We start from the raw sequence: 218,537 nt of genomic DNA on the forward strand, positions 1-218,537 counted from the left end.
GTGGGGCCTACTCTGTGTAGTTGTGCTGCATGGGCTTCTCACTGTGGTGGCTTCTCTTGGGAAGCAAAGGCTCTAGGGCACTCAGGCTTCAGTGGTTGTGGCGTGTGGGCTCAGTACTCCCCGGCTCTAGAGCATAGGATCAGTAGTTGTGGCTCACAGGCCTGGTTACTCTGTGGCATATAGAATCTTTCAGGACCAGGGATGGAACTCATGTCCCCTGCATTGGCAGGTGGATTCTCAACCACTGGACCACCAGGGAAGTCCTCCGCTATACATTATTATTAAAATATACTGAAGGACTTCCCTGGTGGCCCAGTGGCTCAGATTCCACACTCACAATGCAGGCGTCCCGGGTTCAATCCCTGGTCAGGGAACTGGACCCACATGCTACAACTAAAGATCCCACATACCACAAGAAGACTGAAGATCTTTCGTACCACCACTAAGGCCTGGCACACCAAATAAATCAATATTTTTAAAAAGATGTCAAAAACGAAAGAGCAAATGACAATATAAAAAATTTTAAAGTAAAAAAAAGAACCAAAAAACAGAAAAGAAAGCCCTGTCCAAGTGATACAGTTGCCCTGGAGATAGCACCCATAAGAACTGGACAATTTTGGCAAATCCATCTCCTTCTCCGGGCTCTGGTTTCCTCATCTGTAAATAGCCTGTACTTATCCTAGATGTGGCTCAGAGGTTAAAGCATTTGCCTGCAATGTGGGAGACCTGGGTTCGATCCCTGGGTCAGGAAGATCCCCTGGAGAAGGAAATGGCAACCTACTCCAGTATTCTTGCCTGGAGAATCCCATGGACGGAGGAGCCACGAGGTGGCAAAGAGTCCGACCGACTGAGTGACTTCACTTTCACTATCCTAGACATATTAGTTATCTGTTGTTGTGTAACTGATTGCCCTCAAACGTAGCAACTTAAAGCAACAATAAATGTTGATTGTCTCACACAGTTTCTGAGGGTTGGCAATCCATTGAGTGGCTTGGCTGGGTGGTTCTGGCCTAGGATCTCCCATGAGGTTGCAATCGGGATGTTGGTGGGCACAGCTGTCATCAGAAGGCTTGACTGGGGCTGGAGGATGTGCTTCCAAAGCCGCTCATTCACGTGGCTGGAGGACTTGGTTTCTCCACATGTGTGTTTCCCCTGAGGATGATTGCTTGAATGTCCTTACAACATGCCAGCTGCTTCCTCTAATAAAGCAAATGATCCAAGAAAGAGCCAGGGAGAACCTGCAGTGACTTTTATGACCTAACCTTGAAAGTTACACTTTGTTATTTCCACAATATCCTATTAGTCACACTGTCAGTCTATTCAATATGGGAGGGGACTATACACAGGGGTGTGAATACCTGTAGGTCTCATTGGGGGCCCATGATGGAATTGGACTTCATAGTTCTGATATAGCATCTTTATTATTGTAAACAATTTTGACTTCAGAACTATCAAAAAGGTTCCCCCCCCAACTAATTAACAGTTGTACTGTTCAGAGATCTGTGCTGCTGCTGCTAAGTCGCTTCAGCCGTGTTCGACTCTGTGCGACCCCATAGACGGCAGCCCACCAGGCCCCACAGTCCCTAGGATTCTCCAGGCAAGAACACTGGAGTGGGTGGCCATTTCCTCCTTCAATGCATGAAAGTGAAAAGTGAAAGTGAAGTCGCTCAGTCTTGTCCGACTCTTAGCGACCCCATGGACTGCAGCCTACCAGGCTCCTCTGTCCATGGGATTTTTCAGGCAAGAGTACTGGAGTGGGGTGCCATTGCCTTCTCCATTAGACATCTGTGGCAGCATTAAAAGCCCTTTCTTCCTTTTCTGTAATTGGGATGGAAGGAGGGCTAATTCATTGGGCTGGAATAACACACAAATAAAGCAAGCTTCTAAATTAATAGAAAACACTGTTTCTCCCAAGGACATGCTTTCTTACTCACAGAGAAACTTTGTTCTCTAAAATCATCAAGCGTTAAAAATTCAATCAGTAAAAATGAAACATTGCACTCCCACTCTTGCCTGTGGGATCTAACTCATTTGATACAGAGTAGCAGCTTCAATTTCCAACTCAAGAGCAGAGCAACGGGTTTCTGGACCCAACGGTCCACACCCACATTAATCTTGTAGTTTGCAAGGATACAGAACCCTGGTTCCTTTCACAGTCCACCAACTGCTTGGCTTTGAGCCTATCATATAGTCATCACCTAAACTCTACATTTCCTCCAAACCAATAATAACTCTATCTTTTTCTCTGTCAAGATGCTCCATGATTGCTCTGCTGTGTCATCTCTATCATCTTCATGGGTCAATAAACTTTACTGTCAATAAACTTGTCAATAAACTGGTGTTGTTAGGCTGATGGACTAAGGCACTATAATCTTCAATTTCCCTGGCTCCCAGGCACCTCTGGGAAATAGATTCCCTTCTCTTATATGCTAAACCATTCATCATTTGACCCAGCCAATTTTTCTAATCTCAGTTTTTTTTTCTTCTTACTGTTTTCTTTTTACAAGGCGATATAATCATTTCCATACATTAAAATGCGTATCTTATGTGTACAGCTCAAGGAATTTTTAAATATGTGCATGGGCTTCCCAAGTGGCTCAGTGGTAAAGAATCTGCCTGCCAATTCTGGAGACACAAGAGATGCAGGTTCAATCCCTGGGCTGGGAAAAAACCCCGGAGAAGGAACTAGCAAACGACTCCCGTATTCTCGCCTGGGAAATCCCATGGACAGAGGAGTCTGAGTCTGCCAGGGGTCCCAAAGAATAGGACACCACTGAACACAGCACAGCACATGCTCAAGTAAGCACCCCAGGAGCCTCTCTTGGGGTCCCTTTCTGTCCACACCCTGTCAATCTATCACTTCTTGAACTTTAAATTCCTTCCCTCGCCCCCCACACATAAACATTCATAGACATTAATCATCTGGAATGTCCTGCCTCAATAAATGCTATTTTTGACTTCTGATATTCTTTCTATCCTGCGAAGGGCTTGAGTCCCCCCTGAAACTTTTGAAAATACTGCAGGAATGAAGAAAAGTTACAGCTGCGACTACTGCTTAGCCGGTAAAACGGCGCCACGACCAGTTCCTAAAGGGAAGTGCAGACTGGACAGTCACGTGATAGGGGCCGAGCTCTCCAAAAGCAGGTGAGGCAGGTGTGGTCCGGACTCCGCGCAGCCCTGCGGGGCAGAGGCGCGCGGCGGCCATTTTGAGGGGCGGTCACGTGAGAGGACGTACGCTCAGCGGGGCGCTCACGTGACCAGGGGCGTGCTGCGGCCGCCCGGGCGGACCCGGCGAGAGGCGGCGGCGGGAGCGGCGGTGATGGACGGGTCCGGGGAGCAACCCAGAGGCGGGGGTGAGGCGGGAGGCAGACGAGCCGGGGGGAGGGCGAGCCCCCAGCCGACCGACCCCACGATCCCTCCTGCCGGTGTGGGGCCGTGCGATCGCCAAGCACTCCGGCATAGAAACTCCCGGGTCCGGCGCTGCCAGCCTCCACCCACTCCCTCCCCGGGGGTCCCCGACTCTCCGGCCTCCGCATCCCGATCCCTTCCCGCCTGGTGCTCTCTGGCCCCCAAGGAGCGGGAGAACCCCATAATCCAAGCCCCGGGGGCAGGCCCGGGCTTGTCGCCGGCACCACTTCCTGGTGGGAGGGGCGGGTCTCCCCTCAGTCGCCTCAGGCCAGGGGTCTGGACCCTTGAAGTGTTTCCTCAGCCTTCTCCCCCCGCCCCGGGAAGAATGAAGGTTAACAGGCCCAGGACCCCTGCTTCTTTCTTCATCGGGGATTCAGTTGCTTGGGCTCCCACTTCACTTTATCTATGAGGGGCCCAGAAATGCAGAGCCCCCTAGCGTTGTCCTCCCCCAGAGATCAGGAGCCACTCCAGTTCCTTGGATCCTCCTAGGACCCAAGAGTCCAGGCACCTCTTCCCTCCTTTCTCCTCTAGGGCCCACCAGCTCTGAGCAGATCATGAAGACAGGGGCCCTTTTGCTTCAGGGGTGAGTTTGAGGTCTGATTATTGCGGAACGGATTTGGGGAATGAGACCCCATTCTGATTCTGTATCCCCGCAACTCCGTTCCCACCCTAGTTTCATCCAGGATCGAGCAGGGCGAATGGGGGGAGAGACACCCGAGCTGGGCTTGGAGCAGGTGCCCCAGGATGCATCCACCAAGAAGCTGAGCGAGTGTCTGAAGCGCATCGGAGATGAATTGGACAGTAACATGGAGCTGCAGAGGTGTGGCCCCTGGGACCCAGGAGTCCTGCGACTTGGCCCCTTCTCTCTCAGAACCCAGGAGTCCCAGCTCCCAACCCCCACTTCCACTGGGAGGCTGGAGTCCAGCCCCCTTTTCTTTCAGACCCAGAGGTCCAGGGTCCCATCACTCAACTCAGCACTCTGGACTCCCAGCCTTCCCGTGCCCTGGGATCTTGAAACTCTCCTTCATGGAGTCTTTTTCCCCAGTTTCCATCTTGCGGCTTTCCCCCACGATGGCCTCTTTTGATTTCAGCCTGGCTCAGGTCTTGGGTTTTATCTTTGGTTTGGGTGGACCCGAGTTGCCACACTGCCTGATCCTCCCTCCCCAACACTGGCTCTCCTCTCTCTTGCAGGATGATCGCAGCTGTGGACACAGACTCTCCCCGAGAGGTCTTTTTCCGAGTGGCGGCTGAAATGTTTTCCGACGGCAACTTCAACTGGGGCCGGGTTGTCGCCCTTTTCTACTTTGCCAGCAAACTGGTGCTCAAGGTGGGCGGCTGCAGGGCCCTGAGCCCAGGGAGGCTCCCTTCAGGCCTGAGAGGACCTGGGAGTCATGAGGTCAACCCTCGGGACAGCCCGGAAACCACAGAGGGAATGGAGAGAGTCAGCTATGGGCCACTCATCAGCTTTTTCATTCATGTATTTATTCACTCAGCATGGGCTTCCCTAGTGGCTCAGATGGTAAAGAATCCACCTGCTAATGCAGGAGACTGAGGTTTGATCCCTGGGTCGGAAAGATCCCCTGGTAAAGGAAGTGGCAACCCACTCCAATATTCTTGCTTAGAGAATTCCAGAGACAGAAGAGCCTGGCCAGCTATAGTCTATGGAGTCGCAAGGAGTCGGACACAACTGAGCGACGCCCCCCCACACACACACACACACATTCATTCAACAAACATTTATTGGGCTTATGATGTGTGCGACCTGTACTTGGCACCCAGGACGCAGAACAGAACTAGGTTAGGTCCCTGCTCTCAGGAAGCCCATGTTGTATGATGACTGCTGAGCAAAGTAAACTCTGGTGACATGATTGTGCAAAGGAGCCACAAGACCATTTCTCAGAGGTGCAAAGGAGCCACAAGACCATTTCTCAGAGGAGGTGACATTAAAGCCTAAAATGGAATGACAAGAAAGATGCAGTGATACATATAAAGATGGGGGGAAATGTATCCGATAGAGGGCGCAGCACATGCAATGGACCTGAGGTAGGACCAAGCCTGGTGTGTTGAGGGCAATGAGGAGGCCCACGTGGTTAGGATAGAGTAAGGAGAGGGAGAAGGTGAGTGATGAGGGCAGATTTCAAGGTGTCTTGTGGGCCTCTGTAAAGATCAGCCAGCTTTACTGAGTGTAGCAAGAGTGATTGGCTGGTTTTAAACAAGAGTTAGATGACCCGATTTATAAGCAGAAAAGATTTTTCTAGCAAGGATTGTTGTTGTTCAATCACTAAGTTGTGTCCAACTCTGTGACCCCATGGACTGAAGCATGCCAGGCTTCCCTGTCCTTCACTGTCTCCCAGAGTTTGCTCAAACTCCTGTCCATTGAGTCAGTGATGCCATCTAACCATCTCTTCTTCTGTCTAGCAAGGACAGCAAAATGTTGATTGTAGAATCTAGGTTGTGTGTATATGCTTCTTGACTGTGAAATTCTTTTTGTTTCTCTGAAGATTCTCATGATAAAATACTGGGGGAGGGGAGCCCCAGTAAATTATTTTGGCTACTGTGAGTAGAAAAAGGGATCTTGAGGCACAAAGGCAAAAACTGGAAAGCTGATGGGGGTACCTATAATAGTCCTATAATGGATGACTGAGGTGGCAGCAATGGAGGTGGGGAAGTAGATTCCTTAATGTGTTTGCAAGATTGAGCTGATGGGGCTTGAATGTAAGAGATGAGAGGGACGCAGTCAGGGTGGTAGGAGGGCTCTATATGGAGCTGGGGACAACAGGTGAGAAGCAGTGAGATAAAGGGTGAGAAGGAAAGCTAAGGAAGTTGAAGAGTAGGTCTTGGGTATGGGGGGTGTCAGGCCTTACGTGGCCTGAAGATCAGAAAGCCCTCTCTGGGGAAGTGACATTAGACCTGGGCTTTGAGGGGTGAATGGAAGAGGTTGAGGCCTGTTGAGGCAGAAGAATCAGCATGTGCCAAGGTCCTGAGGCAGGTGAAGAATTTGGTGGGAATGAAGATGTGGAAGAATGGCAATGAGGTGCAGAAACCAAGAGGAAAACTGGAATGTGTTCAAGTCAGAGCCTTCACACAGGGCCCTGTAGGCCAAGCTGCGCTTTTGATTGTTCATCCCAGAGGTACCAAGGAGCCATAAGATAGTTTGTGAACAGGGCAGGTGACAAGGACGAGATCCATATTACAGTTTATGAGGCTTATTCTGACGCTGAGTGGAAAAGAGACTGCGGAAGGGCAGGAGGGAGACAGAGCGTGAGAAGGGAGGCTGGGGGCCACTGGCCCCAGGCAGTAGGGACAAGGCTCAGTCCCTGAAGTCCCCACTTCCCATAGGCCCTGTGCACCAAGGTGCCCGAGTTGATCAGGACCATCATGGGCTGGACATTGGACTTCCTTCGAGAGCGGCTGCTGGGCTGGATCCAGGACCAGGGTGGTTGGGTGAGACCTCTAACCCCACCCCATTCCCCCACTCCTCTGGGGCCCTTGGGCCTTTCTGTGCCCACCATAGGAGTGCCCCCTTCCCCATTTTGGGGTCATATGTCTGATCAACCCCTGATTCACAGGGTGCCCAATGACCTGTCCATGACCCTTGACCTCCTCATGACCTCTGACCTCCTAGTGACCCCTGACCCGATGCCTCGCTGCCCTCCCTGGTGCCTCCCTCCAATTCCTCTGGAATCCCTCAAATTCTATGATAATCCTTTAACTTCCCCACTCGTAGGCCCTTGCCCCTACTTGTGCCCTCTGACCCCTCCCTGCTCCCTCATGTGCTGGCCCAGGGGCTGCCCCTTGGCTAAGTCGATGAAGTGCCTGCTGTCCCTGTCCCCAGGACGGCCTCCTCTCCTACTTTGGGACACCCACATGGCAGACAGTGACCATCTTTGTGGCTGGAGTGCTCACCGCCTCGCTCACCATCTGGAAGAAGATGGGCTGAGGCCATCAACTGCCTTGGACTTTTTCTGCATAAATTATGGCATTTTTCAGGGGGGTGGGGCGGATTTGGGGGCCATGGGAGTTTTTCTTACTTTTTTAATTATTGGGGTGGGGCAGGGTAGGGAGGCGTGGTCTTGGGGGGTGGGCACAATAAACCTCTTTCGGACCACACTTTGGAGTCTGAGTCACTGGGCCCGCTTCCTGGCTGTCGCAGGAGACCAGGCTTCATGCGCTGACCCATCTTTTTCTGAGGGTAACCAGTGCCCTCTGTGGGTCAGTGGCGAGTTAAATTGTGGCTCTGCCCTCAAGGAGCCCACAGTCCTGAGGGGAACTGAGGCGGCTTGAATCACCCATGTCCTTGTCACAGCCAGGGTGTTGTGTTGGAGGCAGCACTGGGCCAGGCCCCAGCCTGACAGAGGCTGGGGGGGTGGTGTTGTGGAGGTCAGGACAGCAGGGTACAAAGCAGGCCTCCTGAACCCCAGGAACTAGGGCCCGGAAGCTTCCACCACATGGGACTACAGGAAGTTGTACATTTACTGAGGAGGAGAAACGGGGAAGAAGCGGGTGTGCAGGCCTCAGGAGGACTAGGAGAACAGGGGTAGGGCTCAGGCCTTTTGGGAAAACCCTTGGAGGTTGGATGGCTGAGGAGGCTGGAGAGGATCCAAGGGAGACTCTGGAGGCGGCCTGAGCAAGAATTGTCTAGGCAGAGGAGGGACATGAGCAGAGATTGATAGGTTTTGGGGGGAGGAGTCTGGGGTCTGGCCCTGTGCCTTCAGGATGGGAGCCAGCCTGTGGGAAGATGCTGAGCTCAGAAGAGCCACTGGCCGGCCAGTGGCTAAGACCCTGTGCCCCCAATACAGGGGGCCTAGGTTCAATCCTTGATCAGGGAACTATTAATAGATCCCAAACTAAAAGATCCCTCTGCTGAAACAAAGATCCTATGTCCTCAACTAAGACCTGGTGCAGCCAAGCAATTATTTTTCTTTTAAAAGGACTTCCCCGGTGGTCCAGTGGTTAAGACTCCACCAGCCAATGCAGGGAACATGGGTTCGATCCCTGCTCTGGGAAGATTTCACATGCCACGAGGCAACTAAACTCATGAGCCGCAACTACTCAAACCCGCTCTCTAGAGCCCGTTCTCCACAACAAGAGAAGTTACCCCAATGAGAAGCCCGCACGCAACTAGAGAGTAGCCCCGACTTGCCACAGCTAGAGAAAGCCCATATGCAGCCAGGGAGACCCAGCACAGCCAACAATAAACGAAGAAAATTCTTAAAAAGAAGGGGAATCTGAAAAGGGGATTACTAAGGTCACTGAACGGAGAAGGCAATGGCACCCCACTCCAGTACTCTTGCCTGGAAAATCCCATGGACCGAGGAGCCTGGTGGGCTGCAGTCCATGGGGTCGATAAGAGTCGGACACGACTGAGTGACTTCACTTTCACTTTCCACTTTCATGCATTGGAGAAGGAAATGGCAACCCACTCCAGTGTTGTTGCCTGGAGAATCCCAGGGACAGGGGAGCCTGGTGGGCTTCCGTCTATGGGGTCGCACAGAGTCGAACACGACTGAAGTGACTTGGCAGTAGCAAGGTCACTGAGATAGTCAGAGTTGGTTGTCATCTCTCTGGCTCTCTGTTCCCCTCTGTCTTTGCCTTTCTCTGACCTCCCTGTCTCTCTGTCCCTGTCTCCCTGGGTCTCCAGTCTTTCCTCATCCCCCGATCCAACAGTCCAACTTCAGATCACCTTTATCACACCCTTCCTCTCCCTCCACCTGAGAGCACTTTCCAGGTCACTGCTCCTCTAGGCCGAGGCTAAAGGTCTTTGGGCTGAGGTATGCAATTTGGTGAATGAATAACTCAGGCCCCATTGTGACTGTGTGCCTGGGGCAACTGCCCCTCCCCCACAGGCTTTCCCCGGAGACACCCAGAGAGGGGAGACATGGAGGTCTGAAAAAGTAGCTGTAAGGGGAGACTGAGTCACCGCCCAGAGAGAGGGGACAATATGGACACAGGCAGGAGGAGCCCAGGGAAACCATCAAGGGAACTAAAAAGACAGTAAGATTCAAGAGACAAAGCACACTCAGGGCAGCACCTTGGGGGAGGCGGTCAGACTTGGGGCCCAGCTAGGCCCAGTTCCCCGGGTCCCAGCCAGACTGCAGTACACCCCCCAGGAGATGAGGTCAGTGAGAGGGCCTCACCCGCCTCCCCCCACCCCCCCCCAGCCCCTTCCGGAGCTGAGTTCAGCATGACTCAGCACGGCTACTAGTCTGGCTCTGGGCCAAGACACCCCTTGAGGACCCCAGATACCAGCCTGACTGGCCTCCCCCTGATCAGGTGGTACCCTGCCCAAGCTGCTTGGAGAAACTTCTCTGCAAGGAGGGGCCCTGACCTCTGCCCCCAACACCCCTGCAGCCTCAGCTTTCTGCCCCAGCCCGCCAGCTGCCTCCATTAGGGCACTTACAGAGGGTCAAATTCTTGTCTTTGTTTCTCCTTTCCCCCCCAAAATGGGGAGCTCCTTGAGGACAGAGTCCTGTTGTGAACCAGATCTGCCACACAGGCACCAGCCTGGCCCAGATACACGTTAAGAACGTCCATTGGTTGCAGACAGACATCCATCCACAGGTCCCCAGGCCCTTCTTGTTTACTCAGGAACCAGGGCTTCTCTGTGATCTTGAAGAATGTGTCAGGCAAGACTGGGACAACTTCAGAGAGGTTACTTCAGAGCCAAAAACGAATTCTCAGTTTCTGGCTGCCTTCAAAATAATCTTCAGGAAATCCAGTCTCAGAGAGACCCCCCCCCCCCCAGTTCCGGTTCACCCCCTCCCAAACTCAGTTCCCAGAAAAAAAAAAGAGAGGCTCCTAAAATAGCCCCTAGGTATTCCAAGTGGCCCAGACTTATCTTCCTAGGGCTCCAAAGGATTCTCCAAGACTCCTAACCTCTTTAAAAAGCCCTTACAAGACTTTCAGAAACATTTCCCCCCTCCCCACTATGGGGCTGAACCCCAGGGCTCTACAGCTGTTTTCTTAATCTTGCAGATCACCTCCAGGGTCTAAAGATCTTCCCCAGGAAGTTTCCACAAAAATATGGACTTCCACTGAACTCTAAAGCTGCAGAAACTTCCCCCGACTTTTGAACCCCAAGGCTCCAGGTCCTTGGGGTTCCAGAAATATCATCTCACAGTTTTCCAAACTTCTCACTGCTCCGGGGACCCTCTTATCTCCCAGAGCAATTTCCAGTCTTCTGGAGGTTTCCACACCTCTAAAGAACCCCCGGGGTTCCAGTAACGTCCATGCTCTGACACAACGCCAGAATCCAGCTTACTTTCCTGAGAGACCCCGGGGGACCCAGGGATCATTAGTTTGCAGAGCTCCCAGTGTCTTCATTAATCGTTCACCTATCAGCGAGACCCCTCCAGAATCCCTTGGCTTCCCAGAATTAGCCCCAAAGCCTTTGAATATTGCGAAAACCCCCCAGCCCCCCATTTCCATTTCACAACTCCCTCCTGGTACAGGCGCGTGACTTTCCCACCTCGGGGCGGGGAGCTGGAAGCCCCATCTGCTCCTGATTGGTCACTCCCGGGCACTAGGTCCCGCCTCCCGCCACCGCAGATTGGCCGACCGCTCTCCCTGACCGCCCCACTTCCGAGGGCCCGCGCGCTATAAAAGAAGCCGCCTTGTCCACAGGCTTTTGAAGTGCGCTCGGCGGCCCCGCGGATCTGTCTCTTGCTTCAACAGTGCTTGGACGGAACAGACCCAGGGACGCCCCTTGCTCCAGCCTCCGACCACCCTCCAACCTTTTTTCCAGTCGCAACCTTCGGAGTCAGCCACTCAGCTGTCCGCGATCACCGGGACCAGCCACCATTTTTTAACTCCTTATTATTACCGACCAATCATGAGCTCCCAGATTCGTCAGAATTATTCTACCGAGGTGGAGGCCGCCGTCAACCGCCTGGTTAACATGCAACTGCGGGCCTCCTACACCTACCTCTCTCTGGTGAGGTTCCCCAAGACGCCCCCAGCCCAAGTTTCCCTCAGCTGCGCACCTCAGGCCCTCTGCGCACGCGCTGGCCTTCTTTGTCCCCTTCGATAGTCAGAAGGCAGAGTCCGGTTGCCTGGCCTCGCCTCCTGCTTACCATTGTTCCCGCCATCTCTTCCTGCAGGGCTTCTATTTCGACCGCGACGATGTGGCCCTGGAGGGTGTGGGTCACTTTTTTCGCGAATTGGCCAAGGAGAAGCGCGAGGGCGCGGAGCGTCTCTTGAAACTGCAAAACCAGCGTGGCGGCCGCGCCCTCTTCCTGGACGTGCAGGTAAATAGTGTGTGGGCAGCGGACTACATCTCCCAAGAATCCCTGCGCGAGAGACCCCTTGATTGTAGCGGTTTGGGTACTGCATAGGCTCTTGGGAGACTGAGTTCAGTCTTGTGTGGGTTGGTTGTTATGGCTGGAAATGGAGGCGCAGCCGTTCACCCAAGACGCGGCGGTCCAGGACGCAGCGTGTGGTGTCTTGGGACGTGTAGTTTGTAGGATACTGAGGATGAAATATACACGCTCTTCGAGTTTTTTTTCTGGCTAAACCCTTTACTCTAGCAACTACTGGAAAATCAGTTTTTAGTCCTTTCTAGAGTGGCTAGTCGGAGAAGGCAATGGCACCCCACTCCAGTACTCTTGCCTGGAAAATCCCATGGACGGAGGAGCCTGGTAGGCTGCAGTCCATGGGGTCGCTAAGAGTCAGACACGGCTGAGCGACTTCACTTTTCACTTTCATGCATTGGAGGAGGAAATGGCAACCCACTCCAATGTTCTTGCCTGGAGAATCCCAGGGACGGGGGAGCCTGGTGGGCTGCCATCTCTGGGGTCGCACAGAGTCGGACAGAACTGAAGCGACTTAGCAGCTGCAGAGTGGCTAGTACTGAGCCGTTTCTGTTTTCGGTATAGAAGCCATCTCAAGATGAGTGGGGTAAAACCCAGGACGCTATGGAGGCCGCCCTTCTCGTAGAGAAGAACCTGAATCAAGCCCTGTTGGATCTGCATGGCCTGGCTTCTGCCCGCGGAGACCCCCACGTAAGTATCTCCTTTCACATCTGCCCATCCTAAGACCTTACCCAGAATGGTACTTACATTCCAACTAAGCACTGACCATTTGAATGAGCAGATTTTCTTCTGAGCCTCCCTGCCCGATCTGTCCCATTATTAGATCTGTAAGTGGCAACGTTTTCTCTTCTGTTCCTTAGATCTGTGACTTCCTGGAGAACCACTTCCTAGATGAGGAAGTGAAACTCATCAAGAAGATGGGTGACCACCTGACCAACCTCCGCAGGCTGGCTGGTCCCCAGGCTGGGTTGGGCGAGTATCTCTTCGAAAGGCTCACCCTCAAGCACGACTAGGAGCTTCTGGAGACCAGTGGCCATTGAAGAACCCACCTAACATCAGGGCTGCCTGAAGCCCCTCTCTGCAGCTACTAGGCAGCTTTTTTAACACCCTGGAGCCCTCTCTCAAGCCTTGGACCATATGGAAACAATAAAGCTTTTTGCAGCATATCCTGGTTTTGTGTGTGTATCATGGTGGGGAAAAGGTGGGGTCTCTTCATAAAGCTGGTTGGACTGGGCTGGCAGGGAGAAAGGAGTCTAAGACATAACACCTGTGGGGTGTTGCAGTAGTAGGTTCTCTGCTTCGCCAGGCTGTTAACTGCCCTTCGTAAAAGGGTAGAGCCCAGATTCCAGGGAGAGTTTGGTAAAACCTGGGGTTGGTAACTGGAAGCAGACAGCTGTTAATTAGTAACTAGAAACTGGTTCAGATGAGTTATGTTGCCAGGCACTTGCTGAGCTCCGAAAGTTACTGTCTGGCTCAATTCTGGGAGGTTCAGTATTAAAATTGCCAGCTCCTTTAGTGGGTGACTTGAGAATTACTGTGTAAATTACCCATGGTAATCAGAATGCACACCCAGATCTGACCTCCAAAGGCTGCTTGTGTGGAACTCAAGGCACATAATAGGTAGAATCCGGCCCGTGGGTCTGAACAGCTGAGACCACATCATGTGAAACAGGTACTGAGCCAGGGTTCAGGGCTCAGCACTATGAAATTGCCCAAATGGGAATAGAAGCTTGAAGATGCCTTAGCAGGCAGCTGCTAAGTCCAAGCGGGGGCGGGGTGGGGGGGAATGGGGACAAAAACTGACCTCCTACCCCCATCCTGTTTTGGGTAGACAAGCACCATGCCCTTTCTGCTGGTGGGGGAGGGGACTTCTGGTTTCTGGTACAAATAGTGGCTAACAGAAGGAAGATAACACGTCCAAATTCAAACAACCAGATCTTTCTACTCCCCTGAAAAGCGATTGGTTTGGAGATGCACATGTAGCCTAGGGAAGATTAGAACTGAAAGTTTTTTTCCACAAATAGCCATCCAGGGAACAGTAAGGCCAAAGTGCAGAGGCCAGAGTCCCTAGTAGAAACATGGTCTGAACTAGTGTTGTCCAACAGAACTTTTTGCAATGATGGAAATGTACTCTATCTGTGCTATCCAATAGGGTAGCCATGGGCCACATGTGGCCACCCTTGCATATGACTAGTGCTACTGAGGAATTTAAATAGCCACATATGGGTTCATGGCTACCCTACAGGCCCTTTTTCCAGTGACAGCCCCTTTCTGCCAAAGAGCTTGAGCCAACTTTGGGACTTAAAAGTTGAGTCTAAAACAAGAGGTGCCTTTGAAATAACAGTGGAATCCAATGGCAAGCCAAATCTCTAAGACAGCAGAGTGAGACAAGGGAACAGGGACCCAGCCTTGGGCAGGGGGAGGAATAGGAGTAAAGAGGAGGGCGGGGCCAGGATTCAGGTCCACCAAACCCTCACATCAGAATAGACCTGAGATTCTTAAATATATATGTATTTTTTCATCTCTGGACACACTTCAATCACACCCCTTCTGCCTTCCGCTCCCAACTGCAAACCAAGTGCAGCAGACACAGCACAGCACACATAAGGGGCCCCTCTCTTTCACCAAAGCTGGGGACAGGGCACAGCTTGGGGATGGAAGAGCCTCGAGGTGAGGTAAATATGGAGGTTCTAGAATCCAGTGGGCTGAGTTCTAGATCTAGGGGATGGGACCAGGATGCAGCAGAGGCGGGGTTCTAGAATCAGCAGCTGGGACCCAGAACCCAGTGGTTTCATGGTGGGTCTAGCGGTTGAGGGTTGTTTCGGGGAGGGTGCAGGAGAAGACAGCCAGTTGTCCTCAACAGAGGGATTCCCTGGAAGCCACAGGAGTCTAGAGATATGGGGGAATTCAGATTCAGGGAAGGAGGAGTAGGGTCTGGTCCAGAAAAGGCCAGAAAGGCATCTAGACCAAGACAGTGTTCTCCAGTAGGAATGAGAAGCCAAGTGGTTCTGCCCCCACTTGCTTGGCCAAAGTGCAGAGGAAGAAGGGAGTTGGGGTGGAGGGATCCTCCAGGCAGAGTTGGACACCCCAGGGAGGGCTCCCTCAGAGTAAACAGGACTGCACTGGCCTGGAGCTCGAGTTCTGGAGCTGAAATAGAGAACCTGCACTCAGTTAAGTCCCTGAAAGGGCGCCAGCTCTGGACTTGATTGTCTCACTAGCAGAGACGCCACATGGTTTCTAGTGCTCAGTGGCGTCCTGGCCAGGCCTGCACGTGGCAGACTCTGTATGCTGTAGAATTAGTAAGCGCAAGGGATTCTAGGAGCCCCAGCATAAAAGGCAACAGAGCAGGTTTCTGAAAACCTCTGGCACCACGGCAGGGCAATGGCAGATCCCTGGCCTCTGGGACGGCCCGGGGGGAACTCCAGGGCACAATAAAGGCACAGTGTTGTGGATACTGGAGTGTTGGGGATTCCAAGAGCGGGGCTAGAGGGGCTGGAGTGTATGGCGGAGGAGGCGGGGTTGTGGACCCCACAGAGGGTTGAAGATCTGGAGTGAAGTTTTGAGACAGCGCCATTCCACATCCATTCTCTGGATAAGGGAGGCAGGGTTGGCGGGGCGGGGGGCGGGAAGGGATAGTGTGGGGTTGGGGATTTAGTTGCGTTCCTCGCCCAGGGAGCTGGCAGGACTAAGGGGTTCGCTGGGGGTGCTGACTGAGCTGGAGGGCGCTGTGTCCACAGACCCACGCTTGCTCCCGGTGGAAGAGGTGCAGGAGGCGCGGCGTGGCCACTCGGGGGCGCGGATGTTGCGCCGGTCCTTGGCGGCCTCCTCGTCCTCGTCGTAGCGCTCGTCATCTTCATCAGGTGGTAAGTCCCGGGGTTCCTCCTCATCCTCGCTCTGGTGCGGGCTGGAGTGTCGCGACAGCGAGGGTGATGGTGGCACTGAGGCTGGCCGTGGGTAGCGGTAGCCCTGGGTCTGTGTACGGAGGTGTGGCCACAAACCGCAGAGTGAGCAGAGGCCCTCTAGAGCCAGCCTGGGCGTCCAACGTCCCAGTCGCAACGAAGCCTTGCGACTCCAGGAGGGACACCCCACCTCACCCCCCCAACCCCCTTTCTAGTTCCTGGCCCACCAGAGGGACCTCCGGATCCACTTACCGCGTCAGCCTCGTGAGGCTCGTAGGTGAAGTATTCTGGAAAGGCCTTGGCCAGCGCCATGTGGCGCGCTGACATGTAGTACTTGTTGGAGGAAAAGAAGTGGGGTGGGCATCAGCGGGCAGGAGCAGACCCCGCCCCCGAGATTTGGCGGCGGGGCTAGTCCTGGCTACACCTTCAATCAGATCAGCACACGCCAGGTGATTTCTATTTAACCTCTAGGCCAATCACGTCCGAGGCTCCACCCCTTATGTAGATAAGCAAGGCTGTGAATGGACAGACTCTGAGCCACACCCACTAAGAGGGTCGGGATTCTCCAATCAGGTACATCTTTGGCCACACCCTTATGCAAATAGAGAACTTCCAACCCAGGTATCTTCTGGATGATAGTTTCTTAAAGGGACAGCAAGCGTTACAAAAAAGAGAGCGTGCCCTTTGTGTCAGCTTTCGAGGCTTGGGGAATCAGACACCCAGAGCCGGAAGTGACTGATTCACCGGCAGAGGACAGGGAGGGGAGTTATACCCGGCCTAGGTATTTCCAGTCCAGAAGGTCAGAGAGGCGCTCCGTTCGGTTCCGCTGGATAATGCGCTGCCTTCGGCTCTGCTGGCAGAAACTGTAGAGGAAGGAGGTGAGCTGCGAGCAGGAATCATCCAGACTGCGGAATCGCCGGTCCAGAATGTAGATACCTGTCGGGGCCAGGACGGGGGGTCTCAGAGAACAGACTGAAAACCTTCATTCTCTCTGGGACTCTGCGAGGACCAGGAGGCCTCCCTCCCACTGGGACTAAGGAGTCCACTCCCTCCTTTTAGTGGCCCAAGAGTCCACGCCCCTCTTTCCCAGGATTCAAATATTTCGGCTCTCAGTCCGGACGCTGACCGTAAGCTGAGGGGTCTGCGATGTGTTCCTCCATGAAGCAGCCGAATCCGGAGAGGTTGGTGGAGACACTGGGGATACCCATTACCGTGCATTCAGCTGCGGGAAGGTGTGAGAAAGGTCTGCTTACTTTCCGTCTTTACAGTATTGTCTTCAGATCAGATCAAATCAGTCGCTCAGTCGTGTCCGACTCTTTGCGACCCCATGAATTGCAGCACGCCAGGCCTCCCTGTCCATCACCAACTCCCAGAGTTCACTCAGACTCACGTCCATCGAGTCAGTGATGCCATCCAGCCATCTCATCCTCTGTCGTCCCCTTCTCCTCCTGCCCCCAATCCCTCCCAGCATGAGTCTTTTCCAATGAGTCAACTCTTAAATCCCAATAAAAGCTTCAATGGCGCCCTCTACTGGAGCCTTTAATAAGTGCCGGGCGCTGTGCTGAGTAAATCAGAAGCCAGAAAAATCAAGCTGTGCATTAGCCCACGAGTGATAGTCCCTATTTCTTAGAGGAGACGCTAAGAGGTCCAGAAAAGGGAATTCACTTGTCCAAGGGCTCAGGGTAAGAAAAAGTCTATAATTGGGCAATAAAGATGCTAATTTATTGAGCCCGGTACTCTGGGCCAGTGTCGACCATTTTAACGAATCCTTAAAACTTGTAAGATACTTTGCTGTGCCAGGTTACACTGTTTTGGTTTTCATAACTTCATAGTCTGTTTTGTTGTTGTTGTTGTTTGTTTGTTTTGCTTTTTTTTTTTTTGGCCACACTGTGTGGAATGGAGCCCATGCCCCCTGCATAGGGAGCCAGGAACCTCAATCACTGGACCACCACAGAAGTCCCCATAGTCTGTTTTGATAGGAAGTAAGATAAGATCTCTCATTATTACTAACCCTGTGTGCAGAGCACCTTCTATACCTCATTTACTACCTTAAAATAATGCTGAGAAATGCTTCAAGGAGTTTATTATACTTCCTATGTGTTTCTAAAAATATCTGTAAGCTGCAAAAGTAGGCACTACATATGACAAGGCTTATTAAAAAAAAAAAAAAAATAGAGGCTAGAGGTAGCACTTCTAGCTCAGTGGCTAAAGAATCTGCCTGCAATGGAGGAGACCTGGGTTCAATTCCTTAGTTGGGAAGATCTCCTGAAGAAGGAAATGGCAACCCATTGAAGTATTCTTGCCTGGGGAATCCCACGGACAGAGGATCCTGGCAGGCTACAGTCCATGGAGTCGCAAAGAGTCGGACACAACTTAGTGACTAAACCACCATCACCATGGGAAAAATAGGGTTGGGGCTGGTCACATCATTCTAACCGTGGATGAAAACGAAACTGGCAAGTTTCCTAATCATCACATAAGTACTGTTTAAAAGATCTGTCAAATTACTCATCACTGAAGAAGTACTACAGCAAATGTGGTATTTATTTACCCTTAAAAACATAGGAAAGTAGCTGGATTGTTAGCAAACTGTGCATTTAAGCTGTTGATGTTTGCGGAAACCAAACAGTAGCAAACAGAGAAATCACGTGTGAACTCTGACATCAGCCCTCTAGTTACTCATCACATGAGCTGCTGTGTCACAGAAACACATGAACAGACTGTTCCCATTGTTCCTCTTTCGCAAGGGTGGAGCTTGGAGCTCAGGGAGGGCGAGTCCCTTGGCTCAGGATCATGCCAGATGCTGAACTCACCTGGTGTGTAGCCCCAAGGCTCATAGTAGGAGGGGAAGACCCCAAGGTGGCAGCCACGGACAAATTCCTCATAGTCCACAGGGAGCAGAGGGCTCGTAGAAGACAGGAACTCCGGGTGAAAAATCACCTGGCAGCGAAAAACAAGGGCTCAACCTGAGCACCCTATTTAGCTCCTCCCTGGGTGGAGGGAGCTCCCAGGGTGCTCTCTGGGTGGCTCAGAGAGGATGCAAGACTTGACCAAACCCACACAAGTCAGTGTCAGGACAAAGATAGGAATCCAAGGCTGTCTGCCTCGGAAGCAAAGGTTCTTTCTAAACACTGCAATCCTTTCATAAACTAGGGTAGATTGGGAACATGAGGGCCAGGCTCCATCCCTCATATCACACCCCTTCCTCCTAAACCACTCCCCCCGACTTTGCTCAACCCCACCCTGGCCAGTGCACTCACCTTGACTCTGTCAGCACTACTATTAAAGAGGCCGATTCGGCGGATGGTTGTCAAGATGGGGTCTGAGGAGTCATCCAGCATATTGTGGGTGCACACAGGAGGGAAAGATTGCCGCTGTAGGGGCCACAAGTTGGGGTGTGGGGTCAGGCAAGGGCCCAGAGGGCTCCCTCCTTCCCCATGAGCCATGCTGATCCTGGGGATCTAAGGGGACCACAATTCTCACCAGGATGTGGAGCAACAAACCCAGGAGATTACCAGGAGTTGTAGATTTCCTACTTGGCTCTATCTGTAAAGGTTTTCATTTCCTTTTAACCACCATGAGCTGAAAAGAAACTATAATCTTCAGCTGTCTTTGAGGCAGAGCCAGGGTTAACATGCCTCACAGAATACAGGGAATTGTAGCTAAACTTGTTCTGTACTCTGGGCTGTCACCAAAGAAACCCAAATGGATTGTAACTCCCAGCAATTGATGGGTGCAGAGACTGTGCCTTTCAGGGGCTGCTTGCTGGGAGTTACAGTTTTCTTATGAAAATCCTGGATCTCCTCTCCACCTCCACCCTCAAAAGCCCACTCTCAAAAGAAACCACAGTTCCCACGAGTCACTAGAGGAAGACAGAGCTAGTGCAATAGCAGTCCCAGAGACTGCTGGGATGTATAGTTCTTTGCAGCTGTCCCATCATTCCTCTCATTAAAATATCTACTCCTCCTCAGTTTACTGACTCCAGGAGCCCAGGAAACTACAACTCCCAGCAGCCTCATGGCAGAAACATCCTCAGTGAGGCCAACTGCCTAAGGAACTTTTGGAAATTTTAGTTTGGCCAAAAACAGGTCACACCTTATTTGAGCAACTTGGCTGTCTTGGTTTCCATTCCCCAGGTAATGGATCACCAACACTGACCACAGATACCAAAAACCCATGACTCCAGAGAAGAAAAGAACTCTAATTCCCAGAAGTCTCTGGGGGCAGGGAGAGTCAAGGTAGCAAAAAGCCCCCAGGGGCTGCTGGGAGTTGTAGTTCTCATTCTGTGGCTGCCGATAGTCTCTGTTTCCCATCCCTCTAATTAACCCCAGGTATGTAAAGAAGCTACAACTCCCAAGGCTATCTGGGAACTTAGAAACAACCAGTGGGAGAAGAAACACCAACTGCTGAGAATTTTCAGTGTTCTTCAAGGAGTGTTTCAGCTGACCCCAGTCTACCCCCAGAGGACCAACAAAACTACCACTCCCAGCAGCCTCTGGGGGAAGAGGTAGAGGTAGCATGCAGCAAAGCCCAAAGTCAGCAGGGAGTTGTAGTTCTCCTTTTGCAGTAAACTTAACAGAGCCTGACACAACTGAACAACTAACACTTTCATTATTGACTTTAGTCTACGGTCCCTTCTACCTTTTGTTCATGGAGTCCCCAAGGACTCAAAGGAATTACAACTCCCAGCAGCCTCTGTGGCAGAATAAGCTGTGGGAAAGCAGGCTACCCTAAAGGCTTCTGGGAATTGAAAATATACCAGTCAGCTCACACCCTTCTGACTTCAAAATTGATTCCTGGAATAAGGGCTTGGCGATAAAGCAGAACTCCCAGCCATCTCTGGGGTCAGAGCTAACATGGCAGTCTGCCTCAGGGGCTGCTTCTGGGAATCGCCATCTCTTGACCCGGGAGTTCAAACCATACCTGTGTGGCAAAGATAGCTCTCTTCATCATAGTGAAGTCCTCCTTGTCCAGCATCTTGTTCATGTCTGGGAGGCTCCCCCTGTAAGGCGAGCAGGGGGATGCATCTGGGCATGGGTGACGAGAGGGTTTAGAGCCCAGGAGGATGCAGGGCTGAGGGCAGGGCACTCACACCAGCAAGGATTCGTAAAGCTTCCTCCCAAACTTTTCCTTCACTGTGTTGGCCGTATCCCTGGAGGAAGCAGAGCGACAACATTACATAGAGACCAGCTGCCATTCATTGTTAGGCTTCTGGGGCAGCTGGGAAGTTGAGGTCTGAGCAGAGAGAAGCCCTGGGGATTTCTGGGCTGGAGGATGGGGACTCAGGGTATTAGGTCCTAGAAGGCTTGGTTTCCTTGTGCCTTGCATCAGCTGTGTGGCCAGGGACAGATGGGCTTCCCTCTCTGACTTTGGTGACTCATCTGTCAGATGGGGATAAAAATAGAAGCAACCTCAAAGGTTTGCAGTGCGAATTCAATGAGGTCATGACAAAAAATGCACAGTGCCCGGCACACAGTGAACCTTCCAGAAATGTCAGCTATTATTAGGATTTGTGCTAGCGATCCTAAGCCCCATTTTATTAAAAGGGAAAATTACGTTCTGAGAGGGGAAAATGTATGGACACAAGTAAAGCTACCCAAGTGCCACCCTACAATGTCATTGACATTCCTCTGTTCATGGTCCTCTCAGAGCTCTGGCTTCATTTTCTACCCCATCTCCCTAGGGCATTCTGCTCCATCCCCATTGGCTTCCTTACTGTTTCTCAAACATGCTCCAGGGCCTTTGCACTTGCTGTTCCCTCTGCCTGAAATGCTGTTCCCCAGATATGCACAATGCTCTCTCCCTCATTTCCTCTCTTGGTCTCTACTTGCTGGTACTTTCTCACTGTGACCTATCACGACAACCCCATCTCATATCCCAGTCCTGCCTTTTTTTTTTTTTTGGCCAGAGCACTTTCTATAGAACTTTCTAGAACGTGAACTCAATGAGGGCAGGGATTTTACCTTTCTGGTTCACAACTGTGTTCCCAATGCCTGGAACAGCACCTGGCACACAGTAGGAGCTCAAGGAATAGCCAGCCAATGGCTAGTGAGTGGGTTTTACAGCTGAAGAAACTGAGGCTTGGACTTCCCTGATGGTCCAGTGGTTAAGAATCCCCGTGCCAATGCAGGGGACACAGGTTCAATCCCTGGTCTAGGAAGATCCCACATGCCCCAGGCAACTAACCTGTGCACAACGACTGACACCACACTCTAGAGCCTGCGAGCCACAACTACTGAGGCCTGTGCACCCCAGAGCCCGTGCTCTGCAACAAAAGAAGCCACTGCAATGACATGCCTGCACACTGCAGCTCAAGAGTAGCCCCAGCTCAACATGACTAGAGAAAGCCCATGTGCAGCAACAAAGACCCAGGTGCAGCCAAAAATAAAATAAGTAATTAAAAAAAGAAAAAGAAACAGGCTTGTGCAACTAAGAGTTCACATGCGAAAGATCCCATGTGCTGCAACTAAGACTCAGGGCAGTCAAATAAATAATAAATATTAAAAGAAAAAAGAGAGCTTCCCTGATAGCTCAGTGGGTAATGAATCTGCCTGCAATGCAGGAGACCCAGGTTCAATTCCTGAGTCAGGAAGATCCCCTGGAGAAGGGAAAGGCTACCCACTCCAGTATTTTGGCCTGGAGAATTCCATGGACTGTATAGTCCATGGGGTCGCAAAGAGTCGGATATGACTGAGTGACTTTTACTTCCACGACCGTATATGACACAATGCAGGGGACACGGATTCAATCCCTGGTCCAGGAAGATTCCACATCCCATGGAGCAACTAAGCCCGAGCTCTATAACTACTGAGCCCACGCACTGAAACTAGAGAGTAACCCCTGCTCGTCACAACTAGAGAAAGCCCATGCAGAGCAATGAAGACCCAGCACAGCCAAGAAAAGGAAGGAAGAGAGAAAGGCTTGAGAGGCTGAGTGGCTGGCCTCAGGTTACAAAGCCAGCGTGGGACAGGGGCGTGAGCTGAACTCGCTGGTTGGATATCAGAGCCCTGGTCCTGCAGTCACATTCACCCTGCCTGTGACTGCAATTTCGTATGCCCCGGGGCCGGACACATCTGAAGCCAGTGACTTTGCTAGGAATCAGGTCAGGGATGGGTTGATCATGTTACAGATGACAAAACTGAGACTCCGGGAGAAACGGGGGACCCAAAGCACACAGATGGGAGTGGGAGCCGCAGGAAATGCTGGGCCAAGGACTGCTGACCAAAGCTGCTTGCGCACGGCCTGGCCCTTAAGGGTTTCCACGTTGAAATTGTTGGTCCGAGCCGGCATGATGAAGAAGGCGACCACCGTCTGCTCACTGCCATTCACCTGGGGCAGAGGAAAGGGAGGGCCTTGTGTGTGTGTGTGTATGTGTGTGTGAGTGAGCATCACATGGGAGAAGGCTGAGACCACCCACCCATTTTCACCCCCCAAGACCACTAGAACCCTGCCATGTCCCTTCCTGTCAAGAATATAGGACAGAGCTACCGTCCCCACTGGGACTCTGATCTTCTTTCTGAGTCGTCCCTACACTCCCATTTTATACATAGGTTTCCCTGCCCCCACCTCCCCAGGTCTCCATTCTCCTTCTCTTTGACCCCTTGCAGCCCAGGCCTTACTCTGAGCAGATAGTTGAGCCGGGCCAAGGCCTCCAGGAAGACGTCGGCCCCCTTGTTGGAGAACTCATAGCGGCCGGCGATAAAGAAGTACAAGGTCTTGTCCAAGTTGAAGTCTAGGTGCCTAAAGAAGCCACAACCCAGGGTGAAGCCAAGACCCTCACCCACTCACCCCAGCCTCAAAACTACAAACCCCAGAAGCCACTGGGGCAAAGAACATCTTAGGACAGAGGCATCATGGGAACTCATCATGGGAACTGTGGTTCTTTTCTCCTTAGACAGGGATTTCCTTAAATACTCAGCCATTGTGCTGGTGCTCAAGAACTCAAGAGACTGAGCCCTCAGCTCTCCCCTCTATTGATCCCAGGAGTCTGGGCTCCCAACCCCCTCCTCTCTCGAGACCTAAGTATCTGGCCTACATACCCATAAAAATGGCCCCGCACAAACTCCTGGATTCGAGCCTTGCTCTGAGCATGGAGGTTCTGGAACTCATGCATGGCAGAGAATTTCTTCACATTCAGTCCATTGGGGGTCACGATATCTGGGATTGGGGGAGAAGGTCCCACATTTCATTTCTTCATTTCTTCATTCAGATCAATGTGGCTGAATGAATAAATGAAGGAAAGACCCCTTTCCTTTCACAATGTTTTTGTTTTGATAGCTCCTCTGTGAGTTCCTGCAGTGACCCAATTGCCCTACCACTCAGACACCTTCTTGCCCAATATTGCTTGCTTATTTCAGAAGCCTAACCACAATTCCCATCAGCCCCTGTGAATGGCTAACTAAACAGGGAACAGATCAGCATCAAGGCTTCTGGGAGTTGTAGTTCTTTTGTTTCCCCTACACTTTGGAGAAGGAGATGGCAACCCACTCCAGTGTTCTTGCCTGGAGAATCCCAGGGACGGGGGAGCCTGGTGGGCTGCCGTCTATGGGATCACACAGAGTCGGACACGACTGAACGATTTAGCAGCAGCAGCAGCACCCTGAGCTGGGGGAATGAATCAATGTCCCCATCCTGTTTCTCTACCTTCAAGCCTCTTTTATGGCCCCAACTGTTTGCTATTGTCATAGAAATTAAACTGTATCATTGAAAAACTATAACCCCCACCAGCTGCTGGGATAAAATTCCAGGAATATAAGGAGCTGTCCAGCCAAAGGCCTTGCACCCATCGACAATAGATGCTCTAGTTTGGAAAGAATAATTGGTTCTAACACTGCTTTTCTCAAAAATAAAATGCAAGGAACTTCCTTCCTCTTTGTAAGACCAATATCTATATTAGTCAGTAAAAGAATTTTACCATTTCTGAAATTAAAGAAACTACACCTCCCATTAGTCTCTAGGGTATACAGTCAGGCAGCCTCATATTCAGGCCAGCAACCTATGGCCTTCTGGGAGTTGTAGTTCTCTGCTCTTTACAGCAAAAAAAAAAAAAAAAAAGGTTGGTACAGGCCTTGGCACAGACTACCTCGTTTACGTCTACGGTCCCCAGCCTGTTTCCTACCTGGTTTCCTTTTGAGTAGGTGCTGAGCCTCAATGGCGGTAATCTGGGACACAGTAGTGAAGACATGAGCGCAGTGGGCTGCGGCCCGCTCCATGCAGTAGCGGTGATAGATTTGCCTCTCACCTGCTTCTTTGTCCACGTTGAACTGGGCAGGCAGAAAGGGCGATCAGGTTAGAAGGACTGGGGAAAGATAGAAGGTCCAGTCTGCAGTGTCTTGGGTGAGACGGGGGCTGAAAGCTGGACTCCTGGGTCTGAGGGTGGAGAGGACTGGGGATTTGGACTCCTGGGTCCCAGGAGAAGAGAGAACTTGATCCCCTTGGGCTTTGAAGACAGCTTTGGGCTGTCTTGTAACATTGGCAACCCCCATTTGCCACATCCCCAGCTCACATTCTCCAGGTTGTTGTAGAAGTCCACAGCCCCAGCACACAGGTATCGCCCCAGCAGCGTGGCGTGGGTGGTGAAGATGGTAGCCACGGGCAGCCGCCGGGCGCGGCACAGGCAGAGCCCGACACCTGCCAACCACTCGTGGAAGTGTGCGACCACGTGTGGTTTCTCCTCGCTCTGGGCCAGGAACTGTGGGGCAATAGAGACAGGGCCGCTGTGTCTCCATGTATTTTGTGAAGACAACCAGTGATCCCCCACGTAGATGAGGAAGCAGGAGAGCGGTAAATCTACCCCCACTACTGCACAGAGTAGGTGGTGACCTACTGTAATCCCCATCAGACAAGGATCTCTCAATCCTTGAAGCCACTGGACTACCTGACCTCATCCCCAGAGGCTGATGGGAGTTGTTTTTTTGACCAACCTTCTAAGTCCCAGCGGGGGTGATTGGAAAGACCAAAGTTTTCCCCAGGTCATGAACACAATTCTTGGAGACCCTTTATGCCAGTCAAGAGTAGACCTGTACTGAACACTTGCTGAAGGACAACTCCCAGGATGCCCTAGAAGCAGCCAGTTTATAAACTGTTTGTCCCAAGGTGTGGGGAAAGAAAAGCATCTTGAGTCTTTTAAAACCTAGAAGAGGGTCAGTAACAGCATTCCTGGTTCTCAGATAGGCTGGGGATTCCTAAACATCCGGGGCCCCATCTGAAAGCCAAGTCTAGCCCAATATATGGAGAAGGCGATGGCACCCCACTCCAGTACTCTTGCCTGGAAAATCCCATGGACAGAGGAGCCTGGTAGGCTGTTGTCCATATGGTTGCTAAGAGTCAGACACGACTGAGCGACTTCACTTTCACTTTTCACTTTCATGCATTGGAGAAGGAAATGGCAACCCACTCCAGTGTTCTTGCCTGGAGAATCCCAGGGACGGGGGAGCCTGGTGAGCTGCCGTCTATGGGGTCGCACAGAGTCGGACACGACTGAAGTGACTTAGCAGCAGCAGCAGCAGCCCAATATAGGATGAGAGAATTACAACTCCCAGAATTCCCTAGGGTGAGCCTTCCCTTCAAGCCGGCCTCCTCTAGAGCTAGGAGCTTGGAATTTCCATATTTGGAAGACTGGAGTGGATGATCTGGAGTTGAGACTGGCTCTCTGAAGAAAGAACAATCTAGGCCCCTGGATGTCCATGTTCCCAAAGATTAGATCTAATCCCTGGATTAAAGGACTACAATTCCCAGAATGCTTGGGCAGAAGAGACACCAACAACCCTCCAACCACCTGGCAACCCTCTGGCCAGGGGCTGATGGCCGTTGTAATTTGGGACCTGGGGTCAAAAGGAGTGACAGAGGCGCTGACAGTGGGGCCTACCTCACCCAGGAACCAGGTGGTGAGGAAGCCAAAAAGGACGGCGTCGTTGGCCTCCCGGTCGTACCAGGGCACCCCGATGTTGCATGTGTCCCATAGCTCCCCCTTCCAGCGCTCCAGGGCCCAGGCTGAGGCCCCCACATCGAGGAGCACCACCAGGGGGCCCCCCTCAATCAGCCAGCGCCCGAAGTACACCTGCAGAGGGAACACAGGAAGGCTTAGGGTTTTGGCCACCTGCCTCTGGTCACAGCATCTGTGTGTCTTCCACCCCCAGGCAGACGTCCAGGCTCACAGCCTGGGTTCTTCTACCTTCTTTTTCTTTATCTGCTGCTAATTTTTCACCCGTGGCCTTATTCCTCCGTTTGCTGTTAGTTATTCCTCCCACAATCTTTTCTCATCTCGGCTGTGGCATCTCTCCCCATTCCTTGCTTCATTTCTTTCTTTTCAAAATTTTTGTTTATTTTTGCCACACCACACAGCATGTGTGATCTTAGATCCTGATCAGGGATTGAACTTGTGCCCCCTGAGTGGGAAAGTCCCCCTTGCTTAGTTGCTATAACAGCTGTCGCCCTTCACTACTTATAACCTACACTGCTCATGTCCTGCCTCTGAGCCCCGTACTGCCCTGCTAATCATTTCTCCAACCCGCTGCCTTGTTTCTATGTCCACTGCCACATTTCTCCCACCAGTCATCAAGCGGCTTTCTCCCATCAGCTTTCCTTTCTGAGGCTCACTGGCTGCTGCTTTTACCCCTTGCTGCCTTGTTTCTGATTCTTTCACCATATACCTCACCTGCTTCCTCTTTCCCCTGCTCCCAGCCCATCTTACACTCTGCAGCCTGCTTTCTAATACTGCCCGCCCACTTTCCACACCCTGGGGGCTACCACTGCTGAGTTTCTAAGCCTCCAGGTTGGATTTCTGCCCCCTGCCATGTTTCTGTGATCTGTCGGCTTCCTCCAGATTCCTGTGGCCCAGCTTCTGGGCCTGCTGCCACACCTCCATCCGGCTGAGCCACCCTACTCCTCCCAATGAGGCTTTTCCCTGATGCCCCTCCCCCTCCCAGCTGTTGTCTGCCCTTTGGCTGGGGGGGCTATTCTTAGGCCCCCAGCACGTGGACAGCAGCTGCCCTGGGGGAGGGACTGGGCCGCCCTAGGGTTCCTTAGGGACACAGCCCCTCCTGATTGGACTCCAGACCCCGTCCCAAACCAGAGGCCGTGAATGAATGAAGGCAAGCATGTACCTCTCCCTCCCAGAACCCAACCTGTCTATGCCTCAGCCCTGTTGCCTTCAGGCCTAACCTCTGTTCTCATCCTCAGTCCTCACTAGGTGCCTGGCACTCTCGCCCTCCTCTTTGTTATTTATCCCCCCTCCCCTCCTCTTTTTAATTCCCAACTCTGCCCATCTGAAATTCTGTCCCCTGGGTCTGCCTGCCTCTCTTCCTCAGTTACCCAGCTTCCTCTCTCCTTCTAGACCCTTCTCTCTAAAACATCAGGCTACCTCTCTTCCCTATCTAGACTCTATTTCCCTGTTGCTCTAATCCCTGGGCAACCGTCACTTTTGGGGACACTCAGCATGTCTCCATCGGCTATCTCGTTTGTCTACCTGCCCACCTCCCTCTGCAAGCTGTTTTAAGTAATAATGATGTGATAATAATAACCACGAAGATAATAGCTCACAGACAGTGCGAACTGCATGCCAGGACCTGGGTTGAAGACTTTTTATGAGCTATTTCATCCTCCCAAGAAATCTCTACGGTGGATGCTATCAGCAAGTTCATCAGTCAAGGTCACACAGGAGGAAGCAGAGAAGGGGAATTTTTTGTGTCTGTGAACTATTTTTAAAGTCTTTAGTGAATTTGTTACAACATTGTTTATGTTTTATGTTTTGTTTCTTTGGCAACCAAGGATGTGAGATCTTAGCTTCCTGACCAGGGATCAAACCCACAACCTCCTGCATTGGAAGGCAAAGTCTTAACCACTGGACTGCCGGGAAAGTCCCCAGAGCCGGTGAATTTGAACTTCAGGCTCCAGAACAACTGCTCCGACCTCCTGCCTCACCCCCACCCCACACCCAGCAGGTTTTATCTGTCCATCTAGCTCTTTTCCTCTCTGCATCTGAGGATCTTGGCCTCTTCCTCTTAGGACCGCCTTTCAGTCTGTCTTGTACCTGCTCTCTGTGTTCATTCACCAATGTCCTAGAGCTGGGGGTTCACCCACTCACTTCGCAGAGTCCTGGATCTCTCTGAGTGTCTGTCAATCTTACCTCCTCTATGTCTGCCTGGGAAAGTACTGGGCCATCCTGAGTTTCTGTGCGGGCCTCCCTGTCTCCCTGGGGCTGCCCACCCCCTGCTCTTCCTCCTTCCGCTGCCCCCACCCCGCGCTCGGCCGGGCCATGCCCCACCTTGCAGCCCTTGCTGTTCATGGAGTCCAGCGTCCTCTTCAGGGCCGGGGTCGGGGGTTCCAGCAGCTCCACCTGGGTCCTCACGCCCTGCTCCGTGTACGGTCCCACCAGGTAGTAGTTGTCACCCCACTCGTCCCCCGTCACCTTTGCCTTCGTCTGCAGCACTGTGTAGATCCCGCCCACTGCGGGCCCAAGGACATGAGAACAGGCCCCAGCTGAGGTCCACAGACCTGGGGCCTGGGGAGGGGCGCGGGGGCGCAGGAGCCATGGACCTCTGGCTCAGAGGAAGAGGGAACTGGGAGCCCACACTTCAGGGTCAGAGGGAGGAGGGGAGAGGGGGTTGATGGATGGTACTCCTGGGTCGATGGGAGGAGGGGGCTGGGGTCAGGACTTGGAGGGAGAAGAGGGTTCAGGCTGGACTTCTGAGTCTAAGAGAAGAGACTGGGGGCCTTGGCTCCCAGGTGTGACAGAATTAGGGGCTGGGGCCGAGGAGGACAGAAGCTGACAAGGGTTATCAGGGTCCAAGTTCTTGAATTGCCAGCTTAAGGGAGCTGGGTTTAAATTCCGAGTCAGGCTCCAGGACACAATAAGGGAGAATCCCTCTTCATGGCCTCATTTAGGTTCCCACAGTCATCCCTAAGAAGCCAGAGCTGTCATCTCTCACCCACCAGGGACTCTGACGACCAGTTCCCCAGTTCTCTCTCCCCACAGGGGGACACAGGCACTCATGGCCCTGCCCCGCCCATGACTCCATTCCAGACCCAGGAGTCTGGGCCTCCAGACTCCTTACCCCCTGGAGCCTGGACCCTGGCGATCCATGGCTCCGTGTTTGCAGACACCCGCAGCCCCACCACCCCCTGCCCTCTTTTCTCTCCCCAAACTCAGTAATGCAAAATCCCAGCTTCCTTCCTTCTGTGGCACTAGGATGCCTCGCTCCTGGGTTTCCAGCCCCAGCCTTCTCCAAACCAGAACATCAGGTGCTTTGGAGCCTGGGACCCAGAAATCCAGGCCCCCAGCCACTCCCATCCCAGGGCCCAACCCCTGACCAACTTAGGACTTCCCAGTCTTCCCCCAATCCAGCGCGCATGTGTCTGAAGAGGCTCCTCTACTCCTCCGAATCCGGAGCTCAGGCACTCAGAACCCTGCCATCCAGGCCCCAAAGCTCTCTCACCCTAGGATCTAAGAATTAGGGTCTCCAGCCTCCTCACATATTTACTCTCAAATGACCAGTTCCCCAAATTCTCCCACCACGATTCGTGCATCCCATCTCCAAGTGGGCTCTCTTTCAAATCCGGAGTTACATCCCAAGATCCTTCCCCACCTAGGGCCACACTTCTGAAGTGCCAAAACCTCCTCCCCTCCCCCGCATCTCCTTCCCTATCGAGGACCCAAGTCTCTGGTCTTTTTCATTTTAACTCCCTCTCCCCTAGGACCCAGGACCTGGGTTTCCAGGCTCCTTTCATCTTATGCGACTCATCCCCTCCCTCCAGGGCCCAGGAGACAAACTCCAGCCCCTCTCCAAGGGCACAGGAGTCACAGGCTCCTTGCCCAGGACCCAGAATCATGCCATGCAGCCTCGTTCGCTGTTACTCAATATTCCGGGCCCCCATCCCCGCCTGCTCTTCTCGTCCGGCTCCCTCTGCCCGATTTGCTCACCCTTGTTGGCCACCTCCCAGGCCACCTCGAAGAGCACTGTGTTCTCCAGGTCGAATTCATCCTCCCAGTCCTCCAGTCCTGGCAGGGAGGACATGGACAAAGTGCGGTTTAGAGGCATGGCCGACGCGGTTAGAGGGCTCCCGGGGGCCACCGGTGGGGGCCCTAGAGGTGTCGAAGGAATGCACTGGGTAGGGCGCCGGGCCAGGTAGCTGGTGCCCGACGGGAAGCTCGCACCGCCCTCGGCTTCCTATTGCACGACCGCACCCCCGCCCGGAGCGGTCAGACCCGGGCTGCAAGCGGCCGCAGCGTCACTGAGCCCCCTGGGGCTCCTGCAGTGAAACCTTGCGGCCACCAGGAGGCGGCGCCCGCCCCCCGGCCAATGCCATTGGTCTGCGCCCGGGGGCGGGGCTCCCGCATCTTCTCATTGGTGGACAGTGTAGCGTTCACTCGGCTCGGCCCCGCCTCCGCCTCGACAGCTGAAGGGAGCTCGGGTGAACGGGGTTTGCTGCTGCGCTAGCTGATTGGCCTTCAACCCTGTCAATCCGAAGCTGAGGCCCCAGAGTTGGAGTGGGAGGGAAGACGGTCGACAAGGAGGAAAGGAAGCGTGGGGAACGTGTGGTTGCCCGAAGAAGTGTTAAAAGTGTTTTGCAATCGCCTTAGCGAGGAGGCTCTGGGTAAAAGGAGGAGGAGCCAGGAGGCGAGAGGAACGGACGCAGCCTCGGCGCGTGGGCGGGGCCTAAAAAGTGACACCACGCCCCACAAGGAGAGCTTGCATATTTATAAAGAACCACCGAGATTTTTGGATGACTTGGCAGTCTAGAGGGGCCAGAACACTTCGTTCCTAGCGCGTTTCCGTTTCCGCTAGGATATTGGCGGTTGGTGAGCATCATGGCAACCGTGGTGAGTGTCGGCGTGCTGAGGGCTGGAGTCTCAAGCAGGAGACTGGACGGGGACTCTTGGATCTTAGTGGAGAGGAGGCTGAGGACCTTGACTCCTGGATCTGAGGAAGGAGGGAACTGGGGGCCTGGGCCTCTGAATCTGAGGGAGGAAAAAAGAAGAGACTAGGATCCCGGCATCCTGGGTTCAAGTGAATATTTACGGTATCAGTGGTCATATCCGACTCCATCATCTTGTAGGAACTCCAACTTCCAATCCTCTGGGCGCAACCAGTGGCCAGTTCTGCAGTCCTTTGCTTTGAAGTCTGATAAGGGTTGTAGTATCTTGGGCTCCAAGCCATAAAACAGTCTTGGGTTGTTGATGGTGTGGGTGGTACCTGAGTACAAGGGAGAAATACAGGCGGGGACCTGCCGTATGAGCTTCAGATCGTGGAGTTGCTTACTGAGTCTTGAGCCAAAAGAAAGTGTTGAGAACGCAGAGTCGAAAATGGTTGGGGGCACAGAGGCTTGAGATCTTGTAATGGAATTGTTTCAACTGTTTTCATATTCCTAGCACTTCATCAGGGCATGCCCAGTGTGGATGCTCAATAGGTTATCACTTGAATGAATACATGTGAACTCCGTTTGGAGAGACCCAAGTATACTGGGCCAGGCCCCAAGTACTTTTCTGAGAAACGTCTGAATAAAGAAAGAATGTAGCCTTAGCTTGGGGGTTGGACATGGCTTCCCCGAGGCCTCAGTCCTCAGGGTAACCCCAGTCAAGATGGGGCTAGGATGGAGATGAGATGGTGCCTGTGGTGTGAACTATCACCCTGTGTCTGTTGTCATGGCAAAGGGGAGTGGATGGTGAAGTGAAGAGGAAAGGGCAGTGGCCACCCTCCTGAGACGCAGTTCCCATGGGTGTGGATAAAGCATTGGAAGTGTGAGGGGATGGTAGGGGCAGAATTTCATAATGACCTCTGTTTCCATGGGATCAGTGGGCAGCAGTGGGTAGGAGAGGCTTATGGTGAAAGGAAAGGTTTTGTAGGAGGCAGGTCTGTTTATGTTGAGATGGCTAAAGGTTGGGATTCCTGGATCAATGTCTCTTTTCTGTCTCAAGTAGTGTCTGATAGGCTCTGTAGGGGTGAGTGGGAGTATGTTCTCAATCTTCTGGTAGTGGTTTGGGGGCAGTGATCAACCTCCTCTGAGGAAGAGTGAGCGGGAAGGGTCACAAACAGCAAGGGAGGAGGCATGTGACCTAATGGTGATCAGGAAGTCTGAACTCTTGGTTGCAGAGAGGAGGGTTTTCCTGGGGGTCCTATGACTGTATCTCCTCTCATTCTGGTGAGGAGATCTGTGAGCAGAAACAGGGTTGTGGGCAGGTGGCCAAGGAGTTGGGTCAGTATGCTGGCTTCTTAGGCCTCCTTTCTGAATTCACCCTGGAGAGCCACTGATCTACTTTATATCTCCGGATTTATCTATTCTGGACATTGCATATAAATAGAATCATGTGACAGGTGACCTTTTGTGTCTGGCTTCTTTGATTCAGCATAGTGTGTTCAAGGTTTACCCTTGTAGCATGGATTAGAGGTTCATACCTTTTTATGGCTGAATAATATTATGTTGTATGGCTACCCGTATTTTGTTTATCTGTTCATCCACTGATGGATATTTTGGGTTATGAATAACACTGCCATGAGCATCTGAGAGGATCTCCACTGGGTTCTTGAATTATCCCAGGCAGTGTTTACTGATCTCTCCCCCCTTCGTGAGAAGGGATAGTGTCTGACTTTGCTCTTTGGAGAGCTGGGGACACAGGAGGCCTCAGTACCTGCTTGTTGAATGAGATCAGAAGGTCATTCATTCATACCCCAAACACTGAGCCCTGAGATAAAGCAGTGAGATGTATGTTGTGCCCTTTATGGGATAGAGCGTCCATTGGAGCTGAGAACGTTGATCCAACAGAGTCTCTTATGGGCGTGAGATTGATCTACCAGGGGAGGCCTTCCTTCTGCTTGGATGTCCAGAGACCCTAGAACTAGCCAGGCAGGGGCTGAGTGAGGGAAGGCCTCCCTTAATGACTGGTGCTTGAGTGATTCAGTGAGGAGAGTGGGGAGAGCACAGGACCCAGGGACCTGCACACACAGAGGCCTAGTGACAGAGAGCTGGGGCTGACAGTGTCATGGGGTCAACCCACCAGCCTTAGTGGGTGATTGCCAAGGAGGGTCTGGTGTTTGGGCTGCCAGCCTGCCTCTGGGGAGGAGAGAAAAGGACTGTTTCATGGGAGGAGGGCAGGAGGGACAGCTAGGACCACAGAGTCTGTACTGACGCTTCTTCCTCCAACCCCAGACAGCCACAACCAAGGTTCCAGAGATCCGTGATGTGACACGGATTGAGCGTATCGGTGAGTGAGCATGGATCCGGAATGGGCCCTAGTGCCTGCCTGGCCCCTGTGCCCTTGACAGAGCCCACCTACCCAGGAACCCCAAGAGGGGAAGGTCCTGCATACCATCCCCCCATCTCTCCCCTATCTAAGCAGGGAGGATCCTGAGTTCCAGAACAGATTAGATGCCTAGGGGTGGGGTGGGGTGGACCCTGCCAGGCCCCAACCCCTCACACCACGCATCAACAGGAGCTGGCAGGTAACCGTGTCTTCTGGTTCTTTCCCCGCACGCAGGCGCTCACTCCCACATCCGGGGGCTGGGACTCGATGATGCCTTGGAGCCACGGCAGGTAGAGCCCAGGGGGTCAGGCTGGGAAGGCTGCTCCAGGGAGGCCTCAGGTGGAGGGGACCCAGGGCCCTGGGGAATGTAGGGACTGTTATGATCTTCCAGGTCTTCGGCTATGCTGTATTTATACAGTTCAGCCACACACAGGTCTCTAAAAGATGGGAATGGAGAAAAGCCTTTTTTTCTGAAGGCCTAGCCAACAGTTTGGGCCTGAAGTGGTCGAAATGCAGTAGCAGCTCAGTAGAAAGTCACCTTCCTTATATGTTCTGTCACCTCCTACCCCCAGGCTTCCCAGGGCATGGTGGGCCAGCTGGCGGCCCGGAGGGCAGCCGGTGTGGTGCTGGAGATGATCCGAGAAGGGAAGATCGCTGGCCGGGCGGTTCTCATTGCTGGCCAGCCAGGCACTGGGAAGACAGCCATTGCCATGGGTAAGGCACTTCTCCAGGCAGTAGCTCTTTTGGCGTCACTGGATGATCCTCCCATGTAAGTCAGGGTCAGGTTCAACCATGTCTTACGGACAGCACAAAATGGAAGTGGCTTAAACACTAAGGGTTTGTTCTGTCACATAGAAGAGTCTGAACATAAGCCAATTCAGGCTTGTTGAGCAGTCCTATGAGGGCTCCTACCTTCTTGCCTCGAGATTACTTGCTTCCATGTCAGGGACACCTCGGGTTACAAAGAGGTGGCCTATGCTCCAGCCATCCCACCCATACTCCATATAAGAAGAAGGAGAAAGGAATTGCAATGAGAGTGTACCTCCTAGAAGGAGCTCCTTTTAAGGAGCTATCTCAGGGCACCCACATTCTCTTGCTTATATTTTATTGACTAGAACTTAATGACCACACTCTACTGCACAAGAGAGAGAGAGGCATTAAAATTTTTTTTATATGTTAATTGGGACTACTGCTACCTTAGTGAAATGGGCGTTCTGGAACAAAGGAAGATGTGAAAGATGAGCATTGTATAGACAACCAGCAGTCTCTTTTGCAATCCATTAGTGATTTAAGTGCTTTTTACTCACAACTGTCCCTTATCCTTGTTGAGCTCTTATCTGTCCTTCAAAACTGCACTCTGACATCTTTTCCTTGTTGAAGGTTTCCTGGACTCTCCTCTCTTCCCACTCACTCTCACCTTTGTGCCTGGACTGTGGGGCCAGGCAGTGAGACTCAAGGTAACAGGTCCTCAGTTAAGAAAAAATAACACTCACATCTGGGGACACCAAGATGATTAAGACTGAAGTCCTGACTTTAAGGGGCTTCCAGCCTGTGGCAGGTGTTCGTGGACACAGTCCTGTCCGTGTAAAGAACAGAGGAGGCTTCTCCTCCAATGAAGGGTGATGGGGCAAGAATGGGGTGGCAGTTGTCAGGAGGGACATCCAAGGTGAGTCAGTACTGTAACTGAGACTCGAAGCAAGTCTGGGAGTCTCCTGAACAGACAGTAGGGAGTGCAATACCCAGGCGTAGAGTGTGGCATGCCTCTGGAAAGGGGACCAGGAAGAGTTGCCACCTCGCACTGGTCAGGAGGGTTCAATGACTTCCTGTCTGGGAGATTTGGCTCAGAGCTGGGTAGAGCCCTCAGGAAGGGGAGCTGGCAGAGAGGCCCGGAGCTTGGAGTGATGGCAGAAACCGCCTGCTGTCTGCCAGCTGACCCCAGGCTCCAGACCATAGAGGAGGCCCTTCCCTGTGCTGGTCCCAGTCACATGTCGGGGTCACAGCTGAGCACCAGGGCATGCCTGCCCGCCCCCATCATTGCTCCTATGCAGCAATGTCGTCCTCTGCCAGCGCTTGTTATGTTATGGTTCCCATTACCCAGAGGGGCAGGCTGGCTTGGGGAGCAGCTTAGACTTCTTAAGATAACTTGGTGCTAAACATTGAAGCCGGGATTCGAACCTGCACAGTCTCTTTTAACCTTCTCTTTCAGCCCCTTGCCTCCACCCCTGCTCATCTCCCCCAAGCCCTGAGGCTAAACAGTTCTTAGAGGTTGGGAGGCAGGTCTGGCATGATTGTAGAATCGTAAAGTTTTTGGTCTGGGCAGCATGGGGGTCCCACCCAGGGCCTCCCAACATGGCCCTCCATCACTCGCTTTCTGCAAGTCTCCCTGTCTGCCCTGCAGCACCCAGCCCCTCTCTCCTGCTCCTCCTGTCTGAAGAAGGAGAAGAGCTGGTTGGGGAAGTGTGGGGACCTGGTGCCTGGACCACCTACCCAAACTGCCTCCCCTCTTCCTCAGGCATGGCGCAGGCCTTGGGCCCCGATACCCCATTCACAGCCATTGCAGGCAGTGAGATCTTCTCCTTGGAGATGAGCAAGACAGAGGCACTGACCCAGGCCTTCCGGCGCTCCATCGGCGTGCGCATCAAGTAAGCAGGAGTGATGGTAGCTCCCAGCAGCCTCGGGACGACCCCTGAGGGATGCCAGCTCGTCCTGCGCCCAGGGGCCCACAGGGGTGGGCAGTTCCTGAGGGCCCAGGCCACGGCCTATCTCCTTAGACCTGTTCTCTCGCCAGGGAGGAGACCGAGATCATCGAAGGGGAGGTGGTAGAGATCCAGATTGATCGGCCAGCCACAGGGACGGTGAGTCTGCTCCTGAGTCTAGGCTACCCCAAGGGCTGCAGGGCGGCGGCGGTGGGAGTGGGGGGGGTGGAATGCGGTGCCGGGTCTGCACTGAGGTCATGATCCCATGGAAAATTCGAGATGCAGCTTAGAGTCATCCAAATGCCGGCAAGAGAGGGTCAGTTGAATTGATGGCGGTTTGTCTATTTGTGAGGGGCGCTGTGAGCTAAGTGGTGGAACAATGGAAAAGGATATGGAAAAGAACATATTTATGTCTAACTGGATCACTTTGCTGTACAGCAGGAATTAACGCAATGTTGTAAATCAACTATACTTCCCAAAAAAAAACAAACTAAGCAATGGAATGACAGAGGAGGTTTTGAAGTTTCTCACAGTTAATTCCTAATAGGCTTACAGACCCGTTGGATTTATAAATCCTAATACCTCAACTATACTCCAGTAAGAATTAACAGGACTTTCCTGGTGGTCCAGTGGTTAGGGCTCCGCAGTTCCACCACAGATTCAATTCCTGGTCAGGGAATTGATCCTACATGCCACTCAGCCATAAAACCAAGACAAAGCAGAAGCAATATTGTAACAAATTCAATAAGGACTTTAAAAAATGGTCACATCCAAAACAAAACTGAAAAAAAAGATTTGTAAAAAACCTAAAACTTAGCCAGCACCCCACCCCTGCCCCTTCCTTCTGCCTCTTTCTGCAGTACACCATAGAAATGGCCGCCCTCACCTGTTTGAGTTTCATTAGCTTTTATCACCCACCTGTGTATTCCAAGATTGCCCATGTTAAAAACTTCATGTCTTTTAAGTCTTCTTTCATAGTCTGGTTTCCCCTTCATCTCGATCTCTCTTTGGTCTCTTAGGTCTCTTGTTTTTCACCGACATAAAATCACACAACATAAACTAACCATCAACCCCTTCAGAGTCACTCCTCCTCCCCTCCCACCCCACCCGCAGTCCCTGGCAACCACAAATCTACTTCCTGTCTTAATGGATTTGCCTCTGATGGAATCCGACAATATACGACTTTTTGTGTATGTCTTTGAGGTTCATCCGTGTTTGTACTTCTCTGTTAAATATTAAGTTACAGGTGTTAATAAAATGCTAAATAAAAGGAAATCTAAAATTGCTTCAAGTCCATTGACCTGATGCACAGTCCTACCTTCTGTTTCTGTGTCTTGTAGGAACATCCTCCTCTTTTTTCATTAGCTTCTCATTTTCAGTGGAAATAGACTTAAAGTGAATAATTTCGGTCAGTTGCGCTTTTAGCACTTGTAACAGCCTCCTAAATTAGTCTTATCTATTGGCAATTAACGGAGAAGGCAATGGCACCCCACTCCAGTACTCTCGCTTGGAAAATCCCATGGATGGAGGAGCCTGGTAGTCTGCAATCCATGGGGTTGCTAAGAGTGGGACACGACTGAGCGACTTCACTTTCACTTTTCACTTTCATGCATTGGAGAAGGAAATGGCAACCCACTCCAGTGTTCTTGCCTGGAGAATCCCAGGGACGGGGGAGCCTGGTGGGCTGCCGTCTCTGGGGTCGCACAGAGTCAGACACGACTGAAGCGACTTAGCATTGGCAATTAAATTTTGAATTTTAAAAACATGGTAGAAAAAAAAACCATGGTGGAAGACTCTTGAAGTATAGGGAAAGCTATTCCCCAGATAGTTCTTTAAATTAGAGTTTAAAGAGATTACAAAAGAAATCCATGGATCTATCCTCATCAAAATGAACAACCAGGGGCTTCCTGGTGGTGCAGTGGCTGGGACTCTATGCTTCCAATGCAGGGGGCCTGGGTTCGATCCCTGCTCAGGGAATTAAGATCCGCATGCCCCAGCCAAGACCCAGCACAGCCAAAAAGAAAAACTGTAAATGAACAACCAAAACTCCCTTTAACTCCCTCCCCAAACCCACCTGCCACCTCTCCCTACAAAGGGAGCATCTCGCTATGGAAACACCTCCAGGAAACAGGTGAGACAGGATGTGCTGGGAAAAGCCCAGACTTGGTGACTGTTTACCTTGGGGGGGCGGGGAGTGTGATGTTTTGTTTTCTTAGCTTATCTGGTGGGGAGGGTGTATGGCATTTTTGTTTTCTTAGCTTATCTCTTGGGGGTGGGGTGTGGCATTTTTGTTATCTTAGCTGTGTTTAGCTGTGTTCTTCTGGGTTTGTGGTTAGCAAAAGACCACCTTTTATTTGGGTATGAAAAACAAATGTTAGAGTGGGTCCTCCCCCTTGACCCTTCGGTGGGACCTCAGGTACCTGTTATTTTTACAGATTTTGTCTTTCAGGTTTTTGTTTGTTTCTCTTTGGGGGGCTGGGGCAGTGCTCACGACATGTGGGATCTCAGTTCCTCAACCAGGGATCAAACCCACGTCTCCTGCCTGGACAGTGTGGTGTTTTGATCACTGGACCACCAGGGAAGTCCCTGTTTGTTTCTTTACTGGTTTTATTTATTTATTTAGGCTGAGCCAGGTCTTAGTTGTGGCATATGGGATCTAGTTCCCTGACCAGGGATCGAACCTGGGTCCCCTGCCTTAAGAGTACAGAGTCTTATGCACTGGACTTCCAGGCAAGTCCCCTTTACTGGATTTTTAATAACAGCTTTATTAAGGCGCAACTGACCTCCAAAAAGCCATGCCCCAGAAAGTTTTCAGGATTTTAGGTTTTGACATACACATACCCACAAAGCTGTCACCGAGGCTGTGACAGTGGATATCTTCATGAAGCCCCCAGCACTGCCCCATGTCATGCTGGTTCTGAAGCTGTGCTGGGGAGACATCAGGGCCCCCTCTAAACCCCTTACCTGTCACCCCTCAGGGCTCCAAAGTCGGCAAGCTGACCCTCAAGACCACAGAGATGGAGACCATATATGACCTGGGCACCAAGATGATCGAGTCCCTGACCAAGGACAAGGTCCAGGCCGGGTGAGCAATGGGGGCCACACCGCTGGCCAGGGTAGGGGAGCTCCGGCCCTTCCTGTCCTCACCCCTGCCCGCCTTCCCCTGCAGGGACGTGATCACCATCGACAAGGCTACAGGCAAGATCTCCAAGCTGGGACGCTCCTTCACACGGGCTCGAGACTATGACGCCATGGGCTCCCAGGTGGGCAGGGCTCCTGGGCCCCCTCGCTCAGACACCAGCATGCTTCCCTCTCCCCCACCCCCAGCGCCTGCAGCATCCGGACCCTTCTGTCACCCAGCCCTGTGGCCCTGGCCCTCCTGGTGCTTCCCTGTCCTCTCCAGGACAGCCAGGGGTTTCCGGGGTCCTCCAGGAACCCCTGTGTCCTTCAGTGCTCTGGGCTGCCCGAGTCTTTACCCCTCAGGCCTGGGGTTTCTGCATAACCCCCACCTGGGTTCCTAGCTCCATTCCAGGGAGTCCGTCTGTGCTCGACAGCCCCAGGGCCCCCGCTTCATGCTCTTTTCTGCCCTTGTCTACCCCGAACCCCGCCCCGGCCCATAGACCAAGTTCGTGCAGTGCCCAGACGGGGAGCTGCAGAAGCGCAAGGAGGTGGTGCACACGGTGTCTCTCCACGAGATCGACGTCATCAACTCCCGCACCCAGGGCTTCCTGGCCCTCTTCTCAGGTGAGGCCCTCCCGTCCCACCCCCGCAGGCGGCTCCCTCCCCCCGCCCCTCCCAGCCCTCTTTCCCCTCTCCCCCTCTCTGCCATCCCTCTTTGCCGGCTTCCGTTCTTCTCCACCTGTGGTTTGGTTCGTCTCTCCCTATCTGTTGCCTCTCTGGGAGGTCTGAGTCCCCAGCCACTGTCAGTCACCACTCCAGCTTGCTCTCTGTGTCCCCGGCGTCCCGTCTCTCTCTGCCTTCGTCCACTGCCTTCCCCCACCCCCGGCCCTGGATCCCTTCTCCTCTCTGACACTCTGCCCCCCACCCCAACCCCTGCCTCCCGCAGGCGACACAGGAGAGATCAAGTCCGAAGTCCGAGAGCAGATCAACGCCAAGGTGGCCGAGTGGCGGGAGGAGGGCAAGGCAGAGATCATCCCTGGCGTGAGTACCTGGGCCAGGCCAGGTGGGGGGCATGGGAGAAGAGGGGCATGGGGTGGGGGGGGTGGGCTTGACACCTGCCCAATGGCCCCCAGGTGCTGTTCATAGACGAGGTCCACATGCTGGACATTGAGAGCTTCTCCTTCCTCAACCGGGCCCTGGAGAGTGACATGGCGCCTGTCCTCATCATGGCTACCAACCGCGGCATCACCCGGTGAGCCCTGCCGGCCCCTGAGGAGGCCCCTGGGAGAACAGGGAGCAAGTCGCTTATACCTCACTGCTGAATAGAAATAAAGGGAATGCAGCTTAGTATTTCTCTTGACCTAAGGATACAGTGGAAAAATCCCTGAGGCAGGAAGAGTACCAGATACCATAAAACTTGGGAACCTCTGCCATAGGGTTTTGCTGTGCCCGGTTATGCCTGCTGGCTCTTCCTCACCTCATCTTCAAAAGTCTACAGGAAGGGAGAAGAAAGTGGGGGGCAAAGAGCTCAGGAGAGCCGGGGGCCTGAAAGCTGCACCCAGCACAGCCACCTGGACCCACTGCCCGGGGCTGCTCAGGTGCATGATTGCGGCCTTGTGCCAGCTGAAGCACAGGGAAGAAAGGGGTGCGATTGCCAGGGATAATGAGCAAGTTGCCCCTGGCTTTTGGCTCAGCCTTTCCTCAAAAGGAGCTCAGGAGTAGATATCGTCTCAGCCCCATTCCGTTCCATTCCTTTCACCGCACGACACGTACTGCAGGGCCTGTGGGATCTTAGTTCCCAACCAGGGATCTAACCCGTGCCCCCTGTGTTGGAAGCTTGGCGTCTTAATCATTGGACCACCAGGGAAGCCCCTTATCTTACTAATTTTATTTTTTGGCCATGCCACACGGCTTGCCACATCTTAGTTTCCCAACCAGGACTCAATCCTGTGCCCCCTGCAGTGGAAGCACGGAGTCCTAACCACTGGACCACCAAGGAGTTCCGTCAGCTCTGTTTTCAAGATGGGGGACGGCAAGGCCCAGTGACTTGCCCTGGGTCACGTGTGGAAGGCAGCAGGGCTGGAGTTTGGTATCCAAATGAGCGTGTGGAAGGCAGCAGGGCTGCAGTTTGGTATCCAAATGAGCGCGTTTGTAGCAGCTGCAGGTCAGGCCAGGATCAGGGGCATCACCTGTGAGAGGCTGCAAACCCAGGCACTCCTCATTATCCTGCAGATTCCATATTTGTGATTATGCTTACTCGCTACAGACGATCTGTAGCCCCCAAATCGATGTTTGCCACACTTTGGTGGTCATTCATGGACGTGTGCAGAGCAGGGAAACATCGAATGGCCCACGGCAGACAGTCCAGGCGAGGGTCAAAGCAGGCAATGCTCCGCCTCCTAGTTTCAGCTCACGTGCTGTAATCAAGCATCCTTTTCTTTGTTGCCACAGGCGTCGCACTGTATGCTCTTTGTTCCTGATGATTTTGCAGTTTAAAATGGCCCCTAGGGGACTTTGCTGGCAGTCAAATGGTTGGGAGTCCACACTGCCAAAGCAGGGAGCAGGGGTTCGATCCTTGGTTGGGAAACTAGGATTCCACATGTTGTGTGGAGCAGCCAAAAAATTAATCATAAAATGTCCCCCAGCTGTCTAATGTCTCTGAGCACAGCAGGGATGGGCCGGCCGTATGGAGAAAACGCTTGTTAGATAGCATCCGTCAAGCACAAGTTCAGAGGCTGTGGGCCTGAGTTCAGCATGAAAAGTCAGTATTATATACTGAATTGGATATCTTTAAACAGAAACACCTGAAACCAGGCTATCTGGTGGCCAAAAATCGTGACAGAGGCTGCCAAGAGCCTAGCCATGTGTTACTGTTTCCTCCACGGGGCAGTGGTTCAGTACATGGTAATTGAGTGATCGCCCCAGTTATAGATCACAGCTCCCACACATAACAAGAATCTGCTATTTCCTGGCGCCCGCCACATGCCTGACCTTGTGCTGGGCCAGGTGCATTGGGGGTACAGGGTGGGCCCAGTCCCTCCCTCGTGGAGCTCTGGGTCCAGCAGAGGAGTGGGACCTTGATCCAGTAATCCCAGACCTAGATCTCTGGCTCAGACCAGTCTGGCTCCGGAGGGGGAGCGACGCAGTCAGGGGGCGGCTACCACGTCAGGCAGTGACGCCAGCCCTAAGCTGAAGGCTCAGCGGTATTTGGCCCAGTGAGTGGGCTGTGGCGGAGGGGGCGGGTGGGGTGGGGTATTCTAAGTTAGAGAAGGGAGAGCCAGGTTCTAAGAGCGTCACCCTGATGACCCTCCCTTCCTCCTCCTCCGCAGGATCCGGGGCACCAGCTACCAGAGCCCCCACGGCATCCCCATTGACCTGCTGGACCGTCTGCTTATCGTCTCCACCTCCCCCTACAGCGAGAAAGACACAAAGCAGATCCTTCGCATCCGGTGCGGGCGGGGGCCCCCGGCCTTCCCAGGCAGGACCAGGCTGCCGGCCTGAGGGGCTGGTGTCCACCCTGCTTGACACGTGGGGACCACTGAGGTCTGCGGGGGAGGTCACTTGGCCTGCCAGAAGCAGGACTGGGCGGGGCATCCGAGCAGTGGCCTCTGATGGGGGGGGCGGGGCTCTTTGGACAAGGGAGGGGCTATGCGGGTGCCTGGCGCTTGGGAAAGAGCCCTGAAAAGGGGAGGCACGGGAGGCCGGAGTTTGAGGTCCAGCTCCTGCCTCGGTGGCCCTTCTCACTCCGCGTTCTGGGCTTCCAAGGACTCTGACTCCTCATGGCTCTGTCCCTGGCTGAACACCCCGGCCCCTCCCTGCCCGCAGGTGTGAGGAAGAAGACGTGGAGATGAGTGAGGACGCCTACACGGTTCTGACCCGCATCGGGCTGGAGACCTCGCTACGCTATGCCATCCAGCTCATCACGGCTGCTAGTTTGGTGTGCCGGAAACGCAAGGTGAGCCGCCGAGTCCACCCAGCGTCAGAGGAGTGAGCGGTCCACACGCTACTCCCAGGACTTTCCCTAGGCGGTGGCATTTAGTCCCAGAACTTAAAAGTTCTCGAAGGCGGGAACTTCAGGCCCTTGGGTTTATTTTTGTGGCTCCCAGCCTGACACATGGGAGGTGCTGGGTAAATATCTGTTGGCTGCAGTTGATGCTGTTAAGTCCATTTTACAGGTAAAGAAACTGAGGGATGGAGCGGTGGGGCCCACAGCCAGGAGGTGGCCATGGCGGGACGTGACCTGACTCCTGGGTGAGGCCCCCCTGAGGTCTCGTGTCCCCATCAGGGCACCGAGGTGCAGGTGGATGACATCAAGCGGGTCTACTCTCTCTTCCTGGACGAGTCACGCTCCACGCAATACATGAAGGAATACCAAGATGCCTTCCTCTTCAACGAGCTCAGTGAGTGTCACCCACTGTGCCTGCCCCGGAGAGGGAGGAGGGAGCCCTGGCCTTGCCTGCTGGGCCGCGCTGACCATGTGGCTTTCCTTCTCCCCACAGAAGGCGAAACCATGGACACCTCCTGAGCTGATCACCCTTCCCCCCCCACTCCCGCCCCCGTTTTCTACTAGAGTTCTGACACTGTGACTTTGTATAAAATGGTTCTGAAACTGGAGCCATTGTGTGTGTGTGTGTGTGTGTGTGTGTGTGTGTGCACGCGCGCGCGCACACACACAAATGGGTGCACGCACCCGAGCCCCCAAAAAGACAACCCTGGAGTGCAGTTTGAGAAGTCTTTATTGGGAAGGGAGGGGAAGAGTGTCTGCTGGCTTCCGGAGTTAGGATGGGCATGGGAGGTTGAAGTGGGGCATCCTTAGAGGAAGAGGATGTCTGGGAGCGGGGGGTGGTCACAGGCCAAGGGTTGGGTTCTGGGACCCCCGCAGTCAGTGCTGCTGAGGCGGCAGGGTCCACAGTGACAGCTGAGGGCCACGGGGAAGGAGACCATTGGGTCCACTCCAGGTGGGCAGCCGGGGAGCCGAACGGAGGCGAAGCGCAGCTCATGGTAGGTGCACACCCGCTGGGGCATGGGCGGCAGGATGACAGGCAGCACCCGCTTCTGGAGGGTGGGGAGCTTGAGTGTCTCCGTGGGGCCGAGCTCTCCCCCGAGCTCCCTCACTGCACCCCACAGATCCCAGACTCAGGCGTCCAGGGGACCCTCTGTGCTCTCCCTCCCACCTGCCCGGCCCCTTCCCCAAGCGGCAGGCCACCGTTCCACTCCCAGTGCCACTTCCGGTCTTCTATGGGCCTGGCCCCGAGTAATCTGCCTGGAGCTGAGTTGGCACCCGCCCACCCTCGGCAGCTCACCATGCTGGGGCAGTAGCCGGCGCAGATGCTGGTGGTGAAAGTGATACAGACAGGGCAGGCCTCCTTCTCAGCCGCCAGGGTGGCGTTGATGGGCTGGCACAGCGGCCGCAGTGGCCCCCTGGAAGCCCACACCCCAGCCAAGCCCAGCAGCAGCCACAGCAGCAGTCCCTGGGACAAGGCCAGTGCCTCAGGGCCAGCCAGAGCCCTCACCCCACCCCCCGAGCCCTGCATGCACACGTTCAGGGACCCAGCTCCTGTGCCTGCCACCTTCCATTCAAGGATTGCCCATCCCCAGGGACCCCAGACACCCCAAGACCTCAGGCCCCACCTGCTGCCCTCCTCCCACTGGCAGGCCTACTGTTCTCCCCACACCCTTCTAGAAAGAGGCCTCCTTCACCAGATCCCCGGACTCTCCCACTTCCTCCCAGCTGTTTCCTGGATGGAGTCTCAAGGGGCCCTACAGACTTACCTGGAACATCTCCATCCTTGGTGCCTCCCCTGCTGTGTTTACCTGGTCTTATACCTGCAGGCTGTGGGGGCGGCAAGGCCGCCGGGGGTGGCAGCATGGTGGGGTAACCTGGACACTAATCTCCCCGGGGGCGAGAGGCAGACAAGGTCAGGGAGAGGCAAGAGTGGCTCAATGGCACATCCCTCCCCCACCACTCCCTGAGTGGCTCCCGTACCATGAAGCAGAAGACACCCAAGGAGAAGGTGACTTCACAGGCTCAATCCCCAGGTGCTAGGGAGGTCGTGGTGGGAGTACAAGAAATCGGATATTGGAGGCCCTCAGCAGTGCCGCTTGCCTTGTGAACGCGCCTCTACCTATCTTGAGGGGACCCGGCAGAGGCTGCAGCACCGCCCCTCTGACAATTTTCCGATGGTGATTGGCTGCAGCCTCAACCTTGCTCCAGCGGCCAAAGCCTAAATCCGACTTCTTAGGAGGGGCGTAGCTTCAATATCGGATTCTGTGGCCAGAGGTAGTCGGGGTCCACTCGCGCCGCCCCTCCAAAAAGGATTCAGTGGAATCCCACCTGCCCCACACCCGGGCCCCAAAAGCCAGGATGCCGGAACCAAACCCAGCAAAGAGCATGATTTAGGCTCTTTTAACTCTTAGCGAAAGATAAGCTGTGCCCCTTCAGCCGCAGAAGTCCTGCCCCCTCAATTGAGTGGACCTTAGATCCGCCCCGCCCAAGGACCAAGATCTGGTCCGCCCCCAGATGGGCGGGGCCCTCCTAGCCCCGACCAGCGAGCCCCTAGTCGCGGTCTCCCAGGCTTGGCCCCGCCCCGTCTCAGGGGGCGTGTCCAGGGCGGGGCTGGCTGGTCTGATTCAGACCAACGCTGGCTTCAAGCTGCCGTAGTTGGAGTTCTCGGTGCGGTAGGCAAGAGGCACGCTGTAGATGCCTGACACCGGCTTCCAGTGGGGGCCGCCCCAGGGCAGCTCCAGCGGGCAGAAACGATCCAGCCGGCGGAGTGGGTGCAGCGGGAGGTTGTAAGATTCCTGAGCCAGAGTCAGCGCCCCGCGGTGAGGCACGACGGGTATTACCGGGCGGCCGCGAGGCAAGCGGATTTTCGCCCGCTGGGGTGGCCGACAGGAGGACGGACAAGGCAGCTGCTTCTGGCTGTGGCCGCCGGCCTGGGGCGTCTCCCCGAAGTTTGAGGTCATCGAATCCTTGCAAGGATAGCTTGACAAATCCTTCCTGTTGGGTTGGGGTGGAGGCAGGATGGGGATGGCACAGCTGGATCCTCGAGGACACATTTGTAGGAGTCTGGGACCCTTTAGGAGGCTTGGGACTGGGGAATTATCTGGGGACTCAAACACCAAAAGAGGCCAGCCTTAGACCCTCAGGGCCATGCCCTCAGATCCGGAACTCCCTCTTGGGCCCTTTGCGGGCTCCTAGTTCCTGAGAGTTGACACTAAGTAAACCAGAGCGCTAAAAGAGGTAGGGGCTGGGTTTGAATTTCTGGTTCTTGCCCGCTCAGGGACTGAAGGCCGAGACTACTGAGTCAGAGAGGGGCAGAGAGGGGGGCTCGGCATCCCGCCAGCCTCTGCGCGGGTTGTGCAGGGGGACGGGGCCAAGCGAGGACGCAGGCTCACTTCGAATAGGGCCGAAAATCCCGGGCCGAAGTGGTCAGATAGAGTTGATGGCGGTCCAGTATGCCCCGGTCAGAAATTGTGAAAGGCCGGCCGGCCAGCTCGGGGTTCTTGGTCCAAGGGATTAAAGCCTGAGGAAGATCGGGGAAGGAGGAATGAGCAATAAAACTTTCATAACCCGTTCCATGTCCTGGGTGCCAGACTGAGAATTCCTCTTTCTTGGGTCTCAACAGCCCCTCTGAGCCAGGCCCTGATACCCGCCCCCAGAATCAGAATCCTTGGTCAATTGCACGTCAGTGCACTTCAACTTCGCGCCGCAAGTCAAAACCCTTACTAGCCTCACCTCCAAAATCCAAGTATTCTGCCCGCCAAGTCCCCAGTCACTGAAAGACCTCCCTGGCTCCTCCCCTAGATTGGTCCCGCCACTGGAATTCAGCAGAAACCATTCCTCCTTACTTTACCCTAAGAGGAGAAGCCAGCCCTTTCTCCGGTACCAAACCGGCCTCAGAATATTCGAGCTCCGCCCTCGAGTTCTTTAGGCTGCGTAGCTCCGCCCCTAGCTCCTAGGCCCGCCCCAGGATTTACTAGACCAGCCTCAGAGCTGGGCTTTCGGGTTCCCAGTCCCTGTCTCCTTCTGGCTTCGCTTCTAAAGTGCCAAACCCCTCCCCTAGTCTATGCAACTTCAGATTTGGTCCCATTCTTTAGCCCCTAGATTTAGAGTTTCTTCTGACCCGGCGCTAGGGTCTCAGCCCGGTTCCTAGCTTCTGAGCTCCCTCCCCCCACCCCAGGAGCTCAAAGTTCTGCCAGATCCTGCCACTGCGGTTCTCTGCTACCTGGGAAGGGCCCCCTCGGTGGTGGTCCGCAAGCTCTAGGGGTTGGGGCCCGAAATAAGAGGTGGGTCCCCGGTCCAGGTCGGGCCAGCCGCCGTACTGCGCCTTCGTCTCACTGCACTGGTGCTTGGTGATCAGAGGGAGGCGCCAGCCGCGATGTCTGAGCTGAGAGAAGGCGAGGCGGGGACGCAGCGTGAGGGTGCACGGGATTCCAATGCAGCCCCCAGCCCTGTCTACCCCGGACCTGGGCATCCCAGAACCTTACTTTTTCCCCTAAATCCTTGATCCCCACAGACCGGGTGGGGTTCGCAGGTTCTGGGGTCTTGGGCTGGGCGTAGGGCCCTCCGTGGGTCTTAGGCACGAGAGCTGAGCCGGAGGTTGTCTCCCATCTGCTGATGACCTCGTCGAAAGCCCAGATATGCAAATCCTGCTTTGAGGCCGGGGGCAGGGGCTCCGCGACCGTGGACTGAGCAGAAGGTGCGGGCAGTCAGCTGAAAGGACTCAGGAGTCTGGTCAGCTCCCAGCCCTTTCCTCCCGCCTGTTCCAGGCATCTGGGTTCGCTGGCGCCTCCTCTCTCGGCCCCAGACCCTGAGACCCCGCTCCTTCAGTCAGACAGGAGTCGAAGCCCCAAATCGCCCTTTCTCTCAGCAAGTGTCTGAATCCCCAGGCTCCTCCTTGAGTCTGGGACCCCAGTCTCCTCTTGGCCAAGAGGCTAGGGTCCTCTCACCTGCACAGTGGGCGGGGGGAAGGACACGGGCGGGATAAAGTGGTGGGCGACGCCACTGCTCGTGAGATGCCAGTTGGGCCAGGATCCAGGCACCTCGGTCCCAGAGATGGGGGACCATGGGGGACCGTAGCGCAGAGCTAGGGTCCGACCCGCCATGGTCCCACCCCTGCCCCGTAGCCTAGCAGGAGCAGGCTTGTTGTTGCTGTCGCCCCGGGTGACAGAACCCGCCCACCCTGAACGCAGCCAATGGAGGGCCTATTAGTGTGTAGCTGGATGGATAGAATAAGAGACTCAGGCATGGAGGAACGGGGATTTTGAGCGAGTGCAGAGACCCCCAAGAAGGAGACAAAAGCTCAGATAAATGGTGGGGGGACACCCAGAGGGAGAGGAGGGTAAGAGGCGGAGGGAGGGAGGGGAATAGAAATTCAGAGTTTAGAGTCTGAGACCCAGAGAGCGGGCAGCAGAGAGCGAGGGGCTGGGACCTGGGGGCGTGTCAGAGACCCAGAAATAGAGAGACAGAGTGGAAGGAGGACAGAGTCACCCAGCACATCAGGGAATCCAAGAGAAACAACCCCCCCCCCCACTTCCTTATAAGGTCCCAGCCTTCTTAGCTACCTCCTCCCTCTGCCAGGACAGCCCACCTCTAGCGGCAGAGGGGGGATGGGGGTGAGGGGGTGGGTAACGATTTCCAGACTTCCCCGGGGTTCGCCCTCCCTCCCTGTGTGTGCTGAAGGAGTCAGCATCAGCTTCGGCTTCGTCTGTCCTGCCTGCCTTTGATTTGGTTGAAAACTTCCACCTGGGTATGGGGGTGGGCGAAGACGGAGGGACCCAGAGGGAAATACTTAGCAATAAAGAGGGGGATGTGGAAAGAGTTTTGATGAATGAGAAAAATACAAGAGTGAGTGAGAGACAGCGAGTGAGAAGCAGGGACAGAAAGAGAGCTAGTGACCCAGAGATTATGGGACAAGAATTTAGACAGCAACAGCAAAGGAGGTGGCAGAAGAGAGCAGGAACCACAGACCTAGAACACAAGATTGTAGAAACAAAGGCAAAAATGTGTGTGTGCATGTGTGCGAGTGTGCACATATGTGTGCCTACAGAGTGGTAACATATGAATGGGTGTTCTGAGGGTGTGGGGTCTACCTCTGAGTTCTCTTGTCAGTTCCTCACTTTAAAACCCTTTTGATCAAAGCCTCTGCCTTCTCAGTCCCCATTCTCTTTCCACCAACCCATTCTTCAGACAGGGAAAACTGAGGCTGCCTTCTGCAGCTGCCCCAGGATTCCACAGACCCCCCTCATTCAGGCTTCTGGGGCCATTTATCCTATTGGATTATCCTGGCTCATTCTAGACTGATCAGTGTCCAACTCTCCCTTGATCTCAGCTGGGGGCAGGCCAATTGGTTAAAACCTCATGTCCTACTCAAGCTGGACAATGATAAGGTCTATTTCTTTCTGAGTATATTGCAAAGCCTGGGACAGGGAAGGGGATGGAAACCTGACTCCAATTCCCCACCAAGGCCAAAATCTTAACCATCTTGACCTCTGGTCATTCAACCTTGCTTGTACTCCTGTCATAGGTAGCTCACTACCTCAAAACAGAGCATTCTAAGCATTTGCCCCATCTGACCAAATAAGGTTTCTTATTTGAACCCCAGCTCCCAACTACTTGCCTATGTGTTCCAGTTTTTATAATCCCCCCCACAGTTTTATAATCCCCCCCAAGTATCCCCTCCTTGTCACTCTCTTCAGGATCAGCAAGGTGATGTCCTTTGAGATCACATGGTCAGCAGCTTAGAAGCTGGGGAACTCCAATGGTCAAATCCACCAGAGTTGATCTGACAAGTTGTATTAGAGTTCATAAACAGTAGGCACTCAGAAAATATTGGCTATCATCATCACCATCATTTTTACCCTTAAGTTCATCCAGGAGAACTCCTATTCATCCTTCAAAACCCCATTTGGTTTCATCATCTGTCTTTCCCAGAATGAGCTCTCAAAACCAGAGCACTGTGATTTTGTGCGACCATTTGACAAGATCCCAGACTGAGGCCTAGAGCAGCCAGGCTACTCTTGAGGTCTTTCAGCATCCAGTTCCTTCTTCCTCTACCTGCTCAGTTCCTGGGCCTGGGTCTCAGGCCCGGCCAGTCCGGCTGAGGAGCGTGCAGACACAGGCAGTGTCAATTCGAATCCATCGCCAGCCCACACGGCCCTGGGCATCGGTGGTCAATGCCCGCACGTAGGACTGCTTGGCCTTACACTCAGACACCCAGTGCCTCCGGTCCACACCCCGGCAGCCTCCTCCACCCCCACCAGGGCCACCTTCCCCAGCACTGGCAGCCTTGCAGCGGGTTTCAAAGAAGTACTGGCGCAGGGGACTGCCACCAGCTGCAGGCACCTCGCCCAGCACCTCCACCTCACGCCCACGCAGGTCCACAGCAGTCCGGCGGTCTGTCACCCAGCCGCTGACTGCGTCACACACGGCCAGCTCTCCACGGCGACTGGCTGGTGCTGTCTCGCTCACCCCTCGCCGACTGCGGTTAGCTGGGCTGCCGACTGGCTCCCCAAAGGCCCCAGACTCCAGCAGAAAGAGCAGAGGGGGCCCCGTGGGGGTACCCCTGGACAGGGCCACCCGGGGGGACAAGAGGTCCCACTCAGGGGCTGGAAATGGGGGCAGGGGTGAGGGTGGGGGGTGGGGCTCCATCGGGACACTGGGGAGGAGGAAAAGCAGGAGGATGGGGAGGGAGCCTGAGGGGTGCGGGAGCATCTCGCGGAGCACCTGAGGATAGACAGAGGGAAGCTGGAATTAGGAGGATGATAACTTCGTGGGGGGACACATGGCTACTCCAGGGGCATCTGCATGATAGAACCACAGGTTCTAGAAGCTTGGAGGACCCCTATATTTTAGGACTTCGATAATGCCCAGCCTCTAGATTAATCATACTTATTCTACTATTAGTATTAATAATAGCCAATAAAGGGGGAAATACAAGCTCAGAGAGGCTAGTAACTTGAACCAGGTCACACAGCCAGCAAATGCCAGAGGTGGGACTCAAAACATGTCCCAGCAACTCCACTCTGCCATTTTGCCTCTACAACCCCAAGGAACCCTAAGTCCTGCAGCCTGGATGAGGTTTGAAGCTCCAAAATTTCTGAGAATGGTCATGCCCTGTAGTTCCAGAGAGACCCAAGTTCAGCTTACAACTGCCTGTAAGAAGGTAAGACACTTCCTCCCAGGTGAGGCTTCGGTTTCCCTATCCATGAAATTGGCCAGGGCTGGGAGATGCTGGTGGGGGCATAGATGCTGCAGTTTCTCTAGAACATTCTGGAAGCCCGTGGGTTTTGGGAAAGGACTGAGAAGCAGTGGGTGGTTACTGGACCTGTCAGCACCTCCTCCACCTCCGAGCTCCGGGGCTCGGGGCCCCCAGGCTCCGGGGGGCCCCTGCTGGGGACACAGGTGACCCCCTCCTTCCTGACATCTCAGGAGAGGGAGGGGGCAACCACCTAGGGGAAAAGGGAACAGGCAGGTTAGAGAGGCAGGTGGGGGAGGGGGCCTGAACCCCAGAACACTCCGCTTCTCAGTGTTCCTCTGAAAGTGTAGGGGACCAAGAGTCAAGGCTGCAGCCCCTCCCAGAAGCCCCTGCTCTGCCCAGGTGATGGCTCCTGGATGGAAAGCAGATGGGGGGAGGAGAGGAGAGGGGAGGGGAGAGGCTGAGGACGAAGGAGGCTGGAAAAGATTACATCCGCCTCGGCCCATTCATCTCACAGACGGGGCGGGGGCGGGGCTGGCCTGGACACCCGGGTCCCCGAGGGCCCACACTTAAGAAGCCCTGGGTCCCCCATGGCTGCTTCCTGGAATGTTCTCCGCTCACAGGACAGGCCAGGGCCCGTCCAAGACTTCTACTGCACATACCTGGAGTGGCTGCCTGCCCTGGCTGGGAGATGGGGAAATGAGAAGGGGAAAATGTGAAGAGGGGTACATGCTGACCCAACCAGAGCCGGGAGCGTGGGTTCCCAGCTGCTTCCTCCCTCAGACCGGGAGTCCTGGTTCCCAGGTGCCTTCTCCGTCAGACCTGGAGTCGTGGGTGCCGGCGGCCCACCTCCCCGACCCCATCCTTTGCAGGAGTCCAGGCTCTTGCCCGCTCCTCGCTCAGACCCCAAAGCCCCGCTCCCCAGCTCTCTCCTCCTTCAGGAACCCAGGTCGCCAGCTCCCGCCCTCAGATGCAGAAGTCAGGCGCCCCAAACCCCTCCTCCCTCGGACCCAGAAGTCCGGACCCCCAGTGCCGTCCTCCTTCAGACCCGAGAGTTCTGGGGTCCAAGCCCATCCTTCCCAGGCACTGAGAAGCGCGGACTCCCCGGCCCCTCCTCTCCCGGGAAGTTTAAGCCTGGGGGTCGGGATTCCTGAGACCGCTCTGGGGGTCGCGGACTGTCCGTCTCAGACGCTTCCCTCCTGCCTCAGTTTCCTCCGCCAAGCCCCGCCCCTGCCGGCCCCGCCCCCGTCCCTCCCTACCCGGGGGCCGGACGACCCGGACGCCGGAATCCCGGGGGAGGAGGCGTGGAGGCGCTTACCTGGGGCGCCCTCCTCGGCTCCCCCGGCCGTCTCCGGCGCGGCGGCGGCTCCTCCTCCTGCTCGCTGGCTGTAGGGACGCCTGCTCGCCCGCCGGCTCCTCGCTGCACACGCTCCGGAGGGCCCGGGTCGGGGGCGGGGGCGGGGCGGCGCCCGACGGCGGAGGAGGGGCCGGGGGGATCCCGCCTTCCACACGCGTGCCGAGACCTCGGAAGCCCAGCCTGGCTCGCTCAGCCCTCAGCCCGCCTCAGTCCCAGGAGGCCAGGCGCCAGCCTCCACCTCCCTCCCTTCAAACTCGGGAGTCCGGGTCCGCAGCCCCCTCCTCCCCGCGGACACGGGAGTCCAGACCCCCAGCCCCTCCTCCCGCAGACGCCGGGAGTCTGGGCCCCCAGCTTCCTTCTCCTTAGGACGCCCCCCCCCACCCCGCCCAGCCCTTCTTCCTCAGCTCCAGCCCCCTCCTCCCGCAGACCCAGAAGTCCAGACCCCCAAGTCCCCTCCTCCCTCAAACCCAAGAGTCCAGACCCCAAGCCCCCTCCTCCTTCAGACCCAGGAGTCCAGACCCCAAACTCCCTCCTCCGCAGACCCAGGAGTCTGGGCCTGAGATTCCTTTGCGTTCTCTTGCCAGTTTAGTGTCAATCCCCGGGCAGATTCCCACCCTCTGCTCTCATCTCCATTGCTCCCAGGAGCTCCAGGCCAGACATTAACCAGCTGGGTTCGGGGAGTGATAAGGCCCCGAGGCCCGGGGAGACGGTAGATGCGGGGGTCTCTCCCACATAAGTCCTCTCTGCTGGAATTTCCTGGGTAGGGACTGGGGAGAGGGTCTTGTCCTGAGTTTCAGATAAGAGAAATTCAAGGTATTCTAGGGCTTGGAGACAGACAAAGATATGGTTTGGGAACAGAATGACCTGCCTGGAGAAAGAAAGTGAATAGTGACAGATGAAGGGAGATGGGGAGAAGAAAAGGGGACAGACTCCTAGAAAAAGAGGGAGACACACTCAGAGAGAGAGAAGGCACAGACCGAGAGAGGGGACAGACACGCTGAGAAAGGGGAGAGAAGCCCAGAGAAAGAGAGACCTTAAGACAGATGGAGACTCAGACAGGAGCTGAGAGTCCCTGGGACAGACTTAACTGCTTCACCCCTCCCCTGGAGCTATTTTCAGAAGGAAAACTGACACCCGCCTTGGTGGGGGGGGGGGGGCAGGGGTCATCCCATACCCCTCCCTCAGCCTAAATATAGCATGGCAAGGTGGCAGGAAGGGTGTCCCCGGATTAGGGTGTTCCCCTCACTGCTCCCCATCCCAGGCCAAGGCGACGTAGAAGGTGGCTGCGGTTGTTTATTGGGATGGGGGAGGGGCCCTGTCCACGGGAGTGTCCTTTGGAGTCATTTCCCAGACCTCTCCAGGTTTCCCCCATCCCTAAGTACCCTACCTGCCCCATCCCCTACCAGAAGATGTCTATGGAACTTCCATTCTCCGATGGGGTAGTAGGGGTGAGTTTGCAGATGGGAAAGTTTCCGTTTCTTCCTCTCTCCGGGTCTCTATCTCCCTCTGTCTGGGTCCCTGTCCCCTCTGTGTCCCCTGTCCATCCCCTCTGCACCTCTGCCCCCTTCTCTGGATCTTTGCCCCCCTTCCTGTGTCTCTTACCCACTCCCAGGCCGCTGCCCTCTTCTCTCCTCCTCTCCCTTCTCCCCTTGGGTGTCTCTGTCCGCTGTTCACATGTCTTGTCCTCTTTGGGTCCCTGTGCTGGGGGCTCCGTGCCTGCCTCCCAGACTCTGCCTTATGTCTGTCACTGCGATGGGGAGAGGGGGGTCTGTCTCCATTTCTGTCTTCAAACGTGCCTTTCCCTCGCTTTCGGAAAGAAGTGTTAAATTATTTAAAGGTTACATTATTTTTGACCTTTATCAAAAGCTTCCCACAATCTGTACCTTCTATCTCTCTGTGTAAAAAGGTGGTTGGATTAAATCAGGGGTTTCCAAACTGAATTTGTTAGCTGCAGACCGAGTTACTAAGAGAAATTCCATAAAGGGTAGGTTCCCCTCAGACCAGTTCAAACACTCTGATTTGTCACACTGGTGCTAAGTAAGATTTCATTTGAACAAAAAAGAAAGGGGTGGTGGTGGTGGGGGGTCTTTAGCTAAAAATAACAACAACAAGTCTCTGTAAACCACTGGATGGATTTTAATAAATTAATACAAGTACTTTGAATTAATACAAGTACCTGGCACATAGGAAGCCCTATATGTGTTAGTGATTTCACTGTCCTCCTCCTCCTCCAAATGCCCTTTTAGTACGAAAGATCTCTGACCTTGGGTAACCCCCTCCCCTCTGAGCCTCAGTTTCCTCATTTGTGAGAAATGAAGCTGTTAAGTTCTGGTGCTGATCAGCAGGCTGATGGGGACACATGGGGTCAGGCAGCCGGCCACAAGTCCTGCTCCCCCCCCCCAACTGGAACATTCCACACGACCTTGGGAAGCCACTCCCATGCTTTGAGATGCTGGTTTCTCCCCAGGGAAATAAAGCGGGCCCTGCAGTTTGTCTGATACACTTCTTGAACCTCGGGAGGGGTGGCGTACCCACTTGTGGATCTTTGTGTGATTCCATGGGTGCATCTCTCTTGGGTTCAGGTGCCTTTTTCCTTTTTGGTTCACTTTCTCTGGGGTGCTCTGGTCTCTTTTCCAATTCTAGGCTTCTGTCCCTCTCATTCTGGGTGCCTGATACCCACCCCTTCTGGGCCTCTGTCTTCCCCTCTCAGGATCTTTTTTCCCTCTTTGGATTCCCCTTTCTCTCTTAGGTCTCTATACCTCCCCAGCTCTCTTTGCCCCTCCTCTGGGTTTCTATCCCCCAATCAGGTCTGAACAGAGTACAGTTTCTACCCCTTTTCTCTTCCCTTGTGGCTCTGATCTCCATGCCTGGAAGCAAAACTCTAGGGGAAGACAGAGAAGGGGTTGGTTTGAATGGCAAAACAAGGCAGGTATGTGGTAAATGGAAGGGATATCTACATCTTGCTAGTTCACCCAGAAGCCCTCCGCATGACCAACTGAATCTACAGATACAGAAACCAGCCCTGGACCCCCTTATAGCGATGACACTGAGCAAACCAGTTCAGTTGGTCTCCTCGAGTCCACACACTACATTTGCTCCTTGACACATGATTACCTCCTAGTGCTATTATCCCTAGGTCCACTAAATGCAAGCAAACCAACATGGCCCTATAGACCTCATACATACACTGCAACTCAACCCAACATTCCTACAGGACTCAGCGAACACACCTTGATGTAACTCAACTCAGTTTTACGACACAAGTGAACCAGCCCTATGAGACTCACATGATTACACAACTCATTACGATCCAACTTAATGTTGCCCCAGAAAACTTCTAGCCACATAACGCTATGCAATTCAACATGACAGAACCCTGAAACACTCCTACGAATTTACATTCCAACCCAACTTGATCTCATATGACCTAGAAAGCTCACATTCTATCACTTGACTCTTCGTATTTCTACATGGCTCACAAGTTCACAGAACCTAAAATAACATGGCCCTAGAAGAATCACAAAGCCACTCAGTTTCCAATGTCTCAACTCAACTCCACAACATCATGCATGAACACACAATCAGTCCCAACAATGCCATGGGTGACCACCTTACTTAATCCAACATGGCCCCAGGGGACTCATAAAACCACAGAACCCTGCACAATGCTGTTGGACAAGACTCCCAACCCAACCCAACCCAACAAGGAACCAAGAAACTCACAAAACTATGTGACCAAACCTATCTCAACACTACCCCAAAAGGCTCCACAAGCATTGCACAACCCAGTGCAATACAAACCAATGGAGCCTCCATCTCAACTCAGTATAACCCATTGCCATTCACTGTCATCTCAGGAGGTACCCACAGGAGCTACCAATCCACACCTCAAGACCCAATAAGACTTAGTGTTCCCCAGTTCATTACCACATAACTTAGTTCATCCTAGAAACAACACCCTCCCCCCAACTTTCCCCTCCTCCCTTCCCGCCCTCCCTCCAAGGAAATGTGAGGTCCTGCAGACCTCAACTGTCCCTCACACTTCGGTGACCATGTGTTTCCCAGGGGGGGCCCAGAGTGGAGGCGGCAGCTCAGACACCTCTGGATCCACCAACCCCCCATTGACCTTGCCCTCCAGGGGGCCACAGGGCTGCGTGTCCACATGGCTGTACATCCCAGCCTCTTCGTCATCTGTCTCCCGGTGGTAAAAGTAGCTGAAGTTGGAGACAATGACTGGCACAGGTAGGGAAATGGTCAGCACACCGGCGATGGCACACAGAGAGCCCACTATCTTGCCACCCACAGTGACAGGTGCCATGTCTCCATAGCCAACTGTGGTCATAGTGACCACCGCCCACCAGAAGGATTCAGGGATGCTGGTGAAATGGGAGTCTGCCCGATCCACCTCAGCAAAGTAGACTGCGCTGGAGAAGAGGACCACACCAAGGAAGAGGAAGAAGATGAGGAGGCCTAGCTCGCGCATGGATGCCCTTAAGGTCTGGCCCAAGATCTGCAGGCCCTTTGAGTGCCTGGAGAGCTTGAAGATGCGGAAGACGCGTACCAGTCGGATGACTCGCAGGATGGCCAGTGACATGGCTGGCTGGCCCACTCCCCGCTGCCGAGCCAGCTCTGTACCCAATGCCACAAAGTAGGGCAGGATGGCCACGAAATCGATGAGGTTCATCACATTCTTGAAGAAGGCTGTTTTGCTTGGGCAGGCCGCCAGACGCACCAGCAGCTCGAAGGAGAACCAACAGATGCACAGAGTCTCCACCACAAAGAACGGGTCATCGAAGGGCAAGCGAGGCGGGGGTCCAGGCACTGGACTGGAGCCATTCAGCCGAGCCGGGAACTGCAGGGAGGAAGGGATTCAGGAAGGACCATGCCAGGGCTGGGACACACTGGAACGGCCATATTTGCGGGTTAAATATTCAACTACTTCTTTACAAATTGGCCAATAGCCTCTGTCTCCAGAACCCCGCTGACCCAGTTGGCAGACCCTTCCTACCAGGACAGGACCTCAGGGATCATCCCTGTAAGGCTGACTTTAGGATCCCTGATCCTTCACTGGCAGGGTCTCCTGAAACGATGCTAGAGTGGAGATCAACCTCATCCCTTCTGAAATCCCGCTCCCAGCGTTCAACTTCCACACGGGGAGGGTCCCAGTCCTTGCCTCACTCCCTTATGCCCCGGCCTCCCCAAACCCAGCCTAGACCATGATGGTTGAAGACCTTATCTTTAATGCCAAAACCCGGGCTCCTCCTCTCACTAACCTCAGTTCAACTTTCTTTATGATGGAGGCCTCTTACCCCAGCCCTCAGGCCCCCCATCCCTCTATCTCCATCTCCCTAGGTGGCTTTCTTCAGATCCCAGCCCTCAGTGCCTCCAGTCCATCCTTTCCATTGGTTACTGCCAGCTGCACAGACGGCCGATTTTTCAGTTTCTCCTTACCCCTCAGTTTTGATTTCTTAATACACCTTTCCTCCTGCCCTCCACAGGCCGGGTTTCTCACCTACCTCAACGCTCGCCTTCTGATAAGCAGGTCCTCCTATTCAGATCCTCAGGTCCCGCCCCATTAAGCTATATACATTTCCCTTCCCCAGCCCAGCTTTTAATGGTAGAATCCCCTAGTCGGGCGCTGTCCCTGGGTTGCTGCCCCTCTCACAGCTTCTCAGGTGGTGCTAGAGGTAAAGAACCTGCCTCCCAGTGCAGGAGACTTCAGAGATACAGGGTCGATCCAAGGGTGGGGAAGATCCTCTGGAGAAGGAAATGGCAACCCACTCCGGTATTCTTGCCTGGGAAATCCCAAGGACAGAGAAGCCTGGCTGGCTACAGTCCTTAGGGTGGCAAAGAGTCGGACACGACTGAAGCAACTTAGCACGCACAGCCCCTCGCCCCGCATTCTGATTCGTTTGGTTTTCCAACCCCAATGCCCCGCCCACCCACGGCCAGACCCCACCTTCCTGATAAGCCCCGCCTCCCAGTGCCCCTTACCCCACCTTATGATTGGCCAGGACCCCGTGGACGCGACCCACCTCCTCCTAAACCCCGCCCCACCACGCTCAGGCCCCGCCCCCTTACCGGGCCAGCGGCGGCCACCGCGGCAAGACCCGGGTTGTCGCGGTCGTCGCGAAAGTCGGGCAGCGTCTCGAGGCAGAAGACGACGATGGAGACGAGGATGACAAGCACCGAGACGACGGCGAGCACGCGCGCCGCCTGCGAGCTCTCGGGGAACTCGAAGAGCAGCCAGAGTTGGCGCGCGAAGGCGTGGCGGGGCAGGGGGCGCTCGGTCGGCAAGGGGCAGCCCTCATCCTCGCGCAGGCGCGCTAGTGCCGCGCCGCCCAGCCCGTAGAAGGCCACCTCCTCCAGGAAGACGTCGAGCGGCACGTGCGCCGGCCGCCGCAGCCTCCCACCAGACTGGTAGTAGTAGAGGACCGCGTCGAAGCTGGGCCGATGCCGATCGAAGAAGTACTCGCGGCGCGCGCCGTCGTAGAAGCGGCTGCGGCGCACCGGGTCCCCGAGCAGCGTGTCCGGGAAGCGGCCCAGCGTGCGGGCCCGGGTCTCGAACCGCAGCCCGGCCACGTTGAGCACCACCCGCTCGCAGCAGCCACAGGGCGGCGGGCACCCGGGCTCCATGGCGCGCGCAGCCCCGGCGACCCGCGGACGGACGTGTGGCCCCGACGCCCGACCCGGCCCGGCCCGGCCCCGCCTCGGCCGCCGCCGCTGCCGCCCCAGCCTGGTGTCCGGTGTCCACGCGTAAAAATAGCCCGGCCGCGCGGCCAGCGAGCGGGGGAGGGGGCGCCGTGACCCCGGCGGGGCAGAGGGCGGCCGCGCGCCCTCTGCCGGGGCGCCCGCCCTTCCGCCTGGCCGCCGCCGCCCTGGGGTTTCTCCGGGTTCATTCCGCCTTCGGGGCCCCTTTCTCTCTGTCTCCCCATTTCCTGAGACCTCTGTTCTGCGGCCCTCCGGGTTTCCGTGTGTGTGTGTCTCATCTATTTTTTAAAATGAGCATCTGAGCCCCTCTGTTGGAGTCACAAATTTCCATCTCTCTCATTCTTTTGAATGTCTCTGCTTCTGGCTATGTCTTCGCTTTGGGCCTGTCTGATTTCAGGGATGTATCTCTGAGTATGTCTCTGGGTCATTTTTCTCTGGGTTTTTGCCGTTCTAAAGTCACCTGTGTCTGGGGATTCCTGGCAGTCTCTGTGTCTTGGTCTCTGAATCTCCGTCTTCAGTTTGATTCTGAAAAGAGATATCACTGTCTCTCTTTATTTCTTGTTTCTCTTGGTCTCTGTCTTTCATCTCTGCCTACATCTCTCTGCTTCTTGTGTCTCCGGCTCTCTTATCTCTTAGCTCGCTGTGTCTCTGTCCCTGGGATTCTCTGGGGCTCCCTTTCAGCTAGCTTTCTTTCCCTGTCTCTCTGGATTACTGCAAGTCTCTGTCTCAGGGCCTCTGGACCACTGAGCCTCTCCGGAGTCATACTTCTGAATCTCTCTCCGACCATCACTCTAGGTTGGCTCGGCCACTGTCCTGGTGGTTGCCCCATCCTGGGGACGCTCCAGCAGCTGCTTATGAGCGTGAGCCCCCTACACCGGATCCCCTCGCTCTCCTCTCCTACCCCCACCCCAGGGTCTCCACCTGGCTTCTCTGCCAGACTTTCTGAGCCCCAGCAAGGCCTGAACTGGGGCCCTGAATTGTGCAAAAGAAGGCCGGGCCTGCCAGGAACAGGTGGGGGGTGGGCTGGGGAGATGCCGCAGGGTCACTGGAAGGGACCAAAGGACAGACCGACGATGGCCTTCCAGCCACCGGTGTCCAATGACACCGGGTAAAAATAGCCCCATCGGTTGAGCTTGGAGGGAGGCAGTGGGGATTGGACATCCAGACTCCTGGGAATGAGTCCCCGGACGCCCTCTGCTGGGGGAGAGGAGAGAGCCACTAAAGGTTTTAGCTCCCTAGGAATTTTGGCCCTCTTCCTGTCTACAGTTCTTTTGAGTCGCTCAGTCGTGTCTGACTCTTTGCGACCCCATGAACCGCAGCATGCCAGGCGTCCCTGTCCATTACCAACTCCCGGAGTCCACCCAAACCCATGTCCACTGAGTTGGTGATGCCATCCAACCATCTTATCCTCTGCCGTCCCCTTCTCCTCCCGCCCTCAATCTTTCCCATCATCAGGGTCTTTTCCTGTCTACAGTTTCTGCGATATTTTGTCACCATCCATCTGGATTTGTGTCCCTCTCTGTGTCTATGTCCCTTTCTTTCATGGTCTTTGACCCTTGCCGTGACTGAATCTCTCTCCCTGCCGCCCCCTCCCATCTCTCTGGCCTTTTCCCTTCTCTCTGGTCTTTTCTCTCTCTGTCTTTTTCTTCTCTTTCTCAGAACTCACAGAAGCCTCTCTTTGTGGGTTTCTGAACATTTGGTATGAACAGATCCTTCCTCCTTCCTATAGCCGTATCTCTTACACCCTCCCACTACTGAGCCTGGAGGTGGGCTCACTCTTTTACCTCCAGAAAATTCTCCCTTCTTTCACTTCCAGAAAATTCTCCCTTCCTCAGCTCCTCTGACACTCAAGCTATCCATGGACACCTTTCCCCAGCCTTCCGTAAAAACTCATCCTTCCCCTTTCTGGCCACTCCCATTCTTTCAGGGAAGAGTTTCATTCCTGGCTCCATATTCATTACTCTAAAACTACTGCCATAGGGAATTCCCTGATGGTCCAGTGGTTAGGACCCGGCACTTTCACTGCCGGGTCCTAACAGTGACCCAGTCCTTCCAGTCCCTGGAAGAGGACCTGATATCTCACAAACTGCATGGCAGCCAAAAAAAAAAAAAAGGAAAGCTACAATCATCCTTGGAAGAGATGCTATGTGATTTTAGAGGTTAGGTCATAAAAGGCAACCTTCCACCCCACTCTTTTCCTTGGGAAACTTGTGCAGGCCAGATGACAAGGCCCATGTGGAGGGGACCCTAGGCTACTAAGCTTGCAGCTAATCAGCAGCATCAGCCTGCAGCCACGTGAGTAAGCCATCTTAGAAGCGCATCCTCCTGCCCCAGCTAGGCTACCCACTGTAGCACAGGTAAGTCTTCTCCCTGTACTGCACCCCCCACCCTGCCCAGCTTGTAGCCTTGTGAGCAAAATGAATGGTCTTTGTTTTCAGTCACACAGTCTTTGAGTGGTTTGTTACACATACCACAATAATAGATAATCCACATGTGGTATCTTGGTACTCTGAGCCTATCGTTTCCATCCGATCTACCCCAGCCTCCTCCCTTCCTGCCTGCCTCCCCCCTCCTTCCTTCCATTTTTAAAGTTTTATCAAGCTACAGTTCACTCATTTCAATTTACACAGAGGACTTCCCTAGTGTCCAGTGGCTAAGACTCTGTACTTAGCACTCCCACACACAAAAAAGACTCTGCACTCCCAATGCAGGGGGCCTGGGTTCAATCCCTGGTCCGGGAACTAGATCCCTCATGCTGTAATGAAGACTGATGATCCTGAGTCCTGCAGCAAAGACCTTGAGCAGCCTAAATAAATATTAAAAAATAAAAGGGGCTTCTCTGATGGCTCAGATGCTAAAGAATCTGCCTGCAATGCAGGAGACCGGGGTTCCATCTATGGGTTGGGAAGATCTCCTGGAGAAGGGAATGGCAATCCACTCCAGTATTCTTGCCTGGAAAATCCCACAGACAGAGGAGTCTGGCAAGCTACAGTCCATAGGGTCACAAAGAGTCGGACACGACTGAGCGACTAACACACTTTGAAAAAATAAAGTATACAACCCAATGGCTCCTCCTATATTCATGAGTTTTGCATCCATCACCACAGTCGAATTTAGACCATTTTTGTTATCCCCCCCAGAGAAACTCTACACCCCTATCTGTCACCCCTTAATTGAACCACCCACAATTTGGAGGTAATTTGCTATAGCAGTAACAGGAAACTAAGAGACGGTCTCTCCTCTTCCTTGGTATCATTTTTGTTCCTGTGTTACAATAAGACCTTTTTTAAAATTTTATTTTAATTTTGAAATATTTTCAGACTTACAAAAGAGAGGCAAAGATAGCACAGAGAATTCATGATAGCCTTCACCCAGGTTCTCCTAATGTTACCGTCTTACATTGCCATGGTTCCTTTGTTGAAGAAACTGACAATGGTACAATACTGTTGACTAAATGATGTGCAAATTGCCTCCATTTTTCTGATTAATGTCCTTTCTTCCTTCTAAGATCCAATCCAGAATACCATGTTGCACTGAGCTTTCGTGTCCTCTTCAGTTCAGTTCAGTTGCTCAGTTGTGTCCGACTCTTTGCTACCCCATGAATCGCAGCACGCCAGTCCTCCCTGTCCATCACCATCTCCCGGAGTTCACTCAGACTCACGTCCATCAAGTCGGTGATGCCATCCAGCCGTCTCATCCTCTGTCGTCCCCTTCTCCTCCTGCCCCCAATCCCTCCCAGCATCAGAGTCTTTTCCAATGAGTCAACTCTTCGCATCAGGTGGCCAAAGTATTGGAGTTTCAGCTTTAGCATCATTAATTCCAAAGAACACCCAAGACCAATCTCCTTTAGAATGGACTAGTTGGATCTCCTTGCAGCCCAAGGGACTCTCAAGAGTCTTCTCCAACACCACAGTTCCAAAGCATCAATTCTTTGGCACTCAGCTTTCTTCACAGTCCAACTCTCACGTCCATACGTGACCACTGGAAAAACCATAGCCTTGACTAGACGGACCTTTGTTGACAAAGTAATGTCTCTGCTTTTTAATATGCTATCTAGGTTGGTCATAACTTTTCTTCCAAGGAGTAAGCGTCTTTTAATTTCATGGCTGCAATTACCATCTGCAGTGATTTTGGAGACCCCAAAAATAAAGTCTGACACTGTTTCCACTGTTTCCCCATCTATTTCCCATGAAGTGATGGGACAAGATGCCATGATCTTAGTTTTCTGAATGTTGAGCGGTAAGCCAACTTTTTCACTCTCCTCTTTCACTTTCATCAAGAGGCTCTTTAGTTCCTCTTTACTTTCTGCCGTAAGGGTGGTGTCATCTGCATATCTGAAAGAGGAGAGTGAACAAGTTGGCTTAAAGCTCAACATTGAGAAAACTAAGATCATGGCATCTTGTCCCATCACTTCATGGGAAATAGATGGGGAAACCCGCATATAGGTTTCTCAAGACCACCAGGTCAGATGCTCTGGTATTCCCATCTCTTTCAGAATTTTCCACAGTTTATCGTGATGTCCTCTTAGCCTCCTGCAATTCTGCAATTTTTTTTTTTTACTTTTTCCTTGTCTTTAATCACCTCAACACTTTTGAAGAATACTGTCCCTATTGAAGGTCAGTGGACTATTCCTCAGTTTGCCCAATAGAGTTTTGCCAAGAGAATGCACTGGTCATAGCAAACACCCTCTTCCAACAACAAAAGAGAACACTCTACACATGGATATCATCAAACGGTCAACACCGAAACCAGACTGATTATATTCTTTGCAGCCAAAGATGGAGAAGCTCTATACAGTCAGCAAAAATAAGACCGGGATCTGACTGTGGCTCAGATCATTAACTCCTTATTGCCAAATTCAGACTTAAATTGAAGAAAGTAGGGAAAACCATGAGACCATTCAGGTATGACCTAAATAAAATCTCTAATGATTATACAGTGGAAGTGAGAAATAGATTTAAAGGAGTAGATCTGATAGACAGAGTGCCTGATAAACTATGGACAGAGGTTTGTGATATTGTACAGGAGACAGGGAGCAAGATCATCCCCAAGAAAAACAAATGCAAAAAGGAAAATGGCTGTCTGGAGAGGCCTTACAAATAGCTGTGAAAAGAAGAGAAGCCAAAAGCAAAGGAGAAAAGAAAAGATATACCCATTTGAATGCAGAATTCCAAAGAATAGCAAGGAGAGATAAGAAAGCCTTCCTTAGCGATCAGTGCAAAGAAATAGAGGAAAACAATAGAGTGCGAAACACTAGAGATCCCTTCAAGAAAATTAGAGATACCAAGGGAACATTTCATGCAAAGATGGGCACAAGCAAGGACAGAAATTGTATGGACCCAACAGAAGCAGAAGAGATTAAGAAGAGGTGGCAAGAATACACAGAACTGTACAAAAATGATCTTCATGACCCAGATAATCACAATAGTGTGATCACTCACCTAGAGCCAGACATTCTGGAATGTGAAGTCAAGTAGGCCTTAGGAAGCATCACTGTGAATAAAGCTAGTGGAGGTGATGGAATTCCAGTTGAGCTATTTCAAATCCTAAAAGATGATACTGTGAAAGTGTTGCACTCAATATGCTAGCAAACTTGGAAAACTCAGCAGTGGCCACAGGACTGGAAAAGGTCAATTTTCATTCCAATTCCTAAGAAAGGCAATGCCAAAGAATGCTCAAACTACTGCACAATTGCATTCATCTCACGCTAGCAAAGTAATGCTCAAAATTCTCCAAGTCAGGCTTCAACAATATGTGAACTTCCAGATGTTCAGCTGGATTTAGAAAAGGCAGAGAAACCAGAGATCAAATTGCCAACATCTGCAGGATCATCAAAAACGCAAGAGAGTTCTAGAAAAACATCTATTTCTGCTTTATTGACTATGCCAAAGCCTTTGACTGTGTGGATCACAATAAACTGTGGAAAATTCTGAAAGAGATGGGAATACCAGACCATCTGACCTGCCTCTTGAGAAACCTGTATGTAGGTCAGGAAGCAACAGTTAGAACTGGACATGGAACAACAGATTGGTTCCAAATAGGAAAAAGAGTATGTCAAGGCTGTATATTGTCACCCTGCTTGTTTAACTTATATGCAGAGTACATCATGAGAAATGCTGGGCTGGATGAAGCACAAGCTGGAATCAAGATTGCCAGGAGAAATATCAATAACCTCAGATATGCAGATGACACCACCCTTATGGCAGAAAGTGAAGAGGAACTAAAGAGCCTCTTGATGAAAGTGAAAGAGGAGAGTGAAAAAGTTGGCTTACCGCTCAACATTCAGAAAACTAAGATCATGGCATCTTGTCCCATCACTTCATGGGAAATAGATGGGGAAACAGTGGAAACAGTGTCAGACTTTATTTTTGGGGTCTCCAAAATCTCTGCAGATGGTGACTGCAGCCATGAAATAAAAAGATGCTTGCTTCTTGGAAGAAAAGTTATGACCAACCTAGATAGCATATTAAAAAGCAGAGACATTACTTTGTCAACAAAGGTCCGTCTAGTCAAGGCTATGGTTTTTCCAGTAGTCATGTATGGATGTGAGAGTTGGACTGTGAAGAAGGCTGAGTGCCAAGGAATTGATGCTTTGGAACTGTGGTGTTGGAGAAGACTCTTGAGAGTCCCTTGGACTGCAAAGAGATCCAACCAGTCCATCCTAAAGGAGATCAGTCCTGGGTGTTCATTGGAAGGACTGATGTTGAAGCTGAAACTCCAATACTTTGGCCACCTGATGCGAAGAGCTGACTCATTTGAAAAGACCCTGATTCTGGGAAAGATTGAAGGCAGGAGGAGAAGGGGACGACAGAGGATGACATGGTTGGACGGCATCACCGACTCAATGGACATGAGTTTGAGTAAGTTCCGGGAGATGGTGAAGAACAGGGAGGCTTGGTGTCCTGCAGTCCATGGGGTTGCAAAGAGTCGGACACGACTGAGCAACTGAACTGAACTGAACTGAATAGATAGTTTTTCTGTGGGAGGAGGGAGAATGCTACACATAGGTGAGGTTCCCTTTTCATCACATCACATTAGGGGTACTATATTGCTATATCTTATCATCAGTGGCATTAATTTTGATCATTTGGTTAGGTGAGCATCTGCTGAGTTTTTCAATTGTTGTTGTTCAGTCGCTCAGCCATGTCTGACTCTGTGGCCCCATGGACTGCAGTGCACCAGGCTTCCCTGTTCTTCACCATCTCCCGGAGTTTGCTCAAAGTCATGTCCATTGAGTCGGTGATGCCATCCAACCATGTCATCCTCTGTCGTCCCCTTCTCCTTCTGCCTTCAGTCTTTCCCAGCATCAGGGTCTTTTCCAGTGAGTCAGTTCTTTGCACCAGGTGGTCAAAGTATTGGAGCTTCAGCTTCAGCATCAGTCCTTCCAATGAATATTCAGGGTTGATTTCCTTTAGGATTAACTGGTTTGATCATCTTGCAATCCAAGGAACTCTCAAGAGTCTTCTCCAGCACCACAGTTTGAAAGCATTAATTCTTTGGTACTCAGCCTTCTTTATGTTCCAACTCTCATATCCACATATGACTACTGGAAAAATCATAACTTTGACTATATGGACTTTTGTTGGCAAAATGATGTCTCTGCTTTTTAATATGCTGTCTAGGTTGGTCATAGCTTTTCTTCCAAGGAGCAAGCATCCTTTAATTTCATGGCTGCAGTCACCATCCACAGTGATTTTGGAGCCCAAGAAAATAAGGTCTGTCGCTGGTTCCATTGTTTCCCCATCTATTTGCTGTGAAGTGATGGGACCGGATGCCATGATCTTCATTTTCAATTATAAAGTTATTATTTTTCCCTTTGTAAATAATGAATTAACTTGGGACAACCAGTTTTTTTGGGGGGTTTCTGGTCAAGTTTATTGAGGTTTAATTCACATACAATAAACTTTATCCTTTACAGTATACACTTCTATGAATTTTGAAAAATGAATAGTCATGTAACTGCCACTACAGTAAAAATTTAGGACCGTTCCCTCCCCACCCACAAAGTTCCCTTCTTCCCTTTGTAGTCAGCTGCCTCCCACACTTCCAGCTCTTGGAAACTATTGCTCTGTTTTCTCTCCCTCTTTTCTAGTAGTTTTGCATTTTTCAGAATGTCAAATAAGGCCGACCCTTGAGTAACTCCAGGTTGGAAAGGAGTGCTGATGGTCTACCCAGTTGAAAATCTGAGTACTGTGTTTTCTCCATGTTCATGTTTCCACTTTCAGGAATTCAAACAGCCAAATGGTTTAGTACTGCAGTATTGAGTGCTGAAACACATTCACTAAGTAGATACATTGTTTCATCTATACTTGTTCAAGAGTGGAGTATAAATAAAATCATTCACTGTGTAGCCTTTTCAATGTGGTTTCTTACACTTAGCATAGTGCATGGAAGATTCATTCCTGCTATGCATATCAGTAGCTCTTTCCTTTTATTTTTTATTGAAGTATAGTTGACTTTCCTTCTTCTTCCTCTTTTTTTTTGAATAAAGGTTCAAGATTCAGATCACCTTCTCTTTTTAAAAATTAATTAATTCATTTATTTTTGGCTGTACTGGGTCTTCGTCGCTGTGAGGGCTTTCTCTAGTTGTGGCGAGCGGGGGTTACTCTTCATTGCAACGGGCAGGTGTCTCATTTCAGTGGCTTCTCTTGTTGCGGAGCACAGGCTCTAGGGCGTGAGGGCTTCAGTAGTTGCAGCTCATGGGCTCGTAGTAGGGCTCCTGGACTAAAGCACAGGCTCAGTAGCTGTGGTATATGGGTTTCATTGGTCTGCGGCATGTGGGATCTTCCTGGAGCAGGGAGAATCCGTGTCTCCTGCATTGGCAGGTGGATTCTTTATCACTGAGCCACCAGGGAAGCCCCATCCTCCTCCTTTTTTAAATTGAATTAAAGATTCTTTAAATTCTACAGAGCTTTACAATTTTCAAAAGTTTCACACACATGATTTCATCTAGTTCCATAATTACTCTTTTCCCCCCTACCCCATCATGCCCCTGCCCTATTCCCTCTCCCTACTGGTAGTCATTTGTTCTCTATTTCTCTGAGTCTGCTTCTTTTGTGTTATATTCACTAGTTTGTTGTAGTTTTTAGATTTCACATATAAGTGATATCATACACTATTTGTCTTTCTCTGGCTTGTTTCACTTAGCATAATGCCTTCCAAATCCATCCAGGTTGCAGCAAATGGCAACATTTCATTCTTTATTGTGGTTGAGCAGTATTCCATTGTATACTATATCTTCTTTATCTATTCATCTGTTGATTGACACTTAGATTGCTTCCATATCTTGACACTGGCTCCTTCTCCTCCCCCCCCCCAGCCTCCTTTGGCCCTCCCACGCTGCATGAGAGCATCTTATTTCCCTGAATAGGGATAGAACCCATGCCCCTTGCAGTCTTAACCATTGTAGGGAAGTCCCAGACCCTGCCTCTTTCTTGAAGCACTTTCCTTCTTGGCTTCCTGGACTCTGGACTCTCCTGGCTTTTCTCCTACATTTGTGATCCCTCCTACTCAGTCTCCTTTGATGAATCTTCTTGCTTTATCTCAATTCTGATGGAGGGCCTTGAGACTCAGTGCTTAGACATGTTCCCCTCTCCATCTTCTCTAGTAGCAGAGTTCATTCAGTCACATGGCTTCAAGTACCACCTCAACTCCAATGACTCCCAAATCTAGGTTTCCAGCCCTGAACTCTTCTGCAATTGCCATATCTTCCAACTTGCAATTCCACAGCTCCATCTGAGTGTCAAACAGACATCTTTGACATGTCCAAACCCAGAACTCCTCCTCGATAATCCCACTCTTCCCCACGTCTTCCCTCTCTAAATGAATGGCACCATCAGTCACCCAGTCGCTTAGCCTACAAACCTAGGAGTGAGGATTATTGTTAATGGAAAATTAGCTTTATTTAAAGTTTTTCCTTAGGGATTTCCCTAGCAGTCCAGTGATCGAAACTTTACCTTCCAAAGCAGGGGGTGTGGGTTCATTCCCTGGTCAGGGAGAGAGGACCCCACATGCCAAGTGGTCAAAAATCCAAAACATAAAAAAAGCGGAAACAGTGTTGTAACAAATTCAATAAAGACTTTAAAAATGGCCCACATCAAACACAAATCTTTTAAAAAGTTTTTATTTAGGCTTGTTATTTTGAAATCATTTCAGACTTACAGAAAATTTGCAAAAGGCATTAATAGCACAGATTTCCCATATATCCTTCACCCAGCTTTCACCATCAACTTCTTACATAACCACAGTACAATTATTTGCCAGGAAATTAACAATGGTATATTACCATTGACAAATAATGCTATAGACCTCATTTGAGTCTCAGCAATTTTCCAGTGACGTTCTTCCTCCAGTTTAGAATCTAATCCAGGATCCCACATTATACTGAGTTGTCTCCTTAATTTCCTCTGGGAATTATTTCTAATAATTCCACTCTTATAGCAACTAAATAAATGAGGTCACCTTCACAATAGATCCTAAATCTTACCACTTCTTTTCACTCCACTGCTATAGTAACTGGGCAGGACCCTATGAGGTCTTCCCAGGACAAACCTCCACCCCGCCCTTGTCTTCTGCCTGCATTTTGTAAAAAAAAACCTTTATCCAAAGAATAAATTTCATCAGAAAAAAATGAAAAAGTGCAGAAGCAAAGAAGAGCAGTCAAACAAATAATAGTTTAATCATTAAACAAAGTCAACGACTTTTAGTTCTTCTTCAAGGGCTATAGATAATATTTTGAGCCGTCTCCTTTGAGATGTTTTGCAGATACCAAAACCTCCACCAGGTGGAAGAAGTTAACTGCATGATAACCAGACTGTGGCCATGACATAAGCTGCTTCGCCTTGCACAGTTCCCGAACTGCCCTCAAAGAAATGGGAACAAACTACCTCTGGAACTGAAGATTCAGTTCAGTTCAGTTGCTCAGTCATGTCTGACTCTTTGTGACCCCGTGGACTGCAGCACACCAGGCCTCCCTGTCCATCATCATCTCCCGGAATTTGCTCAAACTCATGTCCATTCAGTCAGTTATGTCATCCAACCATCTGGTCCTCTGTTGTCCCCTTCTCCTCCTGCCTTCAATCTGTCCCAGTATCAGGGTCTTTCCCAGTGAGTCAGTTCTTTGCATCAGGTGGCCAAGTATTGGAGCTTCAGCTCCAACATCAGTCCTTCCAATGAATATTCAGGACTAATTTCCTTTAGGATTGACTGGTTTGATCTCCTTGCAGTCCAAGAGACTCTCAAGGGTCTTCTCCAATGCTGCAGTTCAAAAGCATCAATTCTTCAACACTCAGCTTTCTTTATGGTTCAACTGAAGATTAACTGTACTTAAAACAATCAAGATGATGTTGGTCAGACAACTGCATGACGAATTTCAAGATGATTGTCGGAGATGACTGTACTGTTCTGCATGTAGCTCCCTCCTTCTGCCTATACATCCCTGAAACACTCTTGTTTCAGTTCTTGTGGGGGCACTTCTGGTTCAAGATGGTGAAGTAGAAGGATGTGCGCTCATCTCCTCCTGGGAGAACACCCAAATTACAAATAGCTGTTGAATAACCATTGACAGGAGGACTCTGGAACCCACCAACAAAGATACCCTTCCAAAGACAAAGAAGAAGCCACAACAAGATGGTAGGAGGGGCACAATCACAATAAAATCAAATCCCATACCTGCCGGGTGGGTGACCCACAAACTGGAGAACAATAATACAAAAGACACTCTCCCACTGTTGTGAAGGTTCTGAACCCTATGTCAGGCTCCCCAGCCTGGAGATCTTACAAAGGGACTAGGAATCCCCAGGGAATCTAGCCCTAAAGGCAAGCAGAATTCGATTACAGGACTTCCACAGGTCTTGGAAACAGAGTGTTCAGTCTTGGAAAGAAAGAAAGAGTTAGTTTCTCAGTTGTGTCTGACTCTTTGGGACCCCGTGAACTGTAGCCCACCAGGCTCCTCCATCCATGGGATTTTCCAGGCAAGAATACTGGAGTGGGTTGCCATTTCCTTCTCCAGGGGATCTTCCCAACCCAGGGATTGGACCCAGGTCTCCTGCATTGCAGGCAGACTCTTTACTGTCTGAGCCACCAGGGAAGCCCTTGGAGGGCACAAACAAAATCTTGTGTGCACCGACGTACAGAAGAAAGGAGCAATGACCCCACAGGTGACCGAACCAAAACTACCCTCTAGTGTTGGAGGGCCTCCTGTGGATGTGTGGGCTGGCAGGGGTTCACCACAGGGATGGAGGCACTCAAAGCATCAGATTAGGAAGGTTCCCCTTGACCTTAACCCTTTTGGAGTTCACCATTATCCCTACCATAAAGCCCATAGACCCCAGGGCTGGGTCACCTCAGGCCAAGCAACTACGAGGAAGGGAATACAACCTCACACATCAGCAGATAATTGGATTAAAGCTTTACTGAGCAAGGCCCTGCCCACCAGAACAAGACCCAGTTTTTTCCATCACCAATCCCTCCCATGAGGAAGCGTACACAAGCCTCTTAGCTTCATCCATCAGAGGGCAGACAGAAGAAGCACAGTCCCAAGCAGCTAAAACAAAAACCATATTACAGAAAGTGAATCATGATGAAAAAGCAGAAAGTTATGTTCCAGATGAAAGTGAAGATCTCTCAGTCGTGTCCAACTCTTTGCAACCCTATGGACTACATAGTTCATGGAATTCTCCAGGCCAGAATACTAGAGTGGGTAGCCTTTCCCTTCTCCAGAGGATCTTCCCAACCCAGGGATCAAACCCAGGTCTCCTGAATTTCAGGCAGATTCTTTACCAGCTGAGCCACCAGGGAAGCCCAAGAATACTGGAGTGATTAGCCTATCTCTTCCCCAGTGGATCTTCCCAACCCAGGAATCAAACCTGGGTCTCCTGCATTGCAGGTGTATTCTTTACCAACTGAGCTATCAGGGAAATCCAAATGAAGGGACAAGATAAAACCCCAGAAAAACAACTAAATGAAGTGGAGATAGGCAAGCTTCCAGAAAGAGAATTCAGAATAATGATGGTGAAGATGATCCAGGATCTCAGAAAAACAATGGAGAAGATGCAAGAAATGTTTACCAAAGACCTACAAGAACTAAAGAACAAACAGAGATGAATGATACACTAGAAGGAATAAATAGCAGAATAACTAGGCAGAAGATCAGATAAATGACATGGAGAACAGAATGGTGGAAATCACTGCCACACAACAGAATACAGAAAAAAGAATGAAAAGAAATGAAGACCCCTAAGAGACCTCTTGGACAACGTTAAATGAGTGAACATTTGCATTATAGGGGTCCCAGAAGGAGAAGAGAGAGAGAAAGGACCTGAGAAAATACTTGAAGAAATAATAGCTGAAAACTTCCCTAACATGGGAAAGGAAATAGTCAATCAAGTCCAGGAAGCACAGAGAGTCTCAAGCAGGAAAAACCCAAGGAGGAACACACCAAGACACATAGTAATCAAACTGACAAAAATTAAATACAAAGACAAAATATTAACAGCAACAAGGGGAAAAAATGACAAATAACATATAAGGGAACTCCCATCAGGCTATCAGCTGATTTCTCAACAGAAACTCTACAGGCCAGAAGGAAATGGCACGATATATTTAAAGTGATGAAAAGGAAGAACCTACAACCAAGAATACTCTACCCAGCAAGACTCTCACTCAGATTTGATGGAGAAATCAAAGATTTACAGGTAAGAAAAAGTTAAGAGAATTCAGCACCACCAAACCAGCTTTACAACAAATGCCAAAGGAACTTCTCTAGGCAGGAAACATAAGACAAGGAAAAACCTACAGAAAATAAACCCGAAACAATTAAGAAAGTGGTAATGGGTCATACATAATTACCTTAACTGTAAATAGGATTAAATGCGCCAACCAAAAGACATAGACTGGCTGGGGGATGAGAACATGTGCATGTATGCACTTCCACTTACCACATCACTCTGCTTGACCCCTAAGTGGTATGTAATTATTTTATATTGTTAAGTTACTCGTGTTCCCATTGTGGCTTGCAATTGTAATTATCTTTTATTCTTTTGTCTGGCTACTGATTGTGAAAACTAATAAACATCTTTCACTATTATAAATAAATAATAAGCAACCAGGGTTTCCCTGGTGGCTTAGATGGTAAAGAATCTACCTGCCAATGCAGGAGTTGTGGGTTAGATCCTTGGGTCAGGAAAATCCCCTGGAGAAGGGAATGGCAACCCACTTCAGTATTCTTGCCTGGAGAATCCTAGACAGAGGAGCCTGGTGGGTTACAGTTCATGAGGTCGCAAAGAGTTGGACATGACTGAGTGACTAACACTTACTTAAGCAACCAAATTAAAAAGAGAGAGAGAGGGAGAAAAAAAAAAAGTCCTTGTGGAACTTCCCTGGTGGCCCAGTGGTTAAGACTCCACTCTCCCACTGTAGGGGGCACAAGTTCCATTCCTGGTTGGGGAACCAAGATTCCTCCATGTGGCATGGCACAGTCAAAATAAATAAATAAATACAAGTTCTTGTGCTCTGATTGGTAGGGGGGAGTTGGTTCTTTGGTACACGAGTCCACCTTCTCCCCAGATGCCTGGCCTCCTGAATAAAGCAAATGTTCCTTTCCTACTAACACTCATCTCTGGAGTATTGACTTCTCAGCAGTGAGTAGCTGAACCTGAGTTCAATAACACTACCTTCTTAGTCCAAGCCATCATCTCTTCCCTGGAAATTGTAGCCTCTTTCTTGCATTTTCTTCTGTCTATTGCCATTGATGTGATCTTTTAATAATGCAAATTATGCTTTGTCCATCTTCTGATCTAAGCCCTTTAGTAACTTCTTATTTATTTTCAAATAAAATCTGCCCTCTCCCCCATGTGATACTTTATTCAGGCAAAGATCAGCAATGGCTGCTACAACCAGGGGGTGAGAGATGAGATGGTTGGGGAACTGTGGCAAAGTCTCACTGCTCAGATTACCAAAGAGAAAATGTACTTCTAGACTGAGATCTGTCAGTTAGCTCCTTGATAAGGTGGCCAAATTCAGCATCATAATAGTGGGACTATCTCCAGATGTGATGCAGTCAAAGTCTTCAGTATCACCAGGGAAAAGATCTTAGCAAAAATGCTCAACATCAGTTTATTCGAACTTCAGACTCAATTTCCATTTTACAGGCAAACAGGGTTAGTGGAAGACACTGCAAACACCATAAGGAAATAATCAGAAATCCAGAATGTGGGACTTTCTACTGGAAACTGGTCTGAACTTAGGGGAAAAACCAACAACATAATTTGGGGAAAAGTGCCTGTGTCTGTATTCTATATTAAGAGAGAATAAAGAAAAAAAAAGGATAAAGAGACAGGACAACCAAGTGCAATGCGTGAGACTTGATTGACTTCTGGTTGAGATTAAAACAAAATACTTGTGGGTCTATTGGGAAAGTCTGATTTCTGAATAAATCTGAAATAGAGAATGGATAAACTTTCTCAGAGGTGAAAATAGTTTTGTGGGACTGGATAAACTTTCTCAGAGGTGAAAGTAGTTTTGTGGTTTGTAGAAGAATGCTCTTAATCTTAGGAGATGCATGCTGAAACATTCAGAGGTGCAATGCCTTAGAAATTTACTTTTCAATGATACAGGGAAAAAATTATTAAAGCACGTTTAGCTTTATTTTAATTAATTTTTTTTATTTCGAAACAAATTTAGAATTTTGGGAAGGCTCCAAAAAAATAGTTCAGGGGGTTCTCATATACATACGTACTTACGTAATACGTACATACGTCAAAGTACTTAAAACATAATAGTCATTTAAATTTGTAATAATTCCTGCAATTATTATTAAATAGGCAATTGAATCAATTATTATTAAATAGGCAATTGAATCTATCCAAAAAACTTAAAAAATACTTAACTTTTTACAGGTCTGCTGCTGCTGCTGCTAAGTCGCTTCAGTCGTGTCCGACTCTGTGCGACCCCATAGATGGCAGCCCACCAGGCTCCGCCGTCCCTGGGATTCTCCAGGCAAGAACACTGGAGTGGGTTGCCATTTCCTTCTCCAATGCATGAAAGTGAAAAGTGAAAGTGAAGTCGCTCAGTCGTGTCCGACTCCTAGCGACCCCATGGACTGCAGCCCACCAGGCCCCTCCATCCAGGTCTACATCCAGAGATTTTCCAGGTCTACAGAACCCTAAATCAGTTTTCTACCCTCTCCACCAACAACCTGGGACTCCCGCCATCCTTCCTAATTCAGGGCCTTTGCACTTGCTGTTAACCCCGCCCCGATCTCCCTTTCCTTGGGCCTCTGTTTAAATGTCATCTTCAGAAGAGCCTTCCATTATCATCCTTTTCAATTTTTTTTTTTCTTTTTGGCTGCAACACACAGCATGTGGGATCTTAGTTCCCTGACCAGGGATTGAACCTGCGCCCCCTGCAGTGGAAATGCGAACTTTACCACTACACCACCAACGAAGCCCCGTCGTCCTTTCTAAAATAGCTCCTCTTTCACATCTGAACACCTTATTCTGCCCTTTTTTTATTGTGACGGCCACTATCAGAAGTTAATTTTTTAATGCCTTTATTGCCTCCCTCCGCACGATGCAAGCTCAAAAAAGGGAGACTGTGCTTTAGTCACATGCTACATCCTCAGAATCCAAACAGTGTCGAGTATATGGTGCGCTGGATGGAGAAGTTATTGATTTAATAGCTTAGGTAAGCCCATCCTCCACGTAGGGACTCTTTGCTAGGCGGCGGAAGGGTATAATACTGGTAACTGATCATACACGCATGCGCCCAAGATCCGGGAAGTGTGTTAGGGTAAGGGGTGGAGCATCCAGAAGAGTCTCGCGGACAGAGGCGGTTGGAGTCCAGAGCGCGAGGTGGAAGGGGACGGCTTGGGGCTCACGCGCGTGCGCACTGTGACTTCCAGCCTGCCGCGGCAAAGGCGTCTAAGACGCCGGAAGGCGGGTAGTGGCTTCGCGCGTGCGCAGTGCCTGCGGCGGCCCCAGGGTCCCTGTGAGTGAGTTGTGATTGACTGGCGTAGCGCGTGCGCCTTGCGAACGGCGGAGGGATTTGAGGCTGTTCCCACCCCTTGGCCCTGTCGCGAGCCGAGGCCGCGCGGGCTCGTGAGCTGCGGCCTGGTGCGCGCGCTAGGCGGGCGACAGAGACTGAGGGACGCGGACGCCGCCGGAGTCGGAGCGAGAGCCGGAGTATCCGCTGCTGAGGGGCCGCCGGAGCCGCCGCGAGCCTCCGGACCGTCGCTAGGCCGAGGAGGGCGCCGCGCGGCGGGTGAGTGTGACTGAGTGGCCTTACCGGGTGCGGGGCCGCTACCCACAAGCCCCTGCGGTGAGCCCCGGTCCTTTCCCCGCGGCCGGCCCCAGTCCTTTCCCCGCGGCCGGGTCCTTTTCCCGTGCCACCGTCACAGCACTTTTTTGCATCCCTTATCCAGAGTTGTCTGGTCACTTAAGCTCTCTTTCCATAGCCCCTCTCCTCCTCAGCATTTACCCACAGGCCCTTGCGGTATGTTGCTTTTTTCTTGTCGCCTCCGCGGACCCTTACCCATAATTCATTTCGCCTGTGGGGTCCAGATCTATTACCCACAACCCCCTGGCTTGAGAGGCTTGCTACTTTTGACCCCCTTCCTTAATCCAAGACTTCCTGCGACCCTCGCCCCGTAACCTGTTATCCACGGTATGGGACCACCAGCCGCCACTGCCCTGGATTCCCTTTCTCAGGATCCTTGATGTCCCCACAACCGCTCACGGACCCTCAGCCCCGCGGTTCCTTGCCCAGGACTCAGACTTCACTACTCAGAAACCCTTTTTTAGTCTTTGTTTCCCTTACCGGTTTGGCCCGTCTTCACACAGCTCTCCCACCAAAACCCTCTTTCATTCAGATTTACTCCTTTTCCTTGTGACTTAGGAGCGCGCTGTACAGAACCTGTTTTGATACTGAGATTTTTGCCTCTATTTCCTTCTTTTCCTGGGAGTCAAGGGGTTATAGGGGCTTCCCAGCCTATCTCCCCCAGCCCACCCTAATATAAGGCTTCTGCTCTCAGACTTGGCAAGATGACCCAGTTCCTGCCGCCCAACCTTCTGGCCCTCTTTGCTCCCCGTGACCCCATCCCATACCTCCCACCCTTGGAGAAACTGCCACATGAAAAACACCACAATCAACCTTACTGTGGCATCGCGCCCTACATCCGAGAGTTTGAGGTGAGTTCAGTGAGCAGACTTGGACCTGGGTTGGGTTCTGGGGGGTTGCGGGGCTGGATTGGAGAGTCCAGTGTCTGGCCAGTTTTCTAGGCTGGGTGATTATTATTTCTTTATTTAGCTGCCCCCCGTTTTAGTCACGGCATGGGAACTGTTAGCTGTGGCATGTGGAATCTAGTTCCCTGACCAGAGATGGAAATGGAACCCAGGGCCCCTGCACTGGGAGCGAGGAGTCTTAGCCCCTGGACCACCAGGAAAGTCTCAGTTTTCTTGTCTTGATTGGGGTTCATTATGTATCCCTTGTTGAGTTTTTGTGACAGTTCAGTAGTTTGTGACAGTGACTACCAGTTGAGGATTCAGACTGTCCAGTTAAGTAGTCCTTGGCACATTTATCAGCTGTGTAACCTTGGACAAGTGGCAGATCCTCTTAGTCCTGTGGTCGCTTCATCTATAGCAAGGGAATGTTTATATCTTCTTTGTTATAATTGACAGAATTAATTGGAAATTTTGTTACGGGGCTTGGCACCAAGTAGTCAGTGAAGGTCAATAATTCTTATTTTATTTACCACTTTTGTCGTTAAAGGGTTAACACCAGGTGATGTGCTGTTAAGATGGTGGTCTTGAGAATTTCAGCTTTGTACCCTCAGGACAAACATAAATAAATGACTTAGGCTCATGGACCTCAGTTTTTTCATTTGTGAAATTGGGATAACAGTCCACGTCTTAAGGTGATCAAAGAACACCTGAGTATGTTGGCACACAGCCAGAAGACTAACCCTCTAGCATGAATGGGAAGGGAGGAGGAGGAAGTTGCAGACCAGAAGTTAATAGTGAGATGACAGAAGATTGGTTCTTTAGTGAGACTTGCCACTCTCAGTGAACCGGTACTTGGAAAATGTTATTAGCCAATTAAACTAATAACTGTAGGTGTGTGGCAGGCGAGGGTCATGTGCCAGTTATTTGATGGGAGCTTGCTGAGGCCTTTAAGAACTGCCCTGGCCCTCAGAGGGTGTCCAGTTGCTTATCCCTACGCTCTGCTTTGCTTCAGGCCTGGTTCCGATTCCTGTCTGTAATAGAGGACGAGTATTGTGATGTTCACAGTGTGATATGATAGAGGACTGCAGATCGATGCTCTTGATAAATGCAAGAGGATTGTTTTCTCTCTTCTAGTATTTTTAGAGAATACAGAGTTAAAGAAAATCACACGTCTAAGTTCAATGAACATAAAACTACTCTGTTAGATTGCTGTAGACGTTTCTGCGTATTTTGTCTCAGTTTCTCTACTTCTCTTGTCACAGACCAGTAACTGTTCACAGATTGCATTCGTCAACGGACCATGCTTTGATCTGCACTGTTCCCCCGCCTCCACTGGCCTGGGAACTGTCCATGTTTGTGTGGGCATGTGTGTAAACGTGCAGGAGAGTGTGGCCAAGATGTTTGTTATTTCTTGATTGGCTCTTCCTGGCTGTCTTCCCCTTCCTCCCACCGCTGTCACTCTTCTTATTCCCAGGACCCTCGAGATGCCCCTCCTCCAACTCGAGCAGAAACCCGGGAGGAACGCATGGAGAGGAAGGTATGTAACGTTTGCCTTCTGCCTCACGTCTTTTTTTTTTTTTTTTTGCATCTTACTTTAGGATGTTCCCTGATATCAGGGCCCTTCTATCTGTATTCAGTTGTCTACCTTTCTCCTGACAGAGACGGGAAAAGATTGAGCGGCGACAGCAGGAAGTCGAGACAGAGCTAAAAATGTGTAAGTCTCTCCTCTTTTCATCTCTTGTTCAAGCATGCTTGTGTTTCCCTTCCCCAGGTTCACCCCAGGACTCTTATTTCGGAATGTGGGCTGTTGTCAGTTCACTTTATTAGCCTCCACTATTTGCCAAGGCCTATATTTGGTTTAGGCTTTTAAACAGGAGAGCACGGAATAAGGGCAGACAGAAAGGAAGACTGATACTCTGAGCTGCCTCCTGCAGGGGTCTGCCCTTGGACAGGCAGCCACTGCCCAGCTGGGTCTCCCAGGCCGAGGCAGTGAGGTCCGGACTCATGAGGCAGTTGTGGTTCCACCTCAGCTCCCTGGTCCTTGGGCTGGGAGTGCTTCATCCCTTCCCGGTACAGGAGGAGTCTGAGTTTAGGGGAGGGACATTGTAGTCATTAACCAGACTTCACAAAAGAGTCCCGTATCAACCTCAGGGGGCCTTTTCTTATTAGAGCAAGGACTGTATAGTCAAAAGATGGGTTTTCCTCCCATGCTCGTGAGGCTCCGGTGAATCACGTCACTCTGAATCACATTCCCTGGAGGAGTCCATTGCTCATGGAGCTCATCAGACAGACACCTGACAACCGAATACTGGGGTATCTCACCTCAGCGCTCTGAACTCTGGCTTTCACTGCGTTCCTGTCTTCTTGGATGCCTCAGAGGCATCTTACACTGTGTCTGGACCACAATCAGGATTTCCTCTCCTCACCAGCCTGGTCTTCTTTCGATGTTTCCTTTACTGGAAATTGGTCATCCAGCTTTTGCAAGTCATGGCCAATTGTTTCTACTCAGTTTGCTTTTAACACCTTTTCTTGCTGTGTCCTTCGATTGTCACCAAGACCTACCCATGCTACTCTCTGAATGTCACAGATCTGAGTATCCTCTCTGTCTCCACCACCACCGAAGGCCCCTCTAGCCTGGACACGCAGTCTAATGAATTTACTTACGTCTCTGTCCCCCGCAAGTCCTGTGGGGCTCTTTGAGACACAACTCTTGATTATACCTTTCTCTGCTAACGGCTTTTTTTTTTCCTCTTTGGGCTGTACCATGTTGCCCTCAGAATCTTTGCTCCCCAAACAGGGATTGAATTTGGGCCCTCTGCAGTGAAAGTGCAGAGTCCTAACCACTGGGTTGCCAGAGAATTCCTATATAGGTTCCTTTGGCTTTCAACTTAAAGACCAAAGTCCCTTCCCTGACCGCTGAGGGTGCATTCTGCCCATGCTCCCTCCCCTCTTGCTCCAGCCTGCACTGGCGTCTTCTCTTGCCTCTTCTTTCCCAGATGGTCTCCTGTTGCTGGGGCTCTGCCCAGGCTGTTCCACCAGTCTCGCATGGTACCTTGGTGTGTATACAACTGCCCTTTATGTCTCTGGCAGCATCACTCCTCAGGGAAGCCTTTCATGGCTTCCTTGCTTGGGTGGAGTCCCCTTGCACACCAAAAGCCCTGAGTCCTGCTGCAGCTTGGTCATTTCAGTCTGCGGGAGGAATTCACTGACGAACATCTGTGTTACATTGGTTCACAGTGCAGGAAGCAGGGTTCTGGTGGAATTTGCTCACCATTGTGGCCCCAGCTCCTGTAGGACCTGGCACACACAGCTGTTGACAGCAGTTGACTTGGGGGGCCTCTCAGCTCTGTTGCTGGGGCACAGGCCTTGGAGTCTGACCCACGTGAGTTTAAAAAAAAGGAAAAGAAAATAATCCTGGCATGTTAAACGGTACTGAGGATGCAGTTAGTTGAATTTAGGATATGGGAGACTGTATACGACAAACTTGTGATCCAGTTTCCATAAATAAACATGAAAGCTGGGGAAGCAGGTGGGAAGGGAGTGGACCAAAGGGGTTAAAGAGTCAAAGGGCACCTCAGCCAGATGGTCATTGTGGAGCTTGTTCGGGTCCTGGTTTAAACGAGCCACCTGCAGAAAGCTTGTTTTGAAACAGTTGAGGACATTTGAACACTGCGTTTTGTTGAAGATAAAGAACTAATGTTAACTTTTTAAGGTTTAATACTGGTACTGTGGTTACTGTTTCTTAAAGTCTTTATTAGGTGTTACAGTGGTATTATATATCTGGAGTTTGCCTTAATATACTGCTTGGGATAGAGATGTAACCAGTGTTGCCATGTGGTAACCATTGAGGTTGGTTCGGAGGGGTTCATTATACTGTTCTCTCTTTGCTTAAGTGTTGAACTTCCCCATGATAGAAAAGGAAACAAAAAGGATGGCTCAAGTACAGCAGGCTTTCTCTGCCCTAGGAGCCTCCGTCCCCCAGTGCAGAAACGGGCTGTGCCTTGCCACCATTAACAGCTACTGTTCAAGGGCACCTTGCTTGTATTTCGTGTTTTTTATTTACAGCTTTCAAGTGCAGTAGGGTTTGTTACTCCAGTTTTTAAGACAAAATGAAGGTCTGTGGAGTCTGGGTCCGCTTAGCAAGAGTCAGAGTTCTAAGATACTTCCTCGTTTCTCAACCCCACAGTCTAGTCCTTTGAGCCCCTGCTCTGGGCTGCTACGTAGATAACCTCTTTGCCCAAGGATTCCCTGAGGGCAGAGCTGCCAGCAGGGTGGAGTGGCGCGAGGGTGTGCGCGTGCTGCCAGTGAACTGCTGATGAACCTCAGCTTATTGCCACCGTCTTAGCTGAAATTCGTGGGCACTGCGCTAGCTTTTACCTTGGGTCACGCTCCTGGGCCTCTTGGTTAAGCAAAAGCCATAGTGTCTCTTGTGCCAGGGTGGTTTCCCTCTGTCTGCTGGGCACCTTTGGCTGCTCATGCAGAAGCTCTGCTCTCTGCTGTTTGGGCTCCATCCGCTCCTGCAGGCAGTCATTGGGTCCCCCATAATGCCACTGCAGTACCACCTACCCCTAGTGGTGCTGAAGTTTGTCTCCTGTTAAATACACCTTCATGTCAAATGGTATTTCAGTGAGGCCTTTCCTGACCTTCCCAGTAAAATGCTTCTTCCCATCTCTCTGTTGTTACTAGATAGAACTGGATGATTGTTGGTCTTAGGTTGTTTACCGGCAGCCTCCCTGCAGTAATAGATGAGCTTCAGGAAGGCAGGGGTCTTTTTTTCCTTTTTTCACTGTTGTTACCCCAGCACCTATGGGAGTTTCAGGCACATAGTGCTTAACAGATATCTTTTGGGTGAATAGATGCAGATTGAGACACGTGGGCACAGACAGTTACAACCCAGAGGGACGGGCTTCGGGTGAGGAAGTGAGGGGCAGGCACAGGGGTGAACATAACCTGTCCGAATCACCTGTGGAATTAGTTCTGTAAGAGTCTGGCTCTGTCTGTGGAGCTGGTTGGTCCTCAGTGGTCTGGCAGTAGTAAGGCTGGGAGTTCACGCCATCCTCCCCTTCTGGCCTCAGGGCCAGCTGTGGGTTCCTCCCTGAGGCCACAGGGCACGGGGAAGAAATCAGGGGTTGCCATCTAAGGGTTGCTTGATCTCAGGTTTTCCTACGGGCTGCAGTTGCAGGCCTTGCCGATGGGTGGCACTGTGGCACTGCAGGTGGCAGAGGAAGCAGTGCCTGGCAGGATCAGGCTGCTTCTCCAGAGATGCCCTTGGGGCTTAGCTACTCCCACCTGGGAGGGACTTGGGCCTCAGGATATGTAGGCCTGGAAAAGGGGGGCAGTAGGCTGGCCGCCATCGTGTCAGCTTGAAGTCAGTCTTATCCCTTCCTTTAATCAGCCTAAATCAGCCACTCAGATGAGGTCTGCTGTGCTTCAGGGCAGTTGGGGCTCAGAGAGGGGCCTACCCGTGGTGGCCAGGTGACCGGAAGTTCTGGGCCTGTGTCCGTCAGTCTCTTTCTTGCTCTGTGATACTGTTGACAACGTCTACTCACAGAATTTTTTTTTTTATCCTGCACAGGGGACCCTCACAATGATCCCAATGCTCAGGGTGATGCCTTCAAGACTCTCTTTGTGGCTAGAGTGGTGAGTCCCCAGCTCCCAACCCCTGGAGCCCTAGGCTACGGAGAGCGTGGATGTGGACAGTAGACTTGGTCCATGGGGTGTTTGAGGGCTTCTCTCACTTCATTTCTGTCTCCTTGTAGAACTATGACACGACAGAGTCCAAGCTCCGGAGAGAGTTTGAGGTGTATGGACCCATCAAAAGGGTGAGTAGACCAGAGCAGGGGTGCTTGAGTTGAAGGTGTGCGGAGGGAGGGAGGAGGCACTGCACCACTTCGGGCTTCAGACTCCCCGGCCTGGGTTTCTGTCCTGCCTGCACATCCATGCCGGAGTCTCAGGGTAGCAGAAGGAAAACAAAGACATCATGATTACTAGCTGCTGATTTAGAGCACAAGTCAACAAACTGCAGACTTAGTGTCTGTGAATGAAGTTTTGTTGGTATCCAGCCAGGCCCACTTTATTGTCTGCAGCTGCTGTTGCTGCGAGGCAGTTCGGCAGGTGTGACACAGACTGTGTGGCCCTGCAAGCTGGAAATATCTGCTCTCTGGTCCTTTGTAGAAAATGTATGTTGACTCTTGTTCTAGAGCACGGCTTCATGTATAACGGACATTTTTTTCATTTGATTTAGAAGTTATTCAGGTGCTCTGGGCTCTAGCAAGGGCTTGAGGTCATTGTGCTCATCAGTTGCTAAGCCCAAGGCCATTAGAGTATCAGTCACTCTGGGTCCTTGAAGGGGCCGGGGGAGGGTCAGAAGTATCTGTTGCTGGCATCATCCAGCCCAGAGCTGTGTGATTGATAGGGTGAGTTGTCCCCTTGTCAGAACTGACCTCTGCCTCCTGCCACCCACCCTCCAGATACACATGGTCTACAGTAAGCGGTCGGGAAAGCCCCGGGGTTATGCCTTCATCGAGTACGAACACGAGCGGGACATGCACTGTGAGTACCTCCCATCTGCACCCTGCCCTCTGGCCCTCTCTCTTCTCTGCTGCCCCAGCCCCTTCCCGTCGTCTGTCCCCCACCCCCTCCCCGCCAGACCTGACATTAGCGATGTCTCTTCTCCTCCTCCCTCTGTTTCTGATATATCTTTTTTTTTGTTTTTTATATACATGTTTTTTAAAAAACAAAAACCAAAATCCCCCACAACGTGTGTGTGTGTGTGTGTGTGAACCTGGGGAGGTAAGTGTCACACGTTGAACCTCAGGGGCAAGGAGGGAACTGGTGGGGGCTAGGGCGAGTTGGAGGTGGGGGGAGGGGTCGGATTTTCGGGGAGCCTCTCCCCATTTCCCCCAGCAGATTTGGGGGTGGCCAGGTTGCAGTGAGGACTGGCCTTTGAACCTGCCCTCTCCTCCCCCCAGCTGAGCTGGGGCTGGGCCACCCGACCCTCCACCTCCCCACCCCTGGCCCCCCACCCTGTTCCTCAGCGGGCAGTGGGCTGGTCTGCGTGTTCAGCGCCTGCCCCCACATCTCCAAAGCCCCCGTTGAGGCCGCGGCGGCGTCCACATGGGCAGGGCTGGGTGGGCGGGGGTGGGCAGGGCTGCGGCGTGTCCAGGGGCCGCCGTATTAATTGACTGTTCTTATTGTCACTGCAGCCACCACGCAGCTGGCTTGCAGCTGATGCTTACGCTCCCCTTACAACACCTCAGTGTATGGTTGGTATAAGGGTTTGTATCATGGGTAAGATCACTCAGCACCGCACACCAGCCCAGCTTAGCCAGGCAGCTCAGGAGCAGCGAGGCCTCCCTCCTCCCGCCCCCAGCCGCCCCTCCGCCTCCCCGCACCCAGAGCCCTTTCCTTGTTTGGGTGCCCTCTGTCCCTTCTGGCCCCATCCAGGTGCTCTCCGACAATCTTGCTGATCCCAGGAGGGGAAAGATGCTCCCCGATGGGAAAGGCAGCCGGCCTCTCCAGTTGGGCTCGGTTTAACCCCAAGCATACCTGGCTTCCCGACGGCCGTGGCACGGCGGCGGGAACACAGTGGGGCCAGGGCTCCTGGTGGAACCCTTCAGCCCTCCTTCCTCTCCCGGCCCCTGCCCCTTCTGCGGGCCATCACTGTGGTAGCCCTGGAGAGTCTTTTTGGTTGCTAGACTCAGGTGCTCTGCCCACGTCCTGTCTGCCGTGTCACAGTGGAGCCTCCCGAGAGGCTGTGGAGCCCAGCTGCTCTCCAGAGTGCATGGACTTGGGGATTGCTGTGGGAGGGGTCGAGCGACAGGCTGTGAACAGCTGAAGGTGCTGGAGCTTTTACTGAAAACCCTTCCACTGGCTGGAGACCTAAGAGAGGGAGAGAGAGCGAAGCCTAGAGATACACACGTCACATTTTTCTCTGCTGTTCTTCCCGGGTTGGGCCTCTTCTGGGGTTTGGGACATAACCAGAGCAGGGGTCCTTTGCTTGACTGTGTCCCCAGTCCTGAAATCCCTCCCCCGCTACCCTCCTCTGGGTTCAGGGGCCCAGCGGCCCCTTCCCTTTGGATCATGGGCAGTACTCCCATCTCCTGGACCCCCGAAGTTGTCCCCTTGTGTGCCAGCCTTTGGGCTGAAGCAGGTGGTGGGAGGGAGTGAGAAGTTCAAGGTGGAAAAGTCATTCCATGTGCTGAGAGGGGGTGGGGCCTGTGCCTAGCTGAGCGTGGATTTTATGGGGAAAAGCTGAAGGTGAACAGGTTTGCTAAGGCCTCCCTAGCCGCCTTTTAGAATTCAAACAAGATAGTCTTTTCAAGTTCCCAAGCTCTATGTTAACCCTGTCTCCCCGTCTTCCAAGGCCTCCATGAGGTTTCTTTGGGGTCCACCACTTCCTCTGCCTGCCTCCAGGCGGTGCAGGAGATGTGGTTCCTCTCCCCTCCAGGGGCTCCCTAGAACCCCCTGGCTCCCTTCCCCGTAGCTTTAGCTGACCCCATGGTGGTGGGTGTGGGGTCTGTGCGCGTGCTCAGGTAAGCTTGGGGGCTCCAGGTAAGCGGTCCCGTGTCCCCCCCCGGGAAGCCCGCCTCCTCGCCAGGCCCCCAGGAGTTGCCGAGCCCCCCCCATCCCGCTCGGTTTGGACACCCGCAAGGCCGGCATCGGTAAATGGCACCTTTTTCTCTTCCTCTGGTTGTTATTTGGGGGGGGAGCGGGCTGGGGCGGGGCTGGGTATTGTGGCTGGTTGAGGATGACCCCCTCAGCCAGGGCTGGGGGTTGGGAAACAGGGACATTTTTGGCCTCCCGAGAGCCCCACGTGAGACAGCCCCAGGCTCGAGCCTGTCCTTGGCTGTGTCCTGCCCACCCGCGGGACGCGCCCCTCCCCGCATCTCCCCCTCTACTCCGCACCCTTCCTGAGGCTCAGGTCGGGCTCGGCCTCTCCCGGCGCGTGTTGCACTGGGGTGTGGAGGGAGAGCTGGGCTGGGGGCTGGGTGGGTACAGTCTCGGCAGGTAAGGCAGGGATTTTCAGTAGCACCGCACGACTCCCATGCCTCCCTCCACTTCCCTGTGCCCCACCTGCTGTAGGGGGCCCCCATAACCCACCCTCTACTCCCTGCCATCTAAAGATTTCTCCTGCCCCCTTCTGGTTCATTTTCTGTTCTGATGTCTGTTCCCCCATGCTCACCCTCCCCCAACAAAAACCACAGTAAAAGGAAACCGGTGTGAACTGGGGTGCGGAGTGGCCGGCCAGGCCTCTGCTCCCAGCATGACGTTTTAGGGTGCATGCCTGGGGTTGTGGAGGAACCCTCCCCCACCGCAGAGTCCAGCCTTAAGTTAACCTCCAGTTTCTTTGCAGCGACTTTGGCCGCCTTGGTGGGAGGGGGCTGCTCTGTCGAAGGGGAGTAGGCCTGGCCTGGGAGCCCAGGGCAGTGGTTAGGGTTAGCATAGTGGTTGGGAGTGGGCCAGCCCCCCCCACGAGTGTTTGGGGGTGATGAGGAAGCAGGTGGTGAGATGGAGCAGGCCCCTCCCGGGTTGGGAGAGGGTTGTCTGGCTGTCAGTTGCCTGGCTGGCTGGTGGGCCTGTGTGTGTGCGTGCGTGTGCGCCGAAGTGTGCTGACGGGGACATGGCGGGTGGGGATGCCACAGAGCGGGGCCGTCGCCTGACTAGAGGACCCTCTGGGGACTCCTCCCCCTCCCCTTCCCCGCATCTGTTGCAGCCGCTTACAAGCATGCAGACGGCAAGAAGATTGACGGCAGGAGAGTGCTTGTGGACGTGGAGAGGGGCCGCACCGTGAAGGGCTGGAGGCCCCGGCGGCTAGGTGAGCGTGCCCTGCTCCAGCTGGGCTCAGGGTCCTGCCGGCTCCCTCTCCCTTCTCTTCCCGCCTCTGCTGCTTTCTGTCTTCTCTTCTCCATGCTCACATTCCTTCTCCTTCTCTCCAGCTCAGTCCCTCGGTCTCCAGCATTCTCTTGGTCTGTTTTTGTTTTTTATTCTGGGTTACCAGTTAGGAGCGAGAGTACTGACCTGGAGAAGCCAGTCTGGGATCAAATTCTGACTTGTGCACTACCTGGCAGGTGGCTTTCTCCCCTTTTCTGTCTCATTTTCCTCATCCTAGAAAGTGGGAATAATTGAAGAGCTCACTGAGTTCAGCGTCTCAGATACACAGCCTGGCAAGTGGTGTACAGTGGGGCTTGAAAAGTCATTCTGTCATCCACTTAGACTTTGCTCCTGCTCATCCGGCCTGTTCGTTCATTGATTACTGAGTAAACGCTGGTTTGATCACCAGCTGCATGGTAGGCTTCTAGTCAAGGATGAGACATACATGGTTGGCCACTGCCCTCAAAGCTTCCTACCTTCAGTCCCTCGCACTGTCGTCTCTTATTGTCAGTTACCGTCTCAGTCAAGGTCAGGTTAATAGCAAGTACCAGAAAACAGTATACAGGGGTCTTTTGGTGTAGAGTCCCAGTGTCTCGGCCTTGTTGGTGTAGAAACCCCAGTGGTTTGGAGCCCAGAGACGGGATGTCTGTGGACCTTGAGGCCCTGGTGGTTGAGCCTGCAGCATCCAGAGCGGCCGCAGGCAGCTCTGCGCCTTCTGCCTTGTGTGCTTGCTGTCTGTGCGAGCTGGTCCCTCTGGCTCTCCCCACTGAGCCAGTGTGGCCTTCCACAACGCAGTCTTGCATGAGTCTGCGCTTGTGGGTGGGTGGATCTAAGTGGCTCAGCGTTGGGCCTGGACCTGGGGCTGAGGTCGTGCCATCCAGACTTGGCTATTGAGGACCAACTCCAATGAGGGGGAGTGACCCAATTGTCAGAGAAAATAGTCTTCCCTAGGCAGACACCCTAGGTGGGTCCAGTACCCTCTGATCTTATTTCTGCCCCCAGCCCACTGTTCTCATGCTTGACTTGCCTTTACTGAGTATATCACACACGTATCTGCTGAGTCAACTCAGTACATAGGTTCTCATCTTCCTCTCTGGTTTCTTTGGGTTGGAGTGAGTCCTTCAGTCTCCTGTTGGCCATTGTAGAATGCTGGAATCTCAGAATCTTCTAGTTTGATTGGCATTCCGACTTCCTGATGGTAATAGCCAGTGCATTTTGACCCAGCGTACATGCAAAAAAAATACATTTAACGCAAACAAGAGTTTGATGCAACAGTAATTTATTTTTTCTACAGTATATACTAGTATTTTATATTCTGTTTATCTTTTAAAGAAACGTGTTGGTTGCATCCTGTCAGAGTTAGTGATGTGACTCCACTGCTGGGTTGTGACCTGAACATTGGAGGCACTGGTCTGTTTCTCCGCATACCTGCTGGGTGGCTTGTCCCCTGTTCAGATGTTTCATGTCCATGTCCAAGCTGCCTCTTTTCCCTTTTCACCCTCATTGCTGAAAGCTATTCCTTAGATGAAATAGCTTCACGAAGCTCCCTTCCAGGCAGTGGGGGCAGAAGGGTGAGTGAGAGGGCAGCTTCTGGAGTCAGCAGGGAGTCACGTCTCCGCTCTGCCCTTCCTTGACGAGGCGCCCTGGGCAGGTGGCTTTTCAGCCTGCGTTTGTTTCCCACGTGAAGGAGGAGGTTAGCTGCTGCTGCTTCCGGTTGTCCTCGTCTCCATTTGCTGCTCGTCCAGCTTTATATCCTGGCTGCCGGTCCCGCGTCCTGATCGAAGGCTCAGTACAGGCTGGAGGGAGAGGCAGCTGTTAATCAGCTCTCTCTTGTACGTGCTCATACACACACATACACACACAAAATTGGAAACTCCACCTGAGACACATGTGAAATTGGAAACTCCACTGAAGTTCTGAGGAGAGTGTGTGGTCTGTGAGTGGAGAAGGGCCTCAGCCGGTAGGTCAGGGCAGGCTGAGTGAGGAAGTGAGGTGTGGGTTAAGGTGCGGAGGGTAAGTGGGAGTTTAGAAAGGAAGATGAGACTCCAGGGGAACGTGTGAATGATCCCCAAAACTAGGCAGGAAGGACATGGAGACCATGAAGAGGTTGGAAAATGCCTGGAACCTTTAGAGCCAGGGGCCCTTGCCCTCAAAGACAGGGAGGAGGCCGGCCTCTGACCTTGGCTGGGGCAGTGGGGAGCCACTGTGGGCTTTGAGGGCGGGTCATGGCTTCAGTTAGATCAGGGCCCGGGATGACCGGGGGAGAGGGTCTGTCAGGGGCTGGGGCCTCCCCGGCGGGGGAAGTGAGCTCGGAGCCCGATGAAGGCGCGTCCAGCTGGCGCTGTGCCCTTCTGATCTCCGCACTGCCCGCCGTCGGGAGCGCCAGGGCCTCAGAGACACCGAGGCTCGGGGTCCTCGCCCGCCCTGACCGGCCTGTGTCTGCCCGTCCTCAGGAGGCGGCCTGGGCGGCACCCGGAGAGGCGGGGCGGACGTCAACATCCGGCACTCGGGCCGGGACGACACCTCCCGCTACGATGAGAGGTGAGGCCGGGCCCGGTGTCCTGGGAGCGGGGCGGTGAGTGGGGGAGCCCTGCCGCAAACCTCTGCCCACCTCATCCAGGCCCGGCCCCTCCCCGCTGCCCCACAGGGACCGGGACCGGGACCGCGAGCGGGAGCGCCGGGAGCGAAGCCGCGAGCGAGACAAAGAGCGGGAACGACGACGCTCCCGCTCTCGGGACCGGCGGCGGCGCTCGCGGAGTCGCGACAAGGAGGAGCGGCGGCGCTCCAGGGAGCGGAGCAAGGACAAGGACCGGGACCGCAAGCGGCGCAGCAGCCGGAGCCGGGAGCGGGCGCGGCGGGAGCGCGAGCGCAAGGAGGAGCTGCGCGGCGGCGGAGGCGGCGGCGGCGACATGGCCGAGCCCTCCGAGGCCGGCGACGCGCCCCCGGATGACGGGCCCCCCGGGGAGCTGGGTCCCGACGGCCCGGACGGCCCAGAGGAGAAGGGCCGGGATCGTGACCGGGACCGACGTCGAAGCCACCGCAGCGAGCGGGAGCGGCGCCGGGACCGAGATCGCGACCGAGACCGGGAGCACAAGCGGGGGGAGCGGGGCGGCGATCGGGGCAGGGATGAGGCCCGAGGTGGGGGTGGCGGTGGCCAGGACAACGGGCTCGAGGGTCTGGGCAACGACGGCCGAGACATGTACATGGAGTCCGAGGGAGGCGACGGGTATCTCGCTCCGGAGAACGGGTATTTGATGGAGGCTGCGCCGGAGTGAAGAGGCCGCTCACCGGCTGCTTGGACGTGTTCCTACTCTCCCTGCTGTCATCCTCTCCCCCACCTTACTGGTCACCACCTAAATCTGCCAGCCAAGGGTAGGAGTCTCCTTATTTGTTTTGGTCTCTTGGATTTAAAAATAAAATTTCTTGTTGATAATGGGTGCTTGGTTTCTTCACTGCTCTTACTGTCTTCCCCAGGAGGTTGTCACCTTCTGACTTTAGATGGCCCCACTCTGGTTGGTGTTCCAGGACTGGAACTGTATGAACTAAGGCTGGGGCTAGTCCTGGGACACGCGAGCTGTTTAAAATAGGGTAAGGAAGCCCTCCTTAAGGGTCCTTGATGCCTTTGTATCTTCCTTCCTTGCTTTTTTTCAGTGCTCCCACACATTTCTTGTGGAGCTGTTCATACCCCCAGCTGGGTGCGGGGATGGGGCTCTGGGCCATGTTTTCACAAAGGAAGCATGAGAGCAAGATAAAAAGGTAAAGAGAAAAGACAGGCTTGTCTATAAGTGGTATTGGGACAACTGGCCGGCAGCTACATGTAAAAGAAAAAAACATCCTCAATGCCATATACAAAAATAAGATGGATTGGGGCTTCCCTGGTAGTCCAGTGGTTAAGAATCTGCCTGCCAATGCAGGGGACATGGGTTTGATCCTTGGTTTGGGGATATCCCACATGCCAAGGAGCTGCTCAGCCCAGGTGCCACAGTGAGAAAGCACTGCGATGAGAAGGCTGCACAGTGCAGCCCCGCTTGCCACAACTAAAGAAAGCCCACATGCAGCAGGAGAGACCCAGTGCAGTGAAAATACAGTTTTTTAAAAAATGGACTGCTGACTTAAGTGTAAGACCAGGTATTAAAACTAGAGGACAACATAGAACACACTCTGACATAAATCACAGCAATACTTTTTTGGAACCGACTCCTAGAGTAATGGAAATAGAAGCAAAAATAAATGGGACCTAGTTAAAAGCATTTGAACAGCAAAGGAATCAATAAAATGAAAAGACAACCTACAGAATGAGAAAATATTTCCAAATACAAACAACTCATATTGCTCAATATATAAAATACAAACAACCCAGCCAAAAATGGGCAGAAGATCTAAACAGGCGTTTCTCCAAAGATGACGTACAGACGGCCAACAGGCATGTGAAAAGATGTTCAGTATTGCTAATTATTAGGGAAATGCAAATTAAAACCACACGATCACCTCACAGCAGACAGAATGGCCGTCACCCAAAGTCTACAAATAAGTGCTGGAGAGGGTGTGGATAAAGGGAACCCTCCCACACCACTGGTAGGAATGTAAATTGGTATAACCACTATGGAGAACAGTGTGGCAGTTCCTTTAAAAATACTTTTAAAAATAACTCACCATCCCACTCCTGGGCATATATGTCCAGAAAAAATTACCTGAAAAGACATGCATCCCAATGTACGTAGGACTATTTACAATAGCAAGGGGAGTTCCCTGGCAGCCCAGTGGTTAGGACGCCATACTCACTGCAGGAGGCACAGGTTCAGAGACCTGCGTGCCACGTGACTCAAGTGAAAGTTGTGTCCAACTCTTTGTGACCCCATGGTCGATACAGTCCATGGAACTTTCCTGGCCAGAATATTAGAGTGGGTTGCCATTCTCTTCTCCAGGGGATCTTCCCAATCCAAGGATCAAACTGGGGTCTCCTGCATTGCAGGTGGATTCTTTACCAGCTGAGCTACCAGGGAATCCCGAATGCCACATGGAGTGGCCAAAAAACAAAAAAGATAGGATAATAGCCAAGCCATGGGAGCGACCTAGATGTCCATCGACAGAGGAATGGATAAGGAAGATGTGGACTATATATGCCATAGAATATTACTCAACCATAAAAATAATGAAATGCCATTTGTAGCAACATGGATGACCTAGAGATTATCATACTAAGTGAAGTCAAAAGGAGAAAGACAAATATGATACTGTTTATATGTGAAATCTTAAAAAAAATGATACAAATGATGCATGCTGTGTGCATGCTAAATTGCTTCAGGTAACTGAAGTTGCTAAAGTAACTCTGTGACCCCATGGACTGGAGCCCACCAGGCTCCTCTGTCCATAGGGATTCTCTGGGCAAGAATACTGGAGTGCGTTGCCATGCCCTCCTCCAGGGCATCTTCTCAACTCAGGAATCGAACCTGTGTCTCTTATGCCTCCTGGATTGGCAGGCATGCTCTTTACCACTAGTACCACCTGGGAAGCCCTGATACAAATGAACTTGTTTACAAAACGGAAACAGACTCACAGACACAGAAAACAAATTTATGGTTACCCAAAGGGAAAGGGAGGAGAGGGATAAATTAGGAGTTGGGGATTAATAGATCAATAGATACACACAACTATATATAAAACAACAAGGACCTACTATATAACACAGGGAACTATACTCAGTAGATCTTGTAATAATCTATAATGGAAAAGAATCTGAAAAAGAATACATGTATAACTGAATCACTGCTGTACATCTGAAACATTGTAGATCTGTACTTCAATTAAAAAAAACTTAAAAAAAAATTTTAAAGATGTAAAAAGATTGGGTAGAGGGACTTCCCTGGTGGTCCTGCAGCTGACTCTCAGCTCCCAATGCACGGGGCCTGGATTTGATGGATCCCTGTTCAGGGAACTAGATCCCACATACAGCAACTAAGACTTTGCATGCCGCAAGGAAGATGGAAGATCCTGTGTGTTACAACTAAGACCCAGCATAGCATAAATAAATAAATAAAATAAAAATCAGGTAGAGTGGAGGGTCCTCACAGGGCCAGGACAGAAAATGGCCTCCAGTTCATGATGGCAGGTTCACCTTCTGCGTTTTTACTTCCTAATGATAGCAGAGGAGTAACAAAGCAAGGTTCCATCAGCGGTCGAGATGTCAGCACATTTCTGGATTAAAGACGAAATAGGACAGTGGCGAGAACACGTCAGTCTGGTGGCCACTTGAGAAGGGAGCCATCCACAGACCTTGGCAGAGAACTTACAGAGGCTCAGGACTGCAACTTCAGGTATAAGAAGGCTGCTGCTGCCGCTGCTAAGTCTAGTCAGTCGTGTCCAACTCTGTGCGACCTCATAGACGGCAGCCCACCAGGCTCCCCCGTCCCTGGGATAGGAGACTTGAACAGGATTTGTACACAGAACAATTGCACTCCGTTTCCACAATCAGAATGCCTAGGAGCTGGGCATTTGCAAATACAAGTTTCTCAGCCTGAAGGCAGAGTTGGCCTGATAATTAGAGGCAAACTGTCAGCGAAATCCAACTGCACACCCCAGTGTTGTTTTTTTTTTTTTAACTGCCTCAGTTTTTACAAGCATATAACCAAAGATCCCAGACATTTGAAAAAAATCTGCCAAAAGAGACCACAAGATAAATAGAGAAACTGGTCCTGGAGAAAACAATTTAGGGAATAATTGAAAAAAAAAACAACTTAATTCCTCTAATTACTGTATTTTCATAGATACTCCAGATGTTGAAACCATACTTCTGGAGCTGGCTATGAAAAACAGCCCATTTTGGACTTTGCTGGCATAGTGTGAGTGCTACATCACTTCAGTCACATCTTTGTGACTCTGTGGACCATAGCCCGCCAAGAGACCAGGTACATAAAGACTAGACAAGGGCTTCCCTGGTGGCTCAGCGGTAAAGAATCCGCCTGCCAATGCAGCAGACACAGATTTGATCCCTGGTCCAGGAAGATCCCATGTAGCTTGGAGCAACTAAATCCATGCGCCACAAGTACTGAGCAGCCCGGGAACTGCAGCTACTGCGCTCCCTGACATGTGTGCTCCGCAACAAGAGGAGCCACTGCAACGAGAAGTCCGCTTGCCGCAACTGGAGAAGGCCCGCACACAGCGACAAAGACCCAGCACAGCCATAAATAAATAGATAAAAGACTGGACAAAACATATAAAAGGAACTTGTGAAAGGCTTTGGGGAGCAAGCAATTGTAGGCCAGTTGAGGGGGTCTGATACCAGGAGGGGAAAGCACACAGAGGTGAGCTTCACATTCACTCCCGGTGACTCAGATAGTGAAGAACCCGCCTGCAGTGCGGGAGACCTGGGTTCAGTCCCTGGGTTGGGAAGATCCCCTGGAGGAGGGCATGGCAACACACTCCAGTATTCTTACCTGGAGAATCCCATGGACAGAGGAGCCTGGTGGGCTACAGTCTATGGGGTCACAAAGAGTCGGACAAGGCTGAGCGACTAACATGTTCTTTCACTTTTCCCTTGAGGATATTTGCCAATTATTGTGGCAGGACAGACTCAAAAAAGTGGTGGAAAAGACTCAGAAAGTGGCAATCCTCGACTGGGCTGAGCTGACAGAGTTTGGACCAGACAGTGGGACTTGAGGGAGAAACTCCCAGATGGGGCACTGAGTCCCAGAATGGACATGTAGTCTTCCCCGCAGGCATCTGCCAACTCCTAAGCAGCTCACTGTCCTTTCAAAACCCCCAGGGGGGCTCATCAGAAAGCACTAAAGGAGGCTAAGTTGCTGAGCAGCCATGTAACCCCGGGGGAGACAGGTTGGGGTTCCAGGCCTGCAGTGGAGAAATGGCTGTGCTTGAGGCTCCCAGAATAACACAGTATTGGAGTCAGCTCACATGTGAAATAGACCAGGCCTAAGAAAAACCTAAAACCAGACCTCTCCCCTGCCAGAAGAAAACTTAACTTTCTTTGGAGGAAGGGAGAGCCTACGTGGTCTTTAGTACGATGTGTGTGTGTCTTAGTCGCTCAGTCATGTCCAACTCTTTGCGACCTCCTCGACTGTAAGTCACCAGGCTTCTCTGTCCATGGGATTCTCCAGGCAAGAATACTGGAGTGGGTCGCTATTCCCATCTCCAGGCAATCTCCCAACCCAGGGATCGAACCAGGGTTTCCTGACTCCAGGCAGATTCTTTACCATCTGAGTAACCAGAGGCTAACCCTTAGTGCCAAAACTTAGCATCTATTCAAGGAGAAAAAGACAATAAGAACACGTTGGAATTATCAGAGGCTGAAATAATTATGTTCCCAAAATAAAGAAAAAAGAAGAATTTGACGAGATCTTTAAAATTGTAAAGTTTTAACAGGAATCTTAATAAAAAGTCTATTGGAAATTTCAGAACTGAAAACCATCTGCAATTAATTAGTAGACACATTTGGTAGTTGATTGACTTCCCTGGTGCCTCAGACGGTTAAGCGTCTGTCTACAATGTGGGAGACCTGGGTTCTATCCCTGGGTTGGGAAGTTCCCTGGAGAAGGAAATGGCAATCCACTCCAGTACTATTGCCTGGAAAATCCCATGGACAGAGGAGCCTGGTAGGCTACAGTCTATGGGGTCGCAAAGAGTCGGACACGACCGAGCGATCTTCACCATTGGTAGTTGATTAGATACTAGACGTGCAAGAGGAAAAAAGCATTAGAGGAACTTTCTTGAAGGACAAATCTTGCAATCTTTGTTTCCCCCCAACAGTCTTTTTAGGAAGTTATTAATAACGGGGTATATACTTTACCGAAATGAGGGATTTAAAAAGAGATGATCCAGTTCAGCAGAGCAGTGGAGGGATATCCCAGGATGGCAGTTTCTTGGTCCAGATTGGAGTCAGAGGATTAAAGTTTACAAGAAGCTTCAGGATAAAAAGAGTCAATAAAGTATGTGTTGTGATGCAGAGTTTGAAAGAAATTAAGAATGCGATGAAAGAAACAAAATAGATAGACATTACAGGGGGAAAAAATGGAAGCTGTTCAAGAAAGGAAATGTAATCACAGGACAATACTTGAGCTCATACAGCAAACAGTTAAGTATCGAATACTTAGACATAATGTGAGCCTTTTATTGACTGACCTAAAAACTGGTACCATAAAACTACCATGGGAAGAGAGGGGAAAGGTTGTAAGAGCAGAAAATCAATATGTAATATATTGCTAACACCTAAAATTGAAAAATTGAGAAATGATATGTTACTTAGCTACAGAAGCAACGAGCGGGTGAAACAGCCACACCTTACTGCCTCTTGCAGTGAGGAGAATCGGGACGGGGACAGAGGCTGGTGCTTTCCGTTTTGTGTGTGCGTGTGGGTTGTTTTGTTTTTATTTTTTAATTTTCTTGGCCTCCACACACGGCACGTGGGATCTTCGTTCCCTGACCAAGGATCAAACCCACACCCCTTGCTTTAGAAGTGCAGAGTCTTAACCACTGGACCACCAGGAAAGCCCCATGGGGCTGGTGCTTTTCAATATTCATCCTTCTAGGTCATGTACTGCTATATTTAAAATGGATAACCAACAAGGACCTACCTACTGTACAGCACATGGAACTTGGCTCAAAGTCATGCGCCAGCTTGGATGGGGGTGGTTTGGGGGAGAATGGATACATGTGTGTGTATGCCTGAGTCCCTTTGCTGTTCACCTGAAGCAACCACGACATTATTAATCAGCTATACCCCAATACAAAATAAAACGTTTGGGAAAAGATTAAAATGGACAAAAATATTTATCCTCCTGTATTATTTCATTTTGTTTTAAAGTCCATAACTATGTTCTGTTCTTTGTTGTTGTTAAAATGAAAAGAGAAAAATACTATGACGGCAAGAGGGTAAACAAACCTGCTCCAGTCCTCTCACTTTGCAAAAACCCCTTTCTGGATTCCATCCCACTAATGGTGAGGTTAACTGAGGATGCACTTTCTGCATCCGATGATGGTTGAACTACAGCCAGGCTTCTCCAGCCTCGTCTGCATCTACATGTCTCTGACTCTCTAGAGCATCTGACACCACTGCTCACTTCCTTTTACAAAAACACTCTCTTCTTGTGGTTCTCCCAGTTGAGTTTTCCTCCTACCTTTCCGGCCATTCTTTGTCTTCTTCCTGACTTTTATACAATAGGAGTTTTGAGGACTCAGTCCTCAATCCTCTTCATTCTATATTCTCTTCTCTCTAGCATACTTGTCCACTCTTCTGGTGTTATTTACCACCTTGGCCTAAATTCTCAGAACTGCTTGCAGGCTTGGTTTACTGCACCAGCTCCTCACAGTCAAAATATCCACTGTCCCGTCACCAGCATAGACCATCTTAGCAAAAGGCCCCACACGCACCTTAATATCCCCTTCTCCTCCGCCTCTCAGGCCTCATATACAATTAAGACACATCCAAACATCTCCAAATCTGTCCACATACCCTCCACGCCTCTGCTCATCACAGGATTACAGGGATGACCTCCTGATCTGTCCCCCTGATCCCAGTTTTGCTCCCATCCAATCCAGTCTCCACACAGTGTCCATGGTGATCTTAACATACACATGTGACCATGGCATTTTACTCTTAGGAGTTACCATGAAGTCCAAAATCCTCAGCATGAATAAGCCAACACACAAGGCAGTGCCTCAGTTATATCCTGTCAATCTTTCCGCCTTCCTCATAAACCACTCCAGTCCTTACTCTGCTATCCTGCCATGGGGGCTCTTTCTGCCTGGAAAGTGACCCATGCTGCCTCTCTTGAAGATCTTACCTCCAAGGACTTTCCACCAGTGTCCCTTCTACATCGTCACCTCCCTACTCTCATATCTGTCTACCCGCCTCCAGCACCACCCGCATCATAGAATAAGCTCTAGGAGGGCAGTGGGCTTAGTTGCCCTGCTCACCATTGTATCCATGATCTTGGGCCCAATGTGTGACATAGTTCAGTTCAGTCGCTCAGTCGTGTTCGACTATTTGAGACCCCATGGACCGCAGCACGCCAGGCCTCCCTGTCCATCACCAACTCCCGGAGTTTACTCAAACTCATGTCCATTGAGTCGGTGATGCCATTCAACAATCTCATTCTCTCGTCCCGTCTCCTCCTGCCTTCAATCTTTCCACAATGAATGTAGAAAAAACGGATAGAAAGGAGACAGACAGGTGAGGCGGTCAGGACAGACAGATGAGATGGAAGGTGGTGCAGACAGACAGAAGCTGCAATAGGAGGGGTCACTAACCCAACAGCCGTGTGGGGTCTGAGGGAAGGGGAGCGAGACAGGACCCGAGGCGGGTGGGCAGGCGCGCGCGCGCCGGGCCCCGCTTCCGCAGGGGGCGCTCGTCGCCGGGGCGTGGCCTCGCGAAGCCCCGCCCTCCTCGCCGGCGACCGGCAGGCGGGTGCCTCGCAGCGGCGGCGCGGACATGGCTGCGCTGGTGGAGCCGCTGGGGCTGGAGCGGGGTAAGTGCGCCCCGCGGCCCTGCCCACCCGGCCCCGGGTCTGCATCCCGGTATCCCGCCCCTCCCCCGGCAAGACCCCGGCGGGTGGGCGGGCCCGGCGGGAGTGGGCGGGGCGGGGCGCCGAAAGTCGGGCCGTCGGAGAGTGTGGGAGGGTCCGTGGGCGAGCGGGCCGGGGAGAGGGCGCCCGCTGCACGCACACCTCTGCGCTGGTGTCTATGGGGATCCCGGGCACGCAGGGCGCCCAGCTGGCCGCAGTCTCTCCTCTGCCACCTGCGGCGACTCTGCGGGCGTCCGGCCGGGACGCGGCTGTTCTTCCCCGGGTTTGCGTTCGTCCTGACTTGGTCTCTGGCCGCAATCTCTCCGTGTTCTCTGCGTCTTCGCGTCTCTGACTGTGTGTGTCTGTGCGCCCCGCCCCCGCCCCGCAGAAGTGTCCCGGGCGGTGGAGCTCCTCGAGCGGCTCCAGCGCAGCGGGGAGCTGCCCCCGCAGAAGCTGCAGGCCCTCCAGCGAGTCCTGCAGAGCCGCTTCTGCTCTGCCATCCGAGAGGTGAGAGCACCGCGGCGCCGGGGTACGGGGCGGGCGGCCGTGGTCCTCCTGGTCTCCCCGAGCCGAGGGACTACGCCTCCCAGCAGCGACCGGGGCGGCGCTCCTGGGGGTTGCGGGGGTGGTGCCCGCGCTTCAGCTCAGGGGTTCTTCGGGAGTTGTAGTTTCCGTGGCCTCGGGATTGCGGGGGCGGGGCGGACCCTTGTGTGGGAGGGTCTGCGGGCCTGGACGCCTGTGCTGAGGAGCTGGGCTGGCGGCTCCCTGAGGCAGGGCTGCGTCCTCACCAGGTGTATGAGCAGCTCTACGACACGCTGGACATCACCGGCAGTGCTGAGATCCGGGCCCACGCCACGGCCAAGGTAGGCTCCCCCCACCCCACGGCTCATGGTATCCACTGAATCTCATGGTCCAGCTCAGCGTCTTCCCAAAGCCAGTCATTCCTGTTTCCTCCTTCATGATGTTTGCCATATCTATCTATCACCTTTACTAGTATTTATAATGTATTTTGAAGAGTCTCACATTTGTAGCTTCAATGTCATATAAAAGTATCTTTGAAAGTGAAAAGAGGAAGTTTTAGTCACTGAGTCGTGTTCGACTCTTTGTGATCCAATGGACTATAGCCCACTGGGCTCCTCTGTCCATGGAATTTTCCTGGCAATTAGCAAGTACAGTTAGAAACTAGTATGAAATGCCTGACCAGAAGATAACTTTAAACCTTTACATGATGAAAACAATGAAGTTGGGTTAAACACTGAAATCTTACTTAGCCACGGTTAGATGCTGTTTGCTTGCTCGAGGCTTGAGACTCTCTGTCCAGGCCTTTGTTTCTCTCTGTAAAAAGGTGAGATTGGCAAAAAAAGTGAGATTCAAGACACACACACACCAAATGGAGACTTGCTCTTTGAAAGTGAAGTGTCCAAAGTGACTAAATCTGACGTCCTGTCACCAGAGTGATCTTGTGTTGACTTGTGTGGCCGGTGCCCCATTCTTGAGGAAAGCTCCCTGGCCAAATCCCTTTCCTGGGCAGGGGCCTAGCCTCTACCTGAATGCGTATGCCCATTGTGGGGGGTCCTCACCTCCCAAGGCTTTCTCTTTCCCAGGCCACGGTGGCCGCCTTCACAGCCAGTGAGGGCCATGCACATCCCAGGGTAGTGGAACTGCCCAAGACGGATGAGGGCCTGGGCTTCAACATCATGGGGGGCAAGGAGCAGAATTCGCCTATCTACATCTCCCGTGTCATCCCTGGGGGTGTGGCTGACCGCCACGGAGGCCTGAAGCGTGGGGACCAGCTGCTGTCAGTGAATGGTGTGGTGAGTTGGGGGCTGAGGCAGGGCTGGGGGCCATAGTCTGCCCAAGGTAGCAGAGTCCCTGTTTTTCATATTCACTCAACACACTGAACACTGCCTCTGTGTCTCACCCTGTTCTGGGCTTTGCTGTAGACCCTGAGAGTAACTAGGGGGTTTCCCAGGTGGCTCAGTGGTAAAGAATCCGCCTGCCAATGCAGGAGCCCCAGGTTTGATCCTTGGGTCAGGAAGATCCCCTGGAGAAGGAAATGGAAACGCACTCCAGTGATCTTGCCTGAAGAATCCCATGGATAGAGGAGCCTGGCGGGCTACAGTCCATAGGGTTGCAAAGAGTTGGACACGACTGAAGCAACTTAGCATGCACACATACTGAGAGTAACTGGCCTCTGCTGCTACTTCCAAGGACACCCTCTCTGGTGAGGGAGATAGACCCTGGCTGAAATAATCCTAAACCAGGGAGAGAATGAGGAAGCACAGAGCACTGTGAGAGCCCAGATGTGGCACCAGACCAGTGTAGATGAGGGAAGTTTTTGGAGATTAAGAACATTTGAGTTTGTTGTTGTTGTTTTTTTGGCTGCTCTAGGTCTTGGTTGCAGCATGTGGGATCTAGTTCTCTGACCAGGGAGTGAACCTGGGCTCCCTCCATTGGGAGCACAGAGTATTAGCCACTGGACCACCAGGGAAGTCCCCTTGAATTGGGTTTTGAAGGATGAGTAGGAGTTGGTGAAGAGTGTTAGGTTGAAGGTACTGTAGGCAGGGACTGTGACTCTGCACTCCTATGAGCTGAAGAGAAAAGGCTTGGTTCTGATGGACTAGGGCATGCAGATAATTAAAACCACTGTGGTTAGAGTAGAAGGAGGCAGAGCTTGGGGCCAGCTTGGGAGGACTGTGAGCAGTGGAAGGCTGCTCAGCCTGGAAGTATAGAAAGACCCCCTTGGGACTCTGGGGAATAAGAGACTGGGGGGAATAAGACACTGGAGGCCAGAACACCGAGGATGAGGTCTGAGCTGGGGCCAGGTGGTGGGGACAATAAACAGGGCAGGAGGGATGGATTGGGGGTCATCAGGCTTTGCCAGGGAGGAAGGGGATAAAGATGAACTGTCTGAACGGCCCCTGCAGAGCGTTGAGGGCGAGCAGCATGAGAAGGCAGTGGAGCTTCTGAAGGCTGCCCAGGGCTCGGTGAAGCTGGTGGTACGCTACACACCTCGAGTGCTGGAGGAGATGGAAGCCCGCTTTGAGAAGATGCGCTCCGCCCGGCGGCGCCAGCAACATCAGAGCTACTCGTGAGCCCTTTGCCACCACACCCCTGGGGCTCCTCTGCCTCCCTCATCCCCAGACTCCCAGACCAGGCCGGTAATTTCTGAGACACTGATTGCCACCCCCAGCCCTGGCTCCTTTCCTTGGGATTCTGACCTTTGACCCCGGCTCTCACCCCAAGCCATTCTGACTACTTTGGGGGCCCCTACTTAGCTCACTCCCACCCCAAGATGGGGAACCTGCTCTCTCCGGAATCCCTCAACCCACTTCCCTGGGCTCTTGGCTCTGGAACCCCAATCCTGGCTCTCTCCCATGCCTACTGCTGTCTCCTCCGCTGAGCTTGGCTCCCCTCTCTTCACCTTCCTTTTAGGTCCTTGGAGTCTCGAGGCTGAAACCACAGATCTGGACCCTCACCCCCTCCCCTGTACAGTATTTATTGTCACCAACTCCTTATTTAAAGATCTTTGACCCTCACTGAGTGTCTGTGTCTGTCCTGCATCCCGGGGTTGGAGTGTCTGGAGATGTGGGCGGGAGAGAAGCTGAGGTCGAGACCAGACCCTTTTCAGGGTCTGAGAGCGGAGCTTGAGACTTTTTGCCAGGTCCGAAGACAGAGGCTGGCCGGCTTCCCGGGGATAAGTCCAGGATGGAGGCTGGGACCCGGTCTGGGTCTGAGCGCGGGATCAGAGCTGAAGACAACTCCCCCTACCCTTCCGAGATTCTGAGGGCGGAAGCCAAGCCCCCTTCTCTGTAGCTGGTTTGACGAGGAGTCCTGAAACGCGCCAGAGTCAGTGGGCGGCCTCCGTGTGGGCGGGGCGGAGCGAACCATTAGCCTAGTCCGCCGGGGGAGCCCTGCCGGCCGCGCAATAGTCTGCGCGGGAGGTGGGGGTGCCACGTGCAGTTCCCGAGGCGGGCTCAGGGGGTGCAGAGTAAGGTGCACTCGTCGACCAGGCATTCACCCCACCTTATAACCCGAGCGCGTGTCTCCGGGAGCCGCCCCCATCTTAAAAGCCATCTTTTACTCCCACCTCGCCGCCCGCCCAATCCTCCTGTCCCGTGCGGCGCGAGGGCAGGCGCGCGCCACCGCCGGAATCCGGGGTCGCGACTGGCGTTCCACGCCGCGCGCCACTCGCTTCAGGTGACATCATCCCCATGCCGGGCTCCGCCTCCCGCCCCAGCCGCCTCACGCCGCATGCCTATTGGCCGACCCGCCTTAGCCCCGCCTCCCGCTCTCCGCCCGCGCGACCCCTCCCAGGCAGCGCGGGGGCGGGGTTTAACCGCCGGCCGGCGCCGACACCGCCTCCCATTGGCCATTCGGCGCCGTCTGTCAGTCTCCTGTTAAAGGGGCCACGACCGCCCCAGCGCTGGTTGCCGGGGGGAGGAGGGAGGAGGAATTTTTTGGCGGGGGAAGGTGGGATTTGGGGGGCGCTGGTGAGCACCCCTAGATCTGGCGGCTGCGGCCTCGCGGGGGGAGGCTGAACGGTGACAAGGGCAGGGGGCTATTTTAAGGGGTAAAGGGCTGTTAGACGGTGAAGGGGAGGGGGTCCCCAGCGCCCAAGCCGGAGCAACAGACGCGGAGCCCGCGCGAGCCGCGGAGACCGGGCTCCAGAGCTACAGATCCGGGCCCCGGCCGCCGCCAGGGGCCCCGCCCGGTCCCCCCACCCCACCCCCACGTCCCTCCTGCAGCCCAGCTCCGCCCGCAGCCGCCGCGGACCAGGTAGGTAAGAGCCCGGCCCGGCCCGCTTGGCAGCGCCCACCCGGGGGACCCCTCGCCGAGCTTCCCCCGCCTCCCCGAGAACCTGAATTCTCTTCTCCTTCCCCGAGGACCTCACAGCCCAGATTTCACAGCCCGACCCCAGAGACTCAGGCGTGTCCCTCCCGGTTCTCAGAGTCCCCAACCGAACCCTAGGATCCCAGGCGTACTGCCGCCTTGCGCCTCCTCCAGGGCCCAGGAGCCTTAATTTCCCAGGTCAGCCCCGGGAACCCCCTCTGGACCAAGATCCTCCTCCTCGGCCCAGTCCTGGGAGATCGACACCGGCCAAGGCTGTGTCAGACTCCCCCAGCTAGAGCCGCCCCCCTCCCCCGGTCGCGTCCGCATAGTCCCCCATTCGGGGACCCAGTCAGCCCATCTCCGGTCCTCCGGCTTGTACAGCCGGCCGAGTTCCTCAGTCCAGGCCGGCTCAGCGGCCGCCCTGGACACAGGCCCGCTCTGGAGCTGTCCATGGTCACCATTCTCGGCAGCCTTGCCTCCCCCATCTCCTGCTGCCGCCGCCGGGGAGGGGGCGCCGGCGGCGCGGGGATCCCCCTCGCCGCGCCTTTGACCCGGGAATACCCAGGCCCTCCCCGACCTGGGCGCCCGGGCCTCAGGATTCCTCTGGCCAGGCTCTCAGCCCCATCCTCAGCACCCCAGTTGTGGTGACCCCAGCTGCTACTTGAGGAGTCGGGGCTTCTGAATGTTCTTGCCTGGTCCACCTTAGGGATCTTGGCATCCGGGGATCCAGATCCTACCCGGCTCTGGAAGCCTTGTCAGTCCTTACTTCCTCTGGCTAGAGGCCCCAGCTGGAAGCCTTCACCACTCCAGGAAGGAATCCAGTTTCCCAGCCTTTACCCCCTTTAGAGACCCAGTTCAAAGCCCTGTTCCCCTCCAATAAATATACCCAGCCTCCTGGCACCCCAACATCTGCCCTCTTAGGGATTCAGGCACATGATTCCTCCTTTTCAGGGGCTCAGAATGCAATTCTTAATGCAATTCGCTGGCTTCTGCCCGTCCTCCCCCTTGAAGACCTAAATGCCCTGTCCCTGATCCTGTCTCCCCTCAGCGACCCAGGAGTTCAGACCCCACCTTCTGTACTGTCATCAAAGCCATCTACCCCTGCCCTCCCTTCCAACAAGGACTCAGGCTCCAAACTTCCATCTCCTGTCTTTTGCCTCCACAAAGATTCAGGAGTCCAGTTCCCCAACTCTGACCTCCAAAGTATCTAGCTGCTCAGCTGTTACTCTTAGGGACCCAAGTCCCTACAGCCTCACTATTGCCCATCAGTTCTGGTGGCCTTGAAAAACCCCTGCCTCATCCCCATATCAGCTCAGATTTTGGGCTTCCTGGGGTTTCCAATATTTTCCCCTGAGACCCAGGTTCTTGAGATGCTTCCAGCACCCCATTATGATTTTTTCATATCGTGATGCCCTATCCTTCAAGTACATTCTCAGATTGATAAGCCGAGCATACATCCCTTCCTCCAGATGTGCTCTGTGACCTAGGTTCATTTCGTGATCTAGAATTGTCTTCTATATTTCCAACTAAACAGGCACCCTGGCAGTGCTTCGTGGAATTCTTTCTAAATCCTAGAATACTCCCAGTGAACATCTCTGTTCCTTTTTCACCCAAGGTATGTTCTAAATTCTAGGTTAGATGCTAAATTCGAGTCATGATGTTCCCCAGGTAAATTCAAATTTCTAGTTAGTGCTCCCAAGCCAAGCTCCCAGCCCACTTTCCTCTCCTTAGATATGTTCCTTCCTCCCCCACAGATCTTAGTTCCCTGACCAGGGATCCAACCCAGGCCCCAGCAGTGAAAGCGCCTAGTCCTAACCACTGGACCGCCAAGTAATTCCTGACATATTCCAATTTTTAAGAAGCCAGTCTTTGCTTATTTTCTTTTAAAATTTCATTTTGGGTGTGTTCTAGGTTCTAGCCAATCCTTGGCATTGTTCTAGATTCTGTTGTTTTCCCAGGGGCATTCTCTGCTAGAATGTGTGTGTGTGTTCCATTTATGGGCTCTAGCTTTTCTCCAAACCACGTTATCAGTTCTAGGATATGCTTCCGTATTTCATTTTATTTATTTTTGGGCTTTGCTGTGAGGTATGCAGGATCTTAGGTCCCCAACCAGGGATCGAACCTACACCCTCTGCAGTGAAAGGCAGAGTCTTGACCACTGGACCACCAGGGAAGTCCCTGAACCTCCCTATTTTATATACCATCCAGTTCTACAGTCTTAAGTCCCCAGGATTACACTGCACCTTCCTTCTTCAGGTTCTGTATTCTAAGCCCATCCATCCCCACCTTCTCTATCTTTTCCCTCAGTGTGACCTTGGCTCAGAACTTGTCCCCTGGTGGATTGTGGGCTTCTTCCATCTGCCACTTCAGCATTCTAAACATGCTCTAGGCCCTCTCTTGTTCTGGAGTCTTCAGCCTAGAAATGTCCTCATTTCTAGAACACACCACCCCCACCCCCACCTCCTTTGCCAGCTCAGTCCTTATGCCAGTAAATTCTCAATTGCCAGAATGCCTCCTTCAGCATTCTCCCCCAGGCAATTCTAAGTTCCAGGCAAACTCCTTGCTATTTTCTAGGTTTTTTTCCTTTGCTCCAGGGCATGTTCTGAATTCTAGAGCAAATATTCTGCCCTCTGAGTTCTAACATTATCTAGACATGTGAAGAAACCAAGAATGTGACGTCTGTTATATTCTGTGTTATATTTTCGTCCCTGGTAGGTTCTGAGTTCTTGTTTGTCTTCTGACTTAGGTTTGTTAAGCATTGCGTTAGGTCTGTCCTTAGATATCATCTCCCTCCCCTCTATGTTTGGGGTTCTGAGGGTGAGCCAGACACTCTTTAAAGTTATTGGATTGCTCTTGGCTGGTTCACGGTTCTAGACCTGGGTTCCAGAATATGCCCCTCTATTTGGCCCCATGTGAGGCTCTTACCCCAAGCACATTGTATATATGGAAGCATATATCCTTTCTGCATGCTCTATTGTGTCTAGAGTCTACAGTCAGCCTTGTTGAGTTTTGCTTCCTTCTTAGGGAATCTGAAGTTCTAGAGCAGCCTCCTGAAAACATCCCTAGCTGCATCTCATGAGTAGGTTCTGAGTTTTAGATACCATGCTAATTTGTTTTTTTTTTTTAATTTCCTTAAGTCTGGCTTGCTCTCTTATAAACATTTTCTTGAATCTGACCTCTCCGTGTTTGGACTCAGATGTCTAGATTTCCAGATATACCTCTTCAAAGACCCAAGGGTACAGGCATCTAGTTGTCTCCTCTCCCAGGTCCTGGGGCTCTCAGTCCCTACCTCTCCTCCCTGGAGTCCAAGGTTCCAGTCCCAGGCTGTAGATATAGTCCAAATATTGGGTGGGGCTGGGAATTATCCACTCTGAGAACCGGTTATTCCTCTGCCTGAAGGGAGAGAAAGAAAGGAGAGAACAGAGTGTAAGTCCCTCCCGCTTTCCGCTGGGCCAGCCAGACCTGTCTGACCTGATGTGAGCAGAGGGAGTGTCTCGGAGAGCTCCCTTCATCCCCACCCACAGCTCACGCACCCAGACTCCTGGGGCCTGGGGGCCTGGATTCCGAGGGAAGAGAAATCTGAAGGCTGAGATTTCTGGGTATACGGTTGGAGATTGAAAGCCCAGGCTCTTGTGCCCTGGAAGGAGAGGGATCTGGTCTCGGACTTCTGGGTCTGGGAAAGAGAAGGATGGAGGCTCAGACTCCTTTCTCTGGGAGACAGAAGGGACAGGGGAACCTAGATTCCTGTGACCTGAGGGAAGAAGTAGCTGGATCTAGGATTCCTGTGTAGTGTGAAATGGCTAGCATGGTCCATGCCATCTTTTTTTCCCCTCTGCCTGGAGAGAGTCTTTAGATTCTCCTGTAACTAGATATCTGGTCAATTAAGGAGGCAGGAATTGGGCTGAATAGCAGTTCAGGGCCATCCCTGTGACATTATACAGCTGACTACCTACCAGTGACCTCCTGAAGACATAGTCTTCCTCTCCTGGGCCTGAGTTTTCTCATTCATACAGTGAGGTTGAAGGGAATTCTCAGCAGGGCCAGAATAGGTAGACTGATTTTCCCACAGTGCCAGTGATGGGCGGGGCCTGAGCCCCTTGCAGGGGCGGGATTTGGACTGGAGGGGAGTGCTAGTGCACCCAGTCATGTCCGACTCTTTGGGACCCGATGGATTTCCCAGGCAAGAATACTGGAGTGGGTTGCCATTCCCTTCTTCAGGGGATCTTCTCCACCCAGGGATCGAACCCGTGTCTCCTGCATTGGCAGGTGGATTCTTTACCACTGAGCCACCTGGGAAGCCCTTGGGTGGGAGGGGAGGGGCTTCCAAGCTTTCCACTTTCTCTCAGGGAGTGGGTCACTCGGCTTTGGTTTCTCTCAATAGGCTGAGTCTAGATTTGCTGCCCGTTGTCAGATGAAGTCTGACCTCAGTTTCTCCAAGTGCTCTCACCCAGGTCTGGTTTCCTGAGAGCATTGGGTTTCCGTTTATCTTGCACCATGATCGGAATGGATGGGTTTCCGTTTCTGTTGTGCACTTGCTTGGGTTGTCTAGCCTCAGTTCTCACTATGTAGTATCCCAGTGACCGTGCCTCAGTTTCGTTGCCTGCGCTCTGACGAAGCCGCTCTCGGTTCCCTGGCCCCTCCCGGTACACGCAGGCCAGCACCGCCGCCATGATGTGCGAGGTGATGCCCACCATCAGCGAGGATGGCCGGCGGGGCTCGGCGCTGGGCCCGGACGAGGCTGGCGGCGAGCTGGAGCGCCTCATGGTCACGATGCTCACCGAGCGCGAGCGCCTGCTGGAGACGCTGCGCGAAGCGCAGGACGGGCTTGCTACGGCGCAGTTGCGGCTGCGCGAGCTGGGCCACGAGAAGGACTCTTTGCAGCGGCAGCTCAGCATCGCGCTGCCCCAGGTCTGGGCGGGGCCAGGGCGGGGCCTGAGGGAGGCGGGGCCTCGGCTCGCGAAGGCAAGGGGCAGGGCGGCCGGAAGGGGCGGGACTTGACTCTTGGAAGGAGGAGGGGCTTGCCTCTAATGGGCGGGGCCTGGGTCGCTTGAAGGGGCGGGACTTGGCCAAGAGGGGAGGGACTTACTAACCTCCCAGTCCTTTGGAATGAGGGAGATGGGAAAAGGATTGATCTGAATGTACAATTCTGCTCACCACTGAACAGGAGTTTGCGGCTCTGACGAAGGAGCTGAACTTGTGTCGGGAGCAGCTACTAGAACGGGAGGAAGAAATTGCGGAGCTGAAGGCGGAGCGGAACAATACACGGGTGAGGCGTCTTGGGGGCGGGACTTAAGCGGGGTGGGCGGGGCCTTGGGTGTTGAAGCCTGACCCATCTTTTTATACCCTTTCTTGCCTTCCTTTCTTCTTCCTGCTTCCACAACTTGGGCGGGTCTCCTCTGGTCCCCTCCTTCCTTCATGTCCCCTCCCCTATCTCCATAACTGTTCTCATTTTCTGTACCACTTCTTCCTGACCGCCCCACCCCCGACCCGTTATCCCTCTCTTCTCCGGACCTGTTTCTCCACACCTCTTTACTTGGCTCCACTTCTTCCCTGTGTCTGCCCCACCTGTCTGAATCCTCTTCCTGCACTCTGCCTCTCTTCCCTTGACACTTTTCCTTGGCCCGGTGCTCTATCCCTGTAGCTTCTCCTAGAACACCTGGAATGCCTGGTGTCCAGGCACGAGAGGTCACTGCGCATGACCGTGGTAAAGCGCCAGGCCCAGTCTCCGGGCGGGGTCTCTTCCGAGGTGGAAGTACTCAAGGCTCTAAAATCCCTCTTCGAGCATCACAAGGCCCTGGATGAGAAGGTATGAGAATCAGAAGAGACTGCATATAGAACAGAAACCTGTGGTCGGCTGGGCTGTCCTGAATGGCAGAAATTCTGGCTGTGATTGGTTGGAAATAGCCCAAGTGGGAAGAATGTTGACTGTCTTGAAATTGATTGAAACAGACTACTGCTGACTGAGACCTGATAATGGAAAAAAGTAATAGGATAGGGGTATACCAGGGGGTGAAGCTGCCTTGCTAGCTGGTTGGGGCTGCACACCTATTATAAATAGAGGAATGATAATGTCATCCTATCAGGTCCATTCCAAGGTGTTCTGCATCAGCTGTCCTTGATCAGGTCTGATCTCCATCTCACTTGGTCTTGCCCCCATCCTCAGGTCCGAGAGCGGCTGCGAATGGCGCTGGAGCGGGTGGCAGTGCTAGAGGAAGAACTGGAGCTGAGCAATCAGGAGGTGGGGGTGTAGCCAAGAAGGAGGCGGGACTAATGAACTACCAATGGGGTGGAGCTGATTGGATGGGTCCTAGAATCTACTGGGGACAGGACTAGGGCACAGGACCAATAGGGTTGGACTGTGGAGAACCAGGTTCCTAAGGTGAAATTCACTGGGCAGGACTAAGGGGAGTAGAGTACCGCTCTGTGACAGTGAGACTAGGGTTAGAACCAGGGCTGGGGGCGGCTAAGGGAAAGAACTGACTTCGGAGGAAATGGTTGGGTGGGGTAAGTCTGGGCACAAGGAGGCTAAGGTTAAGATTAAGGGTGGCTTCCTCTCTGGTGGGTGGCTAAGGAGAGACGAGGACACAGGGCCGAAGGGTAGACTATGGAATAAGGGTAGGCCCAGCAGGACCAGAGCCAGTGGGAAGTAAAACAGGGATTCTAGGACCCCCTTCACTCTGATCTCCCTTTCCTGTTGCCAGACTCTGAGCCTTCGAGAGCAGCTGTCTAGGCGCCGGTCGGGGCTAGAGGAGCCCGGCAAGGATGGGGATGGGCAGGTAAGAGGTGGACATCTTTCCCTCTCTTTGCTCTTCACTGGCCCCCATCCCTGTGGTCCTACTCAGCCCCGTGACTTTGCGATGGTCCCTTTAATGTTTGGTATGATTCTCACAGACCCTAGTCCATCTGAATCCCTCAGACTCTTGCTGACCTTTGACCTATGATTCAGGTCAGCTAGCTAAATTTGTGATCTCCATGGCCCTTAACTGATCTTTGATTCCCCCTCACCCCTATCAGCATTCTCTTTGCATTCTATCTCTGTTACCTGATCTGAGTTCTGTGCTTTCCTTCCTCACTGTCCCCATTCCAGACTCTTGCCAATGGCTTGGGTCCTGGTGGGGATTCGAACCGGCGCACGGCGGAGCTGGAGGAGGCCCTGGAGCGGCAGCGGGCGGAGGTGTGCCAGCTGCGGGAGCGCTTGGCGGTGTTGTGCCGCCAGATGAGCCAGCTGGAGGAGGAGCTGGGCACCGCCCACCGCGAGCTGGGTAAGGCCGAGGAAGCTAACGCCAAGCTCCAGCGCGACCTCAAGGAGGTGAGGCCGGAGCCCCTGCTGGGCTGCCCTCTGTCCCTCCCCCCAACCCTCCCTGTTCCCTTCTACCCATAGTCACAGAACTCATGAACCTGGATTCAGTCCACAAGGTGTGCGGATTCTTCTCTCTGAGCTTGTTTCCTCACCTGTAAAATGGGATTTATGGCCCTTGTCAGAGAGTTGGTACATGGCACATACATGGTAGTCACCCAGTATCTGGTCGTAGTTTTTATGTTACCACTGGGAAATTCTTTGCCACCTCTTAGCTGAACTCCATTGGCTGTATTTCACCCCATCCTGGCTGACGCTCCTTGATCTCAACTCCCACGCTGCAGGGACTGCTGAGAAATGTAGGGCATGGATTCTTTAAAGCACTGAATGAGAAAGAAGAGAGAGCACTTTTGCTTTCATCATCCACTGGGGCTTTTACCTCGGATTTGAAGTGTGGATGGCCCGAGGGCTTATTAGGAAGTGTGGTCTCACCACACTGGCCTCCAGGCAGATGTTCATCCCCCACGATACCCTGGAACACCTTCTCTGGTTTTATAAACCTGTGCTACCCTGGGAGGTCTTGGGAGATTTTGCCTCCCAGATGGAAAGGACATTTGTTTTCTGTGAGACCCTAGGGCATTTGCTCTGTGATTCTAAATCTGAGTTGTGCCAGAAGTTGCTAAAAAATGTAAGACTTGGGTTTTTGAGTGGGCCAAGAAGAGTGGAGACTTTCCATCCCCTGGGCCTTAGGTCATCCGTATGATAAGCTAGTACTGTCCCAGAAGTTTATGGGAGGTGCTGCACCGCCATTTTATCTGTCAGGTGGCAGAGGGCAGGCAATGTAATGTTGGCTATTCTCAGGAGCTCTTGGCAGGTGTGGTTCCATCTTTCTGACCCCCAGATGGCAGGGGACTTCATTTCCCAGTGTACCCTGGGGTGCCTGAATTGAGGTTCTAAGCCTAGGCTACCCACAGGACCTAGTGGGAGCTGTAGTCCACGCGGTCCTTTGTCACCTCTGCAGGCGCTGGCACAGCGGGAGGATATGGAGGAACGGATCACAACCCTAGAGAAGCGCTACTTGAGTGCCCAGCGCGAGGCCACCTCTCTGCACGACGCCAACGACAAGTTGGAAAACGAGTTGGCCAGCAAGGAGTCATTGTACCGACAGGTGAGGGCACGGCCGGGGAGGGGCGGAGGGGCGAGGCTGTGGCCCATATGACCAAGCTCCTCCCTTCCCCTTGTCTGTGTCCCCCAGAGTGAAGAGAAGAGCCGTCAGCTGGCCGAGTGGCTGGACGACGCCAAGCAGAAGCTCCAGCAGACACTGCAGAAAGCAGAGACCTTGCCAGAAATTGAGGCCCAGCTGGCCCAGCGCGTGGCGGCTCTCAATAAAGTGAGGGAGACCTGGGGCGGGGCTTTGAGTCTCTGGGGCGAAGGGGTGGGGCTTAGGGGAGGCGGGGCCTAGAGGCTGGAGGGGTTGAAGACCTACAGCCTGAATTCAGATGGAAAAGGCAGGGCCTGGGATCTAGAAAGGGACGTGACTTAGAATGGGGGAAAGGCCTAGAGGTTTGGTGGAAGGTGGTGTTCTCTGCTAAGTCGCCCTGTGGACTGTAGCGCCCGCCAGGTTCCTCTGTCCATGGGATTCTCCAGGCAAGAATACTGGAGTGGATTGCCATTTCCTCCTCCGGGGGATCTTCCCGACTCAGGGGTGTTTTCTAGTCTGGACTAAAAGGATGGGTGGGACCTGAACTGAGAAGGGGACAGAGCTTATAGAAGAGGGCAGGGCTTGAGACTCAAGTGCAAGGTTTGGAGTTTTGTTGGACAGGAGCCTAGAGCTCCAGGGGCGGGGCCTGGAAGCCAGCCTTGGAGGAGGTGGGGCCTGGGGCCTGAACGGGTCCTAGTGGAACAGTCAGATGCCATGGGTTCCAACTTCCAGGCTGAGGAACGTCATGGGAATTTTGAGGAGCGGCTTCGGCAGCTGGAGGCCCAGTTGGAGGAGAAGAACCAGGAGCTGCAGCGGGTGAGGGGGCTTTGAGGCTTGGGGGATGAGCCTTAGATGAGAAGGTGGGCTGAAGTGGGTGGGAGCTGGGAGCAGGGGCAGCGCTCAGGGTTCCAGCACCTGTGCCCTGTTCTCCTCTGGGCAGGCCCGGCAGCGGGAGAAGATGAACGATGACCACAATAAGCGGCTGTCCGAGACAGTGGACAAGCTGCTGAGCGAGTCCAACGAACGACTGCAGCTTCACCTCAAGGAGCGCATGGGGGCCCTGGAGGAGAAGGTGCGCCCCAATCTAGGACTCCCATAAACTGGAATCTTGGGGGCCCAGACCTTTCCCCAAACCATTATCTGAGATCTCCTCAAATCTAGGCATCCGGAATTCGAATCTGACAGACTGCTCTATTGCTGGGACCAGCACTATTTCACCTGAACACCCTAGAGCTGAATTCTGGGGCACCTATACCCTGAATTCTTGGCGTTTCCCCAAGCCTATAGCCCTATGGGCCCTCAAACTCTGAATCTGCTGAAATTACACAGGATGCTGAATTCTGGGCTCCTAGGGACTTCCCCTCTTCAGCAGCATCTTCACTCCACAACCCTCTAGCTCACCATTCCAATTCACCCATTCCCCTTGGGGTCCCCTCAGGCCTGCCTCTGTGCACTGGAGGCTTCTTCCAGGTTCTGGCCCCTCACTGCACCCCTGTCCCCCTACAGAACTCACTAAGCGAGGAGATTGCCAACATGAAGAAGCTTCAGGATGAGCTGCTGCTCAACAAGGTAGGGAGGAGCCTGGGGGGTGAGGGCCAGAGAAATGGAGCAGGCTTTACTGCGGCTGGAATCAGCCCGGCTGGGAGGGACCGATCTCAGAAGGGGGCAGATTCTGACCTGGCCTCTCCAACCTCCTCCCCCAGGAGCAGCTCCTGGCTGAGATGGAGCGGATGCAGATGGAGATTGACCAGCTTCGGGGGAGGCCACCGTCGTCCTACTCCAGGTGACAGTAACTTTCCTGTGCCCATGGGGCCCCCTTGGCCAAGCACATCCCTTCTGCTTCCCAAGTCTCCCGATTCCCCTCCCTGTCCTCCTGAGACTTCCACTGGCCCCTCTTATTTTTGACCCCTGATTTCATGATCTCTGGCCCCAGACCCTTTTTTCCTGACTTTTAACATAAGATCCTTCTTCCAGTCCTCTGACCCCAAGCCCTTCCACATGACCACTGACCTCTATTTCCTTTTCCTGACCCCTTGGTCTCCACCCTCTCCATGCCCACAGATCTCTCCCTGGCAGTGCCCTGGAGCTCCGTTACTCTCAGGCACCCACCTTACCTTCTGGTGCCCACCTGGACCCCTATGGGGCTGGCAGTGGCCGGGCAAGCAAGAGGGGCCGCTGGTCAGGGGTCAAGGATGAGCCCTCTAAGGTCAGCAGCCACTTCTGGGGCCTGGACTGAGCAGGGCCTGGGAGGGCAGCAGTAGGAGGTGGTTCCCAGTATGCAGGGCTCTGGGTGGGGACTAGTGGAGAAGTAAGGCTTCCTGGGCCCACACTGTCTTCTCTTCTTTCATCATCCCCACTTGCCTTGATGTCTCCTCGCGTGGATGTCCTGCTGCCTGGTGAGAACTTTAGAGGAATGATGGGCTGGGAAGAGGGTTTTGGGGGAGATGATGTGCAAGGTGTAGAATCCTAGAATGGATGGGGCTAAGTGAAGAAAAGAAGTGAGCTGTGTCAAAAGAAACAGTGGACTCAGGGGAGGTTGTTGGGGGTGTCAGGGGGGGTCAAAAAAGGGCCCCACCAAGAGAGAAAGGTGGGCTGGGGAAACTGTGGGGACTGGATCACAGGGTGAGGGCAGTTAGTGTCAACGGATGAGGGCAGGGTCACGGAGGGTGGGAAGGGTCCGGAGCAGTGAGGGAAGACACAGCATCTGCCTTTGGCTCCTGTCCACCTGCCATCCTTCTGTCTCCACACAGAGACAGGAGTGGGAGAGGTCTGCCCCTGCGGGGTCCATGCCACCTCCATTCCCTGGCGAGCTGGATGGCTCAGATGAAGAGGAGGCCGAGGGGATGTTTGGAGCTGAGCTCCTGTCCCCCAGCGGGCAGGCAGATGTTCAGACACTGGCCATCATGCTTCAGGAGCAGCTGGAGGCCATCAACAAAGAGATCAAGTGAGCACTGGCCCAGTTCTTTCTCGTCCTGCCTGAGCTAAGCCCACAGCCCCTCTGGCTCTGGAGACTGATCTGAATACCTAAGCCCAACTCCTTTCCTAATCATCCTCAAGGAGTTCTCCCAGCCCAACACTATTCTGGAATAGTCTGAGGAAATACCCAGAAGTCTCCTATGTGCTACTTATACATTATACACCTCCCCACCCCAAACAGTACTCACAATTTCCCAAAATACCCAAGACTGCATCCTCAGATACCAAAAATCACAATCCAGTCCATCAAGAGTCCTCCATTATATCACAGCTTTCATGACTTCAAGCAGCCATTACCCAGAGACTCCCAGTACCCTAAGAATCTCTACACGAGGTCCCCAATCCAAAACACCTCAAGAACCTCGACTCTAGATAACAAGAACTTCTACCTGATATAACAAAAATCCTCAGTTTATTAAGACTCCCCCATCACGTAAAGTCTACTTGGATTCCCCAGCAATTGCCCTACTTAGCAATTCTCTGATAACACACTTTGCATGGGCCCCAGCAAACATATCAACCTGACCACCATCTTCCATTCCAACTCATTCTGACTGGAGATATTGACTCTCACCAAATGTCTCTATGACCTTCCCAGATCCCAGATTGACTTCAGAGTCCCTGATCTCAGCCTTCTCTTATTATGAGCTTGCTCTTTGTATCCTCCTTAGAACTTGACCTCTTGCCCATGGTCATCCATTTATGATTTTCCAGAGCCACTTGGTCATCATCAGGGTCATCCTGAGGCACACTCTGGTCATCCTGTCATCCCTAATCTTTCCACGACCTCCAGAGCCTAACATGATCCCTTGACTCCCTTTGAACCTGTGAGGCCATCAGGGATCCACCAAGACCTCACTGTGCCTTCCCCAGAATTATTTTTGCTCCACCAAGCCTTCCTGGTCCATCAGGATCCCCAGACTCCTCCTTTTGGACGTGCAGTGCAGCATGTGGGATCTTAGTTCCCCAACCAGGGATTGAACCTGCATCCTCTGCATTGGAAGCATGGAGTCTTAACTTCTGGACCACCAGGGAAGTCCCCCCAGGCTCCCTCTCCTGTTGCCTGCCTCAGTCCTCTCATCCCGTCTCCCCATTTCCCTCCTCAGGTTAATCCAAGAGGAGAAGGAGACAACAGAACAAAGGGCAGAAGAGCTGGAGAGCCGGGTGTCAGGCTCCGGCTTGGACTCACTGGGCCGCTACCGCAGCAGCTGCTCACTGCCCCCCTCCCTCACCACCTCTACCCTCGCCAGCCCCTCCCCTCCCAGCTCTGGCCACTCAACACCCCGTCTGGCACCCCCTAGCCCTGCCCGTGAGGGCACCGACAAAGCTGTGAGTATTCTTAAGTCTCCTCAGCTTGGTGGTGGTGGTGGTGGTGGTGGGAGGTCATAAACAGGGCTCCCTAACAAACAGCAACGATAATCATCACACCAATGATAGCAACCTTAGCTTCCCCTAAAAGCTCAACTCAGAGGGCAAAGGAGGACTTCCCTGGTGGTCCAGTGGTTGGGAATTTGCCTGCCAGTGCAGGGAACACAGATTCGATCCCTTCTCCAGGAAGATTTCACATGCTGGGGGGAGGCTAAGCCCATGCACCACTATTGAGCCTGTGCCCTAGAGCCCATGCGCCACAAGAGAAACCACTACAATGAGAAGCCCGTGCACTGCAGCTAAAGAGCAGCCTGTGCTCACTGCAAGCAGAGAAAGCATATGCATAGCAATGAAGACCCAGTGCAGCTAAAAATAAATAATTCTCAAAATTTTAAAAAGGGGGGCAAAGGGGAGGCTGAGTCACTAGATTCCTGAACCCTAACTTGTACTTTAGTCAGACCTGATCTACTTTTACCTATTTTATGCATTAAATTTCTGCATAGGATTTTTATTTTTAATTTTTTGGCCATGTCATGCAGCTTTCTGGATTTTAGTTCTCCAACCAGGGATCAGACCCTGGGCTCCAGCAGTGAGAGGACCAAGTCTTAACCACTTAACCACTGGATACAGAATATATATATTCTGTGACTAAATGTACATTTGAGAACTATTATAATGGCCCCAGAATTGACCTTAGAGGCAGGCACAAGAGCTATAACCCTGTTTTATTGCCTTAAACTCAGCTTTCCTATTTTCAGAACTTGTAAGTCATTAGATTTTCTTGAAACTGAGCAGATCCCACTCCTGACACCAGAAGCCAAGATAGTAGAAATATGGGCTCATCAAGCTCCAGGGGGACTGAAGTTATTGCCTTTATATTTCTGCAATTCACTCCCACTTAATCTAGCCTATCTTTAGAAGTGATAGTCCAAATCAGGGGTATCCTAGACACCTGGTATACCTCCCAACTAATGAGGAGCCCCCAACATGATCCCTCTGACTCAGTAGCAACTCTGCCTGTCTACAGAATCATGTCCCTAAGGAGGAAGCTGTGGCTCCCCGAGGGGAGGGGCCGGCAATCCCAGGAGACACCCCACCTCCCACTCCTCGCTCTGCCCGCCTTGAGAGAATGACACAAGCCTTGGCACTGCAGGCGGGATCCCTGGAGGATGGAGGGCCATCACGGGGAAGGTCAGTAAGAATAAGGGACGAGACAGGGAGGGACTTGCTTGGGAGGAGGAGATGGGAGTGGACAAAGACTTGGAACCTACCAGATGGGATCTACCTTCACTCTGTCCTGCTCACCCAGTGAGGGCACCCCAGATTCCCTGCACAAAGCTCCCAAGAAGAAGAGCATCAAGTCATCCATAGGCCGTCTCTTTGGCAAGAAGGAGAAGGGGAGAATGGGACCACCAGGTCGGGACAGCTCTTCTCTGGGTGAGTCCCCTGATTTCCTCTCCCTTTCTTTATTCCTTCCTTCCTCCTCATTTACATATTCACTTGACATACAGTCCTGTCCACAATCATTTGGTAATGCATTTTGAGCACTGGAACCTTGGCAGAAGTCGAGGGGAGAAGGGGCAAGAAGGGTACTCTGAGGCCTGCCTGAGTGATGGTTGGACAAATGAATTTATTTCATTTACCTGTTTTTTTGTTTTTGTTTTTTTTTTAATAGAGAGGAGCTTGCTTGTCTGACTTGTGAAATCCAAGTTAGTCAAATTTTCAGGAATTTTATGAGCTGCTTTGACATCACATTCGGTAGCCTGAAATTGGTGGGATTATTTACACCATGGAAACTGGCAAATACTACCAATCAGGAAATACCTCTTCGTCCCCAGGGAGCCAGTTGTTAAGAACTTAGCAGCATAGCACTGCCACCTTTACCAAGGCCAGCCCAGTGCATCAGCTCTATTTGGGGGGTTTCTCCAATTCTTTGCCTAGGAGGTGGCATTGCTTCCTGTGTGGTTTTATCACTCCCTCTGTGTGGCCTCATTTACTAATCCCTCTGGGCCTCTGCTTTCCTGGCATCCTTCTCAACCCCCCAGCATCAAAGATTCTGCCTCCCCTCTGAGACTCTCCAAATTTTGGCCCCTCCCTGCCTCCAGCTGGAACACCCTCAGACGAGACACTGGCCACTGACCCTCTGGGGCTAGCCAAGCTGACGGGCCCAGGAGATAAGGACCGGAGGAACAAGAGGAAGTGAGTGTGGGTGTGTGGTGTGTGTGCGGGGGAGGGTTGGTCATAAGTAAGAAAATTCTAGGAGGGGGCGTCCAAGATCCTGAGCGTGCTTGGAAATTTGGGAACTCCTAGAGGGTTGGGGTTTTTTTCCCTGCTCTTTTCATTTGTTTGGTGTGTGTGTACATGTGGGCTGGGGGAGGGGGATTATAAAGAACCACAGTATTTGTGTTCTTTTACCTTCTGTCACGTTTTCTACATTCATAAAAGTTGTTTTTGTGGATGGGGCCGGGGAGCAGTTGGTGAAGGGAGCTATCTGAGAGGGCTAGGTGTATCTACCCCTGAGACCTCCTGCCATGGCCCTCTCTCTTCAGGCATGAACTTCTGGAAGAGGCCTGCCGTCAGGGCCTGCCTTTTGCTGCCTGGGATGGGCCCACTGTGGTCTCCTGGCTAGAGGTACTGGGGTCCAGAAATGTCCTGACTCTTCATCCCCAATCCCTCTGAGAATCCCATGGTCAGGGCTGGCTGACCCTGTGCCATCCTCCTGGCCCAGAGGTGTCGGGGAAGGGAGCTGGGCGGTGAGGTCCTGGGAGGGGTCAGGTTTCTTGTGGACCTTCCTGTTGCTTTTTATTCCTTCTCCCCTCGCCCCTCACCATGCCCATCTTGCCCCTATTGTCTCTCTCTGTGTCTTCCCATGCCTCTGTCTCTGGGATTCTCTTTCTCTATTTTTCTGCCTCTCCTCATCTCTCTGTTTTTGTCATTCCCCGTACTTCTTCCCATGTCTCTCTCTCAATGTGCTTTGCTGCTTTCTCTCCGCCTCTCTGCCTCTCATCTCTGTCTCTCCCCATCTCTCTCTCCCTTCTGACTCTGGGCTCACCCTTCTCTGACTGTCCTTCATCTCTTTGTGTTTCCCTCTGACTCTTGATGTCTTTGCCTCACTGCCAATTTTCTCATGTCTTTCTGTTTCTCCCCCACTTGCCTTTCCCCACCTCTCTGTCTCCCTCTCCCCCTTTCTTTCTGTCCTTCTCCCATTTCTCCTGTGATATATCTCTGTCTCTCTGTCTCATTTCCACCCCTTCCTCACTTTCTCCCTCTGGTCCAGCTGTGGGTAGGCATGCCTGCATGGTATGTGGCCGCCTGCCGGGCCAATGTCAAGAGTGGTGCCATCATGGCCAACTTGTCAGACACGGAGATCCAGCGTGAGATCGGCATCAGCAACCCACTGCACCGGCTCAAGCTGCGCCTTGCCATCCAGGAGATGGTCTCACTCACCTCACCCTCTGCTCCTGCCTCCTCTCGCACCGTGAGTGTCCAGAGCCAATCCCAGCCCCTGCTGGAGTAGCCAATCCTCAGAGTACTGTCCTCAGAGTAGCCAGTCCTGAGTCCGCTCATTCTAGCTCTGTCTTGTCAGATATTCCCTGCTCCGCACAGTCTCTCACTGGATTATCTCTGAGGGTGGGACACCCTTCAGGTCTCTCTGCCTCCCCTCTACTTCCAACCCTCAGTCTGTCTTATACACCGCAGCAGAAGGATCCTATCCCGGAAAAAAAACCCAAATTCATATGGTTCTCTGCAAGTCCCATGATGAGGGGCCCCTTTCCCAGCTCCTTTTCTACTCTGCTCCTTGACATTTGCTGCTCCCTTTTCTTGGAGCACCCCTCCCTCTTTTTTACCTCCAAGGCTGGCTCCTACTCATCCCTGAGGTCTCAGCTCAAATGTCACCACCTCCAAGAGGCCTCCCTAACTCAACAGCTAAACTAGTCCCCAGCTCCATCATACACGAACACCTATTTTTTTTTTTTACCCCATGGCATTTACTGCCTTCTAACATTTTATCATTTTGTTCCATACAGAAAATGATGTGTTCCCATGCCTAATTCGGCTCCTCCAGGAGCACGACTCTCTTCCCCTCCCCTGTCCAGAAGCTCTTTCCCAACCTCCATAACACCTTTCACCCCTCAGTCCACAGGAAACGTGTGGATGACACACGAGGAGATGGAGTCCCTTACCGCGACGACCAAGCCTGTGAGTGCCCCCTGCCCGTGGCCTTGGGGGTGGCACTAACTTTCCCTGGGCAGGGGCCGGGTGGCGGGTGAGTCTGTGGCTGTCTGTCCGTCCGTTCGTCCTTCCCGCCCTCCTCCGCCTGCCCCTTAACCCACCCCTTCTCTCCCCTCTTCCCACTAACTGGTCAGGAGACCAAGGAGATCAGCTGGGAGCAGGTAGGGGGCGCGGGGCGGGCTGTGGGCGCATGAACAGGCTGTGCACGCTGCATGGGCGCCCCTCCTTCTCCGAGCCCCGCTCCGCTCCGCCCCGCCCCTCGCCGGAGCATTCCATCCTCACCGCGGGGGGGCGCTGCGCGGAGCTCTGCTCTGGGCTGTCACTGTGACTTGGTGGGGTCTGTGTAGAAGCCCGACTGTTCCATTGCCAGTGGTGCGCGGGTCATCCCACTATGGTCGGTTGCGCGGGCTCCAGGGGCTGTTTCATTGCTGTAACTAGAGGGAAACGCTGAGTGGCTCTTTGCCCTATGGCAGAGGGAAGTGAGGCTGTTCCCCTCACTTTGTACTGGGGCAAAAGAGAAAGCATTTGGGGCGGGGTTGCGGGTGGGCAGGGTACATCAGGCTGAGAAGAAGTTGGGTAGAAGGAAGTACATTTTATTCTCAAGAGGGCGAGAGGTATGAACTCACCTGAGTACAGGAGCTATGTTGGGTCTTTGTTTCCAACAGCCCAAGGTATGGATTGTTTGCTCATGCTGGGAGGAGTGAAGGACTTGGGGGTGGATCCAGAATATTGTCCTGGGCCAGATTGTAGCATCGGGCTAGAATTTCTCGGACAGCGCAAGAGTGGTAGATGAATCCGTTATCCTTTGTTGGGGAGGGAGCTACGCTGGAAGAATCTGTTGTGCGGACTTGGAGGAATAGTGATATTGGACTGATCAGTTGTTTTGAGTTGGGGACGATGCTAGACTAGTACTTAGATATACTGTTCAGATCACCTGAGGCTCTTGTGAGAATGAGGATTTCGATTCAGTAGCCTAGGGTCTGAGATTCTGCAATTTCAGCAAGTTCGCAAGTGATAATGATGCTTTGAGTAGACAAGGGCCTGTGTTGTCATTATGAAGGAGAAGGAAACAGTTTTGGATTGCCCGTTGTCCTGAGCAGAGACTGGCCATTGTCCTGCTACGGGATAGAGAAAGAACAACCTTGGATTTGGGAGAGAGAGGGTGGTACTGTACCCTTTCATACACACATGGGAAGGGGTCAGAAGGCCTGACTGCTCCCCCACCTGCCCATGGCCCCAGATCCTGGCATATGGCGACATGAACCACGAATGGGTGGGGAACGACTGGCTGCCCAGCTTGGGGCTGCCCCAGTACCGCAGCTACTTCATGGAGTCGCTGGTGGATGCCCGAATGTTAGATCATCTTAACAAGAAGGAACTCCGGGGCCAGCTCAAGATGGTGGACAGCTTTCACAGGTGAGTTGCCTGGCCAGTGGCGACAGTCCAAGTGGGGGAGGCCCCCACTTCTAGAGAGTCTTTGGCAAATAGGACCAGTGATGTGGGAATTAATTCATCTTGGACTATCTTTGGTCCTTTAGCCTGGATTGTTAGGAAATCCAGACTCCTGTGCCCCTTCCACCCATTAAGATGGTCCAGTAGGAATAGTCCAAGTCCTGAGACAGCTTGGCTAGCTGACCCCATACCCCTTACAGGCTGGCGAACAGGAACTGCTTTTTAAAAAATATCCCTGCTCCTGGGAAGGTCAGCAATCAATAGAACAGATCCAGTGGAGCAATTCCCCAGCCTCTCCCAGAAAACCACAAGCAACAGGGAAAACAGTCACTGGGGTTGTGGGGCTCTTCTGTGACTCTGCTATCTCTGCTACTCAGGGTGAGCCTGCATTATGGGATCATGTGTCTGAAACGGCTCAACTATGACAGGAAGGACTTGGAGCGGAGGCGGGAAGAGAGTCAGACCCAGATCCGAGGTGAGTAGAAAAGTATGAGTCCAGCTGGGAGCCATGTGGAGGGGTTTGGGACAGGGTTGGAGGAAGCATCAATAGGGAAGGGGAGGGAGGCCAGGGGAGACGGGGTGGAGACAGGAAGAGGAAATGGGGTTGGAGATAGAGGATAAATGAAGGACCAGGCCCCAGGAAGGGTGCAGCTGAGGGTCCCTTCCATCCCCAGACGTGATGGTGTGGTCCAATGAGCGGGTCATGGGTTGGGTGTCCGGGCTGGGCCTGAAGGAATTCGCCACGAACCTCACGGAGAGCGGGGTGCACGGGGCACTGCTCGCCCTGGACGAGACCTTCGACTACTCCGACCTGGCCTTGCTTCTGCAGATCCCCACGCAAAATGCACAGGTGAGCTGCCGCCGGGCCCGGGGCACACTGGGCATCCCCATCTTGCAGACTGCACGCTGCAGCCTCTCTCCCACCTCTCCCCTGCAGGCCCGGCAGCTCTTGGAAAAGGAATTCAGCAACCTCATTTCCTTGGGCACAGACAGGCGGCTGGATGAGGTGGGCGCAGCAGCAGCAAGCGTAGGGGACTCCACGCTCCCGGCCGCCCCTCTAGACTCGCAGCTAAAGGGGTGGGGCTTGATTGGCCACGGAGTCGCGGTTGGAGGCGGTGCCAGGGAAGGGGCGGGGCTAAATGAGCGAAGGGAGCCGGAGAGGGGTGGGGTCAAAAAGAGGAGCGGAGTCCAAACGCGGCCCTAGTCCCTCACCAGCTGGCTGCACCCCTAATACCTAGGACAGTGCCAAGTCCTTCAGCCGCTCCCCATCCTGGCGGAAGATGTTCCGAGAGAAGGACCTCCGAGGCGTAACCCCCGACTCAGCTGAGATGTTGCCCCCCAACTTTCGTTCGGCCGCAGCAGGAGCTCTGGGCTCGCCCGGGCTCCCTCTCCGCAAGCTGCAGCCGGAAGGTGGGCGGATACCAAATGGGACAGCCTCTGCTCCCCTCCCCTTCTTAGGTGTCGGGGGAGAGACCATCTCCACATTCCAGCAGCCTTCCCGAGTTCTGAAATGGTCTAGTCCCTTTTTCCCCACCCACGACAAATGGACCGCTCCAACAAGCCAACTCCCTCCTTAGGGTGTGGAATGGATTAATCCCAGCATACCCCGTTTTCCAGGGTGGGAAATGAACTCGTCCAGTGTCACCTGGGGCATTTTGAAGGAATCGGAGGCTTTGAGAAAGGAATGGAAACTGGCTTGGAGGGAGTCAGGCAGTCGTTGGCTTCTCGGGAGGGAGAATCCAAGGGAGGACGCTTAGGTGGAGGAGGAACTGGGCAGGGGTGTGTGTGTGTGTGTGAGGGGTGTGTGTGTGTGAGGGGTGTGTGTGTGTGTGGGGGGGTGTGTGTGTGTCAGGGGTGTGTGTGTGTGTGTGTGTGTGCGCGCGCTTGCGCTTGCGCTTGCGCTTTGCTGAACCAATGCTCATTCTCCCTCCAGGCCAGACTTCTGGGAGTTCCCGGGCAGATGGCGTTTCTGTCCGGACCTATTCCTGCTAGTGTAGGCTTCCAGGTGAGGACCGTACTGGGCGATCTTGGGGATCGGGGCGGCACAGTGGATCTTCACGCCTGGCGTCAATGCAGGTGACCTCACTCGGACGGAAGAACCTTTCAGAGGCTGGGCTGTTCCCCCTCCTGCCCACAGTATGGTCTCGCCGGGGAGAGTGTACTGGGGAGCTCGCGCCGCGGACTGGACCATCTGTACAGACGAACGGGGAATGCTGGTCCCCGCCTCACAAATGGACTGGGCCTGGACCAAACCACATGCACTGGACTGAGAGGGGGGAAGAAGAGGGCAGGAAGAAATCCCGCTCCAAACTTCCGCCTCCCTATCCTCTACTTTGTAATTTATTGATCAGTTTCCGATGGGAGATGGGTGCCCTTTCCCCGCGGGAAGGGGGCGGGGCTTCCCTCCCGGGCCGCATGCGGGGAGAGGCTGACCCCTCCTCTTTCTTATCAGTTGCGGGGCCCAAGTCTTCCTTCTTCGTCCGAAAGGAGGGGAGGGGGGACTCGCTGCTAAAAGCCTCGCCCCTTGTGCCACTCAGCCCCGCCCCGCCGCGTCCCGTCGCTGGTGCCTGGGGTCAGCTGCGGGCGGGGTTCCCTCTCTCTCCCCAGTGTCTCGTGTCCCCGAGGCCCCTCCGCCCCCCGTGCTGTGGCCGTGTTCGTGCCCCGGGGGTACGGGGTGCAGAACTGAGCTCCCCGTTCCGCTCCGGCTCCGGGGTTTGCATGGGAGAATCCTCTTTCCACGATGCCACTGGGCGACGTGGCGTGGGGGGAGGAAGGACGGTGGGGGAGCCCTCGCCCCCGACTCTTGGTCGGCCTCCCTGCCCCAGGCGTCACTCAGTGATCACGGGTAAAGAGAACTGTTTCAAAAAGCTCCCGTGTTGACTGATTTATTTATCAGGACCTAGTAACCAAACACCTCGAGGAGTTCAGGCCCCTTCTCCCTCAAATCCACGACCCCACGCCTGACAGTGAGGTCTCGGGGAGCACGTTTATTCAGAGAAATAAATATGGCTCGTGGAAAGGGGTTGGAGGGCCAGGGAGGTATGTCTGCGCCGCAGCCACGAGGCTGGGTCAGGGTTCCGGAGTTTCCAGCATGTCTGCCAGGGCTCTGGAGAGAAGGACGCAGAGATTGGATAGTCGAAGTGTCCCTAGCTCACCCCAGGGCGCTTAGAGGTCCTTAACCTGCCCATTTCACCAAGGGGGAAATAGAATCCCAGGGTTGTCTAGTAATTCATAGCGGGACAGCACCTTTCTAAAGGAGCCCTCAAACTTTCCCTTCCACATACTTACTGGTACAGGGACGAGGAGAAATAGTCGACGTAGCTTCCTGTGGGAGAGAAGAGGCTTGAGGGGTACACCACGGGTTAATTTGGGGGTCACTTTTCACTCAGTCCAGGATCAGGACTAGCTCCACCCCCCTTTCTGGGTTCCTTCTCCCAAATGAATTCCTTCTTCCGGGACACCTTTGAAGGGCCCACTCCTTCCCCTCGGCTCTGGGTGTTCTCATTCTTCAGGAGCCCCATTCTTGTTTTGGCCCCACCCTCTCGGTTCTCGGCTAGCCCCTCAATCCTCTAGGCAATCCTAACCCCTTTAGTTTTGGCATCTATCCCCAACCTTCCCTCTGTGCGGGCCCCACCCCTCAGTGCTCCTCCCATTCCTGTCAAAGACGCCCAGCCTGGGCCACGCCTCCCCACATGGCCACGCCCTACAGCCTTCCGGTCCCCTCCTCGGGTTGGCTCCGCCCCCACTAGTCCCCGCCCCTTCACCCGGGTTCCTCCTGGGCCCCGCCCACGCTCACCCGGGGAGCAGAGAGTTTCGCAGACCAGCGGGCAGAGGTAGCAGAACTGACAGTGCTGGTGGCGAGGACACGGAGAGAGAGAAATAGGAGGTGGTCAGGGGCGGGGTCAGGATGGGGCGTGGGCACTACGAGGGCAGGAGACTAGCTGCTGAGACTAGCTAGGTGGAGGTTAAGGTCAGAGGTAGGATGGGGTTTGGAGTCCAGGCTACATCAAGAGTAAGGCGTTAGGTCGGTTTGACGGCAGAGGGCAGGATTTGGGGCTGGGGTTGCTCAGCTGGTCCCGGGCCATCCTGAGCCTGGGGGATCCTTGGGTCTGGGAGAAGTCTCACCTGGCATTGGTCGCAATGCTCTCCCATGTTCTCCTCGTCACAGTGACAGTTCTCACATTCAGTGCATCGCTGGGGACCAGAGGAGCCAGGTTAGACGGAAATGTTTGGGAGCCATCCACCAGTTCTCCACCCTGCCGGCTGGACGTTTCCCCAACTTCTCAGCCTCCTCACCTCCAACACTGAGCTCAGTTATCTTCCCCCAACCTGCTTTCCACCCTCTCATTTCCCTATTGTAAGGTGCCGCGACATCACCTTGTTACTGTGGGCTGGACGTTCGGATACTCTCTTCACCTCCTCCCTCCCTGCTCTCCGTCTCCAGTCCTGTCCCACCACCTGCCCCCCGACCCCCCGGCTCTGCCTTGCACCCTCCTCCCTGTCCTCGGGTCTGCAAGTGCAGCTCAGGTCTCACCCTCCCACTCTTGGACCATTGTCCCAGCCTCCTCCCCAGCCTCCTGGCCTCCAGTCTGCCCCCCAGGTAGCCCCAGAAGTGTCTTTGTTCACTCAGAACTGTCGCTGATTCTCCTTTGCTCACGACCCTCCCAAGGCACACCAGAGCCCTGGAGCAAAGTCTAGAAACAGCTTGGTGGGTGGATCTGGGTTGCAGACATACATTGCAGAAGGAGCAGTAGCCACACAGGGACCCTGGCTGGTAGTTCCCATACTCCTGGGCATCCTGCTGACCTGTGGGGACAAGAGAGCAGCAATGACCCAGGCTGACTCCGCTCCTCCCCACCCCCAACCAGTCAGATCACTCACCCGTGTCCTCGCCACTCTCCTCCTCACTGGAGGCACCTCCAGACACCTCCTTCCGGGTCAGCGGGTTGGGGATGATGGTGAAGGGGAGTTCATCTTCTTCGAGCCCCACCTCCTCTTTGTCTTCCTCCTGGTGGTCTTGGTTCAGTGGGACCCAAACCTTAGCTCTCTCTCCTCTCTTTTCCTCCTTCTCCTCTTCCTCCTCCTCCTGGCTCAGGCTGAGGCCATGCCCTTCCTCCTCATCTTCCTCATCCTCCTGGTCATCCAGGCTGCCATGGCGGGTGTCTTCTCCCTCTTCTGAACCTTCGTTGGCTTCTTCATGGGAGCTGTGATCCTCTTCCTTCTCTTCCTCGTCCTCCTCAGAATCGCTCTCCCTTAAGTGGCTTCTATCCTTCACCCCGATATGTTCTGGGGACTGGGGGCTCATCTCTTCCTTGATGGACCCTCTGTGGCCAGTCCCCTCATCTCTGTGGTCTTGCTGCCTGTGGCTGGGAGCCTGGTGGCCAAGCCTGGCAGGGATGTCCTCATCTTCCTCCTTGGGGACTCCTTGGTGGTCATGGCCAGGGACTGCTTTTTTATAATCTTCTGGGAAGTCCTCCTCCTTAGCGCTCTTGTGGCCTTGGGGTTGGGGGCTTGCAACATGGTGGCTGAACTTGACTGTGATCTCCTCTTTCTCCTCCTCCTCCTCATCTCCAAGGCCATGGTGGGTATGTCTGGGGGCCTGGTGCCAGTGTTCCGTGGACAGATCCTCATCCTCGTCTTCCTTGTTGCCACCATGATGGTGGTGATGTTCCTCTGAGTCATCTTCATCCTCCTCCTCCCCATGATCTCGGTGCCTGTGGACTTGATGTCTGTGCTCGGTGGAGACAACATCATCTTCATCTTCATCATCTTCTTCTTCTTCGTGGCCCTGGTGTCTATGGCTGGGGCTGTGATGGTGGTGATGTTCCTCTGAGTCATCTTCCTCCTCCTCCTCCCCATGATTTCGGTGCCTGTGGACTTGATGTCTGTGCTCGGTGGAGACAACATCATCTTCATCTTCATCATCATCTTCTTCGTGGCCCCGGTGTCTGTGGCTGGGGCTGTGATGGTGGGGATGTTCCTCTGAGACAGCCTCCTCCTCCTCCTCCCCATGATCTCGGTGTCTGTGGACTTGATGTCTGTGCTCAGTGGAGACAATATCATCTTCATCATCATCTTCTTCTTCGTGGCCCCGGTGTCTGTGGCTGGGGCTGTGATGGTGGTGATGTTCCTCTGAGTCATCTTCCTCCTCCTCCTCCCCATGATTTCGGTGCCTGTGGACTTGATGTCTGTGCTCAGTGGAGACAATATCATCTTCATCATCATCTTCTTCTTCGTGGCCCCGGTGTCTGTGGCTGGGGCTGTGGTGGTGGTGATGTTCCTCTGAGTCATCTTCCTCCTCCTCCTCCTCCCCATGATCTCGGTGCCTGTGGACCTGATGTCTGTGCTCAGTGGAGACAGCATCACCACCATCATCGTCATCTTTGTGGCCCCCATGTCTGTGGCTGGGGCCATGGCCGCGGTCGTGTTCCTCTGAGCCGTTTCCGTCCTTCTGCTCCCCGCGGTCCTGGCGTCTGTGGACCTGCTGTCCATACCCAGGGGAGACATTCTCCTCTTCCTCGTCTTCATCTTCCTCTTCTCTGTGGCCTCGGTGGGCCTGCCTGATGATGTGATGTTGGTGATGCTCACTGGACACAACTTTCTCCTCCTCCTCGTCTTGATGGCTCTGGCTCCCATGGCTGGGCAAGTGGTCCCCGCGCTCAGCTGAATCATCTGCGTCTTCATTTCCGTGGCGTCTGTGTCCGTGGGCCTGCTGAGCATGCTCGGGGTACTCCTCCTCGTCAGAGATGTTCTCATCTCCCACCTCGCGGCCTTGGTACCTATGGCCTTGAGATTCTCTGGAGACATCTTCATCCTCTTCTCCGTGGTCTCTGTGGCCCCAGAAATGGTGCCCATTGTCTGTGGAAACATCCCTGTTCTCATCTCCATGGCCTCCGTGGTGGTCAGACTTGCCCGAAACGTCTTCTGAGGACCCCGAATCTCCTGCATGGTCGTCCCAGTTGCTGGGGCCGGGTCCAGCCCCTCTCAGCTGCTGGGTCATGGCGGGGGGGAGGAGCAGGCTAGCCACTGCGGCCCAGAGGACAGAAGTGTGCAGCCATGGCCCGCAGAGGCCCATGGGGACAGACGGGCAGCAGAGCTGCTCCCAGGGCTGGCTCCCACTGCGGCTGTGGCTGCAAGGATGGATGTTGGGCTCCTTGTCCCTTTGGGGCTCCTTCCCTTTCTGGCTCCGTGTGTCGTTCCTTTGCTGTGTCCCTCCCCGTCTCTGCCCTCTGGCCCTCACAGTCAGCCTCTGGACACCCCTCTGAGGCTGTCTTCAGAGTCCCCTGACCCCCCTCGCAGGCCCTCCCTCCCACTTCCCAGCCAATAGGGTCTCTCCCCTCCCCTTTCTGTGGCTAAATTTACTCTGGGCCCTGAGTTATTCTGGGTCAGTCCCCTCCTGCCCCTCCCCTCCTGCACCTCCTCCTCTCAGCTGGGAAGGGGGTGGGTGAAGGGGTCTCTCTTTGGCCAGGAGAGAGGAGTCGAGGGTCTCTGACTTTGGGCTGCCAATGCGTTCATGTTTGGCAGCTGCCAAGACAATGGCTAGATTTTTAGTTGGCCAGTGTCGGGGAGCCTGGACCCCGGGGGAGGGGAGCAGGTGGGATGTATGTGAAGGGAGAGACCCCTGCCAAGGAAGGACTGGAGGGTTAGATTCCCGGGAGTTTCCGGCCAGAATGGGCTGCTCTGCTGAGATGGTGGATGCCAGAATGGAGGCCCTGGCGAGGGGTGAGAGGCATTCTGCTGCAGCACACATACCCGTGACCTCCTGTCCCTGGGACTCAGATCTGGGGGCAGGGGATGGGGCCAGGCCAGGGCTATAAATGTGGCGCAGGGGGGCGGGGGGCTCAGGTTACCCAGGCGGCCACAGCTGTCCCTGTCAGAGAGCTGGCAGGGGACATGCGGCCCTGCCCGTCTGCCTACCCACACCTCCCACTGCTCATCCCAGCACTGCCGCTCCAGCTCTTTGGGGTCCCAGCCTTCTTCACCTGCTCTCTCAGGACCCCTGTCCCCCGTCCTGAGGATTCTGTCCCCTTCTTCTCACTCTTGAGTGTGTCTGTGTGCACGCTATCCACCTAGCCAAGCCTTTCTCACTGTCTCGGGTCAGTGTAGCCCTCCACCCATCCAATTCTCTGCCCCCACCTAAGTCTTTGTTTCCCCCCCAACACTTCGTCAGTGTAGTCAGTGGACCCTCTCCCTCATCGCTGGCATTTCCTCTCTGTGTCCCCGTCCCCCTCTCTCTGACCTCTGTCCCCCCTCTCTTGGACTCTGTCTCTCACTCTCTGGGTCCCCGTCCCCCTCACCCTGGGTCCCTGTCCCCTTCTCTCTGGTCCCCGTCCTCCTCTCTCTGGGTCCCCGTCCCCCTCTCCCTGGGTCCTTGTCCCCCTCTCTCTGGTCCCTGTGCCCCTCTCTCTGGTCCGCATCCCCCTCTCCCTGGGTCTCCCTGGGTCCCTGTCCCCCTCTCTCTGGTCCCTGACCCCCTCTCTCTGGTTCCCGTCCCCCTCTCTCTGGTCCCCGTCCCCCTCTCTCTGGTCCCTGACCCCCTCTCTCTGGTCCCCGTCCCCCTCTCCCTGGGTCCCTGTCCCCCTCTCTCTGGTCCCTGACCTCCTCTCTCTGGTCCCCGTCCCCCTCTCCCTGGGTCCCCGTCCCCCTCTCTCTGGTCCCTGACCCCGTGCCCCGAGTCCTGTTCCAGCCTCGGCCCCGCCTCCCGCTCTACGCATCCCCTGTGCTCTCCGCCCCGCAGACCTGGTCCCGCCCCGGGCTGGGCGGGGAGGCGGCGGATCCGGTCTGTCCCGGGCGCGTCTGCAGCCCCGGGTTGGTGGAGGGGGTGCGGGCTGCCAGATAGGTGGCTGTGGCCGTGGCAGCATGGTGGGTGCGGAGAAGGAGCAGGTACAGCGCCGGACCCGGGTCTGAGGGAACAGGGAGCCTGGGCCGGGCCTCCTTGCTCGCGGGGAGGAGGGCGCTTGAGACCTAGATTCTCGGGTCAGACAAAGGAGGGGGGGTTGCTGGAGGCAGGGACTCCTGGGTCCCTGGGGACGGATAGAAGCGGGGAGGCTGGGGGTGGGGGTCGAATCACTGGAGTCCGGGAGAGGATGATGCTGGGGGTCGCGGACTCCCGGATCTCCCACTAGGGCGAGGGCGGGTCACTCCGTGTCCGCAGGACTGAGCTGGATCCCCTCATCCCTTGTTCCTGTCCTCCCAGAGCTGGATTCCCAAGATCTTCAAGAAGAAGACGTGTACGACTTTCGTCGCTGACCCCACAGATTCGGGGTGAGGAGCTCGCCCAGGGGACAGACCCTCGAGCGTCCCGGGCCCGCTGAGCCCCGCACACCGCAAACCGCGCCCTTCGGGTCCTTTCGGTCCCGGGTCCTGTCACTGCGGACACTCCCAAGGGCGTTCCTCGGTGGCCCTGTATATCGGGGAGGCCTTGGGTCAGTCTGCAAACACTTGTAACTTACCGGCCTCGCACTCAGGATCAGTGTTAAAGCCCGAGGGCAGGTTTCTGTTTCTTTCCTTCCCAGTTTCCCTTCTGGGTGTCTGCCTTCTGGTGTCACTTTCTCTTGTCTTTCTTTCTTGGCTGTCTCTGTCTCATTCATTCATCCCTTCCTTCATTCCTCCAAGAAACTCTCACTCAGCACTTCCAAGGGGGAGCACTGTTTGCAAGAGTACAGGCCCTTGCCATGGTTCACATTTGAACGGAGATACAAATTTCAACTGAGGCGCTAGGTGGCTTCCGGCAAATCATTTTACCTTTCTGGGCATTGTACTCATCTATCATCTGGGCATAAAAACAGGCTCTAGTTCCTGAAGCTATTGTGAGAATTAAACAAGTTAATGCTTGCGGTATTTCTGAAACGGCACCCAGTGCTTAGTAAGCCCTGGCAAATATGTCTGACTCCCACTGGAAGGTCACAGTTACTAACTTGTGTGCGTAGACCCTGTGCTTGTGCTGGGTAAGCCGGGGTGAAGAGTGGTGGCTCTTAGGAGCTCCTGGCCTTCAGTGATGGTCTCTCAAGGAGGCTCTGGCTTTCTGGTGTCCTTAAGACCACCCTTGGTGTATGGGAAATGTCAGTGTTCCTAATTTAGGGTGTGTTCTATTATGAATATATTCTATTAGTGCAGGATGGCTTGAATGATGCGTAAATATAAATACTATTTGGGGGTGAGTGCTCAGAAACTTTTACTGAGGGGAAGGGTGGTCAAGGAAGTTTAGAAACCTCTGGTCTGGTGGGAAGAAGATAATTCTAAGGCAAGGAAGTGAGAGCTGCAGAGGACATGCCGCTGGCCCCCGGGGGAGCATCTGGTTAAGGCTGGGAGGGGACACAGGAAGAGGGGCCAGTGAAGGGACATTTGAAGGTGACAGAGTTGGAGTTTGACAGCTGAAGGTGGGCTGGATTCCAGGAGTGGGAACAGCATGTATAAATCGCCCCCTGTTGACATTGCGAATTGAAGAGAGGGCAGAGTTCAGGGTGCCAGGGCCATCGGAGAGAGGAAACCAAGGAAGAGGGTGGGACCAGAAGTTACAGGGCCTCAAATGCCACCCTGAGGGGTTGGGGACCGGGTCTGGGTGTTCCAGGGAGCCCTGGGAGGGGCAGGGTCAGCTCTGGGTGTGGAACTCCCTGGGGGCCACGTGAAGATGGATGGGAGTTCAGGAAGCCGGGGAAAAGGCTGGGCAAGGGCCAAGTGGGAGGAGAAGAGGCCTGAGGCAGGCTGGGCTGTGGGGACACAGAGGGGAGGGGTCAGGGCAAAGATTCAGGGGGCAGGAACCTGGGGGCCGATGGATTTGTGGAATGAGGGGCGAGGGGAGGATGGATCCAGACATCTAGTCTGGGGCTTGGGAGCCCCAGAGATGGGAACCCAGGAGCATGAGAACCAAGGGCATGGCAGACCTGGGTCAGGGACTCAGGAAAGGTCTGCGACTTCCATCCTAGATTTGAGAGGGATTTGAGAAGTCCTAGCTGTAGATGGTAATGGAAACTGTGGGAGTAGGATGGCGTGGGAAGAAAGCATAAAATCGGAGGATGTTGCGAATGGGTAATTCTATGGCCATCTCTCCACCCCTCCACCTCCCACCCACTGCCATGGAAGAGGGTTCCTTAAAAACGTGTCTCTGAATGCTTCAAGACAGACATGCTACCTCAAGTCAGGACGGTGTCCACCACACCCACTTATAGTCTTCCCCCTGATGCTTCTTTCTTTCACCTGCCTGGCCCTCGGGGACACTGAGCTTGAGACCCATGTTGGGCAAGGGTCAAGTGGGAGGAGAAGAGGCCTGAGGCAGCCAGGGCTGTGGGGACACAGAGGGGAAGGGTCAGGGCAAAGAGTCACGGGGCAAGAGCCTGGGGGCCGATGGATTTGTGGAATGAGGGGCAAGGGGAGGATGGGCCTAGACATCTGGTCTGGGGCTCGGGAGCCCCAGAGATGGGAACCCAGGAGCATGAGAACCAAGGGCATGGCAGACCTGGGTCAGGGACTCAGGAAAGGTCTGTGACTTCCATCCTAGATTTGAGAAGGATTTGAGAAGTCCTAACTGTAGATGGTAGGAGAAGGCGATGGGACCCCTCTCCAGTAGTCTTGCCTGGAAAATCCCATGGACAGAGGAGCCTGGTAGGCTGCAGTCCATGGGGTCACGAAGAGTCAGACACGACTGAGCAACTTCACTTTCGTTTTTCACTTTCATACACTGGAGAAGGAAATGGCAACCCACTCCAGTGTTTTTGCCTGGAGAATCCCCGGGACGCGGGAGCCTGGTGGGCTGCCATCTATGGGGTCGCACAGAGTCAGACACGACTGAAGTGATGCAGCAGCAGCAGCTGTAGATGGTATTGGAAACTGTGGAAGTAGGATGGGCGTGGGAAGAAAGCATAAAATCGGAGGATGTTGCGAATGGGTAATTCTATGGCCCGTCCTTCCACCCCTCCACCTCCCACCCACTGCCATGGAAGAGGGTTCCTTAAAAACGTGTCTCTGAATGCTTCAAGACAGACATGCTACCTCAAGTCAGGACGGTGTCCACCACACCCACTTATAATCTTCCCCCTGATGCTTCTTTCTTTCACCTGCCTGGCCCTCGGGGACACTGAGCTTGAGACCCATGTCGGGAAGGCACGTGGCCCTGGCTCTGGGGAACACCTGGACTCGAGGGAGGCACAGAGGAAGAGAAAGCCGCAGATGAGGCCGGACAGGGCAGCCAGGGGAACGGGTGTGCTCTGCCAAGGAAAAAGTTTTCTAGAATCAGAGCCTTTTAGCCATGACTGGTGCTGTTTTGTCAGAGTCAGATAAAACCTGAATAGAAACCACTGTATTTGGGGACATGCAGGTGACCGCTGATTTTTTCGGGTACAGTTTTGGTTTCTGTGGCCACGCAGAGAAAGGGGTGGGTAGGAGATGAGATAGGCAGATGGGGTGTCTGCCAGTGCTGTCCACTAGAGTTTTCTGGAATGATGAAAATGTTCTATAGTCACATCCAATATGGCACCCACTGGCCACACACGTGTGGCTCCTAGTCACTTGAAATGTGGCCAGAGCGACTGTGGAACTGAATTTTTAATTGTATTTAATTTTATTTGACTACAAGGAGCGCTGTGTGGCTAGAGGCTATCGTACTGGAGAGTTCAGGTTCTAGAACATTCCTTGAAGAAATTTTGCCAGGAAGGGCTCATGGGAAGTAGATGGACAGGAACGAGGGAGGGGGGCGCCCAGGGACTGGGTTGAGATGGGTGAAAGGATCAGGTGGGTAAACTGAGGCATGCCAGGACCCTGACGGTTGACTCAGAAAGGAGGAGGTGTGTGTCCCATAGTCCTCACTCTGCCAGGAGCTGGTATATTCAGCGTGATGGCTTGATTATTTTTGTTGTCTTTGCGTGTGTGTGTGTGTGCTAAGTGGCTTCAATCGCGTCTGACTCTCTGCAGCCCTATGGACTGTAGCCCGCTAGGTCCCTCTGTCCATGGGGTTCTCCAGGAAAGTATACTGGAGCAGGTTGCCATGCTCTCCTTCAGGGGATCTTCCCGACCCAGGGATTGAACCCTAGTCTCTTAACTTTTGTCTCCTGCCTTGGCTAGCAGGTTCTTTACCATGAGCGCCACCTGGGAAGCCCCTGTTGGCTTTACAACTTTTGCTAAATCCATGGACCACTCGTGCTGTTCCTTCTAGAAAATTAGTCTGTTTAAGTTGTAGCTTACTCTGTTTACATTCCAGTATTCTTGCCTGGAGAATTCCGTAGACAGAGAAACCTGGCAGGCTACAGTCCATGGGGTCGCAAAGAGTCGGGCATGACTGAGCGACTATCACTCACTCACTGTTTACATAAATGCTGGTCTCCCCTGATATCTGAATCCCTTCTGGCATCAGGGACCAAAGAAATTTAGATACCTTTCCAAACCAATCCCTCATCTCTCAACCCTCGGTGCTTGCTCTTTTAAAACTCAGGTGCCAATCCCATTAAGTCACTAGGGATAATTATATATTTATTTAGGGGGAAAATGTCTCATATATGATCACCGTAAATGGAAAATCCGTTCCATTTGCCACAAAGAGAAAGAAACAAGCCATAAAAGACAATTACAATAAAAACTAAGCCGAAGTATTTACCTTCTAAATGGATGCTGTTGCCAGCCTTTCTCTGAGCCTGAGGCTAACTTGTCTCTGTTATTAAAAAAAAAAAAATAGTAAAGAGTTAGGCATGACAAATATTCTAGCACTCAGCTGAGCAGAGCTCTCTGCTTGACCGTAATCAGGAGAGCTCAAAAAGGAATGACTTTCTCACTGTGCTATTCAAGGTTATTTAAAGCTCTGTGCGGAGTTCACGGAGACTGGATCTGGTATGCAGCCCCCGTCTGAAGAAACGTTATTTCATTGGCTCCTCACAGTTCTCTGAAGTAGGCTGTGCTATTATTGTCTTTTCATTTGAGGGGGAAATTGAGGCTCAGAGAGGTGAAGCTACTTGCTCAAAGTTGCACAGCCTCCTTGGCCTCTAGAACATGCATGCTCTCTGAATCACTCTCTTGATTTCCCTTTTCATGCGAATATCATCTGTCTGGACCGGGGGCAGCAAGTTCACCCCGGAACTTTCCCACTTCAGGCCCTGAAGGCAACAGTGAGTGTGGGGCCCTGTACATAGACCTCCCTGCCCAGGCTTGCTTGAGCCACTGTGGCTTCCAGCTGCTGGGCGAGGTGACTGTGCTTGTTCTGCCCCAGTCTCTCCCTACCAAGGAAGGGCAGTGCCAGGGTCAGCATGGACTGTGAGCGCCTCTGGGAGGACACACAGAGACAGGGATGTTTCTGCAGGATGCTTGGGGTCGGTGCGGACACTCCTGGGGTTCATCTTCTTCTCCCCCCGCCCCCAGGGGGAGCTTGTGCCAGTGTGGGCATCCTCGGGGTGCCCACCCATCCGTGGCTGTGGAGGATGCATTCGGGGCAGCCGTGGTGACCGTATGGGACAGTGACTTGCACACCACGGAGAAGCCCACAGATGCCTTCGGGGACCTGGACTTCCTGGGCGCCGGCCGCAAGATCAGCAATGTGAGGCCAGCATGTCTGGACAAGGCTGGGGTTGGCCAGTGGGACTGCGTGCCTCAGCATCCCAGCTGAACTCTGTGTCTCCCCACTTGCCCATCCTTGTCTTCATCTCTCCTGGGTCTCTGTCCCCTCCACCCCCTCTCTTTTGTAAGTCTGTCCTCCTCTCTCTGGGTCTCTGTCCCCCCATCTCTGTGCTCCTCTCTCTGCATCTCTGTCCCTCTCTCTGTCCCCTCTCCCCGTGTCCCTTCCTCTCGTGTGTCCACAGTTCCTCCGGCTCTCGGACCGCACGGATCCAGCTACGGTTTATACTCTGGTCACCAAAGTGTGGGGCTTCCGGGCCCCAAACCTGGTGGTGTCAGTGCTGGGGGGGTCAGGGGGCCCCATCCTCCAGACCTGGCTGCAGGACCTGCTGCGACGCGGGCTGGTGCGGGCTGCCCAGAGCACAGGTGACAGGCGGGGTGGGGCTGTGCCTCCTGGCCCCCCCATCTCCCCCCACTTCCCTGGAATGCCTGTCTTCTCCCCTGCCGTCTCTGTGTGGCTTTTGTCTCTCTCTCTGGTCTCTTTCTGTGTCTCTGCGTTGTCTCTGGACCTCACCACTACTCTCTGTGTCCCTGTGTAGGGGCCTGGATTGTCACTGGAGGGCTGCACAAAGGCATCGGCCGGCACGTCGGTGCGGCTGTGCGGGACCACCAGACGGCCAGCACTGGGGGCAGCAAAGTGGTGGCCATGGGCGTGGCCCCCTGGGGCGTGGTGCGGAATAGAGACACTCTCACCAACCCCAAGGTGGGATTCGGGGTCTTGGAAGGGGGTGCTGGGGGCCTGGAGCCCCCGGTCTGAGTGGGGAGGGGGCTGGGGCTTAGGGTTAGGGGAGGGATGAGCGCCTAGTATCTGTGCCCTTGGCCCTGATGGAGAGACCCCCTGGTCTGGCAACTTGTCCCCCCCAGGGCTCGTTCCCCGCAAGGTACCGGTGGCGCGGAGACCCAGAGGATGGGGTCCAGTTCCCTCTTGACTACAACTACTCGGCCTTCTTCCTGGTGGATGACGGCACACACGGCCGCCTGGGCGGCGAGAACCGCTTCCGCTTGGGCTTCGAGTCCTACCTGGCCCAACAGAAGACGGGCGTGGGAGGTGAGTGGCTTCCTCCACTGGGGATTCACTGCTCAGAATCCCAGTGGTCCCCTCTGGTTGGAATCTGGGGACTGCAGCCAGGGGGAGTTTCCTATGGTCAAGGGCCTTCTCCCATCACTTGCTGTGCTTAAAAAAATCCTTTATCTTGAAATCTGCAATGCACAAAGGTGGACAGCTTGATGAGTTTTTAACAAACTGAACCCACTTAGGCAACCAGGACCCAAATCAAGAAACAGAATAATACCAGCCCTCAGAAGCCTTCTCCTAACCACACCCAAAGGCCACCTCATCGTGTTTGTCACAGCGTGGGGTAGTTCTGAACCTGTTTCATATGACTAGAATCATACCATCCTCACGTCTTAAATTCTCGCTTCTCATAGTCAACGTTACTTCTGTGAGATTCATCCATATCATTGCATGAATTGTAGTTTGTAATTAACCCATGGATCAAAGAAGGAAAAAAAAGAAGCTAGGTAATATTTTGAATTGAGTGATGGTTATGTCATGACATACCAACATGTTTGCGGGGGCAGCTAATGCTCGGGCTTCCCTGGTAGCTCAGCTGGTAAATGCAGGAGACCCAGATTCGATTCCTGGGTCGGGAAGATCCCCTGGAGAAGGGATAGGCTACCCACGCCAGTATTCTTGGGCTTCCCTGGTGGCTCAGACCGTAGAGACCTCCTGCAACGTGGGAGACCTGGATTCGATCCCTGGGTTGGGAAGATCCCCTGGAGGAGGGAATGGCAACCCACTCCAGTATTCTTGCCTGGAGAATCCCATGGACAGAGGAGCCTGGTGGGCTAACAGTCCACGGGGTCACAAAGAGTCGGACATGGCTGAGCGACTAAGCACAGCACAGTGCTTAGGAAATCTGTAGACTTAAATGCGTATATAATAAAGAAAAGAAAAAGAAGGTTGAAAATCAATGATTTGTCTCCAATTTTAAAAAATCCTAGAAACAGAAGTGAAGTCACTCAGGCGTGTCCGACTCTTTGCGACCCCGTGGACTGTAGCCTACCAAGTTCCACCATCCATGGGATTTTCCAGGCAAGAATACTGGAGTGGGTTGCCATTTCCTTCTCCAGGAGATCTTCCCGACCCAGGGATTGAACTCGGGTCTCCCACATGCTAGGCATTGTAGGCAGACACTTTACTGTCTGAGCCACCAGGGAAGATCCAAACAGAAGAAACAGAAGAGCAAGACAAATCTAGAGGAAGTAGAAGCAATGAACTGATACAGACAAGAGCATAATCACTAAAACAGAAACAAATGTCCAGTGTAGAAAATCAGCTGAACAGAAAGCTGCTTCTTTATAAACGTTTCTTATATTTTAAAAGGTGTCCACCTAATTCTTGACATTTAATTAGTTTTGGGGCAATTTTAATCTTATTTTTATCATTTTATTTTATTTTTGGCTAACGAACCACTTTATTTTTCTTCCCACTCATAGAACACACCCTCTCAGAAGAGACAACTCAAAGTTCCTTCCAGCCACTATTCCTTGATCAGAGTCAAAGTATAGGGCATACACACTAGTTTATCGGGCCCAGTGGTTCCAGAGTCTGACTCACACATGTAGGGATTTTTTTTTTATATAATTAATTTTTATTGGAATATAGCTGATTTACGATGTTGTGTTACTTTCTGCTGTACAGCAAAGTGACTCAGATATCCATGATTTTTAAGATTCTTTTCCTATATAGGTCATTACAGAGTGTTGAGTAGAGTTCTTATTAGTTATCTATTTTATACATAGTGGCTTTATACATAACAGCCTTTGCTGGTGCCTCAGATGGCAAGGAATCTGCCTGCAATGCAGGAGACCTGGGTTCGATCCCTGGGTTAGGAAGAGCCCCCTGCAGAAAGGAATGGCTACCTATTCCAGCATTCTTGCCTGGACAATCCCATGGACAGAGAAGCCTGGCAGGCTACAGTCTATGGGGTCTCAAAGAGTCGGACATGCTGAGCGACTAACACTTGCACTTTTTGTACCTAGCGTGATATGTCAATTCCAGTCTCCCAACTTATCCCTCCTGCCCTGCTTTCCCCCTTGGTAACCATAAGTTTGTTTTCTACATCTGTGACTCTGTTTTGTAAATAGTTTCATTTGTACCATTTTTTAAAATTCCACATATAAGCAATTATCATATGATATTTGTCTTTTTCTGTCTGACTTCACTCAGGATGACAATCTCTAGGTCCGTCCATGTTGCTGCAAATGACATTATTTCATTCTTTTTTATGGCTGAGTAGTGTTCCATTATATATAATATATATATAATTATAATTATATATATACACACATCACATCTTATATATGTATGCACATATATTTATACATACGTGCTGTACTTAGTCGCTCCACCGCCGCTGCCGCTAAGTCGCTTCAGTCGTGTCCGACTCTGTGCGACCCCATAGATGGCAGCCCACCAGGCTCCTCTGTCCATGGGATTCTCCAGGCAAGAACCCTGGAGTGGACTGACTTAGTCGCTCAGTCATGTCCAATTCTTTGCAAGCGCATTGACTGTAGCCTGCCAGGCTCCTCTGTCCATGGAATTCTCCAGGCAAGAATACTGGAGTGGGTTGCCATGCCCTCCCCAGGGGATTGTCCCAACCCAGGGTCGAACCCTGGTCTCCTGCACTGCAGGTGCAGTCTTGCCACTGAGCCACCAGGGAAGCCCATAAATACGCATACACATATATAAACATATACACACCACATCTTCTTTATCAGTTCTCCATCGATAAACATTTAGGATGTTTCCATGTCTTGGCTATTGTAAATAGTGCTCAATGAACATTGGGGAACATGTATTTTTTCGCATCATGGTTTTCTCCAAATATATGCCCAGGAGTGGGATTGTTGGATCATACGGTAGCTCTATTTTCAGTTTTTTAAGGGACCTCCTTACTGTTCTCCATAGTGGCTACACCAATTTACATTCACACCAACAACGTAGGAGGTTTCCCTTAATCTTATTTTTTAAATTATCTTTTTGGGGTGTAAACTGACTTTTTGGGGTGTATAATTCTGTGAGTTTAGGCATATGTACAGAGATTCATGTGGCCATTTCCACAATCAGGACACAGACCAGTTCTGTTCCCATCAAGGCACTCCTTTGGCACCCAGCCCTGTTTACTAACCTGTTTACTATCACATGAGGCCTCTCTCTTCCAGAAGATAAATACATGGAATATAATATATGACCTTTTGAAATTGCCTCCTTTCACTCAACATAATATTTTAATATTAATTTAATATTTTAATTAAATTTTAAAAATTAATATGTGTTTAATATGTGGCAACTTTAATATGTGTTTATTGGAGCTAATCAAACTATGCAGAAGTATGTAAGGAAATTCTTATCATTGCATGAGTTGTAGTTTGTAAATAACCCACAGGTCAAAGAAGAAGAAGAAAAAAGAAGTTAGAAAATTCCCTTCCCAGCTCCAGCCCCATCTATTGGGGTAATCAGTGTTATATGGTTTGGGGTTTATCCTTTTATACTTTTCTCTGTGTTTATAAAATCCTATGCAATTATATTTCCACCTCTCTGGTCTTTCTTTCTTTTATACTATACATATGTGTATCACTTTCTTATAACCATCCTTTTAGGTCCAAACTTCTTTATCTTGCATCCCCTTCTAATGGTTGCATGATATTCCTTTATAATGTTTGTTCCATCTCTTATTTAAATTTTTCTCAATTGGTGGATACTTAAACTGCTATCAGTGTTTGGCACTACAAACAATGCTGAAAAAATACCTTTGTATAAATGTCCATAATTACATCCCAGTGTTTCATTTTAATTTTGTTTAATTAAAAATTTATTTTTCCTGGCTGTGCTCCACCACTTGTGGGATCTTAGTTCCCCAACCAGGGAGGCAACTCAGGACTAATCACTGGACCGCCAGGGAACTTCCAACATCCAGGTGTTTAAAATTCTATACAGTAGATCTTGAAACTGAGATTGCTGTGCGTACTAATAGTACTAGGTAACTTTCTCAAAATGTGTAGCGGTTTTCATTCACTCTCTCATCAACAGTGTGTGAGTTTTCTTTTCCATTCAGTCTTAACCAACTCTGGATAATCTTGCTTTAATTTTTCTTTTATTTGCCAACTTGATGGGTAGAAAGTGATGTATCACTTAAAAATTTTTTTTAACTTTGGCTGTGCTGGGTCTTCATTGCTGCGCTTGGGCTTTCTCTGGTTGCTGCGAGTGGGGTCTACGCTCCAGTCGTGATGCATACATAGGCTTCTCACTGCAGTGTTTTCTCCTGTTGAGAAGCTGGGCTCTAGAACTCAGGCTCAGTAGTTGTGGCACACGGACTTAGTTGCCAGCAGCATGTGGAATCTTCCTAGACCAGGGATTGAACCCGTGTCCCCTGCATTGGCAAGCAGATTCTTAACCACTGGACCACCAGAGAAGTCCTGATTTCACACTTTTAATTTGATGTTTTAATTAATCTAACCGTTAGTAAAAGATAAAAACACATTTTGTTGGCTGATCAGATTTCTATTCAATATGAACTAAATATGAAATGTCTATTCATATTGTTTGCCCTTTTGGAATTGGATTCTTTTAAAAATCTTTTTATAAGAATTCTTTGTATCCTATTGATAGGAAAGCTTTAACTGTTAGATGTATTGTAAAATTTTTAAAAGATACTTTAATTCTGGTGTCTACTTCCATAAAAATTTGATCATATTAACGTGGTTCGATATATTTGTTGTTCCTTTTATAACCCCTTGGTTTCTCTTGGTCTTTTTAGAAAAGTCCATTCCACTCCAATGCTATACAAATATTCTAAGTCTTCTTTTCTAATATCTTATACTTTTATATTTAAACCTCAATCCATCTGGAAATGATTTTTACATATTTTGAGGTAGAGTCTACATTTCTTTCTTCTAAATGGGAAGCTGTATTTTCTTCATGACCATTTAATAAATAAACTATCTTTTCGCAGCTAAATTGAAATGCCACTTCAGTTATATATTCAGTTCCTTTATACACTGAACTATTTCTAAACCTTTTCCTCTTCTACTTCTCTATGTATTTATTCCTGTGCCAAAAATATATTTTGTTTACAGCAGTTTAAAGATGTTTAAATATATATATCAGAGAAAGTTCCTCCTCACTGTCCTTTTTCAACAATTTCTTAACTCTTCAATATTTATTCTTTCGTATGAATTTTAAAATTATTTTGTTGCATTAAAAAAGAACAAAGGAAAAACACTGCCAACCTTCTTCGACTTCCCTCTTTCCCCAAACTGCATTGAATTTGTGTTACATTGTGACAGGTTAGCATAGTATTTACTTTTCCATTTAGTCATACCTTGTCTTTAAATAAGGTTTTATCAATCTTATAAAAATATCATAACTTTCTATACAAATTAATCCCTGGGTATTTTATCATTTTTGTGGAAATGTGGATAAGATACATATTCTTACTAGCTGGAAAAAAGGTTTTGATTTTTGTATATTTTTCTTGTATTAATCCACTTAACCAAATTATCTTATTAGTATTTAGATATTTTGAGTGGAGTCTCTCCAATTTTCTGAGAATGTAGATCATCTTTTCTTCAAATAAATACCTTTGTCTCTTCCAGCTTCAAAAAAAAAATACAAGTTTCACTCTAGTTATTTCATTTTCTTGCATTATTGCATTAGCTCAAGACACCCAGATAAGTGTGATTAGTAGTAATGTTGTCTCATTTCTTATTTTAATGGGAATAGAGTTAATAGAAAACTTTTATGAGTTTGCCATTGGGCTTTAATACATATCTTTATTGTATTTGGATAGTCCTTCCTATTCCTTATTTCCTTCATTTTCTGTTTGAACTTTCATCCTCTCCTGGCTCCAGGTCAGTTAATCAGTCACAGGATTGACTCATGCCTCATTCAGGAACCCAGGAGTCCAGGTTCCCAGCTCTGTCCTCCCTTGAGAAGTTGAACACTACTGTCTTTGAGATCCGGCTCCTCCCAACACCCTCAAAGGCATGACAGTTCCCATGAGCCTCAGACTGAGGATTTTAGGCAGAAGCCAGCATTTGCCCCAGGGACTCCTGGAAAATGTGATTGCCATCCCCAGCAGAGGCTGATGGGAACTGCCCAAGCCTTCTGCTCTGTTCTCCCTGCAGGGACTGGCATTGACATCCCTGTCCTCCTCCTCCTGATTGATGGTGATGAGAAGATGTTGAAGGTACAGGAGCCCAGGGGGCCTGGGGGCTGTACTCCTGGGTCCCAAGTCCTGGAGGAGAAGAGGGCTGGGAATCTAGGCTCCAGGAAGGGTGAATGCTTTCCTTCTCTAACCTGCCTGCCCCTTTTATTCTGTAGCAGATAGAGGATGCCACCCAGGCTCAGCTCCCCTGCCTCCTGGTGGCTGGATCTGGGGGAGCTGCGGACTGCCTGGCAGAGATCCTGGAGGACACTCTGGCTCCAGGGAGTGGCGGGGGCAGGCGACGTGAACCCCGAGATCTGATTAAGCGTTTCTTCCCCAAAGGGGACCCTGAGGTCCTGCAGGCCCAGGTAGGACACTGAGGGCCCAACTGTGGAACCTGAGATGGGAGAGAGCTGGGGGCTTGGATTCCTGGGTCTTGAGATGTGAGGATGCTGAAGATTTGGAGTCCCGAATCCAAGGGAAGGGGAATGGGGGCCCAGCCACATGGATATGAGGAAAGCCTGGGAACCTGGACTCCTGGGTCTGACGGAGAAGAGGCCTGGGGGCCTTGACACCCCTAGGTTCTGGGAGTAAAGGGTGCTGGGCACCTAGACTATGGGGTCCTGCAGGGGAATGTTCTCCTTTATCTCTGTGGACAGGACCAGGGGGTTGGGTGGGGGTGGCAGAATTTGGTATTCTGCAGGTGGAGAGGATCATGACTCGGAAGGAGCTGCTGACGGTCTATTCAACTGATGACGGCCCTGAGGAATTTGAGACCATCGTCTTAAGGGCCCTTGTCAAGGGTAAGACTTGGAATCCCCCAACCTCTGCTTCTGTCAGCTCCACTTTGGACACCTCTCCTGTCTTCGGCACTTTACCCATCCTCTCTAATCTAAGTTGTGCCTCTTTTTATCTCTTTCCTTTTGTCAGTGCCTTTTGGGGCTTTGCATGGTGCTATTGAACAGTTGTCCCAAGATACTTTCAGTATGTTCCAACATTGCTTTCTTTCTGTTGCATCCATCCACCCATCCTTTCATCCATCTAGCCAGCCACATGTACACTGATCTATCTACCCATTATTCCCTTCATCCTTCCATTCCTTCAGCTGTTCAACCATTCATCCATCTTGCCATTCACCCATCCTTCTACCAATCTATTCACCCCTCTGTTAACAATTCCACCCACTCATCATTCTTCCATCCGTTCGTCTTTCATTTACCCATCCATCTTTTCATCCATCCATCCATCTTTCATCTATCCATCCTTTCATCCATCCATCCATCCATTCATCTACCCATCCATTCATCTTTTCATCTATCCATCTTTTCATCCATCCATCCATCTGTCATCTATCCATCTTTTCATCCATTCATTCTTTCATCCATCCATCTTATCCATCCATTCTTCCGTCTATCCACCCACTCACCCTTTCTGCCTTTCCTACATGCCTCCGATATGTTTTAAGCCCTGAGGTGTGGTGGCATCAGAGATGAAGCAGAGTGCCGTCTCACAGTGAGGGACTTCTGATATTTCACTAGAGGAATGAATGATGAAAACCAAGACAGGGAGCACAGTGGCCACATGGTAGAGGCTGATGTTGGAGCTCATTATTCATTCAGCCAAGACTAGCTTAGGCTTCAGAGATAAAAGCAGTTCCTACCAGGGCTGTTTGGACACATCTTAAGTAAAATTCAAGACAAAAACATGGAGAGGAACTGCTGTCAGAAAGGCAAGAAAAATTCAATTGGGAGGTGGTATTTGAGTTGGGCCTTGAAGAGCCAGTAGAACCTGGAGTCAGTAAGACGGGGTAGTGGGATAAATAAGTGCTAAGGTGGATCCCCAGGGCTCTGTGGGGATGTGTGTGAGGAGGGTCATTTTGGTGTCAGAAGAGTTTTACAGGGAAAGCACTCACCTAGATAAAAAACTCCCAAGAGGCATAGTGTGAATTTTTAATGCATTCTGAGCCCCAGGTTCCCACCCCAATTGCATCTACCATATTCTGCGGTGAGGTAGTTATTTTTGACTCTGGAATCAGATAAAACTGAAATCTGAATACCAGCGTGGCCCCCCTCTCTGCTGTGTGACTTTGAGAAAGACACTTTCCTTCTCTGAGCTTTAGTTTCTGTCTCTGAAAACACTGAGATAATACCTGGCAGGAGTGTTTTGAGCCTCAGCAGTGCCTGCCCCAGGGGAAGCCTGATAAATGGGAGCTCTCCTTAATATGATTCCATTTCTTGTGGGGACACATGCTTTAATAGAGGATGGCAGTCAGTGAGCAAATGTGATTCACTTCACAGAAGTTAACTCACCAGCCTCCTGGGAGAAAACACAGCCACCCTCTAAGATGTGGTTTGAGGGGGTGGTGGTATAAGTCTGTGGCTTGCAGCAGGGCAACTCTGCTGGGGAAACTGGAGATGGCTGGACAGGCTCAGTGTTGGCAGAGTTGAAGGGATGGGGTTTCGGCAGGTGAAGAAGGAATGGGGGAAGGGGACGGATGCTTCTTAGAGTCTAGGAACACCCAGGCCCCGTGCTGAGCGGGTAGCACACGTCTTTGCTCTGATCCTTCACCCATGCCTAGAAGGATTGTCTCCTCGGGTTGCAGATGAAGAAACAATGCTCAGAGAAGGGGGATAGTGACTTTCCCAAGGTCACACGAGGTTGACTGCACACTTTGAGATCAAAGTTTTAAAGGCCACTTGTTCTTCCTTGTTCTTTTGAATGGCCTCAGGGTCTCCTGGAGCCCTGCTAATGTTTGGAATTTTTTTTCCTGCTACGGGCTCCTCTTTCTTCTCACAGATACTCCCAAGTTGCAGGAAGCCAGAGTGACTCATGTTTGCTGTCATATCCTGTGCTTTCCTGCACCCAGGCTTTTGTTTGGGCTGCCCCTGCTGCCTCAGAGATTCTTTTATCATTTTAGACGCAGACTTACAAATCCTACTAGTCTTTCAAAAGCCCTTCCTCATTGTCCACCTTTAGGAGGCTCCCTTGGGTCTCTCCATACCTCTGTGACTGTAGCCTCCTCTGGCCTTGATCACATTCTTCACCCACCTCCAAGGGGATGGTGTTTATGTGATTCTGGGACATATTTCCCTGGAATGAGGTTCCTTCAGGGCAGAGCCTGCGTCCAGTTTCTCTCGCCATCTCTCTCACTGCCTGGCCCGTTGTTGTTGTTGCTGTTGAGTCGCTAAGTCAGGTCCGACTCTGCGACCCCATGGACTATAGCCCACAGGCTTCTCCATCCATGAAATTCCCCATATACTGGAGTGGGTGGCCATTTTCTTCTCCAGGGAATCTTCCTGACCCTGGGATCTAACCCGGGTCTCCTGCATCGCAGGCAGATTCTTTAGTCTGAGCCACCAGGGAAGCCCACCTGGCTCATAGCTTACCTCAATAAATGTAAAGTGAATATAAATGATTCCTTTTCCTTTTCTTAGGGCCTCTAAACCACTGGTCTGTGTTTGTCCCTGAGCTGAATGACTTTATGCTTGTAATAGCCTGGCTTCTTAAAGGCTCCAGACTCTGCCCAATAACACTCACTTTATACCAAGTTTAAATGTCAGGCATCTCAAGAAGAAGCAATACAGATGCTCATCCTGTTCTCAGTCGCCCGGCCCTGACTTCATGCCCCCTGTCCCTGTCACCCTTTCAGCCTGTGGGAGCTCTGAAGCCTCAGCTTACCTGGACGAGTTGCGTTTGGCTGTGGCTTGGAACCGTGTGGACATTGCCCAGAGTGAACTCTTCCGGGGGGACATCCAATGGCGGGTGAGGGGTTGGGGCCCGGAGGTGGGGATCCAGACAAAAGGGATGCGTTCTCCCCTCTCCAACTCCTTTGACATCTGGCTCTGTCTTCCATTATGGCCTGTCCAGCCTTCTCTTAATTGTCCACCCATCTCTGGTTGTCTGTCTGTCCCCATCTTATTTCCTCTCTCCCCATCTGTCCATCACTCATGGTTCTGTACTCCCATCTCCTGTCCTTAACCTCTGACCTCACCTGGCCTTCTGCCTGTCTCTGTGCTCAACTCTTCCCCCATTCATTCCACCCCTACCAGTCCTTCCACCTGGAGGCCTCCCTCATGGACGCCCTCCTGAACGACCGACCGGAGTTCGTGCGCTTGCTTATCTCCCATGGCCTCAGCCTGGGCCATTTCCTGACTCCAGTGCGCCTGGCCCAGCTCTACAACGCAGCGCCCCCCAACTCACTTATCCACAACCTTCTGGACCAAGTGTCACACGGTGCAAGCACCAAAGCCCCAGCCCTTAAACCCTCTGAGGAGCCACAGTTTCCTAAGGTGGGGCAGGTGCTGCGCATGCTGCTGGGGAAGACGTGCGCGCCGACGTTCCCCGCCGGGGGCACTCGCCGGAGCGACAACAGCAGAGAGAATGTAAGAAAGGAGGTTGGGAGCAGGGGGGCACGAAAGGACCTGGGGGCGGGGCTCTGCCAGGAGGCGGTGTGATCAGAGAGCTGGGTGTGCGACTGAACGCGGTGTGGGGTTGATGGTTGGGACGGAGTCAGAAAGGGTCTGGGGCGGAGCCAACCCTCATCGCACCTTTCCCGTCTGCAGTCGTTTATGCTGTCAGACAAGGCTGCCTCTGGACTGATGGAAGCTGTCCCCGGGCAGGCCCCCTGGAGCGACCTGCTCCTCTGGGCACTGCTGCTCAACAGGGCTCAGATGGCCTTGTACTTCTGGGAGATGGTGAGTGCTGACTTGGTCTCTGATTCTACTCTCTCCTACATTCCAGTCCTTTATTTCTACCGGACTCCAGTAGAAAGGTGCCTGAGCAGGAAGGTTCTGGTACCCTCACTCGCCTTTCCATTTTTTTTTAAGTTTTATTGATTTATTTTTAATTTTGCCCATACTCTGCAGCATGTGAGACTCTAGTTCCCGGACCGGGGATCGAACCTTTATCCCCGCCCACCCCCGCATTGGAAGAAGGAATCTTAACCACTGGACTGCTGGGGAGGTCCCCCTCCATTCTTGATATATAACTCTGAGTGCTGCTTCTTTCTCCTGCCTCTCCCACTATGCATTTCTTGTAACTCCATTCTTCCATTCACCATGTATGCTGGGCATTTACCCCATTCATGCATATGCATCGGGGCTTCTCCCAGGCGGTTTAGCCATAAAGAGTCTGCCTGAAATGCAGGAGATTGTGGGCTGGATACCTGGGTAGGCATGATCCCGAGGAGAAGAAAATGGCAACCCACTCCAGTATTCTTGTCTGGGAAATCCCACCGATGGAGGAGCCTGGCAGGCTACAGTCCACGGGGTCACAAAAAATTGGACATGTCTTAGCGACTAAACAACACCAGTACATACGCCTCAATCTCATCCTTTCAAATAGTTGCCTCTGTGAGGAAGTTAGCTGTTACCTGAAGATGATGGGATGTCGTTTCACCTTAACTGTTCTTGCAGTTTAGAAGCATTGTTGTGGTTGCAATGCAGAAGCAGAGAAAACTAGAGGCAAGGACAGCGCCTGGGAAAGTAAGCTGGGATCCTCCAGGCAGCCAGGATGGGGGCCTGGACTAAAGCTGAGGTGTTGGGACGCATTTGAGAAGTTTAAAAAGAAAGTCATGAAATTCAAGTAGGATCAGAGATAGACCTTATTTTTGTGTCAAAGAAATACCTTGACAGGAGTTCTTCAACTTTGGATTGTTATCTGGCCATCAGCTAAATATAGATTTTTTTAAAAATTGAGATAAAGGTTCATCAGTGTTATAGCATGTGTTAGAATATCCTTCCTTTTAAAGGTTGAATACTATTCCATTATATGGGTATACTATATTTTCTTTATCTGTTTATCTGCTGCTGGACATGTGGATTGTTTTGACCTTTTGACTCTCGTGGAAAATATGGCTATGATTAGTGTATGAACATCTATTTGTGTCTTTGCTTTCAATTATTTTGAGTACATATCTGAGAGTGGAATTGCTGGACCATCTAGGTTTCATTTTTTGAGGAACTGTCATACTGTTTTCCATGATGGGGTTACCCTTTAAATTTCCACCAGCAATGCACAGTTATTCTAGTTTCTCCATATCTTCACCATCAGTTGTTACTTTCTTTTCTCTTCCCCTTTTTTTCCTCCTTCCTTCTTCTCTCTGTCTCTTTCTTTTTTATAATTGTCATTCTAATGGGTGTGAAATGGTACCTCATTGTGGTTTTGATTTGCATTTTCTTAACCATCGATGATATTGAGCATCTTTTCATGTGATTCTTGGCGATCTATATATTTTTGGAGAAATGTCTATTCAAGTCTTTGCCCATTTTTAAATTGGGTTGTCGGTCTTTTTTGTTGGTGAGTTTAAAGAATTCTTTATATGTTCTGGATGTTAATCCCTTATTAGATATATGATTTGCAAATACATTCTCCCTTTCTGTGCGCAGTCTTTTTCTTCTATTGATAGTGTCCTTTGGTGCACAAAAGTTTACATTTTGATGAAATCCTATTTGTCCTTTTTATTTCTTTATTTCTTGTGCTTTAGGTGGCATATCTAAGTAACCATTGCAAAATACAAGGTCATAAAGTTTTATCCCTATGTTTCTAAGAGTTTTATGGTTTTGTAACTATCATATATAATTATTTGATCTTACATGAGTCACTTCTGTCTTGCTGATTTTAAAACTCTCTTTGTGTTTGGCTTTCAGCAATTTGGTTATAATGTTTCTTTTTTTTTTTTTTGCTTTTTTTAATTTTTTAAATGGTTATAATGTTTCTCAGTGTGAATCTCTTTGAACTTATCCTACTTGGATTTCTTCATCTTCTTGGAAGTATAGATTCATGTATTTCGTCAAATGTGGGAAGTTTCAGTCTGTTATATCTTCAGATATCCTTTCTGTCTCTTTCTCTCTGTCCTCTCCTTTTGGGGTTCCCATTATGCCTGTGTTGGTCTGATTAATGGTGTCCCACAGATCTCTTAAGGTCTGTTTATTTTTCTTCATTTTTTTTTCTTTCTGCACCTCAAGCTGGGTAATCACAGTGGACCTAGTTTACAAACTCTTTCTTCTGCCTCCTTAACGCTGCTCTTAAGCCCTTTAAAAGAGTTTTTCATTTCAGTTATTGCACTTTTCAGCTCCAGAATTTCTACTTGGTTCCTTTCTGTAATCTCTATATCTTTATTTCTTTAAAAAAAAATCTATTTATTTATTTGGCTGTGAGAGGTCTTGGTTGCAGCAGGCACTATTTTCACCTGTGGCGTGTGGCATCTAGTTCCCTAACCAGGGATTGAACTTGGACTCCCTGCACTGGGAGTGCGGAGTCTTAGCCACTGGACCACCAGGGAAGTCCCTGTATCTTTATTTCTATTCTCTATTTTCTGAGACATCGTTCTTCTGGGTTCCTTTAGCTCTTTGTTCATAATTTCCTTTAGCTTTTTGAGCACATTTAAGACAGTTGATTTAAAGTCTTTTTCTAGTAATTCCAGTGACTCAGCTTCCTAATTTCTTTTGTCCTGTGAATGGGTCATACTTTCTTGGTTCTTTGTAACACTCATGATCTTTTGTTGTTGAAAACAGGACATTTTGACTATTATAATATGGCAACTCTGGAAATCAGCTTAGCTCCTTCCTTCAGGGGTTGTTGCTGCTGCTTGTGGGTTGTTGTTTGTTTAGTGACTTTTCTATTTTTGTAAAGTCCATTTTCTTTATTACGTATGACCACTGAAATCCGGTTGTGTTAGCTTAGTGGTCAGATAGTGACTTGACAGAGATTTCCTTAAATGCATGTAGGTGGGGGAATAAAACTCTCCCACTGTGCAAACTGGCTGTTTGTGGAGCTGTCTTTCAACACTTGGGTAGGCTGTTTACAATTCTGCTTTAGCTTCAGCTTACTGCTTTGGCTGAGCCTAAAGGTCAGCCAGAGGTGAAAGCTTAGGGGTTTCCTTAGTCTTTTCTGAGCACGCATCCAGTCTCTGTCGTTTGCAGTTTTCTAGATTTCCTGGTATATACAGCAGCTTTTTAAAAAAAATTGTATTTATTTTTGGCTGCACTGAGTCTTTATTAACTGTATTCCTGGTGGCTCAGTGGTAGAGAATCTGCCTGTCAATGCAGGAGACACGGGAGACTTGGGAAACGCGGGAGACCTGGGAGATGTGGGTTCGATCCTTGGTTTGGGAAGATCCCCTGGAGTAGGAAATGGCAAACCACTTCAGTATTCTTGCCTGGAAAATTCCATGGACAGAGGAGCCTGGCGGGCTACCGTCGATGGGGTGGCAAAGAGACATGACTGAGCACGCACGCACACCACAAGTTGTTGCCCCACAGCCTTTTCTCTAGCTGCAGCGAGTGGGCTCCATTCTAGTCGTGCTGCGTGGGCTCATTGCCGTGGCTTCTCTTGTTGTGGAACGCAGGCTCTAGGTGTGCAGGCTTCCGGCTCTAGAGCAGATGCTCAATAGTTGTGACACATGGGCTTAGTTGCTCTGCGGCATGTGGGATCTTCCCAGACCAGGGATCGAACCTGTTTCTCCTGCATTGGCAGGGGGATTCTTGTCCACTGAGCCACCAGGGAAGCCCCACGTAGGAGCTTTTTAAAGCCCTCACTCCCCCAAGCATCCCCTTTCCCTGCTGCTTCCCTCTGCCCTCCTGGGTTGTTCAGAGTATCTCTCGCTTGCCTTGACTGTTACTATTTGCGTCAAGGAGCCGAGGCTAATATGTTTGTCTTTAATGTTTTTAAACACCACTTGGGAAGCCACTCTTGCTCTGAGGGAAGCTGCAAGAACAGTGAAACAACCGCCAGCCCTTGAGCCGCCCCTTCAGAGAGCCACCAGCTAGGTTGATGCACACAACCACAGTTATTTAAGAGTAAGATCTGGGCCTTCTCTGGTGGCTCAGTGGTAAGGAATCAGCCTGCCAGTGCAAGAGCCATGGGTTCCATCCCTGATCCGGGAAGATCCCATAGACATTAAAAAAAAAAAAGAGTTAAGATCTGAGTTGTTCCCTCAGCAGAATATGGGCTATTTTTTTCAAGGCAACCACTGTGCTGGGGAACTGGCAATGATAAGTGGATTAGTTAAAATGTCACAGTGCTCTTTTACTGAAATCTTTCTTCATTAAGCATTCTCCTGTTTGTTGTAAATTTTATGTTAGATTCCAGAATTCTGAAAAAGCTGATCCTGACATGTTTTTCTTTTTTAGCCAGCTTATTTGTTGCCGTTGCGGAGGGACCAAGTTTTGAGGTTCTCTCCAACTGAGGCGACTTAGCATGCATGCCTGCACTGGAGAAGGCAATGGCAACCCACTCCAGTGTTCTTGCCTGGAGAATCCCAGGGATGGAGGAGCCTGGTGGGCTGCCATCTATGGGGTCGCACGGAGTCAGACACGGCTGAAGCGACTTAGCAGCAGCAGCAGCCTCTGCCATCTCTCTCAACTTACTAGGTGGCTCAGTGATAAAGAATCTGCCTGCAATGCAGGAGACTCAGGTTCGATCCCTGGGTCGGGAAGATCCCCTGGAGAAGGGAATGGCAACCTACTCCAGTGTTCTTGCCTGGAGAATCTCCTGGACAGAGGAGCCTGGTGGGCTACAGTCCGCGTGGTCACGAAGAGTCGGACTGAGCATGTAGCTGTCTTTCAATAGGTCTGGCCAAGACGTGAGATACTGTCTTCCTTTTTCCTCTGCCATTTTAGGTGACACTTCTGACTGCTTCTCGGCTCTGATGTCCTTTTAATTCCAGCCCAGCCCGGGCAGTCTCTGAACCATCTGACTTCTGACATGTTCCCTTGACGTCCAGTTTCTTCCAGATCCATCTGCAGACATCCTTGGTTTCTGATTCCCTTGGTTAATTTCTGATGACCTCTGGCCTCTGTCCCTTCCCTTGATCACAAGCTTTCCTCCCATCTTCTCTACCACCTCCATGAATCTCACTTCAAACTCTGTCCCTACCCATGACCCCATGTCTCTGTCTCTCCAGGGTTCCAATTCTGTGGCCTCAGCTCTTGGGGCCTCTTTGTTGCTGCGAGTGTTGGGGCGCCTGGAGACTGAGGCCGAGGAGGCGGCGCGGAGGAAGGAGCTGGCGGCCAAGTTCGAGGGGCTGGGTGTTGGTGCGTGGGGTATGGGTGCCTGGGGGCACTACAGGCAGCAGCCAGGAAGGGGGGTTGTAAGTCTCCCCCTTCCTTCTCTAGTAACCCTGCCCCTTCCCCTGCGATCCCCTCATCTCTTCCCTCCCACTGTCTTCCCACAACTCTTCCTCCCCAGACCTCTTTGGAGAATGCTACCGCAGCAGCGAGGAACGGTCCGCCCGCCTGCTCCTTCGGCGCTGCCCACTCTGGGGTGATGCCACTTGCCTGCAGCTCGCCACACAGGCGGATGCCCGTGCCTTCTTTGCTCAGGATGGGGTACAGGTGAGCATCTGAGACACCCACACAGTCCTCAGCTGGACTCTGGGAAGTCTGGAGGATGAGCCCCTGCCATGGTCTTGACCATGGGCAGTCCATGGTCTTGACCCCCTTCCTGGAGACCACCCCTCCTCCAGAAAATCTCAGCCCTCACCCAGAAAGCTTGCTCTTCCCCAAAGAAGCCCCACGCCGTGCCACAGGAAAGCCAACCTTCCCACAGCAAAGCACACCCTTCTAGAAAGTTCTATTCCAGGAATTCCTGGTGCTTCAATGCCTAGGACTCTGCGTTCCTAATGCAGGGCGCCTGGGTTTGATCCCTGGTCAGGGAGTCAGATCCCACATGCCGCAACTAAAACATCCCACATGCCACAGCTAAGACTAGACACAGCCAAATAAATAAAACAAACAAATATTTTTTTAAAAGTTCTATTCCAGGGAATTCCCTGGCAGTCCAGTGATTAGGATTCTGTGCTTCCACTGCACGGGGCACAAGTTTGAGCCCTGATCAGGGAACTAAGATCCTGCATGCCTGTGCAATGTGGCCAAAAGAAAAATTCTATTCCAGATACAGGAATACTGGTGACTTTAGTAGGAAGTCCCGCCTCTCACACAAGAAGTCCTTCCCACTTCCCTGAGAGGTCCCCGTTTCCAGGTTTCAACAATCAGAATGGCATCACTGGACAATTACCTAGTGTTCCAGGTGGAGACAAACTCTGGTTTAGAGAATCCTACCCTTCCTTTGGGAAGCTCTGTGTGCCCCTCTGTCTCTCCCATTCTGCTAATCCTGACATTAAAAAAAAAAAAAAAGACTTATTTATGATAATTGGGAGTAAATTTCGTACCTCATTATTTGTACTCAGCCCCGCATTTTTGCATTCTGGTTGTCAGTTTCTACTTTCTTTCTTTTTTGGGGGGCACACAGTGGCACGTGGAAATTCCCTGACCGGGGATCGAACCCACGCCCCCTGAAGTGGAAACGTGGAATCTTAACCACTGGACTACCCACCAGGGAAGCCCTTAATCCTGACAGTTTGAAACTTCTCTTGGTTTCCTTAGTCTAAATCTGACAGGGGCTCAGTGAGTCCCACCCAGAGTACGAGGTTTGCCTACGCAGCAGGGAGTCCCACCTTCACTGTCGGAATGACTTGCTGGCACTTCAAGTACTTTCCCAGAGTCCTTTACTTTGAATGATGGTTAAACTCCTGGGTTCCAGTTTTCGCCCCTTCCGTAACCTCCCTGTGCCCCATCTATGGAAAAGGAGAAAATAATAGTACCTGTCCTCCTGGGGGGCGGGGTGGTGAAGCTTAAGTGAGCTGATCTGTCCGAAGTGCTTAGCCCAGTATCTGGTGTATTGTGTTAACAAATGTTGGCTGTTTAACTCTACTAAAATCTGCGACACGTGGTCCTGCCTTTGACCCTTTCCGTCCCCCCCGCCCCCAGCCCCACCACTGCAGGGAGCATTTGCCCTGGGCTCTGGAGCAGGGTCCAATCCTTGCCTGGGGTCTTCGGGAGGGGGTTGCGGGGGAGATTCAGGCTCCTAATCCTCCCCACCCCCGCAGTCTCTGCTGACACAGAAGTGGTGGGGGGAGATGGACAGCACCACGCCCATCTGGGCCCTGGTTCTTGCCTTCTTTTGCCCCCCACTCATCTACACCGACCTCATCACCTTCAGGTCAGTCCCTGGGGTTAAATTGGCAGGAGGCGGGATTGGGGGTGGGGTGGGGCGATCGGCCTCTCCTTCCTGCTCAGTTCTGGCCGCCTTTCTACGTGGTCTGTCTAGTGCTTTGCCTAACCATGTTCATTCTTTCCCTCCCCCAGACTGGGGGCACGTTGTGGGAGGGGAAGCTTTTGGGGGACTCTATACGATTCCTCTGCTTTCTGACTAGGGCTCTGGGGGCAGGTCCCTTTGGGGTAATTCCTCTCCTTCCTGCCATGTCTCTGGGTGCTGAGTTTGGGTCTCTCTGGAGAACTCCTCTCCTACCCTCCCTCTCCCCTATTCCTCACTCTGGGTGTCCCTCCACGCCAGGAAGTCAGATGAGGAGCCCACGCAGAAGGACCCGATGCTTGACGTGGATGGCGACATCAATGGGGAAGGGCCTGTCGAGTGAGTGAAGCAGCAGCACCTCGAAGGGGTGGGGGCACCCGGGGCAGCCCCAGGAGCACCAGGCACTGGGAACAAGGCCAGAGGGGAGACGTGGGGCTTTAGGAGATGGGGGTTTCTTGAAGCCACTGAAAACACCGAGGAGGTTTCCCAGATGCCAAGCTCAAGGCTTGGTTCTCGGTTTGGTTCTGCTGCCAAGGAGTTCCTCACTGGCAATCAATTTGCTTCATGTTACATGTATTTCTGTCTCGACAGAGCAAGTAGAACTGGGTGATTTTGGTTCATTTAGGGATCTTTTGCCACTTTTATTTTTCTGTCTCCAAGAATTTTGCTCTTAATCTCCGTGCTGTGGTACCCATGAAGGTGTTTTCAAAATCAGAGCCCTAAGCAAATGCAATAGAATACTTACCAATCTTCGGTAATTCTGCAGAACAGAGGCATGAAGGACTTGGTCCTGAGTCGAGCAGACCTGGGTTCAAATCCTGACTTTGACTTTGTAAGTGGCTCCACCCAAGAGCCTCAACTTTCTTTTCTATAAAAAGAAGGTTGTACGGTATAAGTCAGGTTTGGTTGGGTGATGCTGCAGTGATGAAGCATCCCAAACTCTCAGTGGCTGGCAACAGTGAGGACTTTGTTGTCATTCATGCTCCGTTTTGGGGTTGTCTGTGACTCTGCTCTACATGGTCTCCACTTTGGGATAAGCAAGCACCTTCTAGCTGAGATGTTGTCGGTTTCATGGTAGCAGGAAAAGAGACAAGAACCGGGTATGTCAGTCTCAGTCATGTCTGACTCCCTCCAGGCTCCTCTGTCCCTGGAATTCTTCAGGCAAGAATACTGAAGTAGGTAGCCATTCCCTTCTCCAGGGGATCTTCCTGACCCAGAGATCAAACCTGGGTCTCCAGCATTGCAGGCAGATTCTTTACCTTCTAAGCCACCCAGGAAGCCTCAATGGCAACCAGGGAGGTACTGGATCTTAAAGCCTCCACTTGGAAGTGACACGTCACTTTTGCCCACATTTCATTGGCAAAAACTAGTCATATGCTAATTCCTTAGCTCCTAATTCTCCCACTGGGAGGGACCAAAATATTTGGTCCATAGTAATACAGTATACTCATTCGCAGTTAAGAAGATCCCCTGGAGGAGGAAATGGCAACCGACTTCAGTATTCTTGTCTGGGAAATCCCATGGACAGAGGAGCTTGGTGGGCTACAGTCCATGGGGTCACAAAGTCAGACATGACCGAGCAACTAACATATACATACACACACACACACATCTCTACTTTAACCACTTGAATAGGAAAAGGGAGGAACCTCAGCCCGAATATTCTAGAAGAAAAAAATGTTTCTGGTAACTGTTAGAAACAGAGTCAGGCTGCCAGAAGTCTGTAAAACACACCGCCTACTGTGAAGTCAAATTTAAATATAGTATGTATACTTTTTTTTTAGATAATGCACAAAGAATATAAAATATTTGTCAAGGTAGAAGAGGAAACTAAAAAAAAAAAAAATCGGAAATAAATTTGATAGAAGGTTCCAGTGTCAGGATCCATAATGGTGTCCTTGCCTGGTGAGTTCCCAACGTTTGTACCATATGATAATGACAACAAGAGATGATGGGGACTTCCCAGGTGGTCCGGCATCTGGGACTCCGTGCTTCCAATGCAGGAGGCCTGGGTTCCATCCCTGGTCAGGGAACTGGATCCCACAAGCCACCAGTAGGACTTTGCATGCCACAACTAAAGATCCCAGTGAAAATCGAAGATCCCGCATCCTGCAACTAAGACCAGGCACAGCCAAATAAGTACATAAAAATAAATATAAAAAAATAGATGATGCTATAGAACACTTACAGTGGGCAGCCAGTGTACTAAACCATTTTGAAATCAGCCCATTTACTTCTCTCAACAACTGTATGCTATCGTGTCTACTGTTATCCCCATTTTACAGATGAAATAACTGAGGCATTAAGTCACCCACCTCAGATCATGTGATTGACTGGTCAGTGGTGGGAGGTGGGATTTGAACCCAGATCTTCTTGTTCCTAAATCTGTGCTCTTAGCCACTGTGGAGAGCCACCTTCCTGGAGAACTTTCTTAAAGGACAGATTCCTGGTGCTCCCTCAGTGAAGCATCCAGGAATCTGTGTGTGTCTTGCTTGGATTTAAGACGCCAGACTTTGGGGAGCACTCTGACCCACCACATATTTTTGTTACCAGGTCTATATTTTCCCGTTACTGGGGAGCTAATTCTCCTTTCTTTTTTTAATTTTTATTTTTTCAAACTCTTTATTTTTGGCTGCACTGGGTCTTCTTTGCTGTGCGAGGGCTTTCTTTATTTGCCATGATGGGGGCTGCTCTCTGGTTGCCGTGCGCAGGCTTCTCATTCTGGCGGCTGCTCTTGTGGAGCGCAGCCTCTAGGAGCCTGTATTCCCTGCATTGGCAGACGTTAACCGCTGGACCACCAGGGAAATCACTAGTTCTTCTTTCTGCACCTCACTTTCTTTACCTGTTATTGTGCTTTCTGCTTATTTGTTTTAGAACAGCTTTAGTGAGATATAGTTCCCATACATTCAGCTCACCCACTTATGGTGTACAATTCTCAGTCGTTTTCGGTATATCCACAGGGTTGTGAAATCATCACAAAATCAATTTTAAAATATTTTCATCACTGCAGCAAGAAATCTCATATCTATTAACAGTCTCACTCCCCTCTCCTCCCTTCCCCAGCCTCAGGCAACCACTAATTTATTTTCTGTCTCTATGGATTTGCCTGTTCTGGATATTTCATGTAAATGGAGTCATATACTACGTGGTATTTTATGACTGGTTTCGTTAACGTAGCATCATGTTTTCAAGATTTATCCACTGTGTAACATGTATCAGTGCTTCATCCCTTTTTAATTGCTGGATAATACTCCATTGTTTGAATCCGCTACCTTTTTTTATCTGTCTGTTCATCAGTTGATGGACATTTGGGTTGTCTCCACTTTGGGGTTTCCTTTCTGCTTTTATTTTTTTTTAAAGACAGGATGCCTTTCCAAGTCAGTTTATTTTTCCTGTTAGCTTTCTGAATTTATTACTAGTAGTAGTATTCATTTTGCTGTTTCTGATTTGAGATCAGAATTAAGAATTAGGATGTAACTGGGAAGAGTATCAGAGCTCAGGTGAAAAGTGCCAGAGATATGAGTGGACCAAGAAGGTTAGAATTCAGGTAGGGCTATACAGTGAGAGATCAGATATCAGGAAGGAAGAATTAACTGAGAAAATGCAGCTGGATAATCTGCAATTGGTTGTGGGTCAGAAGTTAACTTTCAGGGTGGAGTTCCATGAAGGAATCTGGTGCTCTTCTAGATATGAGGAGATGCAAGAATTGGGTTCATAAGATCAGCACCTGAAAATATCTATCTGAAAACCTGTTCTGCCAGTTTTCCCCAGAGCACAGAGTGCTTCATTCCTGCCCTCCACCCTGAATTCCCTTCAAGGGGTGTTGAAGGTCAGCCACCTGCAGCAGCGCCTGATTTAATCCTTGAGCAGATGTGTGCTCAGTCACTTCAGTGTCCGACTCTTTGCAACCCCATGGACTGTAGGCCACCAGGCTACTCTGTCCGTGGAATTTTCCAGGCAAGAATACTGGAGTGGGTGCCATTTTCAGTGCCATTTCCTTCTCCAGGGGATCTTCCTGACCCAGGAATCCAACCCGCATCTCTTACCACTAGTGCCACCTGGGAAGCCCTGTAGAGGTAGATGGCAAGTGCCAACTGTAGTTAACAGAATTGTCAAACCTGGGGAACCGAGGTCGCGAAATGAGGAGGTCAGAGGTTATATATGAGGGCCAGAGGTCAGGTAGATGGTCCAAGGTCAGACAGAGAGCCAGAGATTGTGATGGGGAAAGAAGAGGGACTTGGAGCCAAAAGCCAGACAAGAGTCAGAAGTCAGGCCAGAGGCCAGAGGCCAGAGGTCAGAAGGGTGGGGAAAGTCAGGGGTGGAAGCTCAGCAGTGTTGAAGGTAGATTTCAGAGGTTAGATTAGGGGTCAAAACTCGAGAAGATGGAGGGCGTCGGAAGGCGTGAAGGTGGGGATTGACTGGAAAGCGGGATGAGGAGGGTCAGAAAGCTGAGTCTTGATGGTGGTGAAAGTCAGGTGCAGAGATCAGGGTGAGCCCTCCTCCCTTCTCCCCCTTTCTCCCGCACAGGGCCACAGAGCCCCCTGAGAAGATGCCCTTGGGGGTACTGAGGCCGCCCAGACGCAGGGACTGCTGTGGGGGGTGCCTGCCGCGCCTGCGCCGCTGGCCGCAGTTCTGGGGGGCGCCGGTGACGGCCTTCATGGGCAACGTGGTCAGCTACCTCCTCTTCCTGCTGCTGTTTGCGCGAGTGCTGCTCATCGACTTCGAGCCCGAGAGGCCCAGCGTGCTGGAGCTGCTGCTCTACTTCTGGGCCTTCACCCTGCTCTGCGAGGAGTTCCGCCAGGGCCTGGGCAGCGGCCTGGGCAGCCTGGCCATGGGGGGACCCGGGACAGACTCCCACCGGGCCCCACTGCGCCGTCGCCTGCAACTCTACCTCTCCGACGCCTGGAACCAGTGCGACCTGGTGGCCCTCGCCTGCTTCGTTCTGGGCGTGGGCTGCAGGTGAGTGCCCTGCGACATTGCATGCCCTGCCCACGACGACCTCTGACCCTTCCTTCCTGGGGGTGGGAGGGTGGGGATGGGAGGTGAGGGGCGGGGTTAGGGGCCTCAACTCTTGGCTTCTCTGCAGCAGGCAGCAGCTAAATCCAATTCTGCTTCTTCTTTTCTTTTTTTTTCATTGACCTGTAATTGATGTACAATATTATATCAGTTGTAGGCATACAGTATTGTTGTTTAGTTGCTAAGTCGGGTCTGACTCTTTGCGACTCATGGACTGTAGTCCCTCAGGCTCCTCTGTCTATAGGATTTCCCAGGTAAGAACACTGGAATGAGTTGCCATTTCCTTCCCTAGGGGATCTTCCTGACTCAGGGATCAAACCTGCATCTCCTGCATTGGCAGGCGGATTCTTTACCACTGAGCCACCTGTGGTATCCGTTACAGATATACAGTATGGTGGTTCACAATTTTAAAACAACTCCACTTTTTTTTTTTTCTTAAAAAAAAGTGTTTAAAGAACATATGAAAGTGAAAAGACAAGTTGCAGACTGTGAGATGATATTCAGAACAAAACCACCAAGAATCGGGATCCAGAGTATAAGAAGAGCACCTACCAAAAAATATATACAGGCACGAGATCAGTGAACACAATAAATTAAAAACTGGGACAGAGAATATGAAAAGACAGGTGATAAAGAACATGTGCCATTAGATATGAAAGGTGCCCAACATTTTTTCTTAAAAAAGCTCAGATCCCACCTTGATTGAAAGTACTGGCTAAAGATGTTCTGTAAGTCGTTTGCTCACACGTGGGTATCTGGCTTTGGGGCTGATGGGGTAAAATGAGAATCCCACTGCTCTTTGTTCTATTAATAGATCTGGACTTCACAAGACCTTTCTCTAGCCCTCAGCCTGGCCCTGCAGCTGCACCCCTGTCCTGGCCCCCAGACACCAGGCCACACACCGAGAGCCACCCTCACATTCTCCCTCTTCTTCCTCTACAGTCCTTGGTCCCAGGCCCCATCCTCGGGTCCCCTGACTTCCTCTGTCCCATCCCCAACTCATCTCCATGGCTGCCTGTCCCAGCTGGACCCTCGAGCAGCTTCCTGGACCCCATTCTCTTCCCTCCCTAGTCCATCCTCTACAGGGTCTGCAAGGGGCCTTCTATACCCAGGGCTGGCCTCTCAGAGCTCCCTTGCTTCTCGGGGCTCCCCGGCGCCACGCCACAGTCCCTGGACCTGGTCTGGGTCTGCCCTTCTCTGCAGGGGTGCCTCTCTGATTCCTTTCTCTCTTCTTCGTCTACGCTTCAGCCTCTCTGAGAACTACTTGCAATTCCTTCTTCACAAGGCCAGTGGCGTTGACCTTGATCCTCGGTATTTTGAATCTGCATGATTATAAAATGGTAATCAGAATTCGACTGACAGATTCTTATCAAGGAAGTATTTTCTAGTTACTTTAAACGGCCTTGATCAATTTTATATTGCAGGGTGGTGAAAGCAGCTTCAATTATTTTCTTTTTCAGTTTCTGAAATTACTTCAGTTTGATTACTGTTCAAGTTAAGTTTTACAAGTATTCGGTTCAGTGTTCGTGTTTTTAATCCATTTCAGATTTTGCTAAAATCTGCTCAAACTATGTTTGTGAATTTTACTTTGTGACTTTAATTCTGTCATGTCTGATTTTCCTGGGTCAAATTTCATAGTTTTAAATTTCATCAGGGAAGCCTGAGTGTTTTATCAACTTTTTACTCCCTGATAAATCAGGGTTTCCCTGATAGCTCAGTTGGTAAAGAATCCGCCTGCAATGCAGGAGACCCCAGTTTGATTCCTGGGTTGGGAAGATCCCCTGGAGAAGGGAAAGGCTAGTATTCTGGCCTGGAGAATTCCAAGGACTATACAGTCCATGGGGTCGAAAAGAGCTGGACACAACCGAGTGACTTTCACTTTCACTTACTCCATAAAAATCTTGACTTTCTGCTTATTTCTTAGCTAATTAATAAAACAAATTGTGGGGAATTACCCTGAAGTATTTTCTGTTGCCCAGGTTGGGATATATGTGTAAATAATGTTAGTTCGGCACACCACTCCAGTACTCTTGCCTGGAAAATCCCATGGATGGAGGAGCCGGGTAGGCTGCAGTCCATGGGGTCACTAAGAGTCGGACACGACTGAGCGACTTCACGTTCACTTTTCACTTTCATGCATTGGAGAAGGAAATGGCAACCCACTCCAGTGTTCTTGCCTGGAGAGTCCCACGGACAGGGGAGCCTGGTGGGCTGCCGTCTATGGGGTAGCACAGAGTCGGACACGACTGAAGTGACTTAGCAGTAATGTTAGTTCATTTCTTCTATAGTTTCCAGATCATGTTGTGTGGTGCCCAGAGAGAAGGCAAAGGGAAAATCAAAATATTCTTGGGAATACATTGTTGTTTTTGGGTCTTGGCACATGCTGTTCGCCCACCCTGAAACGCTTTTCCCTCCTCTCCTTGGCCAGGCCAGCCTTCTGTACTTCCTTTCTGCCTCAGCTTTACTGTCTGTCTCTGAAACTCCTTTTTTCTTCTCAGACTCTGGGTCTCTCCTTTGTGTTCCCCTAACATCCTGAGAGCTCCCCGCCATAGAGATTAGATCATGGCTTTTGCGTCTCTCTTCTCAATGCAAGATTATAAACTCCTCAAGCCCCGTCTGTCTCATCTTCCAGCAACTTAAAACATCTCTGAATATAGTCTATTCCTAAAGAAATGCAGAAGGACATCCTTATTGAACAAGATTATGTCCCAGTGTAGAAGAGAATAAAACAGAAACCAATTATCTTCCTCAGCCATTGCTAGATTTCTCCTTTTTTTTTTTCCCAAGCTTCCTCCTTTTCTCTGTAGTTACCTCCATCAACAGTTCGGTGAACATCCTGCCTGTTCTTTCTCTATGCATTTACGTACTTCTTTTATGCACAGATATTATACACAGAAGATACTATAAGTTTTTTAAAATTCGTTCTTTTATTGAAGGATAATTGCTTTACAGAATTTTGTTGTTTTCTGTCGAAGATACTATATGTTATGTATTCTTTTGCAACCTCTTCTTTTTCTCCATAATATGTCCCTGACATTCTTTCCATGTTAGTATTTGCAAATATTCCTTATTCTTTAAAAATGCTGCATCCAATTCCTGAAGAAGGGGCTTTAGCCAATCATTGGCAGCTAAAGCAGCCAGGAAAGCCTTTTCCTTGCCAGATTTAATGAATGAATGAATTCTTTTCATGAGGCAGTGGGACAAAGATTCTGAACTTCAAGAGAGAGAATCAGACCAAATATTTCTCTCTAAAGTGTCTTTCATTTTCTACTTGAGATAACATGAAGTTTTAATCAGATATTAGCTGCTCTGAGTCCAGTACTCTGATGATATATTTTTTAAAAATAAAGTATTAGCTGTTAGGACATGGCTGCTTTTGAAGACAGCAAAGAACTTTGTGGTCACAACCTAGTGACTATTTGTAGGGGATGAAGGGTCCTGACGCCCCCTTTCATAATCTGGACAGTTGACAGCAATGACCCTCTATTCTTTTAAATATTCTGACACACTGAGAGGCATGGTTCCTCTGTGCTGTGTTAAAAATGGTACAAAGTCCCTTGAAATGAATAATTTTTTCAAACAGCAAGATAAGAAAGTTTTATAGAACATTGTGCTTCTGTTTATTCCTCATGTTTTGTATCAAGTATCTTCTGAGAGGAAAGGACTAAGGCCATGTGCTGACGTTCTTTAGGAATCCCACTGATATTTTAGATATTTTTGTCAAGCTCATCATGTTCTAGATGGGGGAAGAATTATTGCAAGGGGGAAAAAAAGACCAAAAATCTCAGTTTACACAGGACAAATTTCCAGCATTCTCCAGAATTGAATGCATGAACCGTTTTATTTTGCCAGTCCCTTCTGGATGGACATTTCAGTTGTTTCTAATTTTTTATTATTCCAAAGTTATACAAGTTTACATCCTGGACGTACATTCTGTGAGTCAAAGGGCAGGTGTATTTTTGAGGTTCATTGCTTTCCTTGGAAAAATAGCTTCTTCCAGCTACACACCCACCATCTGGGTAAGACACTGCCCCCTTGAGGACATGCTTGATGATACCCGATATTTTCAATCTGAGAGTTTGTAGCTCTCCATTTAACCTTTACATGTTTTGCCAATCTGATGGGTAAAAAGGACCTCTCCTTGTTTTAATTTATGCATCCAAGACTCCTAGGTGGTAAGTTGGGCACCTTTCATATCTAATGGCACATGTACTTTGTCACCTGTCTTTTCATATTCTCAGTCCCAGTTAATTTATTATGTTCACTGATCTCGTATTGATTATCCAGTGGAAGTGAGAAATAGATTCAAGGGACTAGATCTGATAGATAGAGTGCCTGTTGAACTATGGAATGAGGTTCGTGACATTGTACAGGAGACAGGGATCAAGACCATCCCCATGGAAAAGAAATGCAAAAAAGCAAAATGGCTGTCTGAGGAGGCCTTACAAATAGCTGTGAAAAGAAGAGAAGCGAAAAGCAAAGGAGAAAAGGAAAGATAAGCATCTGAATGCAGAGTTCCAAAGAATAGCAAGAAGAGATAAGAAAGCCTTCCTCAGCGATCAATGCAAAGAAATAGAGGAAAACAACAGAATGGGAAAGACTAGCGATCTCTTCAAGAAAATTAGAGATTCCAAGGGAACATTTCATGCAAAGATGGGCTCGATAAAGGACAGAAATGGTATGGACCTAACAGAAGCAGTAGATATTAAGAAGAGGTGGCAGGAATACACAGAAGAACTGTACAAAAAGATCTTCACGACCAAGATAATCACGATGGTGTGATCACTCGCCTAGAGCCAGACATCCTGGAATGTGAAGTCAAGTGGGCCTTAGAAAGCATCACTACGAACAAATCTAGTGGAGGTGATGGAATTCCAGTTGAGCTATTTCAAATCCTGAAAGATGATGCTGTGAAAGTGCTGCACTCAATATGCCAGCAAATTTGGAAAACTCAGCAGTGGCCACAGAACTGGAAAAGGTCAGTTTTCATTCCGATCCCAAGAAAGGCAATGCCAAAGAATGCTCAAACTACCGCACAATTGCACTCATCTCACACGCTAGTAAAGTAATGCTCAAAATTCTCCAAGCCAGGCTTCAGCAATATGTGAACCATGAACTTCCTGATGTTCAAGCTGGTTTTAGAAAAGGCAGAGGAACCAGAGATCAAATTGCCAACATCCTCTGTATCATGGAAAAAGCAAGAGAGTTCCAGAAAAACATCTATTTCTGTTTTATTGACTATGCCAAAACCTTTGACTGTGTGGATCACAATAAACTGTGGAAAATTCTTGAAGAGATGGGAATACCAGACCACCTGACCTGCCTCTTGAGAAACCTGTATGCAGGTCAGGAAGCAGCAGTTAGAACTGGACATGGAACAACAGACTGGTTCCAAATAGGAAAAGGAGTACATCAAGGCTATATATTGTCACCCTGCTTATTTAACGTATATGCAGAGTACATCATGAGAAATGCTGGGCTGGAAGAAGCACAAGCTGGAATCAAGATTGCCGGGAGAAATATCAATAACCTCAGATATGCAGATGACACCACCCTTATGGCAGAAAGTGAAGAGGAACTAAAAAGCCTCTTGATGAAAGTGAAAGTGGAGAGTGAAAAAGTTGGCTTAAAGCTCAACATTCAGAAAACGAAGATCATGGCATCCGGTCCCATCACTTCATGGGAAATAGATGGGGAAGCAGTGGAAACAGTGTCAGACTTTATTTTTGGGGGCTCCAAAATCACTGCAGATGGTGACTGCAGCCATGAAATTAAAAGACACTTACTCTTTGGAAGGAAAGTTATGACCAACCTAGACAGCATATTAAAAAGCAGAGACATCACTTTGCCAACAAAGGTCCGTCTAGTCAAGGCTATGGTTTTTCCTGTGGTCATGTATGGATGTGAGAGATGGACTGTGAAGAAGGCTGAGCGCCGAAGAATTGATGCTTTTGAACTGTGGTGTTGGAGAAGACTCTTGAGAGTCCCTTGGACTGCAAGGAGATCCAACCAGTCCATTCTGAAGGAGATCAGCCCTGGGATTTCTTTGGAAGGAATGATGCTAAAGCTGAAACTCCAGTACTTTGGCCATGTCATGCGAAGAGTTGACTCATTGGAAAAGACTCTGATGCTGGGAGGGATTGGGGGCAGGAGGAGAAGGGGACGACAGAGGATGAGATGGCTGGATGGCATCACGTGAGTCTGAGTGAACTCCGGGAGTTGGTGATAGACAGGGAGGCCTGGCGTGCTGCGATTCATGGGGTCGCAGAGTCGGACACGACTGAGCGACTGAACTGAACTGAACTGATCTCGTGCACGTATATACTTTTTGGTAGGTGCTCTTCTTACTGGAGAAGGCGATGGCACCCACTCCAGTCCTCTTGCCTGGAAAATCCCACGGACGGAGGAGCCTGGCAGGCTGCAGTCCATGGGGTCGCTAAGAGTTGGACATGACTGAGCGACTTCACTTTCACTTTTCACTTTCATGCACTGGAGAAGGCGATGGCACCCCACTCCAGTGTTCTTGCCTGGAGAATCCCAGGGACGGGGAAACCTGGTGGGCTGCCATCTATGGGGTCAAAAGAGTCGGACACGACTGAAGTGACTTAGCAGCAGCAGCAGCAGCTCTTCTTTTACTCTGGATCCCAGTCCTTGGTGGTTTTGTTCTAAATATCATCTCACAGTCTGAAACTTGTCTTTTCACTTTCATATGTTCTTTAAACATTTTTTATTCTTTAACTTTTCATTTTGAAAAACCCTTAGACTTATAAAAAATGTTGCAGAAAGAGCACAAAGAATTCCCATACACCATTCATCCAGATCCCCCAAATGTTAACATCTTACATTATCAAAACCGGGAGATTTTATTTAAATTTCATCAATTGTCCACAGATGTCCTTTTTCTGGATCAGGAGCCAATCCAGGATTCCATGTTGCCTTTAGTTGTCACGTCTCCTTAATTGTCTCTAATCTGGGACAGGTTTGCAGTCCATCTTTAACTTTTACAATCAGTCCAGACTAGTTATTTTGGAGAATTTGCCTCCATTGGAGTTTGTCTAGTGTACTCCCTTAGGATCAAATTTAGGCTATACATTTTTTGGCAGAGAATTTTGCCTTTCTCTGTCCATCATATTTATGTTATCTCTTAATATGCATAAATTTTATATTTCAAAGTAGTTAACTTTTCAGTATTTTCTTTTGCCATGATTTTGTGTCTTGTATATAGGACTCTTTTTCTTAATGACAGTTATCTTATTTCAAGTTCATGAAGAAATTCTTCTATATTTTCTTATTAAGATTTGATGTCTTACCTTTAACTTTAGGTTTTTAATTCCTTCAAAGTTGAAGTACACGATGATGCAAAATAGGGATATAATTTTCGTTTTCCCCTTAGGGATTGCTAACATTATTCACTGTTTGACCTTCTTCTGTGAATTGTGTGTCCTTATCCTTTATCCATTTTCCTGTTAGGTTCATTGTCTTCTGCTTCCTGGTTTGCTGGAAGGCTCCATATTTTGCCATTTATAGGTTGGGCAAATATACCTGCAGTTTTCCCAACTTGATGTTATAGGGGCCTCCCTCCCAGCTTTTTGCTAAGGCCGTTTTTCATACAGCCATTATTTAATGGGTACCAGCGCCCTGCGAAGCCCTGCTTGGCAGTGTCACGGTGCCAAATTTTGAGTAAACCCCAGGTGAACTGGAGTGGGGAGTGTCCCAGTTCTGGCCCTGGAGAGGCCACATCCTCGCCTTCAGTCTGGTGTTGGGAAGACTCGGGGCTTTCTTTGCACCCTGTAACCCTTGAGTGACGTCTGCCGCGTCTCCCTATACCCAGGCTGACCCCGGGCCTGTATGACCTGGGCCGCACTGTCCTCTGCCTTGACTTCATGATCTTCACGCTGAGGCTGCTGCACATCTTCACAGTCAACAAACAGCTGGGGCCCAAGATCGTCATCGTGAGCAAGATGGTGAGGGGTGGGGTCGCGCTTGTGTGGGCGGGGCCTGAGGATGAAAGGGGCGGGGCCAAGAAGCTGTCATGGATTCGCTGTAACTGAGCGTCTGGTGAAGAGGAGGGGCTTAGGGTACTGGGGCGGGGCTAGAGTAGGGAAGGGCGGGGCCAGGCTTGGTCTCATCTTCCTCTTCTGCAGGTGAAGGATGTGTTCTTCTTCCTCTTCTTCCTCGGCGTGTGGCTGGTTGCCTACGGGGTGGCCACTGAGGGGCTCCTTAGGCCCCAGGACCGTAGCCTCCCGAATATCCTGCGCCGTGTCTTCTACCGGCCCTACCTGCAGATCTTTGGGCAGATCCCTCAGGGGGAGATGGACGGTAAGGAGCATAAGAGGACCTGACATCCAAGTGAGCCCCCCTCCACCTCCCCTATCTCTGGGTCTCTGACCCTTCCCTCTTTTTTTTTGCGTCTCTGTCCCCCTCTCTTTCTGGGATTCTGTCTCCCTCTCCCCGGGGCTTTGCTCTCCTCCACCCTCTGGATTTCTGTCTTCCTTAGGTCCCTGTCCCTCTGGCTCCATCTCTAACTGTCTTCCTTCACAGTGGCCCTCATGGAGCACGGCAACTGTTCACTGGGGCAGGGCTCATGGGGGCACCCCGAAGGGAACCTCTCTGGCAAATGCGTCTCGCTTTATGCCAACTGGCTGGTGGTGCTCCTCCTTGTTGTCTTCCTGCTGGTGGCCAACATCCTGCTGCTCAATCTGCTCATTGCGATGTTCAGGTGAGTCCCTACTTCCCTGGTGGCTCAGACGGTAAAGAGTCTGCCTGCAATGCGGGAGACCCGTCTTTGATCTCTGGGTTGGGAAGATTCCCAAGAGAAGAAAATGGCAACCCACTCCAGTATTCTTGCCTGGAAAATCCCATGGACGGAGAAACCTGGCAGGCTACAGTCCATGGGGTCCCAGACAGTTGGACACAACTGAGCGACTTCACTACTGCTCTCTGATGATCTGGCCTCATGCATGACCCTTGACCCCAGAGTGACTCTTGATCCCAGCTTAACCCTTGACCCCAGCATGATTTTTGATCCCAGTCTAAGTAATTCTAGTTTTAGTCTCTGAACTCCGATTAAAATCTAATGCTGGCTTGTTCCCAAATCCAGCCAGAGTGTGCTCTTGACCTGGACTTTGGAATCTGATCTGCTCTCTGATTCCAGGCTGAAGATTAAAATTTTTTAAATTGTGGCTATATATATATAACATAAAAACTGCCACCTTCTCCATTTTAAAGTGTACAATGCAGTGACATTAATTACATTTATAACGTTATACAGCCACCACCACTATTTCCTAAACATTTTCATCACTCCAAACAGAGTGTGTAACCATTAAGCAAGGGATAACTTCTCATTTTCCCCTCCCTTCCAGTCCCTGGTAACCTCCACTTTACTTTCTGTCTCTATGACTCTGCCTCTTGGAGGTAAGTAGAGTCATACAGTATTTGTCCTTTTGTGTCTGGCATAATGTTTTCATGGATCACTCCATTCTTTTTTATGGCTGAACAATACTGATGTACTGATAAAAGGCATTTAGTTGATCCATTCATCTAATGAGACTTGGGTTGTTCCATCTTTTGGCTATTGGGGATAATGCTGCAATAACATTGGTGTTTACATATCTGTTTGAGTCTCTGTTTTTATTTCTTTTGATTTTATTTCTAGAATAAAATGCTGGGTCATGTGTTAATTCTGTGTTTAGCTTTTCCACATCCTTACTAATAGGTGCTTTCCTTATTAAGAGGTTATAGACATCCTAGTGGGCATGAACTTGTTATTTCATTTTCGTTTTGATTTGCATTTTCCTACTGACTAGTATTCTTGACTGGAGAATCCCATGGACAGAGGAGCCTGGCAGGTGACAGTCCATAGTGTTGCAAAGAGTCGGACACGACTGAAGCAACTTAGCATGCACACATCCCACTTATAATCCTTTTAATATGCGGTTGAATTAGTTTTCTAATATATTCTTGAGGATTTTTTCATGTATATTCATAAAGGCTATTGGTCTATAATTGTGATATTTTTATCTGACTTTAATTTCCCTGGCGGCTCAGATGGTAAAGCACCTGCCTACAATGTGGGGACCCAGGTTCGATCCCTGGGTGGGGAAGATCCCCTGGAGAAGGAAATGGCAACCCACTCCAGTATTCTTGCCTGGAAAATCCCATGGACGGAGGAGCCTGGTAGGCTATAGTCCATGGGGTCGAAAAGAGTCGGACACGACTGAGTGAGTTCACTTTCACTTTCACCTTGGTATCATCATGGTAGTTCTGGCCTCACAGAATGAGTTGGGAAGTGTTCTCTCCTCTTCAATATTTTAGAAGAGTTTGAGAAAGATTGGTGTTAATTCTCTTTTAAATGTTTGGTAAAAGTCACCAGTTAAGCCATCTGGTCCTGGGCTTATTTTGTTGGGACATTTCTGATTAGTGATTCAATCTCTTTACTTGCTATAGGTCTTTTGAGATTGTCTATTTCTTCTTGAGTCAGTTTAGGTAATTTGTGTGTTTCTAGTAATTCTTCCATTTCATCTAGGTTGTCTAATTTGTTGGCATACAATTATTAATAGCATTCTCTTATAATGGTTTTTGGCTTCTCGGGTGGTGCTAGTGGTAAAAGAATGTGCCTGCCAGTGCAGGAGACCTAAGAGACACTGGTCCCATCTCTAGTTGGGAAAGATCCCCTGGAGAAGGAAATGGCAACCCACTCCAGTATCCTTGCCTGGATGGACAGAGGAGCCTGGTAGGCTACACATAGGGTCGCAAAGAGCTGGACACGACTGAAGCGACTTAGCACACACATAATGGTTTTTAGGAGGATTCTATAATGTTGATAGTAATGTCCCCATTTTCATTTTTTATTTTAGTTACTTGTGTCCAGGCTGACTTGTGAACCTGACTCCAATCTACCTAATCCGTGTTAGCTTTCCCAACTTAATCTCTAACATCCGACTCTGGAGCCTCCTAACCCAGCTACCAAATGCCTCTGACTTTATTAATCCTGACATCTGCCTTCTGCCTTGGGTTTCAAACAGATATTGCCTGACAGGTAATCTTGATCTGCTTTTCCAAGGGGCGCCTCTACCTCTAGTGACTCTTGATCTCTGGTCCCTACAGCCATACCTTCGGCAAAGTGCAGGGCAACAGCGACCTCTACTGGAAGGCGCAGCGCTACAGCCTCATCCGGGAGTTTCACTCTCGGCCCGCACTGGCCCCGCCTCTCATTTTCATATCGCACGTGCGCTCCCTCATCCATCGATTTCGCAGGCGCCGGGCGCGCTTGCCACCATCCCCAGACGTCGAGCATTTTCGTGAGAGCCCGGCTTGGCCCAAAAGAGAAAAACTCAGGGGGCGGAACCTGGAGAGAAACAAGAGCATGTATATACAGGAGGACGCTTAGGAGCACTAGTGGGCAGGGCTTAGTCTGTCAAGGGGCTGGGCGTGGGGTATTAGTGGAAGACCAAAAACGCTGAGGAGGTGCAGTCTGGGAGATCACTGAAGCTCGAGGTTTTGGGTGGGGAAGCTGGGTCTAGGAGCGGGCGTGGCCCGAGGATGGGCAGTCCCTTTGACTCTATTCTGGCCCCACTGTCCAGGGGTCCACCTCTCGAAGGAAGCGGAGCGGAGGCTGTTGACGTGGGAGTCAGTGCAAAAGGAGAATTTCTTGCTGGCGCGTGCTCGGGACAAACGGGAGAGCAACTCTGAACGTCTGAAGCGCACGTCGCAGAAGTGAGGGCGGGGCCTGGCTCTGGGCGGGGCTTCTGTCCTCCGGGATCGATCTCTTGATTTACTTCCTACAAAAGCCCAGGCTAGAGGCGAGGCCTACCAGGGCAGCGTCCTGGAACGCTAGGGAGGAAAGCAGAGCTGCGGGGGGCGGGTCTTTCAAGGTGGGCGGGGCTGGTAGGCTGCTGGCACCCACCTAAAACCCTGGATCCCCAGGGTGGACACAGCACTGAAGCAGCTGACACAGATCCGCGAGTACGAGCAGCGTCTGAAAGGGCTGGAACTGGAGGTGAGGGCTCCGGGCCAGGCTGGAGGAGGACGGCTAGGGTGAGGGGCAGCAGACTCCAGCCGGGTGCCCTGATGTCTTCCGCTGCTCCCCAGGTCCAGCACTGTACCCGCGTCCTGGGCTGGGTAGCTGAGGCCCTGAGCCGTTCTGCATTGCTTCCCCCAGGGGGACCACCCCCCCCAATCCCACCTGGGCCCAAAGGTCAGTGTTTACCGTCTACTTGTGTGTATGTCTGGCGTCTGTCACCACCTACGTCTGTGTCCTTGCTTTCTGGGTCTCTTCCCATATCTCAGTGTTTCTCTCTTTCACTGGCCTTCCTTTGCCCCTGGTTCATTCTTGGTCTCTTTTGGGCTTTTTGTGCATCTTTCTTTTTGTCAGTCTCTTATTTTTTCTGCCTTCCTCTCTATGCCCATCGCTTCTTTTCTCTCCTCTCTTCCCCCAGACTGAGCCCTGCTGGTGGACGTCAAGGAGTAGCTGCCAGAGGGAGCTTTGCTCCCAGAGTAAGGCCTAGCATGTCCTTGACTCCTGCACCTGGCGACCTTGTCTTTGAGGTGAACCGGATGCCCGTGGACTACCACCTTGGATGCTGTCAGGGTCACTCATGCAAACCACGGCAGGCCTGGCTCCTCCCAGAACCAGCCCTACTCTGGGAGGATGAGCCTCTGGAGCCCAGGCGTTCCCTCTCTGAGGGCTGTATCACAGCCCGCTGGACTGGAGAAGGCTACTGGGTCCTTGTGGCAGAGGGACCAGAGTCCAATCACAGCTCCCCACACTGGGGAAATAAAGCCATTTGAGAGGAGTAGGGTCTGAATGCTGGATTCTTTGGGGAATTGGTGGGTGGCTAGATCCTTTTGGGATGGCAGCTGAAGCGGGGGGTGTGTTTGGGGTCCTTGGTCCATTTGCTACTACTGCATTTCAGGTCTCACCGGGGCTGTTTCTTCCTCTCAGCCCCACTACTCTTGTCTGACTCAGGCCCAGCACCTCTTGTCTGCACTGCTTGATGACTCTCACTTCAGTGGGACAAGAACCCCATCCATCTGTACCCCCCAACACCCATTCCTGCCTACCAGTGCAAAAAGAACTTGGAGATAAAAAGCAAATTATTTCCTGGAGGAGGGGTGGGTGGGCACTGTGTACATCTGCTTTGGCAATAGGGGAACAGATGATGCAAATTTGAGTAGATAACTGCATATGTGTCTTTAAAAAGTCTAATTAGTGGAAAATTGCAGGCCACACACGCCTGGGATTGAGGCAAATATGCATCATTATACATGCCATTTAACTAAACAACCCGTAACAAACTAAACTGGTAATGACAAGGCTGAACTGACAGCAATTATTAGTAAAATAGCAAGAAAGCCACCAACAACACATCCAAAAATGAAAACAAAAACATCCTTTTTCCAAATTGGAGGAATTCCAACTGTCTGCCACTTTGGGTGCAGAGTAGCTTTGAAATATTGCCAAGTGTTTTGTGGCAGCCAGCTATCTCTGGAAGATGACCGAGTCAATTCTCAGTAACCCAAGTAGTAATATCATCAGTAATGACGATGGTGGCAACAACAACAGCTAATAAGAGTGCTGTGTGCCTGGCATTGTGTTTAAGTGCTTCACGGGTGCTAAATCAAGGAATTCTCATGAAAACCATATCAGGTAAGTGCTGATGTCTCCATTTTGCAGATTGGAAAACTGAGGCACAATGAAAATTATGTGACTCACACAAAGTCATAGAGCTAGAAAATGGTCCCCTAGAGAAGGGAATGGCAACCCACTCCAGTATTATTGCCTGGAGAAGGTGGGTTACAGTCCATAGGGCTGTAAAGAGCACTTGCTGTAATGTGCTTATGCACTCGGTCATGTCGGACTCTTTGCGACCCAGGTCTCCTGCATTGCTGGGGAATTCTTTACTGTCTGAGCCACCGGGAAAGCCCAAGAATACTGAAAACACTGAAGTGGGTAGCCTATCCCTTCTCCAGGAATAGAACCAGGGTCTCTTGCATTGCAGGCCAGTTCTTTCCCAGCTGAGCTACCTGGGAAGCTCCTTGCAGGGCCCCAGGATGACAGAAGTGAGTCTAGAAAGGCCGATTTGAAGCAACTCAGCACACAGCACAAAGGGGGCGCTAGAGGGAGAAGTGAAAGGCAAAGGAGAAAAGGAAAGATACACCCATTTCAGTGCAGAGTTCCAAAGAATAGCAAGGAGAGATAAGAAAGCCTTCCTAAGTGAATAATGCAAAGAAATAGAGGAAAACAATAGAATGGGAAAGGCTAGGGATCTCTTTAAGAAAACTGGAGATACCAAGGGAACATTTCATGCAAAGATAGGCACAATAAAGGACAGAAATGGTATGGACCTAACAGAAGCAGAAGAGATTAAGAAGAGGGGGCAAGAATACACAGAACTGTGCAAAAAAGATCTTAATGACCCAGATAACCATGATGGTGTGACCACTGGACTAGAGCCAGACATCTTGGAGTGCAAAGTCAAGTGGGCTTTAGGAAGCATCACTATGAACAAAGCTAGTGGAGGTGATAGAATTTCAGCTGAGCTATTTCAAATCCTAAAAGATGATGCTGTGAAAGTGCTGCACTAAATATGCCAGCAAATTTGGAAAACTCAGCAGTGGCCACAGGACTGGAAAGATCAAAGAAAGGCAATGCTAAAGAATGTTCAAGCTACTGCACAATTGCACTCAAAATTCTCTAAGTCAGGCTTCAGCAATATGTGAACCATGAACTAGATGTTAAAGCTGGATTTAGAAGAGGCAGAGGAACCAGAAATCAAATTGCCAACATCCACTGGATCATCGAAAAAGCAAGAGAGTTCCAGAAAAACATCTACTTTTGCTTTATTGACTAAGCCAAAGCCTTTGACTGTGTGGATCACAACAAATTGTGGAAAATTCCTGAAGAAATGGGAATACCAGACCACCTGACCTGCCTCCTGAGAAAACTGTATGCAGGTCAAGAAGCGACAGTTAGAACCGGACATGGAACCACAGGCTGGTTCCAAACCGGGAAAGGAGTACGTCAAGGCTGTATATTGTCACTCTGCTTATTCAACTTATATGCAGAGTACATCGTGAGAAATGCTGGGCTGGAAGAAGCACAAGCTGGAATCAAGATTGCTGGGAGAAATATCAATAACCTCAGATATGCAGATGACACCACCCTTATGGCAGAAAGTGAAGAGGAACTAAAAAGCCTCTTGATGAAAGTGAAAGTAGAGAGTGAAAAAGTTGGCTTAAAGCTCAACATTCAGAAAAAGAAGATCATGGCATCTGGTCCCATCACTTCACACAACAAATAGATGGGGAAACAATGGAAACAGTGAGACTTTATTTTTGGGGGCTCCAAAATCACTGTAGATGGTGACTACAGCCATGTATGAAAAAACACTTGCTCCTTGGAAGAAAAGCCATGACCAACCTAGATAGCATATTAAAAAGCAGAAACATTACTTTGCCAACAAAGATCTGTATAGTTAAAGCTATGGTTTTTCCAGTAGTCATGTATGGATGTGAGAGTTGGACCATAAAGAAGACTGAACGCCGAAGAACTGATGCTTTTGAACTGTGGTGTTGGAGAAGACTCTTGAGAGTCCCTTAGACTGCAAGATCAAACCAGTCAATCCTAAAGGAAATCAGTCCTGAATATTCATTAGAAGGACTGATGCTGAAGCTGAAACTCCAACTCTGGCCATATGATGCAAAGAGCTAACTCTTTAGAAAAGACCCTGATGCTGGGAAAGAAGGAAGGCAGGAGGAGAAGGGGACAACCGGGAACTAGATGGTTGGATGGCATCACTGACCCAATGGACATGAGTTTGAGCAAGCTCTGGGAGATGGTGAAGGACAGGGAAGCCTGGCATGCTGCGGTCCATGGGTCGCAAAGGGTCGAACATGACTGAGTGACTGAACAACAGCAGAAGGAGAATGGCAACTGGAGGAGGAAGAAGGGAACGGGCTGCTTCCTATTTGCTTCTGGTTCCTGAGGACAGCCTCATAGCATTGCTTTCTCTGATTGCAGTTTTCATCTTCCCTCCAGCACTCCCGTGACAAGTTCCATGTATGCCCTCAGTCACACCCACTCCATCCAGGCAGCCCCCTTTTCTAGAGTGGGTTTCAGCTCCCAGAAGCACTTCTCCAAAAGTTTAGGTTCTGCTAACTCTATTCTCTTCCCTTTGTCTCTCAATGGAGAGACATCTCCATGGGGTGATATCTGCTTCCTGCAGTTTACTATTTCTGTACTAACTCTGTGCTTCTATTTCTTTCCCAGTTTTCTGAGACTTCTATTTCTTTTCCCAGTTTAGTCGCTCAGTCACGTCTGACTCCCTGCCACCCCATGGACTGCACCACGCCAGGCTTCTGTGTCCATCACCAATTCCCGGAGTTTACTCAAACTCACATCCATCAAGGTGGTGACACCATCCAACCATCTCATCCTCTGTCGTCCCCTTCTCCTCCCACCTTCAATCTTTCCCAGCATCAGGGTCTTTTCCAATGAGTCAGTTCTTCACATCAGGTGGCCAAAGTATTGGAGTTTCAGCATCAGTCCTTCCAATGAATATTCAGGACTGATTTCCTTTAGGATTGACTGGTTTGATCTTCTTGTAGTCTAAGGGACTCTCAAGAGTCTTCTCCAACACCACAGCTCAAAAGCATCAGTTCTTCGGCGTTCAGTCTTCTTTACACAACCATACATGACTACTGGAAAAACCATAGCTTTGACTATACAGACTTTTGTCAGCAAAGTAATGTTTCTGCTTTTTAATATGCTGTCTAGGTTGGTCATGGCTTTTCTTCCAAGGAGCAAGCGTTTTTTCATGTCATGGCTGTAGTCACCATCTACAGTGATTTTGGAGCCCCCGAAAATAAAGTCTCACTGTTTCCATTGTTTCCCCATCTATTTCTGTGTGAAGTGATGGGACCAGATGCCATGATCTTCTTTTTCTGAATGTTGAGTTTTAAGCCAGCTTTTTCATGCTCCTTTTTCACCTTCATCAAGAGGCTCTTTAGTTCATCTTCATTTTCTGCCATAAGAGTGGTGTCATCTGCATATCTGAGGTTATATTTCTCCCGGCAATCTTGATTGCAGCTTGTGCTTCATCCAGCCCAGCATTTCTCATGTTGTACTCTGCATATTCTTTGGCTACCTCATGCGAAGAGTTGACTCATTGGAAAAGACTCTGATGCTGGGAGGGATTGGGGGCAGGAGGAAAAGGGGACAGAGGATGAGATGGCTGGATGGCATCCCTGACTTGATGGACGTGAGTTTGAGTGAACTCCGGGAGTTGGTGATGGACAGGGAGGCCTGGCGTGCTGCGATTCATTGGGTCGCAAAGAGTTGGACACGACTGAGCGACTGAACTGAACTGAACTGAACTCTGCATATAAGTTGAATAAGCAGAGTGACAATATACACCCTTGACGTACTCCTTTCCCGGTTTGGAACCAGTCTGTTGTTCCATGTCCGGTTCTAACTGTTGCTTCTTGACCTGCATACAGTTTTCTCAGGAGGCAGGTCAGGTGGTCTGGTATTCCCATCTCTTCAAGAATTTTCCATAATTTGTTGTGATCCACACAGTCAAAGGCTTTGGCATAGTCAATAAAGCAGAAATAGATGTTTTTCTGGAACTCTCTTGCTTTTTCGATGATCCAGTGGTTGTTGGCAATTTGATTTCTGGTTCCTCTGCCTCTTCTAAATCCAGCTTGAACATCTGGAAGTTCACAGTTCACGTACTGTTGAAGCCTAGCTTGGAGAATTTTGAGCATTACTTTGCTAGCATGTGAGATGAGTGCAATTTTGCGGTAGTTTGAACATTCTTTGGCATTGCCTTTTTTGGGATTTGAATGAAAACTGATCTTTCTAGTCTTGTGGCCACTGCTGAGTTTTCCAGATTTGCTGGCATACTGAGTGCAACACTTTCACAGCATCATCTTTTAAGATTTGAGATAGCTCAACTGGAATTCCATCACCTCCATTAGCTTTGTTCGTAGTGATGCTTCCTAAGGCCCACTTGACTTCGCACTCCAAGATGTCTGGCTCTAGTTCAGTGATCACACCATCGTGGTTATCTGGGTCATTAAGATCTTTTTTGTACAGTTCTTCTATGTATTCTTGCCCCCTCTTCTTAATCTCTTCTGCTTCTGTTAGGTCCATGCCATTTCTGTCCTTTCTTGTGCCCATTTTTGCATGAAATGTTCCCTTTGTATCTCTAATTTTCTTGAAGAGATCTCTAGTCTTTCCCATTTTATTGTTTTCTTCTATTTCTTTGCATTGATCACTAAGGCAGGCTTTCTTATCTCCCCTTGCTATTCTTTGGAATTTTGCATTCAAATGGGTATATCTTTCCTTTTCTCCTTTGCTTTTCACTTCTCTTTTCTCAGCTATTTGAAAGACCTCCTCAGACAACCATTTTGCCTTTTTGCATTTCTTTTTCTCGGGGATGATCTTGATCCTTGTCTCCTGTACAATGTCATGAACCTTCATCCATAGTTCTTCAGGCACTCTATCAGATTTAATCCCTAGAATCTATTTGTCACTTCCACCATATAATCATAAGGGGTTTGATTTAGGTCATACCTGAATGGTCTAGTGGTTTTCCCTAGTTTCTTCAATTTAAGTCTGAATTTGGCAATAAGGAGTTCATGATCTGAGCCAGTCAGCTCCCGGTCTTGTTTTTGTTGACTGTATAGAGTTTCCCCATCTTTGGCTGCAAAGAATATAATCAATCTGATTTTGGTTGATTGACCATCTGGTGATGCCCACGTGTAGAGTCTTCTCTTGTGTTGTTGGAAGAGGGTGTTTGCTATGACCAGTGCATTCTCTTGGCAAAACTGTTAGCCTTTGACCTGCTTTTTGTATTCCAAGGCCAAATTTGCCTGTTACTCCTGGTAGTTCTTAACTTCCTACTTTTGCATATACTGGAAGACCCCGATTTATTTCTGTTGAAATATTTGTATGACAGGAAAACTCCAGGTATGGCAGGTAGAAATCTGAGCATGAGTCATCAGATGGAGAGATATAACCTCCACGTCATTTCCACACATAAATCAATTTTGGAAACCGAATGTCCTGGAATTGAAGAGGAGGCTAGGTGTTCTTGAGGAATTATAAAATACTATAAATTTATATTTGAATCTTTCCTACTTGTATATTTTCCCACAAAGCACCCATTTTACTTCTCCATTGCACAGCCTTAGTGTGGTGGGTATCCTGACCCCTTTGCATGACCACTGGTGACCACAAAGCACTTGTCTTGGTGCTATTTTTGGAAGCCACAAAGACTTTACCTGGACCATTATGAAGGTGAAAGATATCCCTCTTAGTGATGGTAGGTCACCAGCAAGGCCAGTAAGTGACTGGGTGTCCATCAACCAAGATTGAGCAGCATAGCCATGATCTGCGAGTCTAGGGTCCTCTGGAGGGGCTGCTGAGTGCATGGGACAGCTGCATCATCCACTAGCCTATGATGCAAGAGAACCACATCCCTGAGATATCTGCTCCGGGGACTTCCCTGGTGGTCCAGTGGTTAAGACTCCGAGCGCCCAGTGCAGGGGCTTGGGTTCAACCCCTGGTTGGAGAACTAGGTCCCACGTGCCTCAACTAAAGATCCCGCATGTCACAACAAAGACTGAAGATTCTGCCTGCTGCAACTGAGACCAGGCTCAGCCTAAATAAATAAATATGTGCTCAGTCGTGTCTGATTCTTTGCAATACCGTGGACTGCAAATGACCTGCCCAAGGGCCCGCCAGGCTCCTCTGTCCGTGGGATTTTCCAGGCAGGAAAACTGGAATTTCCTATTCCAGGGGATCTTCCTGACCCAGGGATCAAACCCTGGGTTCGATTTCTCACATCTCCTGAATTGGCAGATGAATTCTTTACCACTAGCACCACCTGAGAAACCCAAATAAATAAATAAATAATAAAAACAAACAAAAAACTTATATCTGCTCCAGTCTCAGATATGGGGAAGGGAAAGTCGCCATCCGTAGAATATGCAAGCCACTAAAATCCTAAACAAGCAGGTCATTTCAACAAGAGGTTTATTTTATACAGAAAGAAAACTCCAGATAAGAGACTGCTGGTCATCAGAGAAAAGGAGGGGGCAGGGTGCAGTGAGGACTCATGAATGCACGAGCTTGGTGACTGAAGGCTGAGGACCTGCCATGTTAAAGGGACAAGCTGAGCTAGAGAAGACAGCTGTGAAGGCTGTGCAGAGCTGCAGCCAAAAACTGGAATGGATTTGGTAGCTGCTGTGGAGCAAAGACTTAAACCAAGGGGCTGATATGCAAACCTAGACTGAACTAGAGAAAAACTGAGTATCAGAGATGTTTTTCTCTTTTGGATGAATACCTAAGATAGAGGGGGTCTGGATTGTATAATAAGTGGAATCTTAGTTTCCTGACCAGGGATTGAACCTGGACCCCAGCAGTGAAAGCTCTGAGTCTTAACCACTGGGCTGCCAGGAAATTCCCCCTGTATAACTGTATCTGAAGTGACTCAACTCTTTTCCTAAGTGGTTGTACCTTTTGCATTTCCACCAACAAGGTATGAGAGAATTTCAGTTTCTCTGCATTCTCACTAGTACTTGCTGTTATCAGTATTTTTTAAATTAGCCATTCTAATAGGTTTGTAATGGTGTCTCATTGTGGCTTTAATTTGCCTTTCCCAAATGATTAATGATGTTGAGCATCTTCATATGTGCTTATTGCCATCTGTATAGCTTTTTTTGGTGAAGTGCCAGTTCAAATCTTTCACTCATTTAAAAAATAAGTTGTTTTCTTATCAATAAATCATAAAATTTAATGTATTATAGATACACCTATATCAGATATGTACTTTGCAAATGTTTTTTCCCTCAAAAGCTTACTTTCTCATTTTCTTAATAGTGTCTTTTGGAGAGCAGAATTGTTAAATTAGCAATTAAATTTTATCAGCATTTTCTTTTACAGTTGATGCCTTTCTGTCCTGAGAGATCTTTGACTAACCCAAGTCACAGAGATTTCTCTTTGAATTTTATAGTTTTAGGCTCTACATTTAGGTCTGCAATCTGTTTTGGTTTTGTTTTTTGGCCGTGCAGTGTCGCTTGTGGGGTCTCAGTTCCTGGACTCGTGCCCTTGTTAGTGAAAGCACAGAGTACTAACCATTGGACCACCAGGGAAGTCCCTGCAATCTCTTTTGAGTTCATTTTTATACATAGGTTAAATACATAGGTTTTATACATACATATAGTCAAGGTTGTGTGTTTTTGCACACGGGTAACTTAATTGTTCAGCATCATTGGTTAAAAAGACTTCTTCTTGCTATTATCCTGGCACCTTTGTTGAAGATCAGTTGGCAGTAGATGATGGATAGAGGTCTATTTCTTTTTTCTTTTTTTGGCCACACCACGAGGCATGTGGGATCCTAGTCCCACCCCCACCCCCCGCCACCCCCCAATACCAATCTTCTAACCCATGCCCCCTGCAGTGGAAGTGTGGAGTCTTAACCACTGGACCACCACAGAAGTCCCTGTGTGGGTCTATTTCTGAGCTCTCTATTCTGTTCAGTACATCTATGTCAATCTTTTCACCAATGCCATACTGTTTCGATTACTGTAGCTTTACACTACAATAAATCTTGAAATTGGGTAGTGTGAGTCCTCCAGCTTTGCTTTGCCTTTCCAAAATTGTTTTAGTTATCCTAATTGCTTTGTTTTTTTTTTTTTTAATATAAACTTTGGAATCTGGTTGTCAATTTCTCTAAACAACCTGTTGGGATTTTGTTTGGATTTGTGTTGAATCAACAGGTCAATTCAAAGTGATTGACATCTTAATTGTATTGTATCTTCTCATCAATGAATATTGCATATATCTTGGTTAGGTCTTTGGTTCTGTCATGAATGTCTGTGGTTTTCAGCATACAAATCTTGCACATATTTTGTTAGATGTATTCCTATACAAAATGATGTTGTATTTGATATTATTTTTTTTAGAATTTCTAATTGTTTATTGTTAGTATACAGAAATACTGCTATTTTTTGTATATTGACCTTGTATTCTATGACCTTGCTGAACTCACTTTACTAGTTCTAGTATTATTTTTTCAGATTGTTTAGAATTTTCTATGTCATGTTGCCTGTAAGTAGAGGCAATTTTATTTTATTCTTTCCAATTTTCATTTTTTGTGTGTGTGTGGTAAAATACATATAATGTAAGATTTACTATTTTAACCCTTTTTAAGTGTATAAATCAGTGGCATTTAGACCATTCACAACATTGTACAATCATTACCGCTGTTGAGTTCCATGTTTTCATCACCCTACGAAGTAATCTTGCATCCAGTAAGAACTCACTTATTCTCCTCTGTCTCCAGCCCCTTGGCAACCAGCAATCTGCTCTTATCTCTATGGATTTCCCTATTCTGTATATTTCATATAAACAGAATATGTGGTTTTCTTTGCCTGACTTCTTTCACTAACCACACTGGTTCATCGATGCTGTAGTATAACTTCATCCTTTCCACAGCTGAATAATATCCATAGTATGGATCAGTTCAGTTGCTCAGTCGTGTCCAACTCTTTGAGACCTCATGAACTGCAGCACGCCAGGCCTCCCTGTCCATCACCAACTCCCGGAGTTCACTCAGACTCACGTCCATGGAGTCAGTGATGCCATCCAGCCATCTCATCCTCTGTCGTCCCCTTCAATCCCTCCCAGCATCAGAATCTTTTCCAATGAGTCAACTCTTCCCATGAGGTGGCCAAAGTATTGGAATTTCAGCTTTAGCATCATTCCTTCCAAAGAAATCCCAGGGCTGATCTAACTTCAAAAAATCCATCAATCCACTGAACATTTGGGTTGTTTGTATTTTTTAGATATTGGGACTAATGCTGCTATGAATGTTCAGGTACAACTTTTTGTTTGAACACTTGTTTGCTGTGTTTTTGGGGAGGCATATAACTAGGAGTGGAACTGCTGGCAATTCTACATTAAAGTTTTTGAAAGCCTGCCAAATTGATTTTCACAGTGGCTGCTCCATTTCACATTTCCACCAGCAGTGTATGAGGTTCCAAATTCTTCAAATCCACACCAGCACTAGTTATTTTCTTTCTTTTTTTTTCGGTTTCGGTCTCCTGGTGGGTGGGCTTCCCAGGTGGTGCTAGTGGTAAAGAACCCCCCCTGCCAATGTACATCAGACATAAGAGACACTGGTTTGATCCCTGGATTGGGAAGATCCCCTGGAGGAGGGCATGGCAACCCACTCAAGTATTCTTGCCTAGAGAATCTCATAGAAGTACCTGCATAGCCATTAAGCCAGCCCATTAAAACTGTGATTTCCCTTTCCTATTCAGGGCTTCTACACGGTTTCTGTAGCCTGCCATGAAGAGGACCTGCTACAGTCCTGGATGGGAGAATCCCCTGACATTATGCGGCGATCAGGCTACAGTCTGTGGGGTTGCACGGAGTCGGAGACGACTGAAGCGACTTCATACATCCTGTGTGACATGTCACGGTGAGTTTGATTTGTATTTCCATAATGACTAATGACACTGAATTTCTTTTTATGTGCTTTTTCGCCATTTGTAGATCTTTGGAAGAAATGGTTTTTTAGTAATGACCTCCACTGCTTCTATAGCACTCCCCACCACCCAATCACAGTTAACTAAGGATGGATGGGTCTTGAAGGAAGACAAAAACAGACCCTACTGTCCAAATCATCATCTTAAGGACTATCTAGGCTTACATAGCGGAGAAGGCAATGGCACCCCACTCCAGTACTCTTGCCTGGAAAATCCCATGGGCGGAGGAGCCTGGTAGGCTGTAGTCCATGGGGTCGCCAAGAGTCTGGCATGACTGAGTGACTTCACTTTCACTTTTCACTTTCATGCACTGGAGAAGGAAATGGCAACCCACTCCAGTGTTCTTGCCTGGAGAATCCCATGGACAGAGGAGCCTGGTGAGCTGCCGTCTATGGGGTCGCACAGAGTCGGACTCGACTGAAGTGACTTAGCAGCAGCCGGCTTAAATAGACATGTCATAGCTTAGAAAAGACAAACTGTTGGTCCTGCACTCCCTGACTTCAAAGGATGTTCAACAAGGATCAGTCTTTGTGGAGTTTTCAGACAGTACATCCTCCAGGAGGAAATTTCACTAAAGTTGATGCTGTAGTCCCTGACTCATGCATGTTCCTCAAGGAGGAAAGAGCACTTGAATTCGACTGATAAGGGTCACTGTGAGGGAAGGGAAGCGGAAGTGACCTTGCAGAGTAGGGGCCTTTGAGCCAATTCAGTGTGCTGCTATGTCTTCCTTTACTGAATATATAATTGGTACTGATGTTTTAGAATCCCAGGTGGCTCAGAGGTAAAGAACCTGCCTGCCAATGCAGGAGACACAAGAGACGCAGGTTCGATCCCTGGGTCGGGAAGATCCCCTGGAGTAGGAAATGGCAACCCACTCCAATATTTTTGCCTGGAAAATCCCACGGACAGAGGAGCCTGGAGGGCTTCAGTCCATGGGATCTCGAAAAGTCCGATACGACTGGGCGAGTGAGCGACTGATGTTTTACGTGTTCATCCTGTGATCGCCCCATAAGTGTCAGGGTATTCTCCCATCCAGGGACTGTAGCATGTGTCGTCCTCTTTATGGCAGGATTCAGAAACCACATGGAAGCCCAGAAGAAGAAAGGAAAATCACAGTTTTAACTGCTTAATGGCTATGGAGGCACTCAGAAGCCATTTCCCAGTACAAGAGCGCCACCTTCCGGACGAACCTGCTACATACACCCCTTTCAAGAAAAGTGAAAATGAAGTCGCTCACTCGCGTCCGACTCTTGGAGACCCCAAGGACTGGGGCCCACCAGGCTCCTCCACCCATGGAATTTTCCAGGCAAGACTACTGGACTGAGTTGCCATTTCCTTCTCCAGGAGATCTTCCTGACCCAGGGATCGAACCCGGGTCTTTCGCATTGCGGACAAACGCTTTACCGTCTGAACCACCACAGAAAGTAAATTCACTCAGTCCTATCCGACTCTTTGCGACCCCATGGACTGTAGCCTACCGGGCTCCTCTGTCCATGGGATTTTCCAGGCAATAGTACTGGAGTGGATTGCCATTTCCTTCTCCAGGGGATCTTCCCGACCCAGGGATCGAGTCCAGGTCTCCCGCATTGTAGACAAACGCTTTACCGCCTGAGCAACCGCTATTAATTGCTGTTTCGCCAAAGAATGTTCAAACTACTGCACAGTTGCACTCATATCACACTCTAGCAAAATGATGCTCAAAATTCTCCAACCCAGGCTTCAACAGTACTTGAACCATGAACTTCCAGATGTTCAAGCTGGATTTAGAAAAGGCAGAGGAACCAGAAATCAAATTGCCAACGTCTGCTGGAACATAGAAAAACAAGAGAGTTCCAGAAAAACATCTACTTTTGTTTTATTGACTAAGCCAAAACCTTTGACTATGTGGACCACAACAAACTGTGGAAAATTCTTTAAGAGGTGGGAATACCAGACCACCTGACCTGCCTCCTGAGAAACCTGTATGCAGGTCAAGAAGCAACAATTAGAACTGGCCATGAAACAGACTGGTTCCAAATAGAGAAAGGAATACATCAAGGCTGTATATTGTCACCCTGCTTATTTAACGTATATGCCTAAGAAATGCTGGGCTGGATGAAGCACAAGCTGGAATCAAGATTGCCAGGAGAAATATCAATAACCTAAGATATGCAGATGACAGCACCATTATGGCAGAAAGTGAAGAAGAACTAAAGAGCCTCTTGATGAAAGTGAAAGAGGAGCGTGAAAAAGTTGGCTTAAAACTCAACATTCAGAAAACCAAGATCATGGGATCTGGTCCCATCACTTCATGGCAAATAGATGGGGAAACATTGGAAATAGTGAGAGATTTTATTTTGGGGGCTCCAAAATCACTGCAGATGGTGACTGCAGCCATGAAATTAAAAGACGCTTGCTCCTTGGAAGAAAAGCCATGACCAACCTAGACAGCATATTAAAAAGCAGAGACATTACTTTGCCAATAAAGGTCTGTATAGTCAAAGCTATGGTTTTTCCAGTGGTCATGTATGGAGGTGATAGGTGGACTACAAAGAAAGCTGAGCACTGAAGAATTGATGTTTTTGAACTGTAGTGTTGGAGAAGACTTTTGAGAGTCCCTTGGACTGCAAGGAGGTCCAACCAATCAATCCTAAAGGAAATCAGTCCTGAATATTTATTGGAAGGACTGATGCTGAAGCTGAAACTCCAATACTTGGGCCACCTGATGTGAAGAACCGGCTCATTGGAAAAGACCCTGGTGCTGGGAAAGATTGAAGGTGGGAGGAGAAGGGGACGACAGAGGATGAGATGGTTGGATGGCGTCACCACCTTGATGGACATGAGTTTGAGCAAGCTGTGGGAGGTGATGATGGACAGGGAAGCCTGGCGTGCTGCAGTCCATGCATTGCAAAGAGTTGGACACGACTGAGCGACTGAACTGAACTGAAGCTCCGTTGAAAGGGACTGCCTGACCCATGGAGACCTTATGACTGTCTGACTTGATGCCTCCATTTTGGGGTAGCTCAACTATTAAGGTAAATGGTTAAATGTAAATGGCATGTTCAAAGACACAGCTAGGCCGATCCTCAGGTCATCTGAGTTTTGCAATTGAAAAGTAGGGGCTTCCTATTTGGAGAAAACTTAACCCCCACCCCCCACCCCACCAAACACACACACACTGCCTGAAGCAAAGCTGCTGGTTTCGTGAGGCCTTCGATTTACACAGGTTCTTCAAAGTGACTAGGCCTGGATCACTGCTTTTTGGGCTGAGTGAAAAGCTAGTGGTTGGTGGTCCAGTGGTTAAGAATCTGCCTGCCAATTCAGGGGATAATGGGTTCCATCATTGGTCTGGAAAGTTCCTACATTCCACGGGCAACAAAGCCTGTGCACCGCAAGTACTGAGCCCACACCCTAGAGCCTGTGCCACACGACAAGAGAAGCCATCATGATGAAAAGCCTCCGCACCTCCAGGAAGCGTAGCCCCTGCTCGCCACAACTAGAGCAAGCCTGCTTGCAGCAGCGAAGACCCGAGGGAGCCAAAAAGTTTTTAAATTTATAAGAACTGGAGGAGGGTTCACAGCAGTCATCCAACTCCAGAGCCAAATTTGGAAGACACTGCAGTCAAGGGTAAGGTGGGACTTCCTATTCTCCCTCCTGTCCACATGCATCTGGTGTTAATGGTTGTTGGACCCATCTCCTAAGTAATCAACTCAAAGAGATTCCTGACTTTACCTTCTCCTCCTGGTCCACACGGCTTAGTCGGGCAGGTTGGGCACTGAATGTGGTCCTCCCAGTGAGGCTGCCTCTCTTCTTGGCTGCCTCCTGATAATTAATCTCCTGAGAGTTAAGAGGTGGGGGAGTTATATATACCATTTTGAGAATTTAGGATTCTGCCTGCTGACCATTCTTGGGTCACCTTTCTTTCTGCTGGACGGCCTGGTGGTCATACCCTCCAGGTGGCTGCCTGGCACAAAGTAGGCCAACTAGAGAGTTCAAAGTGATTCCTGGTTTAGTCACCAGCATTCTTTTGTAGGCATCATATGGCCTTAGATCAGCGGTTGGCACACTACACGCGTTGTGTGTGGGATAAATCTGGCTTATGAGCTAAGGGTGGTTTTTACATATTTTAAGAGTTGTAAAAATCAAAGAGAATACAGCCGGCCCCCTTTGTATCCACATGTTCCACCATCCATGGGTTCAACCACACGTGATCGAAAATATGTGAAAAAATTTTTCGAACGCAAAACTTCCCACACTGGGTATTGTTTACATAGCATTTATGTTATATTAGGTATTAAGCAATCTAGAGATGATTTAAAACATACGGGAGGATGTGTGTAGGTTATATGCAAATACTACATCATATTATATAAGGGGCTTGAGCATCGGAAGATTTTGGTATCTGGGGAGTGGGGAGGAGGCTCCTGCAAGCAATCCTGAGGGTCAGTATTATATGCCATGGAGACCATGTTCTGAAAAATCAAAAATATCATCTGGCCCTTTATAGGAAAAGCTTGCAGAACTGTCTTAGGAGAAACTACTTGCTGAAGTTCCTCATGTGGCTTCCCCAAGCCAATGTCATGGTCATTCGGATCACAGTTAACAAAACTCATCCCTCCACATACACACAGCAGGACCGTCCTAGCCTGGACACCTCTTCCTCCACAGCCACTGCAGAGGGCCCTGAGGCCCCTACCCCACATTTCCCAAGATCACCAATCTCCCCCCACACAGAGGCCACCTCGCACATCAATTCCCTCCCAAGCTTGTGGGAGCCCTCAGACCAGGGAATGCAGGTCGCATGCCGGTATCCTAGACGCAAGGGTCAAGAAGCACTTAACCAGCCGGTGGGGAAATTAAAAACGAAAGGATCCCAGACTGGGAGCCAGACCACCTCGCTTCTCTCTCCACCTGGGTCGCTGACTGGTGGCTTTGACCACAGGGCTGTCCTTTCTTTTCTCCGAGCCTCCTGCAACATCCACTTCCTGAAAGGAGAGGTGGGAGAGGGAGACTGGCCACAGGCCTGTCTGTCAATGCCTTGGTCAAGTATTAACAGGGCAGGGGGCTTCTCATAGCATCTGGAAAGGTGCCCTCCATGCCAGGACTTCTCGCTCGCCCCAGCCCACATAAAAGCACCTTCTGATCACCGCTCTGCGTGTAGGACTCATCATCTACACTGGCCTCTCTCTTACCCCACCGGATGCTTGGCAATACTGATTCATGGTGGCCCTTCCTGACTCTGAGAGGGGAGGAGAGACACAGAGGTGAAGGTGAGGGTGGAAGGGGGACCAGACCCACTCCACTCACCTCCCGCTTCCAGAGCTGGGTCATCCTAGACCCAGGGTCCATGGAGAGTTAGGGAGGAGGCAGGAGGCCACGAGGGGAGTCTCAGGGCAGGAAGGGCCTGGGGACCTCTGCCTCTTTCAGGGCTCTCCAAACGGGGTTGGAGAAGCCATTACATTGGGAACGCAGGAAGAAAAATTTAGAATTTCTACTTACATCTACTTTTTTTTAAACCAGTGAGCAAAACAAATGAAACTTAACTGACATCAGGTATATAGAATAACGGGAGTTCACAGGTAAAGTTTCTACCTAGGTTGGGGATGTTTTTTCAGGAAGTGGGCGCTGATAAAGGAGTGTCATAAAAGATGTTTAGACATGTTTGAGGTAAATAAAGGTGCACGTGAAGAGTTGAAAAGTGATTGGGAACCAGAGTTGGGGATGATGGAAGCTGGCATTGATTCTCAAGGTCATGACCTTTGGGGGTAGGCAGTGGGAGAGAAGGGTTTTTGCCCAGGAAGTCACTAAGGGGTGTGGCTTCCAGAAAGGGCCTAGGTCCTCCAGCCCTGCCCCCCAGCTGCCTTAACTCCATGTGACATTCAGAGAGGCTGTGCTGGGCTTAGATTCTCAGTCATGTCCCACTCTTTGCGACCCCATGGACCGTAGCCCGCCAGGCTCCAAGGCCCACGCGGATTCTCCAGGCAAGAATACTGGAGTGGGTTGCCATGCCCTTCTCCAGGGGATCTTCCCAACCCAGGGATCGAACCCACGTTTCCCGCAACCCAGGTCTCCTGCATTGCAGGTGGATTCTTTACCGTCTGAGCCACCAGAGAAGCCCATTCAGGAGGCAGGGTGGTGTTATCTAGCTCCCACAGAAAACCCTAATAAGGCCCAAGTTCTTTATGATTCCCTGTTCCTGATCTCATGGAAACCCGGTGACCCACCTACTACAGGTGAAGGCCTCTATCCCAAGTAAGAATGAAGCATAACAGCCAGCTAGCGAGGATCAGAATGTTCTAGGCTTACTTCCCTCTTGGTAGGAGTTGTGAGAGGAGAGTTATGGGGTAGATTCAGTATGGCCGCCAATTACCAAATTAGCTTTAGGGATTAACACACGTTCTGGATTGAGTGACACTGATTGCTGCAAAGTTCCCCACACAATTTGGCTCAACTCCAGGACACAGAAGGGTCTCAAAGGCAGGGGGAAACTGGGGTCACCAGACTGGATGCTCAGTTTGCCAGAGGTGGCAGTTTGGAGGGTGTATTTGCAGGCGGAGGCTGACATCTGGGCTGTTCACCCAAAGAATACTATGCCTGAGGCCTGTGCATAGTGGGGTGGGGTCCCAGAGGACCCATTTATTAACTCACAGCATTGTTGTCTCAGCCTCATTCTGAGAGAGCAGCCCCCGAGAGGTCAGCCACCCCACCAGTCCAGTCTGGTGGCAGAGGTGGGGGCGTTGGAGAGAACGTTGTCTGTCTTCCATGGTAACTGGAAGTTGGGTCCTGGGAAGTGCTGTGATGCCCATGCCATCATGCCAGCATGGTGCCCCCACTTCGCAGGGGGAAAGGGGCACCAGGTCCAGTCCTGGTAGCAATGGAGGTGACTTCTTCTGAGTTCCTCCATCCCAAAGCAGAGTGTTCCACTGAGCAAAAGTGGTGGAGGGGAGGAAAGAGCGTCCGGGTTTTCCATTTCCTTCCAAGGTCAAATGACTGATGTCATCGATTGCTAGGCAAGTTTTCCACGTGCCCCTTCCCCTCCTTTTTGGCAGAACCAACTATTTCTGTAGAAAAATGTTCACAAATGCCGCCAGTCATTGGACAGACTTGCTGCCTTGGAAAAGGTGGGCGGTGTTGCAAGTTACTGAACTTCTGGGCTTTCTTCTTTGGTCTCCCCGCCCTTGTAGCTGTTGTCTGTGTTTATCGAGGCTGGGCTCACCTGCCTTGAGACACGGAGGCTGGCACTCCTTATGGTCAAGGAAGACGACAGGGAGGTCAGTAGAGGCAGGCTGAACCAGGAGGAGCCCTCATACTTCTCTGAGTCCTGGCTGAGACACCCTGACTCGGGTTTCAGCGACCTGAGTAAGGACATACTTAACCCTCTGGTTGAGGCGTTGCTGGTTCTCTCCGGGGACTTCACCGAGTGGTGCTTCGGCCTCTGTGAGGACATGGAGGACAGCATGGGTGTCTTTTTAGACATTAGCTTTTCAAAGGGATCCGGGGCAACGTAGTCCTGGAGGGACCACCACTGGTGGAGTGGGTGGACTGGAATCGGCAGGAAGGTGAGGATGCTGAGGAAGATGACCCAGCCCAGGCTGTTCCGCGGGTAGAGGTGTTTCACTTCCTGGCTCTGGGGGCAGAGAGAGAGGAGACCAGGGTGGGAGAAAGAGGCAGCGGTGGTGGGGTCTCAGTCCACATGCTGCTGGGGATCAGGTTTCCCAGGGGCTGGCAAGCTGGTCAGAGGGCCCCTGGAGACCATAGGAGCCCAGACTTGGGGTCCTGCGGGGTGTCCTCTGACAAGGGGTCCCCAAGGTGGGCGTGGGAGGCCAGGGTGGGGCAGTCTCACCCCACTGGTATTCCAGGCAGTGTAGTAGAGGTGTGTCCCCTGGTAGAGCTGCATGAGGCAGATGGTGAGGAGGGCCAGCAGCCCTGGCAAGGTCACGTAGCACCACAGGAATGAGGAGAAGGGCCACAGAGGGCGGCCCATCTCACTGAACATTTCTTCCCTGAACCTGGGGTGGGGGCAACGGTCAGGGACGTCTGGAAGGGAGCCCTCCTCTGGCCACCGGGGTCTGGGGCCCTTAGGAGGGTGGGCTTTCCAGGCGTCTGGTTCTCTCACAAGTTCTCAACATTTAAGAGCTGCCAAGTCCTGCCAGGCCCTCCTTGGGGTTGGCTCTTGCATCTAGTCTCCCCATGGGAAACACTGCCCCCCTACCCCCAATCCTGGGGGAATGCATCACTCCCAGCCTTTTGTCTTCAGAATAGCCCATGTGGCCAATGGCAGGGTCCCTGAGTCCCCTGGATCCTGACTGCTTGTCCCATTAGGGCCCCCCAGCCTCAGATTATTCCCTCAGATCACTCCCTCCTGTACCCCTGCACCCTCAGCTGCACCTCCCTGCTGTGGGAAGGACTGAGGGACCAGACCAGGCCCCAACTCTCCTCAGAGACCCAGGGTGGGAGGAGGGTTCCCTGGCTGGGCAAACCCTGGGGGCTTGGGCATTTACCTCCCAGCTCCGTAGATCCAAGCCAGGGCCATGTTCTGGAAGACCACGGTGATGATGAGGGTCAGTGGGACCAGGAGGTCATCAAACAAGTACATTATGTAGCTGCCAGCACGACTGGTGAAGATGAGGCTGCCCAGAAAACCTCCCAAGCAGACGATCGCTAAGGCAGGGGCAGGTTTGGCCACACTTGAGGTCTATGTGTAGGACTGGGTTCAGGGGTCAAAGTGAGCCCTGGAGACTGGGGGTGGCCGGATAAGGAGGGGCCAAAGGCAAGGCTGTCACTGGGATGAGAATCCACAGTACCTGAGAGTATCCTGGGATAATTCCTGAAGATGGAGATGGAGTTCTGGAGGGGAAAGACAATGCCTTCCAAGAGCCTCATCAAGTTGCTCAAGCCTATGATGAGCAGAGCCATGAAGAAGAGGATGGCCCAGAAAGAGGAGCCAGGGAACAACGAGACGACTTGGGAGAAGGCTGCGAGTGCCAGGCCCGGGCCCTCCATGAACTGTGGGGGAGAAGGGCTCTGAGGCAGTGGTGGGTCTGGATGCGGGGAGGGAAATGGTGCAGTGATCGATTAGCAATGTCTGCCTTGGGTGGAAGAAAGAGGCCAGAGTGGTGATGGATGGTCCAAGTGCCCTTCTTGGTTTCAGGAACTGCTGCCCACCCTGGACTACATAAATCCAAGAGCTTAATCTCTTGAGGCCTCAGTTTCCATCTCTAATACATGAGGATCCTGAGGTCAATGTGAGAATTAGAGGGACAGTTTCCCCAGAGGCCTGGGCACATATGAAATGGTGGTGGAAAAGTGACTATAACAGTTACCTTGCCTCAGAAGATGATTAGGTGGCCCCCAACCCCGGCCAAGGACCCTAGGAAATGCAGATCCCTAGGTCCTCTGGGGCTGTTAAGGACTCCAACTCCCCTCCTGTTCCCAAACACGCACCATTTCCTTCTGCACCTTGATGCTGCAGGATGGGGATAAGTGGATGACCTTTTGCCGGAGATGGCCTGGGAGACTGTTGATCCATTTTATGTAGTCCATGGTGGGCAGCAGCAGGATGTCTTTGGGGGGCTTGGCATTCTGAGGCAGCACCCCCTCGTCTATCAGCTGCATCAGCTTTGAGACGTTCCTGAAGCGGGGAGAGAGGAAAGGAAAGGTGGTGCAGAGCTGACGGCAGACCAGGGATGTCAAGGACTGAAGAGGAAAGCGAGCTGCCCAAGATGAGTGCAGCTGAGTAACGAGGGCAGGGACCAGAAGCTAACCACGTGGACTCAGGGCCAGTTGGCCTGGGGATCCCACCTGAGAAGCAGGAGATGTTATATTTGCAGTAGCTAATTCCTCACTGTTATGAATTGTGTGTCCCCGCCTCCCAGATTCATCCGGTTGAAGTCGTAACCCTCCACTACCTCAGAAAGGGACCTTATTTAGAAATAAGACTGTTGTGGAAATAATTAAAGGTGAGGTTGTATTGTAGTGGTGAGGGGCCCTAATCCATTGTGACTGGTATCTTTCTATAACAAGAGGGAATCTGGACACAGACACAGACACAGACACACACACACACAGACACACACACACACACACACACACACACACATGACATGGAGAAGAACACGTGAGAATGTCGGTGAGATCTACAAGACAAGAACACCAAAGGTTGCCAGCAAATCACCAGAAGAGGCATGGGACAAATTCTTCCTTACAGCCCAAGGGAGGACACAGCCCTGCCAATGCATGGAGCTCAGACTTCGAGCCTCCAAAGCTGTGAGACAATACATTTCTGTTGTTTTAGCCACCCAGTTTGTGGAACTTTGTTATGGCAGCATCAGAAAATGAATACACTCAAGATTTTCTCTTTTTGGACCTTAAGTTTGGAATGCTGGGTTCATCAGGCGCGTTCATGATACGTTTTCCTCAACCAGCAGAGAGGACTGGTGTGTTTGACCTTTTTTCTCCTTCAATTTTTTAAAAAACTATTTATTTTATTGGCTGTGTCAGGTCTTAGTTGCAGTATGTGGACCCTTCCATTGAGGCACACAGGCTTAGCTGCCCCACAGCATGTGGGATCTTAGTTCCCCAGCCCGGGATTAAACCTGAGTCCCCTGCATCGGAAGGCAAACTCTCAACCACTGGATCACCAGAGTGGACCACCACTGGACCTCCTTCATTTTTGAATTTCACTCTTTCCTCTGCTTCTGTAGTGACTCACTTTCATGTGTTTCAAATATGGATATACTTTGTGGGAAAAATGTTGTTTTGTGTGTTGTCACTGAAGTGTCATTGTGCTATAAACAGCATTGTTTCTTACTTTTCCTCCTTTTTTTTTTTTTCCTTTGCTGATAGCTATACGTTGCTGAATGTGCATCAAGTTTATTGCTCCTGACTGCTGGATTGTACTGCATAATACTTATTTACATTCCAAGTAGTATGTCTCCAACTTGGTTTTTTTTTTTCAAGATCGTTTTGACTAATATACATCCTTTGCATTTCCATATACATTTTAGAGTGATCTTGTCAGTTCTATGGTAAAGTTTGCTGGGATGTGAACTGCCATTTCACTTGGCAGTTTGGGGAGAACTTATATCCCAACATCAATGATTCTTCAAATCCATGAACATAACATAGCTCTTCACTTATTTAGGTCTTTCTGTCAGCAACGCTTTGTAATTTTCAGTATGGAGATCTTGCACATCTTCTGTTAAGTTTGCTGCTAAGTCACTTCAGTCGTGTCCAACTCTGTGTAACCCCTTAGACGGCAGCCCATCAGGCTCCCCCGTCCCTGGGATTCTCAAGGCAAGAACACTGGAGTGGGTTGCCATTTCCTTCTCCAATGCATGAAAGTGAAAAGTGAAAGTGAAGTCGTTCAGTCATATCCAACTCTTAGCGACCCCATGGACTGCAGCCTACCCGGCTCCTCCATCCATGGGATTTTCCAGGCAAGAGTACTGGAGTGGGGTGCCATTGCCTTCTCCATCTGTTAAGTTTAGCCTTAGTATTTGATGGGTTTTGATGCTAATGTAAATGGTTTTGCTTTTTTAAATTTTAATTTAACTGCTGTTTGCCATTCAGTTCAGTTCAGTCGCTCAGTTGTGTCCGACTCTGTGACCCCATGAATCGCAGCATGCCAGGCCTCCCTGTCTATCACCAACTCCCGGAGTTCACTCAGACTCACGTGATGCCATCCAGCCATCTCATCCTCTGTCGTCCCCTTCTCCTCCTGCCCCCAATCCCTCCCAGCATCAGAGTCTTTTCCAGTGAGTCAACTCTTCGCATGAGGTGGCCAAAGTACTGGAGTTTCAGCTTTAGCATCATTCCTTCCAAAGAAATCCCAGGGCTGATCTCCTTCAGAATGGACTGGTTGGATCTCCTTGCAGTCCAAGGGACTCTCAAGAGTCTTCTCCAACACCGCAGTTCAAAAGCATCAATTCTTCGGCGCTCAGCCTTCTTCACAGTCCAACTCTCACATCCATACATGACCACAGGAAAAACCATAGCCTTGACTAGATGGACCTTTGTTGGCAAAGTAATATCTCTGCTTTTGAATATGCTATCTAGGTTGGTCATAACTTTCCTTCCAAGGAGTAAGCGTCTTTTAATTTCATGGCTGCAGTCACCATCTGCAGTGATTTTGGAGCCCAAAAAATAAAGTCTGACACTGTTTCCACTGCTTCCCCATCTATTTGCCATGAAGTGATGGGACCGGATGCCATGATCTTCGTTTTTTGAATGTTGAGCTTTAAGCCAACTTTTTCACTCTCCACTTTCACTTTCATCAAGAGGCTTTTTAGTTCCTCTTCACTTTCTCCCATAAGGATGGTGTCATCTGCATATCTGAGGTTATCGATATTTCTCCCGGCAATCTTGATTCCAGCTTGTGTTTCTTCCAGTCCAGCATTTCTCATGATGAAAGACTAGAGATCTCTTCAAGAAAATTAGAGGTACCAAGGGAACATTTCATGCAAAGATGGGCTCAATAAAGGACAGAAATGGTATGGACCTAACAGAAGCAGAAGATATCAAGAAGAGGTGGCAAGAATACACAGAAGAACTGTACAAAAAAGATCTTCACGACCCAGATAATCACGATGGTGTGATCACTCGCCTAGAGCCAGACATCCTGGAATGTGAAGTCAAGTGGGCCTTAGAAAGCATCACTACGAACAAAGCTAGTGGAGGTGATGGAATTCCAGTTGAGCTATTTCAAATCCTGAAAGATGATGCTGTGAAAGTGCTGCACTCAATATGCCAGCAAATTTGGAAAACTCAGCGGTGGCCACAGGACTGGAAAAGGTCAGTTTTCATTCCGATCCCAAAGAAAGGCAATGCCAAAGAATGGTCAAACTACCGCACAGTTGCACTCATCTCACATGCTAGTAAAGTAATGCTCAAAATTCTCCAAGCCAGGCTTCAGCAATACATGAACCGTGAACTTCCTGATGTTCAAGCTGGTTTTAGAAAAGGCAGAGGAACCAGAGATCAAATTGCCAACATCTGCTGGATCATGGATAAAGCAAGAGAGTTCCAGAAAAACATCTATTTCTGCTTTATTGACTATGCCAAAGCCTTTGACTGTGTGGATCACAATAAACTGTGGAAAATTATGAAAGAGATGGGAATACCAGACCACCTGACCTGCCTCTTGAGAAATCTGTATGCAGGTCAGGAAGCAACAGTTAGAACTGGACATGGAACAACAGACTGGTTCCAGATAGGAAAAGGAGTACATCAAGGCTGTTTTCCATTAGCATGTAGAAAAACTTGTTTGTTTTTGTATGGGGACTTTTATTTTTGTGACTTCCCTAAATGCATTTATTATTTTAGTTAGTTTTTTTTTTTTTTTTTTGGAAATTCTTTTAGGTTTTCTAAGTACATACTTATGCCGTTTGTGAATAAAGACACTTTTAGTTCTTTCTATGCTCTATTCTTTTTATATTCCTTTTTTGCCTCCTTTCACTGCTAGGAACTTCACTATAATATTGAAGAGATGTGATGAAAAGAGATACCCTTGTCTTGTTTTTATATTAGAGGAAAATGTTCAATAATTAACCATTAAGAATGACGTTGGACTTCCCTGGCAGTGGTTGAGTTTCCCCCTGTCAATGCAGGGGGCATGGGTTGGATCCCTGGCCTGGGAGGATTCTACATGCTGCAGGACAGCTGAGCCCATGCGCCACGACTACTGAGCCTGTGCTCTAGAGTCTGCGAGTCTCCACTACTGAGCCTGGGCGCCCCAGAGCCTGAGCCCTGCAACAGGAGAAGCCACTGCAATGAGAAGCCCACCGCAGCTAGAGAGTAGCCCCTGCTCACTACAACTAAAGAAGGCTTGTGTGCAGCAAAGACGACCCAGTGCAGTCATAAATGAAATACAGTAAATACATTTTTTTTTTAAAAGGATGATGGTAACTGTTTTTCTGTTGTTGATATCCTTAACACAATGGTTGTCAACAGAGGGTGACATCCCCATCTTTTTCCCAGGGACATTTAACAACATCTGGAGACAGTTTTGGTTGTTACAACTGAAGCAGGGGAGGGCACTGATATTTGGAATCTAGTGTTTGACGTATATCTCTTATTGTTTTGTTTTTGATGACTACGCTAGAGCTGTGCTGTCTACAGTGGCCACAATAACTGTACAGCAAAGTATGATCTTTATTTTATCCACTAAAAAATGCTGCTGCTGTACAAATATGGACTTTTGCATCCTTCAATATCTTAACTGGAAGAAAAATTCCACTCTGAGGCTTTAGAAAATCCCAGTGCCTGAATGCACTCCAGACCAAGTAAATGAGAATTTCTGCGGGGGTGGGAGCACACAGACGTACGTATTTTCTAAGTCTTCCCGAATGATTCCAATGTACTGCCTGGGCCACAACCACTGACTGTGGCTCAGAATGCTCTAACGTTCCTCTCTGTGAGCTGAAACAATTGATTCTGAATACTTATTTACATCATTTGCAGTTTATAGAAACCTTTGGACAGTCATGGAATCTACCTGGCCCAGGGGTTGAACCTGGGTCTCCTGCATGGCAGGCAGATTCTTTACTGTCCAAGCCACCAGGGAAGCCCAATCTTTGGACAGTCATATAGCTGAGACTCTTTTCTTATCTATAAAGTGATGGATATTAGACTATTCCCTTCTAGCTGTTTTTCTCTGAGAGTAATGTGATATTATTCTTGCTGTTGTTGTTATTGGAGAGGTTTGAGTTTGAAGGTCCCTGAGGCTGGGGGACTGCTGAAGTAGAGGAAGGGGGACCTCTTTTTGGATCTGCAAAGCTGCGACTACTCACTGCTTGATACAGGCATGCCCGCTGGTGGTGGTCCAGAACCCCAGCACTATAAAGATGATGGACGTAGTCAGCAGTGAAGTCACCAAGTTGACCAGGATCACCAAAGAGGCCACCTGGGCATAGTTGTCACCTCCAGACTTGTAGGAGAATAAGATGATGGTGCCCAGGCCCAGGCCCAGGGAATAGAGCACATGGCCTCCTGCTTGACGCCACAGGTCCAGCGAGGCCCAGGCAGAGAACTGTCGATTGGGGTGGTGGGCGAGAGGAGTTTGGGAATGGGCTCAGAGTGCAGAACCACCAGTGGGCTGGCAGAGGGGGCAGGCTGGGGTGGAAACAGGAGGGACAAGAGATATGCAGGGGACAGAAGGAGAGAAGATGCAGAGGAAGGAAACTCAGAGAAGGAGGGTGAAGGTTTGGAGTGCCCAGCCTCACCTCTGTGGTCACCATACGTCTGAGGCTGGTGGTTGCACCTTCCAAGAAGAGACATCGGATGAGGAAGCAGAGGAGGATGATGTAGGGAAGGAATACTGAGAAAATCAGCGTCTGGTCAGAGAGGTCGGGACAGAAAGCCGAAGTCAGGAGACATGGGCGGGAGGGGAGCATAGGACAGAGAGGCAAGTGTTATCAGGGGCCAGCAGGAGCGGAGACAGTGAGGTGAGCAGTGTTAATGTGGCCGGGATGTGACAAGAGGGAGTTACAGGAGGATTATTCTAAGGAGACAACAATGTGGTTTGGGGGAAAAAAAAATCCACCAATCCGGTGGAGGCCCCGGGTAAAGATGGCTTTTAAATGGTGGTGCAGTTGTGGTTTAGTTGCTATGTCTTGTCCAACTCTTTTGTGACCCTATGGACTCTAATCCTCCAGGCTCTTCTGTCCATGGGATTTCCCAGGCAAGAATACTGGATTGGGTTGCCATTTCATTCTCCAGGGGATCTTCCTGACCCAGGGATGCATTGCAAGTAGATTCTTTACCACACCGGGGAAGCCCTGTGGTCCAGTTGGATACAATCAATTCACGGGCTTTGGTTATTCTGACCTATTTTTAAATTTAGGGATAAGAACTGCAAAGGGGAGAGGAACCAGTGAGGCTGAAGACTGGATGTAACACCTTCATAGCTGAAGGGGAAAAGAAGAAATGGAAAAGAGACTTTGTGAGAAGATGATATGCTTAATAGGAATTAAATTTTTTTTTTTTTTTTGCTCAGAGATTGATAAGGGAAACTCACCTCCCTGCCACCGTGTGCTCTACTAAGCCTTTAGTAAAACCCACTTTTGTGTGACTGGCTTATTTTGAAGGCTGCAAAGACATGGTGAGCTGGGCTTCTAGGGATGCCTGGCATGAAAGTTGACTGCTTGCATAGATACAGGGGTCAGAAGGTACAGGTAATGTTAACCAAGATAATCTGACATTACTTTTCCACAGAAGGAGAATATCCAGGTGCCAAGGGGGTGGGTTGGAAATAAGGATTGGAATAAAGTAATCTAAATGAGAAACTTTGAAGTCAGTGCCAGTCGGCTCCTTTAGGGGTTAATGGGCACTGTCAAGATGCAGGAAGGTGGGGTAAGCCAGGCTCAGGGAGTGAGGCCATGGTCTGATCTACAAGGCTGTCTGCAGGTCCCCACATGCAGTGGCATGCAGATGAGAGATGGGGAAGAGGGAACTGGGTCAGTCTGAGGTGCTCTTCTGTGCCACGGATGGGAGATGAGTGGTTCTCCTTGAGAGGAGCAGTGACCACTGCTGAGGGCAAGTACACCGTCTTCCTTAGGACCCTGATGGAGTGGCTGTGTGGTCACCTCTGAGCTTACCCTCTGGGTGGGTGGGGGGGTGTGGGTCATGAGGATTGGAAAAGAGAAGTCAGCAGGAAGGAGTTAGATGGTGTGGGGGCAGGGAGCCTTAGGATCTTTGGACCTGGCAAAGGTGAAGGGGTAGTGAGACCAGCAGTCAGAGTGGCTTACCTGCATTGAAATCTTTAGCCCTACCATCATGATTAAGAAGAGGAGGAACCAGACTGTGAAGATGCCCAGGGTGAGATTCAGGACGAGGGTCTCGACCTCTTCTTCAATGTGGTTTGAGGCGTTCAGAGTGGTGTGGTACCAGAAGTACTGGTGGGTTACAGTCTGAAGGCAAGAAAGGTCTGGGGGAAGCCAATCCCTCAGGTACCACCTCACCTGGTGGCTGCCCGTGCATGCCACTGCCTCCCCTTCAGCTCTCACTCCCTGTCTCTTGCTGCTTGGTTCCCCTGCCTCCCTTGGCTCTGCTGGGCCTCCCCCTCCCTCTCCTCACCGGTGACATTGATGTTCCTCACCAGTGGGCACTTGTCCCACGGCAGGGGGTAACGAAAGGAGTTGCTTAGGTAGGAGAGGCTCCAGGTGATGATAATGCTGTTGTACAAGCTCACCAAGATGCACACCTGGGGGTGGACATGGTGGGTCTGAGGTGGGGTGGGATGGGTGGAGATAGGGAGCCTGGAGACCATAAGGGGTGGGCTGGGATGCCCCTGGCTGGACCCTCATTCACCAGTATGCTGGCGTAGCCTATGCCGCCCAGCCAGGGGACAAGCTGCTTCCAGACCCGGATGTTGTCCACGCGCAGACATTTCCCCATGATCATCTCCATGTACATGAGGGGAACCCCGAAAAAGAGGAGCATGAAGAAGTACACCAGGATAAAGCTGCCTGAAGAAGAGAACCAGGAGCTGTGCTCAGCCAGCCAGGAGTCCTGGCCCCCCTCCTCTTAATCTCCAGTTATCTCTTCCCCCAAATCCTCGGAGCCTAGGTGCCCAGCCCGAAAACTCCTTCTTTAAACTCAGGATCCAGGTCCCTGGCCTCACCTCCTCCATTCAGATGACACAGGTAAGGGAACCGCCATATGCTGCTTAGACCAATGGAGAAGGCAATCTGGATCAAGATGTTCTCAGCTCTTTTAGTCTGAGCAAAGTAGTTTTGGGTCTTGGTGGCCAGAATCTCCTTGGCTGTGAGCTTCCAGGATGGTGTTGAGGAAGTGTGGCGTTCTTTGGGGGATTCTTCCTCTGATATTTCTTCAAGGGACTCCATGACTTTCTTCTTACAGGCCCACTAACTCCTGAGGGAATCTTGGGGTCACCAAGCAGAGCAGACGTTAAGGAACATGTCTCAAGATACCAGACTGTAAAACCCCATGACAGAAAAGGTTTTAGAGGGCTTTCCTGGTGGCTCAGTGGTAAAGAATCTGCCTGCCAATGCAGGAGACACAGGTTCGATTCCTGGTCAGGGAAGGTCCCACATGTCTCTGAGAAACTAAGCCCATGCGCCACAACTATTGAGCCTGTGCTCTACAGCCCGGGAGACACAGCTACTGAGCCCACTCGCTGCAACTCGAAGCCCGTGTGCCCTAGAGCCCTTGCTCCACAACAAGACAAGCCACTGCAGTGAGAAGTTCGAGCACTGCAATGAAGAGTAGCCCCTGCTCTCTGAAACTAGCAAGAAGCCCTAGCAGCCAGGAAGACCCAGCACGGCCAAACATAAATAAATTAACTTTTTAAAAAAGGGTTTAGACCAATGAAGGCCAGAGTTTCAATCTTGGCCCTTCTCATGAGTTACTGACTTTGAGAAGATAATTTCATTTCTCTGACACTCAGTTTTTTTCTCATCTTATAAGCAACAGATCGATTTCAAAATATTTAATAACTGTTACAGCAAGTGGGAAGTGGAATTAAATCTTTAAAGTGCTGAAAGAAAATAACTTTGAATTTGGAATTCCATTTCTAGAAAACATATTCTTCAAGAATGAAGATGAAGTAAATACATTTTCGGACTAACAAAACCATGGAGTTTTGTTGCCAGAAGCCTGGCACTACTAAAAATAATACAGACATTTCTTCTGGAAGAAGAAAATTTACCTCAGAAGAAAGGTCAGACATGCAGAAAAGAATTGAGAATAATTGAAATGAAAATACGTGGATAAAATTGAAACTGAAAAAAAATAGGAATGTAGAGAATTAAATATATAACAACAAAGATTAGGAGGGCGGTAAATGGGAATTTAATTAGTGTAAGTACTTTTCATTGTCTAGTAAGAGGATAAAAGTACAAATAAATATAATTTGATTATATATATATATCTCTTTAATATGTGGAGGAATCATTAAAACAATAGTTTAAATGAATAATTCCTAAGCTATCAGAGAAAAAAAATGGACTAATGAAAGAAAATCAATGTACAAAGAATTTAAGAAAGAAGAGAAAAAGAAATACAGAATAGATAAGACAAGTACAAAACACCTAATCAGATGGTAGATTTAAACCTAAATCTGTCTCTAACACCAAACACAAAAATAAACGAAAAATGAATTCAAGAAGACCAGGTACTATAAAACTCCCAGAGGAAAACATCAGCAGGACACTGTCTGACATGTCGCAGCAAGATCTTTCTTGATCCACCTCCTAGAGTACTGAAAACAAAAATAAAAATAAACTTAAAAGTTTCTACACAGCAAAAGAAACCATGAGCAAAATGAAAAGACAAGCCACAACATGGGAGAAAATATTTGAAATGAAGAGAACCACAAGGAATTAATCTCCAAGATATACTAACAGCTCATGCAGCTTAATTAAAAACAAACAAAAAAATACTTCACAAACAGCCCAAAAATGAGGACAGGGATTTCCTTGGTGGTTCAGTGGTTAAGACTCTGCACTTCCACTGCAGAGGGTGGAGGTTCTATCCCTGGTTGGAGCACTGGTCGTGGTGCAGCCAAAAAAAATGGGTTGGAAGACCTAAATGGACATTTCTCCAAAGAAGACATACAGTTGGCCAAAAAGCACATGAAAAGATGCTCACATCATTAATTATTGGGCTTCCCTGGTGGCTCAGACAGTAAAGAACCTGCCTGCAATGCAGGAGACCTGGATTCCATCCCTGGGTTGGGAAGATCTGCTTAAAGAGGGTATGGCAACCCACTCCAGTATTCTTGCCTGGAGAATCCCCACAGACAAGGAACTTGGCAGGCTACAGTCCATGGGGTCGCAATGAGTCGGACTGAGTGACTAAGCACTCAGAGAAATGTAAATTAAAACTACAATGAGGTATCACCTCAAACTGGTCAGGGTAGCCATCATCAAAAAATTCTACAAACAATAAATTGCTAAATGCTGGAAAGGGTGTGGAGAAAAGGGAATCCTCCTACTCTGTTGGTGGGACTGTAAATTGGTACAGCCACTATGGAGAACAGTACTGCTGCTGCTGCTGCTGCTGCTAAGTCGCTTCAGTCGTGTCCGACTCTGTGCGACCCCATAGACGGCAGCCCATCAGGCTCCGCCGTCCCCGGGATTCTCCAGGCAAGAACACTGGAGTGGGTTGCTATTTCCTTCTCCAATGCATGAAAGTGAAAAGTGAAAGCAAAGTCGCTCAGTCATGTCAGACTCTTCACCACCCCATGGACTGCAGCCTACCAGGCTCCTCCGTCCATGGGATTCTCCAGGCAAGAGTACTGGAGTGGAGTGCCATTGCCTTCTCCATGGAGAACAGTACAGAGGTTCCTTAAAAAACTAAAAATAGAGCTACCATATGATCCAGCAATCCCATTCCTGGGCATATATCCTGAGAAAATCATAACTTGAAAAGATACATGTCCTATAACTTTTAAATAAATTGCTTCTTAATTAGCAATATTCCTCCATAGCAAACTTCTGACCTGGTGATTTTACTGATGAATTGTACTAAATATTAAAGAAATAAATACTACTAATCTTGAATAAAAATCTTCCAGAATAGAAAAAGTAGCGAGACCAGCCTCACCTTAATACCAAAACCTGGCAGGGAATTATGAAAAGAGAGAAAATCACATTCCTCTGTCTTTCCCAAACAAAATACTAGCAAATCAGATACATCAACACATAAGAACATAACATCACAACTGAGTTGAGCTTATTCCAGTAATGCAGGGAAGTTTATAAATTAAAAAAAAAAATCAATCAAGATAACACAATAAAGGATACAAGTCATAAGATCATCTCAATATTTGTGTAAATTTTTGATAAAATGCAAAAACTATTCATTAAAAAAGAACTCTTAGGAAAGTAGGACTAAAAATGAAGATCCTTGAATCCTCCTTCCAAAGCAGGGGACATGGGTTCTATCCTTGGTCAGGGAACTAAGATCCCACATGTCTCGGAGCAACTAAGCCCATGCACCACAACTAAAATTGAACATTCTTAATTTCATAGAGATTATTTACAGAAAAGCTTACAGCAAATATCAAACTTAGTGATAAAATTTTGAAAGCCTTCCCTTGGAGGTCAGTAATAAGACAAGGTGCCCACACCACCCCTTCTAGTCAAACTGAATTTAAAATTTGGGTAGGTTAATAGCATCCATGGCCCCAAATCTTCAATTTTTCCTTTATCTACTCCTTTCACAATGTTCTGAAGATCCTCTCACTAAGACAGGCTGTAATCTACTTTCCTATCACTTGACTCTAGGCTGGTGTGCTAATTCAGAGACTAGGCTGCAAAAAGCTTTGTTGCTTGCTCTTTTACTATCTCTTACTATCTCTTTTGCTATCACCATGAGGACGCATCTAGACTAATCTGCTGAAACAGAGACATATAAACCAGAGCTGAACCACTCCAGAGGTCCCAGCTCAAGCTAGCTTAGATCAGTCAGAAGCCCCACGCGTATTTGCTGACCCCAGCCTAACGACTCATGAGACACAGTAATAGGTTCCTGTTGTTTTAAGTCACTGAATTCTGAAGTGATGTATTAAACAGCATTTTGATGGCAATAGATAATTGATATGAGGTCCTAGAAAGTAGAATAAGATTTTTTAGAGTATAAAGTTTGGAAAGAGAAGGAAAAGTGTCATTATTTATGTGAAAAATAAAAAAGAATCCATAAGTACATAATTGGATTAATAAGTGAGTAATAACAAGGTTGCTGAATACAGAGTTAATGGAATACTAATAGCATTTCTAATACCAACAATAAATAGATAGGTAATGAAAAAATTAAAGGTAGTGATTATAATAACATGAGGATATTTCAAGAGTTTAGGAACTAATCTAACAAAAGATAAGACCTTTATACCAAAACCTACAAATGATTACTGAGAGAAGTAAAAGTTTTGAGTAACTGGAGAGGTATTCCATGTCAACTCAGAAGATCATGGAAATGACAGAATTAAGTAATTATGATGGGTAAAATGTATATTCATATTGAAAAAACAAAAATTGACTATTATCTCACAACATACAAAAATTAATCCAGGAAGCTTCTAAAGAAATTAATATGAGAGAATATCTTCATGATGTGGAGGTTAAGAAAGATTCCTTAAACAGAACTTAGAAAGGGCTAACCATAAGGAAAACAATAGGTAAGGTGAGTTTATTAGAATTTAGTATATCTGTTCATAAACAGACATGGTTAAAATGAAGACTGAAGATCCCGTGTGCCTTAAATAACACCCAGTACAGCCAAATAAATAAATAAATGTCTTTAAAACTAAAATTATTAAAATTTAAAACTACAATTATTAATATATATATGTCTACTTCTTACAAATGAGATATGATTATAGAACATATATACTGGATAATACCATTAAATGTAACACGAAAGTGAAAGTGTTGGTCAATCAGTCTGTGTTCCACTCTTTGGGACCCCATGGACTGTAGACCACCAGGCTCCCCTGTTCATGGACTTCTCCAAGCAAGAATACTGGAGTGGGTTGCCATTTCCTTCTCCAGGGGATCTTCCCCACCCAAGGATCACACCCACCCCAAGGGTCTCCTGCATTGCAGGCAGATTCTTTACCACTGAGTCACCTGGGAAGCCCCAAAAGTCAGAGTATATAAATATACATTAATATATACTCTGTGAACATATATGTTATTTCTTACAGACTGGAGATTTATTGGATATATATAATATACATTTCCATTATATCATGAGTATATAATGAGTATTTTCCTAGGTAATAAGGCATTCTTTTAAAATATGATTTTTAATGGCTACGTAATATTCTGGAGTCATTATATAAACCTGACCAAATCTACAGTCTGCTTAAATCTTCCTGAGTATGCTTCACAGCCGGTTTCGATTAGCACCTGAACAGCCCACTGCTTCCCGCTCGACTCCCAGCCCCCACCCTACCTCCAACAGCAGCCACCCCTTGTCACCCTTTCAAGGCTTCTCACCTGCAGTTTGCTCTTTGATTCAGACGGGAGAGTACCATGAGTCTAGAGTCAGTGAAGGCCGCGCCTATCACATCCCAACCCTACCGGCCTCAGCCCCATCACCTGCTGTAGGGAGTCGTTGTCTCCAGGTCGGGCCCATCAGAGGCCTGGTTGAGGAGAGAAAAAGCGGGAAGAGAGGGGAGGCGAGAGGGGGAGCAGAGAGGGGCCCGGATGGGCCACCAGACTTCTGCTCTAACCGCTGGCGTTTTGCTACTCTGCTTGGGGGCCGACCCTTCCCTCCCAGGGTCAGGGCATCCTGGACCCCTAAATTCCTGGGAAGAAAGGGAGATGAGAAGCTAAGTTCCGAGGTCTGCGTCCAGAGGCGGAGCGATGCAGGAAGCGGGAACAGACGCCTGGCTCCCAGAGAGGTCAGGAACTGGGACCACCCCCCACCTTTACCCGCCACTGACACGCGCATCTGGACAAGACCGGTCGCTTCTGCGGGCGCTTGGGGGAGGGGAGGGGCGGCCTGGGCACGCGAGGAGGGTATGAAGGCCGGTGCAAACCATTGCCACTGGGGTCAGAGGAGATTTTAATATCTCGCTGTAGCCGAAAGGTGAGTTAGGCAATTTACCTTGAAGATGTGCTCGCATCTGCGGTGCCTGCCTTCTTCAGACCCCTATCCCAGCCCCTGTGGACTCTCTTCTAGGCTTCGGACCCACAGTCCGTAGACCGCTGCAGGCGTCTTGGACTTATCTCTCTGAAGGAAGCCGCATTCCCCACGGGTCCCAGAGCTTTGAAACCTGAGGATCTGCGCGCTTAGGTGTGATGCATAGTTCAGTTCTTCCCACTCCTTTCACCCCATCATCCCTGCCTTCTTGGAGCATCTTCTCTCCAAGTTTATTCTTTGAGGAGGATCCCTTGCTGTGGCTAGAGTGAGATCATCTGTTGCTAGGCAGATAGTAGTTTGGTGGTATTGCATCTCCGGATTTTAAAAGGTGAATTCATTACTAAAGATGAAGCATAAAAGGAACTTAATAGTCCTCCTAAAAAATCAGAATAACACCCAAACAAGCTAGAAACAGTATAATAAAATAAAGGTGAAATTAATGCAACAGAAAGTGAAAAAAAGTAAAAAAAAAAAAAAATCTAAATAATCCAAATGCTGCTTGTGAGCCTGATTTTAAAAAAGTAAAAATAAAAGTATACATTAAGAATGAGAAAAGCAACATCGTCACCAAAATTAGAATTTTAAGGGAATCCTATATGAAATTCTAGATCAACAAATCTAAAACCCTAGAGGACACTGACATCATTTAGCAAGTTTAAATTGTTAAAAAATGATCCAAGAATTTGGGGGTAGGAGGAATCAATAGAAATGATTTAGAAGATGAGTAAAGGTCTACCATTGATACAGGCACTGGGACCAGATGGGTTCAGTGCTGAGTTTTGTTTAACCTTTAAAAAAACAGATGGTTCTAATGTCAATTAAACCATATAACTCAAAGTATGATCCATGAAGAAAAAGGCAGAGGAACCAGAGATCAAACTGCCAACATTCGTTGGATCATACAGAAAGCAAGAGGATTCCAGAAAAACATCTACTTTTGCTTCACTGACTACACAAAAGCCTTTGACTTATGTGAATCACAATAAACTGGAAAATTCTTAAAGAGATGGGAATACCAGCCCACTTTACCTGTCTCCTGAGATTTGAGATGGGAATACCAGACCACTTTACCTGTCTCCTGAGAAACTTGTATGCCAGTCAAGAAGCAACAGTTAAAACCTTACAGGGAAAAACAAACTGGTTCAAAATTGGGAAAGGAGTATGTCAAGGCTGTATATTGTCATCCTGTTTATTTAATTTATATGCAAAGTAAATCATTTGAAATGCTAGGTTGGATGAACCACAACCTGGAATCAAGATTGCCGGGAGAAATATCAACAACCTTAGATATGCAGATGATGCCACTCTAAGGGCAGAAAGTGAAGAGGAACTAAAGAGCCTCTTGATGCGGGTGAAAGAGGAGAGCAAAAAAGCTGGCTTAAAATTCAACATTCAAAAAACTAAGATTATGGCATCTGGTCACATCACTTCCTGGCAAATAGAAGAGGAAAAAGTGGAGGCAGTGACAGATTATATTTTCTTGGGTTTCAAAATCACTGTGGACGGTGACTGCAGCCATGAAATCACAAGGTGCAATTAACAAGGTGCAAGCATTTGTGTATTACCTCGGAGTCAACATTATCTTCATTCAGCTCAGTTCAGTTCAGTTGCTCAGTCATGTCCAACTCTTTTCGACCCCATGAATCGCAGCACGCCAGGCCTCCCTGTCCATCACCAACTCCCAGAGTTCACTCAGACTCATGTCCATCGAGTCAGTGATGCCATCCAGCCATCTCATCCTCTGTCGTCCCCTTCTCCTCCTGCCCCCAATCCCTCCCAGCATCAGAGTCTTTTCCAATGAGTCAACTCTTCGCATGACGTGGCCAAAGTACTGGAGTTTCAGCTTTAGCATCATTCCTTCCAAAGAAATCCCAGGGCTGATCTCCTTCAGAATGGACTGGTTGGATCTCCTTGCAGTCCAAGGGACTCTCAAGAGTCTTCTCCAACACCACACTTCAAAAGCATCAATTCTTCGGCGCTCAGCCTTCTTCACAGTCCATCTCTCACATCCATACATGACCACAGGAAAAACCATAGCCTTGACTAGACGGACCTTTGTTGGCAAAGCTTTTCAATATGCTATCTAGGTTGGTCATAACTTTTCTTCCAAGGAGTAAGCGTCTTTTAATTTCATGGCTGCAGTCACCATCTGCAGTGATTTTGGAGCCCCAAAAAATAAAGTCTGACACTGTTTCCACTGTTTCCCCATCTATTTGCCATGAAGTGATGGGACCAGATGCCATGATCTTCATTTCCTGAATTATCTTCATTACCTCCACCATAGTTTGGTCTCAGGTCAAACAACAGGGTGGGGAACACAGCCCTGCCCATCCACAGAAAATTGGATTAAAGGTTTACTGAGCATGCCCCCACCCATCAGAACAAGAGCCAGTTTCCCCATCAGTCAGTCTCTCCTATCAGGAAGCTTCCATAAGCTTCTTATCCTTATCAGAGGGCAGACAGAATGAAAACCAAAGTCACAGAAAACTAATCAAACTGATCACATGGACCACAGCCTTGTCTAACTCAATGAAACTATGAGCTAAGTGAACAATGCAAAGAAATAGAGGAAAACAATAGAATGGGAAAGACTAGAGATCTCTTCAAGAAAATTAGAGATACCAAGGGAACATTTCATGCAAAGATGGGCTCAATAAAGGACAGAAATGGTATGGACCTAACAGAAGCAGAAGAGGTGGCAAAAATACATAAAAAAAAAACTGTACAAAAAAGATCTTAATGACCCAGATAACCACGATGGTGTGATCACTGGACTAGAGCCAGACATCTTGGAGTGCAAAGTCAAGTGGGACTTAGGAGGCATCACTACGAACAAAGCTAATGGAGGTGACAGAATTCCAGTTGAGCCATGTCAAATCCTAGAAGATGCTGCTCTTAAAGTGCTGCACTCAATATGCCAGCAAATTTGGAAAACTCAGCAGTGGCCACAGGACTGGAAAAGGTCAGTTTTCATTCCAATCTCAAAGAAAGGCAATGCCAAAGAATGCTCAAACTACCGCACAATTGCACTCATCTCACATGCTAGCAAAGTAATGCTCAAAATTCTCCAAGCTAGGCTTCAACAGTACATGAACCGTGAACTTCCAAATGTTCAAGTTGGATTTAGAAAAGGCAGAGGAACCAGAGATCAAATTGCTGGATCCAACATCTGTTGGATCATTAAAAAAGCAAGAGAGTTCCAGAAAAACATCTACTTTTGCTTTATTGACTAAGCCAAAGCCTTTGACTGTGTGGACCACACAAACTGTGGAATATTCTTAAAGAAGTGGGAATACCAGATCACCTGACCTGCCTCCTGAGAAATCTGTATGCAGGTCAAGAAGCAACAATTAGACCTGGACATTGGACAACAGACTGGTTCCAAATCAGGAAAGGAGTATGTCAGGGCTGTATATTGTCACCCTGCTTATTTAACTTATTTGCAGAGTACATCATGAGAAATGCCAGGCTGGATGAAGCAAAAGCTGGAATCAAGATTTCCAGGAGAAATATCAATAACCTCAGATATGCAGATGACACCCCTTATGGCAGAAAGTGAAGAAGAACTAAAGAGCCTCTTGATGAAAGTGAAAGAGGAGAGTGAAAAAGTTGGCTTAAAACTCAACTTTCAAAAAACTAAGTGTTGCCCTAATTGGTCCAGGAGCGAGCAACAAGAATGAAGATAGAACACGAAATCTGTTGCAATGGGTCCAGGGACCTGCAACCTCTGTTGGACTGAGGTGCAGAGTCCACTCTGAGTCCAGCTCTTATTCCTAATTGCAGACTACAAGACTTTCTCAGATTTTCTTTTTTTCAAGACTCATGCTGTGTTAATCACGTACTCCTAAATGTCATGGACTACGCTGACATAGTCCAGATTTCCTTGTGTTTACCCCAGACCTTTCCCTCCTGGGCTAGTCTCAGGAATTAACAAGTGCGTAGGCAGCGTAAATGCCTGGCGCCGACCCGGTGTTCCAAGGACCTCGCTTTCATGATCCCAGTCATACTCCCTTCTGGGTCTGGCCTTGGGGTTTGTAATAAGGCGATTATTCTTAGGAAAAAAGTGAAAGATAATCAGTAACATAGTTTCTTAATATATGCTGTTTTCCCAGGTGCTATTTCTGTGAATATTCTGTGTACAGAATAGCTTTTCTGTACAAAAAAGATCTTAATGACCCAGATAACCACGATGGTGTGATCACTGGACTAGAGCCAGACATCTTGGAGTGCAAAGTCAAGTGGGACTTAGGAGGCATCACTACGAACAAAGCTAATGGAGGTGACAGAGTTCCATTATGTGAAATTACATTATCGGGAATTCCCACTACAAAGAAGATCATGGCATCTGGTCCCCTCACTTCATGGCAAATAGATGGGGAAACAATGGAAACAGTGAGAGACTTTACTTTTTTGGGCTCCAAAATCACTGCAAATGGTGATTGCAGCCATGAAATTAAAAGACACTTGCTCTTGGAAGAAAAGCTATGACCAACCTAGACAGCATATTAAAAAGTGGAGACATTACTTTGCTGACAAAGGTCTGTCTAGTTAAAGCTATGGTTTTTCCAATGGTCATGTATGGATGTGAAAGTTGGACGATAAAGAAGGCTGAGCGCTGAAGAACTGAACTGTGGTGTTGAAGAAGATTCTTGAGAGTCCCTTGGACAGCAAGGAAATCAAACCAGTCAGTCCTAAAGGAAATCAACCCTGAATACTCATTGGAAGGCCTCATGCTGAAACTGAAGCTCCAATACTTTGGCCACTTGATGGGAAGAGCTGACTCATTGGAAAAGACTCTGATGTTGGGAAAGATTGAGGGTAAGAGAAGAGGGCGACAGAGGATGAGATGGTTGGATGGAATCATGCACTCAATGGATATGAGTTTGAGCAAACTCCAGGAGATAGTGAAGAACATGGAATCCTGGCATGCTGCAGTCCATGGGGTCGCAAAGGGTCAGACACGACTGAGTGCCTGAACAACACATAAATAGCAGTGAGCTGGATTTAAAACAATTCAATCTTCAGTATTTGCCTTTTTACTAGTCCATGTGTAAATAATTGCAATTACTAGTATGTGTGGATTTATTTCTAATATTTTATCTTCTGCTTGTCCCACTTTTTCTTTATTAGCTTTTGACATTTTGTTCTGCATTCTTTTGGACTGATTCCCACCCCCGCTGCTGGTGTGTGAATGCAGCAGCAGTTACCAGTGTTTTCTAAGATCAGTGTTGCCTGGTTCTTGCAGCCTTCTCGTTCTGGTGAATAGAGTGTGAACAAAAGTGACATGCTTCACTTTCACATCTGGCCCATAAAACTCATTCTCTTTCCACGTGCACCAGCTCACTGGAAAGAACTCCAGAACCTAGAGGAGGGAAGAGCCCTAAGATGAAAGAAAGAGCACCACCCCCATTCCAGGCTATATTGTTCTGTATTCTGGTGTAAGCAGGAAATAAAATTTGATTGTTGGAAGTCACTGAGATTTTGTTTGATCTGTTAGAGAGGCCATCATTATTTACCTTAGCTAATACAGAAATTCAGAGAAGGCAATGGCACCCCACTCCAGTACTTCTGCCTGGAAAATCCCATGGATGGAGGAGCCTGGAAGGCTGCAGTCCATGGGGTCGCTGAGGGTTGGACACAACTGAGCGACTTCACTTTCACTTTTCACTTTCATGCATCAGAGAAGGAAATGGCAACCCACTCCAGTGTTCTTGCCTGGAGAATCCCAGGGATGGAGGAGCCTGGTGGGCTGCCGTCTATGCGGTCGCACAGAGTTGGACATGACTGAAGTGACTTAGCAGCAGCAGCAATACAGAAATTATAAGTTGTTCCTTTTTTAGTAGTTACCCTTGAAATTTTAACATGCATTTTTATCAGCGTCTAAAGATCAGTGTTTATCGTTCTGCTGAGTGTATCATTCTCCATCTCTAGCTATGTATTATATATAGCTGCCCGGTATTTTAGCTATTTGTCAGTTTTTTAACCATACAAATTAACTATTGCTATTATTGCTTTATAAGACTTAGTATGTGTTTACATTTACCCACATTATCATCATTTTCTTGGCTCAGCATTTCTTCTGTCTCAGGTCTCAGACCTGCCTTCTGGGATCATTTTACTACTCCTTGAGATATATTCTTTTTTAAAGTTAAAAAAATTTTTTTAATTAAAAACAATTATTAGATTTTTTGCTGCATTGGGTCTTCATCACCATGTTCGAGGACTACTCTCCAGTTGTAGTGCACAGGCTTCTCATTGCAGTGGACTCTGCGTAGAGCATGGGCTCTACGGCACTTGGGCTTCAGTGGTTACAATGCACAGGCTTAGTTGCCCTGCAGCGTGTGGAATCTTCTTGGATCAGAGATCAAACCTGTGTCTCATGCACTGGCAGGCGGATTCTTAACCACTGGATCACCAGGGAAGTCCTCCTTGAAGTATATTTTTTACCAAAGATTTGTGGGTGGAAAACTGTTGCGCTTCCCTGAAAAATCTCTATTTTGCTTTGTTCTGGAGAAATTGGTTTTGCTGGATTTACGTTTTTAAGTTGACAGTTACTTTCATCTCTTGGCAGATACTCTTCTGCTGTACCCTGGATTCTCTTGCAGTTGATAAGAAACCAGCTGTGGACTGTCATTCCTTTTTGTACATTTTATTTATTTATTTTTGGCTGCGTTGGGTCTTTGCTGCTGCAGGAGGGCCCTTCTCCAGTTCCCGAGAGCAGGGCTACTCTTCGTTGCGTTGCGAGGGCTTCCTGTGGTGGCTTCTTCCTGGAGCAGGGATCAAAGCTGTGTCCCCTGAATTGGCAGGCGGATTCCTATCCACTGCACCAACAGGGAAGTCCTGTCATTCCTTTTGATGGAAGAAATTTTCACATATTGAGGTATATGCAAGTCATTCTAACTTATACATGATGTAACTTAAGCTTTATGATAACCAAAACAGCCCGCCTGTGGCCTATCAAACATATGTGGCTCAGTTCAGTTCAGTCGCTCAGTCATGTCCGACTCTTTGCCATCCCACGAACTGCAGCATGCCAGGCTTCCCTGTCCATCAGCAACTCCCGAAGCTTGATCAAACTCATGTCCTTCGAGTCATTGTACATCTGCTTTAACCATTAAAGAAAATAATGCATTTTAAAAAGTGAAAATGGAGTAATTGCAGTTCAGGCATCCAAATTGGAGCTGGATGGCCATTGTGGATATGGTTTCAGACAGGTTCCTCCATCAACTGAGAACTTGAATTTTCTGGACTGTATCAGACTCAAAGACACCACCAGCCATTCTCAAAACAGTGTCGGCTAGCAGCTGTCAGCTGCAACCTGAGATCTCAAGGTCTTCCCGTAAAACTAGGCAACCATTTTGGGCCCCAACCAATCCTTGCTTAATAAGCATCTTTATTTCTTGCAGCCTCTGATTATAATCTTGATAAAAAAAACTTATATAGTTTTGCAGTTTTTGCCTTTATAAGCCACCTCCATCTTGTAGTCTAGCAGAACACAATTCAAGTGCTTCTCGACTCTGTATTTCCAGGGGTGTAGCTCTCAGTTTGGCTCAAATAAAACTCTTTTCCAGTCCTAATAATAGATTTTTATTGTTTCTGTTGATACTTTATAGGCAATGTCTTTTCTGCCTGGTTGCTCTTTATTTTGGGGATACTGCAGTTTCCTTTTATTTAATCTTTTCCATTTGTTATGTTTCCTCAGTCCAAGGATTTGAGTCTTTCCTTGATTTGGGGAATATGGTCATCTTTTTATTTGTCTTTGTATACTGTCTCTCCCATAGTCTTTCAAAGGTCTCTTTTTGGAATTCCTATTAGAGGTGTGTTGAACTTTGTCCCACTATCCTCCATGTCTCTTAAATTCATATTGTTTTTATTGGAATATAATTGCTTCACAATGTTGTGTTTCTGCTTCACAATGACATAAATCAGCTATATGTATCAGTTATATGCATACATATATCCTCCCCCCTCTTGGAATCTCCCCTGACACCCAGTCCCACCCATCTAGGTCACCATAGAGCATCAAGCTGAGCAGCTCCCTGTGCTATAACACAGGTTCCCATTAGCTATCTACTTTACACACAGTAGTGTATTTATGTCAAACCCAATCCTCCGATTCATCCCACCTTCCCCTGTATGTCCACATGTCCATTCTCTGTCTGCATCTCTATTCCTGCCCTGGAACTAGGTTTATCTGTACCATTTTTCTGGATTCCACATATGTGTATTAATATAGGATATTTGTTTTTCTCTTTCTGACTTACTTCCTTGTGTATGGCAGACTCTAGGTTCATCCACGTCTCTACAAATGACCCAGTTCCATTCCTTTTTATGGATGAGTAATATTCCATTGTATATATGTACCACATCTTTATCCATTCATCTGTCAATGGACACTTAGGTTTAAACTCATATTTTTAATGCCATGGTTTCTCTGTGCTACATCATTATGCTCTCTTTAGATTTGTCTCTCTTCTTAGTTTTTTAATTTGTTGTTTAACCTACCCATTGATGTTTTAAATCCAAATGATTTTTTCATTTCTAAAAGTTCTTTTTGAAAAAAAATAAAATAAAATAAAAGTTCTTTTTGGTCCTTTTTCAAATACCCTGATCATTTCTGAGAATCTCTTGCTCCTCATTCTTAGTTTCAACTCTTTCTTTTTGTCTTTAAATATATTCAGCACATTTATTCTATATTATATACTTGATAATTCTGATATATAAGGTTTTTGCAGGTCTGATTCTGCTCATTGTGGATGCTAATCCTCCCTTTAGGGTGCCTCATTTCCTTGCGTATTTTGTGATTTCTTTTTGTTATCCCATGTTCATTGGTAGTTTATTGGTGGGAATCCTGTGAAGCCTGGTAGAAGTTGTGTTTCCCCGAGATTATTTATATGTACTTATGACAGGTGCTGGGGCAAGGTGCTATCCACCAGACACCTTTTATGCTCATCCCAACTTGGATTTTTCAGGTTATGCCAGTTGTGTGAATTTGAACCAAAATTCCACGTAAGAGTTACAAATTCTCAAAAACTAAACTATTTCTCTCCTATCAAAGACAGCAACAGACATATGCATTTTATTGTTATTTAACTCTTTCACAGAGAGTACAGTCCTTAAGCTTTCTATGTACAGGGGTTTCTTTTTCTTTCATGGAACCAAGGCTTTGTCTTCACCTAGCCTTTGAAATCAAAATCCCTAACTTACCAGACAGTGGCAATTCCCCCAAAGTGATCACTAGCTTTACTACCTTACCTATCTTAATTCAAGTTTAGAATTAATTTTTGGCCTCTTAAAGATTTCTTCTAATTTATTCTAAGCTCATTTACACATTTGAAGAGGATGGTTGATATATTTTATGCTACATTTAGGTGTCTTGTAATAAAGTGTGTTTTGTCTTATTTTTTTGTCACGTTGCCCAAAATGAGTCCTCCTTGGGTTTTCTTCAGTTTCTGCAGTCAGCCTCTACTGTCCCCCTCATTCCCTGCCAAATATCCTTCTTCCAAACTCCCAGACCACCTTAGTAGAAAATACAATGTTGTGAAGTTTTAAGCCCCTTGGTATTTAAAAGA

General features: G+C 50.3%; 15 protein-coding genes and 3 long non-coding RNA genes across 40 annotated transcripts; 8 read left to right on the forward strand and 10 right to left on the reverse strand.

The window, feature by feature from the left end:
- The first annotated feature begins 3,246 nt into the window (after positions 1–3,246).
- On the forward strand, positions 3,247–11,229 carry BAX (BCL2 associated X, apoptosis regulator). Of its 3 annotated transcripts, none has more exons than XM_061388957.1 (6): positions 3,247–3,353; positions 3,940–3,991; positions 4,082–4,228; positions 4,600–4,735; positions 6,748–6,850; positions 7,193–11,229. In XM_061388957.1, exons 1-6 carry the CDS (start codon positions 3,320–3,322, stop codon positions 7,690–7,692), a joined length of 972 nt encoding a protein of 323 aa, XP_061244941.1. In that variant the 5' UTR covers positions 3,247–3,319; the 3' UTR covers positions 7,693–11,229. The 3 variants fall into 3 exon arrangements, with proteins under 3 accessions (XP_061244941.1, XP_061244939.1, XP_061244940.1); XM_061388955.1 differs by having other exon boundaries at positions 3,250–3,353; positions 6,748–6,852; positions 7,244–11,229; XM_061388956.1 differs by lacking the exon at positions 3,940–3,991 and having other exon boundaries at positions 3,258–3,353; positions 6,748–6,852; positions 7,244–11,229.
- LOC133230914 (uncharacterized) lies at positions 4,742–5,379 on the forward strand. The gene is made up of 2 exons (XR_009730985.1): positions 4,742–5,278; positions 5,311–5,379. It is a non-coding gene; the product is annotated as an uncharacterized LOC133230914 (long non-coding RNA).
- FTL (ferritin light chain) lies at positions 10,940–12,888 on the forward strand. Its single transcript, XM_061388959.1, has 4 exons — positions 10,940–11,341; positions 11,508–11,654; positions 12,282–12,407; positions 12,578–12,888. The coding sequence occupies exons 1-4, from the start codon at positions 11,240–11,242 to the stop codon at positions 12,728–12,730; spliced, it is 528 nt and encodes a 175-aa protein (XP_061244943.1). The 5' UTR covers positions 10,940–11,239; the 3' UTR covers positions 12,731–12,888.
- A 1,324-nt stretch (positions 12,889–14,212) lies between these two features.
- On the reverse strand, positions 14,213–30,857 carry GYS1 (glycogen synthase 1). Its single transcript, XM_061388939.1, has 16 exons — positions 30,537–30,857; positions 28,881–29,062; positions 26,484–26,675; positions 25,122–25,307; positions 24,735–24,879; positions 23,656–23,773; positions 23,236–23,356; positions 22,839–22,945; positions 20,709–20,768; positions 20,540–20,618; positions 18,877–18,990; positions 18,430–18,556; positions 16,743–16,838; positions 16,389–16,552; positions 15,869–15,949; positions 14,213–15,689 (listed from the first exon to the last, which is right to left on the reverse strand). The coding sequence occupies exons 1-16, from the start codon at positions 30,652–30,654 to the stop codon at positions 15,369–15,371; spliced, it is 2,211 nt and encodes a 736-aa protein (XP_061244923.1). The 5' UTR covers positions 30,655–30,857; the 3' UTR covers positions 14,213–15,368.
- Positions 30,858–31,001: 144 nt separating this feature from the next.
- On the forward strand, positions 31,002–44,284 carry RUVBL2 (RuvB like AAA ATPase 2). Its single transcript, XM_061388944.1, has 15 exons — positions 31,002–31,436; positions 33,761–33,815; positions 34,089–34,144; positions 34,427–34,568; positions 36,367–36,496; positions 36,643–36,709; positions 39,529–39,635; positions 39,720–39,813; positions 40,171–40,294; positions 40,617–40,711; positions 40,804–40,922; positions 43,000–43,119; positions 43,496–43,625; positions 43,956–44,070; positions 44,170–44,284. The coding sequence occupies exons 1-15, from the start codon at positions 31,425–31,427 to the stop codon at positions 44,193–44,195; spliced, it is 1,392 nt and encodes a 463-aa protein (XP_061244928.1). The 5' UTR covers positions 31,002–31,424; the 3' UTR covers positions 44,196–44,284.
- Positions 44,285–44,388: 104 nt separating this feature from the next.
- On the reverse strand, positions 44,389–45,968 carry LOC133230913 (lutropin subunit beta). 3 transcript variants are annotated; one of them, XM_061388962.1, is made up of 3 exons: positions 45,443–45,968; positions 44,974–45,141; positions 44,389–44,725 (listed from the first exon to the last, which is right to left on the reverse strand). In XM_061388962.1, the coding sequence occupies exons 1-3, from the start codon at positions 45,455–45,457 to the stop codon at positions 44,483–44,485; spliced, it is 426 nt and encodes a 141-aa protein (XP_061244946.1). In that variant the 5' UTR covers positions 45,458–45,968; the 3' UTR covers positions 44,389–44,482. The 3 variants fall into 3 exon arrangements, with proteins under 3 accessions (XP_061244946.1, XP_061244945.1, XP_061244944.1); XM_061388961.1 differs by having other exon boundaries at positions 44,389–44,722; positions 44,974–45,968; XM_061388960.1 differs by having other exon boundaries at positions 44,974–45,968.
- A 92-nt stretch (positions 45,969–46,060) lies between these two features.
- On the reverse strand, positions 46,061–50,355 carry SAXO3 (stabilizer of axonemal microtubules 3). Its single transcript, XM_061388951.1, has 5 exons — positions 48,623–50,355; positions 48,161–48,361; positions 47,899–48,060; positions 47,069–47,196; positions 46,061–46,670 (listed from the first exon to the last, which is right to left on the reverse strand). Exons 1-5 carry the CDS (start codon positions 48,776–48,778, stop codon positions 46,301–46,303), a joined length of 1,017 nt encoding a protein of 338 aa, XP_061244935.1. The 5' UTR covers positions 48,779–50,355; the 3' UTR covers positions 46,061–46,300.
- A 97-nt stretch (positions 50,356–50,452) lies between these two features.
- Positions 50,453–53,620, reverse strand: NTF4 (neurotrophin 4). The gene is made up of 3 exons (XM_061388954.1): positions 53,189–53,620; positions 52,000–52,123; positions 50,453–51,398 (listed from the first exon to the last, which is right to left on the reverse strand). Exon 3 carries the CDS (start codon positions 51,384–51,386, stop codon positions 50,754–50,756), a length of 633 nt encoding a protein of 210 aa, XP_061244938.1. The 5' UTR covers positions 51,387–51,398; positions 52,000–52,123; positions 53,189–53,620; the 3' UTR covers positions 50,453–50,753.
- Positions 53,621–55,339: 1,719 nt separating this feature from the next.
- Positions 55,340–60,003, reverse strand: KCNA7 (potassium voltage-gated channel subfamily A member 7). The gene is made up of 2 exons (XM_061388949.1): positions 59,309–60,003; positions 55,340–58,079 (listed from the first exon to the last, which is right to left on the reverse strand). Exons 1-2 carry the CDS (start codon positions 59,861–59,863, stop codon positions 57,264–57,266), a joined length of 1,371 nt encoding a protein of 456 aa, XP_061244933.1. The 5' UTR covers positions 59,864–60,003; the 3' UTR covers positions 55,340–57,263.
- A 16,973-nt stretch (positions 60,004–76,976) lies between these two features.
- Positions 76,977–91,462, forward strand: SNRNP70 (small nuclear ribonucleoprotein U1 subunit 70). 3 transcript variants are annotated; one of them, XM_061388982.1, is made up of 10 exons: positions 76,977–77,197; positions 77,967–78,123; positions 79,631–79,693; positions 79,816–79,870; positions 83,732–83,796; positions 83,916–83,978; positions 84,627–84,708; positions 87,872–87,973; positions 90,483–90,570; positions 90,650–91,462. In XM_061388982.1, the coding sequence occupies exons 2-10, from the start codon at positions 77,977–77,979 to the stop codon at positions 91,302–91,304; spliced, it is 1,320 nt and encodes a 439-aa protein (XP_061244966.1). In that variant the 5' UTR covers positions 76,977–77,197; positions 77,967–77,976; the 3' UTR covers positions 91,305–91,462. The 3 variants fall into 3 exon arrangements, with proteins under 3 accessions (XP_061244966.1, XP_061244968.1, XP_061244967.1); XM_061388984.1 differs by having other exon boundaries at positions 90,677–91,462; XM_061388983.1 differs by lacking the exon at positions 76,977–77,197 and adding an exon at positions 77,279–77,599.
- On the reverse strand, positions 89,292–99,282 carry LOC133230921 (uncharacterized). Its single transcript, XR_009730988.1, has 3 exons — positions 98,956–99,282; positions 96,830–96,943; positions 89,292–89,825 (listed from the first exon to the last, which is right to left on the reverse strand). It is a non-coding gene; the product is annotated as an uncharacterized LOC133230921 (long non-coding RNA).
- A 119-nt stretch (positions 99,283–99,401) lies between these two features.
- Positions 99,402–103,081, forward strand: LIN7B (lin-7 homolog B, crumbs cell polarity complex component). 4 transcript variants are annotated; one of them, XM_061388987.1, is made up of 6 exons: positions 99,402–99,506; positions 99,931–100,049; positions 100,334–100,405; positions 101,147–101,356; positions 102,470–102,633; positions 102,978–103,081. In XM_061388987.1, the coding sequence occupies exons 1-6, from the start codon at positions 99,470–99,472 to the stop codon at positions 102,997–102,999; spliced, it is 624 nt and encodes a 207-aa protein (XP_061244971.1). In that variant the 5' UTR covers positions 99,402–99,469; the 3' UTR covers positions 103,000–103,081. The 4 variants fall into 4 exon arrangements, 2 of the variants coding, with proteins under 2 accessions (XP_061244971.1, XP_061244969.1); XR_009730986.1 differs by having other exon boundaries at positions 99,403–99,506; positions 102,470–102,703; XR_009730987.1 differs by having other exon boundaries at positions 99,403–99,506; positions 102,470–102,699.
- Position 103,082: 1 nt separating this feature from the next.
- On the reverse strand, positions 103,083–109,045 carry C18H19orf73 (chromosome 18 C19orf73 homolog). Its single transcript, XM_061385816.1, is given in 4 exon segments — positions 103,083–103,526; positions 103,528–103,588; positions 107,847–108,085; positions 108,938–109,045. Coding segments are annotated over 4 exon segments (765 nt in total). The 3' UTR covers positions 103,083–103,169.
- PPFIA3 (PTPRF interacting protein alpha 3) lies at positions 104,020–125,769 on the forward strand. Of its 5 annotated transcripts, none has more exons than XM_061388972.1 (30): positions 104,020–104,321; positions 109,029–109,283; positions 109,540–109,641; positions 110,017–110,181; positions 110,539–110,613; positions 111,077–111,151; positions 111,463–111,684; positions 112,694–112,840; positions 112,928–113,062; positions 113,606–113,689; positions 113,814–113,945; positions 114,380–114,442; positions 114,577–114,656; positions 114,935–115,079; positions 115,630–115,817; positions 116,956–117,178; positions 118,245–118,408; positions 118,527–118,654; positions 119,323–119,416; positions 119,767–119,848; positions 120,495–120,695; positions 121,355–121,417; positions 121,585–121,611; positions 122,691–122,866; positions 123,280–123,377; positions 123,577–123,752; positions 123,840–123,908; positions 124,141–124,312; positions 124,836–124,907; positions 125,040–125,769. In XM_061388972.1, exons 2-29 carry the CDS (start codon positions 109,044–109,046, stop codon positions 124,892–124,894), a joined length of 3,585 nt encoding a protein of 1,194 aa, XP_061244956.1. In that variant the 5' UTR covers positions 104,020–104,321; positions 109,029–109,043; the 3' UTR covers positions 124,895–124,907; positions 125,040–125,769. The 5 variants fall into 5 exon arrangements, with proteins under 5 accessions (XP_061244956.1, XP_061244953.1, XP_061244952.1 ...); XM_061388969.1 differs by having other exon boundaries at positions 104,021–104,321; positions 124,979–125,769; XM_061388968.1 differs by having other exon boundaries at positions 104,021–104,321; positions 124,836–125,769.
- On the reverse strand, positions 110,180–122,694 carry LOC133230922 (uncharacterized). The gene is made up of 5 exons (XR_009730989.1): positions 122,077–122,694; positions 121,733–121,884; positions 111,941–112,055; positions 111,418–111,827; positions 110,180–110,580 (listed from the first exon to the last, which is right to left on the reverse strand). It is a non-coding gene; the product is annotated as an uncharacterized LOC133230922 (long non-coding RNA).
- On the forward strand, positions 124,838–174,611 carry TRPM4 (transient receptor potential cation channel subfamily M member 4). 4 transcript variants are annotated; one of them, XM_061388963.1, is made up of 25 exons: positions 124,838–124,907; positions 132,099–132,166; positions 137,243–137,417; positions 137,680–137,860; positions 138,034–138,197; positions 138,359–138,542; positions 144,686–144,747; positions 144,882–145,073; positions 145,409–145,508; positions 148,355–148,467; positions 148,755–149,087; positions 149,268–149,399; positions 154,610–154,739; positions 154,894–155,039; positions 156,593–156,705; positions 157,060–157,137; positions 161,326–161,757; positions 169,646–169,778; positions 169,959–170,133; positions 170,356–170,533; positions 172,924–173,117; positions 173,400–173,532; positions 173,743–173,815; positions 173,908–174,013; positions 174,255–174,611. In XM_061388963.1, the coding sequence occupies exons 1-25, from the start codon at positions 124,863–124,865 to the stop codon at positions 174,257–174,259; spliced, it is 3,645 nt and encodes a 1,214-aa protein (XP_061244947.1). In that variant the 5' UTR covers positions 124,838–124,862; the 3' UTR covers positions 174,260–174,611. The 4 variants fall into 4 exon arrangements, with proteins under 4 accessions (XP_061244947.1, XP_061244948.1, XP_061244949.1 ...); XM_061388964.1 differs by having other exon boundaries at positions 144,885–145,073; XM_061388965.1 differs by lacking the exon at positions 124,838–124,907 and adding an exon at positions 131,652–131,785.
- Positions 125,772–130,192, reverse strand: HRC (histidine rich calcium binding protein). The gene is made up of 6 exons (XM_061388973.1): positions 127,784–130,192; positions 127,638–127,708; positions 127,028–127,096; positions 126,699–126,753; positions 126,191–126,227; positions 125,772–126,008 (listed from the first exon to the last, which is right to left on the reverse strand). The coding sequence occupies exons 1-6, from the start codon at positions 129,975–129,977 to the stop codon at positions 125,972–125,974; spliced, it is 2,463 nt and encodes an 820-aa protein (XP_061244957.1). The 5' UTR covers positions 129,978–130,192; the 3' UTR covers positions 125,772–125,971.
- A 17,350-nt stretch (positions 174,612–191,961) lies between the features above and the next one.
- LOC133230918 (orphan sodium- and chloride-dependent neurotransmitter transporter NTT5-like) lies at positions 191,962–208,781 on the reverse strand. 7 transcript variants are annotated; one of them, XM_061388976.1, is made up of 13 exons: positions 208,317–208,780; positions 202,976–203,236; positions 202,663–202,820; positions 202,429–202,555; positions 202,101–202,279; positions 200,577–200,687; positions 200,275–200,383; positions 200,145–200,190; positions 194,800–194,986; positions 194,160–194,361; positions 193,857–194,016; positions 193,199–193,364; positions 191,962–192,982 (listed from the first exon to the last, which is right to left on the reverse strand). In XM_061388976.1, exons 2-13 carry the CDS (start codon positions 203,196–203,198, stop codon positions 192,494–192,496), a joined length of 2,157 nt encoding a protein of 718 aa, XP_061244960.1. In that variant the 5' UTR covers positions 203,199–203,236; positions 208,317–208,780; the 3' UTR covers positions 191,962–192,493. The 7 variants fall into 7 exon arrangements, with proteins under 7 accessions (XP_061244960.1, XP_061244959.1, XP_061244958.1 ...); XM_061388975.1 differs by having other exon boundaries at positions 200,145–200,383; positions 202,101–202,262; positions 202,451–202,555; XM_061388974.1 differs by having other exon boundaries at positions 200,145–200,383.
- Between the last annotated feature and the right edge of the window lie 9,756 nt (positions 208,782–218,537).

Source organism: Bos javanicus, chromosome 18 (assembly GCF_032452875.1).
Source record: "Bos javanicus breed banteng chromosome 18, ARS-OSU_banteng_1.0, whole genome shotgun sequence".
NCBI classification, from domain to species: domain Eukaryota; kingdom Metazoa; phylum Chordata; class Mammalia; order Artiodactyla; family Bovidae; genus Bos; species Bos javanicus.

Coding starts and splice junctions, on each gene's coding strand:
- HRC (XM_061388973.1), bottom strand. CDS start 129,977: ATGGGCCTCTGCGGGCCATGGCTGCACACTTCTGTCCTCTGGGCCGCA. Junction 127,097..127,637: donor GCTACTGCTCCTTCTGCAAT/GTATGTCTGCAA, acceptor TCTGGTCCCCAG/CGATGCACTGAATGTGAGAA. Junction 126,228..126,698: donor CGAAACTCTCTGCTCCCCGG/GTGAGCGTGGGC, acceptor TCTCTCCCACAG/GAAGCTACGTCGACTATTTC.
- LIN7B (XM_061388987.1), top strand. CDS start 99,470: ATGGCTGCGCTGGTGGAGCCGCTGGGGCTGGAGCGGG. Junction 99,507..99,930: donor GCCGCTGGGGCTGGAGCGGG/GTAAGTGCGCCC, acceptor CCCGCCCCGCAG/AAGTGTCCCGGGCGGTGGAG. Junction 102,634..102,977: donor CAGCAACATCAGAGCTACTC/GTGAGCCCTTTG, acceptor CCTTCCTTTTAG/GTCCTTGGAGTCTCGAGGCT.
- SAXO3 (XM_061388951.1), bottom strand. CDS start 48,778: ATGGCGGGTCGGACCCTAGCTCTGCGCTACGGTCCCCCATGGTCCCCC. Junction 48,362..48,622: donor TCCCCCCGCCCACTGTGCAG/GTGAGAGGACCC, acceptor CCTTCTGCTCAG/TCCACGGTCGCGGAGCCCCT. Junction 46,671..47,068: donor GATTTTCGGCCCTATTCGAA/GTGAGCCTGCGT, acceptor CCAACCCAACAG/GAAGGATTTGTCAAGCTATC.
- KCNA7 (XM_061388949.1), bottom strand. CDS start 59,863: ATGGAGCCCGGGTGCCCGCCGCCCTGTGGCTGCTGCGAGCGGGTGGTG. Junction 58,080..59,308: donor CGGTGGCCGCCGCTGGCCCG/GTAAGGGGGCGG, acceptor TCCTCCCTGCAG/TTCCCGGCTCGGCTGAATGG.
- BAX (XM_061388957.1), top strand. CDS start 3,320: ATGGACGGGTCCGGGGAGCAACCCAGAGGCGGGG. Junction 3,992..4,081: donor GGGGCCCTTTTGCTTCAGGG/GTGAGTTTGAGG, acceptor TTCCCACCCTAG/TTTCATCCAGGATCGAGCAG. Junction 4,229..4,599: donor AGTAACATGGAGCTGCAGAG/GTGTGGCCCCTG, acceptor TCTCTCTTGCAG/GATGATCGCAGCTGTGGACA.
- FTL (XM_061388959.1), top strand. CDS start 11,240: ATGAGCTCCCAGATTCGTCAGAATTATTCTACCGAGGTGGAGGCCGCC. Junction 11,342..11,507: donor CCTACACCTACCTCTCTCTG/GTGAGGTTCCCC, acceptor CTCTTCCTGCAG/GGCTTCTATTTCGACCGCGA. Junction 11,655..12,281: donor CCCTCTTCCTGGACGTGCAG/GTAAATAGTGTG, acceptor TTTTCGGTATAG/AAGCCATCTCAAGATGAGTG.
- SNRNP70 (XM_061388982.1), top strand. CDS start 77,977: ATGACCCAGTTCCTGCCGCCCAACCTTCTGGCCCTCTTTGCTCCCCGT. Junction 83,797..83,915: donor CTCTCTTTGTGGCTAGAGTG/GTGAGTCCCCAG, acceptor GTCTCCTTGTAG/AACTATGACACGACAGAGTC. Junction 87,974..90,482: donor CTGGAGGCCCCGGCGGCTAG/GTGAGCGTGCCC, acceptor GCCCGTCCTCAG/GAGGCGGCCTGGGCGGCACC.
- GYS1 (XM_061388939.1), bottom strand. CDS start 30,654: ATGCCTCTAAACCGCACTTTGTCCATGTCCTCCCTGCCAGGACTGGAG. Junction 20,619..20,708: donor CTTTACGAATCCTTGCTGGT/GTGAGTGCCCTG, acceptor CTCGCCTTACAG/GGGGAGCCTCCCAGACATGA. Junction 18,557..18,876: donor GTAGTGCTGACAGAGTCAAG/GTGAGTGCACTG, acceptor TTTCGCTGCCAG/GTGATTTTTCACCCGGAGTT.
- PPFIA3 (XM_061388972.1), top strand. CDS start 109,044: ATGATGTGCGAGGTGATGCCCACCATCAGCGAGGATGGCCGGCGGGGC. Junction 110,182..110,538: donor ACAAGGCCCTGGATGAGAAG/GTATGAGAATCA, acceptor CCCCATCCTCAG/GTCCGAGAGCGGCTGCGAAT. Junction 120,696..121,354: donor CTCCTGCCTCCTCTCGCACC/GTGAGTGTCCAG, acceptor TTCACCCCTCAG/TCCACAGGAAACGTGTGGAT.
- LOC133230918 (XM_061388974.1), bottom strand. CDS start 203,198: ATGGAGTCCCTTGAAGAAATATCAGAGGAAGAATCCCCCAAAGAACGC. Junction 202,556..202,662: donor TAGGCTACGCCAGCATACTG/GTGAATGAGGGT, acceptor GTCCACCCCCAG/GTGTGCATCTTGGTGAGCTT. Junction 192,983..193,198: donor CTGCCTGGAATACCAGTGGG/GTGAGACTGCCC, acceptor CTCTGCCCCCAG/AGCCAGGAAGTGAAACACCT.
- LOC133230913 (XM_061388960.1), bottom strand. CDS start 45,204: ATGCAGGGCTCGGGGGGTGGGGTGAGGGCTCTGGCTGGCCCTGAGGCA. Junction 44,726..44,973: donor CCGGCTACTGCCCCAGCATG/GTGAGCTGCCGA, acceptor CCCACCCTCCAG/AAGCGGGTGCTGCCTGTCAT.
- NTF4 (XM_061388954.1), bottom strand. CDS start 51,386: ATGCTCCCGCACCCCTCAGGCTCCCTCCCCATCCTCCTGCTTTTCCTC.
- TRPM4 (XM_061388963.1), top strand. CDS start 124,863: ATGGCGTTTCTGTCCGGACCTATTCCTGCTAGTGTAGGCTTCCAG. Junction 161,758..169,645: donor GTTCTGGGCGTGGGCTGCAG/GTGAGTGCCCTG, acceptor CCCTATACCCAG/GCTGACCCCGGGCCTGTATG. Junction 170,534..172,923: donor CTGCTCATTGCGATGTTCAG/GTGAGTCCCTAC, acceptor TGGTCCCTACAG/CCATACCTTCGGCAAAGTGC.
- RUVBL2 (XM_061388944.1), top strand. Junction 34,145..34,426: donor ATGCCTTGGAGCCACGGCAG/GTAGAGCCCAGG, acceptor TCCTACCCCCAG/GCTTCCCAGGGCATGGTGGG. Junction 39,636..39,719: donor AAGGACAAGGTCCAGGCCGG/GTGAGCAATGGG, acceptor CTTCCCCTGCAG/GGACGTGATCACCATCGACA.